Source organism: Pelecanus crispus, chromosome 5, assembly GCF_030463565.1.
Source record: "Pelecanus crispus isolate bPelCri1 chromosome 5, bPelCri1.pri, whole genome shotgun sequence".
Lineage (NCBI taxonomy): Eukaryota > Metazoa > Chordata > Aves > Pelecaniformes > Pelecanidae > Pelecanus > Pelecanus crispus.
The window spans coordinates 77,127,182-77,415,539 of NC_134647.1; the positions used below are offsets into that span (position 1 = coordinate 77,127,182).

Genomic DNA, 288,358 nt, shown 5'->3' on the forward strand with positions numbered 1-288,358 from the left:
CTACTCCCTCTTGGCACTCTTGGCAAAACGGACGAGTTCTGGGGCTACAATATGATTCAGCAGAAAATCTGGAAGCGAGGAGTGGGAAGGCCATGGGCAGCTTTCGCAGTCACTTCTTCCTCCTTCCTGCGGCAGAACTCGGATGACAGAGGAAAGTGGCAACGCGATTTTAAAAACACTTTTGCTTTCTCCACCAGCTGGGATCATGCAGAAACCAGCCAGCTCCCAGTGTGGTAATTTATTCTCTAAATCGAGACTCCCTCTCCCTTCTGATTTCTATCCCCACTTCTTTGGCAGATTATTTGTAACCCGCTCTGACTTGTCACGCAACCCCACCAACAGCTGGACTGAGGCAACTGATGCAAAAAGAAGCCTAATGCAAAAGGATTAGATAAATATGAGGACTACTGTGCCAGTTAAATAATAATAATAATAATAATAAAAAATTCCACTATTTCTATCACTAGTAGGAGCCAGTAAGTCTACAAAGACTTCCCCCTGCCCCAAAGGTAGGCAAGGCTCTAGCAGCTTTCCACATTTTACCACTCTATTATTTTTTCCTGCCAAAAAGCCTACTACGCTGATAGCCTGGAAATGCTTTTCAGCAGGAAAAGTTAGCAGTGGTGAAATCAGGCCAAGCCAGTGGAACTTTGCTTCCAAAACAACAACAAAATGTTACGATGCACAGAGCCAAGGAGGGAAAGAAGCTCTCGCAATCAGGCGTCGTTAGAGCTAAGTCACGGTGCGACGGGTCACCGGCACCCGGCAGGACACGCTGGGAACACACTTTGTTATCACAGACAGGCAGCAAAACAGCTATCCTTGTTTTTTCCTGGGTTTACATGTCATCTGCAACTTCCCTTTCAGTTTCAGTATTTATTTTGAGTTGGTTTTGCTGCCATTTCTTGTTTGTCTTGCATACATGCGCCTGCCTTCCATTTCACCACAACTTTCCACCAAATAAAACCATATGCACTGCCATAGCAACATTTTAATACAAACACAGGGTAATCTTTGTTCACTGAAGTACACGGCTCAGTTTTTTTTTTTTTGCTCTTATTAACAGAACCTGCATCTGCATACAGTTTAACTGAATGTCATAGCAACAGCATAAACACGAATTCAAGATATTTTTTCCTTCAGAGGAAGGAAGAGTAAATGTTTTCAGGAAAAGAGCGTGGGACTTAAGAAAGCAGAATGAAATGTTTGTGACCAAATAGGGCCTGACCTTACATCATCACAGCTGTATGCTTACTCTCTGAAAGCCTGCTCTTGCAAGGTGTTATACATTCCCAGTTCCTACAGATGTCAACAGAGAACAGCCGTATCTGGCAGGGCGAGGTCTGAATCGCGGCTACGCTTACACACAACACGGAGGTTGGACTTCCTGTCAGCGCTACAGCGAACTTCGAAATTTCTGTACTTTTTTAGACCAGAGTGCGTGTTCGGCATGGTAAACAGTTTTACTCCTAATGCAAAGCAACTGCAGTAACAAAAATTGGTCCGGCGTGCCTCTACGACCTAGCGCCAACCACACATTTTGCGGCACGACTCTCTCTTCCTCTACGGCTCAACAATTCCTAATGCGGCAATAAATAGTGAAACCCAGAATTCAGATGTGTTCATTCAAAAGTTAGCTGTTACTCTGACAGGGGGTATAGTGTTGTTTACCCATGACAACTCAGTAACTTATGTCTCATACCCGCAGGAATTTATACAAAAAAGGAAAAGAACCAAGTTCTCTCATATGGCTGACTCAGTCCTACCTCTCAGCTATTGCTATGCGCTTAGCTGTGCTCTATTTTTGTCCTTAATGGCTTGTGAAAGGGATGACTTCATTAAGCTGTTAATTTCTTGAAGTAGCATGTTCATTCAGGACAAGAGCCTCTACTCTTTGCTTTGTAAGCTGATGGTCCTTCAGCTCAAGCACGCTCTGAGGGTTCAGGGTTTGAAACCTGAAAAGTCTGAACATTAAAAGCAATGCTGTAACGACGCTACGCACACAAAACTTGTTCCTCCTGTGACAAGTAGTTTATAGAGGAAAATAAATGAGTAAGCGTAGCAGGCATAAAATCAAGCACTCGACACAAGCTGGTGTTGAATGATGAAGATTAAAACATCACACAGTTTTCATTCACGGACATCATCTGCGCTCAATCAAGGCAGAGTCCTGTAGGGATCCTCATATAATATGATCACAAGAGTATGTTTTCAAAACGGATAGAACTGAAGTCTTCCCAGCAGCCTCAGCTCCATGTCTTAAATTTCAAGCACTTGACCAGAAATTTAAAAATACAGCTTTTAAAGATGTATTTTCTCCCTTCAGTTTATTACACAACACTCGTTCTGGGTTAAATCAGTGACCTTAGTGTCATGAAGAATCATCACTGTTGCAGGACCTGCACTGGTCACCTGCCATCAGTAAGGCTGAGCTTTTAGCCAAGAGACCGTTTTGATTCAGCTTTAGAAACAAAAATTGAACAAGTTTTGCTAAACTGAATATTTTAATTCCATCTTGGCTTGCATGTGATGAATCTCCACTGTTCTAACTAGCATAACCGTTCTCAAAACCAAATAAAAACAGGTAAATAGTAACCTGGGAATGAATGGCAAATGCTACCAAGGCCTTTTACTCTCAGTTTGATTGAACTCTAGAAGATGATTCCCTGCTTGCTTTGGGAAATTTTAGTTCTAGTAACCACCACAGGAATGCTCCTTAGTAATTTTTTAAAACCTTCATTAACATAGGAAAAGATTTAAATCTGCAGGCTAGATTTAACAGCATCTTCATTTAAAAACAAATTATGGTTGCGTCTGGCTCACAAGGAAGCTTAAACTAGATTTATGTAACAAAAAAAAAAACAAAACCACAGGCAAACCTTTTCATACCATTAATGAAAACCTCCAAGAGTGTAGGAAAGTACTGCAAATTACAAATCTGTGCTCCTCAGCCAACGACTAATCACACACACATGCAGATCAACGCTAATATTTGCAGCACTCTAATTTCCACTGTGTGCTATGAATCTTAACAGAAATGCCATGCTTTTACTCCAGACGAAACATTTTCTGGCAAATGAACTGTGGTAGCTTTGCTGTTCTGCTCTTTTATCGGTGTTATGAACGGGTTCAAGACTGGTTTAAAGTAATTTGTGGCTACCAAGTCAGCGTGCAGTAATCACTGATTAGGAAAAGCTTATTCACTTTCACTGAACTGAAAAAATATGAAAGCAGCACCTATAGCTAGGAATCCTGGTCCTTTAAAAAGAGTTAAAAACCCCAAAGGTTGAAACAAGAGGTGGGCAGAAGACCAACAATGACTAAAAAAGAAAACAGAGCACAGGTGGCTACTGCCAGGCAAGAAGAAAAACTTGCCTGTTTTACCAGAGGTTGCAAAACACACAAGGGAAAGGACACGATACAGCTGTGAGAAAAAGTAGTATGTGACTACAAAGGTCCAACGCTCCTTCCAAACTTCAGTAGCTAGATGTCAGGGTGAATAATCTTTTAATGGCAATTTGTTTGCAAAGGTGTGGAAAAAAACCCACCTTCTAAAACTCTGAACATCTCAAAAATCCTCTGCATGCAGCATGACTGGTAAGGAACCGACAACCTGGTGCCCTGAAGCCTAGACCGAGAGTCTGGAAGCACGAGCCCTCTCCCATACTGCTGCCACAGCCTCCTGTTACCTCAAGTTCCTTCACCGCTTTCTGTTGTCTTTCTACCCACAATGTCAGCACTGGCGGGAAGAACAGTTGTGACTGAAAAACCACCTTCATGGCAGCTTAGTGTGCATCCCATGCCATCACCTTTTCTCTCAAAGGTGCTACCCTCACGCAGGAGACAGACTGGGGTAACAACGATGGCAGCGACAACCTCACAGAGCTGCTTACAAAGCGATCGTGTCCGTAAGACTTTACAAATGCTGACTTAGCCAGCCCCTTGCAAACTAACCCCAAACGCCCACGCTGACTCCCGAGGACTCCCTGGTGCAAGCGCGCAGAGGGGCCCACCCCTCTCAGCACACGCTGCTCTCGTCCTCCGACGGACCCCACGGGCACCGGGGACTTACGTACAGGGATGAGTGGTCTGGGATCTAGAAATCTTCTCGGAAGTTAACAACAGATTGCTATTGTCAGCAGATGATACAGTGCAGGAGTATTTTTTTAAGGTTTATTTGTTCTTAAGTAGGTAAATTTAGTTGATATTCCAGTAAATATTTACAATACCTGGCTTCAGCAGGTAAACTAGTAATATGAGATGAATAACATAAGCATTGTTTAGAAGTTCAATACATTAGCAGTAGTGACACTCTATGTATCCATTTCTATTGATTTTAAAACCCATGCAAATTTAGAAGATCAGGGTAGAAGATTAAACATACAGCAACGTGCCACCCTGAAAACGTGGTTTGACCTGACCTTAACACATTAAGCAAGATGCAAGTAAGAAAAAGAATGTATTGCACCGGGCACCCAAAATGTCACCGCAGAAGATTAAAGTAAAAAGTAAAGTAAGATCATTTGCAGCAGCTCAGCATAACAAAGAAACACCCTAAAAGAAAATTAATCTAATGAAACATCAGTGGGGTTTTCTTCAGTAATTTTAAGTGTTAAGATTCAAATCCACATATAAATACAATATGTGATCAGACAGTTAAACTCAGAAATCAGACACTGAGCTGTTAGGGTAAAAGGAAAAAAAATATATTGTTGAAACTAACTTGGAAACTTTAAATTTGGGTTACTGTGATTTATAAAAGATACATGGACAAAAGGGTGCAATTAAACACCAGTTTTTTTCTGGAACCAGCAATTCCCTATCTCTTTATTTACATTCCTAAATATGCATTCCTAAATCCAAAAATAGGCAGGCAGTTTGGAAGTGCTGCCTTTAGTGATGGAAGCAAAACCAAACCTCTGAGAACGCAGCTGTATAAAAAAAGATTAAATTAAATAAAAAAAAGAAAAGGCTCATTCCACCCTCTTCTTTCAAAGAACCGTCACAAACTGTCCCGAATTTCCCCTTCTTCCATAGATGAACGGGATGAACTTCCACTGTCCGAGTCCTCTGCAGGTTCACTGGCATCTGAGGGTGTAGGACACAAACGAAAAACAAACAAGTGATTAGTTTCAGCAATGTTATTTGCTCAAACAGAAGCAGTTTCGTATCTTCTTTTCCCTTTAATCACACTTCGTTTGAGGACAGCTATTTCATACGACATAACCAGTCTCATAACATGGGATAAAGCCCTGGGTAGGACCTTGTTGTTGAAGGAGAAAGCAAGACAATGTTGAGAATTTCTTTTAGTTTTTAAATTTCGGTCTTTCAGTGAAGTAGGTAAGCAGAGCATTTATCCCACACAAAACTTCCTCTTCCTCCACTGAGATTTTCAAATCGTTCTCTTGGCTTATTTGTTTTAACTGTTGTTTTCTGCATTCCTACATATATATCACAACTATAACGAATTATAAATCATTAACACTTTTATTAGCATTTCAGTGAAGATGGGGAACTACTGAGAAATTCTAAACAGAAATAGAGAATTAAGATGATGCACCTATGTACTCCACCCACATGTGCCAGCACCCCAAAGATGGTGTTAAGCTGTGTGAACCCATGAGCTAAGGCCAATGAGGTTAAAGCTGGACAATAACTTGTCCTTTAGGACACTGCTGTTGTGGTCTGCTGAGATCGTATCATGCAGCACTCATTTCCCAAACTGGTCTTCAGCCTCACACCCCGAGACTCCTCCTTTAACAAGCACTGACCCCGGTCACCTTGCGGTGAGGTCACCAAATGCCACTGGTTGGTGGCACTCAAGCAGCACAAAAATAACCTACAGCAAAGTAGGCCCACGATTCACACTCTGCTCTCATCGTTATTTTCAGTATTTGATCCGACTATGAATTTAAAGAAGTTTTTGAGCATTTAGTGTCAGATCCTTCATTAAGGAAACATTACTGAAAAGGAGCTGAAGCAGCATAGTGACTGTCTTGCCAATGTAAGTTCTACAGCTGGCAAACACGGATAATACATAGGACACAGTGTGCACCTGTACAGTTTCAATGGAATTTGTTCAAGAAAATAGAAGCATTTCACCCAGAAACATCAGAGGTCACATTTTGTCTACATTAAATCTAGTGTATAATCAATTAAAATTTATATGCCAGATATGTACTGAGTAATGCACAAAGTAAGGACTGTTTTTGCCCCTAAGTCCTGTGAAAGCTTCCATAATCCCCTACTATCTTCAGCCATGACTGACCTTGTATGCTGAAATCAGAGCACCTCTAGCTTTTGCTATACGCAAGTCAAGCAGCAGAACATCACATAAAAGAATGTGGCAATCTTCTGACTCACACTGAAGCTCAACAGGCAAATTTTAGCTTTAATCTGTTACAGTAAGTTTTATTTAACAGGACTTATAGATATTCTTCACTCAAAAAGAACGTATTTTTATGGTGTTGATAGCCCTGCCTATAAATTAAGCTTGCCCAGTCCTTCCCACCATAAAACTGTCTGCAGTTTACTTATAATGTAAAATTTAAACTCTGGGTTTAAATTTTGCCGTGCCAGTTTCCTTCCTCAATCCTTATTTTCCTTATTTCTTTGAAAGTTTCAGCCAAAATACTTCAGCCATTTCTCAGAACAAGGATAGGAGAAAAAGGTTTTGTCCTCATTAAATTCTAGCAGTCTCTCTTTGAAGGCGTCCAGCTCCAGCTCTCCCACAGCCTTTGGGGGCAGTAACTTGAATTGCAGGGAGGAACGGTGATCTTTCCCCAGCACGTGCCTGTTGCTGTGGCTATGAAAATTTGCCTCTGTCCTTCCTTGGAAAGGGGGTAGATCTGCGGACTGCTCAGTAAAGAAGCATAATTTTGTAAGGTAAATCTCCACAAGACTTTGTTTCTTCTTGTAGCCTGGGTCCTTTGAAAACAGACCCCGGAGGGCTATGGTAGTGGAAGACACCCTGCCAGGCATCCACTCATCAACGCGGCACTGTTTGCCTGCAATGCCAAGGGGGGGTCAGCCGGACGGGCGCTCCGAGACAAGTGTCCCTCCGGGTGCCCGTGGAGAAGGAAGGCAGAAGGGAAAGTCACTGTTGGCAGAGATAGGATAACCAAGAGCAGGATGGATGACTTAGGAGGAGTGTGCAACTGATACAAAAAGCCATACATGCCGAAGAAACTGCAAGTAACACACAAGATGCTGCAGCAGAAAGGTCACTGCTTGGGAGACAGGAGTGGGCTAAAGCACCTCTCTGATTACAGCAGACTTCTCCCTGGAGAGTCTGGAGGTGAACCCAAGATTTCCACTCTTACCAATTAATTACCTGTGAATGGAACTGCTAAGCACACTAAATACTGGTTTTTCTCCTTTATTCTGTAAAGATGACACACAACACAAGAATACAGTGGTTGTACCACACTTTAACAAAAGTGGTATTTTGTTTTCAAGTGGAGTAACAGCGACAATAAAACCCTCCTATTTTTATATTCATGTTCTGATCCCACTTTTCTTGAAAGAATCTGGAATTACTGTGGCAGGCTTCCACTCTTAACAGAAAAAGCTCCAAGAACAGAGGGTCCAAACCAAACTCAAGGCTGAAGTTAAGCATTAATATGTTAACTAAGAAGATGTACAAAAATAAATTATGATCAAAGTTGTGAAAATCGTGTTATTTTTGCCATTAGCTATAATCTTTTGCTATGTTATACCCAAGACCCCTCAATGGGGAACTATGCACTTGATTTTTATGGAATCTATAGAAACAGTTAAAAAAAAAAAAAAAAGAAAATTAATGGTTCCCAAAGCCTGAAGTAGCTGCCAGTGTTCCCTGAATACCAGCTTCAGGGATGACTGCTAACTGAACGGTCCCTGCAGCAGAGGAAGGTCACCATCTTGAAGACACACACAGTGGCACTGCCCGGTGACAAAGCTATGGGCACTTCCCCAGCTATTACTGCCTCTCTCTCCCCTTTGCCCTTCTACTCTGCCTTTTACAGAATCACCTAGTTCCTGCAGCAGCATGACCTCAAAATACAGTTGTTCGATCAACACTTACTGGAATCCATACCCTTAAAAGGTCAACCTAGCTACTAGCTCAAGAGACAGTAACAACCACCATATTCAGATTAAGTTTATAAGTCAATCAGTTGTCATTCCCTCCTGACATCTAAATCACAGCAGTAGGGCTGACTACTGAAAAGCAAGGGACCTAGATCAAGAAATAACAGATAAACTGAAAGTACCTAGTTTCCTTGAACTCCAGTATACGTATGTGCACTCCTAGGGTGAGTATCAGTGGAGCTAGTTGCTCAGACAAGACTCCTACCTCGCCCCCGGCGTGGTGTCTTGCTCTCAGAAGCTCTTGCAGTACGTAGCGCAAGAAACGTCTGCATGCCACTTCTTTGAGAGCAGACTGCTCCAATGGATCGCTTAGTGTCATCTAGCCAGAACAGCCAAGATCCGTGGAAGTTTGATATCACTGGTACAATATTCTCAGTCTCATATTTATTCAGTCATATTATATACATATAGAGCCATGATTAAGCTGCCGCAGAAAAACAGCCATTGCAAACATATTTCAAAGGTTTTCCTCAGAAATCTGTAAAAATTACAGACTGGCTCATCGCTGAAAAGTATGGAATTTGATAACTAAGGTGGCTAGCTGGGGGACTAAGAGACAAGGGAACTGATTCCCTCTATCAGCAGCTGCAGAAAGTGAAGCCAGGACACAAAGCCTTTATACTGGGGAGAAAGACGGAAATTAACTTCAAAACTAAAACACAAATTTCTGCTAGACCTGGACTCTCCTCTAAGTTAACTCCAAGATAAAAGTTTTCCCTCAACTAGATACTTTTCAAAAGGTAACACTGTGCTTTTAACCCACCTGAAAAGCTAGTTTGCCATTACGATTTCTAGTAACTACCCTGTAATTCAGAATTATTTGTCCAACGTTAGGAGTTACGCTAGGAAATAAAGGAGGATGATTCCTTTGTATGATTAGCAGGCTTACTTAAAACTCATCTTCCCCAGACAGCTTGACTTTTTAGAAATAACCAACTCTGTCAAACTTCGCTACGGACAAAATTTAGCATAAGTCTGAAAAGTTGTTTTACCATAGTGGCTAAAAATATACAAACAAAGACTCAAGCACCAGTAAACAAAGTTGGGAAAACCACATACAATACAGCTTATGGATGTAAGCCATCAGCCAGCAGCTTCAAGACAGAGCGTTCATAACAGCTTTTTTACAATAATCTTTTAGATTCAGAGGGAAATACAAGACATACTGCACATTCCTGTCATTATTAATAGGTGTATCCTTAATTATTGTTTATTTAACTAAAATATCTAAGTATAGCATAACAGGAAATAAATACATGCTTACCTTGGCCAAGAACCACCATGTCATTCTTCAGTGTTTTCAAGACCACAAATAACGTTGGATACTCGATTATTACTTTGCCTTTCAAATTGTCTAGGAGGCTTCTACTGGCATCCAGTTCATTGTACCTTAAAAATAACAGGGAAGTTTATTTTGGATTTTTATACTACAAAGGACATAGTGTACACTTTCTGGAAAAGGGGAAAAAAAAAAAAAGGCTTTCTGGCAATTCACAGGATTTTCAGATGATACCATGTACAGAAGATCTATCTTATGATTCAAATTACATATCCAGTCTTATTATCCAACTACGTAATTTTTTTTAAACCCTCCTAACATCTAAACATAAGAACAAGAGGAGAATCAAAGTCAAATTTCTCTAAGGGCTGAAATGTTTTATGTGTTCTTAATGAGTATCTTTACCAAAATCAGATATGGACATAGGGTTATCAAAATGGATATATTTACCAAAATCAGATTCTAAATTAAAAATATCACTTGATGTTCTACTTATGGGTTTTAACACTACAGATTTAATTTAAATGGTTAGTAGTGTACCTTATTTATCATGTTTGCTTATGAATTATCAGAGAAGTACTGGGAAGATGAAATAAAAAGCTATCTGAACAACTACTCAAGCAAAGGTATATTGGAAGCACTTAGAGCTCTGTTTTTGCAGAAGTAAGGGCTCTGATACCCAGAACACGGGGGCAATAATTTCTAAAAAATGGTACAATATCCCCATATATGCCTAAGCAAATCTCTGCTTACTGCACCATCCGCAAGAAACTCCCCATAGAAATCCCCACATACACGTGTGCTACAAGAGGCGCACGATTCGGATGCGCAGTCCTTTCCCAGAAACGGACTCCTCTTCACCCTGAAGGGTGAAGCCAGGCACGTAACATATGATGCCACGGTAACAGGAAGTAAACTGAGCACCTTCTCCATAATTATTTCCTAGAACTGTAATATTGTCTCCCAACTCTCTCACTGGAAACCTGGACGTGGGATTTTGGGGAAAGGAGGAGATATTTCAAAGCCCTTCTGTAAGAGAAACCCTGTTGCTTTCACTTGCTCTAACTGCGGCATCCAACAGATGGTCTGACACTATTACACTGCAATCTGAGTTATGCAATTCTTTCTGTAATCAGCATTATTAAATTACTACTAAGCTATTGTATCAGTTAAAGGCAAATGAAGTTCAAAACCAAAATACACTGTGGGCAGCTGAGTGGAGTATTTCCCATAGCTGCTCTACCTTCTCTGATCATTAACATATTATGCATTTGGGTTTTCTTTTGCCAAAAACAACACTGGATGGGTGAAGGAAATGATATACTTTATGATTTACAGTAATGTGTGATTAAGAACAGTACCTCAGAGGAGTCAGCACACAAGAAGAATATTGAAGGTAAAACAGGATTTCAGTTCTTGGGATTTAAGGGAAACTTAGTTTGAGCAAAAACTACTCTCTCATATTCAACTTCAATCATCATGAAAATATTTGGTTTCATGTTTCTCTCAACCCAAAGTAATTACGACCTCTTCTTACTGAAACCCTTTAAAAGGGATAACAGTATATTACATTTCTTATTGAATCAATGCATTCATAACTTATGGATTAACACACATGAACAGAAACATATTTACTGCTTTATTTACAGTACTCTAAATGCAAAGTATGGCAATACCTTTCCTTTGGCAAGGACTTCAACACATTCTTTTCTGGTTAAGCAAACATTTACCACCAAGAGGCTAAAGTAATTCACATGCCACAATACACTTTCCATTATCTCATGTTTTAGACAAAACATCTTTAGCGTCCAGCTTGGCATAAGATAAAACATTTGTACTTAAAACTATTTCATGATAGTAAATTACTGAAGTGTTAGATCACTGAGTCAGAGCTTTATCTTTTTTGTTTTTGAAGTAAATTTTATTGCTTGAGAGTGACAGAGAAAACATCTAGATTTTTAGTGCATAATGTAGGTTGTAAACCTCAGGGAGACAATAATAAAGGAGCTTAATGCTTCTCTTTTTTAAACTTTGCTGTTACTGTCTATGCTATCTAAAAGACCTCAGTCTACCACATTCCCTACTTCACACACCAGTGCAAGTTCAGGTTTTCTGCTAAGCCACCTGCCAACCTCTTCCTTGACTGTGCATGCTTAACAGACCTCGAAAGAAAACTAATACTTGTCACTCAATTCTGAAGTCTAATACAGGAATGCTCCTGAGCAAGACTGATTTTTCAGGTTCTCTCTGAAAGACTTTTTCATGATTAAAAACCTTCCCAATTTCATCCCAGAACTAGAACAAAGTCATACATTAGAGGGTGAACACCACAGACCCATGGGCAAAAGAAGAGTGCCCTGTAAGGCTTTTCCAGAAGCCTATATACAAACACAATTTAAGTTTTTACTTATCAAAAGGTTAGACCTGTTTGGAGAAAAATGAAAAATGAAATGAAATGACATTTTTACAAGTCTTGGAACTTCCTGTACTGGTTATTCACCAGGATGAGCTGAGGAGGTAGGGTAACACTGGGATGGAGGTCCTCCCATGGACTTGCAGGGAAGTAGACTCACCACAGGTATGAGATGGAGCAGGCAGAACCTGGTATCAGGTATTACCAGATATTCTTTTATCACCATTTTTACCTACTTGTCCTGTACTACTGGGACTGCGTAGCCGGCTCAGTAAGAACCCGTGAAGAGCTGCAACCTTCTTCAGGCCCTTCCTTCACTGTGCGCTTCAAGTGACAACCCAGTAAAATGAATGGCAACCAGCGTCAGTCTGTCCTTTCACTCGGACTCTTCCAGGCTCCAGGGCCAGATGCAGGAACCGACTTAACTGAGGCTGTCATCCTAAACAAGCTCCTTCAGCCCTTCATGGCAGGATGGATTTGAAGATAAGGCTGGCTCCAAATGAACTGACCCCCCTGACAGAACCATTGCCTTAACACCCCATCTTCACGCCTTTCTTTTGAACCCTCCTCCTGCTTTCTCCTTTCTCCCACTGCCCAGTTCATACCAATTGTCTGTGCTATGGCTTCCCAATCCCTGTATTCAGCGGGACTTCTCTTTGCACCCTTCCCTCTCAAACTTCTTTCCTCCCTGGTATTTACTTCCCACATATTTTCTCTCTCCCTTCCATACATTCCCTCAGCCTCCTTGTCCAACACCCACCATCTAATAATACACTTCCCTGATTATTTTCTTGCCCCAAGCAAGGCTTTCTGCCCATGTCATGAAGCAAGAAATAGGCCTGGATTTCTTCTTAATAAGACGACTCCATTTAGAAGGACCACAAAGAGACAATCTTGGCAGACAACAGCTTTTGATTTTAGCTGGAATGAAATAACAATAACTGCTTTTTAAAGGACAAAAACTAAATAAAATTTGCCTGCCAGCAGGCAGTTTAAAAGCCTACAAAAAATGTGACAATTGAGAAAATTTAACAAGATTCAGCAATCCCACATCAGTTCCCATATAATCTGTTACATTCGCTCTACGAATGGCTTCGTTACCTCTCACAAAAGGCTGAAATTAATGTGGCTCTGCGCTTCTGATAGCATCTATGCAAAGGATAGTTTCACTATCTATAGTTATTCCACCACCTTCCAGGAATTCAACAATTCAGCCGCCTAATCTGTCTCCCACAGGCAGGAATGCCGCATTAGGTCACTGCATCACAACACGCTCCCCTCAAACGTAGCCCGTGGCTATCATTGCAGTGGCGCAACTTATCTCCATGAATTCAGACAGCAGGAAATTCCCTGCTGATCAGGTTTTCCTGAATGTCATCTACAGGAACTTTGATTTTAATAATAAAGAAAAATCTGCAATCTGGAATTAAAGATAAATTGTAACCATGTTATTTCTTTAGTTTAGCCTTCTAGACACTGAAAAGAGAACAAACAACTTTTAACCATCGAAATAATTGTAAATACTACTAAAATGCATACTTGTATGATGATGTTCATAATTTTCCTGTGAGAGAGATCAACTAAAACCCTTGCGCATATTTTAAACAAAGACGATTTTTCTTCCTAGAACCGAGTGGAAACATCGAGGTATTTACTTGGCATAATTCAGACAGAATAAATCATGCTATCTATTTTGGGCCTAGTCCTAAAAATCCACAATCAAACTTCTGCTAACTTATGGGAAGAACAAAGAACTTTTTTTTTCCCCCAAACAAAAGAGGGTAGCATTTCCTAGGTTTCTGCATTTGCCTAGAAGAGAGCAAAGACTGGGTACAGCATTTAAAGTCTCTCCCAAGCACTCATTCTGAAGTGCTGCAGCACAGCAAAGATAATAACTAACAGATGGACTTTCATTCCTAAGTGGTGAATAACCTCTTCGTGTGGTTATGATTTGGTGAACATGGAAGTAGTGAAATGCACTCTTGAATTAGGTATGAAAGGAAAGTTATATGGCAGAAAGTAAACACGATGTATTGAAATAATGTGGAATTTTTATATTTAACTTTGCCACTAGAATTCTGACATTCTAAAAATCTGGAACACAGTGAATTTTGTTAGTCCATATGTATGAAAAAGAATTAGAATATTCAATGAACAAAAAAGCAGAGACCTTAGGAACAAAAAAAGGAGAAGACTTGCCATAACACTTCCCTTGTAACTAATTCTTACCAACAGCTGAACAATATGAAAGACTACTCTGCTTGAACACTCTTTTAAGGAAGGGGGACAGGAACCAAGTTCAAGTTTATATTTTAGTATAAAAAAAATTATATTACAGTTTACACCAGTATTTTAAAACCTGCTAGCTCCTCCTTCCACTCTTGGTCTATGGCTTTTCTCCCAGTCTAGGATCTCCATAATTTGCCTCAACAAATGTTCACTAACCTCTCCTCCATACCTGCATAGCTCAACCTATACCAATACAGACCAGAAGCCTGGCCAACCCTTTTCAAGTTAGATCCCCATCTTACTTGATGATACTTACTTACAACACTTTTATCACAGATGTTCTTTTTCTGAAAAACGGAAAATTAGGACAAGAAACCTTCTCTTATCAACCGTTTGGCCCACAAGTCCTGCTAGGAACCAACTAAAAAAAGTACAGGAAGAAAAGTTGCCAGCATACCAGAAAAGCATCTCGGACATTATCACCATCTCCTAACTATACCTACATACACAGAACACATAAAGGCACTTCCACATAAGAAGAAAACCATGAACCTGTTCCTTTTCCTTGCCATATTTTGGCCATAGATCATCCTCAAACAAAGACTGTATTAAGACAAGCTGTAACAATCCGCGGTCTCCTCTCTTTTACGGGCTATAAGAGGCCCCTCCACTAGGGAAACTTAAGAACTGCTCAAAACTGAAGTGTAAAAAGGGGAAAAAGAAAAAAAAAAACAAAACCAAACCACAAAACCCCTCTTCTTACAAACGTATTTCAGGGAGTAAAACGTCCTGGAAGAAAAAAAAGTAATACCCAGGTGCAGACAGCAGGAACACCAATTGTCACCTGAATTATTTGGCACAACAGTAGATGTCCAGAAAGATTTAATGGTTTGTTCACTTTTACCCTAGAAAATATACAAAATAGTTAATGGGAAGTAGAGATAAGCAAAATAAGACTACAAGTATGTCACTGTAGAAGCACAAAGGCTGTCCTTGTTTAAACCTCTTGAGAATGAGGCAATTGCACAAAGAGAAAAACACAGTAAAAGTTGTTTAATGACAATAATGGAAAAGTATACCAATTGATGGCAAAACCCATAAAGCAGATAAAGCATCTGCTGCAACAATTTAGTGGACTGAGCATTAAGAGTGATGTGGTAAAAGGATTCAGGATGCACAATAACGAGGTAAAGATTAACTGGAAGCACAAACCATTCTGCATCTTTTAGTTACGGGAGAAAGTATGACAAAACAGAAGGAAAATGTGAATCTAGCAAATGTCAGTTTCTTGGATTCAGCAGAATTTGGTTCAAAGAATACAGAAGTAAAGTGATACTGAATTTCAACAAAGCAAATACTTTCTGGCCTATAAAAGACACAACTTCGAGGAGCCACATGCATGCCTACCACCAGAGAACTGCCATGCCTACCATCGACATTGCGGGATCCAAGGGTGGTGATAACTCTCTTTTCTCTCTTCCCTTTTCCTCTTTTTCCTTTCCTCTTGTAAGTATTTCAATTAGAACCCACGTAACCCTACATTACACTTTCCTAGTTCCAGTTGCCTACCGTTATGCTTTCCAAGTTCAGGTTGTTTTTTACCATCAATAAAGTGTTTAATTGATCGCTTAGTGTTGTTTCACCTTAATTTAGCGCAAGGGAATCGCAGAACTGCCACAATCCTCCCCGGGGCAGCCCAGTTTGGATCGTGACGACAGACTCATGAAACATTACTGTAAGTAATTTTAGAGGTGGGGGGCATACCAAGGAATACCAAAGGATGCAATGAAAAACCCTTAATACATCAAGTTAGAAAACTACTAGGTCAAATCTCATTTGACAAATTAACATAAGCAAGCAGTGCACTGATAAAATGAACAGAAATATAAAATTGATGAGAAATCAGTCATTGTAAATTGGCTATACTTTTGTTATTCCACTTGGGTTACTCTAATGAACCTCCACTTCAGGAACAGGAAGAATTGATACTTCTGTCATTTCAGATCCCCAGATAGCAAATTCTAACTTCCAAATTTAGCTCACATGGAGATAGCCTGAATACCCCCTAACACTCTGTATTAAATGGTGGAAACATATCCACAAATTTATACGTACTTGCATGGGAATCACAGTGCCATAAACCTTCCATTAAGGGGTTACTAATGCTTTACAATGAAAAGAAAAAGCTATGAAATAAAGAAAACAAATTATTTTCTTGGCAAACAAGCAGGAAGGTCAATTCCCTCCTTGGCAAGGTCGAAACAATCAGCCCTAGCTCATTTCCGTCAGGAAAGAGAAAAAACAGAGGGATTCCCATTTGGCAGCATCAGCAGGAAATAACAAGTTTTCTCCTTCCTGACTGGAACATAAAGAGGTTCTCCTCTACTCCGTCTTTGTGAAAACGCTGATGGCTACACTGCCGTGTTTCACAGCGCTGCAGCTTCCAAGTTCAGCCTATCACTTCAACTGCCCTTAAATGCGAATGAGCTTGTATCTTTGCTCCTAGCTGCCTCCTACTCCAGGCTCCCCATGCTGCCTGGTCCCCAAAATTGAGAAACTCGGCCAACTTTGTCAGCATCTCATTGTGTCTTTTTCTTCCAAGAAACTAGCAGCAAATCCTCTTTTTCCTTCAGAAAAAATTTAACAGCAACCCAGACAGATACAGTTGAATTAAACCCCTCGATACATCTCACAACACTTATGCTAGACCAGAATAGGACAAATGGTTTGAACATTATTTCTGCTCTACAGCCCATTTTTACCAGCCCCTTCCCCCAGCCAAGGGGCAACAGATTATTCAATGGGGTTTTTCCAACTGCAATCTTTTCTTAGGCTTCGTGGCCTGTCTTCTTGCTTTCAAGTCTGCCTTATATGTGCATGCTACATGGTACACAGACTTCCATGAAGGCATTTTCCATATTATGTGTATGTTACATAGCACATACATACCGGCAAGTTCCTCTCTGCTCCCTAGGAGAGACGGAGGGCTGGAGCAAACTGCAAGATTGTTCTTCAAACAGCCTTTCCTAACGCACACTTCCTCAGAGAGAGGAGAGAAAATCTGCCTGTGCATATGCTGGGTATGCGGCTCCCATGCTTCAAGCCCCGTTATGATGCAGAAAAGAGGCTACTGTGTACAGTTTTCTTTGTTTTAGAATTTGGGGTCTGCCCACCTGCCTTGCAAGGATGAAGGGTCTGAAGGTCCACCACCACTTGACTAGACAGGACAAACCACCGGCTGAAGCCAACACTAACACTTTTATTGTCATCTCATCCTCCACCTCTTTACTTACTCACATATTCCCCCTCTGTGAGTGGTCTGGATCTAACTTGCTCCAACATAGACTGCAGAATTTTGGAGCGGAGGCTATAATTTCAAATAAATCTTTGTGCAATAGATGTCTCAGTCAGCGACTCTCTAGCTGGGACACTCCAGAAACCCTAATGCAATACCATTAATTATAAAACAGTTCATCCAGAAGAATTCAGCATGAGTTACAAAATGCTGGATTGTTACTTTAAAAAACAGGCGCCTACTGGTTCATAAAGGAATCCCTTTCAAGAAAAAAAAAAAAAAAAAGATTGCTCAAGATAGTAAGACAGACAAATTCTGGTTTTTTTTGAATCATCCCAAAAATCTTCTCAAAGGTCAAGTAATTGTTGTCAGACATCATAAACATTTAGCTACGCATGCTACAGATTCAGATTATACATACTACTTAGCAATGACCAGTTTTCTGCTTTCCATCTATGTTGTGTAATGTAGGATTCCAATGAAAAATGCAAGCAGATAGGAAGTTAAAGTGACTATTTTTTACAGTAAAAGCTGTGTATCCTGGCATCTGTTGCTCTGCATCACTTTTGTCAGCAGAGAGACTGATGTTCAGATAAGGAAGGAGCAAGTGAAAAATGACACTGAAATGGCTGCAGTAACAAAATTAGAAAGCCCACAAGGACCTACAAGAAAATGTAACAAAGTATTCCATAAGAAAAGCTGAAGTTTTAATAAAAAAACCCCACAAAACAAAACCCAACACTCTGGGAAAAAACAGCAGCAAGCATTAATATACAGGAGTGCTGTGTTTAAGAAACAGACTACAGACCAAATTCCCTTTCCCCTTGAACAGCACAGAGTCGCCAGAGCCTGACTGCAGTTGTGCAGGGAAGAATGACTATTGTAAGCTAGCTCCCTGCTTTTGTAAAGCTGGCAGAGCTGCTTTTGTGCCAGCTGCTTCGAGCTAGAGAGGAGTAATGAATTCTTCTGTCAATCTTCTGCTGGCATAGGTTAAAGCCAGCTTGGGGTCTGCTCCAACTCATGCCAAGGCCAGCAGTTCAGCCAGGGATTTGTATCGTTAATTCCTGTCTCATGTATACCACGCACCACACAAACGTGAAGAGAAATTGCTTCCTAAGTAAGGCTGGAGAATCTTAAATAAACCACCCCACACTTTTCAACATTTGCAGAAAACGCAGAGGAGGAAATAATGCTTGAAACGTGCCAATGCCAGTATATTTGTTTTGTTAGATGACGTAGTTTTTGAAATGAGGTCGTAATGTGATAATAAAAAGAACTGATCCATGCACCACACTAACAGCAATGATTTTTTAGAGCAACTGAATTACGTACGAAAGGCAGAAAGCAAAGACTATAAGCTGTGTTGGTTTTAGATGAAGTTATTCACAAATAATAATGCAGAACAAAGTGCCCTTTGAAAAATGAAGGAGAAAAATTAAGGAGAAAATCAACACTATCAATATTTGAGGCTATCTGCAACATATTTAAATGTAACAGCTTTTAAAAATGACAGGAAAATAAAGAATCCAATATAAATACAACATTTAAAAAGATCTGGTTGCATTACATTTATATTATTCTTCGAATTCCAAGATGATTTTCTAAAAGTCTGTTGGCATCTTTGCACACACTAAAGCAAAAAACTTACTTCATCTTCTTCAATCTATTACTGTGACTACTGCGACCTACTAATGTGATCTAACCCTTAGTTATTTAAAAACAATAGACTACAAAAGAAAATTCTCTTTGAGCACAGAACTCAGTCATCCAAGGAAATAACTCTCATTTCTGCCAGCTGATCTTGAGACAGGGAAGTGTTCCAAAATTACTAACATCATCCAGCCTTCTGGGAAGCAACTGCATTGGATCAGTTAAAGCAAAGTAAGTGTTCACCACCATAAAGCAATGGCATTTAGTAGAGAAGAACCTCTGATACTTGTTTAGCAGATTTTCTTCCCTGTGGTCCACAAGAATTAAGTGGCAAACATGCCAGTATTCTCGTGCGTGCCAGCCAGCGTCACCACAGAGAGTAAGAAGCCCCTTGATGCTGGAGCTTGTACAAAAATGTTTTTGATATTTTTGGCTTTCTGAGTAATTGAAGCATGAGCTGCACCAGTACTACTGCTCTAAAAACCAATGCTACAACTGATCCTGTATGCATCCCTGCATGGCGTGGCAGTTGTACAACAGGAAAGCTACAGGATACAGTCTGGTGTTGCTCTGTACTCCAGCTCCTTGAAGGATACGGTCCATTGAAAGCAGTGGGCTTTGCAAAGATTTTAAGGCCAACCAGACTATTTTCCAAGTGCCTAAGTATTCTGTCACTGCCTACTGATTATCTTCAAATCCCCCAAAGTCTTCTGTAACAACTTATTCTGAAACAATGTTCACATACCATTCTGAATATATTAACAGGCAAAAAAGAAAATCACTACATAAAAGACCTAACACTGATGTTTAAGAAGGCATTATTTTTTAATTCCATTAAACTAAATGCATGTGATTAAAGACGGGCAACTATCTAAGCTAGATTCATGCAAGATATTACTCAACGCGGTAAAAGAGATATTCCATTTGTGTTGTTTAACCTCATTAAGATTTAATTAATTGTCTCTTAGATTAAAATACCTACTGTAAACCAAGTGTGTTGCAGTTATTTCTCTTCTAGAAATAGGATCATCTTGTACAATAAGGATGAGTACATAGCTTTTTCATTAAATATCTGTAGTTATGAAAAACCCAACTCTGACCATTAACTTACTTATAAGAAATATCAAGGGTCTGCTGCATTTAGGAATTCTTTTTCTGGGGGTTGGTTTGGTTTGGTTTTTTTTTTTTTTGTTACACAAAGCCTAATAAGGCAATTCTCAGGAAAATAAGAAGGTGTATTTCCCAAACCAGATTGTATAATTTGGCAGTTGCATCTTTCGTTTCCTTAGTGGAAAAAGCAATACTCTTACCATATGAAGTCACTTTGAAGGCATCCCAAATAAAGGACTGAAGACAGTCAGGACACTAATTTATCCTGAATAAAGAAAAGACTACTTTATAAAAGAATGTAGACTGTAAAAATCGTCCAAGAGGCAGCAGTTAAACCTTTCTTGGAATAGTTACAGCTGAGAGAATGGACACCACCCACCAACTAAATATTGCATAACAGGTGATAGAGGCAAGCACCACCAAACAGAAAACTATTATAACCCATTCAAACGCAGATTTTTTCCAAACCAGGGTTTTAAAGGAAGAAGAGAGTTGTGTAACACTCGTTTTTTCAAACCCTCCTTCATAAGGTTCCTTATAAAGTAAGTGCAGTCAATGAGAAGACTATCAAGTGGTGTAACAGTCACGGTGCTATAGAGTGTTAGGTGACAGGTAGGGAGGAGAGGACATGATGAGAGATTATGCTTTAGGTTACTCCAAGTAATTGTGGAGTGCTACCAATTCATACTGAAAGCAAGACTTACAAGCTGGTTTTAGAGAAGACAGAAATAAGAGCTTATCACAAGGTTCTCTAAGAACTGTCACCACTGATGATAAAAGGCATCTAGCAAAAAGCAAGCAAGCACCGTGTTGTTTGGCAGCCATCCATGATATCTGCACACCAGCGGATTTATCCAGTTGCTTTCTGAAGTTCTGCAGAACTCCTGTGAGAAAGCAGAAATCTGTACTACATGGCTAATTTATATTTCTGGAGAAAGAAAAAAAGAAAACCCCCAAAATTTAAAGCATTCTGCAAAGGATCTTCAAACTAAAAGGGCCATTTGCTGTGAAACACCGAAAACAGCCAAGCCTAAACCACAAACTCCTGTTTCATAAACAACTGCAGGAAATACTAAAATCCCTTCTATAACATACTTATCTTAAAACTAGAAGACTAACATTTTATAACCCATAATAATCCTGCTTAGATGTTCTCTGAAACATCATTGCACTTCCTCAATAATATGTAATTGTAACTATGAAAAGTATTTTTTTCAAAAGGTTCTGCTAAGCCTAAAAACAACATCCAATTCAACAACATGTATTTACAGCCTTCCTATTATCTAGTGCTTGCGGAGAAGGAATTTTTCTGGTGGGCACAGGGGAAGTTTTGGATAGTGTAGACTTGCAAGTGTAGACTTGCATATATTAGTAGACTACACCAGTCCTACTCCTCCAGTCTGCCTGCAGAGTGACGGAAGAGGATTTTGCCATACAGGAACATAGAGCCTAAAACCACACAGAACGAGGTGGCACAGGATGAGAAATTACTCGGAGCTGACAGCAGCACTCAAGGCTATACAAACCAGCAGTTAACAGCTCCCCACTGTTAAAGAAACGTGGATGAAGAAACGTGAGAGTGCTCCGTCTGCGCTCAGCTTTTGTTCCACGCTGAACACCACGAAGCAGCAAGCCGGTCCCATTTCAATCCCAAGTACTTCCACTACAATTCCAGGTATTGATTTATAGAATGAGAGCTGTAAACCTCCAATTAATTTAACTGGGGGGGAGCCAAAAGGAGAAGAAATCAAAATAAATTCTCTCTTACTTAATTGTAATGCAACTACAGTAAAAATTTAAATTCCCTCATAGAGCCTTTGTCACAACAACTACACTGGCATAACCGCGCCTGCTGGCAGACACACAGCTTATGTCGACAGAAGATATTTTTCTGCTGATATAGCAGTCCCATCATTTCAAACAAACTTTGTTCTCTGCTTTCAGAAGTGGAATTTTCTTTCAATATGCTGCTTCCTTGACCTGTCTGCACTGCCACAGCTGGGCCTGCTCCACCAACTTCTATGAAAAGATTCATATAATTTCCAAGTGAGGAGCTGCATTCCTCAAGTCAAAAAACTTTTCTATTTTAACTTTCTACAGTTCTTTTTAAACCTCACCTTCACTAAGTGGGATAAATACTAATTCCTGTGACTTTAGTATCAACCAACATAGCTCATTCTGGGAATACAGATGAGGCTCAAACTTAAGGATATTTAAGTGCAGCACAACTCCAGAGATTCTTCTAAAAAGCTTCATGAAAAAGAATTCTCTCTCAACAAATCTGTGAGCTAATGAAGTATTGTACAGACTTCAGAAGAGGAAAATGGTTAAGTAACAAAAAAAATTGATGAGCACAAGAGATGGTCAACTTTGATATTAAATTGGTTTCCTTCCCAAGCCGCCTACGCAACTTACATACCTTACTTCATTAAGATTAAAAGGTGAACTTTACCTGCTATTACAAAAGCTATTTTTTCTTCCTTTCCAAAAAAAGAAATACGAAAAACCAAGCACTAAAATACCAGGGAAAAACCCACCTGTGTATAAATTACTGTATTTTTAAAATACAAATGAATATTCAGTATCATTGCTTGAATACTCCCTTTCCAATCACGTACTGCAAGAAGATGTACAGCAGTAACATACTGAATGCCTTTTCAGTTTTTGCTGCATTAACTTGAGTTAATTAGTTGAGAAAGGGACAGAGGTTGTTCACGCTCTGGGAACCTGTCCTGAGTACCACTATTAACAGATGAGGAGAAGAGTCTGTTAAAAATATTTAAAAAAAGGGAAATTGTTTCTGATCTCCTTTCCTGGAGCTGAGCTCTAGAAGCGCTTCTTTACGTGTGTGCAAGAGCACATAAAACCTGTCTGGCCAAAGTGCCTGTGCTGCACAGCTCTACATGGAACCCTGGGAAATACAGTAGAAAGACAGACAGAGAACTAAGAGAATTTTGCCTGCCCAGGTGCTTCTGCAATGAGCTTTCCAGGGTAGCTCACAATAGCAGCATTTCTAAACTTTCCCCCAAACACCAAGAATTTGGCTTTTCTTGAATTAAATGGAAATCGGTCCAGACATTTAACTTAAAACCAACAGGTTTCTAGCTGACAACTCTGATGGCAAACATTCCAACCATATTTCAAACAACGATTGCAAAGAAGGTGGGGGGAAAAAAAACCCAAAACCATTTAGAGTTTGGGGCTTGAACTGTGAAGTACGTTACACATTTTTGAATAGTAATTACTGGGAAAAATACGGCACAAACAGGAAGCTCAGTTACAACTAAAATTTTTTAATATACCTTTTTTTCCCCCTTAGAAATAATATACCATGCTTCAGGGAAGCATATTATTTACATTTGTTACATTTGAAGAAAAGAATGTACTTTAAAAACCCTAACTAGGAATCACTGGTCAACCACAATAAGCTATGATATTAAGCTGGTACATACCCTTTTCAGCAACAATGACAACAGGGTGGAGTGTTCAAAATGGTATTTATACCAACAAAAATGATTTCTTTAAAGTTTAATTTTGAAGTTCAACATTATTGTCTGTTCTGGAAACAAAGAAAACAGTTCTGCACAAGGCTGAATTCTGGAGACTTGAAAGCCCACACCCAGAAATATGGTAACAGGAAGAGTGATGAGCTAGTAACTTTGAGAAAAATGTGTTATTTCCAAGGCAGTGACTGGATGCTGATAAGCACATAATTTTTGCTGCAGTGATTTAAAAAGACAGCTCCCCTCAACTCTCACTTCAACTCTCTTGGGGAGGTTAACATATCCGGAGAGGAGCCTGCAGAAGGAATGGATGTCTACATTGCTGCTGGTCAGTACTTCAGCATTTTAACACAAACCTATCCTGGCTGCAGACATTGTTATGTTTGCATGGACCGCTGCTGAAGCAGCTCAGGGACACTCACTATTCCCCCAATGTAGCTGTGAGTGCCCTAGCTTCTTAAATTGTCCATGTATGAGTTGGCTGAATTTACTACTCGGTAATTGCACAGAAATTTCAGTGTTGACATATTAGAAGACAAAGAAAGAACATTTTTGCTGAATCATTTTTAAGATGGCTGGTAATTACTCACTGAAGTTTAATCCACGAGATTACATAATCTCCATCTGTAATATTAAGGACTGAGAAACATATTATTTCTTTTTACTATTTTTAGTTAATAAACACACAAGCTGAAGAAACACCTTACCTGATAGAGTTTTGTCTCCTGTTTTCTATTTTCATTAAAATTCGTACATCTGACTGAGGAGACACTGTATAGATTTTTAATCTGAAAAAAAAGAATATGCAATAGAAATGAAGAAGCAGTGATGTACAATGACTTTTCCTCCTACCATCCATAAGAGATAGATATCTTTTGCCACGTCAGCAGCCAAAAGTATGTATTTCTTCATAAAGACAATATGCCACATACTAAGTATTTCCTATAAATGAAGGCTATAATTACTAGTATGTTCTTCTGATTACTCCAAAGGAAAGGTTCACTGTCACCCTCACTGAGGTTAATTATGGTTACATTTTTTAGAATTACAGTTGCTTTATTTGATCTTTATGCCACGAGTCAATTTCTTAATCTTTTCCCAGTTTAAATTTGGCTGCTATACTCCAGGGTTTAGTTGGTTGGTGAATGTTAGGATGGTTTTCATTACAGGAATTAAAGATGTACTGCTGACTGGGAACTCAGCTTTGCATGCTGGAAGTGCAGCTAGTTTAAGCCATTTATTCAGAACCGTTCCCTTCTTTTATTAGTGCATTAGATGAACTAGGAAGAAAAGTTATTCAATACGCACCTTTGACAAACTACAGGATCTGACTCCACTGGATCAATGTATGGCTTAAGGATATCAGCGAGTGTTTTATCGTCAGGCACCCTTTCACCAAAGATAAAAATCAAATACATAAGACATGGTTCATCATGTACACAAAAACCTATTATCTGAGTCACTGTGAGGAAGCTGTATATTTGCATGCTACAGTGGCACAACTGAGTAGTTTATGGGAGGATTATAAATGTGTATCAATCCAGCATAGATAACTGACAGCTTTATCTCAATTTCAGCACTGGGACTTCATTGGCATCTACAAGGAGTAAACAGATGTGTCTCTCTAGTTTCTAACACTGCAGCAGAAACATGCTGTTCCTACAGCCCTAGAAGCAGACAAGGGCATACTTCTCATCCCCCTTCAGGCTAGGAAAAAAGGAGAAAGATTTGTCAACAAAAGCTTATTTTTTGGCCTTTGCAAAATGTGGGATTTCCTACAAAGCAAACAATGCAACCATTTCATCCTATACGAAGGTCAGCTCCAGTGTGCAGGCGAGGGATGGCAAATCTTGCTGAACGTCTGCTCCATGAGAACAGAGTATGTTAGGTGTATGGGATATCACTATCACGAGTATAAAAGCTGCTCTGTTTACACAGAGAAAAGGGCTAGCAATCAAACATTTTGCCTGATTTGAAAAGCCCGCTAGCTTTCAAAGAGGAAAGGACTACACAACTTTCAAGTATTTTTTTCAATTTAAACACCCTTTTAATTAAGACTAAAAATAATATTTCGAGTTTACCTTGTATAACAGAAATAGCTAAGAACTGATCAAAATATTTTGCAGTTCACTTTCAGCAGACTAGTTTAAACTTTATAAAAATCTGGTTTTCAAGCTCTTTACCCTTTTAAAGTGTATTCAGCATGACAGTGAGGAAATACAAGCTTCAAATGCCAGTAGAACTTTTTCTCCCTGAAAGGAAAAAGAAATGCATATTCTTAACGTTAGCTGGTAGCTACTACTTGTTTTTTCCATGACAAAGTTCAGTAGCCTACAACATGGCTGCAGAAGAAAAAATACGGTCAAGATTTTGAATGGCATTTTCAAAGAGTCAAAGGGGCACGCAGAGAAGCTGAGAGTCACTTTGAAAGATGCACTGCTCCCAGATCCTGCTGAATTTCAAGTCCTCATGGGATAAAAATCCGCTCCTTACAAATACAGGTAAGATAACACCAATTAACCGATCAACAGCATTTTACATTTTAAAAGGGAGTATCTTCCAGCTGACTTTCTATATGTATAGCTGCCCTTTAATTTCAGAAAAAGAAAATGCTTTTTGGCATATCACCTAGGACAGATTGCCAAACCCGTGCAGCAGTAACAGTCAGAGGTCCTAGCTGAGGCCAGGTTCTACATAAAATAAGGGACTCTACTTTTCCCAGCAGTGATTGCCTAAATAGAAAACGTGTCATGGGCAGGGAGGGAAGCTGCATTTTGGCAAAACATGGATAATGGAAGTTAGAATAAACGTTTCACAGAAAGATCAGGAAGCTTTTGGCAGAGACCAAAACTGATGTCATGTTCCCTTCTCCAGTTTGTTAGTTTTAGACTCACCTTCCCTTTCCAGCTAGCATAATTAATACCTGAGAATAGAAGCTACTAAAGCACACACAGTTCCAGTGGAGTATCATCTTAAGAAAAGCAGTATAACCAGAGGATACTTTGCCAGATTAGGAAAACTCTTTTTGCCTTTTTACTCATCTTCAGAAATGCTGCTGAAGTGAATATTGACTTAAGACAAAGCATTTTTCCTCTCATTGCTTCCAACTCTCCCATTTGGCATGGTGAGTGTAACAGTATTTTTCTAAAAGAACTCCCTCCTAAGAAAAAGCACAGACTAAAAGGTAGGTGCATAGCCCTTTGCTCTGGTTCAGAATTTTACACTCACGACAAACACTAAAGATTTCGAAGAGGAAGGAGGGAACTACCACCATTTAGAAATCAGAGGCCTGACATCTATTTGAAGCACAGGAACATCTAATGGTTCTCCTCCCCCTGTCGTCTCCCCCCCCCCCCCCCCCCCTTTTTTTTTAAACACTACTTAAGAACTATGAATCACTATATCCAGGATAATCATGATCAGTTATGCAAAGATTCTGGTCCTACAATTAAAAGCAAAACAACATGTTGGAACAACAGTGTGTTAACTTGTTTATCAGGCAGATGAAACGTTATCCTGCAGGTTCTAGCTGGCTGCAGAGACAAGCGTACGTGCCCAGTAGCAAAACGGTAAACAAGTTAGCTGCTAAACTCAATTAACTGATACCAATTTTTAAATGCAAGCAAAATCAGAACTGTTAGTGTTTACCAAAAAAAGAGCAAGCAAGAACCCTAGCTCCAAGGAGCTAATAACTCGAGTAAAAAGACCTAATGAAGGCCAAGGTCCCCAAAGCAGCATGTGACTCAGCAGCGTTGTGCAGCATGCCTTGTGATTCTTCCCCTCTATCTGGCCATGTTTGTTAAAGCTGGGAATGAGAGCGCCTTCCTTAAATGAGAAGGTGAAGTTAGAGCACATCAGGTCTGAAAGAGGTAAGAAGATTGTATGACCAGAGCCGAAGGGTAACACAGAAAACGCTATTAATTACACAGCATATATAACCAGAAGCTGACATAGTATCTTGCCTCATTAATTTTATGCTATTTTGCATATTGGTATGATACTGTCTTAAATTACCAAACTGCAAAAGGTTTTGAAATAACTCAAAATCAGTGAGTGGAATTTTGGAAGTTTTTTTGCAAGATGAGTGAACAAGGTTTTGCAATTCTTCATCTTGACAGCTGAAGAAAGCATCAACGCTACTGTATGCATAGAACAAACTGGAATATCAGTAGGGTTATGGAACCAGTTCAGTTGACTTGCGATTAACAAGCTTGTGATTCCTCTCCCAGGCATATGTTGATATCTGGCATTTAACATGGCATGGTATTAAGTCAAAGCGCCTTCCCAAGGAGACTTTAGTCAAAGTTGGTAATCTTTAGACACAGAAATAGGGTCACCAGCATTAGCTGCAGGAAACACTAAAGATGGGCACATTTATTAAAATACTTACAAGGACTGTTCAGATGAGGTTTTTGCTATATGTTATCAACTAAAATGAGGCTTTCTAGCATTTTTTCATTTAACTCCTCATCTTCCACAAATTTTTTCAAACAGGCCATGTCTATCTACTCAAACTGACTGACACTTCCTGTGATATGGACTTTCTTTCTGTCAAATTTTCAAATCGACAGCCAAGGCGATGGGAGTGCTGTAGATCTTGCTGCAGATCTTCCTCTCCCAAGTGGAAAGAGACAAACCACGACACAGCTCACAGAAACATATATGCGGCCTAGAGGGCTGTCTCTAACGCATGCACTTTAAAAAGAAATGTTCCAGAAGTACTTCTACCTATCTGCTACCTGTTATTTGGAATACTCTTTATGTGTCTGCAGAAACAGTCGTCACACAGCACATTCTGATTTCACATGCAAGACCAGTTCCCTGTGGGCTCACTGAGGCAGACTCGGCTCATCACTGTCGCTGTATAATCAGCTTAAGAGGGATCTTTTCAGACTTTCACCCTCCCTCCCCCTTCCAGGCACAATCTAGTCTATGGAATAGCACACAGAAAGAGCTATGAATCAGGGAGCCTGAACACTGAAGTTAAAAAGATCATTCCTCGTCAAAAAGTTTCACTTCAGAAAAACATTAGTTTTTTGATCATTTTTCAGCATGCTAATACCAAAACTGCAGTTAATTACCTCATCTCTCTTCAAAGTACTCTTGCCTGAAAGTAAATGGCAAGCAGAAAGAGGTAAGATAGATTAAGAACTGTGTAGAAGGAGGCAAGGAAAAAAGAAGCTTAGAACTGGAATAGCCTCATACTCTTCGCTGCACAATGAAGTCTTGGAAAAACAACCTGCTGGGTGCCTGTTATTAAAGCGAAGCATCCCTCACCATCGCTGATCTCTGCCCAGTTAGAGAACTTGATGTCAACTGTAGATGCTATCAAAGCTGCTTCACAACAAGTTTTGATTAAAATTAGATGTCCTGGCTCCAGATCTCACTGACTTCATTTTCCGTTATGGCTCACTGGAGTAGTATTTCCCTCAAATACAACCGACATGTACTATGTTCATTTTCTAAATGAAAATGCTTAATTGAGTAAGTCATCTGCAGTTGAGTAACAGCTCACTGCATGAAGTGTTCCACACCACTCAGCTGCCATGGAACGCCGCTCCATGGTTTTCTTGAATACCAAGGCACTGACTATAAAACTACCAAACGGCAGAGATCTGGATGAGGCACAAGCACATCCTTGATGTCAGTAAAAGCAGCATCATAGCCCATCCCTGCATTGCTTGGCTTCACATCCTATTTTGGCTACTTCAGAAGCATGGAAACCGATCAGAGGGAAAAAGAGGAGCCAAGCACCTCTTCCCCTGTGCGAGATGTAGCTGCAAATCATGTTCAGAAGTGCACAGGCTGTTTTGCAATTGCTGCTCTTCTTTCATTTCTCCTAAGGCTTCAAAAAAATTATTTTCTGTAATCAACTGTAGTTTTCACAGAAATTATTTTTAAATTTTTCGCAGCAACAACTGAAAGATTTTTATTTCTGATGTTACAAAGACAGTAGCAATATATACAAAGTGGCTGCTACCTTCAGCTAGCTCTCAGGACAACTGCAAAAATTCTCACCGTCTTTTAGAGTTAATGCGGTACCGCAGAAGGTGCTCCAAGTACTGCAGGTGCAGGCAGTACAGCTGCTGGGAATTAAAGGACAGATCTACAAAGGACTCTGGGACTTGGACATACCAGTTAAGTGCCTTGGCAGATTTTTACAAGGGTCCAATGTTTACGTATTTCTTAAAACATTTATGAAATATCCCATAAAGCTTAACTTTCTTACCTAGGTTTCAATTTTGCCTAGATTGCAGTATAGATTTTAGGTATATAAAACCTTTTTAAATGTCTGTATATATACGTGTAAAATAAAATACGTATCGACAAAAAATCCAAATTCATCAAATGTTAAGATACCAGTTGCAGCTCTGGCTCTGCAGAAGTACTTCACTCCCAGCCTGTCACAGATAGCGATTCACTGATGGTTTTGTCTCTATTTAGCAACTAATGTTCTTAAAATGTTTTAAAAATAGTACATATCAAAATGCAAATACTGTAGTATTTCCTGTCTATGTTATTTCAAATTGATAAAAGAGATGAAAAGGACATAAAGAAGTTTAATGAAGGACCAGTTATCATTTAATTTGACCATACCCAGTACTCTCACCTAATGCACTGAAGTTTAATTGAAATACTGGGCGTTCAGTATCTACACCTTTGGATAATGCTGCCTTTCTCAACTTTCTTAAGCAATGAAGATTCAGCCAAAGTCAGTGACCAGATTCTCTTGTGTATTACAAAAAAATAAAATTTAAAATAAGAGAAGAAGCAGAAGTGCGATGATTTCATCCCTTCTGCCCCCTCCAAACTCTGCATTCCTAGCACCAAATTGACTTTGTTGCACTTCTAAGAACAGCACACATAAGAGGATGTCTCCATTTTCTTGAAACGTTATCAAGCTAATTCCTGGATTTGATATATAAACAGTAAAACTGAAATATTTCTACTGAAAGTTCCTAAGTTTCCTAGTTACAGTAAACAGCAAGACAATAAATGAAGAAACTGAAGCACACTTCCTTTGTAATGCATATGGTCTTCTATCAGGGGGCCTCCCAACAGCAGGAGATGTTACTAACCATATGTGTTGCAATAGTGAAACATGCCGGGCTTGAACTGAGAGTCCTGTGTAAATCAAAGGGACACTGTCAAGGCTGTGTAACCCAAAATGTAATAATTTTTAAAGAATAAAACTACTGTCCTCTCTAACTTCTGCAAATAAACAAAATTACCAGAATCATCACAAGAATCAAACATTTCAGTTGCTAAAAAAAGAAAAAAAAAATCTCAGACACAGGGCTCAGTCAGTACTCATCTTCACATGGGGATGCTCTGAAACGCTACTGATTTACTGAAATGCACGAAAATCCTGCTCTCTGATCACTCCAGAGTAGCATTCCTTTGCCTGGGAACTTACTTTGGTGGGTCCTAGAAAGCAAGCAAAACTATGTACTAAGTAAGAACTAAATTAAAATTTAACAGATCCAACAGTGTAGTATTAGCCCAAAACCCAGCTCAGATAACTCCTTGGTAAATTCTCAAGACCAGCAACACTTCAAACAATTAATTTTAATTATTCCTACCCTAGCTAAGGATTAGAGCTGATATTTTAGGGCTTTCAGGTGTACCTCAATGTAGCTTCTGTAACACTAATGATCTCTTAGCTGATGCTAATCCCAAATCTCCACACTGTATTTTGCTCTCAGAATGAAATCAAAGAAGACAGACAGTGAAAAAGACTCCTTCTTCTCCCACATGTATCATCTGATCAAAAGCCCCCAAGCTGCAGGCGTGCCTTCCACCAGGAGAGGAGACTTGTAGCCCTCTGGCCCCTCTTGGCGGGGAGAAGAGGGAAGAAGGATTTTGTCTGCAAGGTGCTGCGAATGGAGCGGGGAAGACGCTGGGTGGAGATGCCTATGATGGTGTAAGTGTCAGGGAGGGCTGGAGCAGGTCAGCACAGAGCGCAGAGCTGAGGGAGCTGCACTGCCCTGTTTTGGCTTTTCACGGCTGTCATCATCTCCCACCAGGGAACCGGGAGCCACGGAGTTGCAAGCTCCCTCCCCTCTTCCCGTCTGCCCTGCTTGGCTGGAGCTCCCCAGTTGCTGCCCCAGCCCTCTTCCCAACCTGGTCACATTCTCCACCCCTTTCCCAAAGGCTCCCTATCCCAGCAGGCCACCCCAACTCCACGGCAGCCTGTGCCCAGAAGGGGAACTATCACTTCTACTGGAAAAGAGCAGCACCACAGGAAAGGTAGGGTGAAGCAGCACATGAAAAATAATTTGCAAATAAGGCGTCCTAAACCACCTCTAAATCAGACATCCCATGAGTTCACAACCTGGGCTCAGACTCTACTATCTAATGACCCTCTATTATCTATATAGTCAATGTTACAAGTTAGCCTAATCCATGTGTTGCCTGGCATTGGCACGTATGCTTTCACATCACCAAATTTAGCAAACAAACTAATGGAAACCAGGAAATGGAGAGTCTGGTTAATACATCCAAACAACCACTGATCTGTCCTCCAGAGCTGGCAGGGGCAGGGGATGACACAAGAATACATCTTGTACTTCCTAGTTTTGGATTACTCCGATTCCTGCCTGGTAAAGCCTAACAGCTTGGCTCACACGGACAGTGTGAAGAGGACATCAGAGAAGACTGTCCTCAGCTTTCCGCGTACATTTGAAGAACAGCTTCCACCCTCCACCCTCTGGAGCAAACCCTCTACAAACCTCAACAGACAAACAGCATGAAAAGGGCTTCAGATCTACAGAAGAGTAGACACACCAGACCCTGACTGCTGTCGGGTGTTAAGCTTATATAAAGCAGTTATTTGCACAGCTTTACCCCATTTGAACGTAATATTCAATGAAACGTCATGGGTGTCAAGAAGTCACATGGGATAGGTGTTAAATGGCTGATAGTCACTGGTTTGATCACACCTAAGGTTTGATTCCTCAGGAACACATGTAAGGAGAGTAAGCAAAACATGCCAATTAAAAAAAGAAAAAACAAAGCCAAAGGTTAATTTTTAATCTGCATCACTGAATTCAAACATCCTGTTGCTGTGTAAATAACAGTAGCAGCAAAAGAGGGGAAACATGTTCTTTGTTTAGTACTCACTGAGCATATTCCATACCCTTGGATAGCATTTACAAGAAAGAGACGGTTACTTCCTATCCTCTTAAGAACAGAGAACATGATAATGTTCTTTCTGATGGGATGTGAAAGTCCCTAAAACAACAACAACAAAAAATACCCCAGGACTTTTATGATTGACAAAAAACAGTAAGGCATTCTCCCAGACAGCCTGTGAAATACTTTCATGCCTATCTGCCTGTAAGTCACCCTCCTCGCCCCATCCTCTTAGTTTTTAAATCTGCTTCTGTTAAACAACATAAAGCACAGGACATGCGTGAAAGTGCTCAAAGCTTAATTTGTTCCCAATGCAAGCTACACTTCAGTATGTACCCAAAAAAGCTTTCTAAAGAACTGAAAAACATGGTATGTGAAGGCAAATTTCTGTCAGCACAGCATCATACCATGCCCAGGATCTTCCCGAAAGTGTCAGACCTCCCTGTATCTGTGCCTTTTCTGTTCTTCTGTCCTCCTCTTAGCTACTGATCCCAGCACCCCTGGGCTTTCTGCACTTCCTCTGGCTCTTAAAGACTACTTCTCTACCCTGTACTCCTAAGAGTGTGTATGTTATTTTATCCACAACATTGAGGAGATTCCCCAGGAAAGTTAAACTCAGGTCTAAGTCTGAGATACTTCAACAGCATGAGACTAGCAGAAGGTATCTGTAAAAGGTAGAGCATGTGGCCAAGGAAAAGAAAGTCAGTGCAGAGGCAGAGAGACTCTGCTCACATGACTAACATCTGCAAGATTTAGGGCTATCCCCTGATCTGTTCTGAGGGGAGAGCCTCAGCGGTCTATAACTTTGGGGTAAAGGGAAGAGAAAATGCCCCAGATTTCCTTTCTTTCCATTGATCCACCCTGGATTTTCTCTACCAGAGCTGGTAAAATATGTAACTTTAAAAGGTTACACTTCTACACCTTTTTTACGCCTTATGTTCTGCTAAAAATTAAGGTATCTGCAAAAACAAAAACCCTATGCTTTTGCCCCAGAACAGAAGAAATGGTACAGGCAAGTCTGTTGAGCCATTTTCCGGGTTGGTTATTACTTTGTCAGAGAGAGACACCTCGTGGCTAGTCAGTCCTCAGCCGCTAGCACCTCGCCCTGCCACACACCGTGCTTTACATCACGGTTTGTACATCCCAGAGAAGAGAGGGAAAAACGCATCCTGAAAGCAGAACTTGCCACCAAAACTATGACTGTGAAGAAAACAAGCGGAGGAGCCATCAGGGGTAGCTGGCAGAGCTGATCACTGTGAGAAGCTCAGAAGGCATTTATATTTGCTCCCACTAGATCATGAAGCTGAACTCTAGACCTGCTTCCTGAGACAATGAAATACTTTGTAATTTATTTTTAGTTTTTATCTTTACTGTGAAAATACTTTAAAATACAAACTCCAGATATCAGAGAAAACCCACAGAGTGGATAAAGGGGAGAATATCTGAAGTCGTCTTAGCGTTTTTCCTGAATTCCTATCTGTCTGTCTGCACTTAGAATCATAGAATCATTTACGTTGGGAAAGACCTTTAAGATCATCAAATCCAACCATTAACCTAACATTACCAAGTCCACCACTAAAGCAATTAAGGGGAGAGTAGCAATTTCATGTTTCTTGGCTTGGTGGCTGGATTATTTATAATGAAAGTAAAAGCTAAGAATCATTAAGATTGGAAAGGAACTCTAAGATCATCATTCCAATAATCAACCCAACACCACCATGCCCACTAAACCATGTCCCAAAGTGCCACGTCTACCCATTTTTTGAACTCTTCCAGGGATGGTGACTCCACCACCTCTCTGGGCAGCCTGGTCCAATGCTTGACCACTCTTTCCGTGAAGAAATTTTTCCTAATATCCAATCTAAACCTCCCCTGGCGCAGCTTGAGCCCATTTCCTCTCGTCCTATTGCTAACTACGTGGGAGAAGAGACCAACACCCACCTCACTACACCCTCCTTTCAGGTAGTTGTAGAGAGCGATAAGGTCTCCCCTCAGCCTCCTCTTCTCCAGACTAAACAACCCCAGTTCCCTCAGCCGCTCCTCATAAGGCCTGTGCTCCAGACCATTCACCAGCCTCGTTGCCCTTCTCTGGACACGCTCCAGCACCTCAATGTCCTTCTTGTATTGAGGGGCCCAAAACTGGACACAGCATTCCAGGTGCGGCCTCACCAGCGCCAAGTACAGGGGGACGATCACCTCCCTGCTCCTGCTGGCCACACTATTCCTTACAGAAGCCAGGATGCTGTTGGCCTTCTTGGCCACCTGGGCACACTGCTGGCTCATGTTCAGCCGGCTATCTACTAACACCCCCAGGTCCTTTTCCGCCAGGCAGCTTTCCAGCCACTCTTCCCCAAGCCTGTAATGTTGCATGGGGTTGTTGTGACCCAAGTGCAGGACCCGGCACTTGGCGTTGCGAAACCTCATCCAGTTGGCCTCAGCCCATCGGTCCAGCCCGTCCAGATCCCTCTGCAGGGCCATCCTACCCTCCAGCAGATCGACACTCCCACCCAACCTGGTGTCATCTGCAAACTTACTGAGAGCGCACTCAATACCCTCATCCAGATCGTTGATAAAGATATTAAACAAGGCTGGCCCCAAAACAGAGCCCTGGGGAACACCGCTCGTGACCGGCTGCCAACTGGACTTAACTCCACTTGTCTCTCTAAGCTGTGCTGCATCAAGCATCCACATCCTCCAAGCACAGCAACTCCTAACACTGCATGCAACAGAGATAACTGTATTGGAAGCACCTCTTCAGACTTAAAGTCAGCCTTTTCAGAGAGAGGGATTTTTGCAATCATTCTACATCAATCCTCTACCATAAACCTTTGAAGAAGCGTTTTCTTCTTCCAGCAACAAAACTCAAATGTCAGTTAAAAGATGGAAAAATACAACAGCACTGATTCTTCCTCCTGTTACTCAATGATGGTATTTTTTAAACAAAGCATGAATTGCATAAGCTGTTAAACTGAGCTCAAAGAGCCTAAAAAATGAAAACCTGCAGCACGAAATAGTAAATCTAGATAGCTTTTGTAAAAAAATCATGCATCTAACAGATTTTAAAAGCAAGCATATTGGTATGAATTCAGATTCTCATCATTGTGCACTCAGTGAAAACAAAATATTGCCGACTGTAACCAACTGAAGACTCACGTGAAATTGAAGGTGGTTGAATTTTCTCTTCTTTTTGTAAATCCAACGGGCAGCGTTCTCAGGTCAATATTACACCTTCGAGCTTTGTTTCTCAAGCAATATAACTAGTAAAAAATAAAAACAATTTTTTAAAAAAAAACCCGAATAATATATTCAAACCCAGAAAGTTAAACAATAAAGGAGTAATGCTGACATGAATTATGGGACAATTGTAGAAAAGGCCACATTTAATGAAGTACTTTCTTTCACTTTTTAAAAAAACCATCATGAATGAAAAAGTTAATAAAGTAAGACTAGAAACTACCTGAAACATTTTCAGGTGAAGTTTTTCCATGGTTAAAAAACAACATGCCAATCACCTCTTGATATTAAAAGTTCTTTAACACACCATGAAAGCCATAGCCAGCCGTTGTGGGTGTAATACCACCCACAGAGCTGGTTTTTGGGCTACAACCCCGCTAGCAGAAGGGATGCACAACCACCATGTCGGCCACTCTGGACAAATTCTGATTTGAAGGTAGCACTAAGGATATCATCCCGTAAACGTGCCTAGTACCACACCCTAAAAACCTGCTATCTAAGGAGCATCTCACCATCTTCAGCGCATGTTTTCAAGACATCATGGTGATAAGTAGACACACAGAGTATGACTTCAGCCTGAGAGAAAGCTGGAACCTTCTGAATTTACTTTGCCATCAACGCGAGTTCTCTCCAGCTGAGTTTAGTGCTATATTTAAAAATATCTTCACAAGACTGGAAAACAACATGGCCCTGATGCCTTCCTGTGACTTATCAATGAGTCAAAATATTTTGGAGTGGATTTTCTTTTTCTGATGTTTTTTGTTTGTTTTTCCCTTCTTGATCTTGGTCTTCGCAGTTTATCGTCATGGGACTTTCAGGAAATGACATACATTTCTGTGATCTCATTAATGCTTTCCTGGAAATGGAGGAGTTTCAACAAAAATCCTCTCTCGCCCTTAGAAGGCTGGCTTTTACTTCTTTGTTGCTTAGATTTATTCTTTTCAGAACTCTAGTTGCCTTCACTTGGTATATGGGGAAACATGGAGTAATTTTTAGGCAATTAATAAATCCCGTTTACCTGGGAATTTTGTACTTAAAAATTCAAAAATGTTGTGGAGGTGGAAGGAAACATTGAGGCTTTCTTAACACACATCCATCATCAAACAGCAAGAGCGGTCACGCATCAATTTTAAGAACGTACACTGTTAGCAATTTGTTCTTCTAAACAATTGGACGTAACCATCAATACTATTATTACAGAAACCCAGAGACTTCTTTTGATTCCTGGCTCTAATATTCGGGGTCATTCATACCTTCCTAAGAGAAGTATCAGCCCTGAAATCTGGATTGAGACTGCCTCAGTGGGAATTCAAAGGTAGTCAACCCTATCTCCAACTTACCAAGTGGCTAATTTAAAACTTACTGGTTTTTTTGTTGTTGAACTATGTACAATAGGATGTCGAGCAGCAGCATCGGCTGTCCTTCCTACATCTTCCAAGAAACGATAATCTGAAGGTAAAAAAAGAACAAGGAAAAATGTGGTGCCAACCTAGTAAAACCAACAAATTTTAACAAGCACAAGGAAGGAATGTTCTTACCACTCAAAAGGTTCAAGTCAGTAAAGTCATTTACAGAGACAAATGCTGTTTTATCCCTGACTCCATTACAGCTCAGTGCAAGCTTATGCTTCTTTACACACAATAGACTGAAATGACAAAAAGAAAACATTAACATGCCACATTCAGCACATGAGTGGGGAAAAAACCCAAAACAATTTAATTCAGATAATAGATACCTGCACGAATATTTCATGCATCGTGGACATCTGTACTTAGCTTCCTCTTCACTACATGTTTCACATCTGAAAGAAGTAAAAAGTGCCTCTTAATAAAGCAGCATCTTTGTCCCTAACTGGCCTGGGACGGTGCCTGCTCAACAACCAGGCACTATGCCATCAATCAGCTTTTCAGGAAAAGTTATCTGAAACTTGAAAGAAGAAAGAGAAAATACAAACACCCTGGGTTAGGTAAGGTGGCAGACAAAATAACACAAGCTATGGGGAATATCTCCAAACACATACAGGGGTCTTACCTATATTAACACACGGCGCAGATGCTTGAAAGAAAAAAACCCCATGCTAAGTGCAGAGTTAGAAGCATAGCAAGGCTGTATCAGTTTATGCTTTGTGGCCTGGTTGTATCAGCGTTTTTCTCCATTTATATCACCTGTAATGTGCATCATACTATGCTGGCTTATCATGTTTTTTAGTTTTAGGCAGATGGAAAATACATGTCGAGGGTTCGCACTAAAACTGGAATAGTGCCTCACATTTTTTCAGTGAAACAGAAGAACCATGACAATATAGTCAGGAAAACTTTGGGCTGTTAGCAGTGCAAACCACAAAGTCAGGGAACCTCTCAGGCGCAATGTGTAAGCTTTATGAATATAGGTAACAAGTATTATATCATTAAAAAAAAATTCCTCTACAATCTTCTGCTTTTTAACTAGGCTATTACAACAGATGTTTATCCTATTCTTCGGAAAATTCTTTATTTATTCTTTAGGATGAGAGGAAACGGGCTCAAGCTGCATCAGGGGAGATTTAGATTGGATATTAGGAAAAATTTCTTCACAGAAAGAGTGGTCAAGCATTGGAACAGGCTGCCCAGAGAGGTGGTGGAGTCACCATCCCTGGAGGTGTTCAAAAAACAGGCAGATGTGGCACTTTGGGACATGGTTTAGTGTACACAGTGGTGTTGGGTTGATGGTTGGAATGATGATCCTAGAGATCCTTTCCAACCTTAATGATTCCTAGTTTTTACTTTCATTAAAAAATAATCCAGCCACCAAGTCAAGAAACATGAAATCATTACTCTACCCTTAACTGGTTTAGTGGTGGACTTGGTAGTGTTAGGTTAATGGTTAGACTGGATGATCTTAAAGGTCTTTTGCAGCCTAAAGGATTCTAAGATTCTATATATTAACTGAAACAATCACCGCTTTTCATTTCTTTTAACTCCAACAAATGAGGAAGGGCAGTAACTCCCCCCACATCAGCAAAGTTCTCAAGAATGGCACAAACCCACCACTTTCAATTACTAGAGGAAGAACGTAAGCCTCAAAATGTTGTTCCTCCTCTCCTCAGCGTGCACTCGCTGCTAGCTGGCAGCGGAAGCATGAAGGCAGAAGGCAGCTCTGTACACTAGCAGTACAAAGTGTTACGAGAACAGAACAAAAGCGTTTCGGACGCTGCAAAAGACAAACAGGAAATACTCTGAGCAAGGATACCTTTTGGGGTGTTTTTTCTTTCTTGTTAGTACCTCCCCGGCGCCCCGGGCACATTAGCAGTTCAGCTGCAATGCCGGAGCCCCGTCAGCCGCAAAAGCCGAGGCTGCTGCCCCGGAGGGAGCTCGCCCCGAGCCGCCCCCTCAGGCGCAGGCAACGGGAACGGCCCCGCGGCGACTCCCGCGGCAGAGGGGGCTGCCCCTCTCCAAACCACACCGGACAAACGCCAAGGGGGCCGCAGGGCAGGCCACAGCCACGCCGGGCGCCTCGGCCCCCTGCGGCCCCGGGGGCGGGGGGCAGGCCCGGCCCGCAGCAGGCCCCGCGGAGCCCCCCGGGGCAGGCCGGCGGCGGCGGCGCTGCGTGAGGAGAGGCCGGCGCGGCCTCTCCCTTCAGCGGCCCCGAGTTTTCGCGGCCCCCGAGGGAGGCGGCTCCAGGGGCCCGGCCGGCCGCGATGCTCGGCGGCCCCGGGCCTCTCTGCAGGAGAGCCGAGGGCGCTCCCGCCCGCGGCCCTGCACCCCGCCCGCGGCCCTACCTCTGCAGGGAGATCTTCCGCCCGCCCGACGGCCGCCGGGGGCTCTCGGCGCCCTCCCGCTCCGCCATGGCTGCGCGGCGCCGCCTCCCCACGCGGGGCCCGACGGGGCCTGCTCGGGGCGGGCCCGGCCGCGGCCTTGCCTGGGCGGCGGCGCCGCCTGGCGGCCCTCGGGCGGCGGCGGCCGGGCCAGGCCCCAGCCCGCTGGGCCAGGCCTTGAGAAAGGCCCCGCTGCCCCCGCCTCGGGCTGTGTCCTCCTGCTTCCCGGGTGCTTCTGAATGGATTTTTAACCGTGTTAAATAACAGTAAAAGGGATAAAATGATTCCCACAACGCCTCTTGTAGTCTAGCTCAGGGCTTGCTCTAAGATGAGGGTTAACCAAGTAGGCGACCACCTCAAAAACCGTACAAAAACTAATTGCGGTGTACAGGTACTTCTGAACATTGCGGGACAAAATTGTATAAAATCTCCTGCCAACGCCTTCAGGAGCTCCCGTAAAGACGCCTGAAGACCAGAGGCTTCCCCAAACGCCCGCTGCCGCGCACACAAGTATCCCGCCAAGCGGGATGCTTTCAGCCCAACGTTTCTGGCAACCCGCAACGGGAGCGAAGCACGGCGCCGCCGTCTGTCGGCGTCCTGCTGCTCGAGTTCATGGCGCTGCCTCAAGTACAGAAATGCAGATATGTCCCTCTGAGCAGCCTTAGAATACTTCTAAGCTATTTGTTTTTAAAAAACATAATTTCTGAGACACGCTAATATGAACTGTAAGTAAAGGCTACAAAGAATTTCCAAAAATAGGGCAATGAGACTAATAAAAATATGCACGAAGCAGAACGTTTTCTACAAGATTACTTTCTTACCAAAAAATAATCCATTTGTCACAACATCAGCTCCACAGCCAAACAAAGACCAAATGACAAGCGAGACTGTCAGACTGTAACAATGCTGAAAACGCAAAAAGTGAGAAATTTTCTCTAACCTTCATCGTCACTCTGTAATCTTGCTTTGTCTTCGGTTTTATCAGATTTTCTCACAGGGAACAAAACTGATGCTTTGACATAAAATGTAAAATGGGATGTGCACGTACGTTACCTTGTAAACGCTGTCACTCTCGCAGTATTCCATGGCACGAAGCGTGTGCTTTTCCCCTCGGTAAAGGAAGCATTGCCGCCTAACAAGTACCCTTCTACAGGATTTTCGTCGTTACTAAGAGTGAACTACACAATACGAAACAGAATAGTGAAAGACAAACAGAGAGCTTGGAAGCTTATTTTATTATACTTTGGCAAGCATGGTTTCCTGTGGATCAAGACAGTGAAACAAGTTGTTTGAACACTCCCCTTCCTCCCCAGTACAGTCTGGTATCATCCTGCTGTGTACTACTGAGCAGACTTTGGACTGATAACAGAGAGAGACATATCGTTACAAAGAGTGCTTTTCCTAATTGGTGAAGTTGTTCTTTTTTTAATAAAAAAAGATGGTTGAACACCTTAGGCTTAATTTAAAAGAACTGAAATGACCTAATAAGGCAAAAAAAAAAAAAAAAAGGAATTTCTAGGTTGATGAAATGCTGATTATAATTTAACAGCAGCCATTCAGAAGACATGCTGTAGTAGATCTTTTTCACAAGTTACAAAATATATACACAATATATCATCTTAAGATGCCTTTGGCATTCCAAATGTTAACTGAAATACAGAACGTAAAACTCAAAACTACTATAGGCAGCTCTTCTACAACAATTTTTACAATGGCTGTAAAGCTAACTGTTCTGACTATAGGCATCATATACAATGTGCTGTCTCATATACCATTTCCACAAAAGTACACAAAAAATATTTTAAACAAGAAATCCACATAAATAATGTTTTCTTTGTAGTGAAGTATGTGACCAATGATTTAAAATAAGTACCTTTACAACAGAAACATATCCTGATGTAACCAGCACATACAGTCTGAAAGATAAAAAGGGACTCCATTTGGTGAGGCCACAAGCACCTTGTGTTAGGACGAGCACCAAGGCAACATGGACAGGAAACACAAAAGAGGTAGTGTGCCATCTGTTAAGATGTATGTGTCCACAGAGGACTATAATAAAACAATGTTTAAGAAAAGAAGACGTATTGTACTGTGGCATAATTCACTTTTCATATATAAGCTATTGCACATTTAGGAGCATTAGCCAGTATTGCTCCTTAGTATTGTATGTCTCCAGCTTTCCTCGGGATGTTTTTTTTGCAGTGCTGTTAAAGAGATTGCTAAGAACGCTAGAGGTCCTGAAGAATTCCATGTTCAGATACCCAGTTCCAGGAAATTATGCAAGAAAGCACCAACTGATTTTTTTTTTTTAATCCTTTATGAAAATGGTTGTAGTCTTTTCTTTCTTTTCTTTTTCAATGCCATTTCTCCTTAGGAGGAAGTCTTTTTCTTCTTGAGATTCTTTAACCAACACTGTTTAAAACAATTCTTCAGTTTCCTACTGATTTTGCCTGCAATGGATCATTACTTTTGCATTCAATCTATGCAGCAATTCCATGTTGATGCAAAAAAACCCAGGACAGAAACCTTAAAGGAAGCACACGGAACCACTTTCTATGAAGTGCTGCTGTCCTGGTTGGAGATGAGGAAGTGCATTAACTTGAACAACTGGAAGCTGATTAGTGTCCTGAGTGTGAAAAAAGAACTGTGTTTTATGCCAGCTGCCATCTTCAATCTGCAACACACAGAAGCAGAATGTTAGATTCGTATCAAAGATGAGCTTTAAAACACAAACGGGAATTGTGCTTAAAGAGTGAGAGGAGGAGGAGAAGCCTACAGAAACATTTCTTCTCCCAGCAGTTCCTAAAGAAACTGTGTAATGTAACAAATGCCATTTCTCCCATGCAATACCATGGGCACTCCTGGCAAAACTGTAACTGTAAAAAAGCCCAGGCAGGAGTCCAGCTGGAGCGGCTGCAGACACAGCGCAACATGGCTGAGAGCAGAGCGCCTGTCACTTTGCAAGCAGTCCTGGGCTCATACAGACTCTTAGCTCTCTTGCTAAATTCACCTCTGAATCTGAACAGTAGGTCTGAGCTTATGCATTCTACAGGCACTGGAATGACTTTGTCCTTGAAGAAAAATCATGGAGAATGAGAGCTGCATTTTTCCCATCAACTTTGTATTGATTACTCTAATCCTTTAAAAATCTCAGTAAAAAACTGATACCTCATAAAAATTATAAAATAGCATTGTAACATTGTCTGAGGCTGGCAGTGCCTCGATGTTTGCAATCGCTCCATTCTTAAAAACCATCAGGTACAGTGGACACCACTTAAAAGTGAAATCCCTTCAGAGAGGGAAATGTGTGAGATTCTGCAGCAGATCTGTACAATACATAGCTTCCCACAGAAAGAGCAACAGACCCTGTAGAATCTCACAGAAAAATGGCACTTCTCAACCGCCATCGCTGTATGCCTTTATTTTTCTCAGGATTAAAACGGTCTCAGACGGTGGGGAGGTGGGGAGAAGGGGCTTCAATGGCCATACCTTAGCTGCATGACACAGGCTACAGCATCTCATTAGTGTGGGCCAACAAAGGTTGGAAGCATAACAGCTTCGAAGCACCTCAATAAAACCACTTTCTGTCTTGAGATTAAAAATCTCACTTGGCACCCCTGTATCGATACGGAACCAGTCTCATATCTTTTGTTATTGCAAATAAAAGTAGAGCTATAAAATACTGAAAGAGGAAAGTGCTTGTCTCCTATATTTCATAGTGTTCTACCAAGACATTTACCAAATGGTTCATATCTTGGCGAGTGGAGTAATCTAATAAGTATTAGGAAAGTAATAAGCTCTTCCAATTTTTCTTAAATACAAATATGATTTAGTATTTTAGTTAGCAATGGAGTCCATTTCCAATCATCAGTATTTTATTAAATAACGAAACAATTGCCTCATAGTCAATGAATTTAAAGATACTTAGTTGTTCAAAAAATAATTTCCAGCCTGTTTGAACCTGAGATTTTGCGTTAGATTAACCTCAACTGAACTCTTACTGAAGCCTGAATTTTGATTTTGAGAGTAACTGTTCCTAAAGTTACCTGGAGGACCTCCTTATTTCTGTTCAGATTTCTCTCCAGTGTCTTCAAAGACATGACACTCAATGCGAACAGCAAATCTAGATACCCTGTATTACTGCAATTGCTTTTACATTTGGGTAGATGTTGAATTCAGTATCAAAAGGTTGGGATATAGAGACATATGCAGAACAATGTAAGAAGCTTTAAGGGATGTGAATCTAAATGATTGTTATTTATTTGCAGAAAGTTAATAATGTCTAAACAGTAAGTCCATTATGGTTTTAGTAATGCTAGTGCTAAAAAGTATTTACCATGCATTCATCCATAAGCACCTTCGGTTCAAGTAGCGTATTTGCTTTAAATATTTGACCATTCCATCCTTTGAAGCTAACAGACGTTTTCTGGCCACCTACTTTATTTAATCTCCACATTGGTGTGTTCAGACAATGAACTGTGATGCTATGGGTTGCTTCTGAGCTCAGTAAATGAAGGAAGTTCATCTGCACTTTTCCAACGCCGAACTCCAGCTAAGTTCAAGAGAAATGCATCGTCAGACTTACAGCTGGACTATGCTGAATGGCCACAGCAACGCAAAGTGACATGCACGCACATGTGTGGTGCTCAGGCATGGGAGCACGTATGTGTGTTTATACATTGGGATCAGTGCTAAAGAGCACAATTTGTATCTTTCAGGAGAGCTGTTAGCTTCCATTATAGCGATTAGTGTAAACAGAAGCTTTGATAGGACATTTTCAAAGATTAAATGTAAACATTTGCTAATGCTTACAACCCTGTTGAAACACAGCTGGGCAGAAAACACTATTTTTAAATAAGGTAACTGAAACAAATGATTTTATGATTCAAACAAAGATATTAGCAGCAGCAGTATTTTAACTGCAGCACATCATTCTGCTGTTTAGCCTTCTTAGACCACAGGTTCCGGCAATACCTACATCCCATTAAAAAACCAAAAATTTGTAAGCATGCTTTGATTTTAGACAGAAAATATAGTTACTCATTACTCAACAGGAATTTCTCCAAGACTAGATCATATTCAGGGATCTCCCAAATATAGGAATGCACATGGGAACTTTATGGTATTTCTGATGCTCTTCAATGACTACAGTGTATATGCAAAACTCCACAAATACAAAATTTCTATTCCCAAGGGTTTAAGGACTACGTATAAAGCGGAGCATGGACTAATGATATAAAGGAAGCCAGTCTCTGCCTAATGGCATTTAAAAGTATCTTAGTGTTGAAAAGTAGTCATAATTTTCTTCCTTCCCATTGCAATGGCCTCAGCATCTCTACACTTTGCTGCCCTGAGTGATGAATTACTAATGTAGCTTAGAAGCATTTCAGGCTTATTTTTGTGCCTTGTATAGAAAAGTATAAAGCAAACCAAAGTAATTCTATCAGCACAGAAGGTGAGTAAATGCAAAATGAGAGTTACACTAACATATATTGTCTCCAGCAAATCTGTAAATTCTGTAACAGAATATGTAACATACCCTTCCACAAAGATGCACATTAAAAAACACCCCGAAATCTAACATCTTTTCATGAGTTAAGCAAATAAGCATTCATTTGTTCAGAGTTCCAGCACAGGTACAGTCTCTCTGGAAGCAATGCATACCTTTGTCACAGACAGCGGTGTTAAACATGTCTGACCACCTGCAGTGAAGTTGCAGAAAACTTCAATGGCATCAGAAGGACACCCAATATTTGGGTCAATCCAGTATTTTCCTATTAGTATATAATCCCAGATGGAAAATAAAACCACAATATAATTGTTACTAAACAATTTGCTAAAATACTCATACTTTTTGGCAAGTATTAGATATATTATCACCACAGACTCACCAGCAAATGAAAGAAAAGGAACATGAAAGTCTTTTCACTATTATAAGTCTACTAATAACAGATACTGTGCAAAATTATCATAACCGTTCAATTTTGATTACATATACAATGACTTCTGAATACTGTCATAGATTCAAAAATGTTTTCTCTTTCTACAGCTAAATAGTGAGAACAAACGGTATTTCCAGTCTGTTCTTTCTGTATTAAAACTTAACTTTTTTTCTTTGGGCTTGGCTTTATACAGAGAATATATCCAGGATGTAAAATACCAATCTAAATTCTGTTGCTCTCACAGCATCTTGAAGATCCTTTCTTTCTCCACTATATTTCTCCCATCAGACACTTCTACATGACACATCCTAGTGATGGTAATAAGGAGTATTTGCCACTGTGAATCCATGGAATTTGGTCCAATAAAAGAAATAGGACACATGCACACTGTATCAAGATTTAGCTTTCCTTTATTTATGGTTAAATATGGGTGAGTTGGTGCTCTACAATGGGTGTGTGTAATCCTCTGAAGGGGAGGACTGTGTCAGTGACCTCCGTGGCCCTAAAGGACTGAGATTTATTTAGGAGAGCACATTTCTGATAAGGGTTAGGCTCATCTCTACTAGAGTCTTAAAGAATTGATCCCTCCTTATATATGCCATAGAACAGTGATTTCCCTGTAACCTCAAACTTCATTTCCCATTTCCTCCTTAGCTTGTTAATGCTAATACTTGATGATAGGGATATTTACAGGCATTTATTATTTTATTAGCCACTCAGAAACTGAATTATGTCACAGTAGTGACATTACAGCTTTAAATAATCAGTTTTGATTTGAAATACTGATTCAGGATCTTCTGGGATACAACAACTGTCAGTGTACCTGACAGTGGTAGTGTATTGTATGCAATTTTCTCATTAGGAATCTAGAAACTGATCCACACAAAATTCATTGCAGATTAGCTATAAATACTTGGGAAACTTTTAATCACAAAATTGGATTAATTTTCAAATTTTCTGGATACTTTTGTTTACTTTACATATATAATCTGTCTCTAATGTCTGTGTAATATTAGATAGTTACATACTTTCATCTTTAAAATTCAGAAATTTTATCTTAAAGATAAAATATCGATAGCTGTGACAGGCACACTGCAACAGAATATAATAAAAAATTTACACATTAGAATTTTGATGTAGAAAGTAACATTTGGAAGCAACACATTTCAAAGCCTAGTTGTGTTCAAGCTTTAATGAAAGTGGACACTTACCATCTGCCACTTTACGTTCACAGTTAAGCAAATCCCTGCAGATGCGTGCTGGGTTATCCCGCGTGCCAAGGGGGTTCTTGATGCTGTGCAGTAAATTGCTAAGGTAGTGCAGCGTTTTGAATATCTCTGTACTGTGATCTAGTAAAGTTACTTCAGTATTCTGGTATTTCTGCCAAGGTCCATTAGCAAATGCGTTACCACAAAGAAGTATCACAGCAACAGTATATGCAGTAAAAGTCAAATGGCCATTGGATAGCCAGACAGAAGCAAAGTATTTATAACGCATGCAATCAGCCATATAAAGCAGGGTAAGAATAACATATTCCAATAAACAAATTAGTACATTTTATTAAAATTATCAGAGCAGTGAAGTTACAGGCAGGTTAAGATCATGCAAATACGTCATTATGACACGTTGACACAAAAATGTGGATACAGGGAAAAAAAGAAAAAAAAATTAGTGCATTTTTAAAGTATACTTAGCAATTTCAGATTTTGAACAGTGAAATCTACTCTTAGACTTAACCTAGAAAATATATGGAAATGTATTTGATTTCACCTATGTAAGAAATTTTCTTGCAATCAGTGGGACCACACACTTGCATATCTGTCAGTATTTTTTGGATCAAGGCCTAAATGCCACTATTATTATCTGTGGCTGAATAGATACAGTCCGCTATGTGTGATAGTCAGTAAAGTTCCATTACTGCCAATCATAACAAAAAGACAGAAATGCTGCTGTTTTTCTTAACTTCATTTCAATTGTATCCTATAAATCCTAGCATGTTTAATTATATTCTACAGTAATTACTTGCCATCCATGATTCATTTTACATTAAGTCTTTGTAAAGAAGCCCTGTTCTGTCTGGAAAAAAACAGAATTATAATTGCGTACCCTGTAAGACAACGTAAATACATTGAAATATACTACCTCCATCTGCAGTGCAGCATTTGACTGAATCAAAGCTTGAACAGCAGCATTGATGTCCACTTGTTTCTGGAAAAAAAAAAAAAAAAGATATTTCAGAATATAAAAAGATGAACAGGAATATTCTAAAATGCAGGTGGTAAATTCTTTGAGCACTGTAGCAACATACACGATCACTCCATTATTTTGTCATTTTAGAAAATAAATCATTGTAAACACTTACTTTTAAAACAGGATCCTCCCTTCCATTTCCAAAGAATGCAAGCATGCATACAGAAAAAGCATTTTTGATTTTTGTTAGCACCCCCACACCCTATTTAATGATCATACTCCTGGAAAATGGAAAAAAGTTACTGTAATAGTTGTTACAGACTGATGTCCCAACTTATTACTCCCAGCCATTTAATTTATATACTTAAGAAAACCAATCCAGGTAAGTGTGAAAAGGTGTTATTCTTTTACAGAGGAGCACACAAAGAATATCTCAATCAGCCATCAGCAGCTGACAGATCAAAGTAGTCTTCATGATGCATGAACAAATACCAAGACTGACAAACCAGCCTCTGAAGGAGGAAGCCTGTTTCTTGCATATCTTCATTCTCTGCACTTTGTGTGACATATATACCAGACCCAGACAATAGGTTTATTTATTTTTAAAGAATTAAGTCACCCACACAAACACCTAGTTCTTGCAATTTGTTCTCAGGTTACATATATCATTACAGCTTTAGGACACTTCAGATATTAAGTCTGTCTTAACTGGCACAATTCCTTAACAAACTAAATCTCTGTGTGTATACATATATATAGGGAGAACATCTGGGCCAGAAATAGCACAAAATTTTCTGTTGCTATCTTTCAGAGCGTTCAAATGCAGAACAGGAGAAAAACCTTTTAGAGTGTGACAGGGTTAACCGATGTCAGAAGTTATGCACATATCCACGAGCATTGCCTGTTGGGGGCCCAACACCATGGCAGAACAGAAATGACAATGTAAGATGGAAGGTTCAAAAAATGTATTACTGTAGTGATGGAAGTTGTAGAAAAATGTATTTGCATTTCATGTGCAGTGATGGAACAATCAATGCATTTGAAGAGGATCCTGCTATTTTCACTTTCAAAAAAGGACCGTATTGTAGGTTAGGGTTGTTACAGAACTCACTCTTGGTCCTGGTGGTCCAGGTGGCCCCTGGAAAATGGGAGAAACCAGATATTAGGTGCTTCACATGTTTATACAATGCAACCACAACGGAAAAATACAGGCATGGGTTTTTATGCACTTACAGGTGGCCCTGGTTGGCCCTGAGGTCCCTGAGGCCCCTAGAAGAAATGGAGATAAAATGCAACAGTTATAGATGAACATCTCTGCTTTTATATTTATGTATTTTTTAAATCACAAAATGTCACAACGTGTACAATAGAGAAGATGTGACACCGGCTTTGGTAAAGTTGTAGATTATTAGTTACTGTTGTTAAAGTACCATACTCTGTTCAAACTTGCGAACATTCCTTTTAGAATTGCCAGGTTGTCTGGTTACTTGTTTATCCAATTACTTTTGATATTAAGGGAACATTAGAAGTCATACAAAGTATTAATATATAACGTGCTATACATTGTGGCAGCATTATATGCCACGTTGCCAATACAAGTACTACAAGGGATGAATGATCATAAAAGCATTGTAAATAATGTTATGGGTGGTTGTAAGAAACTAACTGATCTGCTTTACTCCGTGAGTATCTGCTAGGCATGTATTAGCTCCATTTATTAGCAGTGTCAGTTTTCAGCCAGAACATGCTGTGTTCATTGTTGAACAGTGATATTGCAGGCTTCCTTCGTATTCATGAAGTTATGCTCTTATTTCCTCACCATAAGTGGCACCATTTTAGCGTGTAGGATGGTGCAGCAGGGAGGAGAGGAGGAGAAGGAACAGCTGCTTTTCCCTAGCTTATAGTGCCTACAATGCACGTAGTCTTAAATCTAAGTTTTAGGCTTGCCTTAGGGTTGGACATGGACCCTCCCCAAAACAGTAAGTCCATCTGAATTACCCTTTCTTTGAGCAACTACTCACATTAAGATGGAATGATTATGACTATTTATTAATGTACAGTGATCCTTGTGTTTCTGTTAGATTGTCTTGTTCAATCTCTATATACTCAAAGCCTCTAGGAGCTGCTGTAACATAAACAATAGCAAGAACAATGACAGGGAAAGGAATAGGTGGCGGTACCTTAATATGAGCAAAAGAGAAGAAGGAACGAAAGGCGTCGGCCAGACTTGCACCTTGTATTAGTAAAACCTTTTAACATAACTGAGTTAATTTAAGCAAAACACTCTTTAGCCAGTGCTGCTTGTACCAATTATTTGAGCACAATGAGCTGTTCCAGCAAAACCCCTCTTACACCAGTATGGTCACACTAGTGCTAAGTCTCTGCCAAAAGAGAAATAATCTTATCCGACATGGTCATCCTGACAAATATTGCAAAACTGATCTAGTCAAAGAGGTATTAAGTTGTAAATCACTTACTATAGTAATAAGAAGCATTCCTGCTGTGAGATTTCACAGCAAGATCTACGTGTGTCACCGCATGCTACAACTGCTGAACTTGGGCTGTGCTTCAAGCTGCCACCAGCAAGGGCAGCTGGAAATGGTTAAAGGAAGGCCAGATTCAATCTTACATCGATTCATGTATATTTAAAAAGGATCTCAAAGCAGATAGGAGTGATTTAGTACTTAAGTCACTGAGGCTCCAAATTTATCAATTTTTAGGAGAATACCAGCTGCATTTCTTACTTTCTCTAGACATATTTGTCAGGCGGAGCACATGGTAGCTACTGGGCAACGCATCTGTCAGGGGTTACAATGACCTCCAGAGCTGCACAAGTTAAGCGTGCCTGCACATCACCTGCCCTGGCCATGCCAGAGGGGCTCAGGTGCTGGATTATGAAGGGTGTGACAAGTGGGTGCCATCATGTAATTCCTAGCACCAGATCCATTCCAACAAGGCTATGCTGAGGGACTGCAAATTATTTTTGAGGCTGAGCCCCATGTTTTACACATGTTCTTTGGAGAATAGAGGAGAATCGACATTGAAGCAATTTCTGGGTGTTCCGGGAGATGGTCTTCTGACGCTTAACTAAGACGACTGTAACGGCATAAGCTCTAGGGACTGTAAATATTAACTTTCCAGCTGATGCATCCTGACCTATTTATTTATGTTTCATCCACTTGTACTTACATAAGGGACTCTAAGCCATCCATCTTTTAGGTAAACATTTACTGATATTTTGTAAATAAATTAATGACTGATGCTGGAAAATGGAAATCAAAGAATAGGTCATTTTAGCCTATACAGTAGTATAGAAAACCCTGTGGGTTCCACGGCAAGTACCTAGCTTCCCTTTACTCTTCTGAGTTTGATTATTGCCCAGCTTGAAATTTTCTTTGAAATCCTATTACTATTAAATAGGCATCAAATGTTATTGTTGCTATTCATTATTGCAAAACTGATGAGTTTGCAGAAATGACAGCCACTATTTTGGGGTAGTCCCTCAGCTGTTGCAAATCAACTGGGTTTCACAGAGCTACACTGTTGTATGCCAGCGGAGAAGGCTGACCTCCACTTTTAATTAATCAGATCAGCAACTCGGGCGCTGTTAGGCTGCTGCAGGATACCTTCAGTCCCCTGTGAATATATTACTGAACTGTATGATCGTGCTTGGTGAAGTATGTTTAGTATAAAATGAAAGTGTGAAAAAGAAACTCTAGAAATTAATTTGACAGTGTAAGGACATACTTGTTTATCTTGGGTCAGGACTTGATTATGCAAATACCAAGTCAAGGCAAGGCACAAAGTCTTCAACAGTTTGTCCCTCAGTAACCACTGCTCTCTGATGAATAGATGTCCTTGTTCTGGGTGCTGAGATTTAGACATTCCAGTGGATTTTTCAGATGACTGAATGCTTCAGTTAACATTCTATGTTCTTGGCATGTGTCACAATTTTAAGACTCCAAAAGTCTTGGGACGAGAACAGTTCAAATTTATAGTGGTTTCTGAGATAGAACTGAATATTTAAAAAATCAAAACCTGCACTGTTCCAATGAATTTAATCTATTTTGCGAAACAGGAATGTGATTTGTCTTGATTCACTGTCTCCTTGCCAACAAAACCCATGTGAAAAAAAGGTAAATATTGAATGCTGTTTGTTAACTATAGTAAACTACTTTTGGGGATATTACATTTCTTAAACTCATTAAAACTTCACAGGGCTATATGAATTACCTTTACAAGCCTTTAAATATAACAAAACTGCACAGTGTGTCTTGAAAATCTCGTAGAGATGTTATAAATGTTCATTATTTTTGTTGTAGAACAGCAAAATAAGGTTTAAATTACACTATTCGTGGATTAAGTTAATTGCTAAATGGTTTACCGGAACGTACAGGATTGCCTTTACAAATCTACTTACTTTACCCTTTGATCACATTAGAATTTAAGTAAGAAAAGTGTAATTCCAGTTTATAATAACAAAAGCTGAGAATAGGACAGGTAGTTTTTGTGTGCTCTCTAATTCTTAATCACCCAATTTGATTGCTAGTACAGAAGTTCAAAGGCCAAAACTCCAATCTTTTTATAATACCATAAGGCCTTAATTTTACACGCAATGATACATATGCTTAACTTTGAAAACATGAACAATCCCACGGACTTCCATATTTTCCATGACTCTCAAAATTTTTGAAGAAACAGAAAGTATTTTTAACAAAAATGATTGATGTTAAGCTTTTCCTGAACACTTTTGTCATTTTGATGTGATGTCGCCATATCTCAGAATGGGTAAAGCCTAATAACATCCTGCAATATGACAGTCTGATACACAATATGGTGTAGTAGCTGCCATTAATGATTGTAAATCTAAGATAAAAGATAATAATAGAAAATTACAGATTATGCCTTATCATATCATACTGTATTTTTTTTCACCTTGAGGATAGTGATGCGCCGGAACACATTGCCCAAAGAGATTATCCAGTCTCCATCTCTGGAAGTATTCAAGAGCTACCTGAATAAAGCCCTGAGCAATGTGGTCTGATCCCAGAGCTGACCCTTTTTTAAACAGGAGGTTGGTCTAGAAATGTCTTGAGATCCCTTACAATCTGGATTATCCTATGACTCTATATTATAATTCATTATGTGACATATCATGAAATTAAAAAAAAAAAAAAAAAGAAAATGAAAACACACTTTCAGAAATGTCAGAATTCTGAAACAATATTCCAAAATGTATTCCATATTTTTCTGAGTGTTTCAATCACAGCGATATAAATATTTTGAAATGAAAAATAATTTTGATTAAAATTTTTCAACAAACTTGTTTCTGACTCTATCATTGTTTTGCCAGAAAGAGCTTACAGGACCTGAATTTTGGTTCACCACTGACTTCAACAAGGACATATGATTTTACATTCCATGTTTTTCAGGGGATAAAAGGATATTTCTTTCTAGTAATGAACACTGTATGCCTGACAGACTAAAAACTAAAACTCAGACTGCTACAAAAAAGTTAAAATTTTTGTGATTCTAGGAAGAATGCCAATATAAATTTTAAAGGTATAAATTCAAGCTGGGAATACACAGTTGGATGAAAAATCATTTTCTCTCCTTTGTATCTGAGAATAGTTGGAAATAAATCCTTTTCTTGGCTACATGATATAAACTAATGCCACTGGGTATGATTTAAAATTAAACATTCTTCTTCTGAAGACAGTCTTAGGAGATTAATTCATCTCAATGAATTCAATAACTTGTTTAGGAAATAGCTTCTTAAACACCAGCACCAGTAATGGAAACGGGTGTTTCTTGTTCACCGTTTTGGATGGGTTTTATTATTATTTTTTAAGTGTCAGCATTTTTAGCTCTATACTGTCATAGCAATTCTCATGAACAAACAGGAGAAAAAAAAAACATTTAAGATGGTTAATAGCAGCACGAATTAAAGAACCTAGTTTTCCTCTTACTCTGATAGGAATGGCCTCAAGAGGATTAGAATCAAAGAGGAAAGTTCCCCAAGACGTGTACAGCAAGCTTAGTTCCAAGCTTTAATTCTTTGAACCATTTTTAATATTTCTGATTTATTTTTCAAAACTTTTATACAGCAGTTAAGTTAGAATCACACACAAGTGGCTGCTAAAAGCAAAATACTATAAGACAAGAGAAACAAAATTACTTTAAGTGAGGTGGGATCAAAGGCATGTTAAGAGCAACAAGAACAAGATCACATTGGCCAGTTACTGGAAGAGGAACTAATTATAAACCTGTCATATAAAGTCATAGGTATCATTGGATTCATATTTGCTGTCAATATGATAAATTGACACTGGCTTTTCACATAACCATTATTAATTGGAAGTTTTACTAGCTCTAACACATTTTTTTAAAAAATAAAACCTAACACCTATTAATGTACAAAATAATGTGGTATTCTTACTGAAAAATGAGAGGGAGCAACTTCATAACCTGTCAGTGCTGCCTACTGCTACTACAGCTGGCATACGTTGCATGGACACCCATCCTCACCTCTAGGCTTCTCCTGAAGTTCTCCCTCTCTAGACAAGATAATAAAGAAGTACGAACATGTATATGCACACTGTGCTGTGAGGCGCTGGAGCATTGACAACAAATGTGACAAAGTATTTTTCTTTTACATCTGAAGTGAAACAGATTTGAAGTATCTGACTGCTCTATGATCAAGGGCCATACTGCCCGACCGCACACACTCAGTGGGCATATCTACATAAACCAACTTGAACAAGAAAAGGTCAGACTTTTGACTCATGCTACCAGCCTTCTTGGCCAGCACTCTCCAGGAGCACAACACGACTGTCTGGCATTCAGAGCATGCAAGAGTACATTCAGAGTAACACAGGAATACTTCTTACACAGCCAAAAAAATGAAAGCATGGAAGTTGTTTCATCTTACCATTTCACCCCGTGTGCCCTTTTCACCTCTTGGTCCCTGTAAGAAAGAGAAGCTGTTAATCCAGTATGCTTTCTAGCTGCCTAGGACTAAATAAGCAAATTAATATCCATGAGAGTTATACCGCTCATATGAAAAATCCAGTCTCATCTGTGGAAGTATTTACAACTCTGGGGCTTTAATTTTTCCATACTATTAGAAAAATAAATTACTTCAAAACATCTTGTAATTCTTGTATGTGGAAAACTGACTGTTTTCTTCAGATTGTAAATATGTTTTTTCTCAGTAATTTTAACTGTTGGTGTTCTCCCTGTCAATCAGCTGTACACTCTGCAGTTTGATCCACAGTAATAGATTAGTGCTTCACCATCTTAAGAGTTGAGAACAAATCTCAGTACTTTCCATCACTGAAGGAATCTCTCAGTTACATATCTGCTTTTATTACCCCATTACTTCTCTCACAGTCAGATTAGACACCGTTTTTCTGTCTCCATGGCATTTGAGCTAGTTTTGCACTTAAACTGTGTTTCCGAAGATAGTAACAATCTTACAGTTCTTCTCTGGAAGAATTTTGCATCTTGATGGCAGCATTTCATAACACATAGAAGTAATCTTCAGCTGTAATGCTTTCTTAATGATAAGGCAAACTATTACATTCAATATGAAGTCTATTAAAAGCTTTCATACAAGTATATGCAACTGTAAAGTTTTCCTCCTGAGTGGGATTGAAAAGAGTGCAGCAAGACTTAAAATGCTGTCTTTTTCCCAACAGGTGGAAAGAATAGTCTAATTATAGAAGGAATATTTCCCTTTTCCTTTTGTTTCCCCTTGTAAATATTTGTATTTATTACTTTTATAGTACATTCCTCTTATTTTAATGATTATTATTTCAATTTTTAGACATTGTCATTCACTCCAAGTCTTGTTGATCAGACAGAACAACCTGGGTGGTACAAAGAGCTTCTAAAGCTACCTTACATGGCTGGGTAGGCTGCAGATAGGAGCCAGAGGGTGGTCTTGCAGAACACTGCTCTATGTCTGGCACACGGAGTGCAACAAGGGGTGGAAACAAGGGTAAGAGCAGAGCTCCCCCACTGCAGGGAACCTGGGGAGCATTGAAGGTTGTCAGAAAGGCCAAAAAGATGTTTGAGTTGTAATGGGGACCTCTCCAGCACCTGGAACACCCCAACAAGGCCTTGTGTGCACTCCCAGCATGTCTAGAGGGGCACCCTGGACAGTTTAGCCCAATCAACACATAAAAAATAAACTACATTGAAACCACGTGTGGATACTCTCTACATACGTCTCAGACTTAAGGCTGAGAAAGAATATCCAGGTGGTAGTTAACTATGTGCTGCTTTATACCTCGACTGCTGCCCCTGTAGACATGCCCTCTGTATTCTGTACTTAGACAGAAGGCCATTGCCATGACTCTTTTGTCATTGTTTTTTGTCATTTTTTTTCTTGTTTGTATCACAGATGCTGGAGTCACAAATGTTAGCTCACCAGTGTGGTATAATATGAAGATGGTCCTGCTAGCTGCTATTTGCAAATGGAAAAATGAGAAGGTTGCTAGTTGCAAAATGGATTATTAAAAATAAGGGTAGGTGAAATAACCAAATTATGCAAAACAGAAGAGAAACTTACAGGCCTGCCAGTTGGACCTGTTAGGCCTTCTTGACCAACAGGGCCAATATATCCCTGTAAACAAGCAAAGAATTTATTAGTCCACCATGTTTTCAAAATTAAGAAAATCCTCATGACATGTCCTGGTTTAACGTTGCTCAGCACAGAGCCCTCACAAATATCTAAAAGACCATGGTGATATTTTCTTTCTGAATAAAGAGTGCACATTGCTACAAAATCAGCGAGGTGATTATTTTAATAATTAGTAATAGTTATGCATGGAAAGCCCACACACATTCTTTTATGTGAAAGTTGATGCACTAAAACCAGTGGATACTTAAGTACTCTGATTACCAAAGACCACATATGTATTGAGCTACAATCAACCATATCTTGATTATATTACTGCCCACAAGTACTCTTGCAAGGCTGCCAGTAAGTACTGCTAAAATGTTACTTTCCTGTTCCATTTCACTTAGAGCAAACTGCTCATTTCCAGTGTTTATCTTGTATAGGAACGTTTAGAAAAAGAAAGCAGCTATTAGAACAGGTCCCTAAAACTGCTGCTCTGCAGCTGGTTAACTGAACTAATTCAGTTCTGTGATGGCAATGGCAGCAGTAAGAGAAGAACATTTTGTAGTAAGGCCTTCCATGCTGCAGCCTTTCCCCCTTTTTCCTTTTTCACTTGATGCTGTAAGCTGGATGCATACTCCGCAGCATTACAAAATACTAAAGATGCTTCCACGTTTTTGACCAGTAGGAAAGTAGAATGTCATGAAGAAGGTGTCACGAAGAATAAGCTAATGCAAGTTAGTAACCTTATAGATAAAAAGAAAATATTTATTAAAAAAAGACTACCTATTAATCAATAATGCCTAAGCACCACTCTGTCTTACTGCAGGCAAAGTTTGACCCTTTTTTGTTTTGCTGTAGGACAGAGTTACACAACTAGCATTGTTGCCAGTAAGAAGAGAATGTTCAACCCCAATAAACAAAGATACAACAGTGATAAGGATACTTGTGTACACAAAATTATACTAGGAGAGCCACACTTTGTCAGCAGAGCTTGCTTTTTTCCTTCAAGATTGAGAGCTCAGCTCTGCTTGTGTATCTGTACCCATGTTGCAACCAGAGCAGCGTCGCAGTACAGGCAAAGGGCTTCTAGTGGAGTCATAGTCTCAGAGAGAAAGGTTTGGCTAGAGGGTTCCAGCCTTGTTAATAAGAAAAAAGATGATTCCCTAAAGTAAAAACATGTGCCACTTGCAAGCTATCCTGACAATCTCTTTAACGGAGTGAAACACTTACAACTTGGCCTGTTGGACCTTTTGGGCCCAGAATTCCAACTAAGCCAATGTCCCCTGCAGGACCCTGAAAACACAAAGGAACGGTTTAGTCAAACATGAACATTAGCTCTCCACTTGTTTCAATCTCTTGTAATCAGTGGAAACAAGATAATTTCTAAGTGCAGTAATAGTGAAAATACCAAGCACACTGACCCAGAACATTTGTCTTTGGACATGGAGTACACAGTTCTGCCTACAATGTTCCAACAGTTCAGATAGATTTTGAACAAATTATTATTAAAGCCGATTAATTCTATGCTTTCCTAATGCTCTCGCTCTGTAAATGGCTTAAGATCTAACAGAAAAGAATGAGCACGTACTTTTGGACCTGGGAAACCTTGAAACCCCATCAAACCTTGATCTCCATCTTCTCCCTGTAATAGGAGCAGGCATCCTTATTATTTCACGTTGGTAACTCTTGGACTACTTGTTTTGCACCAACAGCTGCGATTACGTACAGTCTGTCCTTTCAGTCCAGCGTCTCCTGCTCGTCCTTGGTCACCTTGTGTTCCTGGAAGGCCTCTTTTGCCTCGCTTTCCTGGGTGACCCAGAAGCCCTTTCTCACCCTGTCAATAGCAACATAATATATTCTTTATTACGATTATGACAGTTATAAACATAAAGATTGGTTTCCTGGCAGAAGTGTGGAACATGCTTTCTCTCTAAGAAATAAACCTACTCTATTCATTTTATTTCCATCAGGAATGCTTTCAATAATTATACTCTCAATAAAATGCAAATGTGACTTGACTCTTCCTTGACTTGGAAACATACAAAAACCACACATGTTGGATCATTTCCAGTATGATAATTCCCAGTGCAAGAACTAAAATGCACAAAATGAAATACAGAACATGAGGGTTAGACGTAAATTTAAAAAGTAATCCTCTGAGCAAGGCAATGTACAGTTGTGGAACTCCTTGCTGTTAGACTAAATGTTTACATCAATGCAAATGGACACTAGACAAGTTCATGCAAGAGAAATCCTCTGAGGACTATCAGGTACAGAGAAACCATGTCTAGCTCAGGAGGTTGCAGAGCTGCAATTAAGTCTGGGAATATACACCTTTCATGCTTGCTTTGTGCTTATGCTATGCTCTTTCCTAGGTGTTACCTTTCGGCTCTAACAAAGACAGACTTCTGGCCTGACTCAGTATGTCCACTCTTAACGTTTATTTTGTACAATGTGGTAACCGTTCTCCTTCACCTCATCTATTCCCTGTCTTTTTCAGATTGCAAGCATTTCTGAGCAGGAACTACCTCCTAGGGCTCATTGTCTAGACAAAGGAGTAAAATCCAGACTGGGACCACTGGCAATAAACACTACAAATAGTGAATACAGTTTATACTAAAATATTTCCATGAAAAGATAACAAAGACAGACAGTATTTCCCTGCCCCAGTTTTCAAGTAACTTAAGGTTTTAAAAACTGCTTATCAATAAAATCTCAGAGCACTGCAAATCATGATTTTAGATGAAAAATCCTATTCTAAATGGAGAAAATTATCTGTAATGTTTACATTCTTTGCTTCTTTTACCACTGAAATTAGTCTAATTAATATTATCAGTAGAAGCTGAGGATATTCTGATGTCAGGTACCTGGAACTGCCTGGAAAATGGAGCACTCTGATTTCTTTCTTTCTGACAGGGCTGAACAAGAACAGTTTAAGTCCTATGATAAATGAACATCTCAGACATGCTTGTTAGCCCCCAACCTTGGGACTCAGTCTTGAAATTACAGTACTTCTCTGCTAATAGATTGCTTAGATGTTCAAATCATCTAGACTGTTCTAGTAGTTACAGAAGTTTAAAAAGAAAAGTCAAGAATCATTTGGCCCTAAAGCTTTGGATGAATAAAAAGCGTTTTGAATGCCTTCTGGAGTTGGGAATAGCATCCAGATGGATGGGAACCCTGTTTTCAAATTACAGTTTATAGAAACGAGGTCAGCACAACTTGCAGTCTTACCCTTCAGATAAGTTTTGATGTCAGTTACTCATATGATTAACAGCAGCATGGTCATTCCACGATCACTGGATGCAGTATGAAGACTAAGCAATATCAGTAACACTGTACTTAACAAGATCCCATGTGTGTACCTTTAGTCCAGGTGCTCCCATGGGTCCTGGCATGCCTGGCAATCCTTTGGGACCTCGAGCTCCAGGATAACCTGCCAGACCTGGTAAGCCTGAGTTTCCTTTATTACCCTTAAATTGAAAATAACTGATTACAAGCGGAACAGCCAAACATGTTTTTTCATTATATGCGAAAACAGGCTTATAACATATAATCAGTCAAATCCACTTAATGCTTTCTGTATATATGGACACACATTGAGAGTACATCAAAATATATGGAAAGACAATGATCAGCAGTATCATCTGGATTTCTGCCAATACTCCAAAAGCAAAGCCCAATCATACTTAGCAACAAAGCTACATGTGCTTTAACTGTGGGGTTTCTGAGGAGTCAAGTTATTACAGTTTAACAAGTCACTGACTGTCAGCAAAGCAAATGCTAACCATGCCATAGCCCATTGCAGTTGTTCAGCTCGGTGTTCATCTTAAACCTTGTTCTGTCCTATCCTAAATACATCATGATGGCATTTGTGTGGGATCACCTATCTAGACCTTGAAAGACTTCGGAGAACATTCAAGAGAATCAATTGCCTCTTCGGGCTTATGTGAGGAATATTCCCTATTGGCACCCTCTTAAATAGGAATAGTTACCCAGTTGGACAGTAAGCAATCTTTTGTCCACAGTAATTGTGCATTCAAGTATATATGGAAGCACTCATGGGTATACCAATGACTGCTTTTACCTCCCACAGGGAATCATACAGAATACTAAAATTTTTCCCAAACCTGAAAATTTGCATGTTGAGATTAATAGCTGTTAGTGCTGATCCCTGTTTAATTATTTTCTAACTCTATTTTGAAATATGCAGGAAGAGGGCACTAATCTCCATTAATTATAGAAGATGACTCCTTGAGATGGTTCTTGGATGGGTGTTGTGTGATGTCTGAGGATTCTGAGCTTACAATAAAGAGCTCCTTCTGATGAAAACAAGATGCTGGATTCATTCATTACAGATGGGCTGAAAATAATAGTTGAGATTCACAGTATTCATTTTTTCAAGAAGGAACTCCATATCAAGAAACAAAATGAGACTACCTTCCCACAGAAACATTCAAAATTCAACATGCTTATTTATAAGTACCAGACATACTGATATTAGTACCATTGTGTACACTCTGTAGGCATTAATGTACAATAACTTTACCACATCAAGAAAGATCATAACATTTGTTATGAAAATGTATGAGAACATCAGACAGTAAACAAAAGCAACTATTTTTAATGAAAAAACATGCTACTGAGTACATGGAGTTATGCCAATTTTGACATGTTAAAAAATACAAAATGGAAATTTGTTACCATCCAAATGAATGTTTCTGTGATGTCATGTAGTAGAAATATATATACATATATATATATCTTCTTTCTTATTTCATATGACATTCTGTTAAGCATTCATAGAAATAAAAGGGTTATAGGAAGCAGGATTTTTATATTAAACGTGATTTTCAGAGCTTTTGAATATGGTACTGTGGCTTATAGCCTGATGGACTGATGAACTTCAGTTCTGTTCTTTTTATTCATTGTGGCAAAAATCAGTTAAAAGCCTGTCTTTATTACAAATTGTAATACTACTACATATTGTTAATATGGAGTAATAGAACCTTTTTTAATATGAAAGATGACATTTTGAGTGGAAAGTCAAAAATGTAAGAATTCTTTGGGGTGATACTCCTAAATGCAACTCCAAAGAATTTTAAATACTTGAAAGAGGAGGACATTATCTGAAAACGGAGAAGGCTCGACTAGGGTACATCTTCTCCCTATGGGTAACCTGTTTAATTTTCTCTTTGTTCAACCAGATAGGCAAATTTACACTAGTAAAGAGAGGTGCCTCATTCGGCACCTTGATTAATTCCTAACACCGAATCTACCTTGGCATCCTTTTATAACAATTACTGGTCCATCTAACTAGAACTACTGAGAAATACCATACCTGAAATCAAAGTGATCAGACTTTCAGCACTGACAACAACTAAAGGAATTTGCTCCCTCCTCTCTGGAGTGAAGCAGCGAAGAGCTGTGTCGCTGCTCCCAGAAGCAGCAGACAGCAGGTCACCACCCTTGGCCCACAGCAAAGCACACACAAACAAAAAAAACATTTCCAAGAATGTTCCCAGCTACCTCAGATACCTAATGTCCTTTTTCACTGGTTTTGGGCAAAGCTTCAGAATTGCTGAGGTAGAGAGACATAGGTTACAAATTCAAAGACAATAAGGAAAATGCGGTATTATCTCAGGGCCTGAAAGGAAACGGCCTCAGTTGGGGTCTATGGCTCATTTTCAGGAACACAGCTGTGAAGCCTCTCTCATTAAGAAAGCATTCTCGCTTAGCTGTAATTACTACTAATGTAAGTTAATGAAATAGTTCTCACAGCACGCTTCCCTTATGCTAACCTTACATCCTGGCCAGAATATCAGGAGCAAAAGAAAATGAAAACAAAGAATTGGTCTAACTTTCAAGATGGTCAAGGAACTGAGAATGGTTCCTTCTGTTTAAATACCCTAACCTAGAAAATTTGTAATGCAAAATGACATAAAGAGGGGCAATGTGGAAAGCAACTTACCTTAGGGCCAGGCTTCCCTGACAGCCCAGGCTTGCCAGGGTTGCCAGGAATGCCTTCTGGTCCAGGGTACCCGACTGCTCCTTTCTGTCCTGCTGGCCCGGGTTTTCCCTTGAAACAAATTCAAACCAAATACAGCACTGCCGGCTCTCTTCATCTTCACCATCACAGAACTAGATTTCAGTCACAGTATTTTCTAAACCCTACATAATAACAGACCCAGTGATGGATGAATACTCGCAGAGGGGGCTCTGAGTTCGGATGTTTGGTTTAAGACACTATTGGATTAACCTTAGACTTGATGTGTTGTGAGCAACTTCAGCTGAAACCATGGGGCCGACCGCTCTGTGTGCCAGGCGTGGAAGATGGCTGAGAGTGTTGATTCTTAAACTGAAGCAAGGAAGCCTAATAAAGTAATCTGTTTATCCATGTAAAAAACCCAACCATATGTCTTTTCAGCCTTCATTTTACCAGATACTCTGTATCATACATGTGCAAAATTATGCTGTTCAAGTTTGTACATACCAAATATACATACAAACTTCGAATTAGACAAGTTTGTGCTAACTGTTGCTATACTTGCACAGAAAACTCTCATGTCACATCCACCAAAGTAACAGTGATTTCTTCTTTACAATCATTTCCCTTTAGACTGACATACACTATCTTAAGGGGCTTGGAGTTCTGCAATTAACTCTGTATGAGTGCATTTCTTAGAAATTTAAAATATGCTAACTATAACACATCTCATTTGAAAAAGTATAGTTAACAACAGCCATAGAGAATATAAGAAGCGTGCCATCTTAATCTTATTTCTCACTTCTGCTTGCTGAAGTATCTTGCACTTGGGATGTGCTCTGAGACTTCCTCAAGTTGCAGTTTTACTGTCTTCTCCTCTGCACTGTATGTCTCGCCTTTCCCTCTTTTCCTATCATTCCTGCCAAATGATACGCTCTTTGCAGCCCTCCAGAGGGAAGAGCCAAGTATTTACAAAAGACACACAGTTTGCTTGCCTTCAAAAGGCTATTCTTGCACTCCGCCCCCCAGGTACAAGCTCTGTGAAGCAGCTGCATTTCTCTGTTTACTGACAATGTTTTGATGTAAGGTAGTAAAAGTTATTTACAATATGTGCTTGTGTGGTATTATTTATTAAGGGGCCAAAATAGCCTTGATGCATTTTGTTCTTGGTTATGTTTACAGAACACCTACTTGCTTCCGGCTCTTTCTCTCCCTCAGGGAGAAAGAGGTACAAGTTAGCATCTCTACAGTAACTCAAGAAAAAGCATTAAAAATTTAAACTCGGGGCAAGTGAGAGAAAGAAGTAAACCTCAAGGGATCTGCCAGCCGTATCCACCATGGACATATGGATCCAGGCTTCTGTAGGCTGCAGCTGTTCAAAGAACTGAAGGGAGCCAGGAGCGAACAGTAGTACAGCTCTGTGCAATATAATGTGATAACTTGCACATGGACTATGAGCCACATGCAAAAATGATCTAATTAAGTAACTTCGCAAGTGGGAAGGACCCTGTTGTTTTATTAGCTGCACTTCACTTCCATGTGCCGAGTAACTGAGTATAATTCAGTATAATTTAACACAGTTTCAAAAATTATTCTTATTGCTGGATAATAAGAAGGTTCTTTAGAGTGAGCAGAAGACTTTCTGATACCACTGGCATGACTCAACTTTGGTATTATTAGTTACTGTTTTCTTTGTTTTATAACCTGAAGATAGACTGTAGAATTTTGTTACTTACAGGAATGCCAGGTTTGCCTGCCTGACCCGTTGCTCCTTTCTTCCCTGTGGGTCCCTAAAAGTTAGAAATACTTGTGAACTGACAAATTTCTTAAACTCAATCCCCTAAGAAGAGCTGAGAATTGTTCCCCTCTAGTACACATGTTGACATTGCCTGGCTTTGGACCAGATTATTTCCATTTCAGGAGACAGCAGAAAGTTTTCAAGTAGAAGTGAATACATTTTTGGTAGAACTGTATTTATTTTTCCCTTTCCCGAATTGGTAAAGTGTAGTTTTCAGAACTTTTTTAACAACAATAGGCATAAAAAGTTTTTCACTACAAATCTGGCAATTTCTCCTCTCTCAGCCACACCTCTGTAAGGAAGTATGCTTTTAGAGCACTTCCTGTACCTTTTGAAAAGGGAAGGCAATGTAGCTGCACTGAGTGTACGTGGAAGATGATACTAGAAAACAGTAGTGTCATATATGGGAATGTTCTTATCTGAGATACACACAAAAGATAAAATTTACTTAAAACCAGCTTTTTTTGTCTTCACTGATCTAGGAATCTGTAGTCTTAGAAAACTGAGTGATACTGATAACAGATAATGTTCTTGTAAGCATTTTAGTGACACAGGAGGCCAAGCACCAAGGAAGAAAAGCTCAGAATGGGTCAAAAGCATCTCAGAGAACTTTGTTTCTAGGATATTCTTCACAGAATGTAAAGATCTATGGCATGAATTTTATCCTACCTCTAAAAGATAAAACCACTCGGATGGTAAGGACAAGAATAATAGTTGTTAGCATAGATGAAGCAGAAACAAGCTTCCAAGATTTTCTGGATTAATTATTTTAAACACTGTTCTTAAAGCAAAAGTGATACTAAACTACTATGCTGCAATATATATAATATAACATGCAATAAAGTGAAAAAGCTAAGGTCATTATAAGTGTAAATGTTTTATAATTAATGTAAATAGGATAAAATCAGCAAAATTTTGTTCTGTTCCTTGATTTCATGTCTTTTTGTTAAGAAAAACATAAAAAAAGTCCACCAATCAGAAGTGGAATGTGTATATTCAAAGACCTTTATACTGTTTTCATTAAAATTTCTGAATGCATATAAAGTAAACCCAGATGATTCAGCATTGCAGTTTATGAGATTGGCTCTGTAAGGCTCGCTATAGCAGCACCAGTCATACCATGGGAGTTAAGCCTATATGATTGTTTTCACTATTAACATTTTTGCATAAACCTTTAGGCTCTTATGGGTTGCTCCAGGCTGGATATTTGTTCCATATTTCCAAATGGCAGTTTTAATCTGAGGGGCATTTGCAACACAAAGAAAACATTTTCCAAGGGAAAGACAGAGGAATGACTGATTTTATCCTGTGCTGTGAGTAGTTTGTCAAAGGCAATATATCTGAGCTCATGGTTAGGATACATGCTGACAATGTCTTCACATCATGTTTCCTTTCTCTTGCTCCCCATTCCTAATCTACTATAGATTCTTGTATTTACCTAGAAAATTTTGAAACTCTAACAGAGTTGTGCCATGGAACTTCTCAGATAAAATATCTAATTTGCAATGGCAATTAGTATTGTAAGAAATCTTTTAGCCTAAATCTCTTGAAATCTCAAAAGCCAATGAAAATCACCCCATGGGAGAATATAAAATACTTTTGGCAATTTTCAACACACCACTAAGATGAACTATTATTTCTAAAGGAAAAGATTTAGTCTTTGATCTTTTTCATGACTTGCTCTGTCATTATTCCTCTGCTATTCTGTAGCAAATTCCTTATTTCCAGGTGTCTCTGAAAATTCAGTGCAGTGCAGTACCAGGAGACTTCCTTTACAGATCAGAGCAGTAAAATCCTGGGTCTCTTCCAGAGCTAGTTTGTCACAAGAAACTCCATTTAAGGGTATAATTGAATATCACTCAAATGTTTCCAAAAGAGCCTCTCATAATGATTTATATCACTCCAGAGTCAAACCAGATATCTATCAAATAACACATATTTACTATCCCAGATCATTATGCAATTTTCCACTCTATATTTTTATTGTCCCTGCAGATATGAAAAGGAAACCCAAACACTGAGTTTTAGCCTTATATAACAGTTCTCCAAGGATAATCAGTGAACAGTAAAAACACACAAATTCCAATTAAGTACAGTTTTGCTTTACTTTTTTCTACTTACTTCTGAACCTCTTTCTCCTTTTGGTCCTTGCTCTCCCAATTCACCTGGCTCTCCCTTTGGAAAGAACATATATTAAATAAATTAAAAAAATCATGTGAATGCAGATGCAAATGCATTTTCAACACCCAATAGAGAAATCTCACTTGTTTGAAACACTTACTGGAGGCCCCTGTTGTCCAATAGGTCCTCTAAGCCCTGGAAGACCTATATGACCCTGGGAAGCAGAAAATATAACATACTGCAATACAAGTTAACTCAGGATGTCATGCTCAGTGAGCTAGAGATTTCCTTGTAAAGCCCATCTTGGGAGGTGCTGAGTGGCCCCAGCTTCACTGACATGACCTAGATAAAGTACGCTCAGCTCTCCTGAGATCAGACCTTAGGGAGCTTTTCTTCTTTAAATTCCCTACTCCAAACCGCAAGTGGGAATTACATATTGTTTAAACATTTCTGCACTTCTGTGAGCAAAGATCATATGCAGCTCACTGATTTATTACTGTGTCTATTTGTATTAACTGTGTAACTTAAACAGGATATTCCGTGTCAAGGACTGTCTCTTCTGTGTTTCAGCAAACCAACTGCATCAGTGATTAGCATGAGTTACCATCCAGTTTGTATTTGCTGAAAGACTGAATACAATTCATGAATAATTATTAGGATTAGATTTACAAAAAATAATGCTTAAATTTCAGAGAAAAATGTTAATTCGTTCAGTATTACAAGAACCACAGAATTGTTTAGGTTGAAAGGGACCTCATCTAGTGCTACCCCCCTTCTTAAGCAAGGCCAGGTAGAAAAGGTTGTCCAGGACCATGTCCAGTCAGGTTTTGAGTACTTCCAAGGATGGAGACTCTACAACCTCTCTGGGCAGCCTGTTCTGGTCATCCTCAGAGTAAAAAAGCATTTTCTTGTGTTCAAAAGGAATTTCATGTGTTTTAGTTTGTGCCCTTTGCCTCTTGTCCTGTCACTGGGCACTACTGAGACAAGTCTGGCTCCTTCATCTTCATTCCCTCCCATCAGGTATTTATACACATTAATATCAGCCAAGCCTTCTCTTCTCCAGCTCATGAGTCCCAGCTCTCTCAACTTCTCCTCATATGAAAGATGCTCCTATGTGTTCTAAGAGCTCATCAGTGCAGTGAGGCACCAGCAAGTGCATCTCTGCACACTTGTGAGAGAAGATGATACTTCTGCTACATTACTCCACATGTATACATAGCATGCCATGTTCTAATAAAAAGAATAAAAAGCAAGAGGTATTACCTTGTAGCCCTCATCACCAGGTTCTCCTCTATCTCCACGTTCACCACTAGGACCCTAGAGGGAAAACCAAAGAGCAAAATATAACAGCTGAACTGAAATAATGCCGCAGTAAAGCACAAAAACAAAGCTGGGATTTCTCTCCAAACAGACTAACCAACGAGATGGAACTGAGGATTACAAATCTTAAAGTTAGCTCGTCTAAAGGAAAAAACATGATTTTTTTCCTAAACAAAATGCATTGCAGTCAGACAGGAGACACTGTCTAAAATATCTTGTAACTGAAGACTAGAAGCTAAAAGATAGATCTTACATGGGCATAAATGAAACAGGAGTATTGACCTCAGTAGAACTTCTCCAGGTTTATACTCATATATATATATATGATACCTGAATTAAAAATCTCCACGAATAAATGAAAAGACTTTGTTTTCAAGACATGCAAGAAAAACTTTCTTATGGTTCCTGTAAGACAACACATGAAAAATGGGGTACTTTACTGGAATGACTTGCTGTACTCAGAATCTGCTTTAATTTTTATGTTTGTTGTAATAAAAAGGCAATTTCAATCCCTCAGCATGCCTCACACACATGAGAACTGCACACGTTCAGAGGGAATGGCATGATTTTTGTGAGTCATGTGGTTCTTCCTGCTGCATTCAGACACCTCACTGGCTCTACTTTAGGGAAAGGACCTTACTCCAGTCCCACAAGAAATGGGATTTTTCCCCAGAATTTTAACTCTCATTGCAGCAAATGGACCAAATCTCAGTCAAAGGAAAAATGATGGGATGGGAATCATGCCCAAAGAAAGTAAGAATGGCCAAGACTTTCCAAAAGACATCCAGCCAATCATTATGTGAAATAAGAAGGGACTGCCTTTTTCCCACCTATGTCTCAAGTAAAGGCATGTAATGAAAAATTGGCCATGCATCACTAACTGCAATGTATCTTTACAGTTCACAAACGAATAGATTAGCTACTTCTAGTGCATATCCACCAATGGATACTATTATGCAACTGCTTGTATACTCTCCAAGGTTCCAGCAGCCTCATGGCATGTTTCCTAGAGGGAACCTACAAGGTGGAAAGGCCCTGCTTGCAACATTTGAGCAGTCAGCATTACAGAGCTGGTTCGGCTACAGCAGAATTGGTTGGAGTCTCTTCTCTCATGCATTTCCATAACTAAGTTAAGAACCTAGTCCAGACCCTGTCTTCAGTTACATCAGGGTCTTATAGTCCTGCCTTTTGAGAAGGTGAGGTATAAATATTAAGGTTAATCTGAAGAGAAGTAGGCTGAACAAGTATTACTTCTGGCACAATCAAAGCCTGAACGTGAAACACTTTTAATAAGATTTTGAGGTGGCTTTTTCTTTTTTCTTTTTTGGACATGTTTGTAATTGCTGCAGAGAGAAATCCCACATATGAATTTATTAAAAAAATGGTTACAAAAGGCAGCTCTCTCTGAACCAGCTAAATTAGCTTTGTAGTGATAATGAAATAAGTCAAAACATATTTCTGGTTAGTAAAGCAATTAGGTATAATTCGGTATAAACACTGAGGGTAAAATTCTGTTCCAAAATGTGCTGATCTAAACACAGACTAATGGCATTAGTGTAATTAAACACAGGGCACATACTCTTAAGCAGGAAAGAGCACATGACTGCATTTTTCAGAGAGGGATTACTGATTAAAGGACCGTCATTCTACATTTTTGTACAAGGGGGTACTGACTCCTGAGACAGTGATACAAATTTTCAGAAAGAGCCTGCATTGGCTCTTGTCTTGAGAGGAACTAATATAATTTTTTTGAGAAAGAAAGACCTACTGGTTCACCTATGGGCCCAGGTGGTCCAAGAACTGTATTGTCTTCACCTGGGTAACCCTAAAACAAAGATAAGTATCAAAAATATTAACTTAGAAATTCAACTTTGTCTACAAGACATACATGTTCAAATGCTAGTAAACACCCAGAGAGCATGCTGCTGTATAGATGCTAGAAGTGAATATGATGCTTATGGTTTTAATACAGTAGAAATGGTAACTCCATTTTAACATGCACCTAAATGTCCTAAAGACACTTAGGATTAAACAAACCTAAGTATTTGCTCTATTCTCAAAGGCAACTATAAAAAAAAAAATTTGAACAATGTCCATGTAATCATTTCTTTATTTAATGAAAAAAAGGATAAACAGGATATTTGACAAGAGGAAAAAAGAAATTTTTTTCCACTGTTTTGAGGAATATACTTAATATAGACAAACAACTGTGCAGAATACTCCAACAATCAGCCTGAACTCTATTAAACTTTAAATATGAAACAACTGCCATCCAAAGTAATAGACAAAAAGTTATCTATTCCAGATGATATTTACCAATATTTAATGCAAAAAGGCTCACATTTTAAATATGACTAAGGGTTTCCAAAGTGCATGAAAGTGCTTTTTCAGAAGTGACCAAGCGAGCTAGACACCCAGCTCCCAAAAATTTACTTTTCAGTTTCTGAAAGTTATATCAGAACCTATTTATAACATCACCACCAGTTGCCTATTAGCACTATTCACTGCAAAACTGGCCCTTGTATAAGAATGTATTTCCATGTCAGGTGCAACTCCAAACTAATCTCCATGAAGGGAATCCCTGTACCTGCTTGGGGCCACACAGACTTCAGTCAGCATACAAATCTGTTTGCAGGATTTGAGGCTTAAAAGAAAAACAGTGGATTTGACACTAAAATAGCAACACTGAGGCAAGATCCTTCCCCTAACATTTCATATTAAGCACAGACCTTTGTCCATCTTAGTTGGACTTCCAGCAAAATCTGTGGGTGTACTCACAGGTTTAAAGCTAAGTGAATGCTTAACTGGTTCCACACTGATTATTTCTGTCAGCAGTGCTCACTAAGGGCAGTGGTGCTTTCTGATATAATAGAATGTGTTTCTTACAATGGGTACCTTGTGTTTTAAAACCCAAAACATTTCAACTGTATAATTCAGAACTCTGCCTCTGAATGATCCATTTCCCCAGTTTTGCATTTCTTTTCATATTCTCTCACAATATTAATAAATATTGCAAACAGTGGCTTTTGCTGCATGGTGTGGAAAACAGTGAGCATGCAGTAACGTTTCCCCCCTTTATAATTACTCAAACTGTAAGACAATATACTCCATCTTCAGACCTTTTCTCCTTTGAGTCCTGGGGGCCCTGGGGGCCCTGGAGGACCCTGGTGACCCTAAAGAAGCAAACAAAACAAAAATTAGATCCAAAACAAATAATGAAAAAAAAAATTAATTCTAAGCTTTCTTTTAGCTGGTTGTTACTATTATTTTTTTGCTGCTTGCTAATAATGCTAAATAGTGATGTGGCACAAAATTAATGGGTCCAGGCAGAAAAGCTCTGTGCACAGTGGGAAGCCAAAGGTTCTGGCAGGGCTTGATGCAGATGAGGGGAACCAGGCTGGTTCTCTCTTCAGGGTTAGGGCCACCGATGGAAGTTTCTGTTTCAAAAAAAGACATGGCAGTCTGGTCTGTAAGAGCAGGACTTGATCCATCTATGATGATGATCATAATTATTTTTCAGTGAAAGTCGCAATATCTTTATGTCCTCCAACTAGCCTCATTCACTCAGTGTTTATTACTGAAAGGGAAACTGCCTGACCAGGCAGCAAGCAGAGGTGGTGGTGTTTGCTGAACTCTCTCTATAACGAATAGCTGTAGTAGTTTTACAGGAACTTTATTCACAGAGTGGGATGCATAGGACAAACAAGGGTTTCAAATCTGTGGTAAAAAACAACGGCTAGTGAACTCACAAAAAACCAATCATCATTGCTTAAGCTAACATTTCTGAGTAGGCCATCAGGTGTCATATAAATATACGTATCTGACAGTTCTAAAGATATTTGTGTATTCTAGATACAGATCCCCATGATATTTGAAATTAATATTTAGAGTACCACAGACTTACCTTAGGGATGTGTGCGTACATGAATTCAGTAAAACACTCACCCCATAACCTGGAATTCCTGACTCTCCTTCAGGTCCCATTCCTCCTAGATGTCCCTGTTAAATGCAATAATCAGTGACAGAAAAATGAGCTCCCTTGTAAAATGTTACAACAATGTATACTTTATAAAGTTATTACTTGGAAAAATCTTCAAATATTGAAATTTGAGAACTACAGACAACTTCCTTGTTAGGTCCAACTTCGTAAAGAATACTGGGCTTTCCCCTGTTCTGTGGAAGCAGTGGTCAACATTTTTCAGTCCTACCCTTATAATCCCTGTGCATAATTAAGATCAAAACGATCTGAGTTTTCAGAGGTGCGGAGGAACTCTGTTATAAATGCTAAGTATGCCAAGAGAAGCTGAGGGTGGTCCTCACCTTAGGAAGTTGAGTTCAAGTCCTTTTCTTGAAAATACTGGCCATTAGATAGTTACTTTACTTCTGTATTTTGTGTGTTCAGGGACTCAGTGCTGCACTTGGTGGCCACAGGATTGGGCCCTGGGGCAGTGAGATGGGCACGTTGCCTCACTAGTGTGGAGGCTGCATGTACCTGTGCATCTGTGACACAGTGTGGAGCAAGCTTGGGGAGCTTGTGATGAGAAGAGCTCATAAAATTAATGGAAATACACTTAATTCAGTTAACTTTGGATCAGGTCCCCATTCAGTAGGAGCAGCAGTCCTCATCTGAAATGCTTTGTTTCAGCCATAGCTAAGGCTTATCTTATGTAATAGCAAACCCCATGATTTCTGTTCTTGGAACTGCAGAGGTTTAAGAAACATCCACAGCAGTGAGGTTATATGTAGACTGTGGAGCATGAGTGTTCCATGGCACGCCCTGCCATCCTGCTCCTCTCACTGTCAGATCAGGAACCTGATCAGATCATGAGATGACTCCCTCCAGGTCCATGGCCCAGGTTCCTCTCTAGAAAGGTGCACAGCTCTCATTCTGATGCTGAAAGACCAGGGCATGCATTGGGATGCACAGGCTGGGAAGGACACTGCCTGCATCTCCAGCTACCACAAAAATATTTATACATGCTACAGCTGTGACTTGCCTCTTCCCGTGGAAAGACACAATTCTGCTAAACCAGAAATAGGTGAGCTCTTAAATAAGCATGTTTTGTACAAACCAAGGGACCTCGAGTTCCTCTTGCACCTTTGGGACCAATTTCTCCAGGTTGGCCAGAGTCACCAGCAGGTCCAATTTCTCCAGGAGGGCCAAGCTGCCCCTTTTCCCCCTGTTGGTGTTATTGCATTAAACATAATAAGAGATTGATACTAAGTTTCAAAATGCAGTTTACACTTAACCAAAGTGTGTAACAGCATTATTTAATAGGAGTATTACATTTACATATGTCATTTACTGTAGTTCTTAGAATGCCTGAACCCAGCACTCTGCCATGAAAAAAACATCTGCTAAAGCCTTTCTATTTTTTTTTTTTGTTTTAGCCAAAGCTTAACATTTCTTGATAGCAGAAACTGTTCCGAGTTGCAAAATCACATCCTGATACAAAATTAAATTTCCTAAGGTCCTGAATGTTATTGACTGCAGAATGATGACAATTCTAATTGCTATGGCTAGCAAGAAAAAAAATTGGCTTGAAGTGTGACATGAAACAGGGACAGACTTGGTTCAATGGAATTATTTTGTAATATAAATTCAAGTTTCAGATAAAAGGAAGAGAATTGGAGAAGATAAAAAATACTACCTTCTTTCCTAAACGGCCCCTCTGACCTGGATTTCCCGGTGTTCCTTCGGGACCCTGTACATTTATTAGGGAGAAAAAAAAGAAATGCTTGAGAAAGGCCCTGGAAACATGTTTAAACTGTGCTCCAAATTGGATAACTGAGCAGGCTTTTGTAATGCAGAGAGGTGGGAGGAAAATCTCATTAACTGTGGCTGTGACCAAGTTAGTAGGACAGTTTCAAGTTACAGCAGAATAAGTGGGCAAGCATCAGGGATCACTTATCAAACTGGTGAAAATGCACTGAAAATAGGGGGGGAAAAAAACCCAATAAATCTTGTCCACACAGAAAATATTACTTTAGGAATAAAATTGCTTCAGGACAACCACTGGATTTAGAGAAATACAATATACAGCCAGAGAAAAACTAAGAAAACGTTGGCGCTGTCAAGTGTGAAAAGCAGGGCCCTGACACAACGTGCTGCAGAGCAGAGACCTAACTCAGTAAGTGCTGGTGCCTAGCACTGCCCGCCTCTGGGTGACTGCGAAATTGGGTGTGCTGCCTGCAGGTGAGGGTGCGATGGGGCTACAGCCCTCCTGCCCTCTCGGTCACTTCAAAAACTGACCCTCCCAAAGGTCTGGATGTGTCCACCGCTCACCGGTTTCAATTTACCCCAAAGCTCTGTGAGGTAGAGGAGGTAATTAGCTTCAGTTTTGGATAAAGGGAGATATATTTGGGTGGTTTTGAGTCATTGTGGTGATAAGCCAGGGTAAATATAGTTTAAACTGATTTGTGAAACTTACTTGTTGCTTTGTAAGCTTTTGTTTAAAGAAAATGTAACAGTACTCTCACTCCCAATAAAATCCTCAGACGATTGATTATAGAAACTGATTTCCATGTTTAGACCCGGATGTCGTGATCTGCCTGCATCCCTAGAACAAGGTCAACCTAAAACCATGATGTGAACACTCCCAGATGCCAGGGAGGATGAGTGGGGAGGGAGGCAGCTCTGTAGCTGCCTTTGGAATATGTGGGACAGAAATGTGAAAAATCTCCTGCTAACCACATCCTCCCAAACATCAAATTGCCAGATCCGCCTGTTTCACCAAGGCACAGCAGCACTGCTGATGTTGTTTACTGTCTACAAGTACGATCACATACAATGTAGATATGCCAGGGCTGAGCTGTTTTATGATAATTTCGATGCATGAAACTTTTGAGCTTCTCCAGAATTGCCAACCCAAACCAGAAAATAAAGTCAGGGTGACATTATTATATCAGAAACAAAAATTGTTCTGTAGCACACTAAATGTGCTGACAACTAAAAGAGCATTTTTTTCCTTCACTAGGAGAGTAGTTCACTGTGAAGAACCAAGGACTAAAGAGAGACGATTGTAACAGTGATGCTCAGAGGACAGAGGGGACAGTGCTCACAGCCATTGACAGCTGACCCTCCAACTAATGTTTACTCAGACTCCATCATCACATAAGAGCTACAGAGAAGGCAGCCAGAGGGCTGTGAATGAGAACACGATGATTTTTGGTAAGGGAATCTGATGTCTGACTTGAGGCTACAAACTTGCTTTGGAAACTGTGCTCCAAAATATTAGTTCACATTAAGATGTTGCATAAAACTTCAGCAAAATAGATTTTATAGATGGATTTTAGCTGCTAGGAGTGATGCCAGAACAAATACGTGAACTGATCTAACAAAGTTGACTACAGATCGCAATGCTCGTTTACTATTTGGCCTGTGTATGCTTGCTGCCATTTGTCTCCATCTGCAATCTCTGTTTCAGTTGTCTATGGCAACTGGTGCTCTCATGATAAGTTTATTTAATTCCTTTCACAGAGGCACCAAAATGAAGGTTAAAGAATAAATGTCTTTTAAGAACAAAATGGAATCATGACATTCTTTCTTTCCTCTCTCTCCTTGCTCTTTACAGTATACGCCTCATTACAGGGTATAAACCCAATACATTGACAAGGTAAGAAAAGAAGGTTCACAAAAGACATGACATCACACCACAGCACAGAATTATCATCCGAAGTAGTTCTGCCTGGCATGGTAGGCTCTCATTTCTGGAAGTCAGTCCCAGCACAGGATGGACAGGATCCATAACATTGTCTTTAGAACACCTTGGCAACAGTGTAGAAAGACCACTGTTAGGAAAGGCAGGCCATCCTCTGATGACAACTGATCAGGAATCCACAGGAGGAATAATTTGGATTATCCAGTATCTATCATATGATACAGGTTTTCAGTCACTTTTGACCTGCCTTGTATTCCTTACCAGAGAAGGCACTATAACTCACACCAACACTGTAAGAAATCCTCCACTGTTGGTGTCTGTGCTGCAATAATTTTGTAACTAAAGAAACCTCAATGTTCAGGATATCACTTTTTCTAGAAATGTTATTTTTAGACCTTCCTTTTGTTAAGGTTTATTAAAAAGAATGACAGCTAAGCATGTATGTGATAAGAACATTAGCACAAAATCTTAAATTGGAGCCAAATCTTGTGTGCTCTAAGGTCTAGCGCTTCATCATTTACAAGCTGCTCAAAATGGCAGTTCCTTGCCCCAAGGAACTTTTAATCTAAACTAAAAACTAGATAGGACCGTAAACAAAGCCATGAGTAGGGAAAGTGATACAAAACAATGAAAGATCTTACAGCACAATTTATGGTCATATATGCATCTTGCCAATTTCCTTGGGTGTTTTTAAAATTTAAAGAATGATCTAATACCTTGAGATTGCTCACAGTCTCCAAATGAAGGTGAGGATAGAGACTAATGACAGAAAGTTGTGGGGAGAGGAGAGATCTGAAGTGAGAGGCTCCAGGTTGTGTGGTGTATGTATCTGGATGACAAGTGGTGAGGAATCACTATCTCCTAAGAAGTCCCAGATTTAAGATAGGAGTAACACTTGTCTCCTCTCTCTACCAACCCTGAAAAACTGAACCACATAGAAAAGGGAGGCAAGGTAATTTAAAGGTGGTCATCTCTAATTGCAATAGAAAATCAGAAAGTAAAAATTAAAAGAAACAAGCAAAATGAAAAAGAAAATAATTACAAAAAGCAAATGAACAAAAAGTCCACTTAAACCTGAAAACACTTACAGGAACACCCATTATACCAGGTTCACCAGGGGGTCCAGCAATTCCTGGTAACCCCATCTCTCCTTTCTCACCACCTTCTCCAAGAAGTCCTTGGTCTCCAGGGTCTCCCTGAAATGAAGCGGGGGGGGGGGGGGGGGGGGGAAAGAAGCTTAGTCAAGCTGCTGCTACAGAATTCTTGAGAAAAGTGAATTCTGAATCTTCAAGTTTGAAAAAAAGCACACTAAAACTGACGGGAATCTTACCAGTCAAATTCAGATCAGGCTCCAAGTTAGGGTAAAGCCCTTTCTGTCTCATTCGTACACTCCTGCAGCCAGAGTTTGCCTCATCCATTGCCAACTACTTGAGGGTGTCCTCTGTGACATCCCCTGTGCTGGCACCTGCCACAGTCCCTGGCACAGTATTGATCCAATGCAGGGAGTGGGGCAGCCTCGGGCTCGCTCTCACCAGCATGACAGTCACCACAGAAATCAGCTGTACTCAGTTTTCCAGCTTGCATTTCTCCGTCAAGACATTCAACTTTGCAGCCCTTGCAAGGTAGGCATGCGCCTAAAAGGCACAGGAAAGCCCGTAATATACAGGGCTTCCTATGTTAAAACTAGGTGCACTCAACTGGGCTCTGTTGGCCTGGTCACATAGGAGGAAAAAAAAAAAAAAAAAGAGATTTGGGTCCTTAAGCTAATATGACTGCTTTACATCTGCTATAAAAACTGAATATACCTTTGGGCCATCTTTTCCTTGAACACCGTCTTCTCCTGGAGGTCCTGGTTCACCCTTATAGAAAGGAACAGTTGAAAACAAAGTTATTGCCTAAACTTCTCAACATAGAAGTATTGCCTTGGAAAAACTCAGACTAGCTTTACACATGCTTATTATCTTTTGGACAACTTTTATGTTGCTGTTATAGTTTATTTGTCTTCATTTTTCACTGATTTAGTGACAGAGTCAAGCCCTGTGAATCTCAAACACAGGAAAACATAAAAGATCATGAACATTAGAAACATGAGGCAACAGAATGTGTGTATAACACCAGAGATTTGCACAGTGGCACTGAGATTGTTTGGGTTTAGAGTATACAACATGGAATTACAGTAACCTCAAAAATATTCTGTCCTGAAACTTCCATGTTTATGTGGATAACTACTATATTGGTTAAGTTCAGTGACTCAGTTTAGGGCCATGAAAAACTCATCATTTACCAACAGTATCGGCACCATGGCAACTTGCAAATTTTGATGCAGATAGTAAAAAAGCAAATACAGGCTGCCCTACACTAATAACAGTATTTCAGACATAGTGGTATGGTTAAGTCCAGAGCACCCGCTGTGGACCAGTACCAGGAATTACTCTTCTCCAAGGACAGGCAGAATTGTGGAACGCACCTCGCTGGAGATTTTGGGCAGAAGGAAAAGATGACAGCAAGGAGCTAACAGAACAAGAGAGCTCAATGTTAAGACTTAAGTCTGAAAGGATATAGTTTATGCTCTTTTAAAAGTGTCCCAGATAAAATCTGTTTCTAGCATTTTAAAAGGTTTTTTCAGCCTTCAAAGGTAGGGAACTGTTTGGGTGAGATGAGGTGGGTAAGAAGCACAGAAAGAATAAGCAGGGGCACAAGTGCTTGGTAAAATCAAGTGCCAAATGAGCCATCCACAGCACCAGAAGCAAATCAGCTGCTTTAGATGGTGGTACAGAAAGATACCCTGCTCTGCTGAGACTATAATGCTCCCTTTATCTCACCTAGACTGAGTATCCGTACGCATCATTATTGTGTGCTGTCATCTTAACAGCTGGGCTGGACACCCTTGGATTTTCCTTCATGCTCAAACCAGTCATTCATGTCTCTCAGTGACATGAGACACTTAAATAGAAATATTTCAACATTATAATCAATGCTCTTTTTAACTTGCTACAATATTACAAATTTTTTAAAAAAGGTATAGAAAATAGCTTCTTATTGAATTATTCTGATAAATCTAGGTTTCTCAACCTGCATTTCTGACACATTCATAACATCATAGCATTCATAGCATCAGCGCAGTGCAAAAATGATGAGTCAGGAGGACAATCCTGAAGCGGTATAACTCAGAATAGCAGGCGGCAAGAATACTAAATAGGTACAGAAGTAGCCAGAAGAAAAAACAGACATGGAAAAAAAGAACCAGTACTATAGTAGAAACAACTTCAGACTAATGTCACTGTTTTATCCTCAAAAATCTATAGTCATTGACATTGCATAAAGTATTTCCATTTGAAAGATTTGCATCCATAGCTTACTCTTAAACCTTGGTCGCCTGGTTCTCCAGCCTTCCCAGCAGGTCCAATGTCTCCCTGGAATATCACAAGAAAAATAAATCATTGGATTTTTAGGGACAATATTCCTAACAATGATGGGGTTTACAGATAATGCAGTCATCATGACAATAACAATATTTCTTAATGGCTCATCTCCTGTACCACTACCTACTTGGCTAATGAATCAGATCACTCTGATTTGATTTTATGGAAATTTGAAAAATTTAAACAGCACAGAAGAGAATAATTTCAACATTTACCTTTGCACCTGGTTCTCCCTGCAGGCCAGGTTCTCCTTCAGGGCCAGGAGGTCCCTGCATGGTACAAGAGCTACTGTTACACATGGTCACCAGTAATAATTTTGCAACCACGAAATAATACAGCCAAAATTGAAGCAGAAAAATGGCATGAAACACTGGGAAAGATGCATGTCGGAAAAATCAAATTAAGGCTACACAGTTCTTTGCTCTTACTAGAGCCCAACAGAAGAAAAGAAAGGAGGGTATAGGAGGAGTTCAGGAACTGCTCTGTGGATCAGGAATGTATTGAAGACTCAGTGGTACCACTAAGCCTGTACCTTTCATCATAAATTACTAGCAGACTGAGCAATCATCTATCTTTTGTAAATTTGACTGACAACTTCATCACTGTTTAGGCTCAGAGCCAAGCAGATATAGCCTTCAGAGAACAAAGTCCTTTTTGGAGTCTTCAGCCCTTAAAGAGTTAATGGTGTCAGACTGATTCTTGTAAAGTTTACCTTTAAACCTTGTTTTAATAGTCAGTCAGAAGACTGGATTTTGTGTGACTGAGAAAGTGTGTTTCTTTGAATAAGCCAAATCCCTTCTGTTCTAAGTGAGCTCATCCCTCAGCTACTTCATTGCAAATGTGGCTAATACATTCTGTCATATTTCTTTCAAAGAGCTATTAAAAACAAAGTGAGAAATAGAAGCAAAAGTTAGCAAGAAGACTGCCTGCAGCTGCTTTTCTTCATCTACTATTTGCAAGGACATATGATTAATGCTGTTCCACTGTCTAACTGCAAGTTTGCTCAACTATCTGCACCTTCTAGGTGCAGATGTCATGAAAGTATGCCCGAAGACAGTGCTCACAACAGAAAAAGTTACTTATTTTAGACTTTTTTTTTTTTGGTAACAGCTTTAAGTAAGAGAGTCTCTCAGCAGCTCATGGTATTTAAGTCAGATGCAGGTAATAAAAAAAATAGTTTCTAAACACATTGTTCAGGCTTATTCAGTTGCTTGAGTGTAATTGCTATATAAATGATTAAAAGCTCACCTCAAAACCCATTTCTCCAATAGGGCCAACATCGCCTGGTTGTCCTCTTGGACCCTGGCATTAAACAAAATTTTGGATGCATCATTCAATTAACATTAAATTACATTGTATAGTCTTGACTTCGTCATAATTGGCATAAAGAAGTGTATTTCATTGTCTTTCCTCCTGAATCCAACAGTCCATAAGTACCACGATGGCATACAGTACTGAAGACCTCATTGACAATCTTGACACAGATTTCAAATAATAGCACAGATGTCTCTCCTTTCAGACCAAAAGTAAATTATTATCTAAACTAAGCTCTCCTCTTGAATAACTGAGACTTTGTTTAATTAAGGTTTATTAGACTGTCTGGTTTGCTTTGTGGAAAAGCCTACAGTCTGGTATGGAATTAACGGAAAGCATACTGCTTCAGTATGGATTTAGCAATGTTTATATAGGACAATCACTGAGGTGTAATAGACTAAAGGCTGGAGCCTTTTTCATAATATTAGTAACAACACTATGGGCATGTTCTTATAAGCCCTACCATAAGTAGTAAATTTATTGCAGTAATACGTAGGCATTGTTTCCTAAAGCGGCGTGCTCACATTCTCTGCACATGTTAGATTAGACACACATCTCTGCTCACAGAGTTGGATTTGTGTGCTGGGGAATAGAGATGGCCTGTAACAGCTTACAGCTGATTCCATAGCCACTATGAATGTATGTCAAGACAAATCAACCCTCTGGATGTATCCAGTCTTTGAACTTTCCGAAAGTTCATATCCATTTACCCCTTTGGGACTCACCTGTGTTTAAGTACCTTCTAAACTCAAAACATTTTGTTGATCTATTATTCTCACATAAAAAAAAAAAAAAAAAAAAAAGATGCTGCTACCTGTATTTAAGATAGAAACATTTTAAGCCAATATTTACTCTTTTTTGTTTCACTTCCTCTTACAGACTTTGCATATAGTTTTGCTCCTCCTGATGACTTGGCAGTGATAATGAGAGTATATTCTTCCCTTGTAGCAACAATGTAAACTGCATACTACTTGAGAGGATTTCAGCAGATGCATATATTTTACCCTATAGCTTCATTTAAGTGTGAACAACTGAAACTGCAGTTAATTTCCTGTTGAGAATTCACTTGGTCCTAAACTAAGTCCATCAGTTTTCATTTGCAGTAACTCCATGGCACTCCACTAGGCAAGTGTCACAAAGCTTAAGTTTGATTCACAAGTCAAGTATTTCTTCATAATATTACCATGGAGCTAAGTCTGCTGGATTGGTCATGTATCTTTCTCCCAAGACTTCCAGGGAATTTCAGAAGCCAGAATTTTATAGTTATGTAGGGACTCGTTTTAACCATTAACAGCAAGGTAATTTGCAAAGAAGGATTCTACTGAAATGTCTCATAAGTAGGTAAAGTTAGAGTGTAATTTAGATCAAGCCTGTTACTACAAATAGTTCTAATTGCTTACATTTCTCTGCTCCTCCACTGATAATCAGGGGTTTTCTGCTCAGTGCAGAACTAGTGACAGGGCCAGAGAAACTGCTTCAGGAGCTGGCTTCCATGTAGCAACCAGCTGACAGAAGATGAAATCAAGCTGCTTGGATGGGCAGTTAAAAAAAGAAGCAAGCCACGCATTTCATTGCGTAACATCTTGTGTCATTTTCATCACTTCTTTCTAGCTGCCCAGACCATTTTCCAAAGACATTTTACTATTTCAGCACTTGAAAGAAAAGGTACCCTCTTCATAGGATAAGCTTTTCTTACTTCTGACACTGCATGTGTAGATTCTACAATGATGAGCACAACAGAAATGCAGGTTGCTCAAGAGTAGACCACTTAGATTAGGTAGGCTGATAGTCATTCTACATATACAAAAAATTCAGACTCGACCAGAAAATGGCAGGAATTTTACGTATAAGCCTTTCATTGTAAGGCTCTCAGATGTCACAACATGAAGATTAGATAAAATAAGTGAAAGAGATGAAGTGACAGGAATCCAATAATAACCATTAGAAAACACATTTTCTGTTGACACATTTTGCCACTTCTACAAGTTGGCAGCTGAAGTTAAGTACGCAATTATATCCAAAAGAAAATTTACCAAAATAAAACCTGTTGTTGGTATTTCACTAGCCCCCCAGAATGTGCTATAGCTTTCTGTAAGCATGTCAGCCCATGGATTAGTAGAAATAATATTTAATAATATTAGAAATAATAATAATTAGTAGAAACAATATACTTGATATCAACAGCTCACTTTCAAGGTTTAAATTAACTATATGTCATTTCCTGTGCAAAATAACTTTTCAGAAGTAATGAAAACACAGAATTTTTGATATCTCTATTAGATTTCTGCACTATAAAATGGGAGCCTTCTCCCAAGTTCCCCTAGGACAGCACACACTCTTTCACTGTATTTATATGATCTGATGTACCCCCAGAGATGGTGATGCAATAGTATTCCTGTCATGGCTACACCTTGTAGCACTTTGCATATATTTGCTGCATATCCCGCCTGATCTTCTATTACAATATTAACCACATAAAAGTGAGTTTGGCTTTGAAATAATAACCATCAGAACAAAAATCCATCCAGCAGAGGAATGTCTGAGGTTTATTATAACAGTCTCTCTTCTGTTGAAAATTTAACCTGCCAAATAGATGTGGTCCCTGAGTTCCTGAACAACTATCCTAAAATTTGCCTGAAAAAAAACCATACCACTCATATCTGTATTGGCATATACATTTACATAATCCTTAATGTAGATGTCTACCTCAATGCAGCGTAAAGCCACATAATATTGTGGTCCAGATTCTGTCATGCTCTCTTATGTTGTGCGCCCCTTACTACAGTGCTTCCCAACATGATTAACAGGTCTCCTAATGAACCAGTTATGCTAAGCAAGGGAGGCAGACTCTAGCCCTGCCGTTTTGGAACAATTACCCCACAATTCCAGTTGGCAACACTGAATCTTGGTAAAACGGAGCTTGAGTTACCAGGGAATTCAGTATAATATGTGGAAAAATTCTTAAGCAAGCATAAGGATCAACTTACTGGCTCTCCCATTGGTCCCCTGTCTCCTGTGGTTCCGGGAGGCCCAAGCAAACCCTGGAAGATTAAAACAAAATAAAAAAATGATTGGAAACAAGCTGTTTCATATTCTGTGAAAAGCCACTTCCTCTCTTATTTCTGCTCACTCAATAACTTGCTCAGAAATACCCAAGAAATATGCGCAGCCTTTTTTTCTGGTTGACGTGCATTGCCACATCACTAGCTCCTATGGCACATGAGCGAGCCCTGAATAAATCCTTCCTCAGTTTCTTTTACATAGGGATGGATCTTAGCTGACCCACCATTTACCAGTTCCTCATCATTCTCCTTAGACTCATGTGCTGCTTGTGCGCCCAAACTGGGCCTAAACACAACGTTATGAGTGTCCTGCCCTACAAACTGTATTTGAGATGATCAGTAAGGTTCACAGCTCACTGCTCTTTCCGCTCAACCTGGCCCATAGCATATCTGTCTCATACTCTCCTCTAGAAACTGTAGCTGTAGGAGTAGTAGAGCAGTATCTTGTACTTTGCAAGAAATGTACTAATTCCCATCATTTCAACCTAATGAGGTTTTGCTTCATTCATTTCTGTATATACAAATACATCTAAAAGTCCTAGTGAATGAAGAGGAAATGAAAACCCATCACATCAAAGGTGAGAGGCAACAAGCTCCTAAATCTGAGCAGAAGAGACAAGAGAAGTACAGTGACAACCAACATTTTGAGTCTCAATTTCAGCACAAAATCACAACCATTACTGCTTTGTTTCTGCTTTTCTGCTTGCTTTCTTCCTTACTGAAAATCCAGTACCCTTTGGACTGACTGGCAACCTTCTTTGTAAAAGAAAGCCTCAAGTAGAACATGTTAGTTTTCCATTGAAAGGAGCCCTAAAAGGAAGAATTTTCTCCTATACATGTGATATACATTTTACACATTTTTCTCTATTTATCCCGACATTGGTAGTACACATCTACTCCAAAATCTACCAAAGAATTATTATTCTATGTCACAATGACTTTCTCCCTTAACACTACAATAAAACTCAAAAAATAAAGCAACTTCTAGGACTCCCCTACTAACTACAATTGCCATTTCTTCTGCTGCAGTTTGCTATCATATTGTATTCTGTGGACCATCACCCATGAAAACACTGGTCTTGTAGCAGACTGGACCACGTTCACACTTACTCTCACTTCTGCCCCGAGTCTTTGCATGAATAAACAGAAACCATACTGTCAGAGTTTTCCAGCTGCTCTAAAGCAGACAAATTCCCTCATATCTGAGTGTGAAAAAAAGTACGAGATTTTGTGGGGGTTTTTTGGTAGAAGTACTAGAGAATTTCATACTCACAAGTGCACCCTGATCTCCTCTTTCTCCTGGATTTCCAGCTTTACCCTGGTCAAAGAGAAATATTGAAAGACAGTGCTGGCTTCAGATAATTTCCAAACGCAGCTCAGAAATTAGCAGTAACTGTGTTAAAGGCTTACTACAAAGATTGGCTCCAATACTTACAATGAGCCCAGGAACTCCTTTCTTTCCTGGATCTCCTCTTTCTCCCTGATAAATAACCAACAATGTGTGAATTCTGCGTGCATTTGCTAGATAAGCTGCATACAGTTGCTGCCAGTTTAAATGCTGGGTAACTGCAGAAAGTGCAGATTCAGGTTTAGATGGGCTTATACCATAATAAGGAAGTACCTGAAGGCGGCAGAAATTGCAAATCTCCCAGATTAAATGGAAATTTATGGCTTCTGACATGCTGGGTTGATTTTTGTTTGTTTGGTTGGTTTTTTTCTCATCTGTTATGGTCTATCTAAATATTTTGTATAGTACTGAGCAATGCAAGCACTCACCTTAGTGCCTTGTGTTCCTGGTTCTCCTAGAGGACCGTCTAGACCTCTCGGCCCCTGGATATTGAACAAGTGATTTGGAATATTAATTACACATTGGTTTTGGTTATCATCAGGGAGATGCAACATAAGCTTTAGGAGAGGGGAAACATGTTTTGTTAGCACGAAAAACAGTTTTCATTGCACGTTAAGTGTGAAATAAAGCTTCAAAGAATAAAATAAGTTTCTGGTTTGCTGAAATATAAATTTAAGAAGAAAGATTTTTTGGAAAATATGTAAAGAAAATGTTCAGGGTCTCTGCTGAAGCCAGCTTGCAAGCTGATATTTTCTTCTTTCTTTTCCATCTACTTGGTATGAATGCAACAGACATATTTAGAAGAGTTTAGATGAGCACTGATTATATGGAGTGCTTGCTTTTGAGCATATGGTAAATTGCATACACAAAAATCCAGCTTGCTAGTAAGACTAAAACAGGCAGATAAAGTTCTTCCATTATAAACCATTTTGAGGCAAGATTAAAAGCAATTTATCATCTTGCATAGTGAACTACTCTATTGTTACACTAAAATGTCTCTTGTAAATTGACTTTTTATAACCAACAGATGAACAAAGATAACCTGATATATTATTGTATTACAATACAACAAATATTTATTGCCAAAACATTCAGAAATTATTATTTAAGATTAGAAATGTAAATCCATTAGTTTACAAGAAAATGAAAAATCCTGAAATCAGATCATGAGCAAAATGGAAAAGAGTATTTTATTCATGCTGACTTAGGAGGTTATTTCCATAATTCTAAACATGATGACTGTTTGGGTATGGAAAATAAAATTAGAACCAGTTAATAACAACCTAAAACCAATGACCACTTTAAAGCAAGAGCTAGATAAGTATCAAGACAGAGCCAGGCTCTTTTACAGCAGTATGCAGTGGGAGGATGAGACACAACAGCTTTCCTGGTGGCATCTGGGCTGGGCTGGCATCAGAGGGAACCGGTACACTGCTACGGCAGTGCCTGGAGGAAAACAATCTGCATTTTCAGAGTGCATTTCTGAGTTGTAGAGAACCTTACATCTTGGGTCACAGTTTATAGCACAGGGCATGCAATCATGACTAATTTCCAGAGAGCCGTAATACTGTTCTGATAGGTAATAAAAGGGACGTGTAAAATGACTTGGTTGGAAGTACATCTGATTTTATTTAGATTACTGTCCCCTCAAAAATGTCTGTGACTTCCCCATCCCTCTTGAATTTTCCGAGACAAAACATTGCAGAATTCTGTTCTCTCTCACTTGGATTTACTGATGCACATCAAAACCTGTGTCAGAACAGATGGTAAGCACCAACCTGCTTCTCTCTGGAGCTACAGTGAAAGAAATGTCTATCTGGTAACTCAGGAACAGTGTGTATCCACAATCATTTAGGCTTTCCTCCTGAAATGGAAATCTCTCAAGAAAAGGCCTTTCCTGTGAGCTGATATATAATTACAACCCTTGGCAGAGCCAGAAATATCCCACGAGAAGGTTATCCATCAGCATTTCAGCACTGCTGCTTCTGGCCAGCACAAGGGAACACGCAGAAACCTTAGGAAAAGGAAAGCGAACAGGCAGGGAAAGCTGTCTGAATACTTTTGATACCTTGGTAGTTTGGGACACAGCTTTTGTGAGGCAATCCTTGGGTTAGCCTGGCCACCTTTCTTGTTTTGGTCTAAGCCAGAGCTGAATATTTACAGGCATTTTTTTAAGCTAGAGGAGAAAAGAGACTACAGAAGACGACACTCTGGGTTGCTGCATGGCTCTCAATGAGAAAGGTCCCAAACCAAAGGCTACTGAAGTCTGTGGAAAAAACTCCTGGTGACTTCAATACACTCAGAGATCAGAACCAAAACACAAATGGTGTTTTCAAGGGCAATGGAGGCCTTCGTAAGAACAACAAGACTGGGGCCTATAGTTAAGATTATGTAACCATGTAAGCCCAATTAATGAATTATTATATAGCATGATTTAAAAGAAAGCTAAACATCTTGATCAAATTAATGTCAGGTTACTGCTCTGCCCTTGTTCTATACTGCTATCTATAATGCACACAAAATGGGTTGTGATGAAAATTCAAGGTAGACTAAGCAGGTTTAGAGTCCCATGATCTGATATTGCATTCAGGGGAAATGCTTCGAAGAACGTGCGGAGAAGGGAGAGGATGAAACCTTGAGATTGAGTGAGGACAGGTCATTAAGCAGGGAGGGTAGAAGGGGAGAGAAACTCACAGAAGAGCTGTAGAGGAATCCCCTAGGGCAACACAGAGAGGGGGAAATTAAGAGTGTTAAGCTGAGCAATTGCAGGATAGTTTTAGTGTTTCTCAGACTGTTTAGATACATGACCTGTCATTTGCCTTTGTGCATCCTCCACAGGGCTGATCAGGGGATAGAATTTCAAGATGAAATATTCGAGGAGGAAAAAGGACATGTTTTGATTGTACAGATTTGTGTAATACAGACATTTTTTTCTATGTTTTATCTTCTATCATTAATAGTATTAACAGAAAAATTCTTTGAACACTTGTGAATTCCTTTTAATCATAAAGGGGGTCATAGCCCATAGTTTGAGAAATGGTCTTGTCTGGAAACCGCACAGGATTCTCAGTCTGTGTTATGCATGTAACACACCAAAACCTTTCTGCTAGTCACACAGATCTCCACTTCAGTGGAGTTTGCATTGACAACCCAGGCATTAGGAAGAGAATGACAACTGATTTGATCACTAATAATCAAGTGAAAAGGCCTACCATTCAAAACACCAACCTTCTACTATATAATTTTGAATTGAAAACAAAATAACAGACACCAACATGATGCTCAGCTTCTGGCTCTGGGCCATGCCTGCCTTTAGCCTACCTTTAACCAGCCACAGAACAGAGTGCAGGAATCCAAGGAAAAGGCAATTTAATATTCTAACAAAAGCATACCATAACACTCCTATAAATAGTATGGTGACTCATTATTGGCACAGATTAATTGGATCTGTATCGTTTCCTACTATAGCTAGTAGAGAATGATTTGCCTGCTGTTATTTAATTTAGGTTGCAACAGAGCTGAGGAGTAAGGCTGCCAAACAATTGCTACTACTTTTTTCTTTGGCATGGGTTCAGCTTTGTTTCTAAAATGGAACATATTACATTGAAAACTGCAGAATAATAAGCTGAGAAAAAGTCCATCTAAGAAGGCAAGCACCACCAATTAACTCTTTTCGTTCTTTCTCGTCCTGCCTCCTAAATATAAGAAGCGTGAAAATAACATAAACACACTATGTAGCTAGTTCTTTCTTTTGGTGGTTGATGTAGAAGAATATTAGAAAATGACATCAATTTTAGTCTCATTTCCTTTGAATGATTTAAGAGAGATAAACACACTCAGCTACTGATGTATCACAAAACACACTGGCCACTTGTTTCACGTAACCCTGAAGCGCACGCATTTTTCTAGGTTCCATATTCCCTGCTGTGAAGAGTATGAAGGATATTACTCATTAAAACTGAGCACTGACGTCCATAAGTAATTGAGGTTCTTCAGGCCTGTACAGACACAACTGAAGCAGAGATAACCCTATTGGCTGCTTCAGACATAAACTGCTGTTGCCTGACCCCAAATTTATGGCACATCACAATGTCATTTATCAACGTTTTCAAAATTGAATTTCATGAGCTGCATTCCAGGAAAGTAAGCACAGAAAAATTATTGCTTTTAAGCTTCAAAACACCAAACATCAGCCTGAAGAATACTAACTGCTCAGAATCTTAGCGGCTATTGAGAATTTTGCTTAGGTCTCACTCATGAAATGAATCTAATGGTACAGGACCTCTTCCTCTCAAATTAAAAGCTACAGTTGTATTAGTTGGACATTACAGCATGAACTAAAAGCAGCACCAGTCTCTGACGTTGTGGTTTTCTTCTCCATACATTAGCAAACAAGAACAACAAAACCCCATGCAACAATGGCTGCATGGCTGCCTACTCTGCTACCAGTATGCCTTCCAGACTAATGTATTTTTTCCTTATGGTCACAGAAGAAACTCCTTCTCTTAGATAGATATTGCCACCCCCAGAGTGTCATTCTGCCACTGAAGTATCTACAAAGCGGTATTCTCCCTCTGTGTTTTCATGAGATTAACACTAAAAACCCCCATGTGGGTCACACAAGGACCCAACCTTCCACACGATTCCAGCTGAAGCGTATCAAGTCTCAAGCATGAGCTGAGGAAGCTCTGTGCTAGCACTATGCTCAGCGGCATATTCCTCGAAATCCGCTGAGAGCAAGATACTCCATAGACCCCTAGACAGCCTGCCTTCAGCTAGCCAGAACTCCCGGATGTACCGGAGACTGAGCAGCTGGATACTCTCAGGCAGAAGTAGGCTGCTGGGTAATCTTGGATGCGAACCAGTTGCTGAAAGGTCCAGAATTTACGAGATGAAGGAATTCCACTCTGTGACAGTGCAGAAGTAGAGGGTCAGCACTCTTAAGACTTCCTGCAGATTCCATCTGTGAAGACGGGATATGTTCATTTCAGTACACAACAAAGGGGAATTTCCATATGCTTCTATTTAACTTCTGTATGTGACTGTGGTATGCACTTTTCCGAGGCCTGCCACACAGAGCTTGAGGTTCTGACACTTCTCTTTCTGAATCCAGTGATGACAAACCCCAGGTTTCAGGGGCCCAGATATTTTCTGTATGCGAGATTCCACTTTGGGTCTGACATTTTCATCTTGAGAGCAGACAAAATTCTCAGGGCCTTCAGTGGGAGTTTGTTCGCAGAGCCTAAAGACCTGGGTCTGCTCTGAGACCCCCCTTCCACGAAGCATTCCCAGTCATACTGGATGGAGGCAAAGGCATAAACCACAGTTCCAAACCGGGACTTCCACAGAGTTTGGGATGTTTGGGATTTATTTTGAGTGATCTTTAATTATAAGCAATGTACTCCATGATGTGCTGCCAAAATCACAGAGACAGACTCCCTTCAAAGATTCCTGTCTCAGTTGGCGGAAGATGTGACGCTCCTTAAATAAAAAACTATCTTCTACCTTCAAAATAGAATCTAAACTAAAATAAGTCTTTCCCCCATAAAAACAATCACCAGGTAGCAGATGCTGCTGGGAGGGAGGAGAGCCTGCAGGGGAGGGCTCGCGTTCACATCAGTAGCTTGACTCTGACTCCAGCTCTGTTGATGCTGGCAGACGGACTTGCCAGGAGGGGAGGATCAGAGAGGGAGTTTAGAGGGGAATGCTATATCCAGAGGAATTAAAATGTACAACCTGCAGCAGTTCAGTACCAATCTCAGAGACGACTATTTACACTAAATCACTTTTGAGCTGGCCTTCTAACTCATTGCATCCTACAGGCCACCAATCACACTGAAACGCCAGTGCACCGATAGGGCCCAAGGGATTTCCCTTTTTAGATGAAGCTCAAACATCAACATTTTACAGTGAACATGAGTGCATATGTGTACTCCTCATCTAATGCCACTGGCTTGCGTGTCCCAGTTCAGCATAACACTTCAGCATGTATTTCACTTTCAGACATGCTCCTACTGAAATCACAGAGAGGTAAGGCACCCATTTGTTTCACTGAATCAAGCCACTGAAGAAAAAGTGGTGCCAAGCTTGTTTTCAGCCTCACAACTGCTTTGCATTTCTGTTTTGATTTACATTTTCAAGTCTGCCTGTGAACTTAAAAGGCTGTTTTTCCCTCCGCTCCTCTACATCAAAGCAGGGATTCACACTCCTGTCAGAAGGCTGCCTTAGTTACTACGTCAGCTCCCAGGAGCCCCTCGCCACTGAGCACATTTGTACAAGCACCTTTTGAACACTTCAGGAGCTAATTCTCTGCTAGCTGATGCTAGTTGGACACTCCTGCTTACACCAATTCTCCATAGTTCACTGTGCTTATCAGTGAGGGGTGGATTCTTGCCCTCTGCAAGGGCAAGAATTGAAGTTTCTCTTTGAATTTCGTTAGATATGGTACATGAACAAATATATCTGCATTTCACTTTTGCCTGACAAACGGGCCTCAATAAAGTCATTTTTTCTGGGCACTGATAGATTACATATGTGTGACATAGTTCAGAAAATGAGCACGTGACCTGTGAGATGTGGGAAGCATTTGCATGTAAAATTACCAAAGTAATACTGAACATTTCTTAGTGTCTGCGATTTTGTGTTTGGGGTTTTTTAACAGGTAATTCATTATTAAATGAAAATGTCTATTATTAAATTAGCAAACTAATTCCCCAGAAAGAAATTTTTACTAATATATCCTTTTAAATAGGCTTTTAAAAACCATTGTAAGGGAAAAATGAAGACTATTTTCAGAAGACCATACAGATTCTCTCGGATCATGGTAGGTATGTCCTTTTCCATGACCTGCTGAGATAACTTCCTTAATCCTGAAACCCAAACTCGGACAAATCTCCTACCAATAGGTACTTCAGACAAGCACAAGAAGTTCTAAGTGTATGTATATGCTTAAATCTGCTTCATCCATTTAAGGAAACTGAAGTCTGGAATAAATTATACACTATGTCTGAAACTAAACAAACAAACAAAAAACCCAAACAAAACAACCCACTCGCCATTGCCAGCTGGAAACCTCGCTAATACAGGGTAACCCAGAACCACTATTGCAGACTTTTGACAGAAATTATACATTTCATATGCTACATTTCACAAATTGTTCCTACAAACTGCACCATGAACAAAGAGGTAAATTAAAACAGATTTCTTCTGAAGGAGGAGAAAACCATACTAAAGAAGGAAGACTCATTTGAAACATATGAAGTTTCTTATGAATAATCCTGTAGTGTACTGCAAAGTTGCTAAGCATTGTATATTTTGAATATACAGAATATTCAAAATATTGTATATTTCAAATCAAATGAATATTCAAAATATGGTTCCAAATATACTATATTAATATAGATAAAAATAAATATATAATATATTCAGATATATTTTTTTGAATATACTGAAAATCTAACTCTTTACCCAATCTCTTATTTAATAGTTTAGCAATCACAAAAAAGAAATGTAGAAGAATAGTTAATAAATTTTGTATTATAAAGTTTGCTAATCACAATATTTTCTAATCTAAATCTTATTTAAAATGCAACGTGTGCTTCTCAAGTACCTATCTTTAACTGGAGTGAAACCTCCAGATCCTACACCTTTTCAAATTTTACCATGTATTTTCTTAGAAAACACACGTATTGCAATAACAAAGGAGGATAAAGGAAGGCTGCAATTATATTTTGCTGTAGCAACAAAAGTGTCTGCTTCCTATGACAGAAAGAAACCACCAGAATTCTCTCACTGACAAAGATTCAGGGACTTTATCAGGAACGAGTGGTACGAGCCACTGGTACGAGTTGTACAAGTCTCATAGGAAGCCTGGATATGCTGTCAAACTGCTAAGTGAGGCTGATGTTAGAAGGGTGCATCTTCACCGCTATTCCCAACAAGCTCCATAAATCCAGTGAGAAGACACTTGCTCATGCTGCAACCAAACCCATCTTATACTATGAACTGGAAGCGCTTCCTGCAGGCACCTTGAGCTCAGACTGCAAAAACGTGACCAAAAAACCTCCAGGCAGGAAGTGCAAGTGACTGGTGGCGTTTATGAAGGAAAGCGTTTATGAAAACCACGTAGCCAACCATCCCCATGTAACAAACTGCTGCACTTTCACTGATACTGATTTTATGCACTGTGATCAAATGCTCATACGAATTCATGTGGACAGACTCCCTCTTGGCTTTTGTGGGCTTTGGAGTAGTGTTTTGTATACAGTGAAAAAACAGTTCCCATTTCCCTGATAAAAATGCATGAAATGGAAAAGGCAATCTAATCAGAGGTTTGAGATTCTAGCATACGCTGTCTTCTGACTTTGCTTCTTCCTCTCTCAGAACTACATTTGATTGTCTTTCCAAAGACATAAATGACATGAAGATGAAGAAAATAGTTCTCAAAATATTGAAACAGTCCAATGGTAGTTATAAATGCCAGCATTTGCGTATTTATGTATACAGAAAATAAGGCCAGTGGTCATTCTGGTTCTGGTCCTGCTCTCAGCTGAAATCAATGGCAAAACCCCATTTAACTGTAATGTGAGGAGAAATGAAGATTCATATAATTTCCTACATGGAAATATAAGTATCATCTGTCTGATTTCAGTACAAATAGCTTGAGTCCAGAGGACAGAGTTTAAAGGAAGCAACTGTACATGGGTTACACGTCAAGATTCATATCGGCAACACACTACTCTCTGCTCTAAGTAACATGAAACAGCAATATTACTTACTCTTCTTCCCTTAGGTCCCTGGGGCCCTGGTGGTCCTCTTGCCCCTGAAGGTCCCTACATGTCAAATAAACTTATTATTCATTGTCTTCTATATGCAGATTTCATAAAACTACAAGGCTCATGCACGTTGAGCAACAGTCAATACAACCAATACAAATCAATCACTTTCACTCACGGTTAAAATTCAATTAATTGTGTCAGTGCAATTTGTCTAGAAAAATCTAAATCAGACACTTTATGCAACTTTATTCTGAATAAGAAATCATGACATGACTGTTGGATAAATTACTTCTGTCCAACATCCCAAAATTGCTAAAGGATACTTGTTTTTCAGCAATATTATGTTAAAAAAGCCTAATAATTTGTGATAAAAGATTCAGGTTTTGTCTGTACTGAAGACCCATAGTAGCCAAATTATAACACAATTATACACAGCAAATTAGAATATAATTTATTCTTGATTAACAACAAAACTAAACACATAATGAATATACTTAAATTCTATTAGGCATCAATGAATTACAAATAAAATTGTTGTGCAATTATAAACCATCCTTAAAAAAATTCTATTCCCCTACTTGTCTCAACAGAATGATTTTTAAATGGATGAGTAAATGATGTAAATTAATTTTCCTGTCTCTCATGGATCATCCTGGTAAAGAGCAGGTGAACAGACTTTGTGTCCGGATGGGTAAATTTTCATGACAGTTTTATAGACTGCAGTAAAAATTAGAAACCATTCTTAGTTTCAGCAGAGCAAAAAGACAAATTGAAAATGGTGCATTTTATGTCAAAGCAAAGCACCACTCTATACCTACAGGTAATCCTTCTGGCCCCACAGGTCCAGGGCCTCCTGGAGGTCCTGGGTAGCCCTAGAATTGAAATAAATATAGAAAAGACAGAACAGTTTTATCAAAATTCTTATTATAACAACAATAACAATTCCAGTTACTTGTCTGAAAAAGTGGAGGTAAGTTAACAAAATGTTTAATCTTGCAAAATTTATTCCCAAAATTTTGTTTAGAAAACAGGTATTTGTTTGGCTATATCACAATAATCATTAAAGCAACCTAAGAAGCTTTCCCCCATACAGCCACTAGTTGACAGGGATTTACTGGAACAAAAGCTGCTGAGTTCTAAATGAATTTCAAAATTCTCACGTCAAGGCTGTGACAGTGGGAACAGAAAGTGGACACATCCTGGTGTGGGCAGGACTGGCCAGGACAAAATGCATTCCCTGTACATTCTGGAGCCATCACAGTGCTCGCTAGCAAACACACAACCAAACCCTAACCACTTTCTCCTTGAGAACTTCAACACGAATGTGACAGTGGGCACATGTGTACAACTTTTACTTCTGTGCCCCAACCTACTTAACATGACAGTGGCCTCTAGACTGTCTAATGCTGCGTGAAATGGTGCATCCTGATTTAGGACAAGTGGTGTTGTCGGGAAGCCAGTTGTCCCCCCAGACTGGCGCCCAGGGGCCGTCTGGGTACTGCTCTGCAGTAGAATCAGAGGTGATGCTGGTTACCAGCCTGTCTATTAGAATAACCTGTGTTAAGCCAGCCTACACAGGAGATTGATCATTTACTTTCCCTCCCTTATTTATCTCTCAACTCATTGTGTTTAATTTTTTATGTAACTCTGCTTAGATCCATTTTTAAAAAACGCAGTTGCTCTGCTGCTTCATTCAGCAGATCACTTCACAATGTCATTTCCACAGAGGGCATAAAGCTGCTAAATGAAACTTCCCAGGAATAACGCATCATAAATACTATTCTTTCCATAAAGCTTACACAGCCAGAAAAGTGAGAATTTATTACTGTTTTGGAAAGTAAAGTGCCTTGTAAGTAACATAATTATGGATTCTATGTTATTTATGACTTACCATGACACCTTTCTCTCCAGGAGGACCTACTGGTCCTGGACTGCCTCGCTCTCCCTTTAACAAAAAATTAAAGAGAAAAAAACCAGTGAGAGCTCTTTTCCTGACTCATTCCATGTCCATTGAGCCAGGCATATCTGGTCAACAAGGCTAACCTGCAATAACAATACCACAGCAATCCAAGAGGTCTTTCATGAGGGTTGTAGTCCATAGTCTACAAGAGACTAAAGGCAACAGCTGTTTGCAGTGCATAACACCGTTGGTTCAGGGACTGCCCTTCAGAAACAGTGCAGAGGCCTTTTTTCACTTTTGTTGAATTTCTGCACTCCTTCCTCCTCCAAGCCCACTCATATTTTGAAAAGATGATAAAACTGAATTTCTCTGTCCTCCCTTTTCCTAGAAGACTGAAGAGGAGATTTGGTACATCAGTCTTTGTCAACTGCAGCTAGCAGATCCCTTTTCTCTTTGTTGGGTGCATCACATTTATAGTTCTTCTTTAATTTATATGTTCTTCTTTAATCCATAAAATTCACCACCACAAACAAGCAAAAAAAAAAAAAAAGTTGTCTCCCTCATTTCTTAGGTATGTGTAAGGAAAGCACAGCTCTAAAAGCAAGACCAGCCCGTCAGCAGTTGCAGAAGCAACAGGACTAGGGGAAGTAGGAAGGATCTCTTTCTTGTCTTACACACTTTCTTACCTTTTATTCGTATAACATCCAGCCCAAACATCGGGCTTGGCTTTAGATTATCCCCATACAAATAATACACTTTTATTGCAGAGAGTACACATGACATAGTGATAATGCTACTATATTTTATGCTGCATACTGTAAAGACACTTTTCTTTAAAATAATTATGCTGGAAGTATGTTTGTCATTTAAATCCACATAGCATGTTTACATTGTACTGTTTAATCCGTAAAAAAGGAAGGTAATAAATTCTACAGAAACAGCATAGCAATGACAACAATTACTGCACCATGAAGAAGCTTGCTTCCATTTGCTGGTAGATTAATTAGTCTTTTACTGCCTTTTCCCTCCTAGCTAAACCAGCAGCAGTATCCCAAGGTAATCTTTGTTGGGCCAAGTGTAATTATAAAGAACAAGAATCCTTTGACACTGAGTTCTAAGATGATATGATTAAAACCATATGAGACATCTAAATTTCAGTTTTAACAAGCAGTGCTTTCCACTGATTTATTTCCTTTCATAGATTATATAAATTATACTCAGATTTTCATGGAAGTTCTAATACATTATTAAGACTTTCTCAATAAAATATCTAAATAGCAGCCACCAGTCTAGGTGAAATAATTCAGCCCTGCAGGGAAGAAATACAAATGGTGCTGGATCATTCTGACAAACAATCATGGTTTTATTATAATTGAAGCTGACATCCAGTCCAGTAATAGCTTCCTGTTTTTCACTTTTAAAATACTTCACCTAAATAAAACCATGTCAAATATGCTTAAGCTACTTATACTGTTCTAGTCTCATTAAGTCTGCCAAACTTTGCTTTCATAAACACCACTGTTACTGCACAGCAGACAAAACTAACAATGTTGTCTTCTTTACTCAGTTAATGCATACAGCCAAATTTTACCTTTCTGCTCTTGTCTTCGCTACGTAGCAGTGCAAAACCAGTGACTATTGTATAAAACAAGTATAATTTATGCCAGTTTCTGTGAATCAATAGCAGTGAATAATAAAGTAAGTGCCATAATATGAACAAGATATCAAATCTATCAGCTCTAAATTCATTGCCAAGTAAAAGCAAGGATACCAGATGCATACCTCAAATAACAGCATTTGGGTTACCATTTATTACATCCCTGTACTCTGAAATAGCCACACGAATATTAGCTTTCTCAGTGATTAGTAAACAATCTCTCACCAATATTTTATCACCACAATGGTTTGCAAAGCTGATTTTTGCTGCTGAGTTGTCAGATATGTTATTATACCTTTTCGCCAAGGCTTCCAGATGGCCCAGTTTCTCCAGGTAAGCCAGCTGATCCCTGTACAAAAAGGAAACAGACTTTTATTAGTACAATGTCCATACTAGTTGATGGTTGGCAGCTCCCCAGCAACCCGGCAGCAGAGCATGGCACATTTCTTCATCCCGGAGAACCACTGGTCTATTTGTGTAAGTGCTCCTGCGGGGAAGTGACGACTGCACAAGCTAACCTGGCTTACAATCCACGCAGGAGGATCACTGCATCTAGACACACCAACAGTAAATGGCTACTGCTCGAAAAGAAATTACATTAATTTAATCATCATACTGTGCTAGCACCTAAGGTCTGCCACTCAGCTCCATCTTGCAGTGCTAGAAGCTTTACCAACATACAATTAAAGGTGATAATTGCTCTGCTAGTGCTTCAGTCTGACCACAAATTTCAAGGGGAATAAATTTCAGTGGAACAAAGTAAAAGCCAGTCAAAACAAAAATTATATTGGATCAGGTGTTGTCAGAATTTTCCCTTTAAGTGTTGTAGCCCCAAATGTCTTTGAAGTCAGGGGATCAGAGCCTTTCAGTCTTTTTAAAAAAGAAATAACTCTCTCCCGAGGCTCTCCCACAAATTTCCACTGGATAGAACAAGTACCACCATATGGAATAGGAAACATGAGAGGAAGTACTTTTAAAAAGCTTATTCCCAAGTGCTTTCAATACCCCCTTTATGGTCAAATGAAAACAAACAGAAAAAATTATAGTGCAAGGGCCCTGTTGAGAAAAGTATGAAACAGTGAGCTTGAAGAAAAAGCAAGAGGTGCCCAGAGTACATCGCGTGACTGCTCATGAAAGATGGCAGAAACATGGAAGCTTCTAGTGACATAATGCACAACTGTACCATGTCTGTAAGACTTTAAAAAGCAAAAATTATTTGCACTTTAAAAAGTGCAAATAAAATGGCAGTTCACACATTGGCATTACTATCTCTACACATGTAGGAATGTACTAGCTTAAGTAGCACTACACTGGCACTTAAGTAAGGGTTTTTTTTAAAAGCATTACTTCTGAGCTCACTAGACAGCTCATATTCCTTTCAAGAGCCTAGTAGTAGTTTATTCCATAGAAATAATGTCATAGCAGAAAGTCAACATTCCAGTCTGAGATCTCTGCCTTTGGGGAAAAAAAAAAAATTTTTTTTCAGCTTTTACCTGTATTATTTCAATAGAGTTCAGCTTCAAGTACTTTAACATAACAGTTGCAAAGTAACAGGCTTTATAATAGCTTCTTATTTTCTTGGACTGCTAGCTCCTCTAGAAATCTCATAGTTTAAATATATTGCAACAAGCCATTAATACAGCTGCCTTTGAGGCTGACAATACTGGTACAAACTACTTTCTGGGGGGCTAAACACATAAACAGGCATCTCTGTGGCTGCTGGAAGGATGTATTATGTGTGAGAACTTGTGTATTGTATGTCAGAACTGTGACGTCTCTTGGCAGCAGCCAAAGATTCGTCCTGGTGATACTGGCACTAAGGCGATGCCCAGACGTCACTGGCAGGAATGAGGACTGTCGCGATGAACTCTGAGAACGAGAGCTACCACTGCAACCAGTCATGGCCAACAGTGGGCCTCAGCACCAGGCAGAAATCTGAGACAAAGAATTATCTTGTACTCTTGCTCATCAAGATAAGGGGTGTGGAGGTACAGTTTCAAAAGGCTAAAGACTAATCACTTTGATTCTCTTAATCCAGAAAGGACAGAAGACGTAATCAGAGCCAAGGTGTAACTCAGACCTATTCTCCTTCCACAGAGACGCTCCTGATCCCCCAGCCAATGCCACACTGTTTACAGGACCAAAGACGCTGATTAGAAAGATGGATAGCTGTGCCTTGCACCAGCAGCAAAGCATTTACTATACAGCCCCTGATCAAGTCGCCGGATCGAGTCCCCTTTTCAATTCAAAAGTATTGTCTTTCTGACTAAGGTGCTCTGGTCTGAAAGAGAAGGAATGACTAGGAAGCAGTGATTGTGAATATGCTGTTTGTTGTATTACCCAAAACATTAGGTCTAGCCTACAAACACCTTCCACAGCAGGGACAAAAGTTGGCTATTAAGTAGCAAGCTTCCTAGACACTGGCCATTCCTCAGAAGAAAGTAGTTAAGTAAAGAAAATTTACAGTAAAAAAGCTAAAAGAAGCAAGTGGATTTCTGTTGATATAAAAGATGGAAAAAAACCATCCACATGAGTGGAAGTGGATACGTATGGAAAGCAAAACAATACTCAAGATGACAAGAAGAACTGAAGCCAGTGAAATGGTAAAGGCAATAGGGACTTCAAGAGGAATGAAGGGGACGGAAGTTCATGACAGGTTAACTAAATCCTCTTCCACTCCTCCATCCAAAACGGAGGGCAATTGTCCAAGAGTGAGATAAAGCTAGGGCAGGTATGTGCAGAGGCAAAAGAGGGGGGGGAAAAAAAAAAAAGCTTACTTAAGAATATAATTTTGGTCCTTAAACCAATTAGTAGCATACAGTGAAGAGAAAGTGCAATGAGAGCGCCAAACATGTTGTTCCATCAATACATTAGCCATAAAGCACTGTTTTCCCTATGGACTTTCTTAAATCCCAGGTTTGGGTTGGTTTATTATAGAGACTGGCCACTAGGACTGGATTGAGGTTGCAACTCTCTGTCCTTCTTTCTTAAGAGGATGAATACGGTCCAAAGCAGGTTTGTTGAGTCGGTGTCTTCCAGCATCCCTTCAATCCTTTGTGGAGCAGTGGTGGATTCCAGAAATCAAATTGAATGTATTAGGGCAACAGAAAAGTAAAGGAAAAAACTCTGAAATGTTTAAGAAAAATCATCCTGGTTTTAAGCCTTATTAAAAAAACAGTCATAAACTTTCATTTACAAGGATTTGTGTAAAACTCTCCAGTGACAGTAACAGCATTTTAGAAACCTTCTTGACAGGAGCATTTTTGTGGAAAACTAATCAGAGACCAGATCTCACAACTAACACATGCCTGAGAACGACAAAAACACCTTGCCAGGTCATATGCTCTGTATTAGAAACTGGACTGTAGTTGAATAATTCAAAACACATTGTGTACTTAATGCAAACCCAAGTATGGAGTAATCCATTGAAAAGCTTGATAGTGAGAAATGAATATTCAGCTGGTTCCAAACATGCCTGTGGAAGCAGTTACCTCTCAGGTTGTACACTAACATGTTCTTCTGTGCTAACTGAAAATTTTCAAATCTGATGTTATTTAGAATTGAGCATTTTCAAACATTTTTATTCAGTATCGTATAATGAGTAATTTTAAAATATTATCTTGCCACATTAGCATTTTTCTATCAATTTTTTTTTGTATTTCCAGTTAATTTTTATTAAAATTTTGCTGAATCTGTGCTGAATCACTTCACTGCAGACCCAGCATTCAGCAATATCATAACCTCTGCCTGCTCATTAAGATTCCCACTTAAACATTTCTTTAAGACCCTGTCAGCTTCATACTTCGTGAAGAACTTTATACATTTTGGCACAGTACTCAAAAAACCAAAAATGAGCTAACATTTATGTTTGATTTTAACAGATCAAAATTTACTTGAGGATCCTTGAAGATTCAAGCCAACTACCTATGTTAAAAAGACAACCAAGGGTGAGGGACAGGAGGAGGAAGAAAAGTGGATGCTCTAACAATCAGTTTCTAGTATTTCATACCCAGCTGATAGATAGAAAAATATCTCTACAACTTGTAACATTATAAAAATGAAGTTCTAAGAGATAAATATTAATCTAAGCTGAGTTTTGCTAGCCAGACATAATGGTACTTACAAATATTTTTTTAAACCAATCCATCTGGACCCTGGTATCATAGGCACTAATACTGGATCCGTGCATGCACGCTTCTAACATATGTGACCCAGATTAGGCCTGGACAAAAATTAGGAAGAAAGCACAATGCAGGGTTTACACTGGCTACTATTTGGGCTTCAAATCATCTGCAGTAGAACAAAAGGCAGCTGATCTGTGAAAAAGGAGGCGTCATGGACGGTTGATACCTGCTCTGGAATAAAAAACCCTGCTAGTCGTAGATTTCTGGGTGAATCTGCATCAGATCGGTGCTTTTGTGTGACTCTGTTTTTGATCTGACCAAAAATAGTATATTGATGAGCCACAGACAGGCTTTTGACACTAAAGACTTTCAACAGAGCCTCTGCATAGAACATTTGCTTACTACTGTACCAGTATCAGGTATGAACTGAATGGAGCAGCTGTTAGTACACTGCACTTAGAGGCAAGAGTAACCTGAAGTTCTAAAGAAAGCCCTGTCTCTGGACCACTGGGAAACAGGATCAATTTTGGAGGATGTATTTTCTCAGAGAAAGGAGAAACTCTAGTAATTTGGGTTATTTGAAAAGCTAAATAAAGAACATAAAGTAAACTGATGCCAGTTTACTGCCAGTTCAGTTACTGAATTAGTTACTTTTGAATCGCTTAGTGACTAATACTACATTTGCCCTCTAATGGCACTTTAGTCTGAATTATCAAAATGCAAGAGTAGACTAGAAAATGGCCCCATGTCAGACCTCAGCATCTGAGGAGCTCTCGGCTGACAGCTGTGCCAACTGCTGTATATGTGCCACAAAGCGATCCTGGCTGTTGGTTGTGTGGTCCTTTTTTATTATTCAAGCTGGTGGTTCCACCTCTAAACTTCAGAAACTATCTCCTAACTCATAACCACAGTACTAAAAATGTTATGAAGTGACATAAGATCTGCAGCTGCCTTACCCAGGATTATGCTGGGAAGCATGACATTTGAAAGGCAGATGCTATTTTCTTCTTTTTGACGCTGAGATCTGGCCATTTGACACTGAGATCATTGGCATTTTCTGTCTGTTGAGAAAGTTAAATCTGAGTGAAAAATCTATGCTTTGTTACTGCCAGTGGAGGAGGTGAGTGAAAGCAGAGATGCACCATATTTGTACCTCACAGCTGATGTTTCACTCAATTTTTTAAAGGACTCAAAACTACAACTACCTGAATATTTGAAATGCAAAATGTGCTGGCACCATTGCTTAATCTACAGCAGTTTTAGGAAAGAAATAAATGGGTTAAATTTTGCTTCCAGTAACACCAGTGTGGTAGGGTAATTCTGTTTGAATGCAGAGAAATACTTGCATTTAAAGGAAGCTAGCTTACAAAGTAGCAGCAGGATGTGCCCACTGCCAAAACCTTGGAAGCCAAACTGCAGATGCCATATGCAGATACTATTCCTCTATATTTTTCTTCCCAAACCACTAAAGCACATGAAATACATCAGTTAAATTCAGACAGACAGTAAAAGGGACAAACAGTGAAAAGATGGGATGTGTGCTGAAACCTACACCATTATTCAATAAGTTTAATGCATGCTGGAACAACTTATCCTTGATTATTGCTAATAGCTTTAAACATTTTTCTCCTATTTTAGTGCTGCAAAATCACTTGGGCATGCAAATAAGTATGGATATAAAGCTAGAGATCAGGTGGTGGGAAAACACCACCACCGTTGCAAAATAACTACCACACAAGTAGGATCTGACCTCCTGGAAAGGCTAAATTCCTTTCTTGGTCAGGGAAAGAGCAGAGGACTAGTACGCTTTTCTGATGTTCTACTAGATCTGCAAGGGTTTCATTTGTATGTGAATCTTTTAAATGACCGTGAGAAAAAGGCAGCCTGAGGTCAGTACTATAAGTGGCAGTCAGGACATGGTTCACTCGCTGGGAACCATACGGCATTTTACACAGTCTACTTGCCGTAATCAGCTTGGAGATAACATGAAGCAAATTAGGTGACACAAACTCCATCCAAACCTGAAGTATTTTCACTTTTCAAGTGACAATCAGAATAATGACATTTATAGAAGTTTTGATTGTCAAGTTCACACTGGTAGCTTTTTGTAATCTGTGCAAAGGAGAAAAAATATTCTTCTGAAGGTAGATATTACTCCAGAGAGTCAAGTCTCCGCTATATTGAATTGGGATAAAAGTTGTTTACATTTATGCATCTAACTAGTGGCTTTTTTTTCTCGGGTAACAAATCTCACACGGAACAGATTATCCTTCTGTTTGACTGTTCTCAATGGTATAGGGAGTGTTGACTGATTTAAGGTGTTAGCCTTAACTTAAACCATAAAGGGTATGGGGCTGTGGGTATTCTGTGGGGTAGCATGGCAGCTGAAACTAGCTGATGAAGAGCACTACTAGCAAAAAGTCCTTCAAGAAAAATGAGCAACAGCTTGAAAAAGCTAACCTCCAGATTTTTTAACCTGTTTCCCCACTCTTCTCGAAAGACCTAGCAGCAATGATAGCATATCAGTTCATCTAGGGTAAAAACAAGAAACACAACATAGACACAGAAGGATCATTATTACCATTCACCATAAGACCTTCACAGAACTTACATTAATCTGTATCCAACAGGTTTCTGAAAGCAGCTCCACTAGTTCCTTCTTCTGAAGCCCTTGGCAATGCCCCATGCATTCACCAGTCTTTGAAGAAAAAGGTTTTCCTCAATTGACTTTTCTTTTGGCCTATGGCTTACAATTCTCGTTTGCATATCCCCAAAGCCCAGACTTTTCATGATGGTTCAAAGAACTCATATTGAGCATCCTGAAAACATCAGTTAAAACCCATTTAATCTTTTCTTCAAGCAAAAGGAATTGCAGTTTCCATTCTCCATGAATTAAGCATCCCTGGTGCCTAATCCAGCTAAATTTTACCTCTGCAGGAAATTTGGTAATTGCTTGATGAGAATTCTCGACAGCAACTCAACTCCTAGGCACACAGCTTGACTGCAGCATTTTCTTGCCTTGCCACAGACTCTCACAGGCTGACCATTTTCTGCCATTGACAGCCTGAATATCAGGGTCTTTTTTTTTTTTTTTTTTTCTCTTTGCTGGACTGTAACTTTCTATTCTTTTTAGCTTTTTTTTTCAGGGGGAAGCACTTCTCATTTCAGCTTGGTTTCTCTTCTGCTGATTGAAAAACTATTTGCAACTAGGCAAACTTGCTGACATGTAACCTTTCCGGGTCTTTGAAGATTATTTTTCCAGAATTTGTGTTCATGAACCCTGCTTATTTTAGTTTGTCCTTTTGATTGATTTAGTTGTAGATGCTGCAGCTGACAGTTCTACCCTTGTACTCTGTCTCAATATGCGTATAAACGTCACTGATTTCTAATTCAGAAGTATATGGGCCAAGGGCTGAATTCCTGTAATGGAGCTGGCAAGGAGAAATGGGAATTAACTTGCACTTACTTATTCAGCGCGGCCCAGTCTGGGTAAACACTAGCATTACCACACAGTAACACACAATCCTGACAAGCAACTGTTTTAAGTTCAGATGAGTTCAATTTTGTGCCATAAAAGTTCAGCAATGAATCATTTTCTTAAACCATCCCTGACACTTTAACAGAGACAGGTCATTTGTATGAGATACTTGAAGCTGGTTTCAAATATGTGCTATCCATCACTGAATAGGATCTGATCTAAGCATACAAAATCCAGTTGCACATGTCAGCAAAGTGAGATTTTCCTCCCCCCAAGTTGTAAAGGCAATTTTCTCAGTAGCTGAAGTGGTTGCTTCCTTTGGCATGACTACCAAAAGATTTTGACTCATCAGCAGTGTAAATTTGCTCTGCCTGCTGTCCCTTCCTTCTCACTATCTTAACCAATCCCTCTTCAATTGGACCTGATGGTCCTGCAGTTAACTGAATGTCTTGCAGCAAAGGACAGCTGCTGGGTTCTATCACAGCTCTGGGCTCTGTTTAGCCAAGCAGCACCACCTGAACCCGCCCACCTTCTCCTTTAAACAGGGCCTATGTGGTAGCCAGAGAAAACCTTTTTTTGTTGTAGGACTCGGTTAAGGAATAGTGTCTCAAGTTTGATCTCGGGCACATTCCTGATCCAGTGTTAAAACGTGTGTCATTTTAAGCTTATGAGCACAGTGAACATTTTATAAATTTAGTCTACTCAGTTTCCACGCTGGACAAACATCCAAAAATACTTTGGCAGAAATGTGCTCTAAAGGGTGAGCAGCTTCATGTGACTGAAGAAATGTTGGACAATATGGCTTCTAGCCTATTGACAAAGCTGTTTTTCAGCACATATCCTATCTTACTAGACTGAATAACCAAGCATTATGGTCCAATCTCATGCTGTTGAAACTTCCCTGCTTGTGCACAGTTGCCATCTGTATTTTTCTAAGCAGATATTAAGCCGTACTTGACCTGGAAAAGCTGCTACAGAAAAGCAATAACTATTTTGGCACCTCAGGCACGCGTGACAGATGTATTAGTCAAAGACAGAAGATGGATGATACCACAAAAAGTAAGAAAATGGAAAGAAACATAAGAAAAATATTGGTGCAACCCTTTTATATCAATAGCAGACACACACATGTGCTTCATGTCATAATTTGCTGTGAAATCAACATTTACAGGATTTATTATTGCACAATTGCTTCTTTTGACAACTTATTCAGGAAATGCACTAGTTTTCTTTTGGAAAACTGGAATACTGTGATGGATTCCCCATTGCTAAAAAACCAGTATCATGTATTTCAACCATGGGCTTAAAAGTATATATCATATTCTGTACTTTGAAGAACTCAGTCAATAAAGAACATGAATAAACAATAAACAATAGATAAGCCAAATCAGGGGGTGGCGCAGAAGGAAGAAACCATACACACAGAATTGTATTAGACATTGGACTTCCTATCAACTTTTTAGCAACTTCTTTTTCCCTTTACCTTTACTATTAAATTAATTGTACAGTAATTGCACATTGTTTCATGCTATTTGTACAAAGCCTCTTTGTATTTGGTGTCAGCAAGCATCCGGTAACACAAACTTCACAAGGCATCAAGAAGGACAGATGCCTTACTCCATACCATCTTTTGGGCTCGATCTCGAAATCTATCACAGCAGCTAGCAGCATTTGTACTTTGCTCTTGTACTTTGTCTTTTGTTTTTCAAACTTTTTTGCATGTGTGTATGACATGTTTGATTCCAGAGATATCCTGGAGTCATCATGTATGCCACCAGAGCCAATATTGAATAGCAGGGAGTGGATTTATCTGTGAATTAAGAAGCTTGAATTCTCTCTGCACACCAAGGAAAAGAAAAATGACTTGTTTCAAGCTGAAAGTGAAAACTGCATCCAAAGTGTAGAGAAGTGAATATTTTGCATCAGGACTCACATCTGGAAAACCATTTTCTGCATATGAGAAAAACCATCCTCTTCCTGCTAGTACTTTTCAATTTACTTAGGAAAAACTTAACTGTTACAGATTACAGTGGTGAATAAAGTGAAGGGAAAGGATTTTGAAAGGTCCTCCTGTGAGTTCTGCTGAGTGTGTTTGAAAGGCTGTCTCCTGCTCTTGGTGTTTTTCCTTTGGCCCTAACCACAAAGTAATATATGCTATCCCCCTAAAGACCATGTAGTGGCCGTTAGTCCTCTGCTGTCAGATAATAATACAAAGGTAATATAACAGGATCAATGGACTATGAAGCTCATTTGATTAAAATGCATGTAAATAAAGCAGAAGACATTCTATAATCCACAAGTAAAATAAAGAGTATTTATCAATAGCTTATAAACCACTTCAGTTCTCAGGTATCTCACGTCATCCTGTATCATATGCAAATTCTGCAAAGACCAAATGTGGAAAGTGGTAATTAATAATGGGCCATAGTTATCTTTCTAACACTGTAACAGGGCAACATCTCCTCTTTTGGCACAAAGAATATTTTTGTTATTTTATTCTTGCAGCTTGTCCCTGACTACAGTTAGGTAGTTAGTATGATTATTAATCATCACTGCAACATATAATAATTGATTATACATTTGAGCTAGTGAATGTCACATTCGTATTAAAATGGAGCTTGCTTAGCGGTGAATGATATTTCGTTCATACAAAATATCTAAGTTGTGGAAAATGTGTGCACTGAATTCAAGTTCACTGAGGAGCAAAACAAAGCCCATGACAAATCCAGATACTTAAGGTTAAGTAACTAGCTTCTGTGACTGTTTTATGTACTATGATTAATGTAGTGACTTAAGACTGAGCTTAGTTTTGTCTTCTGTCAAGGATTTTGGTGCATGTGGCACTGTACAACAGAGTAAATGCTATCAATTTTCCCTAACACGTTAGAGGCTGAAAATCAGAATTTGTATGTAATAAAAGCTTCATTTTGCACACTGCTGGGAGGGCGGGGGGGAGAGGGGGAAGCAAGTGTAATGTTGTCAGAGAAATGCTGGTTGTATGGACAGGAGATTATATTACTGTGTCCCTGTAAGGGGTAGTTTCTGCAGCTCTCCATAAAAGCGACGTAGTGTTATGATGTCCCACCCATTCTCCTCTACCGTGACATCCTCATTCCCCAGTACTCATCCATGTTTGCCCTAATCATTCAGCAATATAAAAAAACCTCAGATTTTCCAAATGGTGTCATAAGGAAAGGAAACTATTGCTTTACAGCTCTGATTACGACCTAACAAAATGAAGGTTTTGCTATGTATAAACTGCTGAAGAAAGCTACAGATCAAGCTGCTGCTAAGTATAGTCGCTACGCTTAGAGATACGCTGACTGACTTTTAAGTGGACCTTATGGCATAATATGGCATTATCAGTTCCTGTTCAAGCAGATACAGACTGAGGGTCCAGCTTCTTAGTCCCCTTCTCTGGAGCACAGAGTCTTCAGAGTGCACAGAGGAGCTGGACTTGACTTACAAGCAGTTCTGAAAATTTCAGCAGTAACCAACCATGTGATGGGCTGTCTGGGGTACGTCTACTTGGTATTTTGCAGACAATGGGGAGCTCACTCTGACTGCTGTCTAAGTTGAACAGAGTTTATGTGAATAGTACAGCACTGAACCCAAACCAGTGTACGGCATCTCTCCTCAGCATACGTTAACTCAAGAAACAAAACCAATTTAGTCACGTTCTACGCAACATCTGGGTAACTCAAGCACAGGTCAACAAGCTCACACGTCCTCATAATTCCCAGACAAAAGTTAAAAATACAGAAGGGCAGGGGATGAAATTAAGCAGAGAGAATTGCAAGGCAGTGTCTTTAAGTGATAACTGTAAACTAAAAAAGCACCTACAATGGAAGAATTGGGAAAGATAATGACTTTAAAAAAGAAGGATTGCAGATTGGGGATCACAAACTGAATAACAGAGTACTGCAAAAACAGGGATGTGTATGCAAGAATATGGCTTGTAAGAAGCAATTTTTCCTTTCTCTCAGCAGTCTGAACAATTTAGGCAGTAAGCTGGAGGCATAGATGTTTAGATTAATTGGAAACAGTCTACAGGAGAGTAAGAATGTGACTTAAATTATCTAGAAAACATGAAAGGCTAAGTGAATTGGGACCATTTAGCCTGAAAAGAAAGAATGAAGGAGGCACACAATAACAACCATCATTTGTAAAATGCTGTTTCCAGCGGAAGGGAGTCAGGTTACACAACTGGAAGAACTTTTTAAAAATAAAGATAGAGAAGCCCTGGGCTGCCTGCAGGTTATGGAGCCTTCATTCTTGGAGCTGTTTAATAACTGGTTATCCAAATATTTTTCAGGAGTGATATAAAGATAACTGGTCCCGCCTAGGCAGTAGAGGATGGACTATGTGTCACCTCAAGGTCACCTTGAGCTCTGTGATTTTATGGAGAGCAGACAGAACAAGTCTGCAAAACACAGCTCAGGCTAAATGTAGCCTCTCAAACGATTTCACTGGAAAAGGGTCACTCACTCATTTACTCAAACGTGCTTTGGAAGATCCCTACAGCTACCTGTAATGTTCACTCAACCTGTTAGGAAAAAAAAGCAGAATTAACTCTGGAAAATACTTAAAATGGGGAATTGCTTTAAATAGTATGATCCTGAAAGACCACAAAGGTATAGCCAACATGCTACATCCTCAAAGAAAGGCAAACTTCATCAGGAAGTTACTGCAACAAATTACTCATTCACTCTCAAATAAACACAGAATTAAAAATAAAACCAGAAAGAGAATTCAAGCTTACTGCTTCACCAGTTTTTCCAAGGTTTCCCTGGTCTCCTTGTTCTCCCTGTTAAATGTAGAAAACAGATGATGTAGTTCACCAGAAAAGTAATTTCTTTCATACGTGTACATTAAAGTCCTCTATTTTCCTAGAAGCCTCTTTATTTTATAAATTACATCTGCCAATTAAAACTTTAAGAACTAAAATTAAGCAACTGGCAAAAATTCTATTTTGTCAGTGGCTAATTTTGATTTTGTAAGAAGATGTAAGCACTGTCCTAATGTATTTAGGATTTGCCCACAAAAACGAAAACAATGTATTAAGGGTACACTAAATACATTAGGTCAGCAAATACTATAAATGAATGATTTAGGTTTTTATTTACATATCCTTTCAGCAAATTGCCTTTATTATTTCACAGCCACTTCAAAAGTAAATGTTACCTGTGCACACTATTGATAACTTTAATTTTATTATGAAATATTAGGAAAATTGACATTTGAGTGACATTTAACAAACTTCTCCCCCTCCCCCCAAAAGCTTGGAACTGACATTAAGTATTAGATTAATTAACTCTGTTCTCCTTAATAACACTGCAAATCACATTACGTAACTCTGGAACATTTTGCTATGTATTTCACAAGTGGAAGCTGGGTGTATATGCACTATTAATTACCTGGCTACAACTATAAGCTCAGTGCCCCGATGAACAGTGGTTTGGGTACTGTTTACTCAGATTGCAACTCAGCACTGAGAAATTCTGCTGCCACAAGCTCCTCTTTCAAACTGCAGCACTTCACTCATCCCCCCTCACACCCCTGAAGTCCTGCAACTGCCCCAGGGTCCCTTGCTGCCCCCGGGGCCAGGCACCCTCACGTCCCCAGGCAGCTAGATCTCATTTTAGCAGGTTCTGTCTTTGCTCACACATCCCTGTCTCCTAGAGCGGCATAATTTCCTTCTTTTCCAAAATGGGATCTTGCAAGAAAGCAGAATTACCAGTATGATATGCATTTCTATTATATGGAAGCATGTGTACTCATATCCTTTCATGGCATGCCACTGTATATATCAGTGTATAATTGTACACAGTTGATACTCCAAACACATCTTCTTTCATACATAAAACCATCACTCACCTTTAAACCTTCCAGTCCAGGGTCACCTACATAACCTTTCTGTCCTGGCTTTCCCTAAAATAATGATCAGAATAAAATATTGTAAATATTTAATTTTTAAAAGATAATTTCATCCCAATTTCTGTATTTATTAAAATATGTGCACTCAAAAATGTAACAGCTTAGTAATATTTAATACCAACATTTGAAGCTAGGGTATTTTTAAATCCACATCTGAAAATACACTGTTGATTGTTACAGCAAATACTAGCTCAGTAAGCAGAATCGGTATTAAATCTTACAGCAGATAACACTGAGGAGAAACAGTCACAATCCAAGAATCAAACACATTTCAATTTCACTTTAAAAAACATATTAAGGAGACAAAGAAAAGGCAAGGTCATGTTCTCTCCTGGCTAATTCCAGCAGAACAGGGCTTCACACTAACAGAATTTGATGTTTAGACTTCAGGGACTGGCATCATAACTGTCCTTCCTCAACCAGACAAAATCAGCTCAAATACCCTCTCCTCTTTGTTTGTCAAATTGTTTATTTTAAGCCTCATCTCTCTCCACTAGCACTTTCCTGTTGATAGATCTTGTTGCTATGATACTCAGTTAATAACATAGCATTACCCGGAAGAAATACAGCAACACCAGTCAGAGCGGGAGGCCATGAAGTAACAAGAAGCATTTTATAAATAACATCCCTCCCTGTGTGTGGTCACTCACACAGCCCCCCAAAGGCATAAAACCCAGAATGCCTTTCTCCTGAATTGTCAATGAGATGTTTATAACTTAATTATGTCTCACTTTTAGGAGGTCGTTTTCCCTCCAGGTATACTTTACTTCCTCTACAACATAAAACAAGGCCTGACCGTTTGGTTATCTGAACAGCATAGCCCTGCCTGCACAGACTTTCCCCATCTGCTCTGATGCAAAGACCCTAGTCCAAAAGCAAAGGTCCAATGGACTGGATCTGGCTCTTGAGCAAGTCGCTAATGAGACCGCTGAAGTCTGACAACTGGAGAAAGAAAATTAATTCAACATTTTAATCATTCATTAACAAAAAGATGCAGATTTCTGCTAAAAGGAAGTTACCAGCTGTTGTCCCAGCAGACTGAAAAATTGCAATCACAGGGCTCTGTAATGAGAGCTTTCCTTTCCACATCAGCTGTCCTGAGACAAGAGCAACTAAAGCAACAGGTAGCAAACAGGTTTCTTCAACAAAAAAGATGGGATTTTTCCATTTGGCTCTTTTGCTCCAGCTGCTCTGTGCCCATCTTTCAGAGCACAGTGTGTGTGTGTTAGTTTCTGGGCATCTGAGAAATTCTCTCTGTGGCTTAAAATTACATTGTCTTAGTAGGTTCCATGACTTCTCATATTAATCCTTTTCACCTCTCTCATTCTCTCTCTGCCTGCCCGAGTGATTTCATTTTGCCCTGCAAGTTCCAGCAAATATCACTGCTTTGGGAACAGACTTTTGGTTTTGCCAATGGACTAAAACATGGCACAGCCAGGAAGACAGAGAGAAAAAGAACATGAAGAGAAGTTCTGAGAGACCCAGATAAAGCAAGTCATGTCTTTCCAGAAGGCTTAGCAAAGAACAAGTGATGGGCTTCTGCTGGTTACTACATGCTGCCTAACTACATTGCTGCAGAGAACCTTAAGGTCTTTCTAGAGAGCAAGGCTGCAACATAGAAATGTGTTAAATGAAATTCATTGAAAGAAAACTAGTGGCCACTATTAACTACCTTGATAATTCTAGTCCTATCAGAACCGAATTGGAGTTACAAATTGTAAAGGTTTCTTGGCTACAGTACCCCAGCTATGTACTAGCTGCAAAGGACGCACAACAGATGCAAGTTGGTCAGAAAATGGAACAAGTGGATTTAACTGGTAAAGCAATTTGAAACATACAGATTTGGCTTTGAACAGAAACGCAATACAACTGTAAATTACTCATCAAGGAAAAGCCACTGACAGAAGGCTGAACTAGGGATGGCTGCTTTCCTGCTTGCAAACGCCTGAGAAAATTACTCTTCCAGGGAAGGGTAATCCCAAAGGAAATGACTGTTTCCTAAAATATTAGCTGAAAGTTTTGCCCTTCCCTTTCAGGAAGCAGCAACCACCCGTGCTTCCTTTCACCTCACGATGAGTTGATACAGACGTGCATATTTTAATACAAATCTCTCTCACTATCACTCTATTCCCGTGCCTCTCCACAAGCTCCTCACATGCCTTCATCCCACAGGAAGACATGCCAACTTCAGCAAATACTGCACTGGGGGAGAGGGGCAGCTCCAAAAGCACTTTCCTCCATCTTCAGGAGGAACTGCTCACCTCGCAAGTATATAAACATCAGCTTTTTTACTTCCTCAGAAAGGAATCAACTCACACCAATTCCTTTTTACATGCTGGTTTAAAACAATCTCCCCCGCTTTAAAGGCATTTTCTGCTCCAGCAATGAAGATACAAAACCATAATTAAATGCACCAATGCTTGCACTGACTGAGCTGAGCTAAGCTGACAGTTACAGTGTTAATATTTGGATAGCCTTTCAGAAAGAGAGTTAATTGGGAGGAAACTGAATAAACACAGTCACTTCTTTAATGTGGCATCTACTGCATTTTCACAGGACAAATAAAGAAATGAGCATTTTTTTTTTTTTTATTTAGAAGGATTAATTTAAAAGAGTATAAGCATTTGACTTTGGGTGGGAAGGTTTGGAAAGGAATGAATGAAAAATCAAATCTTGTGATCAGATGCAGCTCAAAAAGCTCTTCCTAAATTCAAACAGGCTGTGGAACCTGAGACATATCCTGAGTAGGCAGAGAAGCATCCTCAGTTTTGGCTCCAGTTGGTTTAGACATATGGGAATTCTTTTCCAAGCTGGGACCTGGGAACTGGAGCGCAGGTTCATATTCACCTTCTGTTCCAGTAGAGGATGATCTATTTTGCTGGCAGCATTGTTCAGGTGGGGCCCAGGAGGTTTTGGTCTCATGCACGTTTTTTAAAGCAAATGTTAGAAACAAGGGCGGGGGCAAGGGTGGTGGGGAGGAGAAAAAATGAGGCGAAAATTTATGTCTGCCTGCTTGGCACATGCCTAAACCTGAACTAGAGGCTGTACACTTTTACCTGAAAACTACACAGTGGAAGAGATGAGGAATTCCAGAAGCACTAGAAGCCTGCTCCATTACTGTCCAAGAAAAAACTAGAACAGTTTCATAAGAATAATCAAAGGTTTACCATAGATCACCTACGAGGACACTTTACCTAGTTTAGACAAACCCTAAGAAAGTCAGGATAACAGTGGCTGAAGAGAGGACCAACCTATTAACCATGTCTACAAGTAAGGTCTGCAGGACAGGAAGCCAGGTTGTAGTGAGAAAGACACAGGCAAGACTTACAGATAGAAAGGCTAGACATTAGAAAAACAGTCTGTAAAACAGGCAAAGGAGTGAAGGAGATTGCCAAGGAGCATGAAGAAACCCCACCCCTGGAAGCTGCAAAAAAAACCAAGTTAGAGATACATCTGCACAGCCAGCAGCTGGTGGTGCCTCGGGGCCGCGCATGGCTGGACCACTTCTTCAGGTCCCTCTCAGAGACCTCCCCTGCCCCCATGGCTATTTAATCAGTACAGTGACAACACAATTTTGATAGCATTTACTTTCAGATGTAAGTATTTACTTTTTTAAACGCCTTTAATGGAACATGGAAACAAAGCCTATGTAAATCACATGAATGTGAAACTGCACTCAGACAGGTATGTTCAGCAGCTTACTGACTCCATCCTGCTAAACTATATCAGATTTATCAACTTCATGATTGGAACTCTCTCTCTGCAATGTAGTCACAGTGTCTATGTTACAAATGGGAGTGAAGAAGCAAGGACAAGCAGAGATGGGAGCAGAGTTCAGAGCAGCAGTGAGAACAAGTTGGCCTGGAGCTGCGAAACAGCTGGAGCCAACAGAAGCCGTAGAATCCAGGCGAAAGCAGATGGGCCCCGGGACACAGGGAAAAATCAGGCAGGGCTCCCCATCAAGCAAAATTCCCATTTCCCCTACCTCTCATTTCAGGAGGGGATGTTAGCCAGCAAGCTACTAAAAAATGTCTGCAGACAGCAACCCTGGGGCCCACCTCAGATCCACACATTCTTCTCTCAACAGCTTGTTGTGAGAAAGAGAAGCCAGGGAGCCATAAGACATGCCAATGGTGTGCACATCCCCATTGAGAGAAATCAAAACCAAAATAATTTAGGTCAAACTGACCCAAAATAGATTAAAAATCTTTCAGTTTGCTAGGTTACAGAGAAATCTTTCCTCTTGGGTCACTTTGACACCAGCTGATGGTGGCCTGAGCACGCCCGGTGCCGCAGAGAATGTGAAGGTAGGTGTCACTGCCCACGAGTCACCCGCTGCAGCATCGCCTTTTCCAATTGCCACAGCACAACATGGGAGACGCTGCCCAGCCATGAAGCCCTGCCCAAGGAGGAGACTTAAAGTATGATGCAGCCAAAGCAAAAATTTCCATGAGGCTCTTGGCAGAAGCTCACGCAGATTAAACTGAATATTGAACTGAGTCACAAAGTGTTTTGAAATTCTGTTCAATTTTTTGCATGTTTTCCTCAGCTGAAAAAAAAAGGTTTTCCTTTTTTTTTTTATTGTGTGTTTTAGTTTATTTTTTTTAAAACACCTAATCCATGTGGCAAATAAGCATTTTAATATTATTTCTAACAGAAAGCAAATTCCCAGCTTTGACTAGCTAATGAACAGGAAAAATTACATAGGAATATATCCACTCTAGAACCAGGAAATAATGGGAAAGGCTTTCCCAAGTTCATGCAAGAAATGGGAAGTCTTCCAAACTGAAGACCAAGCCAGTGATTACCCCACATAAACAAATCAAGTAAAGGCAGAAGATCATATTGCTTTCAATAATCTTAGCGACACTCCCGTAGACCCTAGTGCAGGCTAGTATTAATTTTTAGCTTAAAATTTTTCTAAAAATAAGCTCCAAGTCCACTAAAATACTTAGACACTAGCACATTTTCATAACTAACAAAATTGGTTGTTAGTTTTAAACTTTTATCTTTTAAAACATGTCAGCACAAACAACATTATGACATTCCAGCTTTACTGTTTTCAGCAGCTGTCTACCAGATCAATTTGAAAATGATTTCTTAAAGCATCAGTCCTTTATATTTCTCCCTCTGAGCCAAGTCTCGTGGTGGGTTCTTCCCCAATTTGAATATTTTGATATATCAGCTGGTTCAGTCCCTAGGAAGTGCATGGTGATTTCATCTGTCTCAGAGGAGCACCATAAGCAGTTCATTATTGACTCTGTCCTTTTCAAAAATTTTATTTTGTGCACGAGGGCTGTGATTTCCTTTCCAATCCTTTGCATGAAAAACCATTTCTCCTCCCAGCTCTGCTTTGAGCATGTGCTGAGGAAAGAGACATACTTATTCAGGAGAAGCCATTTTAACACAGTCACTTCTCACAGTAAATTTACCTTTTAAAGCAGTACTTCTGCTGAAAAATAGTCTGCTCTAACAAAATTACTTATACTTACTCTTGGGCCGACTCCTCCAATAGGTCCAGCTGGTCCTACTTCTCCCTAAAAGAAATCAGGACTTCAATAATCTTGATACCAAGTCTAGCTTCAAAGAAGAAAATCTGCAGATAACTGTTTGTATTTATTATATCACCTTAAATTTGCTTCATATGTGTTTGTATGAGTCCAAGTCTGATAGAAACACTATAAGAAAGACTAATTTCATTTTAGACAAATTCATTAGCCAGAAAGCTGTGCCCTATGTAGCCATTAGATGCAGCCAGAAAGGCTGTGAAGCTGTTTGTACACCTACCATTACAGAGACATTTTCGCAATTCTGAGTGGGGAGAGACTCAGCAATGATGGGTCAACCTCTCTGTCTGCCTTGCAGTTACTCCCTTCTAGCAACATTTGACACTCCATGACTATAAAAGCAGTAGGAACGTTCCTGCTTTTCTCTTCCATGTTGCTATGGCACAGCCACTAAGTTAGCCAAGCCATTTTGCCAGGCTTTATCCTTGTCTCTTCTCAGGGATAGAGGGAGGCTGGGGGTCAGGCTTGTCAGGTGTGTAAGAGAAGAAATGAGACACTGTGCCTGTGCTGTGCAGTGCACTGATATAATTATGCATGACAGGGAACTGCAGTGTTAATTCTTCAGGGTTCACTCATTACACAGTTATATTACAACATGGATTTGTATCAATGCTGTGCCAGGATGTCATGCTGTGATCATTTTATGGTTCACTGATCCTCCTCAATATGAAGATTTTCTCCAGGTTTTGGAGGAAGTGGTACACAACCTTTTCAATTATGAGCAACAGGAAACAGAGGAATTAAGAAATCCTATCTGCAGCTTCCTGACTTCTAACTAAACAGATCATTTTGCCACTGTTAGCTTTTGCTCACTCAGTATCTGTCATAGAAGCCCATAATTAAGCTACTTAGAAGTTTAGAGGTCTGTCCCCAGAATCACTGATTAAATTATTTCTAATGTTAATTACTTTTAGCTTAAGAGACATGCGTTTTTATTTTTATGATGATGAATTAACTTAAAGAATTTATAAGATGAAGAACTACCTTCCTCTCCCTTCAGTTAATAGGGGTCTGTTTACTTAAGTGTATCTAGGATACTGGAATTAAATTGATATATGGTTTATCCATACCACCACCACCACCTCCCCCCATCTCCCCAGTTTAACTAAAAGAACCACATCTGACTCTGGATACACATTATATGAGATTCCACTGAAAAAACTAAAATAAACCATGTAATGGATGCATAGCCCCATAACGCTGCTAAAACCTCTTTGCAACACCCGCCAAAATGCAAAAGAAACTTGAAATTTTGCATGACAACACCATAAACACCCAACCATTGTTATCTAACCCTTTTACCCCTCACAACTTTCTCTTTTAAACATAATCTCTTTATTGGATAATTTGTCCACCTTACCTCGACTCCTTTGGGGCCCTGTGGCCCTGGAGGCCCTCGGTCACCCAGAAGTCCCTAAACATCCAAACAAACACAGTGAGAACTTATATCAACTAACAATCAGGTTGGTCTAGTTTCTCTCTTCTTGCAAACCTGGACAGAAACGCAAAACTGAGGAAGCAGACCTCATTTCTTACCACTGTTCGGATTTCCCTTAGGAAGCCAGAAGATGTAGCAGAATTTTAATATCTGCTGGAAAACTGAGTATCTTACAAACTTCTATTACATAGATTTTTCTGAGGCTTTTTTCTTTTCTCTTTTTGAAAAGAAAGTAAGAAAACATTGGAGCTCACAAAAGAACAATTCCTCTTTTTTGAAGACATAAAGCACACCATCATATTAAGATTAAAGCAGAACCAATATAACACTTACAGATCTTTGAATTAGGTAGTCTTTAGCACAACATACGATTGACAACATTGCAATGGAAATTAACTACAAAGTGAGTTTAAACTACTAGCTTGTCCAAAACTACTTGTGATTTTCAGCCCCTACTTTTCTGTCAGGAGTATAATCAGCTTCCCAAAGATAAAGCACTTTATCCTCTGCCAACTTTGAGTTTTCATGACTGCTCACACCAACATTTTCAAAACTTTGTTAAAATGACTTCGCAGCTAGCAATGTGTAAAAAATCTCGGTCATCCCAATTACAATGGTAGTAATTGGGAAAAGCACTTGACCTGGCATAGGACAAAAAAAAAAAAAAAATCTGTGTAAACGTATTATTAATGTTCTGGGAAAGCTAAGCTTAGCAATATCATATAAAGCAACAAGAAAAAAGAATCTGCCCTTTAGGAGAGATATGATTAGCTTCTGAAGAAAGCAATGGTGGGAAAGTTCCAAGTGTAAGCCTTATTAATTGCTTACTAATGAAGCTGAAGTCTAGACAGAAGGTGCAGGCATTGGTCCAGTAACACTTTACTTAGCACGCAAAGTAAAATGGACCAGAAAATGGAACAGGCCACCTCAAGGTTCTGAGTTTCATCAAGGAGCGCATCAGGCTGGGAAAGACTAGGGTGGGTTGCTGTTTGACAATACGGCCACAAAAGTGACAGGAGGGCTTTTAGTAGCACCACGTAAGTAATATTCTTGTGTAGTTAGTCACAAAAATTTTTCATTGCCAGAACTGTTGTTTTATTCTAATAGCAAAGCACATTAGGCGATAACGCCTTCAGTACAATGTAATTGCACAGTGGAAACATTAGCAACGCTGCTACTGTACACATCCTTCCACTGCACTTAACTGGATCCAGAAAAATGTCCCAGACTATAAAATGAATATTAAGACTAAATGAAATTTCCATTTCCCCTTTGAGGTTTCAGACGACAAACAGAAACTGAAAGTAGTCATCAGACATGTGCCAAAGTGCCTGGAAAAAACAGGGAGTCAGCAAATGGGGGTATCCTATATTCCACATATATAACTTCCCAGTTGACCATCACTTCCAGAAGTGGTGAAACTCCTAATAGCCACTCCTACTAAATGTGTTATGCAAACAAACATAAATGAGCAGAGGAAGGAAGTTCTCAACTACTTCCATGGTACAGCACACACTGCTGGAAAAACTACAGTTGTAGTCAGCATATTCTGACCATCTTTTCCTCTCACTTTTCTCAGTTACAGAGCATAAACACTTGCAAGAATAACATAGGAAACAAACTAAATTATTTCAGAACTTCTTAAAAACATTCTTATTCCCTTTTTTAAATGTAACTGTGCTTTTTCTTTAATAAGTGGTGGACCAAGATCAAACACCTTCTAAAATATTGTTTCCAAGCCGAGTAATGCGCTGTAGACCAAATTACGTAATAAATCCTTTGAACATTATTTGAGAAGTCAGATTTGCTGATTACTGCACTAATTTAGGGAAAACTGACAATCCAGAACTTCTACTGGTATATAGAGATGGCTGATCACACTCACAGAGCTTAAACTTTCCACCAAGATGCTGAATTTCTCCCATGCCAACTGCTAAAAACATAAAGCTTACTGTGCTTTCTTAGCTTTTAAAATGGTTATTGCTTCTGAGGAAGCATAAACAAAAACATGAGGAAAAGAGCAGCACAGTGAGAAGAATTTTCTAAAAATAAAAGCTGGAGGAAATTTTTTAAAATGGCAGTCAACACAAGACAGCTGGGAATCCCAAAAGCCAAACATTTCCAGTGTTATGCAGCCTTTCTCCCTTGGTACTAGGAGCAGCGTAAGAATTTTTCCAGTTTGGTAATCTTCCTTCTCAAATGTAAGCCATCAATTCTCCCTGATTAGAGCAGGCTGTCTAAGCTTTTTGTCTCTAAGACCAAATGTGCCGGAGACCACTGAATCTTGTTCAGCTATGTAATTTCTGTTCCAAAGGAATACAGAGTCTTAAACTTTGTAGGCTACCTTTTAGTACTCTTTTGCTGGAATCTGTGAAAAGGCAATAGATCGGTAACACACGTATTAAATATCAACCCAATTCTAACAAAACCATCTAATTTAACACTTTGGATATAGTGTGGAATAATGTGATCTCACTTAGTGAAGAAACTGGGCAGCAGAGATTAGATCTCAGTTACATCATTCATGTATTGTCTTGGAGGATTAAATCTGATCAACTGTTGTACTTCTCTTCTTCTATTTCCCCTAGACCCTAGACAGTCTTGCATCAAGAGGTTTTAAGTGCCCTGGTAATTCAGAAACACAGGAGCAACTGCCACTGCAATGGTCATATAAAACTCTGTCATATAAGGCTGCTAACATTATACATACGTATATACAAATAAATCAGAACTAAAGAAGTAGTTCACACCTGTCTCTGAAAATGTATTTTAACTTCTCCCCAATTTGCCACATCAGATAATAAGTTCTCAGCCTTCCTAGTAAATTCATGTCTGAGCTATTTTGGGACAGGGCTCTTGACACAGTTGAAAGATACAAGATCCAGAAAAGATTGGCTATGGCTTTGGCAACTGGATTATTTGAGGTGTTCTCAAGAATCATTAACTTTGGCATGGAGGGATTGTTACAATCTTCCAGGGGCAAGTAAGATGGTATCATTAAACTGTTTACTGCTCCCTGTCCTATGTTTTCTTGAGTGGTCTGCCACAGAATTTCACAACTCTGTGGATGGGAAATCTTGTCATTTCCATCTCTGTTTATTCATGGACAACTTGCATGTTTTGTCCTTGGATCAATGATATTGTTGGTCTTGCACAGTTCTTTTGCCTTGCCAATTTCTGCCCTCTGGTTTACTTACAAAGCTCAAAAAGGCCCTTCATTTGGGTAGGATAAAAAAACTGCCTCTCAGAATACAGTCATTCAAGTATCCTTTTCTACATCTAGTCCCACTTGATTGAGTCCTTCTGGAAAACAAATGCCCAGAACTGTGTGTACTACTTAGATAAAGTCTTCTTGTGCTTTGTGCAGTGGTATTACCGAGACACCTTGCCTCATGTGTTCTAGAATTTCACTTAATTTCTAACTGCCTTATTGTGCTTTTATTTCAGAGAGATCTGGCAGTGTCTTTCCTTCTTGCCAAGTGTGAAGCTCTAAGTTTACAGTAGGATTTATTGTTTTAGTCCTTGTATGCATCAGTCTGAAGCAGCAGAACTGGGATGAATTAGAACAACGTGCAGTTTTTAAGATCATCTAAAGATGCTCAACTTTGTTTCATATACAAATTTCATTCCATCGTACTTGTGCCTATTTATCACTGAAAATGTAAGAATAATCCCAAGGTTGGTGAGTGAGGAAGTTAATTGGTTTAATTGGTACTTGCCTTTCAAGACCAAGTAGTCAATCTTTAGATATTACTCAACCATCTTGCTCTGGGTTAACTTCTGATCCACCTGCATGTTTTGTACTAGTCTCTACCTTTTCCATTTTAAACAAAAATTTCCCATATGTGCTTTTATCCAAAGCTTCATTGAAAACTGTACATATGAATTATTGCCTAAGCTCGGTCTAAAATACTAGTCTACTAAAAAACAGATGCTAAATTAATCTGACACAGTTATTATATAAATTTTACCTATTATATACATTATTTTATCCATTATTTAATCTGGTGTGTGAATTTTACCCATAACTTTAGCTACTATTTCTTTCAAAATCTGTTAAAAAAAAAAAAAACTACTCCTCAGGTGAGACTATAGATACCTGCACACATTTGGCATGCATTTTATTTAAATATAGATAAAATATATGCTACTTTCTAGCTACATAGCGTTTTCTCCAAACTTCCTTGCACTGAACGTGCCATTACATGCTTTCATCTAGTACAGGAATTACCCTCATAACTGCGTGGACAGCATTAAACATTAGATTAACTTCCTCATATAAATACCTGAGGCAAAGTACCTGTATTTTGACAGTAAAATTATCTTCTCATAATGCCAGTGTCCATCTCTCAGAGCTTTTCCTCACAGATTTATACTGTTTATTGTTATTATGAAAAAGTTTTCATATTGTCTTACCTTAGGACCTTCAGGGCCATTTAATCCAGGTACACCAATATCTCCTGGAAAACCCTAAAGAAATCACACAGACAAATGATTTACAGAGTAGGAATGTTTCCAACATGCTTGTTTTGATTCTGTTCATTTATTTAACAAACCTGAACCACAGAAACAAGAAATAAATTTGTTCTACCATTCCCAAAATGTCAAAATCCATTAAGTTTCCTTGAAAGGACTTGGATAAATGACAGATTTCAGGCAGCTTTCATTAAACTCAATTTAGCAGATGTCAGTATGGGTTTCATTTCTCTTAGCATAAGACTTTTTATCCACTAAGCAACGTTTGAAATTAAACCATTGGATCGGTCTTGATGCACAAAAAAACGCCACAAAGCAGCCAGCACCAGGTCCTGTACTCATGAATTCAAGTATTTTTTAAAAACAGCTTAGAGAGCAGCTGAAGCCCTTTAATCCTTGGCTGCACTTTAAGGACGAGATCACTCCAAGATTAAGAAAAGGGTAGAAAGCCTTTTGCCTCCAAATCAGCAGGTGCTAATCCAGGTCTGGCTGGCAGTGACTGAAGGTCACCAGCATGTAGCATTAGTCAGAATAAGCCTTTGTGAAATAGTGTGTGGTATAGGTCCAGCTGCTGGTAAAGAAAAAATGAACATGCAAAGGAAATGAATCAACTAAAATTATCACCCCAAACCATGTGGCCAGTAGGCACTGAGTGGGACACCACAAGGATGCCTCTACGCCAGAGGAATCCAGTGCTACAACTACATTGCTTTATAAGGAATGAATGTATTTTAAGGAAACAAAAACAACGATGCAGCTAACCCTTATGCAATAGAGTGTTACATTTCATAAACATCCAGTGAAGACGCGTAATCTTTGTATTTGTAGGATAAAGTAAAGCATTGGTAATTGGCTCTTTAGTCAGCACAGAGCTCACTCAGTCATCTGCCAAGAGAGTATTTGATTTTGTTATTTTTATAAACTTTTAAATTTTATTAAATCTTGCCTATCTGAAAATAGAAAGACTGCCACTGAAAAGTTCTTCGTCTGAGTAAAATATTTATTACTACATCTGTGCACATCCATAGCCTCACACTAGTAAAAACAAGTTTCCTTCTTCCTTAACAGAAAATCATTGCAGATTAAAAATTATAAATATCACTCTTTGCATGCATGCTTTTCCAATAATGGAAATGAAGCATTATACACGTTTCAAGCAATTTAAAGAACATCTCTTAAAGAACTTCCAGCATGAAATTCTCTCTGGAACCTTTCCATACTAATGCAGGCTAATACATGTCATCATCAAAGCTTCAAGAGTTGCTTTTTAGGTTCTCTAAGCAGGAAAGAGGCATGAAAGGAAGGGGGAAAAAAAAAAAAAAAAAAAAAAGCAAGCCACGCTAGGTGGAGAATAGTTAACCATACTTTATTAGTTAACCATACTTTATTCTTCCAGAACAGCTGAGCTTCAAATATAGGTAATAACCATTTCAAATAATTATTCATAATTAGTTGACATTAATCACAAAAAAACTTACCAGAAAGCTAAAGAGAAATCATATGAAAGCAAGAAGTTTAAAAGAAAATATTACTTCACCCTCAACTACCACATTATAATAAAATTTTAAAAGTATTTAGGGCATCACTGTTCTCATTTGCAGGGCTTCCTTCTGTTTGCTTTCTACACACTGTTCTTAACAGGATGGAGAGAGACTTACAAGAAGAGATTTAGATGGGATGGAAATTTTTTAGGTGTGTTTATATATTAAATAAAAAATAAATGTATAAAAAAAATGAAACAGAATTATGATTTCTTTTAAAAAAAAATCAGTTTTAGCACTTGAATGCTAATGAGTACTAAAGCAAACCACTAAAGAGTGGAAGAGAACTGATCGGAGTTTTCAGAATAAGTGGAACAACCCTAACATACAGCATTTCACAAAACATCAGGGTGGTAATTTCTTTTTGCCATAAAGCAGGAACTACTAGTAGAGCTGTGCAACAACGCCAACATGCCTCTAGGTGGCACATAGGATATTATTCACAGGTGACCCAGGAACCCAGACTGATACCTAAAGTACTCACATCAGCCTAGATTTCTACAGAGTTCATAAGAGGACTTTTTAAAAATCCTGACCACACTTATCTACTGAAATACACTGAAGATTTAGGTCAATTCTTTGGAAGTTGCCAACTCATCCTTTCTTAATTTTAAATTTGCTTATTTACAGACATTAAATAGTTACTAAGGGGTGGGTGGGTTTATACATCTGCAAATCTTTAACTTTCTAATGTGTGAACAAGTACTAAATGCTGACGCAATTTCCCTCATGGCAATAAACATTCCAGAAAACAATCTGTCAAGAAAAATGTCTATTTAGAAAGGTTCTTATACTTTTACAAGGGAATACGTGTACTTTATTTATTAATTGGCATAAACACTGCTAAGAAGGGATTCAATAAGAATTGTGAGATGTACGTGTTGATGAGCACTATCACAGTTAGAACAATCAGGACATTTGGAAACCTTTCCATGTCAGGCAAATTCTTAGGATGCGAGAGGGCTACTGGCCTGAGAGCATCAACACTAGCAATGCATTTAAAAGTTTAAAATCTTCATCATTTTTGTCTTTGCTGTAAAGCTGGATTTAGCCTTTTCTTCTCGAGCACTACCACAGAGAAAATGCAGATGCTATGGCAGTATTAGAACACTATTTCCAAGATGTTCTCGCATTAATAATCCATGAGACAACGGTAATAATCCAGGATACAGATAGCCACTTAAGACAATTCTAGAAAATGAATGAACCAGAAAGGAGTTCTTCAAACGCCTCAGCAATGGTGTTTGCCTTTCAGATTCTGAGTAGTGGAGTGGTATGAATTTCTACCTATATCTGAATTTGCCAAGAGTTAATCAGCAGTCAGCTCCCTGTGAAGCTATTCCAGATTAAAAATTCATTATTCTTCCCAAAGTGAAAAGCTAGGAGATCAATGTCTAGTTTCCAGCTGCAACGTAATTTTCAGCAGAGACTATTCGGAACAAAACATCACTCAATATTATGACTTCTACTAAGGAAATGCAAAGCGTAGATTCTTATCTTCCCATCAGACAGAAGTCTGGCAGCTGGTAGGTTACAAATTATTTTCAAAATCTGGCTGCAGATGTGGCCTTTTGCCAGCAAAGCACTTTAGAGTTCACTCAGTTTAATCAAACTAGAGCTGGTGTCAGAAAAACCCGAAGTACCAGCCATCTCAACACAAATGCACTTTAACCTTGCTGTGAAAGCATGCTTTTTGTACTAAAATAAAATTAAATGAGAGCAATAATTATGTTATGTATATAATCTCTAATTAACACAAAATGCCGAGATGATCAGACTGTTACTACGTCAGGGCATGTCTTTTTGTACTGAAGTCAGTGCCTCAGAGATGAGGGATCTGCAAAAGCTGTTGCTTTTGTTTGTTTTCCTGTGTGGCTGCTAACATGGAAGCAGAATAATAGAAGTGTTTGGAAATTACACTCCATTTCCACTAGGAATTCTCTCACATTTGCAGAATCCTACTCACTGCAAGCTGTTTCCACACAATATTTGCCAGCATTGCTGTTGGTCACCAGCCCTCGTGCCCTGTAGCTCCTCAGCAGCCCTCAATGGGATCGGGACACGAGCGCTGGTGGAAGGGCACCACAGAGCAAACACCTCTCCAGGGACTGTATTAGTCCCTTCAGTTGCCAAGTTCCCCTGCTCCAATATTATTTCATTCAATCACATGCTGTGTTTCATTTGAATGAGAATTTAGAAGGAATTTTCAGAAGCAATGCTGGCTGGATGCAGCTACTGAACTTCAACAAGATACCTTATTGAAGTTTTATTACTAATTATTACCAAATTACAAAAGGAAAATTTCTGCATAAAACTACAATCTCACTGAACAGAGAAAAGGAGCTGTGATTTTCTATTCTCCAATAAGAAGTGTTTATTATCTTCTGAAAGGACATGCTATACAGAGATACAATTCAATTAAAAAACAAAAAAAATCTATTTTTTTCTCTACACAATTTTAAAAATGTCGGTATTCACAGTTACAGGACTTTGCTCTTTGCCATTTGTACAACTGCGTGACAGTGTCAACAATGTGCCAAGTACAAAGTAGAAAATAGTAAGAAAAAAAAGAATTGAAATGAGCTTTCTTCTGTGTGTGTCAATCTAGCCAAAGTTTAATGCCAGCATTTTTAAAGGGCAGAGACAAAACTTTGATTTTTTCCAACAAACCTTCAATTCTGATTTTGGAAAGGGTGGAGGAAGGAATCTAACAGTACAAATTACAACTGTACAATTGCAATTTGTCAGAGAACAAAAAAAAGGGCAATCATGGATTACAGCATAAAATACAGGAATGCTTTGCAATTTACTGTTGCCAAGAAGTCAGTAAAATGATGATGTTGCTTTGTGCTTTTGTCTAATTGCACATGGCAGAGCTGTTCAGCCATGCTCACTGAAACACTAGTGACTGATTTTCTTGTGAGAGACTTAAAGTCACCAGTTTTCCAAATGTGATGTATCATCCTTTAAAGTCATCCAGTGCATCTACATATTATATGCAACATACATTAGAATCATTGTATTGACAAGTAGTTTCTAGTGTAGTTTAGTTTATAGCATAAGCAAGGCCCTACACCAACCCTTCAAGACATGTCCTTCACAGACCTGCTTGGGTGCTTGATGGCTGAGAAGGTGGCTGGTGAGTCACCTGACTGACCAGCACAGCAGCACCGGCCACCAACCAACATATTAAGGACCAAGTCTTGAAGCATTCTGTAAATCTACAATGTGAAAAATTAACAGCTTTGGTAAGAACTTCAGTGCAGACCCACTCTGAGGATCAGACAGGATTTCCAGAGGGAGCTTGGCACAGTTTGGTTAGAGCTACACTTGCTGTTGAACTCTGTTCAACAGTCTCCCTGCCTGCCCTGAAGACTTCCAGTAGTCAACCCACAAGGTGCACCACGGAAGAGCTGGTCTGTTGGGCAATCACGGCCCAGGGAGAACTTAGCCACCTGATCAATTCTTTCACAAGACTCAAAAATCAAGCCGGTCATTCAACATCAACAGCTACTCTTGTGGAACTTTCCAGTACATATAACAATGCCAAGCAGAGAGATGTATTTTTTAAAATTTTGTTCTGACTTATGGTGAAAACCAGCATCTAATGTGGACATTTCATAAGGGACAGAAATACCAGATTATGTATGTATTTTAAAATATTCAGGCTCATTTTTGTGTTGCAAGTCCTCCAATAACAGCAAAATTACTAAGGTCTGAGGAACAAGTCTTTCAGGCATGCTTCTAATGATATATGTGACAGTGGGGCTAGGCAAAGCCCAAGTACAGAGGAAAGTCACCAGGAACAACTCTGTGCATTTTGAAAATCAAGTATTCCTAACTTTACACCTTAGAAAAGAGACTAGTAACTAACAGTCAGTGAAACAATCCTTGCGCAAGAAGAACTCTGTTCTCTTGCAGGAGGATTATTTCACTGTACATTGCTTCTAAGCTGCTAACAACTATGTGCCCATTCAGATCAGACCATATCTAGACTAAGGCCAGAGACCAAAAAAGTAAGGCAGAAATTTCAGACTTATTTGCAAGAGTACTGTTTCTTCTAAGATCAATGCCAAAACCCAAGAGCCAAAGCAGTGCAGGTGTTTAAAATAAAATAAAAACCACTTAAATATTAGCTTGCCTTACTCTAGGCAGATTCTTTCTTACTAAATAGTGCCCTGGTAAAGCAACACAAATCAAGTTTTCTTTTTCTGCATGTCTCTTCTTTTCTAGTGAAGTTGCACCACAGCTCTGCCTGAAAAAGGAAAATCTCCAAGATGACAAATTCTACGCAGAGCAGAAGAGTCTGTGGAAACAGCCTAGGACCTAACAGGCACAGACTGAACTATCATAATCACTCTGAAGAAAAACTAAAACACAGGAGGGTCACATGAACAAGCATTGTTCAACGTTATTAAAAAGTCAAGGTAAATTGAATATTTCTGCAAAATTAATACATATTTCTTGAAAAAAAAAATCAGAAAGATGTACTTGTGTTAAATAAATTTATGGAAGGACCAGTTAAAGATTCTGCGCAAAGGCAAGCAGAAAGTATAAGTAATTCTACAAGAACAGTTCTTCAGATGTATGCCAGAACATGCAATTAATTCACCTATAAAATTGTCTTTGTTTCTGTATTTCATTCAAGTTCATTTGCATACAAGTTATTTGATGCAATATTGAAGCACTCATAGCACTGTTTGCACAACCTCAAAACACCATGTGATACGATCATACATCCATTAAAAATAAACTCTTTTTTTTAATGAACAACTCAAAGCAGCAAAGTGATTCACTTACAAAATATGTGCCTTTTTTTGACTGTTTACTATTATTTCAATGTATCCTTTCCCTTTGTAATGCTATTGCCTTGAGCATGAAACCTACCAGCTGAATCCCATATGAGTACCTTCCTGAAAGAATAAGCTAACGCCTTCAGATCAAAATGCTGCACAGATGAAAAAGGTTCTATTGAAGATAATGACTAATGCTCCCTCTGCTCCAGATGAAACCTATTTATAATACTCAGAGCACATCTGAAGGCACATCTGAAGGCAACTATCACCCTCATTCTTGGGGGATAATTAAATGTGATTCATAAAGCTAAATTTAACTATAAAATATTCTGACTACATGTGGAAGCCTGTTAAAACCTTGTCTAATTTCATTCACATTAACAATAAGCATTACATACTTCATCGTACACAGCAAACACAGGCACTGTGGGTTGAAACAGTCAGACCAGCACTTTCCCGTTGTCATACCCATAAAACAGAGCTCTCTAGAAAGTTGAAATTTTGGCTGCTCATTGTTAGATGCTGGACAAAGCAGGAAAATGTGTAAACGGATGAAGAATATGCTCCACAAAGTGCTCACTAAAGATATCCAGTGCTTTGTGAGCGGCACGCATTCAGGCACGCGACAGACCCTGGCTCTGCGGCAACATACCCGGAAGAGAATTTGGCTTGACGCTGCAGGACTTCACTGAAAAAAACGCACTTGGCAGCCAACCCTCATACAGCCACCCAGGGAGCGAGCACGAGGCCTCTGTCCCTCCCTCTACTCACTCCTGCCCATCAGCACTGCAGTTCCCAAATGGACCCTGCTATGAGTGGATGGCTTATTTCAACTCTGATCTGGTGTACCTAGGCTGCAGAGGAAAAATTTAGGAACCAAGTCACTGCTGACCTGCATATAAAAAGGCAAAAACCCAGGAGGATGAATGAAGCCTGCCAGGTCCGCTCCCACTGTTGTGTGCACAGGTAACTACAGACTTCAGCTGCTGTAGTGCCTGATTTACAGCAGTTTACATGGGCAGAAAGTTAGGGATATGACTGCTTATTCTTTATACTGGAAATGAAATACATACCCAAATGTGTAATTGGAGAGACCAAAGGATCTAGAGCTTCTTATTTCACATGCACCCAAAACAAGCTTGAACATGGGGACAGGGTACATTTATAAATCCCACTGTCTTAGTGTTGGACAAAAGGGGAGACACATAGTTTGGAGTAGGATCTGACAGGTTCTGCCAACTGGGCAGACACAGCCTTGTTCCTCCTGCTCACAGCAATGCCCAAATCCCAACGTAGCCCTTTTTTTTTTTTTTTGTTAAAAATAAAATCTTTCCTAAAAGGCATATGGTATGGGTTGTCATGTCCATGCCAAAGTCAAAGTACTCCCCTTGTAAGACACTAATTCATCACATTCTGCTGTTTCCAGAAACATCAAGGGGAACATGTAGTACCGGATGGAATGTCTGTTTTTTACATGGGGTCATGGGAAGTTTGACCATTCAGATAATGAAATAGGAACAAAGAAAGCAACCCTGCCTGACTTGCTAGCTGTCTATTTCTGGAAGAAGAGACATGATTAGATATACGACAGTAGGCTTTTCTTGTAGGAAAATCTGCACTAATTGCTCATACTTCATATACCCAGTTGTGTCTAAACAGCTTCTGGCAACAACAACTAGCCTATTTTTATAAGACAAAGCAACAGGGAGAGCAAGATACAATCTTCAGTTTTAAGCTGGTTTTTTTTTTTTTAATTCCTTTTATTATAGGAATTCTAGAATTCCCAATTTGTTCAAGATCCTAGTACACTGCTGTCCTACCTCCTTTCTGTTTCTGCTGTTTTCCCATATGGTGACCATGTTTTTATGAAGTAAAAGAAGGCAAAACTTCTTTTACTTTATTTGGATCCATCTTGCCTGACTAAAGTTAAGAGAAACATTGCTCTGTAGTTGTAAACCCGACATTTTGCGACTATTCAAAGAAAAGTACCTGGATGCTCAAGAAATTATTCAACATAATACACTTTATTTGCCTTCTAATGGCTGAAGTAATTCTGCATCCCCGAGCAAAAGGAAATACTGAGCTTTTCAGACAGCCAGTTTTCCCATCCGTATCTGCCCTGAGGGTACTGGCCTAGAATTTCTCTGGAGGCCCAAAGGAATTGCATGCATGGGTTGGGATAAGGAACTATGAAGGACTATGAGGATAGGCGTCGGGGCCACCAGGACACAGACTTCAAGACCAACAATTTGATATTAACCTGCCACAGGTCTCCCTTGCTGGAAGCTATACAAAGAGAAGAGACGATGCAAGGATCTCTTTTGCTAACAGTGAAGAGGCTCACAAAATCTAAAATCCTGAGTCACAGAGGGAGGCAGCTGTGGGCAGCACGCGCAGGTGTTGTGCCTTTTCCATTCTAACTGAAGGGCATGAAAATACTCTTTCCCCATTGACTAAAACATATTGGCTGTGGTGGGTTGACCCTGGCTGGATGCCAAGTGCCCACCAAAGCTGCTCTATCACTCCCCTTCTCAAACTGGACAGGGGAGAGAAAACACAGTGAAAAAGCTCGTGGGTTGAGATAAGGACAAGGAGATCACTCAGCAATTACCATCATGGGCAAAACAGACTCGGCTTAGGGAAAATCAGTTTAATTTATTACCAATCAAAACCGAGTAAGGTAATGAGAAATAAAACCAAATCTTAAAGCACCTTCCGCCCACCCCTCCCTTCTTCCCAGACTCAACTTCACTCCTGATTTTCTCTACCTCCTCCCCCCAAGCAGCACAGGGGGATGGAGAATGGGTTCAGTTCATCACGTGCTCTGTCTGCCGCTCCTTCCTCCTCAGGGGAGGACTCCTCACACTCTTGCCCTGCTCCAGCATGGGTCCCTTCCACGGGTGCAGCCCTTCAGGAGCAGACTGCTCCAGCGTGGGTCCCCCACAGGGTCCCCAGCCCTGACAGCAAACCTGCTCCAGCCTGGGCTCCTCTCTCCATGGGTCTGCAGGTCCTGCCAGGAGCCTGCTCCAGCGTGGGCTTCCCACGGGGTCACAGCCTTCTCCAGGTGCATCCCCCTGCTCTGGCGTGGGCTCCTCCCCGGGTGCAGGTGGGTCTCTGCTCCCCTGTGGGCCTCCATGGGTGCAGGGGCACAGCTGCCTCGCCATGGGCTGCACCACGGGTGCTGGGGAATCTCTGCTCTGGCACCTGGAGCACCTCCTCCCCTCCTTCTGCACTGACCTGGGTGTCTGCAGAGTTGTTCCTCTCACATGTTTTCACTCCTCACTCCATCTGCAGTTTGTGTCCTGGTGTTTTGGGGTTGTTTTGGTTTTGGGGTTTTTTTTCCCCCTTCTTAACTGTGTTATCCCAGAGGTGCTACCACTGTCACTGGCCTTGGCCAGCAGTGCGTCCATCTTGGAGCCGGCTGGCGTTGGCTCTATCAGACATAGGGGAAGCTTCCAGTAGCTTCTCACAGAAGCCACCCCTGTAGCTCCCCCCACTACCAAAACCCTGCTACACAAACCCAATACATTAGCGTATTCTGAAAAGGCCTTCTTGTGTTGCTACAACACATTTCCCAGTGAGTTTTCTCTCAATGAGGGCTCATCTCCAATAAGAAAGTGTGTTCTTTAGGATTTAGAGGAGCTATAACAATAAAGTAATAAAACCCCATGATTTGCTCTTTGAGGATCAGAGGCCTTGGGCTCCCTCTTAAAAAAGGTAGGAATATAGAGCCTTGGTTTGAGGAGATATACTCCCAGAGTTATTGGATCTTGTAAGGCCAGAACCACCATCATTGCTAATATACATCTTCTAGACATACTTAAAAAAAGAAAAAAAAAAATGCATTGGAGGAGGCTGATTAAAAAGAAAAATCTGCATTTTTTTGCTTTCTTCTCTCCAGTAAACATATATAGAATCATAGAATCATTTAGGTTGGAAAAGACCTTTAAGATCATCCAGTCCAACCATTAACCTAACATTACCAAGTCCACCACTAAACCAATTAAGGGGAGAGTAGCAATTTCATGTTTCCTGGCTTGATGGCTGGATTATTTATAATGAAAGTAAAAATTAGGAATCATTAAGATTGGAAAGGACCTCTAAGATCATCAGTCCAATCATCAACCCAACACCACCATGCCCACTAAACCATGTCCCAAAGTGCCATGTCTACCCGTTTTTTGAACACTTCCAGGGATGGTGACTCCACCACCTCTCTGGGCAGCCTGTTCCAATGCTTGACTACCCTTTCTGTGAAGAAATTCTTCCTAATATCCAACCTAAACCTCCCCTGATACAGCTTGAGGCCATTTCCTTTTGTCCTATCGCTAGCTACTTGGGAGAAGAGACCAACACCAACCTCACTACAACCTCTTTTCAGGTAGTTGTAAAGAGTGATAAGGATGTGTGTGTCTGTGTATGCATATGTCTTTCCTGTACAGTCCACAGAATTTTTTCCTATAGCCCATGGTATAAATGCCAAAAGGCACCACATGGAACAATTCAGAGACTCACTTAGTTTCTGTGTAGACTTCCATAGTACTATACAGTTCTTGGGCAACTGCACTGCTAGATTCAAGTGCTTGGCAATGCTTCCTATTTAACTGGTGTTTATTCTTTGCATTCCTTGCAAATAAACTTATTTTCTAAGAGATAAATATGCAACCAGGCTTGGAAAATCCCATTTGTAAACATGCTGTAGAATTCATGAATGGAAGCGTGCCTAAGAAATCACATGAGCCTCCTTCAAGGTGTAATCCATAACACCTGGATTCAAAAGAGAGCACATCTTAATCACACAGACACATGAAGAACTATTTTGTATTCAAAGATGATGTGTATTAGTATTTTGCATTAAAAAATAAAGCGCTAGAACCTTTTATACTTTACAGGGAGAATAAATTCATCAGATATGACTGAATAAAAAGTATTTGCAAATTCAACTAAGACAACAATCTTTTGTGAAGCAAACCCATTTACCTCTGATTTTTTTTAATTTAGAACTTAAATGACATTCAATTTACCTCTGTCAAGCAACTTCTTACCTCAGGTCCTGGAGGACCCAACGGTCCATGGGATCCAGGATCTCCAATTTTCCCCTTAAAAAAATCCAAGCAGTTAGATTTTTGATGATAATTTTTTTTTTAACAAGAGATTTTTATGAAGATTTTAAAAACATTTATCAAAAAGAAAGCCAACAAAAGTGTTGAGATGACTTTTCCACTAAATAGGAAATTTTATAACTGCCTCTCTTTGGATTCAATTAAGACTAATTCTTCTTCATATCTCTTTGAAGTCACAACAAAAAATGTAAATTAGCTTTAGACAAATAAAATTGGGAGTTTTGGGATGGTCCAAATAGTCAAATATAAAAACCTTGAAATATATAGCTGTTTGCACAATAAAAGCTACATATTATTTAAAAGGCCAGGGAGTAACTGTGATGGATATAGTTTTACATACTTACCTATATAGTTTAAGTATCCACTCATGGCCAAAGAAATGACAGTTTTGTGATTAATAATAGTAAAATTAGGTCCTGTCTACATGTTATAGTGACTCCGTTACATACAAACACCAACACACCTAAAATCTGACCAAAATACTTATCTAAATTATATCTGTTATTCCACATTTTTAAAAGTTTGCTGCTGCTGCTGCCATAACTAGGTGTTCCTTGAGCAAAATTAAAGCCCGACGTGGAAAATCTGTTTTTTAATTTTTAACATAAATGATTTTATTGTAAATGTATTCTACAAAGTTAAACATTTTATTACTTGCAGGACCGAGGTCTCATATCTTAACATAAGTCAAGAAGTTGGTCACATTCAGTTTGTGCTTAAAATCCACAACTGTTCAGGAATGGGCTAATCCACATGCTTATCTTTAAGTGAAAATGCTTATATCTTTAAAGGCAAAAAATCTGAGTCTTCCCATCTAAGCTTAAGCAAATTTGTATAAGGTTTTTGGAGGATTAGTGTTTATATTATAAATTCTCTGGGACAAAGAAAGTATTTTTTATGAAGTTTGAGGGCCTATGACATTCATGAGGTCTAAGCAGGTTTATCAGATAGTGGCTTGATTGCACATAAGAAAATTGAGACTGGAGTGATTAATTCTTCAACAGCATTAAGTATTGGCAGCTTTTAATTATATACCAAAAACAGGCAGATAGTAGTGCTAAAAACAGGTGATGAAAAAGCCAAGTAACCCTGTGCAATGCCTTTTCTGCCTCAGCATTTACAAACCCAGCAGAAGTGGCAGCACTGCATGGATGCCTTTAAAATTGCTAAAAATCAGTAAATACTGGAATTCACAACTACTCCCATCCCTATGAGAAATGACTGGCCATTATTAATGGGATTTCCCACACTCTCTCCAAATCCAGCTAGCCCAAATGGTCGTCTTGGCAGCTCCCAAAGCTCTCAGTGGATTTGTTTCAAACGTTACCAACATGTCTATTCCTCCACTAAGTGACTGTCAAAGAACACCTAATATCCTAAGCACTCCCGTGTTAAAATCTGACACATATACTGATCTCTGTAATAAATCTCACAAGTTAGGATCTGACTTAGTCACTAACCAGTCGCTAGAAATAAAAGCGGCTTAGACCTTATTCTTTGTGCATTTTGAACTAGGTAGCTTCTAGAGGACTACATGCAGTGTGAACATAAGATACAAAGAAGTATCAAATATAACAACATATAGTGACATATTGAGAACAAAAAATGATGTGTAAACTTACTGGGGGTCCTGGCTTTCCTCTGATCCCTGGGGGTCCTGGTAAACCAAGAGCACCCTGAAAAAAGAAAGCTATTAAATACACATGAAAATGTATTGTTGTGTTATGTTGGAAGCAACAAGATTGCTACACTTTGCCACCTGAAACAGGCTTCGAAACAATTCAGCAGGATGAGAAATGTCTTCTAACATTCAACTTTCATCAAAAGAGTTCTCACAGGATGTGCTATTTCACTGACTTCTGATGTACTAGCCAAATAGGAAAGAACATACCTATTTATCTCAGTTTCACGATATGAAGGAGCATGCCAGACCATGTGCTGCTGCTAACCACAGCTGGTCCAGGTGAGCTGCAGATGAACCTCAAGGTTCAAGGGAAAAATATCTTTTACAACAGTTTCTTAACAGGTTTCAGATCATACCATAATTCTTCTCTTGTTTGATGCATCTCCGAACACACGGCAGCCAGAATTCTGCCCATGCCCTTTACTTGTCTTTGTTCACTACTTTCCATAACTAAGTTTTAAGTAGCACAGCATTTCTTAATAATATAGTAATTCAGTGGTATTCAGTAACTTTACTACTACATTCTACTTTTATGCAACTGACTTCTTGCATTTTAAGAGACTCAGAAGCCTGACGAAGTTGCTGAAATAGGACAATTTTGTAAAACAATGTAATTATGAATTACCTTGTCTCCTGGGTAACCCTGGTCTCCTGGCTCTCCTGCAAGGCCACGTTCACCCTAAACAACATAGTATTTTATACAGACATATGTATATGGCTTAAAATGGGGTAGTTATCAGAATTAGAGAATGAGAAAGATTAATTCAATATTTAGTATTTAAAATTACACAGATCTTTGAATGACAATGCAAGATGTTGCACTGAAGCACCCCCTCCAGGAAACCCAATAGATGCAGCCCTGGATATTGTTATGCCCAGTAGTAAGTGCTCTGTCCAGCAGTAAGTTTGTCTAAAGTACCAGACAGTGAGACTGAAGTAATTTTAAAAAATAAAAGTCAGAAGAGAAAAGAAATCAAAAGGAAAAAGGGAAGGCTTTGTCAACTACATAACTCTGCTCAAGATTTAATGAAAGGAGTCTGAAAGAACTATGTATCTCTAAGATAATGGAAATATTTAAATCACCTTATCACCTTTCATTCCAGGCTGTCCCACACTTCCTCGGAAACCCTATTAAAGTGAAGAAAACAAAACCCTAGTGTTTGTCTATAATTTGGAAAGCAGCATAGGCACTGGGCTGTGGGATCGTTTAGCACTATACCGTGGGCCCTGGAATTCCTGATGGTCCGCTTGGTCCTGCTGGCCCAATGCCTCCCTACGAGACAGCAAGTAAGGTGACTGCAGTAAACATTTGATGAAATGGAGTAACTTAAAGACTGGTAACAGAATGTGACATTTTCTGTACTACAGAGAGAAAACAAAATCTTTTTCAGGCTAATTTCTTGGGGAAAAAAGTATCCATATTATAAGTCCCAACTGTATAGTTCCCAACCACATCAGCAGAAACACAAGAAACCAAAATTCCCTCTTTTCCTGTAGATTAGGTATTCAAGAGAAGATAGCAGTGCATTAGGCAATGGAGAATAAGGAAGCTTTCTTCTGCACTGCAGTTGCACGTTCTGTGGCTATTCCCTCTGTCCTTAGGGTTACATGACATGACTACTCTGTAAGCATTGAATTTAGAATCATAGAATCGTTTAGGTTGGAAAAGACCTTTAAGATCATCCAGTCCAACCATTAACCTACACTACCAAGTCCACTCTAAACCAATCAAGGGTAGACTAGACTAAACCATGTCCCCAAGTGCCACATCTACCCATTTCTTGAACGCCTCCAGGGATGGTGACTCCACCACCTCTCTGGTTCCTGTTCCAATTCTTGACCACCCTTTCCGTAAAGAAATTTTTCCTAATTTCCAACCTAAACCTCCCCTGGCGCAGCTTAAGCCCATTTCCTCTCATCCTATCGCTAACTACATGGGAGAAGAGACCAACACCCACCTCACTACACCCTCCTTTCAGGTAGTTGTAGAGAGCGATAAGGTCTCCCCTCAGCCTCCTCTTCTCTAGGCTAAACAACCCCAGTTCCCTCAGCTGCTCCTCATAAGGCCTGTTCTCTAGACCCTTCACCAGCCTTGTTGCCCTTCTCTGAACACGCTCCAGCACCTTAATTTGGCTTAAAGGAATTATCCTACCATGTTTAGTGCCATAAAAAGTGACTTTTAGTAGGATTTCTCATCTCTCAGTGAATTCTACAAGTTAAAAAAACACAAGAGATGAGATACTTACAAAATACCAAGTGTGCAAACTTAACCTAAGTTCTGATGGGCATGCTAACTTTTTCTGTTCCCATCTACCTTCAAAGCCCTTACTACATCTCTCCTTTCTGGGATTTAAATGGACAGTTTTATTACAAAAAAGAAAAAATGAACCAGAAATGAAAAAAAATTAAGACTCTTAAAAGATCGACACAGCAACAGCAATAATATTAATAAAAGATGGCAACATAAACATAAGAAATGATTTAGCAATAGCTAAAGGTATATTAAAGAGGGAAAAGTCTATCTACTTTCTGCCTATTCTATCTCTGGGGAAAAAAAAAAAGGCAGCATTATACCTCTGTGGCTATGCAAGAATCTAGCAACAAATACGAATACAGAAATCTTTTGCCACTTGCCGAGAGTGACATGGAAAAAATGAGATGGACACCTACTGATTTCCAGTTCAGCACACATTCACTATTCTCTGGAGACTCTTTCAGCAATGTTAGCAAAACCATTCTTCTGCAGCCATCATCAGACTCATGGCTCACTGAAGAAAAAGGAAGACTGGGGACTTCGCATCTCATGGGTGCTTGGTAAATCTCCCAGGAAAATTGCCACTCTATATTGCTTTAGCTTTCCATGACTGCTTAAATGATATATTCTGTCATGTTAGCTGATGCCAAGATAAATTATTTACATTGCTGCCTCTTACTTGGGCTATATATTCTAGTTCAGCAAGGCATTTCTGTATTAATGATACTGTATGTTGAAATACATACTTACGGTAACAATAGTATTGGTTGAAAAATCCCAGAGGGATGCTGAGCTAGGAAATTTAGCTGACAAAAGCAGTGGGAAGAAGTTCCAAAAGAGCTTTACAAAATCAGGTTGATTAAACTCCTGTCACAGCCTCCAGAGCTACTGGATGAATTAACAGCAAAGAACTGGAACTACACAAAAATAAAACTGAAAAATTATCTCACTGATAAGAAAAGGGTTGAATTAGTAAGTCTGTTAGTTTTTTAAATAGTCTTCCACCTACAACAGCCTTGCTATGTGTTAATGCATGCTTATCAGTTTGGTTAAAACTTGCTGATAGAAAACAAAAATTACTTCATCTACATAAAGCATACCTTTTCCACCATTTCTATGCGACAAGTGAAACTAAAACCAAATTGCTTTTACCTGTCAAAAAGATAAGATACCCGAAAAGGAAAACTAATGCTTCCTAGTATTAGGGTTGTTTTTTTTTTTTTTAAACAACAACAAAAAAAAATGTAAAAAGAAAAGCTAGCTCTGACAACCGTAGTCGTAAATTTTCTGAAGGCCTTCATCTTATTAAAACTCATGACCTTGCAAATCTTGACAGACTGCTCAGCCAGCCAAAACTCTGCACTTGGCAACAGCATTGTATATTGAAAAAATCATGGAAGGATGGAATTCTTGGACTCAGCCTACTGATGCTGCTCACTTTGCCGTTGTTCTCATGAACAAACACAAAAATATAATTAGCTCTTGACACTGCATACAGCTAGACTGGACAAGCTACTTGAATTTATGCTCTTGGTTTCTGAAAGAATAACATATTTAATCTCATGTTCAATATTGCATCTTGTAATAGTATAATGTGGTATAATTGACTAAGTGTTTTAGAACAAACATTGAGGTGTCTCAGTTTTGGATGACCACTAGCATCTGCCTGAATAAGGGCCATGCGAAAACAGAGACCAGGGTGCACAAACCCTTTTGGAGAGCAGGTGTCATCAAGGAACAGGGCTGCACCACACAGGCTGTACTTGGGGATGCTGGGGTCACCTGAAATTCCCCTGGGGTCTTGGTGAAATTCTGCTATGGTTTAAAGAGTGCAACGGTCCCTTGTAAAGAAACTCTGGAACAAAGCACAGCTTTTCCAGTTATCTTACTGGAGTAACTAGTATGATGTAATGCAGAGACACAGAGGAGTGCATAATAGTAATTTTAGTGATGATGTCTATACACCGTGTTAGTACCCACAACAGACTCATGCCACTAGATACTGAAGTCCTCTCTAGCCATCTTGCAACCTTATTTCCAAACCACAATTAGATTTGCTGATGCTTTGGAACCTTCCAAAGGGTGTTCAGAAATCTGGAGGAAACATTGCTGGGCCGTTTTCCTCAACTGCAAAATCTTACTGTACCAGTAAGGTCTTATCAACCACGGAGCGTTAACTGTCCCTGAGCAGCAATGCTAATGTGTCTTGGCTAAATAAAAGAAGACACCTTTAAAAACACCCTAATATATCCCTAAGATCTATTAAGCTGTCAGAAGGATGTACAATGACCCTGCCTTTACGGAGCTGCATTTCTACATCATAAGCGCTTGTCCATACATATTTTTGTTCACACATTTGTCATCCAAAGTACTAAACTCTATTAAGACCAGAAGCTCATTTGCAATATTATTTCTGCCTCCAAAAATGTCATTGTTTTTCAGCATATGTACATATACCTCAGCTACACACACACACACGCAAGTGTAAGGATCAGAGGAGCTCTCTGCTCCGTAAAAGACCCCTAATTCCTTGCAGTCAAATGGAGCTGCAGCAGATGATGTAAAGTTTCCAACAGTTCTGGGGATCAGACTCTTAATCCAACAAAAGATGTGAATATCAGTGCACTCTCTGTAAAAGTCCTGTTCCAGATTGTCACGTTGTGAAACTAAGAACTATACACAGGAAGAATCAGCTTAGTAATTGCACATAATGAAGACAGAAATGTTAGTTTCTAGGCATTACTTTCTTGTCTTTAACTTTGAATACAAATTATGTAGAGCATATGGGCACATAATTAATGCTCTTACACAGCTGGAACTGTGCAAAAGAGTCCCACATATAAACGAGAGATGGCAGGCCACTCAAATGGAGTTCACAGGAAAAACAGTTATTGACTTCATGCTGGTCAAAAGCTAAATACGCCGTAAATTTTTTTTTCCCAAGAAATAGCTCTCACTATGATTATATTTTAGCTATGTACAAGTAGCAAAGGCTTTGGACTGGTGATTGAAAATAATTTCTGTATTTCACAAAAATTTATTGACACTCAATCTCTCTGTGTAAGTGACTGCAACTCAGCAACATGGCAAATAGAGCTTTGACCATGCAAACATTTATGCACATGAATTCAAGGAAGGGCTAAACTGCTGACTAAGCTTTAGTCAAAATAATCACTATCTTTTTAGAAGTGATATATAGGCTTTTTTAAAAACCTTAGATACATGTGTACAATTGTCAAAGTCCTTGAGATAAAATTCCAAAGATGGTCATGTAACAAAGAAAAGCAAACTATAATTCAAAGCAAATTCTCAAGAGTGCAACCTCTAGTCTCATGAGCTGTTCAACTGGCTCAAATATGTAAACTGACAAGAACACAATGAGTCATGTTTGCATGATGAAGGCTGGAAGCCACAGAGGTTCCTTGACCAAGCTTGTGTGTCTTCACTATAGCAATGCCATAACAATCCCAATCAGGCAGCAAGGGGCGACTTACAGGAATATTTTTTGTTCTGAACATATCATTAAAAAAATGATAATAATGGAACTCAACTGTCATACTTCAAAGGAAAAGTTAGATGACCATCAGTCTAAACTAACAAACTTATCAAGAATGTTTCAGATCTCCAGATATATAAAAAAAAAAAACCAAAACAAACCAAACCCAAAAAAACCAACACACCCACTGGAGACAATCATGGCTTTCTTAATTCAAGTGTAAACATGCTATTTTCTCCCACATGTTACGAACTATGAACATGGCTGGGTAGCCAGCCTTGATTCAGCCAACATCAAGAATCAAATCCAGGTCCTCTCTCAGTAAACACATGAATTACTTAAAACAAGGGAATAAGACTACAATGTATGTAAGTATCAGTCTCTCCCACCTCCTGTAGGACTTATTCATGCCACAGAGTTTCTTTGGCGTAACTGTATTTATACAACTACAGCTTGCAAGTCCATAATGAGCATCACAACCTTATTCTAAAAACATTAAAAAAATTTGAATATGATACTGTATACAAGATAAAGTAATTTTGGTTAGAAATTAATTCTGCTTACAATTTGGTAGCCATATATGGAATGAATGAGGGCTATGGATGTTAAAATGTTTAAAAGTAATGCACTTCTTCAAAAAGTAATGCTGGCTTTAGGGGTATAAACTAGCAAACTTGGTTATTTCAAATAAAAAACCCAGACACACCAGATCAGAAATAAGCATACAGCAGTTTTGTAGAGTGATTTTAATTAAAATCATGGTTAACGAAAACAAAATCTGTTTAAATCCCTGGATTCTTATATTTGTTTTTATTATTTCACAAACATACAAGACAAATATTCTAATGAAGCCATACCAGAGTAAGTAATAAAAGTGTACTCACTCTTAGTCCTGGAAATCCAGGAGGACCAACACCACCAACAATTCCCTTCAAAGAAAATTAATTTTAGATTATCTGAATTTTACCATTTTAAAAAGTTCCCAATGATAAGATAAATAAAAGTGATCTGCAAAGCGAGTAAGTTGGGATTTTTATAGAGAGTTTCTGAAGAATGACAGCTTATCACTGCATAGATGAACATGCTTATTAAAATCCCTGATTGTGGAATTAGATCTTTAGATTTTTTTATTTTATAATTATTTTAATAATTTTATTTTTTATAATTAGATATTTGCATCATGAAATCATTCCTGCATTACCACGGAATATGAGATTTGTTACCATGATATTTAAAGTGGGAAGAAGAAAAAGGAATTTTTGGGGGGGCGGAAAAAACCACCATGAGAATTTATTACAATTCCTTTGAAAGATAAATAGAACACCAGCTCAGTTCATAGGAAGACCTTTGCAAATTAAAGGCAACACTCTCTTTATGAAAAAATATTTCTTGATACAAACTATAGTATTTGTATTTTATGTAGAAGTAACAAGTTCAACGGTACTCTACTACCGCCTCTGTTGCACTCAACTTTAACTCAGAGGCTAAAATTCCGAACACCGCGGAAAACAGTTGCCAAGTCTCTTTGCCCTGTGTGAAAGCGGTGTTGTAGCCCTCCAGGTCTTCGCAGGCTGCCCCGACACCTTGGAATTGCTACTCAATGGATGTCATACACACAGGGTTCACTGCAGCCCATCGGCACCCACAGCGAAGGGGAATTTAGAAAGCAAATCTGAGCCCGTTCTGAAGCTGTCTAGCAGGCCACGGCTGCTGGGCATGGCACAGAGGACACCTTCATGCTCTCCTCCCTCCTCTGGTGCCTATGCACCTCCTCCAACCTGCTCCAAACTAACTGCAGGAGAAGTTGAATGCTCTATGAACATCCTCCAAGGAGACTGACATTCTCAGAGAAGTGAGAGGGTGTTGTGGAAATGAAGGATGGCGTTACTCTGTTAAGCAGAAGAAACTAGGCATGGAGACAAATGTCATTAGTGTCAAGTCAGCACATGGGAAGAAATGTCTTCCCTTCAAGTTCCTGCCACCACAGGCCTCCCAGGCAGCCCCTGCTCTCCACAGCCAGCTCACGAACAGGCACTGTAAATATCCCATTAGCATTGCAGCCCCCTGCAGCTGCAGCTCTGGCCCCTTGCCTGAACATGCCCTGCAGGGTGAGTTTTGGGGGAGGAAGGGAGAGGGGCTGCTGCCTGTCTGAGAAGGCAGCAAGATCAGCAGCTGTCTTGGCAGATTAGAAGGAACTTGTTTGCAAATGCTTGCGTTAAAACAGGCTGCTTTGTAAAGTGCAAGTCTGTAATTTCAGATCCAGGCCTTCTGAGCTTGTTTCTATTAAAGTACTGTTGTTCTGCAGATCTTGTGGAAAGACAATATCTGCTTTGTCAGGAATGGAGGGAGACTTGGGAGTACCAGGAGGGGAAGGAAGAACTAACCTTTTTATATCATTTGCAAAGCAGCTGGTGAAACTCACAACCCCTCAGAGGGCTTTCAAGATGAAAAGCACCATACTGACATCACCTGACATTCCCACAAGGGGAACTTTGCCTCAGGGACCAGAAATGCAAAATAATTTTTTCCTATGTTCCAAAATGCTGACACCAAATGTCAGTAATACACCAGCAAAATTCATATAAGCTTTTCTAAAATAAGTTTCTAAGACTGATGTCAGGAAAGGGCAGGCCTTCAAAAAGGAGACCATCTCTGCCCAGCTGCTGACTGGTGCATACCATAAAAACATTTAGACACAAACTGACAGCAGTTTCCAAAGGGGCATCCAATAATAAAAGCAGATTCAAATCAGCTGCTCTTTTGCCCAGCACTTAATGCTGTTCCCTTGTCTGGCCCAAAGCCCTTCCACTGGTTTCTCATATCAAAGGAAACCTGAGTTTGGAGTCTGCAGCCAGAGTTTCCCTACAAATACAGCAAGACAGCAAAGCTCCTTTGAGGGCAGCCAGTGAAGTGATGTGAGTGTGCCACAGTTTGAATACCATACCGCGAGAACACTTTGGCCTGCACACGCTGCCAAGGACAAAGCTGTTATCATACTGATTATAATGCACTAAAAGACATACTAGCATAATTACATTCAGTAACAGTTCAAAGGATGAAATCAATTATCAAATGCATAAGCATACGAAAGCTAGGATTTTGGCATGCATACAGAATCCCATTTTCTTAAGGTGATCTTAGAATAATGGTTTAAATAAACAACGCAAAGTCATTGAAGACAAAACATTCATCAGTAATGCAATGAGGACAGCAAGACATCTGATTCTGAAGGTAGTCAACACATGCAGCAGTGGAAACTGTGCTCTCTTAGCTGCTTTTTAGTTCTTTTCTCTCTCTTTTTTATACCACTGCTTATTACAGTACTACCCTAGCAATTTCCACGGAAAAGTAACAGTCCAAAATTTTCCTGTGGACTTCAAGACATTGCTTTTGAGGCAAAAGTCTCCCTTCCATTTGGGAGGCGAGTTAATATTGAGTGTTACAGATTTTACCATGTTAATCAACACACAATTTGATACTTACAGGATTCCCATCTGGACCAGGGGGGCCTCTATTTCCAAAGTCACCTGGAAAACCCTAAAGCAGAAGAGACAATGCTTGTTCTTTATTACCTAAGACACGAAGGGTGGTCTGAACACTGAATTCCTATAGGTATGAGAAATTAGGACATCAGCAAGTGGATTCAGGGAGAGAGATGGAGGAATGGGAGAAGCAGAAAGTTTCAGCTGCACAGTTAAAATGAATAGAATAGTGGTATTTGTTTGTCTCCTAAAATCACAACCAAAAAAAGAGGTAACTATACACAATGTAAGAATAGGGCAAAATCAGATGAATGAATGTTTTAAGAGCAATATTAAACAAGTATTACTTGAATTGTTTGCTTGGAGTCTCTATTCTTATTTAGTATTTTTATTTCAAATATTTTTTCCTGTTACCTACAGCATTCACTAAAACATCTGTCTTACGTTCTCTCCTTGCTCTTCCTCAGATATTAATGGTTGCAGTCTCAGTGTGACACATGTTCATTAGAAATCAAATTTTTTGTCTTTCTGGCACAACACCGTCCTTACCAATGTGAACACTTGCCTTAGTCTGCATCTAGAGACTGAAACAATAACTCGAACAAGACATGGAAAAGCCTCATTCATTTTATCAGCGTTTTGACTTCAGAGACTAGATTATCAGGACAGGGGAGAAACCCGACTGGCCAAGTCAAGCATCGAAGCTTGAAACAGAATTTCCATTTCTTGCTTGAGAAGCAAAATGAAATGGAAATCCACCACTTTACTGGCTCTAACCTTTCTTGTTTCCTCTCAGGATTTCACACATTGTTTTGCTTCTTTCTCATGTTGCCCACTGCAGAAGCACATGAGTTGCTGGGGAAAAGCGGTTTGGTTCTTGTTTGGGGTTTTTTTGGCTGTTTTTTTTCTTAAATTAATTTTTATCAGTGTACTATTGCCAGGCAGATCTCACTATTTCTCTGGAAGAGCCACATAAAGCTAATAGCAAACTCATGCTATTAGTTTGAAGCAGCACCATGAAATGTTTTCATAATTCCTATCACTGTATAAAGTTACGAGAAAGGATGGAACACAGATCTACAAAGAAGTCAACATCCTTCCTAATTACATTGTAAGGCCCAAGGCAGAGCCTATCACAAAATCTGCAAAATACCAAGCTGGAAAGGGATTCTGCCTGGAAAAAATCCAAGCTAAGACACTCACAGGAAAGCAACTTTTCTGGGAACTGAAAAATCTCACGCAATATTAAAGCACTGAGCTGAGAGATGCATTGACCTCAAGAAAGAGCATTACTATTGCATCTCCATGGGGAAAAGGAACAAATTCCATCCTTACAATAATTTTTACATGAAATAATCTTATTTGTCTTTTAAATGTTTGAATGTCTTTTTATCCCTCCCTGTGTATCAGGAACAGTACTTTGAGGCATTAACCTTTCACCTCTGTAAGGCTGTGTTCAAACCTGCTGCAGGTCAAAGGTACAATTAATTTGGCCTTTTTAATCTGCCTTGTTTGGAGGACATCCACATAGCTGTCCAGCTCAGGACTTAGTATGGCAGTGTCTTTCCTTAATGGAATGGGCAATATGCATCTTCATACAATAATATATGAACAGCAGTCAGGAAGAGGATATAAAACTGCAGCAAGGAGGTGGAAAAATCATACCATAAACCAAAATAGTTTAAGTACTGCTTAAGACATACTTGGCTTTAGTAATAACTTAAACCAAAACTCTACAAAAGTTAAGGCAACTTTTTATGTGTGTATATATATGCATACACACTGCTAGAACAATATGCTGAAACAACTTAATAGGCTCTTAATTCCCATCATTATGCATAACACTGCGATTTAATCTGAGACATGCTTAACATTCCCCGTACCATCTTTTGCATTTGTTTCTGTTGGAGTTTTTTTCTGCATTCTCCTGCAAATTCAGGAAAGCAAAAGATAGGAATGCCTCTCACAACAATGAAATTTTTACTCAGGATCTGATCACAGAACTCACAAATAAAAATCTATAGCCATAACTGTAAGATCTGTATCGTTACTGTCTTATTTAAACAGTAGAGGTTCATAGGTTAATGGTCAATAAAGCAGATTTCATTGATTCTCAATCTGTACACCACTGGCCAAACTTTTGCACAACTCTGAAAATCTACTGTAAAATTTCACACATGCAAAATGGGTATTTGATGGTGCCTATGTTGTTAAAACCTACCAGCTGATAGGATGTAGACAAAGATAATTTACTACCCTTTCCTTAATATCATCCTATTTTGGTTGTACTGCCTACCATTGGTAGATGTTGGGAGCGGCAGAATTGCCATAACACATATGAATATAAATTTTTTTTAAAAACAGACAAATGAGGCATCAAAAGCTAAATGGAGGATGCAATGGGACAGTTTTACCAGCCACCAGATCATAGATGCAGGTCACAGATGATGGCTTATATACAGCAGGAACCCAGCATAGCATGAGTTACAAAAGGGACAGGTTACCCACAGTCATCATAACCCCATTCTCAACAGCACATGTATTCTAACTGATGCTGATAAAATTATCTTAGTAAGTAGAAAAATTAAAGGAAAATACAACATAGGAGAACAGTCAGAAAAGCCTAAAATTGGACATAATATAACAATACTACTGTGCAACAAGTGTTTTATTGTATCAGTATTATAATTTAACATTACTATGAAGCATACAAAGGACTACTATTCATAATTTTAATATAAAAGAGAACCTAACTGTTCTTACAGTTACAATTGACTTGATTAATAAATTCTTGGTATAACTTACAAGGTCTATTCTGTCACATTGACCGCTGGTTGTAACTAATCCCATATAGAAGAAAGCTACGTAAAAACATTCCCCCAAATGTGGCCAAACTATGTATGTAAAAGCACTATGCATCATACTCACAGGACAGACAAAGCATTAAAAATACTGCAGAACTAGCTAAATTTTATATTAGAAGCATACAATGGAAAGAAATTGAATACATATGCTTTTACTATGAAATATTTTCCTTAAAGCATATTGTATGCAAAACTAATCCAAAATTAAAACAAATCCTCACTCTGTAATCTTCACATTAAAGATGCAGATCATTGAATATTTTGTCCCATTTCAAATATGCCAGAGATATTACAAATATGAATAACTACTCAATAAACCTGCTAAGTAGTAGCATTTTAAATTGTAAGTGTACAATCCCTTGTACGATCCACTTTTCTTATACTTTTATATTACTTTCCAAAAATGACATCATATTTAGGATCTGTTTTCTTTCAGAAGGATCTCTGAGTCAGGCAGTATTTTTTCCCAAGTATTATTATTGACAGAAGTTTTGTCCAAAGAAATAAGTTGCATCCTAGAATGCAAGGCGAGGAGCCTGACTTCAGGCACTATGCAATTCCCATGCCAAATTTCCTTTAGTAATAGTGCCCTCCCTCAAAGCACTGTCATTATTAACTCCATTACACTGTGTTGAAAGATGTTATCACAGCTATCATAGTCCGGGGTTAAAATAACATGCATTCTCTAAGCTCATGATCCAGCAAAGAACTTCAAGATAGGTTCCCATGTGATTGCTCTCCTGGTTTGGTCCCTATATTAGTAGCCTTTAGTCAAATAAGTACTTTATAGATCATAGAAAGGATGTGGAAGGAACCTTGGGATTGAGGAAATGATGACATTACAGAGGAATCAGTACTGAATGAAGGCAATCACAGACATTGTGCAGAGGTGCTTTTGGTGCTCTGTCACCTATGTGAAACCTCTCTGAATTGATTTATATAAATAAAAGTCCTTATCAGAGCATAGCCTGGCACTGATAAAAGTTGTGCTCTTATTGTAAATGAAAAATAACTGCTTACCACAGCATGCACAGCACCAGCTGCTATGGATTGAAACAAACTGCTACACTGGGAATCACAAGCCCCACTGAAATCTGCCACTGAGAATGAGACTGTAATGCAAGCCATGTTTTCAGAGTACCCTGCTGTCACCTCCTCTTCCTCTTCCACACTGAGCACAAGCCTTGGCTTTCCATCCAGGTTCTCCTCCTTCTTAAATGCTGCTCATGCCTCACTAGCACGACACGCTGCCAATTACTGCTACTGCAAGGTACTGACGGCACAGACCCCTTCTTGCCCAACACTCAGATGCACCAAGTAGCATTTGATTCAAATTATAAGCAAACTACAATATGGTCAGCAAGTACAGAAGCACCCTGTCCTGCTAGCTGAATAATGAGAAAACAGATTCTTTGATTTTATACCTTAATAATTTGACAGCTGCAGTCAAAGAGCAGTCTATCAACTTAATGATACTTTTCTCTGCATGCCTTTCTTTACGTCAAAAGGAGCTCTATTGAAGGCTAGTGCCTTTTTTGGCTGGTGTTAGATCACACAGAAAACAAAACATAATTAAACAGAATCCTCCACAACTTTCACAGCATACCTCAAGGGCTAAACGATGGTAATTGCACTACCACTGCTGAACAAGCTTGTCCGACGTGCTAGATGAAAGTCATCTGAACTGCTGAGTACAACTGAGTGCACAACTGGAGAATGCTATCGCAGTTTCCAATCTCAAACCACAAGCAAGTTAAAATTGGAAACTCCTGGATAGCTTCAAAGACCTAAAATAACAAGGTTGCAGCAGAAAACAAAACACTTGGCATTGAAGATATACCACAGAAAATATGTAAACCTTGATAATGTATACTTGACAGATTTGTGTTTATTCTCAACTGTAGAAATATATGTTAAGTAGAGGACAGCTTTAAATTACCATAGTCCAGAAATATCAGACATTAGAAGCAGCTGATTTGCATTCAAACCAACACCAGAATCAGACTTACAAAACTTGCATCATATCTGTACCTTGTGCTAACACTAATTTTACAGAATATATTCATGTGTTTCTGTCATCTTTTAACCCTCAGGCAGCTGATACCAGTAACCAGCCACAGGGCTCATCATGTTAAGTCTTCCTCACTTCAGAACATCTAGTAGTTACAACCTGCACAGAATTCGCAATACTGCAAAGTACTAACTGGAAACAATAGAAAGTCATCTATGGGAAAAATAAAACTAACATTTTTCAGCTGAGGAAAGTTACTGAGTGAATTACAGGTGCATTTACATTGGCAGCAGAAATTGTAACAAGTGTTAGAAGCTTTACCTGTCTCCCTTTAGGACCTCTTTTTCCCTGGAAACCTGGGATGCCCTGAGAAAGAAATAACCCATCATAAGTAGGTTTTCTTTTCTTCAGTAGCTTAAATTCAAGTAATTAAACCTGCATTTGATTGGAAAGGACAATGTGAGAAGCAGCACCATTTTAAAAAAAAAAAAAAAAAAAAAGAGAGAGATCTGAGCAAAGAAGGCAGAAACACAAGTCTTCCTTGTCTTTACTGTGGCCACATCAGAACAACTATGAAGAAGGGTCATATCTTGCTTCCATCAAAGTACGTGGCCAGACATCCTTTGTGCTCAATAGAAGCAAGAAAAAGCTCAAGCACAGAGTGACGGAGATTAAGATTTCCATGATTGGTTTTATTGCAAAGATCATCTGACAACTGATAAATATTAATTACTGACTGAACAAAATTGCTTCAATGAAAAATACTCATTATGGACCTTGGTGGTAAGTAAAAAATACCCCTAATCCTTGCAGCTCTAGATTGAATTCAAATAATAATTTGCAGCTGCTCCCCATTTAACTTCAGCACCAGTGCATTCCATTGATTCAACTAATTATGTATGACCTATTTATTTAATTTCCTCCACATCAGTTTTCCTGTTAGACAAAGACTTAAATGAATGGTTATACCTTGTACTTGTTTTCCCCATTCTAACATACATTGCATTACCACCCAATCATTAATACTTCATGAATGTTCCATTAAACCTACCCTTTCTCCTTCAGGTCCTGGTTGTCCTGCCACACCTGGAGGTCCAATGAAACCCTAAAAACATAAGAACAATTGTTGATTACAAGGCTGCTTCCCACTAACACTGCTTGTCCCTCGGTATTGGCCAGCTGTGGGTTCAAGACCCAGGGATTAAATTCAGGCTCATTTGAAATTACCAGTGAAGCTCAATCAACTTAAATGTGACTAGGATTTATTCTCCAACCAACATAAAAACCAACTTTGTATTATAACAGCACAGAATCAACTAATAAAGAAGTACTAAGAAAGCGTTCCAATAAGATAAAGTTGCATCAGAGACCTTATTTATTAGAATAAATGAAATATGAAAAAGCTGCTGAAGTTGACCTTATTCATGAAATACATCAGAAAAGGTGTTCTCATCTTTAATAACACTCTGTGATCACTGATATATGCAAGAGTCCTAGAAAGTTTACCTTGTCATAAGCAGAATGTTTTCCTTAAAGTTCAGTCACAATGCTTTTCTCTCCCACCTTCCCCTCAAAGTCAGAAATAGATCCTCTCATATAATCAGTTGTATGAACACAGAAACATGCTGTTGACTCAGCAGAAATGATAGCACAATTTACAAAAAATAGGAGTATAGATGGATCCTGCACTACCAGATTCAAACTGAGATTGGAACAAAAATATTATTAGTTACTAAAAAAGAATCCCTTGCTTTCATCTCTCTCTCTCCATGGGTTTTGGGTTGCCTTTTTTTTTTAATTACGAAAGATAGTGCCCATCTTATCATCCACCCCTAATGAGATTAAGGAAAACAAAGGCACAGCTTTTTTCTACAGTTTCTTAAAACAGCTGAGAAGCAGAGTACAGTTTGATTGCAAGAATGTTCTACACTTAAACCTCTATAGATACTTCGTATCATGTTGCTATACACCTCCATGGCACTATAGTATGTCTCAACAGCGCTGTGTTATCATTTTTATTGGAAGGTGCTTGTAGAATTCATATATAGGACTTAACCTTGAGACCTGACAGGTGTTTTTCCCTAAAATTATTTGTACATTGGCCATTTTTAGCTTTCTGTAAACAGAGAAGTAGTAACTTTTCAGGAAATGACTGAGATCACTTAATGTCTTGTTGGTTGAGAAGAGACAAAATTCATTGAGAATTTGAGCAAAAATAAACTGAAGAAATGTAAAAGATACAATCCCTGAGAGCGCAATATCTGTTGGCACTTGATCCTGACAAATTAATTTTTTCCATCTCTGTAATGAAAACTCAAAAAAACCCACCCCAAAAACCCAGACATATGCTTAAGAAGCTGCTGCAGGTAAAGGCTTTTAGAAACTACATTAACAAAACAGGACAAAAGCAAATCTAGCAATACAATAAGATTATTTTAATAGATGCTTGAGAAGACAGCACACTGCTCAGCAACCTTTACAGCATGAGCTGAGGGCCTGAAAACACCTAGCAAAAGGCTCCTTCAAATCCTAGCTGCAACTTCCAACATACAAGTTTCTGGAAATCCAGGTCTACTGCCTGATGGTGAGAGTCCGTCTGAAAAAATACTTATACAAGCATGCGTAGGCATGCACAGGTGCCTATTAAAAAAAAAAACCAAAATACAAACGAAAACCAAACCAACCCACCCAGAAAAAAGCCAACCTGTTTTACCTCCAAGAATAACCGAAAGCGAACCTTGAATCAGCAGAGCATTAAGAACCTTTAGTCCCTGGGATATACATGACTACAGCTGAACTATTCTAAAATCTCAAGACCACTTTTATGGTTTTATGTGACAGGACGGTTTCCCTTTATCAACTTCTCTAGCTGTTTACAGATCGCAAATGCCAGATATGTCTCCCTTCTTGACAGCTTCCATTATGGAAATAATGCTTCAGGCAGGAAAGATCGCTCCTCTTCACTCCCAGCTCTCACACATCCACATTCAGTATTGCTTTCCTCCTCTTGCCTGTGTGCATTGCAAGTCAGAGGAAGGGCAACAATGTAAGACTGCTCTATGCTGCTCACCATAGGCTCACCACAGAAAAAAAAAAAAATTAAATCCTTACATGTATTTTGAAAGAAACACTACATTTTCTCTTTTGCAGGTTCCGTAAAGACAGAGTGGTTCAGCAGGCATACAATTGGCACAGCTGAATGAAACTCCTCATCCCCTTTCTTACGTATGGATAAAAATAGACATGCATGCCAAAATGCTTAAAATGTTTACTTACTCTTACACCTTTAGGACCTGGGTTACCTTCTGGTCCAGCTAAGCCCTATTACAAAAAGACATGAGTTTTACTTCATTTTAAACAACCAGATATGCTCTATTTAAAAGAACTGTAACGGTATTTTTTAACTGCGAACTGGCAATACATTCTTAAAATGATTAGGATTGAAGAGTGTCATCAAGCAGCCCCCTGGGACCATGTTCAGAAAGATCTCCCATTAATTCATAGGTGAAACTTAGACAATGACTGAAACTTCCTTTACATTAAAATTATTTCTTCTGGGAGGAAAGTTTTTTCCAGATCCAGTGATCTGGCATTACAGTGACATAATTTCACAGGATTTTTCATAAGCTTTTGTATTTAGACACATTTCCAATTATTTTCAAGCTAATGTCAGAATAGCGTATGTAGTCCAAATGCTCTAAACATGTTATGTGATTCAACACAAACACGTTATCATCCATTACTATATAAAATATTGTAAAGGAATTTTAAAATATATAGCCATTACAAATAAAATAATGATGTATTGGTCAAATTCACCCTTTAAGCTGACACAAAAGTGTAAAGCCAATTGTTGGATTTGGCTCATATATCTTTATATGGGGAAAATAATGAATATTTCTGCTTTATGCCTTATTTGTATTACTGGACTGAGGTATCTGTTAGCTTATATGTAAATAAAAAAATAAAATCAGTATTTATGTAAGTGCTTGTGTTTATAGAAAGCTGCTTTCTGGCTTTATTGGGTCTCTTCAAATGTCTGAATGGGGAAAAAAAAATAATCTTTTAACGTTCTGTTCCCCAAAAGGGCTGAAGAAATAGTTTCAGCAGTGATGTAAATACATTGGTGAAAATCAGGAGGAACTATGCTTCACAGGCAGTTTCCTGTTGCTTCTGGACTTGAAATATGAAGAAAATAAAACACATAGAACCACAAGAGGTTTATGAAGGAGCATAAAGTGTTTAGACATTTAGTACTTTAGTAATGTCATTTATGTATTCCAGAAAGGTACAGCATTATGGCACCTAACCCATCCAAATCCACAAGACTCAACATTACTAAAGGGCACTGCCTGTGAAAGAGGTTTGTTTCAAGGATAAATGATAGGGTGTAAACAAATACATTTACAGTATTAGTAGTTCCAAAAGAGTTAAATATGGTACTTTTGAAAAGAACAAATGAGAAAACCCCCAAAACTTCAAAGACATTAGTATAGTTACTGCACCTGCCTGCCAGGGTAACCAACTGCCCCAATATTGCCAGCCATTCCTGGAATTCCCTAAGTGGAAAAAGAGGTGGGAAAAAGAAAAGAAAAAAAAAAGGGGGAAAGAAACAATGAACAGGTTTAATGTCATGTTTTGGAGTTTATTTGTTTTATCATTTCTCTTCTAACACCTAATCATATGGCACAGCTTAAGGTCATGGAAGAATTTCTCTTTAAGCAAGCTACACAGCAACACCCTAAAATTTACTCATCATATATAAGTAACTCCACCAATTGCAGTTACATATCCTTTAAAAAAAGCTTTACAAGCAGAGTAGCCTAAGATTTTGTGAAATACAAGAGTGCACCCCTTATTTCCATAATAAAAACATAGATGCTATTTTATAAAAAGTAATTGAGGAGGACTATAGGAGACAGTCCTTATAATGAAGCAACTGCACTGGTCTTAGCTGTATTTGAACAAATGTGTTAAATGTTTCATTAAAGAAGAATCATTGTGTCCTTACAAAGCCAAATTTCTTTGTTTCTTCCAGAATCAGGTCAATATAGCACTGGATTAGTCACAAATGTATAGAACTTCTCTCTATCTTCTTCCTCCTAATCAAATCCAAAAGTCATTTTTGTTGGTTTATTACTTAACATCTGCACATCTGTTTATTTTTAGAAAAACTTGCTTTTCTGAAATGGTGCCAAATGCCATGGCCCCATCACCGAGACATAGGAAGCTCCACCTACCTCTGTTCAGTTAATTTTATTTTAAACAAGAAAGTCCATAAATTGGACACTCGCCCAGCCTGACCCTTCCACCCACTGTCATGTCAGTGTTAACCATAGCAATGAATCAGGGCTTCCTCTCTGAGCTGTTCACAGCTGATTTATGGCGAAACAGCAGTCTTAGGAAGCAGAACTCAGAAGTGCAGATGCAAAAAGGGGTTGCAGTATTTTTTGTTAAAATCAGCTGCCACTGAGATGATTCTGTCACCTGCTTTCAACCAGTAGTGACTCATCCTCTGATAGATGTTCCACCATGGAGCTAGGATCCATGGTCTCCTATTATGGCTCAGTTGTACCTCAAAATATGCGTATATGAAAAAACTAAAGAAGCAGTACGATCGTTGCATTTACAACTTATCTTTTAGAACTTCTCCTTTGTTACCAGCTGTAGAAGAGGTTCCACAGTTCACAAATTCAGAGGAATGTCTGTCCTTGCTGTACAAGCTTCTAAAAACTACAGACACAGGTAGGTGCTACAGACAACTAGTAACTGGCCTAACTTATCACCTTCACCAGCCAGGCCTGAAAATACCAGCAGCAAGAACTACATGCAAAATAAAACTCTTGCATCCAAAGTTCTCTTTTAAAAGCTACATTGGAGTACTTTCTGAGTGTTAGAACACGGTGCTAATAACGCCAAGTTCACAGGTTCAATCCCTGCTTACTGCAGGGGGTTGGGCTCGATGATCTCTCAAGGTCCCTTCCAACCCAAAGCATTCTATGATTCTATGATAATAACAAAGGAAAATATTTACAGCAGCAGTATGAGAACACAGAGATATCAAACAGTTGCACATCCCCAGTTTTCACACTTTTGAACATGAATTGCCTTTGAAGGAACTTATACGCTTGATTGCATAAATAATTAATAGAACTACTTTTCAATGCAAGCTTCACTTTTTCCCCTCCATGGTAACTAACTGATTACTTTTCACCTGCAACTTCAAAGATTGAGGCACTCTTCTACTAGTGTTAAGAATAACTTTTTTTTTCACTGGCTGTCTCCTTATCTCACTGCAAAATTATAGTCATCACAGAAAAACACCCATGGGCCTATAACAAAAATCACCAGTCATTCAGCTAAAATTTGTGTATAAAACTCGTTAGTCATAGATGATGTTCATGAGTATCATCTGTTATCATCACTGTTTTCCTTTCAGTGTCATCCGGAAGGAGACTCATTCTTCCACCTACTCTGCCATGAGGAGCCTCGTTAATGCTAACAAGATGCATCAGCAATTCGATGTCTTTGAAATTTACATTCAGATTGCTTCTTGAACTGACATGGGAGTAAGAAAAAGCACTAAATAACCTTTTCATTTTCTACATGCTAGGAGATTTAAAATGCATTAAACTGGTAGAGGTTTTGAGAGAATGAGATCTGTGCCTCTAACAAGAATTTTACATTAAACCCCACCAAGCTAGTGTGGTAGTTGAAGAAAATCAAGCTGGTCTTTTCCATTTCATTTAGACCATTTCTTACCACACTTATCTCTAAATAACCTGAACTCTTGGTCAAGAACGATCAAGTATTTCCTTAAGCAGTCAGTAATCTACACTGATAGCTTGTATTGAACACCTACATTGGATTATGCATTCTTCTATCCTCAATTGTTCATCTGTAGAGTATAGTGTACTGTGCTTTCATCACTTACCTGCTCACCCTGTGGCCCTCGCAGTCCCGGATAACCCTTAAGACCCTGCAGGTAGAGAAACAGATATGTGATACAGTTAAACACACAAAATGGACCTTTTTTGCCTACTCCAATCTCTCTTTATCAAGAAAAAAAAAATTATCCAAACTTGTTTGCCTGCACCATTAGTGTGGCTTACATTTAGCAGCTATATGAAAGCTGAGTTAGAGAAAAGGAGTAAGAAATATTCACGGCGGTTCAGACAATTTCAAGGTATCAGCATGCTTAAAGACAGTTCCAGACTTGTACTCTTTCAACCAAAAGAGTACATGGGATGCTGTCCCCAGTTGTTGATGAAACTGCAGAACTGGATTTGGTGCAGTGCACTTCCCCATTCCAAATCCTTGTCACTATGCCCTTTCTGAACAAAGCAGTTCAGAGGAGGAGTATAAGTAGAGGGTCATCCTTCCAGGACACACGATATCACTTTTTAAAATTAACATAGAACAAATTTCAGCCCTTATATTATGGAATTTATATTGGTAGGGAGAATAGCCTGTTCTTCATCCCAGAAGTCTTCCCTGTGGTGCTGAAATCATGAAGCTGTCAAACTTTACTCCCTGTGCATTGACCATTTCATACATATTTTAGCTCTTAAAGAAAAAAAAAGAATTAAAAATAGAGCTGGAACCTGCCATCTGCATCAGAACACTTGAAAGGGGAACCTTCTTCTTGGATGTCTTTACACTATACTAAACATACCCAGACAAGCTGGCCTAAAAAGGAGGCTGTAACAGTTGCATGATTGATGCAGAAGCCAAGTGTCTGGTCTCCACATCCCTTGCAAGAGGTACTGGGAATACGCAAGTTCCAAAAGCTGCAGCTTGAAAGAGAAAGACCAAACCAATCCTTATTCTGGATAGAAATCTATCAGAAAATTGGCCTCAAAGACATTGACAGAGTAGCGGGAGTGTCTTGGCTGATGTCAAACATCTGGCTGCCTTACAGCATGATGATACTTACTAGTCGGTAGAGATTTGAGACCCACTGTAATAAGAAGGAATTCTGCAACTGATTTCAGCAGATCAGGTACCCCAAAGTTTTGGATAAGCTTCTGCATGACCACAAGAGTTTCTGCATAAAATTAATTTTATTATTACATACAAAATTAAAAGATAGAATGATTTTGCTTGGTGATAATTTTAGATAAGAGAAGAGAATGACATCTGTCAGGCTTCAACATTTGCAATTTTGCTATTATAGGCTTGCTTGAGGAATCTTGATCCAAAAGAGATGTACCCATTAAGAAACCCAAAGGCCTCATTTTCTCAAAACCCTATACAGCAGGTGTGTCCTTTCATTTTGCTAATCACACACAGGGCATTGCCAGCTTGCAAAATTATAATGTATTCTGGCTTCAATCCTCTCCTGTAGCTTAAGTCTAAATAATTTACATATGTTATCTTGTACCTAAGGAAGCAGGTCTGCATTGCTGGTTGGGGCGGGCGCGGGGGCGGTGGGGGAGTGGCAGGGATGGGCGGCAGGGGCGGGAATCTGTAACACAGATAGCCAGGAGCTGATTTTAGATTAACCAGTTAGCATGAAATATCCCAATTTACTACACTGATGTATGCCTAAACCAAATTTTTTTTATTGAATTGCTAAAGCAGACCTAAAGATGCCAGCCAGCATAAGCCAGTAACTCATCTTCAGCTTTCAAAATGTGCCTCAGAAAGCCGTATAGAGGTTTTTTTACACTCCCAGCCCACTCTGTATTTAATGAGTTTTATCCATTTCAGAATTTTATCCTCCCTATGCTTAAATGATCAGCTGAAGTAGGTGTTGCTAGAAGAAATCTCTCAAGTAGTTTATTATTTCCATACAAGGAGAAATGGAGAGCAAATGCTACTATACAGAGAAACGTTGAAAGAGAAGTTTATCACAATTTAGTTTCAAAGTGGGTCAGTTTAGCCGATTAACACCTGCATGGACAGTCTCAAAAGAAGGCACACAAGGAACTGTGAGATGAAGAAGGAGACTTAATTACTGCTATGCATGTTGGTACACAACAGCATCTTTCTTCTGCCAGAGGAGACCTGCTCTGAACTCATACTTTAAAGTAGAATGCCTATATTCTTACTCAGAGTTAACACGGCCTTAATTCATTCTAACTCACTAAATGCTGGTTGGCAATGAAGCTAAACCATGCTGAGTATCATTCCAGAGAGATTTTTCACATAGAGTTTTCCTTTCCTGTGACTTAGCTAATCCTCTTAAAAGTCTTAGCTTTTTATTAGTTTGGGTTCGTGTTCTTGAGTATACCCATATAAATAAAACTCAGTTTGCTCTGAACTAAGATGAAAGTAAACAAGAAGAATACAAGTTCACATGCACTGGTTTGCAAAATGAAATATCTCCCAATTTCTAATGAAGATTAATGCTCTGATTTAAAAACTCTGCATCGAAGAGAAAGGTTTGAATCTTCCAATTACAGTAATATAGACTTCAAGCACACTACAAAAACATAGCAAGTTGCAAGAATGCTTTGGTCTGTGTGAGAGAAAAATCTTTACCGCCAACTAATACAACTCAGAAAAGACTTCATAGCAAGTTTAAGTGTCTGACTTCTACCATATGCCTAGCACAGTGGGACCCAGACTGAGTGAAATCTGTATATAGCAAAATGTAGATGTTAAATCATAACAGCAAGGACTGTTCAAGCCAAGTCTTTCCATCTTACTGGTGCCCATTGTGTTTTATTAGAATTTATATGCATTTGTTAAAATACACCTGGCACAACACTGGCAACTTTGCTAGAGAGCCAAGAAGTTTCTGTGACCTCTAAAAATCAGTAGTTGAAGTGCTACACCTAACGCTACAACCATCAGCTGCAGAGAGATATTAGTCTTTCAAAAAGTGCTGGAAAAAAAAAAATTCTGGGCATGGGTTAAGTCTAGCATATAAACAGATTTCCATGCGCTGTCACAGGAGCCTTTGCAATACTTACTTATCAGCTCCACATTGAAAAACTGGATGCCATGTGGTGACAAACTACTTCATCAGCGAATGGTTTAGGTTTTTTTTTTTCCTTCATAGCTCTGTTCTATCTTGTTTGCCAATGTTTATTAACACAATTAAGATTTCACTTAGCATCTCTTAGCTGGAATATCCTACTAAATGGAAATACCCCTTCAAAAAAAAAAGCGTACATATAGAAGATGGACCTTTTCTCCATCTAATTCAGTAGAGGAATTTCTCTCACAGAGTAGCCCAAAAACTGCAGCCAATCTTTTAAAAAATCTTTTCCAATGATCTTGTGAAGTACCTGCAACCACACAGGCACTGCAGTCATTCTAACATATTGACATGATCCCCGGCACTGTTAATGCCCAGGAGTCCTGTCCTTTGGCTGACAATCTACCCCCCAGGATGCTGGCTAGCAGAGGCAAGTACTCGCCTGTCCGTACAGTGAAGCAGGCCCTTTTTGGGAGGGGGGGAAGGAGGGGGCTTCCGTTCTGCGAGGTCTCTGGACTGATATAAGGAAAGTCTTGAGTGCTGATTTAAAGATGGCCCTGGCAAGACAGCTCCAGATACGAGATCCATGCAACTGCTCTAGAAACAGCACTCTCAAACTATCCCTCATCTCCCGCCATTGCTTCTCTGCTTCAAAAGATGAAAGAAACAGGCCTCTAAACACTTCATAAACATGAAAGTTTCTGTTCTTATGCTAGAACAAATTTGGAGCCCTACCCTGAGCAAAACTTGCCTTTTTATAGTGTGTTACAGACATGAGAAATATGTCATATTTTATATGCAACCACAAGGATGCATACTCCGACACATGGTGTGTAATGAAAAATAAAGTCAATCACAATAATCTCTTCCCAGAGTCCTGATTATTAACATACGTTTGTTTTACTATCTCATTAAAAAAACATGTAGATTCTCAGCTTTATAAAAAGAAACATCATTTTATAGTTCTAATCCAAAACAGTAGTTTGCTAGTGCTTTTCTATTGCATTATGGGCTTCAAAAGCCTTTTTTTTTTTTTTCTTTTTTGGTACAATTAATCTTTCCAAGAAACTCTCCTAACACGATCTCAGGAAAACAGAACCAAAAGCACACGGAATATGGCTTCTCAAAGTCATTCGTGTCAAAAAAAGTGAAAACAATATGCACACTTGCCTCACTCTTCCACAACACATGTTTTAGTGTAAACACCAAATAACATTGCACAGGAAGTTCAGAATAAGGCAAACTCTGATTAGAAAACTCGTTAAGCGCAGTTTCCTCCTCCACAGCCACCATGGAGTGGGGCAATCATGCCCTGTGGAGAGCAGCAGGCATTGCAGTGCACCTCCGCTTCATGGATGATGAATTCCATAAAGAAAAAACCCTCAGATTTCTAGGTCTTTCAGGAAAACACTGACAAAAGTCAACATGACAAAATGGAATTGCCACGAAATGAACATAGATTTTATTACACTATTAAAAATATCTGGAAGAACATTAGAGTTTTTATTTGCTATCAAATATCTCACTGTTTAGAAGCTATTCGGTTAACACAAGCCAATTGTCAAAATCAAATAGAATTTGGGACACCATTAACTCATGTGTAGGATTTTCCTTTTTACCTGGATGAGAAAGAATATCAGAAATATGTTATTTATTCAATATTATAGCAATTACCCAGTAGTACTGGGGTACAAAACAAAAATGGAAGTACTTGATTGTTCCGCAGTTTTTTCCTGTAGCTGGTTTACTTCACAGCTACTTGTGCTCACATTCCTTTGAAAATAATTCCTGAGATCACAATGAGCTAACAGCATGTTCACCTATTTACATATACTGAAAAGCAATAACTAAAGATCAATTACTTAAAACACAGTAAATTATGAGCTTGTCATTAAAAAAATTAAGCGTGAAATACTTTTAACTGTTTACAGGTGTAGTGCTGTTCAAAAGCTGGTATTCTTACAATCTGGGTCAGGAAGAAGTTATCTTAAACATGGTTCTAGTTAGCATCTGATGTGTACAACATGGAAACAGAGAGTAAAATTTCCAGTGATCAAGTGAGCATGATTCTCCACAGAGTCTCTAAAACCCTCAGATAAGGAGTGAATTCCTGTGGCAGGAAGAAAGCATGATCGCCATAAGATTTTAATTTCCGTGCCCCCAAATATCAGTCTCATAATCCAGAACAAGTGACAGCTGCTTCCCATCTAAAAAGCTTTAAAACAAAACCTACTTTGTTTTCAGAGAAAAACTGTAAACCTGAAGAAATAAGAAAGCACAATACTTGGGCAATCTCAAGGTGGCCCAAGATCAGTCGTGACAAAAGCTATCAGTGTCCAGGCTTGTAGGTTAATTCTCACCAGAGGGGATGCAAATTCTTGTCACAGCTACACATTTTCTCAGTTCATAGAACTGTGGGCCATATGTTTGGCAAAATAAATTTCCACGCTCCTCCTGGTGCTAATTCAATGATAGCTTCCTTTTCTGGTCACATTTTTACTACGTTTAGGTGAGTTCTAGAAATTAATGACTAGACTTAAAAAAAAGAAAAAAATTGTCACTTTAAGCTGAAGACAACATTGAATGAAGCCATCTTAAAACATAACACTGAATATAAGTTTGCAATGCCATTTTTCTTTAGTTTCAACAGCAGGAAAGTATTTAATTAATATTCCTTCTCTATATGTCAAAAATTAAAGGCCAAAAATACCAAGCCTACCTTTCTAACAATTCATTCCATCCTTTTGATGGACACTTTACAGCTGCCTTTAGCGTTACATATTACTTCAAATTCTGCTGTGACATCTGTTCTCCACGTCTTTCTATTACACTTGCAACACTGAACTATCTTCCGCAAAGACAGCATTTAATAGTACTTTCCCCCCAGCTTTCTTGCTGATTTTTGCCACCTCACCAGTTTGTCACCATCTGACTAATCAGAGTGGCCTACTGGCCTTACATCAGGTCATGTCTCCTTCCACATAAACTATATTCACTCCTTCAGTCTTCTGCACTCATTTTCTTAAGATTGTCTCATTTCCTCTATTGACATCCTTCATGTACCCTTCCCGAAACTACCTGTCTGCCTCATGCTTGCCTGTATATATAGGACTGCCATCATTTGGATATTTCTTAAATGCAGTGTGCGCCACCTGACATTTCTCATATTAAAAAACATTGCGTTATGTAGCATCCAAAATTGGAACTTTTTCCACCCGAGTTCCATTTCAGCAATTCTGGCACACATTTGGGAAAAAAAGCAAATAATTCAGTGCAGAAATACTGAGCACATGATCCTGTGGAGCTTTTTCTATACTACAAAATACACAATATAGAAAAAGAAAGGAAAAAAACTATTACTGAAAATTGAATACAGTTGATTTAAAAATGGCTGTATCTTGCAGGCAAGTCTATATTCCTTCGTACCTATTGTGTCAGGGCCATGCCAAGCCTTTTGAAGGACACCAACTTAAGCATCTGTGATTTATATTCTGTTGCCGTGATCTCACTTGATTTAGTTGCAAGGACAGGTTTTGCACTGTTGGCCCTGGAGCCTGACACAGTAGAGAGTCACAGTACCAACAGCAGGCCTAGAGCCCTTCTGTCGCCTCTTGATCACCAGACATCCACCTGATAGCCATGGATTTGAGCCAGGGAGGGTTGCATGAAAATGGCAACAGAATCTTACCTTCTGGCCTTTGATCCCAGGTGGGCCTGGAAAGCCTATGGGGCCTGGATCACCCTGTATAACAAAAACATCCAGAATCACTGTTTCACTTGAACATGACACAGGGCTATAAACATGCAGGACTTCATATCTTCTCTGCATTCTTGGATATTTGGTACGAAGAAGTACCATGTTGTTTTACTGGGCAGCAATTTTTTTTTTTTAGATGAAGAAAATCGAAAAGGCAGCAGTTCTTCAGCTGCAACCACCTGGTGCAATGTGCATGCTCCTGCATCATACAACATGGCCAAATCATGGCTGGAACAGACTTAGTTCACAACCTCACCACATTTACTTTAGCCAACATAAATGATAGTGAAGAAGCTATAGAATTCTTGAGGTGACCCTTCCCTCAGAAGTGAGTGGTTTCACCTCAAATTAATATGTATTATTTAACTATTACTGTTTATTGTTTGTGTTACTGTTATGCCAGCAATCCTCAACCAGGAATCAGGACACCATTATGGTATGTGCCACATAAAACATGGCATAAATCTAATCTGTGTAAAAGACAACATGAAAGATGCATGTAGACCTAAGTGTTATGGTGGCATGTGGCTATTCGCATTCAAGTTCTTTAAACCTTGCAACTACATGATGGTATGCGTGAATGAGAATTAGAGCATCTCAGATGCTAGGGAGCTGGAAAAAAGATGCATTTTCTTATGGTTGATGCAGTTGGGGGAGGAGGGAAAGCACCGCAACATTTCATTGACCTGTTTATACAAATGGCACAGGCTGCAACAGCGCTCTTGATTTCAAAGCTGTAGGGTAACACCGGGTGTTACTCACAGGCATCCAGATCTGCTCTTCTCATTCAAAAATACATTCTATGTAGCCAAGGAAATAAGTGTAACTATCGAAGTTATCCCCAGCAGTGCTAGATTAAAGATTATATGTACATTACATCTGCACTGGTCAGTCTCACACAATTAAGTGTCAAAATACACCAGTGTCGCAGTAAGTACAAAGTATTGTGCTGTTATAACTTGTCTGAATATTAAATAAGACTTCAACAAAAGAATGGAACAGACAAAATGTTCTTCTATAATTAAGAAACTATTACCTTTTCCCCACGTTTTGCCTGTCCTGGAGAGAATCCTGGGTCTCCTTTAGGGCCCTGTTGCAGAGAAATTAAGCTCATTAATATCATCGGGGAAAGGAGTTTGTAATAACATATTTGCAAACAAATATTTTCACCGTTATAGCCAGAGGAGGAGGAATGTTCATATAAAATTCACTTGTTATTACAGATTTTTTTCTTACAACTTTTTCAGTGAAGAACTACAACAAAATACAATAGTGAGTTCACATCAAAATGAGACTTACATTTTCCAAATATCATACGGTCACAAAAATCATTTGATAAGAAGAATTTACTGGTAAATCTGAGCAGGATTACAGCAGACATTGGGGCTGAAATGCTCTCCCCATATCTCCACCATTTCAGGACACCGCCTATTCCCCAAACACCGTGCAAGATTATCGGGCTATATTACTGCACTGATTATGACCTCATCCAGGCTTCCTTACACTCAGTACCTGCCCCACGCAGTGCAGACATCGGGGCTGGGACGGACGGAGCTGTAGACACGCAGCGAAGGCCTCTGTTCAGGTCCGAGTTACTTCTTAGCAGATGAGGCAGCTCATCGTTCCCGGCCAGAAGTTACTGTCTGCATCCAAGATTAGGCCGCAGAGAGGGGAAAGACGCTGCCACACCGATCTCTCCCATTTCAAATTCCCGCTGCCAGAGCCCGCCGCCACACGAAGGGCGGGCACTGCAGCCCGACATCATAGAATTGTTTAGGTTGGAAAAGACCTTGAAGATCATCCAGTCCAACCATGCCACAGAGGCCTAAGGCCTGCCTGGGCCAGGAGCCGGGGCTGCTCCAGCCCAGCATGGCCTGGCAACCAGCCCCGCAGAGCTGGTGGCCACAGGCAGCTCCGCCGCCACAGCAAACCCGCAGCCTTCATAGTCAAATTCACCGCCCTTAAAACAGGAGCCGCCAGCACCCGGTACCTCCTGAAACAGCCCTGGGTGAACTGCTTCACGCTGACCGAGCGGTCCCCCGGGGAGTTCCCAGAGCCGTAGGCTGAAACCACATTCATGCGCTAATGACTGAAAATAAGGTAATGGAGGAGGAAATGGCAAGCCCCTTGGTCTAAAATTCATACTAAAAGCTGCATGCAAAAGGCACCGTAACATTTCATTGACCTGTTTATACCAATGGCACAGGCTGCAACAGCGCTCTTCATTTCAAAGCTGTAGGGTAACACCGGGTGTTACTCACAGGCACCCAGATCTGCTCTTCTCACTCAAAAATACATTCTGCGTAGCCAAGGAAATAAGCGTTACTATCGAAGTTATCCCCAGCAGTGCTAGGTTAAAGATTATATGTGCCCTCCATTGAAAGAGAGCTAGAAGTTGGGAAGAGCAGCTGCTTGGACATCGCCAGCGCAATCCCACTCTCAGGGGCAAGGCTGGGTGCTCGGAGGGACACAGCGCGAGGCGCGCCGACGGTCAGCCATGTCAGACCTGCCACGGGCGCGGCTCTTTGGAAGTGCTGCGGGGCCTGATCCTCCTCTTGCGCACCACATTCCCCGCCGGGGCTTACCCCTCCCCTCTGCAGTTAAGCAGCTAAGCCTGCTGAATCATAGAATCATAGAATTGTTTAGGTTGGAAAAGACTTTTAAGATCATCCAGTCCAACCATTAACCTACACTACCAAGTCTACTCTAAACCAATCAAGGGTAGACTAGACTAAACCATGTCCCCAAGTGCCACATCTACCCGTTTTTTGAACACTTCCAGGGATGGGGACTCCACCACCTCTCTGGGCAGCCTGGTCCAATGCTTGACCACCCTTTCCATAAAGAAATTTTTCCTAATTTCCAACCTAAACCTCCCCTGGCGCAGCTTGAGCCCATTTCCTCTCATCCTACTAAATAAATACTAAATAAAGCCTGGAAATACGGCAAAATGAATCTGTTGTGTTAAATTGATGTGTCAGGTCAGAGAGAACACCATTCTTCGGCGTGGCAGGAGTTATCCGAGTATTTTCCAGCTGATTTACCTTTTGGAAGGTAAATAGTTATATTCCTTGAACAACTCCCAGTCTTCTGCTTCCATTTTCCAACACAGGCACATTAAATTAAGAGTTGTAATAAAAATTGCGACCAGCTCTCGGCTAGTTAAAATGTAGGCCTCTGATAACCTACCCATAGCCTTTCCTTTCCCTCATAAGCATAATTAATTCCTCATTGTTTTTAATCAAAAAAACAAATAGCCATTGTTATGCATGGCCTTCAGTTGCGGATTAACAATGTGTCACCACAGCTCAAGATGTGAGGATAAAATAAAGCACTTCATTATTTAATCTATGTGACATTACAGTGTATGTACAGTGTCAGAATCCACAAACTAGATTTTCTTAACTAATCCATTTTTTCAGAGAGCCAGGAATACAGTCAAATCTCATGAATACTTTTAAATGACTTTACAAACACCCATCAACTCTTTATCAGGAATTAAATGCCAAGGACGTCAGCTATCAGTTGGCACTGCTAGCACACGTCCAGGGCTGGATACTACACTGTAAGGGTATTAGCTAATGTTGCTCCATGCTTCAAAAACAAGTACATAAAGGATGCTTCAGCACAGGAGGGAAAAATGCATGCATCCTAAAGGCAGAATAAAATTCTGCATTAAGTTACTGCCAGAAAATTGTTGCAACTTGTCTGCAACGTTTTAAGATCAAACAAAAGTGTATTTCGTTTCAGATTACACAGTCAGTGTGGGTCAACTGGATTTTCATAGTCAAAACTCAGTGAGGACCTGGCTAATTTTTATTTAAAGAAAAGTGTTTCAAAAGACACTTGTATTGAAAGGATAATTTATAGCCTAGCAGAAATGAAAGAGATCGCTAAGCACCCAGTAATATATGCATATATATATATTTTTTTAATGTAAGTATAGATAAGTACATCCACACACATAGTTCCTTCTATTCTTAAAATCATGGAGACAATTACAGAACTGATCAGGATTATGATCCAGTGGAGGGGGAAAATACATTATAAAACAAATCCTAGGATTAACTGGTTACAATTATTTTCCTAGAGATGTATTATATTATACATTCAGCATAAATACTGTAAAAAATAATTATGAATCTCCAAGTTTAACTGTTCCTATAGAACTAGATAATAACAAAAGCACACACAAAAAAAGAGAGTCACTTGGTTTTACAGTGTTTGACACTAAAAGCTTTATTACATTTTTTTTTTTTATGGCCTCAAGCAGTTTTTAACACCTGTCATGACAGGTCAGATTCCTGCCATTAGGAATCGCACTAAAACAAATCATGGTTGCTGCTGCTTTTTCCCCTAACATATCTATCAAAATGCTCAAACTAAATACGAGTTGAAGGCATTCTGCAACTGCACAAATCTGTCAAAACTATTTAAAGGGCCTATGTTACACAAGTTTGAAGGGTTTTATTTGAGCTTCTAGACTAGTATTTGTTCTTTGGTTTTAAATACCACATGCATAAATCTTCAGGAAATTATTGTAGCATATTAATCAAGTGATAATGTCTGAAATATTAGAGTATTTAAATATCAAAGGTTGGGCACTGACAAAAAGAAAAAAGGAATTTATAGAGAATGACAGTATATTTTTCTTCCTTTTAGGAAAAAAAAAAAAAACCAACCCAACCAAACAAAAACCAAACCCCAAGGCAAAAGGTTAGAGCAATTAAATGTTCATTCTCACTTAAATTCCAGTTTATCAAAGAGGCCAAGCTGATTTACAGGAACACTTCTTGGGAAATACAGACTACTTGCATGGGTAACAGTTTCCAGGTTATCATTCTGTACACACAGTTGGGTTTTTTTTCCCCCCTGAATAAACTGCTATTTTGTCTTGATTTGAAGTTCAATGTGATTGATTGCACTTAATTAAAATATGTTTATAGTAATAGTCTCCATCTGTAAACCAAAGAAGGCCAATTGCTTCTATTACAGGAAAGAGTTCTGGGGCTTCCAAAAAGTCATTAAGAAGTTCATGTATTTACATGGCAACATGGATAAATGAACTCACCTTTGGACCTGGCAATCCTGGCAAACCTGGATTACCATGTGGTCCTGGAACACCCTATAAAAAAAACAACAAAAAACACAAAAAAGAGTGGGATTATTCAGTACTCCACTGAACAACTGTGAACAGTTTGCAGAGAATCATTTTACTGCATCATTGTTGATTTTAGAAGCACTGGTTGGGACTTTCAAAGAATTCTTAAGAAATAAAAGATGTACATCTTCCTAAAAAATGGAAAGTGAAGCTGAGTACTTCCCTTTATTTTAAAAATCTCAGTTTCTATTGTCTTCCCACGTAATTCTTAACAGGTATTTGGCACACAGTCACTGCAATGTTGCTTTCCAGCTACACAACTTGGAGACATGGGATAAAATCAGAAAAAACACATTTTGAGGTACTCAGCTATAAGCTGCAAAGAGAAGGAAGTAGATCAGTTCTCACTGACTTAAAAGATGACCCAAAGCAGTGGATTCCACCTTCTCTAAACAAATCACAGATAAAAATGCTTCACCAACCTGATTCTCCCACAGCCGATGTAGAATTTGGGCTTGTTACTAAAAGAGTTGGACTTAAACCAGGAACAGAACAGGCTATCAGGACTATCTACACCTTCCAGGATAAGTGTCGTCCTGCAATACACTCAGCAATCCTCACTCCTTGACAAACTGCGCATCAGCGAAAATATTTGTTGCAATGGCTGTCAGCAGCTATTCCTCTTCCAAACACTGAAGGACCAAACTGGTGAAAACCTATCCCTGGTAAGTTGGCAACAAAGCTTTTGTTGAATTCACTAAGGCCAAAATTAAACCCAAACAATTAATCCAAATACCAAAAAAAAAATAAGAATCCTTTTCAGCTCTCTCATATATTCAGTGGTCTTAAAACAGATAAACTCAATGTTTGTCTTTCCCTCATGTGAGGCTGAATTTACTGGTTATACCTTGCAGTAACACTGAAAGCTGTTATCTCTTAAATGCTCCCTCTCACTAATGACAATGTTGACATAACTCCACAGAAATGCTAATCGTGTGTCCTGTATGAGAGCTTAATTTGCACACCGGCAACTTTGGAGTGGCTCTCAGGGATTTAGGAGAAAGGAAACAAATAGTAAGTGCCAACCTAGCTGCAGTGCTGAAGTGGCTCCTAGCTTTTGCTGCTTGCAATGTTATTGTCTTGGGGCATGGCACTGCAACACAGAGGTGCAAAAGTATCCTCATGAAATGAGAGGCATCAGGGGAATTTCATCTCATCACTGACTAATTCTGAAATTGCTGAAATTTCATTACTGAGAAACTTGGAACAAGCCAAGACACTTCACCAACTTTAACTGTCAGATGTAGACTTCTCTACCATAGAATTACAGAGATCAAAATCAGGTTTTAATGGAAATCTCTAACCATTAATCAGGCATTGATACCATGCCCAAAGTGTCGAACCCATGTGAATCTCTGTCAGGATCAAGTCTGGACGCACACCTGAGAGACCCTGAAGAAGGCCTGGGCGATGTGGCTCTGCACTCTGCTGCTTCTCTTCAACACCCCGAGTCACATTTCAGGATCACAAATGGCAGCTCATGTGAAGGAAGGCAGAAGTCACAGGGCAGACTGGTAGACGTGGACAGGAACTTTGCATCAACAAGGTTTTACGTGCTTTTTGGCTCAAAAAACTCCTCTATCATACCATGTATCTTCACTGGCTATACCTGCTTGAATTTATCAGCATTGTACGAACTAAAGAACACTGACATTTAAAAAAAAAGTTGTTTCTTTGATCAACTAGTTTTGTAGACTTTCTCGGCCCATATAAATAGGTATTTTAAACTCAGAACTACTGGTAAATATTAACCTCTGCCATTTCCATACTTTTCCAGCCACTCTACTGTAAGCTGTCTCCTCACATCGGAAAGCATGTCCTACTCAATAATTAATCCAGCAAACTCACAAGGTAGAGCACTGTGCTCCTAAGTACTCGATACCTGTAAAAAAAGACCTGCAGGGGAAAAAGAAAAAAACAAAACCCAAACAACCAACAACTGAGCAAGAGAGATCTCACAAACAGGCACGGCTTTAAACATATGAGTAGCCTCCTCTAAACCACAGGCAACTTCCCACTTGTGAGGATCTGTTTGGGTACGTGGGATCCTGCCTCTGATACCAGATGTATCCTTGACTGAGGCACCATGCAATGGAAAAAGCTGAGTTCTAAGAATTGTCAGCTCTTATGTAGAAGGATACTTTGAAAAAAGGATCCAAGAAGTCAGGAAGATACGGATTTGAAGGAATGCTTTTCATTTTATACTTCTAAATGTGTCTCGTCCACTCCCTTGTCTCCAACTGCTCTAAAGCATCAGTTTGGTTTTCGGCCCCTTTGACCAGTGCACTTCCCTACCCAGTCAGACCAAGTTTTGAAAGCCAGCAAAGCACAGGATGTTCAACACATATTGAGCAGCAGCTTGTTTAGACGTTCCTCAAAGGCTGAGTCAAAACTCCTCCTACACGTCTGCTGAGCCTTCATATAAACTACTCCCTTATCTCCCACTTGCGATTTGCCTAGATGAGCGCACTCCAGCCATAACCACTTACATCCCCAAATACCACAGCCTGAAATCTTCTACACAACAAATGCTAACCTGCTCCCTCCAGCTGCCCTTCCCCTAAAACTCCCAAAATCAACCACAACCTCGGGGACATTTTTTTTTTTGGTACGCAATTGCGCAAGCACAGATTTACTCTCTTTTACCCCATCAACTAGTCCTTGCAGTGGCACAGGCTTCTCCCATGCTCCTGGCAGCTGGGGTGCGGGTTTCTGCTCACTGCAGCAAAGCCTGTGCTCTGTCCCTGGCACAGGGCAAAGCTGCTGTCCCCACTCATGCTGGGGTGCACCCAATCACACAAAATAAATCAACATTTGCTATTGTAGCTCATTTCTTGGGAAAATTACTCAGCTATTTGTCACCCCTTTTAGCAAGTTGCTGTAACACAAGACTAAAACAGATTTTGGGGATTCCCCCCCGGCACCCCCCCGTCTTGCAGTGGTTAATTTTGTATCCACCTCCTGCTCCTCTGTGGCTGTGGCATGCATTGCTCACTCCCCCTCGTTCCAAAAACAAATGAACATGACCTTAGATTGCAGCAGATGGGAGCAGCATGGAAAAACTAAAAGTTAATATTGTGAGCAGCAAAAGCTAGGTACCAATGTAACAATGCTCTGTGTACGTGCCCATGCACGGAATTAACTCTGCTGGAGGTTCACAGCAGAAAAAAAACTCGTTTGCATTGCCTTACTTTAACCCATCTGTCAAATGTTAAGAATCATACACTTTCGTAACCACCAAGTATATGAATAAAGTCGAGAAAAACAAAATGATGCAAACTCCAGTCTGATTATTGGTGACCTGCCTAGAGCTACAGAAGAACATAGGCGTTTTACTCACCCGAGGACCTCTCTTTCCTGATGGACCAGGTAAACCTGGAGGACCTGGAGGACCCTGGTGATAGAAAATCAAAACAATTGAGGCTAAAACCCGATACAAGGACAGTATCACAAGTCTGAATCAGACCAGTTCTTCTAACTGATGACTTTCTGCTCATGCAGACCTTCTCAACTTGAAAACCAATTCCCAAACTACAAGCATGTGTGTTTTTAATCTGGCTCCAAATCAGATTTCTGTTTAGAAAGTATCTTATGTCAGAGGAATTGGAGCTAACAATCTAGATAGTAAATTTTACTTAAGTGTATTTATATTGAAGGAAGAAGAGATCAGCTCAAGGATTAGGAACAAGCAAGTGCAGTGTATTTAAAATAAACAAAAAAAAAAAGAATAGAGAATAATTAAGCCTTTTTAGTAAGCGTGCTGGCATGCCATACGCATTTTAGAGAAGTCAGGAGTAACTGAAAAAATGAGATACCACTTCACAGAAAAAAGACAGACATGAAATAGCAGAAAATAAATGTGGACAAATGATTGTTCAGTTTCCTATTAAAAGCCTCTGATAAGAATAACTGATAGCATGTTTGCCCTTGTATATAATGAATATAATTTTCTTTAAAAAAAATGCAGATTTTTTTAAATGCTAGTATATAACCAGATGTATCTTTTGTAAATAAATTAGACTATTAGTCGCTATAAGAACATTGGACAGTGTACCACCCTCTGTATATCTAGTTATTTTGACCATAGAAACCTTTCCTTTTCTGTATATGATTGCTGTTCACGTTCAAAACCCCAGGATCTACTTCATTGTACTCAAATATGAATGAGAGCTCTAGACTAAAATCTGCACTAATTTCTATTATATTTAACCTATTCCACTTGAGTCCTAGAGGAGGCATGGGCTTTTCTTAGGGGTGAATTCAGCTCCAACCCAAATATGCCAGCATGGCAAGACCCAGCTTTAACAGAAACCAAGCACTCCTACCACAAGGGAAAAATGGGCATCAAGAAAGACAAGGTGGTCAGTTGATGATGGCAGGAAGGGACTCAACTTGCTCTTTCACCCAGGCTTCCTTGCGCTCCTGTGTTCTGTATATACTACAGCCTCTCAGCTGAGGCACCAGGCTAAGTATCAAACTGCCCATCACCAAACACCACTGCTGAAAGCTGGCAGGGATACCAGGGAAATCAGAAGGGCAACTACGGTGTCTGAAATGGCCAACTCGCAGGCTTTGCAAAAAAGGAAAAAGGAAAAAGGAAACAAAAAAAAAAAAAAAAAAAAAGAGAGAGAGAAGGGAAAAAAAGACAAACACCCTTTGGGGTTTTCTTAGCAACCAATGAATCATTTTATTAAAACTGAAGTTGCATTTTTAAAAACCTAAAGTTTTGTGGAAATCTTTTTCTTTGGAAAGATGATGTCACTGGCAGAGAAGACAGCGCTGATTACGGACTTTAGGCATTGTCAAGCCAATTACATTCATTTGGCCAAAACACAGACCACTTTGGACAATTCAGGGAAAAACACCGTTGCTTGGGGGGGGGGGGGGGGGGGGGGGGGGAGATTTTCCTCTCCAATTAATCATAATAATCTTAGGAGTCTAATTGTAGTGCAACTGCCTGTTTATAATTGGGAAAATTTGTATGTCCATACATACTGCGTTAACTCATGCTGAAACCCATACCCTGCATTTTGCTCTCTGCATAATTTAGAAGACACAAATCTGTGTTACAGTCCAGCTCTCTAGGTCAAACTGTAACATGTCATACTTTTAGCGTAGGAGGTTCGCTATTCAGCCTGATTGCATAAATGCTCACTAGCATCCTCACATTTTTTCTACAGTAAAAAGGACCCTCTGTTTAATAACAAAGAAAACATAGCAGACAGACACATGGAAAGCTTGTCACCTGCCATTCTTGCCCACATCCAAAAACATACCTGAAACAGCACAGAGAGCTCTCACCCTGCCACTGCTGAACTAGTATGCTTTCTAATCTCTCAAATCACAAGTTGAGATGGACTTTGCTTAGAAAATTATCCTGGGACTATAAAGGGAAACACACAATTAAGTAAAATAGTTGCAACTAGTGTGTGTTCTTTTGCAATTTGTGGTGCAAAGTTCTTCTCTATCCTTATTTCAGACGCTCTCTACATTTCCCTAAAAATACATCAATAGCCAAACCCCACCATTTTTCTAATAGAAATCTTAGTGAGTATTTATTAACACTTTGCTGCTGATTTACTGAGGGCAGCGAGAACATTTTTCCCTATGTAACTTTTAATTTTTTTTTTAAAATAGTACCTTTTTTAAAAATAAACCCACCCCGCCCAAATCCCCTCACTTTGATTACACTAATTCATAAATAATTATCTCTCTTCATCTAAAAACACAAAAAGAAGAAAATCTAATCACAACCAAGCCCTCAGCAACCCCTAAAAGAATCAGTAAAATGTATTTTGAACTATGCAGCCAGAGATGAATAATGCTTTCTCAAGGCTTTCTGAAACAAAGTCAACTGTTGTAGATGAAGTCTCTGGTTAACAATAACTAGCAATTAGCACCAGCAATCCAGGTGTTTGATTGAAGTTTTAACAAGGACTCTACTTAACCAGAGTACATTACTCCTTAATCTCCATCTTAGACTCTTCCCTGCAACTCAAGCAACATCTCTGCTGACAACAGACTTAGTAGAGCACACGTAAGCTCCATGGAAATGCTTTTCCGACTAGCTGCAAGAAGTTATTCCACCCTATGTACTCCTTCAACCTGTGAAAGCAACTACCACCTCAAATCAGCATGACACTTTTTATACCGGCAGAAGCTATTTATGCCTCTTAGGCATCCATGTAAGCCACAGAAGCCAACTTCTGAGAGTGAGCCAATCTCTCAAATCAAGGAATTAGTCATTTGTTTGAATAACTTTTCCTCCAACTACTGGAAACAGTAATTAAACAAACCTGAAGGAATTAAAAGTGTTAATGTGGTTTTTTGCATTTGACATTTTAACCGCCAACAAAAAAAAAAGGTGACTTTGTATAAATACTACTGACACAAATTTAAAATTAATTTATTTACTAAGGTCAGTTTGCTCAAAACAGATCATATGTACCTTAAGAAAGGTCCTACAACATATGGTCCTTAGGAACTGTGAAAATTTCATTTAGCTATTGAGGGGAGAAACGCAAGTTCCAAATAATCATGGCTTAATCCTAAATTAATGAGAGTAATTGCTACTCTTTCAGAAATTTTCACTACCTTTAAAATGGTCGTTGCGATGAAGGCAATGGTGAACTTCCAGAGACTTTTTCTAGGATACTGAAGCCCTTTATGGATGCACGTGTTTTAAACTTGCCCTATGCCAGAGGTAATAAGGAAGCATTTTATTTACATATAACAAGACCCTAAGATTTCAGATGCACAGCAGTAAATTCTGCATTAAGTAGTTAAAACTTCTGCACAGGCATATGCTGATCCTGTTGCCATTCAATACCTAAATCACATTCACTGAAATTTCTCCCATGAAACAACTATGAATTTTCTCTTTAAAAGGCATTTGACTACACCCCAACCACTCAACCTCAGCTCACCTCAAACGCTTTTTTAAAAGACTAAATTGAAGAAACATATGAGTTTAATGCTTGATGCATCAAATACCTAAGGTAGGCAGTCCTTCAGCAAAACAAGAAAGACATGAACCTTTCTGCACATCATCACCAAAATACCTGAAATAGAGCAGGGAAGTAAACAGAACCATCAGGCTCCAAACCTCTTCTAAAAAAACTCTCCATGAGTGGAATTCCACTTCTAACATTGCCAGTATCACTTGTTCTATTGTGCAGGTATCGCTCTGATTAGCCGTGGTTTCGTTACATCCCACCTAAAATTTCCTACTCTGTCTTGCTATACTTTCTGTGAACAGGCAAAAAAGTATCTTTATTAACTCACCCTTTGCAGAACTATAACATTTGTCCCTGACTTTCATTACTAAACACACTTTTGTTTTAACCTTTACTCAGAATCATATTTTCTATATATAACTGCACCACCATTACTGCAACCTTCTGCAAACCTTCCAGTCTGTCTACATCCTTTTTAAAGCTCATCATCCAAAACTGAGGATACTTCTCCAAACTGCAGCCTCAGCACACCCAAACCAGTAGAAAAATAGCCTCTGATACCCACCACTCCTGGTGATAGGATGCATTTATTCTCTAGTGCACTACAGCATCACTATCACCCTCATATGACTGCCTAACCAATCACTCTCCCATCCTCTATGCCTACGTTTGATTTCTGTACTATTGCACTAAGTTTCTTCCCATTAGTTTTAGACCATCTGGAACTCTGATTTGGTCACTCAGAATGCTTCTGCCTACTCCAGCACGCTTTGTCTACCTTTTTAAAGCATATTACTTCATACGGATATTAATTTAATTATTGAGCAACAAGGATCCTACCAAACATGAATAACCACCTATTTTTTCTTCTTGCTTCATCTGCATTTCACTGGAAATGATAAAAACCCCACAAGCTTCTCTTTCCAAATGTCCTAGAGCAGGCAGTCACTTGTACTATTAACCTCCTTTCTTACACGTGTGGAAGTCTTTCCCTTTCTCTGTCAAGAATTCCTACAACAGCCAAAGCAACGCGACAACATCAGAGGAATATATATATGGCTTTGGGTTATGGATTAAAGCTTTTCAATATTGTTGTGCAGAAGATAGGGAAACTGCATCAGTTTCAGGTGAATTAAATGTTTAAATATTGAAGACTAACATTATCTTTTTGCTACTAAAAATAAACCAGAAAGAATCTTAATTTTATCTGAATCAGCAGATACTGAGATTGATTTCTCAGCTTGGGTAAGGAAACGTGAGGGATACCTGCAGAGCTAAAATGCATGAAGGTCATTACCTGCCCAGTATATCCCCTGTGGCTAGGGAGAGCCTCAGCAAGCAATTTTGTTCAACGGAGAAATAAGCTAAGAGTGAAATCTCTGCTGGCACTACCCTTACAGCTGTTTATTTAGCACCACATTTAGGACTTCTGAACTGCCCTCTTTCAGGGTTCTCACCTTCACACTTCTTGGCTGGAATAAGGGCATCTCATCCAGGACTCAATTCCGCCTAATGCAGGGCTCGCGTTTCCAATTCCTCCTGGCAGTATCTCCAGACTGCTTCTCCTTACCAACTAGATAGCTTAAGGAACACTACCTTTTGGTCTTCTACTATTTCTCCTTCTGGCTAAGTGTCTTCATAATCCATAAAGCTTTTCCAATAGAGAAAACTAATTCCTAGCTCATTTCTCAGAGGAAGCCAAAGCCTGTGCAGATAGGCCTGCAGATGCAATTACCTACCAGCAACTAACCTAAATCAGCTCTTCAGCTCACATCAACCCCTCCTTCTACCAGCACAGACTATGCATCATGTTACTGCAAACAGCTTTAGGACTGTGCAGTGAAGAATATCAGTTTGAGAAATACACACCAGATCTATTTTTTTAACCTTTATACACTGCCAACACCCTCTGCAACACAAAAAGGAGAGGTTCATCAGATGAATAGAGCAGCATCCCCTCTAAACTAGCAGTTCAGGAGACCACGCTGTTCCACTTTAAACTCACCTTACATTGTGTAGGGGATTTTGGTCATTGCAACTGCTAGAATTTTAATCAGGGTCTTAATAGTTTTGAAGAAATAGGTACCCTTTTCCATATGCTATCCATAAATGAAAGCCTGCATTCTGCAGCCCTGCTTTGCAGCGGTGGGTGAATTCCACAGCTGTAGGATCATGGAATACAAGGGGCCTAATTATACAAGGCAAGAATCAGTAGATGATTAAAAGCTAAAATGAAGCTGAGGAGTTTAAAAGCCACAAAAGCTAGTTCTTGCCTGTCAACTCCAATAGAAGGAACATCATTTCTGTGTTGAAATCTTGAAAGAAGGGTCAAACCAACCACAACTTAATGAAAGAAAAAAAAAAGGGGGGGGGGGGGGGGGGCGGTTCATGCCTCTTCAGGATTTTTTGCTGTAAGGTTTTTTTTTTCTTTGCAAGTTCCTCAGTGTTGAGTTTTTAGGCTCCGCACTGATAAGACTCCGTGGGTACTTATGTATTACAGTGTTAGAGCCACCCAGATAAAAGCTGGATTATCTCTGGTCTTCTCTACATGGGTGTAGTAGACTGAGAAAGCAAACCAAGACCACTTCTGCAAGTCTGAGGCCAACAGCAGTGGCAGGTACTGTGCCACGCAACCTCCATGGAGCACAATTCTTTACAAAAGCTTGTGTGAAAAAGGCCATGCAGAGACCTCTTCTCCAGTGGGCACCAACCTCTCTGGCAACACAATGCTTTAGCTTTGCCTCTGTTTCACTGGGTGCTGCTGGGCCCTTCAGCCAATCTAGTGCCCACAAAGGTCTAGATTAACTTCCCAGCTCTCCCACAGATCTCTCAGACCTTGGGCATGTTATTTAAATCCTGACCCAGCAAAACGCTTCAGCATAAATGCACCGTATTCATTGCTACAGACCATACCAAATGCAAGGTCTACTGTAACTGCCTTCCTAGATGAGACAAACTTCTGCATCCCCAGTCTGTAAGAGAGGCACAGAAAATGGTAATATAGACATCTTTGAACCCTCCAAATCAGCTATCATCTTTGACACTGTATGTGTAGTGTCTGTGTCTAGAAAAAACCCACAGCATTTTCTTGGAGTTTCTTAGTAACGCAAACAACCAACAGCATTATCAACAGCCATTTCTGTGCCATCTAAAAAAGAATGGGTTTAACTTTCTTGTCTGTAACTGACTCATCACAATGTACAAGCTATATGTTAAAACTAAAAGCTTCCATTAGCAGTTACTAAACATCCTAAGCTCCAAAAATGGAAATTAACCTCATGTTGATGACAGCTACATACTTAGTGATATGCCCCCATAAATACTATCATAAGGGACAAAAAGAGGAAAGAAAAAGGCTGATTTCACATTCAGAAAAGATTAAGCAAGAGCACCCCTGGACTAATGTGTATTACTTGTTAACACATTTTTTCAACTGTGTAACAATCCCTTTGCATCTGGATCCTGTTTAAAGTTGAACTTTTAAATAGGTTTTCAGTTCCTGACTACCTTAAGAAATGAGTATTTCAGTGCCGAAAGAATACATGCAATAAATTTACGGGCACATTCAAATATATACGAGGAGCTGCTTAACACAAATCAAATTGCATTCCAGTAATAACCACACAAATGCGCACACACACAAAAAGAGCAAGTGGAATTATCTACTCCATGCTATGGTTTAAAAATTTTAACCAAAAAAATCAAACAAGCACTAACTATCATATTTCCCAGGCTAAGCAGGAACTGCTGTTCTTTCTTGTCTGTAGCTTCATATATGTTGCTCCCATTTTTATGTATTAAAAAGGTTGAGCCTTGTGCACACAATAAGAAAGGACGAATGGGTTTCTATTAAAACTGCGCATTTGCAATTGTTTCAGGGATCACTTACCCTGAAAGGTAAGCAATTTTTTACACAAAAATGATGGGGTTTACACAAAATCTTGTAAGACTGTTCTAAAAATAATTTTCCACGCAGATCTGCATGACCCCATAACCTTAGGTTACAAATGGTTTTACCAGTCTAGATTCTGTAACTGGTCTCTTTCTACAGTCATGAATTTTGATAGCATTGCTCAACTGAGAAAACTATGTCAGTCTTCCAAACAGCCTGGTTGTTCTTTTCATGGATCAGTGTCTACATTTATGTACTGTATGAATTTATCCTGTAATTTTATTAAGTGAGCAGTCTCCATAATTAGCAGTTACAAACATCTGGCTGCATTTCAAAACTTAAAGAAGTCTGGGTTGCCTACCACTTCACCAGAATGTGAATGTCTTGAATGTCTTTGTATTCTGCCAGTAAATATAAATATACAACACTTACACCAAAATTACAGGCGGGAAAGAGACATACTTAAGGCAGACAAACATCTGTACAGTACAGCCGGGAGAAGTTGCAGTCACAGCTTTGGCATGCTTTGTGAGGTTTCTTTCAAAGCCTCTGTTAAATGTATGTTGCTGCATTATAGTAAAAAGAGTAGTAAAGATAACTTACAGGAGGTCCAGTTTCCCCCTTTGGACCTCTGACACTTTCCATTTGAAACATTTTGTCAAGATCTTCATAGTCATAAGCATAATTATCAATACCAATGCCGTAACTGTTTTCTGTGTGATAAGTCTCATCCGCATCAAATGCACCTTCCTGCCCTGGACCGAGCTGATTATCCAGAGAGAGGTCAGCAGGCAAACCATACAGGGTTGTGTTGAAGACTTGCTGCTTTTTGCTTGGTGCATCTAAATGCTGTTTTGCTTTGTCCATTCCCTTGCTTTTAGTTTTACTCTGTTTTACAGGGGAGATCAGAGAAGGCTCTCTTTGCCTGCCTGCATCTTCTGTGGTATTATCTAAAGTATTTGGATATGATCCGGTGGGGGCTTTAGTGATGTTTCTTTTTTCGCTCGTCTCCTGCTGATGAAGATGCAGATTGACATTTTCCTGGAGTTCTGTTTCAGGCCAAGCTTCCAGCAACAGAGGTTTGGCCTCTGGAAACTCTGATGCAGAGACATTTCTTGACTCAAAGTGTTCTGATAGAAAGTGAATCTGAGCAACATTGGTAACAGGAATGTTTGATGTTTCTTCCTTTCTATCAGCTGATATGCCTTCTGACTGGTTTTTCTCATCAGTCATCTTTGAAAAAACATCCAGCCCATCTGACACATGTGGAGCTCCTAGCAGAGATCGATACGTTTCAGCCTGGCGACACTGCTGTTTCACATATTTACAATAGTTTGCAGAGGCTTCTGCAGAGGGAATAATATCTAGCTGACATATAACTCCTTCAAAGCTGACAGAGTGAGAGTTCATCCTTCCCAGGGTAAATAAACCATCCAAATCAAATGTCTCCACTTCAGAAAGTATTTCCCTGCTATAGTACTTCTTTCCGCACTCAGCAAATATCGAGACAGTCTTGTCTCTAATGTCAATGGCAAATGAATGCCATTGTTCATTATGAACACTATAATCAAAATATACGGACTGCTTCCCTCCAGTGTACACCACTACTTTCCTCGGTAGCAACTGGACACCGAACTGCAGTCTACTTTTGTTCCTAATGCTGAAAAGGAAAGCATTATTTACTCTGTAAGAGTACAACCCAACTAATATGGTGAACTGATGCCCTAGATTTGATGGTATGACTTGAGTGATGGGGGACTCAATATGTGCATCACTAGTGAGTATGACTCCTGATACGGTTAGACGAACACCCTGAGGTAACAGAGATGATGTTGAGGGCACTGCCGTCTCTGAGGGCTGTTGAACATCTTTCACAAGGCCTAGCTGATGAAGAACATCTATTGCTGTAAAAAGAAATAAAGGCATACTGTTGATTTTGTTTACAAGCTCATAAATTCAGATGCATATAAATAAATGTACACACAACATCTTAACAAATCTGTACTTCCCAGAGCATATATACTGCGCAGAGCAAGGCCACCAAATCCCTAGTGTAAGGCACACCAATCTTTCACGTAAATTAAACCAATAATTAAAGTCAGAACAAAATTTCCATCTTTAAAAAAAAAGAACAACACATAGAAAGGTCCACGTAATGCCCATTGCAGTTTAGTTCATCTATGAAACTGAAAAATCCCCATTTGTTATCTTCAACTTTTACACAGTAGTCAATGAACACACTTTGTTAGTTCCTTATTTATTTGGCTAATCCTGCCTACACTTTGAGCAGATAATTTCTTTTTTTAACTCTTTCTTCTGCAAAAACCTTCTGCAATAAAACCACACTCCTTTATCAGAAAAGTTCAAATGAAAGTATTTGGGGGGAGGGTTGCTTTGCTTTTAAGAAGGGACAAGCTATTTATAACACACAAACACCTCAGTGGAGCACCAGAAGATAGTCACTGGCTCAAAGCAAAATAGAAAGGTAAGCCTTGCCGAGTAGCTACTGTGTGCTGCAGAAGTAATGCAACTGGTACCCGGGAAGAATTGCTGTGCTTCCCCCAGAGAGCTTTCCTCCTGCCAAGCAAGGCCTGGTGCCATTACAGAGCTAGCTTCAAAGGGAATTGTTTTCCCCGTGGGATCACCCTTGATTGTACATATCTGTGCCAAAGTTAGTCAGACTAAAAGAAAACAAAGACCTTTCCAAGGGGAGAAGCAACAAGAGTGTGCTGCTGCCTCCTTTTCCTCCACACAGTTTACTCATTAGGGCCAGGGATGAAGTGAACTCCTCAGAAGCAGAAGTGGTGAGGAGCAGGGAAAGAGGAGAAATGTCAGGACCCAAGGGGCAGTGCTCCCATCTTCTGGCTCATCTGTCCTTCCAGCGAACGCAAGGCTGCAGCTACCCAGACAAGATATTGAATTAAGAGTGCACTCCACAGCAGGAGACATTAAGGAGACAGAAAGGAGACAGAGAAGCCAGCTGTCCTACTGATCTATGTCCTATAGATCCAGCTTTGGCATATAGAAGCCTGGATAGGAGACCTTCCTACAGGGTGCAATGGGCAGTGGCGTTTTCATTGTTGGATTCTCTAGTGTCTCATATAGTGTGAGTTTTGTGCTTTAGGCCTTTCCGTAGCCTGGATCTTACGGTATCTCCATCTTTTACCTGGCTAAATATCTTCACCTAATGGGTAGAAACACAATTATCTAGCCTCCCGATAAACTGAAATCATATCTGACCTGGGGTAAGAAATCAAAGCCACTTTCCTCCTAAAGGGTAAATCAATGGTCAAAGATGACCAAATTCATTTGGTATTGCCTAAATCAGATTTAGGCACGTTGGAGTTGGTGGGCATAAACACCTTCTTTCTTCAGGATGAGTACAGAGACACTGTTAGATCCCTTACGACGCAGCTGAAACAGAAAGACTACAAAGGCTTGAATAGGAGCCAAAGCACATGTCCCCAGCAGTCTTCCTGTAGGGTCACAAAATAAGACAGCACTTAATGGCACTGATTGGTAAAACTGCTTGTCTGGGTGTTTATGAAAGGTGCCATAGAAATACTTCAGAGACTGAGACAAAACGCAATCATGGACATAAGAGACAGGAAGGTTTGGGGCTAAAACACATGACATGAGAAAAGGCTGAAGGAGCTACAGTTGCTTGGCCTGAAGATGGAAAGGTTTGGGGGAATCTAATTACAACTGTCCATTATCTGAACGGGGGTTGTAGGGAAAACAGAAAAAAGCTGAGGAATAACAGGCACAAGCTGCAACACAAGAAATTCTAGCTCCGTACAAAGAAAAAGCATTCTCACTGCAGAAGTCGTTAAGTGCTGGAGGAGGGGGCCAGAGACATTGTGTAATCTCCATTCTTGGAGATTTTCAAAGCCCAACTGGACAGAACCCAAAAACCTGAACTAACTTCAACGCTGACCCTGATCTCAGCAGGAGGTAGGACCAGATGAGTTCAAGGTCCCTCTAACCTAAATTTTCTGGTTTTCTGCACAAGGGGAAACTGCACATTGTAGTTTTCATAAACAGCATTGCACAAAGGCATACAACATCATCTTTCTTGCCCTAATTGGAACAACTGGCTGGACGTAAGCTTCAGTGAACTGCCTATATTAAAAACGACTAGTAGTATCTAACAGTTGCACTGATCTAATAAGCCTGACTAGGAAGAGACTGGCACTTTCCATAGTATTTAGCTGAGGGTACTTCTACTACGCACGTTGCGCTTATATTAGGTAAAGCTATTAAATGGCATAGCAGAAATTTGGAGTAACCAAGAAATGTTAAGGATTCTCTGCTATATTAATAGAAAAGACCAACTGAAACAAATGGATGTTTGCTCTCTTAGTGCAAAAAAGGTCTCCTTTCCCAGTCTTCCCTTTCTCTGTTTACTGAATGTATTCATAGCAAACTTTAAGAATAGACAGATGTTGGCTTAGTTTCAGTAGTAAATTATGAAAAGAGCCTGAGATTTCCTTGAGAGTAGTTTATAAATTGGAACCAAAAGCATCAACCTGATGAATGCACTGTACATCTTGAAAATTAATTACACACCTTGTAGTGTTTCTAGTCATGTTTGAGATTCACGGACGCGCCAAGATTATCCTGGCGGGTAGCCAGCGCAGGCAGAGGTATGGAGAAAGCATCTCTTTGCAGAAAGTCACATGTACGCCAATTTCTCAAGATGTTTTGCCTCAGAGCAATTAATTTATTATGGCTGTATTTTTATCTGTCAAACTGATAAGAGAGGTCAGGTTATAGTAGAGCTTCGAAGCACAACTCATCTGCTAATGAACCACCACACTTTCCCAGGACCCCAGTCCTGCATGGTCTGCGTGTAGTTATGGAGGAGAAAGCTGTACTTGTATTGCCCTTGTGAAAGCTAAGAAGAAACACAGGTCCTGAGCTCCAGGCAATGCAAAGGTCTTACGCATGCAAATAATACCCCGAGGCTGGAGACGCTGCTCCAGCACTTCTGTGCGCTGGCTGGGGCCAGCTGTCTGCGCAGAGAACAGCTAATAATCTAACTTAAGGTTGTGCCTAAATATCATATCCTAACCTGAAATATTTGGCAACTACTTGTATTTTAAAATATTTGCAATTATATATTTGTATTAAAAAATAACAATGCATGTGATCTGTCCAAAGTATTATAAATTGAAGTATAAAACAAAAAGCTTAAACGTAAACTGGCTTAAAACAGTCAATTTAAAAATTACATTCAAGAGTATCGCTACTAAATCTCAAACTGCAAGCAAAATTGCCAAAATTTTGGCAGTTCTGATTTGAAAACAGCACGTTGTTTAAATGTTAGTAAAAAAAGGGAAATCATCTGAGAGCATGATGGGAAATAAAACACATTCTCCACATCCTGCAAATGGATTTCTGTGAACAGTGACAGGTCCTGAGAAAGCTAAACACAAATAAATGCTGTGTGAAAAACGACAGCAAAAGATTAAGTATCAACTAATTATTCCTTGCTGACTTGCTGCCTGTTAACCCACTATCAAGCCAAAAGGCTGTTCCAAACTTTTTTGGCCAGTCGTTTCATTTCTGGTCCAACATGTATTTTTATTTTATTTTAAGGCTTTCAGAAGCTCTTGGCAGTACACAAGGTTTTGGGAGCAGGCAACGCTCTCAACTCTTTCCTCCCAGCATGACAACCACTACTTTCTTTACCTATCAGTAGTCAGTTTTCTTTGTTTACCCATGTCTGCACAACATCTGTCTTCACTTATTGTTCGCTCAACCCATTAATCCCCCAAATTGTAATGGCTCATCTTCTTGAAGGAAAAGCTGGTTTGGGTTTTTGGTGTCAAGCGCTTTCCTTCCACCTTCTAGGAGGACTTGAAAAAGTCACAACCTTACTGCATCAGGAGGGGAGGGAAAAAAACGAACGTGGGCTTCGGAAAAAAAATCTTCTGACCCTCCTGTGGCACAAAAAAAAATCCCCAAAAGGAATTGGGGAGGGATGAGGGGATTTGGCTATTTGATCGTTCCACACCCCTGTTCTGTTCAGTCTCTCTTGTTCGTTTTCCACATTCCTCCATGCTCACGACTACTCTGAAGGCAGGATATTTGGGGTGCTCTCTCCACTTCAGCAATCCTAGCATACACTACTTGCTTTCCCTTTCCCAGTATGGGTAAGGGAAAGACAAGGGTTCCAGCAGAACTGAGAGTAATTACTCATCAGGTTGCCCATTTCCTACGTGATGCTGCATCTGCACTTGGGTAAATTAAGGTACCTGGCTGCAACCAATGCTCTCCCGGACACCAGGCCAAGTGACTGGCATAGGAAAGCCAGCCAGATACATTGATTATGTATGTCCTTGAGCCACACTCAAAGTACTATTCCTAAAGGCTGAGGCTGTATCTTTACGTACATTTCACTGAACACATTTTATAGCAGCCTACCAAAATGAACAAGGCATAGCTTTGGAGGTAAAGCATGCACAGGCTGTCCCACCAACTCAGGGGAGAAGGAATGTTAATTACTCTAGCTAGCATCTTTGTATTTGGCAGAATACTCTTTTCTTCAAAATACAACTGCCAAGAAAGTTTTAATAACAACTTAAGTGTTAACACATTCCTAATGGCAGACAATCCTGTTCCTGGACAAACTCTAAGCACTGCAAATGGAATAGAGCTAGCTCTGCAGGTTATGTACTGCAACTGGAAGATACACTTGAGCTGCTCTTTTTTTGAGGAGGTTTCCTTAGTCTGCTGTTCTCTGAACCACTTTTTGCAACCTTGTTTACACACTATGCAAATAAGAGCACGAGGGACCAAATTCACCCACGGGCAGAAAGTTGCATCAAGGTTCAATGCATCATTTTGATCCCAAGCAAGCACTTAAAGAAAATGAAGTCGTGTGTGGCATCTGTGCACAGGGGGTGGAAGGGAGTTTCCCTTCAGTAAGGCATCTCATATGGCTATCTAGAAATGCTGTTGAGTAATTAAAAAAAAAAAAAAAAAGGAAAGCTCCTTCATCTGCTGGTGACACAATAAAAAAAATAATTAAATACAAGCATGTCAAGACTGGAGGCTTTACCCCATTTCTGCAAAGCTCTGTGCACGGAGGTGCTCTCCGCCAAGAGGCAAATAAGCTCAGACTGCACCCACTCTGCCGTGCCGCTGCCACCCCCAGTCCTGTAGCCTCCACAGTCCTCGCCTGAAGTTTTGTTAGAAAAGCAATTCTCAGGCTGTGGCAGATGAGAAATGAGAGAAATTGTTTATTTCTTTACAGAGGAGGAGGGTGGGCTGGAGGGATGAAGACAACTGAAACCATTGCTGCATGCCTGTCTCTGGCATCCCTCACCTGCTCCCGCTACACTGGGGAAGTGCAAACTGCCTCCCTAAAACAGCCTCTTCCCTTTCCATCCCCGCAGGCCACACACATCTACGGGTGCTGCCCCTCCTCCGATGAGAACTTGGCTCAGCTATTAGAAAAATCCGGGAAAAATCCCATCATCATGAAAGCATATGTCCCACGTCGAGCTCAACGTGAAATATCAACAACCAATCTTACCAGGCAAACAACAAGCGACTAATGGAAGGCAAAACTACAAAGAGAATGGGGGGCAGGGGGAAAACGCAACTGAAGAAGAAAACCAAGCTTTGTCAGTCGCAGGGAATGATGAGAAAGAAAAAGGCATTGGTGAGAATAATGGTGGGAGGCTGCTGAGATATCCCACAGGGCTCTAGCAAAACGTTATCAGGAATGAGTCTTGTCTTAACCATGCACCCCAGCTGTTTGTATTCAGCTGAGTATTTGCAGTTAACATACTTACCAGGCAAGGATGACCCTATTTCTTACTTCACCACTACGGTGAGGGAACTGATGCTGCCACTCTCCTGGCAGATAAGAGATGACTAAATGGCACTTTACCCCACCACTTCGGGATGCTGATGTTCCCACAGCGGTCTCTAGTGCAAGCTGCACATCTGGTGCAGTTATAACAGCTGGCACATTAAAAAAAGAAACTAAAACCAAGACAACCCTATTTCCTCACTGACATCTGCATCTGAATGTAAAACCAAATGAATACACAATTTCACTTTTTGCTTTAACGATGCCAGCCTAGACTAAGCCTTCATTATACGCAGAGGCTTGCTTGCACAGCCCTAAGTGCAAAGGTAACTCAGTCACAGCTTGCCACCCCCGAGGACACCCACTTGCAGTGGAGACACAATCAAAGCCTTTTCACTGTACAAGGCTTCTCTTTTATGAAGAGCTTGCTTAAATATGTAAGCAATTTCATAGACAGAAAATCTGAGTAATTTTCAAAAGGTCATCTTTTCCAAACTGGTTGCTTTAAACTTTTGCTCTCATGCTGTAGCTGGTATTTTCTTTAAGTCACCGTGAAGGAACCGAACCTAAGGTCACTAATAACAACAGCCATTTACCCTTTTCATCTAGTAACAGATTATACAAATGTCCTGTTATTAAAAAAAAAAAAAAAAAAGCATTCTCACCTTTTTTGGGTACTTGTGCAACACCCGCAGCTATACATATTGCAATAAAAAGGAGAGTTTTCCTAAAAGGGAGAGAAAGAAAAGAACGTGAGAAAACATCTACAGTTTCAGAACTCCAAGGAATTAGAAGCTTGATTCAACATCTGAAGTCAATGGCAGGATACCATTCACTTCAGCAAGTCCTGGATCAAAGCCATCACATTGTACAACTTTCCACTGATGCTGAGAAGGCATTTTACACAAAAATCAAGAATTATGTATGCCCTCATATATAGTAAATATATTTTACACTGGCTTATATTAATAAAGTAACTGCATCTGGTTTATATTTTCTTGCAGCAGCCTTCAAATATGAAAGCTGCTATGTAGTAAATTTCTTCCTGGGGTGAAAAAAAAAAAAGTTATTGTAAAGAAACCTTAAAATAAAGGATAAGTTAGTGCCTACAGGCTATCAGTCTTGTCACTATGTCACACCATTTTACTATAAATGAAAATGTTGTGTCACACTTTTGTTCCTGTATTATAGAATTTTGTCATGTTACAAACAAGACATGCTCTTCACAAAGTAAAAAAATCCCATCACATTTTGACTTAAAAATTCATGCTCAGATAGAAGAGTGCAATACTGATAGGTATCATAGGCTCACTGATTGCAACAGATATAGATTATGTGCTCAAAATTTGCTTTAAATGAGAAGTGTTGGATATTGGGCAAAGAATACATTTTTAGTATGGTTAAAAACAGACTGTCTACTAGTTTTTACTCAATTATCATATTAACCAGATTAGCGTCTAATCACACTCTTATCAGTGACTAAATCTTTTAATAAATGAGAAATATATTTTCTGTTAATGTTGGACATCCAGGCACAGAAACAGATATATGTAACAATAATAGTAACCCATATCTATTTCATTCTAAGAAGAAATATTTCTAAAATATCAGAAATATAGTTCTGATACTAACTACTCAACTCATGCTCAAGCCTCAGCTCAATGCTCTTGCTCATTAACATGTGTAACCTCATTGACCTTTCATAATATTAAATGCTAGATTGACTAAAAGCATTTGCTGGACCATGCCATAGAGCACTTGAGTATCTAGAAAAAACAGTATTTGAAAGTCACACAGTTGCAACCAAACACCTGTAACTTCATGTGCTGTGACTTTGCCAGCTAATTAAGTCAGGTTTGCACAGCAAAAAAAGTGCAGGAAGAAAACCCTACCACTTCATACAGGAACATATGGTTCAAACAGCAATAACAGACAGGTTCCTTCCACTGAGCGTTCACTGCCAGGTTGCGTTCAGCTCAGAGGATAACGTGCATAAACCAAGTGTTAGTAATGCTACAATGACAAGAAATCATGCTATGATTTAAATATTTTTATATATATATATGTATATATACACACACAGAGAGCAGTATTTAGTGAAAAATCTTAATATTCCTTTCAAGGGTTTGCAATTCAAACATTCCAGAAACATCCAAGTGCATGAAAATCACAGAGCAAAAATCTGGTTTTATCAATTTGTTCAGTGAAGCAAAGAAAAAGAAAACCACCAGTCAAAATTCATTGACCTAGCAAAGGATGGGTTTGATTACTACTTCTCCTTCCACTTAGGCAGCTTTACTGTGGGGTTTCACCCCAGCTTTCAAAGCAAGTGCCCCTTAGGGGAAGGGGGTACTTCACAGCCAGTGCTGCTGCTTCTTGCGGGCCCCCTCCCCAGCCCAGCCCAGCCCAGCCCAGCCCGACCCAAGCAGCAGGTAGTTCTCAGCCATCCCCTCCCCAAGCCCAGCCCTTGATAGACACTTGGCAACCAAAGCCCACTGGCTGAGCCTTCCCCCAATTCCTGTTATGAGGAAAAACACCTGTGGCAAATGCCAGGAGGAGAAGAGAAGCATTACAGACCCAAGCAATTCCCATTCCTTACAGGTGTGCTGGTTCAAACAAGAATTAAAAAAAGAGACTATCTACCACCACCCACTCTCCAGCTGGCAAACCTCTCTGCTGTCCTTTCCTTTTCCACCTGATCAGCAGCCTGGGCTGTATTCACAAATTGCCACACTGATTTTTCAGGCAAAGCACTTATTTAAACAGGATTTCAAATTACAGGGGCAGGGAAGAAAAGCTTTATAAAATTAGACTACATATATTTCTCCTGCTGTGATATGCCTTAAAGAATCTCCTGCAGCATTCTTCAAAACACCTGCTCAAAGTTTTCAAACCAAATAAGTGGGCCAGATCTTGGACAAAATTAGGTCCGTTGGTTATACACCTACACATGGACTTGTATATTGTGGGAGCTTAAGTTTTGGCAATCAGAACAAATGAATAATTTAAGGAACAGTAAGGCATGATAATGGTAATATTTTGTCATTGGTATTGCCACAGTAAAACGATCATGGTTTTCAGAAGAAAATGCACAGAACGTACAGGATATTCAAAGATATGCATCATTGCTCCAGTTTTGATCACAGAAGGGGAGTGGGGTGGAAACTACACCTTACAAATCCCAACATGCTTGTAAGGGCATGTTTTTTAATTATCCACTGCAGTCCCTAGCTATTTCTTTCTTCAGGCTTTCTCCTGCTGCAGCCATGAAATGTCTACTGGAGCAGTTCTGCCACTCCAGCAAAAGACCTAATATTGACTGTTGTCCAAAGAGCAGGTCAGCTATGGGACACTCACTTTGGTTTTTTTTCAGCTCTGAAGACCAGAATTCAAGTTGAGAGTTTCCGTGTCACACAATGCATCATCTTTTGATCTAATAAGAAGCTCAGTGACAGGAGATAGGTATGTTAGGAAGAAAGTCCATGCATTGCACCGTATCAGCTAAAACTCAGGACAACTCTATTTATTTATTTGACTTTCACGAGTGCAAAATGGATTCACAATTAAAAATCACACAGGACATCTTAGTTAACTCCAAAGTCAGGATGCTCAAAAGACCCTAGAGCCCAAAATGCAAAGATGACTCCTCTTAACATTACAACAATCTCTTTTACAACATCAGCCAGGGACAAGCTGTGTGTCAGGTATCTGCCTTCATCACCTCCCAGCAAATGTTGTAGGAAGGCAAGAAATTCCAAAATGCTCCCAGGGCTGTAAATTACACAGATGTAACTGGATATATAGAAACATTTAGTGAGAGTTAAAGACAAATGTCTGGCTTACGCAGTGCTCTCCAGCTAATGTTAAGAACAGATGAGTGATCAGCTAAGAGAAAAAACAGGGACCAGACACAACCATAGAGCTGGAGGTCCTCTAACATGTGGGAAAGTTAGTCGTCTTCCTACGTTTTTTCACAAAAAGTAAAACTTTTTGTAAATGAAGCCACATGCAACCTAAAGTGAAGTTGTACAAGGGAGCCCTCCATAGCTGAAGATGAAAAAATGAAATTGTCTTTCTGAGAGAGCCCATTCATGCAAACCCTCCCTTCTTGGTCAAGATCGCTACCTCTTTGCAGAGCAGCCAATTCTCAGTCTCCATTCTGACACCAGCACTGCCACTAAGCCACCAGGCTCCCTGCTACGTAACGCATACATGGCTCAATCCATCGCCTGCCATAGCTGCAAGAACAAAGCAAGCAGCGCACAGAAACCCTAGACTGCAAACCTTAGCTGAGCCCATAGCTCTTGGGGACACCTGCCCTGTTGGGACATGACAACAGAAAAATGCAAGAGCACGTGGCAGGGAAGACTCCAGCCGACTTGAATTCTGGCTATTTTTCCCCTTTAATATCACACATGAAGCTGTTCCAATACCCCTTGGCTATGTCCTGCCCTAGAGTCTAGGTATCTCTTGAGCTTCCTCCCCTCCTTCTACCTTTTCATCCTCTCTCCTGTTTTACACGCAAGCACAAGCCGAGGGCAACTGTATCATTGTTTGGAGGAAAGCACTATCAAATGTGGTTGAGCTATTCTACCACTTAAAACAGAGTTATCTTTCTGATAATCTTTGACATCTTGCAGCTGTTTGCCTCTTCCTACAAGTGGACAGTGACTATCCATGTTTATTTTTTTTCCATTAGGGGTGACAAATGGATGAGGAAACCGATAAGCTTCAAAGCAAGTTGTGGCAAACGATGAAAAATTCCACCCTCTGAAGACTATTCAGCAGCGTACAGAGCTCGGGTCTGGTCAGCGCACAGCGGTATCCTCTTCATTCCAGGCTGGTTTCCTAAACCTCAAGTTTAAAGGAGGAAATGCCACTAGCTGGCTGCCAGAGAAGGTAGGAAAACCTGTTCCCAGTGTAACTGGCACAGATGCGTTCAACCTTGAGCTCATCAGAGATGATTGTTTAAACACCAGCACCTGCCCCACGTGCATTGCTTCACTGGATCTCCTCTGAGGACTGCTGAGGAGAATGGCCCAGTTTGTGTCCATCAAGCCTGAGAAGAGCTTTGGGAAAGGTGACAGCATCTTGTGGATAGAGATGCCCTGGGCCTCTCAAAGACCCCAAGCTGTTAAAAACCTTATCTTTTGAGATCTGAGAAGAAAGATATCTTCCTTTGCCACTATAATGAGATCAGCCAGCAGGTCCAGTGCTGCCTCCCAAGAGGCCTACTATCAACATGGCTTGAGGGGACACAACAGCCTCCAAAGCCTTTCCTGGGTGACAGTCGCACACCCTTTGGGCACGGATGCAGCTGTGCACCTAACCAGCGAGGGGGAAGCTCCTAAATCCTTCACCACAAGTTCACAATTGGAAAGAAGGGAAAAAGGGAGAGACACAAGATAAGGCGAGAGGTAGAGGATCAAAAGTTGTATTGCTCTTTCCTTCTGAGGAACAGTGGCCTAAGGGGAATCCTACAACAGTGCTGTGGTTCGGAGAAAGGAAAGTCCCTGCCTGGTGGCCCAGCCACTCTCTGGAGAGCATATGGCTTAAGATGAAACTACCACGTCCAGAAGAACAGTCAACTCTGTTAGTATTTCTAAAAGGAGAAAAAAATTAATGGAAAAGGTGTGATTTTTAGAACCATTTTATGAGTACGTCCCCGACTTCTTACACTAGTTCTCTTGTCTAGATAGCACACACTAAGTGTTTTCTTCAGTATTAAGACAAAGATATACAGCCTAAATTCCCACTCCTGTGAAATACTCTCTTCTTTCAGGGTTTGTGTCTGTACATTTTGTAGTTCGCTCTTCAAATGTTCTACAACTCAGCGCTCGCGAAAGACAAGGGTAAGACAAGGCTGTTCATGTTTTAAAATTAAACATTCCATCGACAACTTTAGTGAGAGATTTAGGAGTCACGCAGCCGTAGGAGTTTCATTTATTTAACCTGCAGAGACACCTCTATACAGGTAGCAGGTCTGACCTAATGGCATTTCCACAAAAAGGTGGGCTAGGTTGCAAGGGATTGCCTGGTTTGATATATGCTAAGGAAACCTGATCCTTTTGCGAAGAATTCTGGTTTCTTAGCACAGGCAAGCAACCGGGTTGCTTTCTCTCTAGTCAAGGAAATTAGGTAAACAAGATAGAAACATATAGATACATATTCTGAAGCCATCTCCCATTTTGAACTCGGGTAAACTGCATCTCTGCTACTGTACTGCTTTACTATAATCCGATTTATGGTTCTCTATCAACAATATCCCTTTACAGATATCAAATAAAACCCTTTTTTAAATTGCACTCAGACAATTCCTGAAGAAGTGCCACAGACACAGCCATTAAACATGCAGATCACCAAGGAAGGCCACCTTCAGGCAGCCACGTAACGCCTCTGAAGCGTTCAAGCGCACCCAGATTATACACCAGGCACGCTTTACCAGCATAATCCTCACCACAACACGAGACAAATCTGTCTCCGTCCCGCTCGGAGCTCTCAGGAAACTTAATTTAAGCTGCAGCCAGAATATAAGAAGCACTTTACAAAAGGAGACACATACTGGTAACCTCTATAATATCACTACAACTACCAAAAGTTCGCTATCGTCTTGCCTAGGCTGCTTTTAGGCAAACTACAGAGGAGAGCGGAGCTCTACCTTCGCATCGCAGATGATGCTGCTTTAGAAATACCTCAGCCTGTCGCAGAAGGGAGTCAATGCAGGGCACCTCATCTGGTCCTCTCCCATCCTCTCCCTTGAGAGCAGCCCCAGCTCTCAAAGGCAAATTCCGCGGGGTTTGTTTCTTTGCCGTGTTTTAATAGCGAGCTACCGAAAGGAGGACGAGCAGCCGGACCACTCGTGGGTGCAGGGGCTCGCCGTGCCCCAGGAGCCCTGCCTGCCCCCGGGGGCGGGGGCCGGGCGGGCTTTGGGCTCAGGCAGCCCCGCTCCCCTGCCGCGCGTGGGCTTCCACGGGGGAAGGGACGACACGAGGGTCCTGGACGGGGCCGGGAACACCCAGGAAAGCAGGAGGGAGAGGAGGGATAAGGGGGAGCGCCTGGGAGGGCTGCGGCCGCGGAGCCGGCACCGCGCAGCCCCCGCCGCTCCTCCGGGGGCAGCCGGGACGGCGCGGGGTTACGGCCGCTGCTCGGGGGGTAGCGGTGGGCGGACAGCCCACCCGGGCCGCGGGGACAGCCCACCGGGGTCGCCGTCCTCCGGCCCCGCGGTGCGGTGCGGTGCGGTGCGGTGCGGCCGGGGGAGCGGGGCCCGCCCTCACGCCTCCCCGGCTCCCGCTTACGTTTGCGCCGCGGGAGAGATGCGTCCTCGCCTTCTCCTCTCGGCTCCCAAATGCATTTGTATGCATTTGCCCGGGCAGCGGAGATCCGAGGGAAAACCGGAGCCGAGCGCCGCGCCGCCGCAGGGTCAGCTCCTGTCCATGAAACCCCGCCGGCCCCGAGGTCTCCGCCGAGCTCCGCGCAAGCCCGAGGGCGGCCCGCGGGGGCGGGGGGGGCGGGTTGGGGGGGAGCCCCCGGCTGCCCGCGGAGTCCGGCGGCGGAGCAGCGCTGCAGCCGCTCTGCCCCGGCACCGGCGGCCCTCCCCGCCCGCCCCGGTGTTAAATTTCAGCGCTGGCTGCCCGGCGATTACATCAGCAAACGCGGCCCCCGGGGCGGGACGCGGCCCCTCCGCGCCCCCTCCGCGCCCCGCTCCGTCGTGGGTCCCCCCCAGCCCCGGCGGCCCCCGGTGCGGCGGGAGGGGTGGGGAAGAGGCGGGCAGGTGATGCCCCTCGCTGCGTCCGAAGGGCGAGGGGCTTCAGCTCGGCAGGGAGCTGCGAGTTAAATCAAAATGTGGGGACGGGGGAGGGCGGGGGAAGGGAGAGGATGCAAAGATGTAAAGAGAAAAAGCTGAGTGTGCTGCAGGCTTTGCATCTCGAGTGTAAGTGGAGTGGGGTCCGGCAGTCCTCCCTCCGGAAAACATTTTGAAGAGCAGATGTAATTTGGTAGTGCTACGATGCCAAAAAAAATAACGACACCCTTCACCGCCTTCTTCCTAAAGAGACAAAGGTCTTTTTAGCTTTATTTTCCAGTTTTCTTACCTTGTCCCAGTAACGCAGTCTATTACAGCTATATCCCATAAGACATCTTTACACAAACTGTCTCTCAAAACAAACCTTGTTTGTTTTGAGACCAGCTACCAAGCCAGGAAACATGAAATTATTACTCTACCCTTAATGGGTTTAGTGGTGGACTTGGTAGTGTTAGGTTAATGGTTGGACTGGATGATTTTAAAGGTCTTTTCCAACCTAAACGATTCTATGATTCTACGAGTTAAACAACACCAGACCTCGCAATACACGCTGTACAGCAAACCCGTGGGCAAATCCTGCAGCCTTGCTTAGGCAAAACTTCCATTGACCTAAGCAGAAATTTGATGTGAGTTCGGGTTGTGGTATTTGGCTCTTGCTGGGTGTTTCAAGAACGAAGATTTCAGATCAGATCTGCAGCAAAGACCTTCAAGTTGTAGGTAAGATGGAAAAAGGTGAAATGAAATAAAACCGAATGTATTATCGAACAGCAGAAAACAAGAGAAACGATAAGGCACAAAGAAAGGCTGGACAAGGCAAGGAGTTTATATTGTTGTCACTGAGGATGCTCCACTTGGCTGAAAAGGCCTTTTCTGGGTGATCCAGGTAGCTAGGAGCAGGCAGGAAAATAGGGGGAGAAAATTGTGAGGCAACCAAGGGCAAACCTAGAACAGTGAATTTGCGTGGAGATAAGAGAAGCCAAAGTTACAGGGGAAAAAATTATTCTCAGGCAACACACCTGAGTGTTTCAGTGATTAATTTCACGCTGAAATGCATTTTCAATACCTTGAATCATCCAGAATCTATGTAGTCTCACTGGCTACCAAGGAATTTCCTATTTTCTTCACTTTTTGAAAGCCAAAGCTAAAAGCTGACAACATTTTGTCTTCCTGTCTACGTACCTTGCATTAACAAAGTGACAGCAGAACAGGAAAATTTATTCGTTCACCAAAGAGAACATGGTGCCTGCCCAGGGAGGTATTGGACACTGCTGCAATAAAGTCTTTGTCAGCATTTCTGTTTTAAACCACACTTGAATGGCTTCCAAAAACTGCAGTCTTATATTTCATTTAGGTTTTGTTTATTAGCATTAAGATGAACTAAAATGTGTACATTACAGATTGGGTTTGGAATGGTTTGGTGCCATTCCATGAAATCTATCAAGCCCTTAAATAAGATGTCTTGTATGCAGTAGGCATATAGTTGATTTATTAACCCTTTAGTATCAGCATTAGGGCTATTACGGAGAGAATTCTGCCCCGAGAGTGACCGTGGGTGAATCCTGCCCTCATTTCAGTGCACACCAACAAGTACAGGAGCCATTCTGCAGCACATGGCGAGATGGGCTGGGGGCATTACGTGCCGGGATCTCCTTTTCCAGCAGTGTTTGCACTGAAGAAGGCACAACTCGAGATTCTTGCCAGCTGCACATACAGGGTGCAACTAAAGCTTTGCTGACCCTGATCATGCAGTGACTTAAAGCAGTATAAAGTTTTAAAAAAAATAGCATTGGTTGTTCAGTTTTCTGTATTCAAAGCTAGAAAATTAAGTTCACAAAGTAGGACACTTCACCGCCCTTTGGCGCTTTGCTCTTTAGGTCCTTGTTACAGCCCCTGCTGTGGTTTGAACCCTGCCTTTGGGCCTTTTGGGCAGGCCCCGTGGCTGTTCTGCCCAGGGGGCTGGTCAGGCTGTGGGGAGGCACAGCCCAGGGGAAGGATTACCTGGGCCTTTCCGTCTCCCCGCCGCACGCAGCTCACACGTCTCTGAGCCACGTGTCCGCAAATGGGCTGGGAATGTGCAAGGGATGCTCCTTGTTTCCCCCCTGTGTATTTCTGCCTGGCAGCTCTTGCACTTACGCGGCAGCTTAGTTGCTTTCCTTCGATATTAACACCCTTCAGAGCTGCTGAAGCTCCTAACAGAAGAAATGAGCGCCATCTCATGCAAATGAAGAAAGCAAATGAAAAAGCACGAGGAAATCAAATGAATTCCCTGATGGCAGGCAGTGAGTGGGTGGCACTGTCGGAAATAGTCCAGCAGTCCCCAAATTTGTTGCCCATGGCCTTGTGTTTTAGATCAGCTCCAAATCTCTTCTGAGCTTCATGGCAAAAATCAGTATTAGTTTTATTCTTACACTTCCTTCTTCCAAGTGTTCTTACAGCCTATTAAGCAAAACCTACTATGTTTAAAGCTATCCGATTACGTGTGTTTATTTCCAGAGCTATATATAACCATCTGCATACTTACACACACCAAAAGATGTGGTCAAGCTCCAAATGTGTTAGCACTCATTGCAACACAGTCATGTTGGAGTTTCATTTCCTATGGTAAATGTCCCGAGATCCCATTTTTCCATGTCTGCTATCTCCTGCTTGACCACAGCCTATCCCTGATTTCTCCTATCTCTCCAAGTAAACCCAGGGATTACTGAAATACAAAATTAGTTCTTTCGAGATATCACTTCTTGCCTTGCTGACATGATTGCAAATTCTTCTTCTGTTTGTTTTCTCTTTTCCCAGCATTTTTTTGTTCCCCTTCTTTCATGATCTAACTTGCTCATCTGTCACTCCAGGTTACAGCTGCTGAGTTCCAGCCACGCTTTAGGGCACAGAACAGGAGCTACTCTTAAACGGTGTAAGAGGCAAGGAAAATGGTTCCTATCTGTTGTTCTCCTTCCAGAAAATGTACAGGAGAGAGCAATGGTTAGTACATTGCCAGAGCCTAAAAATAAATTAAAAAATTAATAAGAATTCAAAGGAAAATGTGTGAAGCAGGAATGTGAGGACTGAGTGTTGGAGCCTGAGCCTTATCCCACTGCTGTCAGTAGGAGCTTTACCTTTGACTTTAGTAGGAGCAGAACGGCACCCACACAAGTTTCCTGGTACAGTCCCAGAATTAGGAATTTTTGGCAGAAGATCCATGCTGCTATTGAGTTCCCTTTGGAGAACTGATTTTCCCTGCACACCACAATATATGGTGTTAGGCTACGTACCAAAACTGCTGGAACCTAGTTCAGCAAAATATTTATTTAGAATTTGCTCTGTGGCAGCCAAAAAAAGTTTAACACATTGTTCTGGTTAAAGAAAGTTACCAAGCTATCAAATATGATTAAGAAATACAAGAAATGGAAAGGATTACAGCATGTCTTTGACAACAACTGGCTAAAATTGAAGAAAGGGGGACTCCAGGTCTGAAACCATTAGACATGTCTATTCTTTGTAGAAAATGAAAGAAATTGTAATGACCAGAGTCTTCCTACTCTCTCTGATTATGCCTATTACCTTCCGATAGATGGAATTAGTGAGAAGCAATGTTGTCCGGTTTTGAATGTGTAAAAAATCTGGAAATGCCTTTAAAGAGCACAGCTGATGACTTTTTAGATTAATTCTAGCCCTCCTAATTTCCTACCAGCAAACTAAAGAGATAATTAACATAAATTTACATTCTGAAGAATTTGGAGTGGAGAGGATTTTTCTGCATTACCAAACCAACACACAAAAACCTGTGAGGGGAAGGGGCCGAGAGAGGAAAGGAGAGTGCTGTGGGTACATGGGACTGAACTTCAGAGATCCTGGCACACGGAGCAAAAAACTGGCACGACAGAGTCAGGACTGACAAAAATGCCAAGCCACAAATGACCATATAGACCAGTGAGATTCCTCTAAGATGCTTAGTTAAAGCAAACAAGGGAATATATCCAGCCAGGAGTGAGAAACAGAAGAGAGCCTCAGTGAACCGCAAGACAGAGTAGAGGCTCCAGACCACAAGGCTTCAGCGGCTCCAGCTGAGAAAGGTGTCTCAATGAAGCCAAGATACTTGCAATTGTTTACAAGACCAGGTATCATCCATTTTAGAAAGTCATTGCTATAGTGGAGACCTACCATAAGCAGAGTAAAAACTCCCCCGGAGAGAGCTGAAACGGGTGACCGAAGCAAAGCCTTCTGGAGGAGCAACCCCACGCCCAGCAGCTGAAAAGCTCTGACGTCTTGTTGCAGTGATGGCACATCGTATGCCATACCAAGAATGCGGAGAAGGCTAGCCAAACACACAAGAAAATATTAAAGGAAGAGAGAAGCCTGAGAAGCAGTTATTAGGAAAGCAATAAGTGAACGGAAAATACGAGAGCAAGAACGAGTGCAACGTGGGAACCATCGGAACGGCTCACCGAATGAGAAGACTCCAATTACCAAATAGGCCAAACTGCCAAGAGAGAAGCACAGTAAATTTCCATCTCAAAGAGGAGCTCTGGAGCCTAAGAGCAACTGGTGAAATTAAAAACAGAGGAGGAGTTAGAGAAAATCCAATTACTTTCATTTGTAGTTAATCTTTATCCCATCATTGATGGAGTGTTTTGCCATCCAGGCAGGAAGTGGAGACACCCACTCTTACAGGCGGGAAGATGTATTTGACATGAGGTATTTTCTGGGATACTCATTGAACTGAAAAATCCCCTTGTAGGTGAAGTCCATAAATATGGCTAAGAGTCTGTACTCCTAGGACCAAGCTACCACCTCTACCAATGTGTGCTGAGAGAGAGACAGAGAGCAAGACAGGCCTCAGCGGGTGTGTTTAACCAGCATTTGCCCACTGGAGTGGTGGCTGTGACCTCCTGCCATGGGCATTCAGCAACCTCGGTGGGGTCAGGGCTTCCCCAGCAGGTCTCCTCAAAGCCTCCTGCCCATGGCAGGAGCCCTTCCCAGAGGGTCCTGGTTCTCAGTCATTGTATAAAACTTGCCCTGTCTCCATCAGTAAAATGAAACAAAAGCCTATTTTTGAAAAAAATAAAAGGCTGTGGCTGTCCTGTGTGAAAAAACACTAGCTCATAGCACCCAAGGATGCGCACTTGACCTCCTCAGTAGTGCTCCATAGCACCCTGTCACATTGGAAGGATGGGTCAAAAAACTCTTAGAGACATCTTTCTGCAGGATAAAATCTGCAGGTGTTTCCTGAAAACCACTCTCTGTAAAAGAATAAAAATGGAGCCCCTTTGGAGTGAAACTGTCCACACTCATATGGCGCGCTCAGCCCGCTAGCAAAATCTCATCAGCACTAAAAATTGCTCACACATCTGGAAGAACCAGCACAGTCATCTGAGAAGTATTTCATTCCCGAGCCGCAGAGAGCTCTGCATTAGGCCAGTCCTTTTTAAAGACATTCCCTTTCTTTTCTCAGCAACTGTGGGTGATGCTTCATTCCGCAGTTCATTAGTCCTAGAAAAGTCTTTCTTGACCATCTCTGCTTCCAGCCCTGGAGCTGTGCACGTTTTAACAGTGCTTCCCTGCAGCCAAAAAAATGTGTTCCCAGATATTCCTTCTGCAGTTACTAAAATACAGTTTTGGCTTGCTTCTGCAAAATTAGCTTCTGGCAACAGCAAGGGGAGTTTGCAGAAGCCTCAGTCCTCCACTTTCTCACCTGATGAGAGGTGAGCTACGGATGCTTAGTGGCTAACACAACATTAAATCTCTGCCTTGGAGTAAGAGGACTTGTTCTCACATTAAAAATCTTACCAGAATTTTCTCCCCAATTACAGAAGCAGAAATTTCCATGAGACTCCAGTTTATGATCTTCAAAATGATGCAAGATACGGTTGTTTGAGGCAGCCACAAGAACTCAATTTTCCCTGCCCAAACTTTGAAAGAGAGTGAAATAATGTCATAATACTATGAATACTTACGAACTCCATCTTAGGGAAGAGAGAAATTTAATCACAAAACCGTAAATAATTTTACCATCTTCACATAGTTATCACAACCATTCACAATAAATGATTGCTCTGATATGTCAGAAAGTTTCCTCTAACTGCCTACCAGTTCTCTCCAGTGGTTTTTAAATATCCTGAGTCTCTCAACACACAGCACACCTACATCAGGCAGAACAATGGAGTAATTTAAACCTGACAACATTTGTTGATGACGTTCATCAAAACAGGAGTTTCCAGACTCAGTAGGTATTAACAATATCAATGAAAATGGAAATCGCACTATTTCCCACGTTTTTTCTTTTGCACGAGTGCGTCATCATCGGACTTCTTCGGTACTCTTTAGCTCTCAATAAGGGAAAAAACCATGGGGCTTATTGTTGGTTGTTTTCTTGGAATCTCTGGATTTAAGAAGAAAGCCAAAAATATTGTCAAGTACAACATGGTATGTTTGTATGATGAACATTCAATTTCCAAATTAAGAATTCTAGATCAGGCATGTATAATGGCAGGAAAAAATTTCTATAGAGAAAGAGACTTGAAGTAGATTGCTTTTTCTGAAAATACCAGACAGATGAATATGTGGAATCCAAGACCAAAATACATTGGCACTAACTTCAATGCTGATATTTTTACAAAAGTAATATAATTAATTTTTGTAAATCCCTTACAGCTGTACCACCAATATAGCATAGCATTTTTAATAGTCTATTTTCATCACCTTATTTTTAGAGATGAAATTTTGATCCTGTTCTTTGGTTATTTAAAATTGATTAGGTACGTGAGCAAGAACTACTGTTGCAGGAAAGTAAAGGACCGGGTCTTTCACCAGGCACAAAATTATTTCAGAGCAGCCCTTCCCCCCTTCCTACTCATGTCATGTAAAAAAGTAGAACTGAATAAAATCCTCCTATAAACACTGATTAAAAGAAACCAGAGAAAAATTATGAATACATCTGAAAGATGAGACGTTTTTTTCTGCTTGGATCAAACAAGTTCATTAAGCCAGATGTGCCTGGATTATTCTTATTACAGAGAGCCATAAAAAACCTCATGGTTGTTTAGTTATCCGGTGTTGGCTTAGACATAGTCAGAAGTTGAACAACAGATGATATGTGTGGCTGCACCATGTTGACCCAAACACACACGCAATAGTTTAATGAATGAACATGCTCAAGGTTGAGAAGTCCAGAACTTGTCAAAGTACCAGCATTAACTTTTGTTTGCACCTCGCGTTGCGCACTAGAGTCCTTACAGGATCGTGGATTATATTTTCACAGGGCTCCAACCTTTTTCTCGTGCTCCAGGTCCTCTGGGGATGGATGGGCGTTGCACCCCGGGACCTCCAGGAAGCATAGGGGTGAAACCTGTGCTGTCTCTCCTGGACATAAGTGAACGGCTGCTTTTTGAAATGCTCACAACCTCTTTGAATTGTAATGGCAAGGCAAGAGACATCAGGCTGGCACAATGATCTACTCCACTGCCAGATTTTAGCCATTTCCTTTGAAGCAGGAGATGCCAAACCTTACCTCAGTCTCCATTTTCAAACATAGACCCAACAATATGCTTTCTACCTCCCTTCAGAAACTGCTGGGGCTGTTTAAAGTTTTCTGAAACCATCCAGCCAAGACAGACGTTCACACAGACCAAAATGTAGACATCTCTAAAACCAGTAAGAGGGGGAAGAAAAAAGAAAAAGTCACATAAAAAGTCTATCGTTTGTTCTTTTTCTGTTTTATAGTTTGGGGATCACTTTTTTGTCTCAAGTACTTATGGCATTAGAATGTGCATACAAAAAAATAGCATTTATGGTTATCAGATGTTTAGCTTTGCTTTAAGTTGGTTGGCCAACACATGTAAGCTAGCTGGTCTTTTCCAAAGCAAAGTATTCTCTCTTAATAGCTGACTTGCAATGATTTCAAAGTTACATATGTAAATATAACAGCATTCTTATTTGCCTGTTGGAGAACTGGAACAAAATGGATTTTAATAAAAATTTTCCAGAAAATTAAGATTTTATTCCTTTACAAAGAATTGCAGCTATAACCTCTCTTAACTCAGGAAGTATTTTTATAGTTTAAATACATGTTAAGAAGTTGGACAAATATGCCCAGATCTTTTCAGAATTGCATTGTTCTTGAAGTGACATTATTGATTAGAAAATTATTTCCCTGAGCTTAATATTCTTTACAAGTTGGGTGGTTTTGTTGGGTTTTGGGTTTGTTTTTTTTTAGGTGACTTATTTGGGGGGGAGGGTGTTTGTTTTGTTTCGGGGTGGGTTTTTTTTGTTTGGGGTTTTATTTTTTGTCATTCACTGGCATGGCACAAGGCTGATTATAAAACAGAGTCTTCCTGTTAACGTTTGGGCAGTTCACTTGGAGTATTCATAGGTGCTAAACCACCACATTTGTCAAAGCAGACTCCTGAGGAAACAGTGGCAATCAAAAGGTGTTAATTTTTCCAAGACATAAAAGCCTCTTGTCAAATCCATTTGGATATTTCGGTGACATGCTTCTTTATATGACCAGAACCTTCATTTTTGGCAGTATCGTCTCTACCAGGTCCAGTTTACTTTTGACAAAATCCCAGTAACTGCCAAATACACCTATGGGTTTCATGGAAGAACTCCAGATATCGGGAACTTGGTCACAGGAGAGGGGAGCATTTCATGTGTGCCTCTGACAGCCAGCAGCACCTCTGGGCCTTTACTCAATGCCATTTTCTGCACTTTGGAGGATGGAGCAGTTTATCAAACTTGGAGATAGGAAACCCCCTTCTAGGCTTCACACCGATTGCCAGGAGGAAATTGCATGTGCCAGCAACAGCCAGGCAAGCGTGCCCATCTCCAGTTCTGCATGTAGGACGAGATTCATTAATCCATATGGACAAAGGCATGCATCTATCTAGGCAAAAAAGATCATTTCATTATCTTAATGGTACTTTTGAGGAAATCCTGGCGCCTGCAGGAGCACTAAAAGACCGATTGCTGCTGTGAGGCCATTGTCAAGTAGTGGAAAGATTCCCAGTGGCACCAACGCTGCTTGCAAGCTGCTTGTTCTGTGCTACGGGATTTTATGCACTGCAGTTACTTCACATGGCAGCCTGCCAGGGAAAGAAAAAAAAAAGGCAAATCTTAATTTTGCATGGCAGCAGGTAACATATTACTCCAAACTTGTAAATAATGTAACAGAACAGTTATCAGAAATATTTGCTAACACTGACAATCACTTCCTTGTTGATGTTAGGGGATTTATTTTCCATTCGTTTCGATGCCTCTCCAGTTCAGCTGCTTCCCTCATTTGACAATCTTCCATAAAGACACTGAAGAAAATGATACCACAAAGCATTTGGAAGAGGGAGTGTTTACAAAGCATATAAATAGACTGTGCTGTATCCAGAGTAATTAGTTGTAAGCAAAGTAATAAAAAATGCGGAGAACTTACAAGTATGCCAGATGACTGAAAATCCAAGATTTATACAGATGTCGGGGATAGGTTGCATGCTATATGCATATAGGATAGATGCCACTGCATAATCTGAGCACAAAAAATAAGGTATGTGCTACATTCAGACCAAATGCATGTAATACAGCTGAAATATCAGTTGAGCCAGATGTTAATTTAGCTCATTACCCTAAAAATACATTTCTGTAATCTTACGCGCATTGTGCAAAGCAGGGTGTGTTTTTCCCGACTATTCACTGAAAACTGAATTATTCTGAAAGAAGAGCCTTAAAAACGTTAGAATTCTTCAGAACTTTGCCATTGCAAATACAGTTTCTGGGGAGAATTATGTAGAGAAAGAACAGTAAGCACTGAAAATATACCTTGTTGCTATTGTGTAAGCAGCTAGTTTGCAGTGAAAAACCCTGGCCCTCCTTGCCCCCTGCTGTTATGTTTTAAAAATTAATGCAGGACTCTATCAGATCAATGTTTATTTCAGACAGGGAGTTTTTGGCTGAGCTGTAGCTAGTGTCCTTGGCGTGTTTTAAGTAGCATATCAGAATGAATCATCTACTTTGGTAATATTGTATTATATTTCTGTCTCTTGTTTAGAGAAGTAATGTGTAGCAAGGGAACCTTTAAGGATTCAGTCTCCAGTTTGGGAGACAATTACATGTACACATGCTGCGATATGTGACTGCAGTCCATTAAACAGCAGCAACTCTGAACTTACACACTCTATACACTCCGCTCTCTTCACTTACCTCCTGTAGTCTAAAATATTAACTAATTCTCCCACCTTGTCTTTCCCAGAAGCATATAATAAAGAAAAAATCCTCATAATCATGTCATTCAAACCATTTTGTTTTTCTAAGGGTCTAAATGCACGATACTAACAGGAGCCTGCAGTGCTTTCTAGCCGCAGACACAGGAGCTGGTTGCAGAGGGAAGCGCACGCAGCACAGGGCGTGCGTTGCCCTCCAGCCCTCCGCACCGCTCGGTTATTTCTAAGCAGAGTATCTAACACATGCAAAACATAACACATGCTGATAGTTGCCATAATATATGGTGATCATCTCGGAAACTCCATGGCTTTTTGGGCCATTGAGATCCCTTCCTGCTCTCGGAAATGCAGTTTTTGCAGAGGCACAGTCAGAGCTTGAGGTAAATCTGGCAGCTGGAGATAGATGCTGGCTGTGCTGTCAGTCTCTCCCCTGAATTGCTGACTTCAGTTAGGCACCATCAGTAACATGGTGGTTCTCCACGGGATGCAAGACTCGTGGTCTTGTTTCATCTCATTCAGCAGCTTCCTTCCTCACGACCCCCGGGAGCTGCTCTCCAAAGTGATAATATCAGATAAATACACTGTAGTGGAGTCTGGCCCTTTGCAACCTTGCATCTGTATTTTCTACCATAGCAGGGAGTTTCTTAACACAAGATTTCTTCCTTCCCGGTCTGTTGTTGTGTAGTTCCACCTACTGTAAATGCAAAAAGCTTGATGGATGGTGGCACTTCAAATTGCATTGGGTTTCTTTTTTGTCCTGTAAGTCCAAACAGATTATCCTCCCAAACAATACCAGCTGTGCTGTAACAACTTTTTTGGTTCTCAGTTATTTGGATTGACAGTTCTACCACCACACTGGGCTCTACAGCACAGTCTTGCTATTGTCTGCCTGAGCTCACGCATCAAAGAATTGCAAACAGCAGGATACTACACCTTGATGATATTCCTGCTCAATTTTAAAACAAAACCAGGAATAGTCTACTAATAGGAAGTCATTTAGTTTTCCCATTTAACTCAGCTGCGCATCCTGACCTTGTCTGAAGAATCACTGGGAACCTCATTCTTTTGCATCTTGCTGATCCTGTGCTTGGACCCTGTGCCTTGTGCCTCTTTCTGCTCTTTCCCCCTCTGTTTGTGCTGTGTGAAGCTGTGAAGCCAGATTATTTGGCATCTTGTTTGGTATTCTGCTTTCACCGGCAGCTGAGCTTTCCTGTGTTCCCTGTAAGGGGAGGAACGCGCACAGAGGTAATTACGGGAGCCAAACAATGCTGCACATCTGAACAGCAATTCATATAGCTGCATCTTGGGCCCCTCAATTCGAGAAAGACATTGAGGTGCTGGAGCGTGTCCAGAGAAGGGCAACGAGGCTGGTGAAGGGTCTGGAGCACAGGGCTGATGGGGAGCGGCTGAGGGAACTGGGGTTGTTTAGCCTGGAGAAGAGGAGGCTGAGGGGAGACCTTATCGCTCTCTACAACTACCTGAAAGGAGGGTGTAGTGAGGTGGGTGTTGGTCTCTTCTCCCACGTAGCTAGTGATAGGACGAGAGGAAATGGGCTCAAGCTGTGCCGGGGGAGATTTAGATTGGATATTAGGAAAAATTTCTTCATGGAAAGAGTGGTCAAGCATTGGAACAGGCTGCCCAGAGAGATGGTGGAGTTACCGTCCCTGGAGGTGTTTAAAAAATGGTAGACATGCACTTTGGGACATGGTTTAGTGGGCATGGTGGTGTTGGGTTGACAATTGGACTGATGATCTTAGAGATCCTTTCTAATCTTAATAATTCCTAGTTTTTACTTTCATTATAAATAGTCCAGCCATCAAGCCAGGAAACATGAAATTGCTACTCTCCCCTTAATTGGTTTAGTGGTGGACTTGGTAGTGTTAGGTTAATGGTTGGACTGGATGATCTTAAAGGTCTTTCTTTTCCAATGTAAACAATTCTATGATTCTATGATCTTGTACATGGCTTTGGTTTTAAGTTATGTGGTCTTTATGCAATAGCCTTACTGGAGTACTTTGATAACCTCTTATAAAACATTTTAGGATAACCAGGAAAGGTTTCTTTGGCAAACTGATCCAGTCTTTTATCTCCTGGTTGTATGCAAGCATAGACTTCATCTTTTTCATACTCTAATGATGTGAATTTTTTTTTCCCCCCTCCCACTGGCAATTCTTAAACTATATTGCATACCCATCTATCTCAAAGTTTCTTAAATATATACCAGGCTATAGCACTGCATATAGAGCTTTGAAATAGAAGGGGAAAAGAATTTTTAGTAATTTAATAAAAAATATTAATTTTAATAAAAATTATTGAACTTACATGCAGCCCAATGGTGTCATTCAGCGGCTGAAATATACCATGGCTAACTCAAAGGGAACTATGACAACATATTAAAAAATAATTTTTCCCCCATCATATGGGGGGAGAGAGGAGGGGGGGGGGGATCTTTCTTCCCCTTTTCTCAGCCAGCATATTTAAGTCAGCTTAGGCAGATGGATTATAGCTGCCCAAGATGCTTTCAGAGCATTAGAAACAGCTCTCCATTCATCGGTTCTCACGACAGATCATACAATAGCTTTGTCCTGCCCTTGTACTTATGGGTTTTGGGGTTTTTTTTCTTTTTTTCCAAGATGGTCTGACATTTGTTAAATTACTTTTATGTGGTTTGTTGACAGCATAATTTAGCTCAGGAAATCTTATAGCCAGTTGTGTGAAAACCTTCAATTGCTTTCCCAATGACAGGTAATGACATCTCACACCAGGGGTTTATTTTGGTCTGCTTCCCTTTGTCATATTTTCAGTTCTATTTTAGCTTGCAATTGTGCAATCCTGAATGTGCTACGGTGGGAATTCACCGTGAGAGAGGAATAGCACATCACTTACAAATTTCCCACCAGACAACTTGTGTTGTCTGGATACTGTTTCATATGTGAAGGAGTAAAATAAGTACTTAGAAATGAGTAAGTTTTAGGGGATCAATTTTAGTCTCTCAGTAGAGCAAGTCAAGCCATGCTCTGGAATGATACTCAGAAATATAGCTCATACTTCGCAAGTCTTCTCTTCAACAAGAGTGTTTAGGAATGCTTCATTTTTGCCTAAACATGATACATTCACAAGTCCCTTGTTTCAATGATGAAAGAGCAGCTTTAAGTTGGCTCATTTCAGAGTCTCCTTTCCAGAGGAAAGCCTACCGCAAAATAGATTAGGAGAGGCAATGGGATAGTAAAGCTTATAGGTTTTGATGCCTCCAAGAGGAGCCAGAGGCACCCAATGAAGTTTAATCAAGCTGGGCAAACATATCCTCTTTTCTCCAGTATTTCTACCTGCAAAAAGCTACCTACTGCTTTCACATACACAAATATATAAGGAAAAAATTGCCGTCTATGATGTTCTTTTCAAAGAGACAGATTTAACTTGTTTTCCACAGAGGCATCTCACAGGGACATGTCTCAGCTGTTCCACAGTTTCATGGACAAATATTTACAATAAACAGCAAATGCCCATGAGGGGAGTGAGGGGTCAGTGTTTCCTGGTTGTGTTTTGGATTTAACATCAGTAAAACCAAGGAGACGTAATTACTTCTTCATTTCTTTGTGCCATCATGACTCAAGCTGCCAATATGTTATCAACAGCCACACACCACCATCTAAAACCGAATGCATTTCAGGGCAAGAAGATTCACAGACAATTTTGGTGAAATATTTGTATGCCTGTGACAGGAATAGGAAAAAAATCCTAAGAAAACGGGGGGGGGGGGGGGGACGGGACACACACGACGACACGACACCTAGCATGAAAATGCTAGCTGTTGAAACGGCTTCTTTGGGAAGATCTCAGAGATCCTCTAAGTATGAATATTTACTGAAAAGGTACTGTTCCTTCTTTGGTTTTTCAGGTACTAGGACAAGATTTTATAGATGTTGTATTTAAATATGAGTACTTTGGAGAATGGTTATTTGCACTGTTAGGTGTTAGTCTGTACTGGAATAACCTTTCAGGCCTTTTTTGCAGACCTGTCATGCAAGTGAAGAAAAATTGTAAGAGTATGTTTGCCTCAAACCTTTGAAAGGTTGGTTTATAGACTCCATAACTCTATACAAACAACTTCAAACCCTTTCAAGTCTGGAAAAAGATACATTCCTAACTTGGAAGTTAGCAATGTCACATGTATTTCGGAGGACATCAATCTCTTTATGAAGAAAGAGGGTTTCTACCCTGAACCTGGCACTGTTTGCTTTCTCAGGGAGAATGAAGCATGGGCGGTCTACTTCCAGGACCTTGCACTCAGGGCTGCTTTACAGCTTCCTTATGTGAAGATCCAGAGACAGATGGACTCCGCACTCTCACCAGCCTCTGGTCTGAGCTGTGTTTTCACCACAGAAGACCTTTGCCTGTTCCTCACCTAGACTCTCTGAACCAGGACCTTCCCTTTGCTGAACATGAAAGCTGTATACGGGAAACAGCATGGAGAAAACTCTACTACTAACCAAAATAGCTCAGTCTTTAAAGATTCAGAACTGTATCAGGCTGGCGTAAATGCAGAAATGGGAAAACAGGAGGCGTCAGCCTGTTGAACCTTGCTGCATCATGGGGTACTTTGGGTGAAACAGATTTGGTGGGTTGTTTTCCATGCCAGTCTGCAGGTACAGCATCACCATGCTATCCGCAGGGTAACAGAGGTCAGCACTGTAAGGAGGTCTAAAAACACCACCAGGATTGCAGTTCTTCAAATTCAGCGGCACGTGCCCTGCCTGAAGGGCCACATTATCTTCCCCAGCCTGTCTAGTTCACTTGGTCTGACCAATGCAAGCACCAAGCAGCTGTGCTGAAGCATATTTTTACTGCTGGTTTCTAACCTCACCACAATGGAGTAAGCCCATGGGCACTACAGCAGCATCAGTCCTGATGGCAGGGGCCTGAAGGGCCAAGGCAGGAAGCTGTGCTGACATCAATGGGGCAGAGGCATCAGGATAGTTAGTTGGACAGGGGACTCCAAGTTCATGCCTTGGTCTGTGGGACAGGTCAATCAGCTGCATTACAGGTGAACACACTGCCAGTATAGTTGCACTAGGATTCACACCATTGCTCAATGAGGTTTAGAGGATTAGTCAGTAGTCTTGTCATATGGGAATAATCTACCTCTAGGAAAGTGAGAAATCCCAGAGCTGGAAGAGGAGAAAAGTTTAGGATAGCTTCAGGTCACCATCACACCTTCCTCATTCTGGGTGCTAAGGGATCCCAGGTGCAGCAGGGATGGCAACTCCCTTGGACTGCCCACCAGCTCCAAGGCAGCCAGGACTCTTGTGCAGCTTGCCTTTGGCCTCAGCAGTCCTTCCCCAGACACGCAACAATTCCTCTGGGGCCTGAGGGACCACCCTTGAAAAGGGGCTTTGGCAGGGCTTCAGCAGCACAGGGGTCTCCCAGTCCTGCAGGTGACGGTGCAGTTACCTGGGATGAGGGTCTCCCCTCTGACCTGCAGGGGACAGCAGCTGGAGAGGCGTGACCACGGGTGGGACCAAATCCTGCTGCGCCTCAAGTGCTGCAGCCAGGTGTGCAGGGCTGGTTCAATGGCGTCCCTTTGGAGACCAAAGGCAAATGTGATCGAGAGTGCAGTCACTACACAGTTCAGCTGCTTGTATTTCTGATGTACATTCAATCAATTCTGTCCTCACTTAAATTTGTTTGTCACTAACTACACTGATTTCCATGATGATATCCTAGATTTACACTAATGAGAAGAGTAGAATCAGAACTGCTGACAGTTGTCTTCATTTTGGTTCTTTTTTTTTTTTTTTTTGCTCATCTAGTAACAAGACACGGAGCAGACACTTACTCAGGAACACTTCTTCAGCCAACAAGTGACATTAAAAGAAAAATCAAAGGAAGTATTGTCATTCTTTACAAGACATTTTGTAAATGAGCAAAAATTCTTTGCATCTGGCATTTTCATTTCACCAGCAGGTAGTGTTCATCATTTCCTAGGATATTATGTCCCTAATGGAAGGGCAATAAATGATCCAACAAAAACAGTTGACATCTATAAAGCATATTAAATATTGATGTCTGGCTTGGGACTTGGATAGAACTGGATTGGTGACAAAGCCAAGGAACCATCTCCCAGAATGTTACATAGTAAAAAACACCAGAAAGTATCTAGCATAAATTACTTTTCCATTTCATTTCCTGATTCAACAACCTTTTTAAAATGAATTAATGCATCATCTTGATGACTTTTCCAGCCTTGTTTTAGAAAAGGAAATGGGAAAGACTGTGGTTGATGCATTACAAGCAAGGAGAAAGCTATGTAAGCTTTGTCATGTTTCCTCTTCATTCTAGCTAAGATTGAATTGTGACTTTCTTGTAGGAAGCTTATTGGAATGGGCAAATATCACAGATATTCTGGAAGCAGCAGCAGTTTGTGTATGGTGCGGTGTCTTTGTGTCTTTGCACAGATTAGTTATGGAAAAAAACCTGAAAGGAAAAAAGTATCTGTGCAGGTACTATAAGCAAGCCCAGGAAACATGGCATGTTTGGGAAGAACATGAAGAGATGATGCTTGACTAACAGTAGACAAGACTAAGCCACATCTTATTGTGATACTTTTTGCATGGTCAAACACTGCTCAAAGGGTCAGGTACAATAGGAAGCTTGTAATGAACGCTGTAACGAACAATGAATAAACACTTTAGAGCAAGGAATTTCTACTGGTTTGTGCTTTGGGCAGGGGAGGTATGGGGTGTGTGTGTCCCCTTTTATCCCTCTCTCAAAACCAGGATAAGCGAGATGTCTCCTTCACTGTTACAAACGTGGCTTCCATGAGAAGCACATCTGAGTGTCCCATACAGGGAGGGTGGAGGTGGTTCCAGTGACCGTGTCTCAAAGAGGGCCACTGTGCTCGGACATTGGGACTCTGATGGGTTTCCCATTCCTGCCAGTCCCCCAGCATTGCTTTAGCAGAAAATGCCGTTATCCATGCTTCAAACTCCCTTTTGTATTCATGTAGAGCAGCCTTTACCATAAGTGAGAATCAGCCCCAGATGTCTTTACAGGAAATACTACATGGGAAAAATGCATAGCCCTACAAATATAGAAACCTTTCCTCTCTCCATCCATTTTCAAACCTGAAATTTTCCTTAGACATATAAAGACACATATAATTAAGGACATTGAGCTGGCTGTAGGGATGCAAATTTGTAGCCCTGCTCTAAGTTAGGCCATTGAAACAGAAGTGGTGAGACAGACCACTAATCAAGGAGAAAACCATTTATAGAAGGAAGGAAGGAAGGAAGGAGGGGGCATGGCATGGCTGCCCACAGATCAAGCAGCAGCCTTGCACCTGCAATGGGCCCCGTTACAGAAGTGACACGTTCTCCCCCTCCCAGCATCCCCACGGTCTTTGCCCAGAGCCTGCCTTTGCCCAGGTGCCCTTGGCAAGGGGCGGAGGACAGGAAGAAACACCTTTTGCATTTGGATAGGATGATCAGGGGCTCGTGTGTTGCTGAAACCTCATATCCACAGCTTCCCAGAGTCTTACAGACAGCGGGGAGAACACAGACAGGGTTTAGACTCAAGTGCAAGGCTTACTGACTTCATACAGTAGTTTGGGGGGAAAATAAAAATGGGGGGGATTACTGGCATATGCATTTTCATTGTGATACAAAACAGTTCAAATTACCTTGTGTTTCATTGCAGGACAGGAGTTTACCGAGCGGCGGTTCCCCCGGGTTTGCTGACAGTCGGTTACCAGCTCCTTGGCGTGCAGCCGTGGGCACAGCGGTGGGGCTGTGACCTGCAGCATGGTCCTGCTTGGCACCCGCACGCCTGCCGGGCTCCAAACGCATCCAGTGCACCACTACTTCCAAGTGAAATTCCATTGCATAGTAGTCGCTATATGCGGCTACAAATAAACCATGTGTACAGCCCTTCTCCTCACACAGACCTGGCAAATCTCACTCAGTGAGAAGGCAGAAACTCTAGACATTTGCCATTTTACTCCTTTATGCAGGTGTCAATGTAGGCTGACAGGGCCAGTGGAAAGCATCAAAGCAAAGAGAGCTTTCAGCAATTTCTTTTACATAAAAACCTGCCTTACACAGCCGTCCCAAACTTTGCAACATTTGAAGGAAATTGATTTGGATGAAAGAGGAGCTCTGTGCAAGTTAACCATTTACCATGATGAGTCCTGGGTTTGCTCCCGTTCCAGGATTAAATCGAACACCCATAGTGAACCCTAAGCGATGCACCAGGCAGCTCCAGTTTGCCGTGGGATACTGGTTTCAGTACACTGGAGCTTCTGGAAGAGCCCATCTGCTCCCACCAATGGCACAGGGGACATAAGGATATTTGTCTCCCAAAGCATTTTTAAACTGGTTGGATGCGAAAGAGCAGGCAACGCTGCTGGGTAAATAGGGATGGAAGCACACTGCTGAATTGCACTTAAGAAGACCTTTTGCTCTTTTCTATACACTCTTTGCCTCTTCCTGAAGGCCTTGCCTTTTCAAAACACTCCTTTGATTTGAGGGCAGTTCTGATTAAATCCAAAGCAAATAAAAGTTGGGTTTCTCCCCTGCCTGAAGCCTGACAGGGAGCAGGAGAAGACCCCACGGCGGTTCATGGCTGCTCCCGCACTGCGAGGGCATGGCAGCCATGGGGGACACCTCCGGCCCCCCATAACCTCCTGCTCCCAGGGCTGCCCCGGCACATGCCCACAGCTCTGCACCCCTCCCTGCGCTCACCTGAGCCTCCGCCACCCAGGGTCGCAGCTGCACCCGCACCCAGCCGCCGCCGCTGCCGGCCACGGCAGGCGGCACGCAGCAGGGCTGAAAAGCCACCATTTAGCTTGTTTCTTCCTGCACCTGGGACAGGTAACGCCGGGTCAATCCTACACACCCCCCGCTGCGGGGGAGAATTAATTAGTGTGCTTGGACGCCTTCGCGGGATGTAAATAGAAGGCATGCCTTACTTACCAAGAAAGGCCATCTTTAAGTAAAAGTTTTATGCTTTGAGCTGTCATGCAGGACAAAGCCTCCTTTCGCCAGAACTCAACATTTAAGATTGCTCCCCTTCCCTTAGAGTTCCTCTTTCTCCAAAGATCACACTCCTCCTTCCCTATATTACCAAAATGATACTCCCAAAACAAGCAAGTAATATAGCAGCCATGCCAAAACAGTGGGAATGCTTTCCTACAATACAAATTCTTGCTGAGCAATGAATTTAAAGGAGGAAGAGGTAAATTCACCCTTGTTTTATTCCCTGCGGGGCTGGGGGGATGTTACTACTCCAGAGTCTGTAGACTAGTTATCTTGCGGTTCTTCATTGACTGCTTCCCCTACCTTTTCAAGACCATGGGAGATATTTTTATTACTAGCTCAGTGAATGGAAATACTGCCAGTGGTGAGCAGGGATGAAAGTTAACACTATTTAGTGGGCAGTCCCAAGATTATCTTCATGTACCTGCATGCCAGTCTTTCAACTCCTCTGCTACAGATTCGGTAGGGCAAGTCTGATTACCCGGCCATCGAATGCTGCCTATTCTGTTGCCACAGTAAGAAAGCAAGCTAAAAACGCACCTCGTGAGGCCGTGCTGTTGGTCTGTCTGCCCCGCCACAGTGGACATGGCGTGAGAGGAGATGGGAATACTCTACAACATGCCATACTCTCGCTCTCAGAGAAGTTTCTGGTCTAAAATCTAGACATCACCCTTAAAGTTTTCTGTTGCAAGCTGTAAAAGCTCATTAATATTTCTTATCAATTTGTAGGATAAAGTTTGTGATCTTACTAGTGAGTAAAATTGCATTAAATAAAACAGTTATTCCAGTGTATGTCTCAGCAACCATTTTGCCCCCACCTGCCTATCAGCTTTCTGAAACAAACCAAGAACATCTTGCCTTTCAAGGCAAAAAATTGTGGTTTTTTTCTAACACTGTATTCATTTGAATATATTCCCTATTTTTAACATGGCAAATAAAGTTCTTAATACATGAGAATGCTCTCAGCTCCCAACAAGCTGAGCTGCTGTTCAGCACCCAAAAATGCAGCTGAGATAGTGAGACATAGCTGGAGAAAGCTTTAAGTAATTTAAACTAATTCTCACTATGATGCAGGTTGAGGCAAAGGCACTTTGGGTGAGAAAAAAGAAGACTGATTTCAGCAGGCAGAAATCCAAATGCTTTGCCTGTTCGGACAAAGCTAAAATGCTCAGATAGGGAAGGATTTGGGGGAATGGCTCTGACCCCATGCATCCCCCTCAGAGCACGGAGGCTGTGCTGGAGACACAGACACACCTTGATCTCTCCCATCTGAGGTGAGTTTCAAGGCAGATTGCTGGGAGTTAGTTATAATGCAGAACTTCCACTCTGTGTGGTGTAGCACAACAGATTTTGGTGGTGGAAACTCCAGGTACGAAGCTGCCCACCGCCAGAACGGGCAGAAGAAGTTCTTCCCTTTCGTCTAACAGCCATTTGCTATGTGCCACGGTAATTAGTGGGAAGGATTTGGAGACAACGCTGTGCACAGTGTATTTTACCTATTGGACCATTGTTATTTGCTATTCACAAGCTACAGACACCAAAATTTATATTTGGATTTCCTTCCACAAATATCCTACAATTGACAGAGGGGAATAAACAGTGCATCACGTGAGCAGTGACACAGCACACACGATATAAGCGTGCCACTCTCAGATGTTTTCCAAAGACTCACAACAAAGTAATAACTCTGTTTTTCTTCCTTTACTCTACACCGAGACTATTAGAGAGAAAGGACAGCCCGAGCCCACATCTGCAATCACAAATCTATGTCCAAACATTTGGCGATATTCACACATACAACTACAACTACAGCCACATACGGTGGCAGGACACTGAGATAGCAAACCAACCCATTCCACTGCAGAGAATGGGTCTCTAGACGTTCATGTGTGAGTATTATAGCAGAGAAAGGAAATAGTAGAGAGGAACTAAGTAAGGACTCAAAGCCCCCATCGGGAGGGGGTAGATGTGGCACTTCGGGACATGGTTTAGTCTAGTCTACCCTTGATTGGTTTAGAGTAGACTTGGTAGTGTAGGTTAATGGTTGGACTGGATGATCTTAAAGGTCTTTTCCAACCTAAAAAATTCTATGATTCTATGATTCTATCCACATGCAAGATCTGCATTGAACCAACTATCAGAAACCACACAATGAAACACATCCATTTCTCCCCAAAAAGACAAAAATAACCCCAACATCATTCTACAAAGGATCAACTTTGTTAAAACATACTGACCCTACTAAGCACGACACTCCAGCCACAACTTGTAATAACAGCCTTACTTACACATTGCTCCTTATAGAGACACCCAAAATAGCTGCCCGGGGCCAGCATTCAGCCAGCTGCAGAGCAGCAGCTCTGCAGAGGAACATCTCAGCAGCTTCCCCCAGCAGCAAGGGGGGGCTGCCTCCAGCCTGGGGGGTATATGGGGAAACCAGCGGATTGTTTGGGCCAGCTCATTCTCATTAGAGACAAGGCATCTCAGCTGGAGCTTTACCAGGGCTTCTGCGGAGGCTGTTTCTCATATAGAGGGCCATAATGTATTTAATTATCAGTCTATATTTTATGTCTTATTCATATCTGTGCTTTTTACACTGCTCTGGCTTATTGAACAGCAGCCCACATGCAAGGGGAAGACAGCCCTATCTCCTCAAAACCATAGTACCTTCAAAAACTGCTAACACAGGGTTAAAACCTTTACCCAAGCAGTCAAATTCCCTTGACCCAGCTTTTTTTTTTTTTTGGGGGGGGGGGGGGAAGGAATATATATATTTACATTTCTTTTGAACTTCTAAATCAAGCTGGAAGGGGTTCAAGTGCCCAAGAGCAATTTATTGTAGCTGCTGGGAGATAGGAAATTTGCATACACATTCCTGTTAATATGAGTAAGCAAGAAAAGAAGGCACAAACTCCACTTCTGCATAAAGCTCATCCATCTTTATGCTAAAGTGATTTATGAGGTAAAACCATCTGCCTGTAAGCACCTTTTAAAGTAGAATCAACAATTGCTAATAAAGCAGCTATTTAGAGAGATGGATAAATACATGGTGTAAGCAGGTGCAGCTCTGTTTTGATCCACAGCATGAATACACCCTATACTGATGGTGAACGTGGCACTGTAAACATGGCACGTTTCAAAGCAAGTTCAGAAATACATCCGATGTTGGGCATCATCACAGTGTCTTCCAATATGATGTATGTTGTGGTGCTGGTGGCTTTCTGGGACCTGCAGAAATGAAAAATGCTTCTCCTGAACTAAGTACACTGCGCTGCGCTGAATGACAGCAAAAAATGTCCTGCTGCATGCCCTCTAGTCCTGGGTTTGCTTAGCTAAACTGAGTCTGAGGCCAAAATAGGACAATTGGTTGATAACCCAGGTTTGTCTCACTAAAGGTGACATCGTTACTCAAAACATAATTTACTGAGGAGATTCCTCTACTGACAGGCCACCGTGCAGTTGTCCTGGTTTCGGCTGGGTTAGAGTTAATTTTCTTCCTAGTAGCTGGCATACTGCTGTGTTTTGGATTTAGTAGGAGAAGAATGTTGATAACACGCTGATGGTTTAGTTGTTGCTGAGTACTGCTTATGCTAGTCAAGGACTTTTCAGCTTCCCATGCTCTGCCAGGTAAACAAGAAGCTGGGAGGGGGCACAGCCAGAATAGTTGATCCAAACTGACCAAAGGGCTATTCCATACCATATGGCGTCATGCTCAGTATAGAAACTTGGGGGGGTTGGCCGGGGGAGCAGCGATCGCTGCTCGGGAACTGTCTGGGTATCGGTCGTCGGGTGGTGAGCAATTGCATTGTGCATCACTTGCTTTGTATATTATTATTACTATTATTATTATATTGTTATTATTATTACTATTTTACTTTATTTCAATTATTAAACTGTTCTTATCTCACCCCAGGAGTGTTTCTCACTCTTACTCCTCCAATTCTCTCCCCCATCCCATCGGGGCAGGGGGAGTGAGCGAGCGGCTGCGTGGTGCTCAGTTGCTGGCTGGGGTTAAACCACGACAGCGGTGTTCAGCAAAACCTGAAACGCACACTATACAAAAGCAGCTGTGCCTGAGCTTTGTTTCCGGGCTCTTTTTGCACCTGTGCATTGAAAGAGTGTGAGAATATTCCATGCCGGGATGTTACCAGCTTCTCCGCAGACACATCGTGTACCTGCACGAGTCCTCCTCCTTGTGCTGCCCACCCTCGGGGTCTGATGGTGCTGAGCACGCCTGGGCATCGGCCGGGCTCTGCTGGCCGCTCTCCGAGGATGCCTTTCCGCACCAGGTGCCTCCGGTGTGGGGAGATTTACACACTGTGTATCTGACTGCCAGCTACAGACCTGATAATATCTAAACACTCACTTTTCACCTCTTTAGGTGAAACGAGTTAAGTCCATATGTTTAGCTTTTACTTTTCCACATTCTATAGCGCAGAAATACACATCAGATGTGCGAGAGAGGGCATGAACTCCTGACAGACTGCAAAAAGCTACGTCAGAGCCTGCCATTACATTTCCAGCTGCTTCTGGGGATGCTTTTGCAGGGGCTGGTACCGGCGCAGTGGCTCCCACTCACGGGGCCCTGGGGAAGCAGCTCTGAGTCCGGACCTGGTCAAGGGTGGACCTCCCTCTTCACATTTCACCATCAAGGACTTGAGAGCATCCAGCCTAAGTGTGATACTCCAAAGGTGTATGTCACTGCCAGCTGTTGCCTTTGGGATTTGGTCTCCCAGAGCTAAAGCACAAGTAAATTTGAAAAGTCAAATACAGAAGGTAGAAGTGATATGAACATTTTAAATGAAGTGAAGAAGAGATCGGAGTCTTGCCTTGGCAAGATGTTCATGGTAATTTCATACATCATTCTGCTGTCAGTAATTATGAATGAGTAGTATGAAGTATGTGAAATTTGCACTTGTTTTCTCATAGTCTTACGTTTCTTTTTAGTTAGTTACTATCTGTCTAGTGAAAATAACTTTGTACTCCATATCAGAGGACTCAGCACATTTACGGTTATTAATGTCTGTTTGGAGGACCACATTTTTCAGTATCTGAAGATTTTAGTTTATTTTTTTTAACATTTTTTTTTAAACTCTTTTTTTCCACCTCAGAAATAAAATATTTCTCTCTGTTTATCTTTACAGGCTACAAAACTCTTAAGGGATTCCTTCTGCTGTAAAGTTTTTTTGTCAAGAGAACATGTGTCTTTTATTTTCAGAACATTATACAGAGGTTTGTGCCATGCATGAGATCTCTATTCACAATAAATACTAGTTAATAAAGAAAAAAGTGCTCTAAACATAAAATTAAAACATTCAAGTCTGTAACAGCATCAACAGAAGCTGGTTTGTGGCGTTTATTAGAGAGATGATACTAATACTAAATCATAGAATCATAGAATCGTTTAGGTTGGAAAAGACCTTTAAGATCATACAGTCCAACCATTAACCTACACTACCAAGTCCACACTAAACCAATCAAGGGTAGGCTAGACTAAACCATGTCCCAGAGTGCCACATCTACCCGTTTTTTGAACACTTCCAGGGATGGTGACTCCACCACCTCTCTGGGCAGCCTGGTCCAATGCTTGACCACCCTTTCCGTAAAGAAATTTTTCCTAATTTCCAACCTAAACCTCCCCTGGCGCAGCTTGAGCCCATTTCCTCTCGTCCTGTCGCTAACTACATGGGAGAAGAGACCAACACCCACCTCACTACAACCTCCTTTCAGGTAGTTGTAGAGAGCGATAAGGTCTCCCCTCAGCCTCCTCTTCTCCAGGCTAAACAACCCCAGTTCCCTCAGCCGCTCCTCATCAGCCCTGTGCTCCAGACCCTTCACCAGCTTCGTTGCCCTTCTCTGGACACGCTCCAGCACCTCAATGTCTTCCTTGTAGTGAGGGGCCCAAAACTGGACACAGTATTCAAGGTGTGGCCTCACCAGTGCCAAGTACAGGGGGACGATCGCTTCCCTGCTCCTGCTGGCCACACTATTCCTGATACAAGCCAGGATGCTGTTGGCCTTCTTGGCCACCTGGGCACACTGCTGGCTCATGTTCAGCCGGCTGTCTACCAACACCCCCAGGTCCTTTTCGGCCAGGCAGCTTTCCAGCCACTCTTCCCCAAGCCTGTAGCCTTGCATTGAGTTGTTGTGCCTGAAGTGCAGGACGCGGCACTTGGCCTTGTTGAACCTCATACAGTTCGCCTCAGCCCATCGATGCAGCCTGTCCAGATCCCTCTGCAGGGCCATCCTACCCTCCAGCAGATCGACACTCCACCCAACTTGGTGTCATCTGCAAACTTACTGAGGGTGCACTCAATCCCCTCATCCAGATCATTGATAAAGATACTAAACAAGACTGGCCCCAAAACAGAGCCCTGGGGAACACCGCTCGTGACCGGCCACCAACTGGACTTAACTCTATTTACCACTACTCTCTGGGCTCGGCGACCCAGCCAGTTTTTTACCCAGCGAAGACTACACCCATCCAAGCCATGAGCTGCCAGCTTCCCAAGGAGAATATTATGGGAGATGGTGTCAAAAGCTTTGCTAAAGTCCAGGTAAATGACATCCACAGCCTTTCCATCATCCACCAGGCAGGTCACCAGGTCATAAAAGGAAATAAGGTTGGTCAAGCAGGACCTGCCTTTCATGAACCCATGCTGGCTGGGCCTGATCCCCTGGTTGATCTGCGCTTGCCTGTTGAGTTCACTCAATATGAACCACTCCATAATCTTTCCTGGCACCGAGGTCAGGCTGACAGGCCTGTAGTTCCCCGGGTCTTCCTTCCGGCCCTTCTTGTAGATGGACATCACATTGGCAAGCCTCCAGTCATCAGGGACCTCCCCTGTTGAGCAGGACTGCTGATAGATGATGGAAAGTGGCTTGGCAAGCTCCTCTGCCACCTCCCTCAAAACTCTCGGATGGATCCCATCTGGCCCCATAGACTTGTGAGCATCCAGGTGGCACAGCAGGTTGCAAAGATTTCACAGAAAAATTTTCCCTGAGCTTAGTAAATTTTAATGACGATTTTGCTGAAAGTCGACTGTATTTAGATATAATGCATGGTGCAGGTAATGATCCTGCTTACCATAGGATGCACTTAGTTAATCAGAAGTACTCCAGAAACACTATCCAAGTGCCTTTATTTGACTGAGTCCAGCTGGGAACTCCAGATATGTCAGGAATAAGATTTGCAGTTAATTGGCAACAGCTTAAAAGATTTGAGAAAAGTTCCTCTGCACAGGAGGGCATAACCCATGTCCATAGAAAGTTGTATTTGACTCACAGATGCAGCTCCGTCTTGAAGACAAGCTCCTGCTGACCATTTCCAGCGGAGCTGGAGCTGAGGCACCTTCTGCTGTCACACAACCACCTATTTGCTTGAAGCCTCTCAGGACAGAGACTGGACTGGCCGTTCCTCCTATACATGGGGATGTGCAAGTGGTGCCACTGCCGAGAAGCCTCTCACAGCAACCGAGTCGCTTTTCTTACATAAAACTCCTAAAGTCTCTTAGTAAAATAACATTTACTGGAGCCACAGACAGCAGAAGGTTGCTAAGAAGGTCTAACCCAAGAGAACGTTTACAGTTTTAAGATTTGTTTAGCACTTACGGTATAATTTGTGCCTGTCGTGGTTTAGCCCCAGCCAGCAACTAATCACCAGGCAGCCGCTTGCTCACTCCCCCTGCCCCGATGGGATGGGGGAGAGAATTGGAGGAGTAAGAGTGAGAAACACTCCTGGGGTGAGATAAAAACAGTTTAATAATTGAAATAAAGTAAAATAGTAATGATAATAATAACAATATAATAATGATAATAGCAATAATAATATACAAAGCAGGTGATGCACAATGCAATTGCTCACCACCCGCCGACCGATACCCAGCCAGTTCCCCAGCAGCGATTGCTGCTCCCTGGCCAACCCCCCCAGTTTCCATACTGCCCGTGACACCATATGGTATGGAATAGCCCTTTGGGCAGTTTGGATCAACTGTCCTGGCTGTGCCCCCTCCCAGCTTCTTGTGCATCTGGCAGAGCAGGGGAAGCTGAAAAGTCCTTGACTAGCATAAGCAGTACTTAGCAACAACTAAACCATCAGTGTGTTATCAACATTCTTCTCATCCTAAATCCAAAACACAGCAGTATGCCAGCTACTAGGAAGAAAATTAACTCTATCCCAGCCGAAACCAGGACAGTGCCACATGTTCTCTTATTTACAGTTTTCCACACAAACCATTTTCTATTAGATGCGGAGCACAAGGAACTTTCTAGCTCTGTGCCTTCCCCCATAACATACCCCTTCATTACTGCTGGGATCGTCCTTCCGTGGCAATTGGTAACTGAGTAACATGTCCCTTGAATCTTCTATCTGGTCTCTGGCAGTAGAGAAAAGTTACAGCTGATGAGCCTGATTGACTGAAAGCTAATCTGACAGAACAGAGCACACATGGGATATGGAACACTAACTTGGTTTTCTGATGACCTTCTGTATTCATCTTGGGAGAAAATCTCCTTTGGAGGCTGTTCCCAGCTGGTGGACTGCGACAAACTGGAGTGAGTCTTTCAGTAAAAAGAAGCATGCTTTGTGTTATTAATCGTACTGAGAGTGCAGCAGAAGTAGTAAATTAGTGACCATAAATTGTCATAAGTAGTCTGAAGTGAAAGGCTGAAACTGTCAGCCAGCACAGAAGGGGTTATACATTTCTGCTATCCTCCTGGAAGGGACCGAGTGTCGATATTTTGGCATACAGTGGAAAATCAGGGAGTGAGCCGCAAAGGCACAGGGAAGAGAAGATCTGAAATGGCTGAAATGTCAGATTGACCAGGGAACCGCTTTTCGTGCATTTCTGAATGAGATTTCACTCCTGCGATACAGCAAATACTTCAGAATCCTTCTTGTGTCCGAGAAGGAGAGGCTTTTCCTTTACTGACAGAGGTGTATTTCTACTGGCCCTTTCTATTAGTTAATGTATCACCAAGTGGTATCCACGCAGCATAAATAACTGTGGGAACTAAATGATTCCTAGTTTTTACACCAGTTGAATTTTTAATAACAATCCAGTAGGATTTTTTAAAAATCATATGCGAGTAAGAGGGAAGATGAGCCATCAGTTCACTGGAGGGAATCACAGGGCCAGCAATTAGCTCTGAAAAAGCCAACAGTGAGTAAATTAGACATACAATTCAGGACAAATAAACACAAACATTTTCTGATATTTTTCTAAAGTGGTTCTTCAGGCTATCTCCATGGTGAGTGTTGATCTGATGCTTGTTGGCAAGTGTTTCTGCACAGCTTCTACTGCCTTCCCACTGTACCTGACAAGGGTCTTTCATCCAGACAGCAAAGAAGTGGTGCTTGTAATGGCCACACTTACAACATGCGGTTTGATTTTTCTGCTTACACTTCTGCTGGACTTACCATTGCTGTTTATACACCACGTCTTTGTGCAGAGCCTGCTTCCTCCGTAGCATTCTCGTTCAGAAGGAAATGGGAGGCTGTTTGGACTGACATTGGCCAGGGTTCTCACTTTTCCAGGCAGTGCTGGGCTTTGCTTTATTGTAAAATAAATAATTTTTTTGTTTCCTCCTGGTGTTCTTGAGAGCGGTGTTTGTGAGCTAATAAAAATGAAAGATGCATTGGTGGGGTTAGGTCAACACCAAAATGCAAACCAAAAGATAAAAACAAGAAAAAGGTTGTCTCAAAGTCCTTTGCATGGTCCCTTTGCTTTGTCCTGTGACAAAAGAATATATATAGTGGAAACTACCTCCGGGCATGAAGTTTATATTTATTTCTCTCACATTTTAGCTTTTCTAAAAGGAAAACTGTGGGCTGGAACAAGGGAAAGGTCCTACCTGAGGGTAACTGTGGTTATACTGGAACGGCGCAGGTCCGTCCCCGCGCCAGTGCTGGGCCCGCTGGGAGCACTGGTTTCTCCTCGGTGCCCGGGGGTGCGTAGCCTCACCCTGGGGCTCTGCCTTCCCCTTCCGTCTCCCTGCCCTGGCTCCTGGGACACAGCCCGGCTCCACGGCGGCTGCCCCTCGCCCGCTTCACCGCCTGGCATCGGCTTGGTCAGCGCCACGCGGCACTGGCACCGGCATCGGCACCGGCACCGGCCGGGGGGCTGCTCAAAATCCCGTGCAAATGATCCGCAGGGTCTCTGCCGCCCTGCCGGCGCTGCAGGTGGGAGCCCAGGCTGTGCCAATGTCATCTGCACCCCCAGAGGTAAATATTTACTTATTGACCAAAATCTTATTACACAGGTCAGTGGAATGCGATAATATTAATGTAATACTTCTATTTCAAGTGTCGCTGAATGGAATCTGTAGGCAGGAGAGAGCACCTTTGCTCTAGTAAAATGGAGTCAGGGATGCTCGGCTTAAAGCGCAGTGCAGCGGCACGCTTCACTGTCATTCCTTTTAATTTTATCACAGCCTGTTCTTAACTCCCACTTGCAAATGTACGTGTATTTTTTAAGGATCCTCACTTAAAAATAGATCAAGGGTGCTAATTTAGCTGTAAACATAATCCATCTGGCATCTCTGAAGTAAGTTCTTTAATGATTTCACTGAAATCTACGCAGCTCGCTAACCGTTAATTAAGCATCTTCATCCGGTGGGCCACAGCTGACAGAATTAAAACTGTGAATAATAAAATGAAGGAAACAGAAGAGTTTCTTTTGATCCAGAGTTTTTCCCCACCAGAATGACATCACAAATGTTTCTTTATATTTTATAGACTGACAGAAGTTCAAACTAGACTGAAATTGGTTGTCATCACTGGATTAAATATCTATGATTCAGTCAGATATGGTTATTGGTTATGATAATTCCTGCAAGAGTGCATCTGTGAATAAAAAGAGCAAGTATGGTGATCATATATAGTCATGAAAATGTTTAGGCTTATGTGCTGGGTTTGCATGGCAAGGTTTCGGTAGTGGCAGGGGCTACAGGAGCGGCTTCTGTGAGAAGCTGCTGGAAGCTTCCCCTATGTCCGATAGAGCCAATGACCCCCAGCTCCAAGACAGACCCGCTGCTGGCCAAGGCCGAGCCCATCAGCAATGGTGGTAGCACCTCTGGGATAACATAGTTAAGAAGGGGGAGGGGGGGGGGGGGAAACAACCAAAACACCAGGACACTGAGATCTGAGAGGAAAGAGTAGATAGTAAGGAATTGGTCAGGACTGTATTTCCTTTCCAATGAATTTGGGATAAAATTATATTCTTCATTGCTCACACATATCTTTAAAAATTGGGTGCTGCTGAAAATACCTGCAAGTTTTGTAGCAGAAAATGTGTAAAAGCTCTTAAAAATACGGCACGTATGTGAGCACTTGATTTGAATACTAATCATAAATGGAGAGCCTACCCCTTCTCTGGGAACTGCTTAATATAGCTGTATTCTCTGGACTTCTTGGGAGCATTTTTTTCACATCAATGCATTCTTTGTTTTATGTTGGGAAGCATGTGAATGAGCTATGGCTATACATACGAAAATATATGTAATTGCATACGATGGTTAAAGGAAGTCTACGGGAACCACTTGTTGATATTAAGCAAACAATTTTTTTAAATTAATGTTTGGCAAAAATGAATATGATGTAAATTGCATCAAGCCTGAATCAGTGTATGTATCAATACAAAAGGTATTGATACATAGTGTAATGCAGAATGGAGAATAATCAAGCATTCTTCCATTTGCCGTGAGACCTTTCCATGGATCTTACAGCTGCCAAACTTCTCACAACTGAGAATTGTTACGGCTATTTTTGGTACCACTATTATAACAAATTTTTAATAATTTGGCACTGTAATTCATTTCATTGGATACTATGACTGCAGCCTAGAGAGTTTACTCACGGTACCCATAGGAACTATGTTTTAGAAATTTCAGCAGAATCGAATTGATTTGAGAGTTCATGCAGATAAAAGACAGAAATAATACTGTGCTTCATTTCATTTCCTCCCCCATTTCCAGTGCTAGTACTAAAACAGTACTACCAGGAATATTCCTGCATAAACCACCATAAGTATGACAATGATGTAAACCCTTATATTGTGCAGGAGAATGAGAAGTATGCAGACCAAAGACATAATAAATGCTTTCCTGAAACTGAACCAAACAACTTCCCTTTGAAGGTATTTTGCTGTCATACCTCTATGGCAAAGGTGGTTATTTTCATTATTCCTACTGTGAATACACGCTATTAACACCTCTAAAATGATTCTGCACCTGCCCATATTTCTGCAAGAGCAATGACTGTGGAAGAGGCAGACTGTAGAGCTGTCTAGAAAGCGATGGTAGTTTAACGAGCAAATCCACAACAAGCAAGATGTTTAGGCATGAGAGTAACGAACAAGCAGCCACAGGGATTTAGTTGCATTCCTAGTCTGCTGTATTTCTAGTTTTGGATGATGAGAGGTACATTTTAGAGAGGTACTGACACTAGCACACAGCTGAAAAGATCATAGAAACCATTCACAAGGTTGTATTGAATGACAAATCGCTTTTTTTAAAAAAAAGTTATACCAACTTTTTCCAAGGTATAAACTGGATCTTGTGTGTGTGCACTTGCACGCCCACTCAGCTCCTATCGTATGCCTATATTTGGAGAATGTAAAAATTCCTCAAAATTTGGGGCTGTTTGTGGATGGGAAGGAAGGAACCAAGGTCCCAGGTTCAGCCAGGTGCTTGGTTTTTATTCCTGAGGACTGATTCCTGGCCTTACTGACTGCAATGGACTCCTTAATCACTGAAAAGCCAGCAGAGATAAACACCCGCTTTGTCTGGTTTTCTCCAGTTCACAAACTCTCCAGCTCCGAAAGTCTATTTGAAATTGTGAGGAAGGCAAGGAAGCCTTTCAGATTCAAGCAAACTGTCCTTCTCCCGGGGTAAACTTCTTCCCAGCCACCACCGATGATGCAAGGGACAGAATACCCCGTGCCAAGTAAGAGCAAAGGGTTGCTCAGATGGTTCCAGCTCTTCTCGATCCTCAAGGCAGGGAGAAAAGAGTTGGCTTTTTTTTTCGCTTACCATGGCAGGCTGTTCCTGGGGCTCAGAGGATGTCTTTGGTGGGGCAGGACAGTTTCTCAAGCGAGTTCACCAAGAAAATGAATATTCTTGCCTCTCACCAGCATTCTTACTGGTCCTCCTTCAGTAGTCCGACAAGTGGGTATTTGGTCCTCTGCAGGATTTTCTTTTCTTCTTTTTGCAATACTATAGTCCCATTTTTTTCCAGTTATTATAGTCTAGTCTGATGCCCTACTGGAAAAGACACAGGAGATGGCGTGTGCCTGAGCTGAAAGATGCACTAGATGCAATTTTGCTAAAATTGGGGCCTGATCACTTGCAAGCACAGCTTTACAGGAGTTTCTTTGTCCAACATATGAAGCACAGATCGTCTCAGAGCAAATGGAGGCAAATGAGCAAAGTCTGATATACAGTGAGTGTTCAGGAATAAAGTAGAATAACAAAAAGGTAATTTCTTCCAGGGTATTGGCTGTGAGTCTGGGATATCCTGGGTGCCTTACATAAAGTTTTACTGTTGGATGTGTGAGTAGAATTTTCATCTAATTTTACCAATTTCAATCATCACCTCCTTTCTTTTATAAGATCAATATGCTCATTAAGGAGAGGTGTTTTGGCTAATGAGGTCAATATAACTGAAAGGCTGTTCAATATCCTTTTTCTTGAGCAGATGCTCCAGGGAGTCAACCCCAATTTCTCATTTGGTTTCACAGAGTTTAAGGTTATGTTAAGAGCTACAAACCCCCTGATTATTTATTTAAAGGAATCTAAATATAGCTTCTTTTAATGTTTTAGTACATAGTGAATAAAACAGCTGTCAGCAATATGTTCTTCTGAGAGGCGTTCATGTGAACACTAAGTCTGTTGTTTCTAATTTCAAAAATATGGCCATAGTCAAGTCACCCGCAGCAGGTGTGCAGTCCAAATATAAATTTTGTATTTGCCAGCTCATATGCACATTAAACACAAAGATGGTAATACTAAGTTTTACACAGTGGAACAGTAAGGGCTCTAAAATTAATATCAACTGCCTTGGCACTGTCAAATGGTTACCAGGTGCCTTACCCTGTGAATTTTACATCATTAGGGATGTATTTAAGAAACATGATATGTGGTGCGATATGTCACTGAAATTGCCATATTCAAATGTTGACTTATGTTGGGTAAAATAATTTCTCACGTTTGACAGATTTAAGTGGCTTAACGTGTGGAAGTTATTTTTGTCCTATGGGCTCTGTGAGCACTTAATACAGGTATTTTCAAGCTAAGGATCTGGAACCAGATCACTGACTAAAAATGTGCTCAACTAGTTTATGGCCAGGTTGAATCAGTCCACCAAAATTCTCCGTAGTTCTGAATAAAACAAAAATCCCAGCTTCAGAAACTAGCTACTTTTACTTCACATACAGTGAGTAGAAAAGTATATGACAAAGTCCTGGCCATGTTGATGTCACTGGCAAAACTCCAATGGAGTTTTAATAAACCCCTGGCCATAGACTCTAACAGGTACTATTAAGAATATCAAAAAATGAATTAGATAGAGACTGAGCATAGGAGTAGGAGTTGCTTCACTTAATTGTGTGGATTAAAACTTACTTTTTGTCTTTGCTTCTTCTCAACTAAGAACAGTAACATGTCTGAGGATGTGTGGAAAGAGTTGTGTACAGCCTCCAAGTAAAGATACTGAAGTTCACAAATTTGGGAGTTTCTTTTCCCATGAAACTGTGCACAAACATTATTTTTAAAGAAGGAAGGGAGGGGAAGTAGAGGAATGAAACGAAGCGTTCTAAGATATTTCTGTACGAAAGCATTATTTCATTTAGCTAGGAATAGCTGGTATGCCAGACAAGAGGAGAGTATTTTGAATAGAGGGCACCATAGCTGCAACCACAAACATCCACACTCTCACTTTACTCACAAAACCCTTTTTTGTGTGTGTTTTGTGTTCATGCCTGAAATATGTTACGTGTCTGCACATTTCTCATACAAGTATGGGACTGTGAATTGCCACCACATGTGCCTTCATCCTTGAGCACTGGCAACCTGCTCTCTGCTAGCAGTGCTCAGGAGCACCTTCCGTGAGCAAACAGGGCACCATCAAAAGCCACTGCAGAAGCAGGACACACAGAGCAGTTTACTGAAAGCAGTTTACTGCTTTGAAGGACATTTCTGAGACTGGTACTGACACAGAAAGCCTTTATTAACAGCCTATGGATTTTTAGTTAATAAAATTTTGGTAAGTCTAAGTTAATCTTGAGTAATGTATTGGTATGGAAACAATCTAGTTCAAAGGATGATTAATCTGTTCCAGTGTGATAAATGTTAAGCAAGGATAATTAATTCCAGATTTTTAGACTCAAGAACTTAAGCTTCTGAATGGCTAATCAAATACATACAACGGTAAGATAATTCAGGAATTCTGATCACATCTCACATGCCCTACCAGAAGCCTCATCTATCATAAAAGAAATAATCTCATTCTCGGAGCAACTTGACAGCACAGTCAGACATTGTACCTAAAACGATCCATCCCACACCTAGCCATCCATCCAAAACAAACTGCTTGGGCATTCACCTTGGAAGGACTTCTGTAATCCATACGCTCTTTCACACAACTTTGCAAGTGTATATGAGTCTTCAGTATGATCTCCTGTTGGAAGCACTCAATTTATATCATCCCAGACCAAAGTAGATGTTAAATCACTAAAATCTGGAATAAAACCTGGCAGCCTTGGACATACTTTTAAATAATTCATCCATCTGTACAGTTCTTAGATGCATCTCTTCATACTTTGGAAAGTGAAGTCTGACATGCAAAATGAAGTATGAGGTACACTACTATAAACCAATATTTATCCAGGAGGTAATAGTTACAGTGAAATACACTTTTCCCCTATTTAAGTAAATGATACTGTGAGACTAATAACTATAAGATTTTCAAACATAAGTTGTAGCCAAAAAAGGGAAAACCAGCAAATTTTGGATGGTCCTGAGTAAGTAAGGAGATTCATAGAGAATATATTGGGGCGGGCAGGTGCAGTTAATAGTCTCCCTGTAAGATTTGGGCTACTTCTGTTAGAGGCAAACAGAAAAAATTAGCACCAGAGAATAATTACTGAGTTCACACTGAGGTCTTTTTGGCATAATTGTCTTGTTTCCGGTACTTGATTGCTCAGATTACAGCTGTCACTGAAATGTGCCATTTGTGAGGAAAATGGAACGGCTATTCAAAACAAAGTCTTCATTGTAGAGGCGTATAATCCCGGGGAAGTACATCATCTGGAGTTTCTGAAACTTCCACAGCTAATGTAAATAGCAAGATCGAAAGCAAAGACAAAATGGAAACAAGCAACAAGACTTGGGGCTAAATTACATCTTCACTTGGACTGCTGCAGCTGCAGTGAATAGAAAACTCCGGCATTAGACTCTAATATGTGCAAAGGTATTTCTAATGTAATTCTGATCTGACTTCCAAAACAGGGTTTAGAAAATTATTAAAAAATGTGTTTGTTCCTGCCTGGAAAAAAGTTTGAAAGAAGGAACTCACTTCAAGAGTTTCAATGTTGTTCAAAGAAAGGACAACCAATCATCAAGGCGTCCTTTAGAAACCGTGGCGAGTGGTTAGATCGAGTAATGTGAGTTTGCCAAAAGGCACAATGAGAAAGAATGCTTAGAAGGCTTGTGAAAATCTGGGTGCTTGGGCACTTGAAGATTTCATACTTTGTTTGACTGTTCAAATAGAGTACCTTCACAAAAGGCACCTTCACAGAAAGGGACACTATTTTGCTGGTATGGGATACTGGAAAGTGCTCCAAAGGGGGAAGAGTTGGATGGAGCAAAGTTCCTATTTTAACACAGAATTTTAGTTCATTCACTATAGTAAGAAGACAGAAGGGAAAGGAAATTCTTGATATTCACCATTCAAAGCTGGATGTGATGCCCAGAACTGAGAATTGATTAGGCTGCTAGAAAAAAACAAGACTTACTGTACAAAAATCATAAAGTCATCCTGTTTCCAGATGTTAGCTTGGTAACCAAAGCCAGAAGAGCCGAATCCTAGCAAACAGTATTTTATAAAAAACATGAACTGCAGTTGATACCACTGTTCCCAGCACCCCCAGCAGATGTGAGCATTGCTTAAGCACGCTAAGCTTGGGAGCGGAACTGTGCCAAGAATGCTATCAACAGGCAGTACCTAGCAGGATTCAAAGGATGTCTTCCTCAAAACAACAGCATGGAGTTTTTCTTTCTGTTGCTGGGATTTATTTCACTCTGTGGAGCTTGTTTTGTTTCAGATCTTGGGATGATGGGTCTACTAGAAACATGTCTTTAGAAGACAACCAGACTTCCCTTCCGTTATTATATGGGCACACTGAAAGAGAAATCAGCAAGGCTACCATCTCTGAATGCCTTCTGTCGTGGAAATCTCCCATGAAATACAAGTATGCAAAGAAGTATTTAAATGTCTATTTCCACATCACACATGCTTGATAAAATATGTCAGTGCTTGAGTATAACTGCATTGAATTACAGAGAGTTGGAATGTCATCAGTAAATGTCAGAATGATATTTGAACTTTGCATTTATAGAACTTGAACTCCATTTTTCTCTGTAGGCACACTATAGGATTATATCTCTTCAGAAATATGCGTCTGAAATTTCTCTTAAACCATCATCTTAGAAAAACAAGACTTAATAAAAGTAGGAGAATTATTTGAAATGGAAACAAGCTGGATGTTTAAAACTTATTTAGAATTAAACCTTATAAGATCAACCAGATCATTCTGCTTCCACTTAATTCCAGAGAGATGCAAGCACCTAATTTTATATTATTTAAAGGCAATCCCCTCTCTCTTGATTGTTCCTATCAACCCACTAGCAGCAGGCTGACACCTACAGAGATGCTCTCTTCTGCTACCTCCAGGATCGTCTCATCCTGCTGAACCTCTTCCAGAGCACCATCATTGCTTTTCAAAACCATATTCAAGCTCTGGGGTTTCATAAAAAGGTGGAGGCCAGAAGCTACTGAAGAAAAGAAAATTTATCAATCCTAGACCACTTTGTCTGCCTGTAACAATTCTCAACCAGGCCTCCAAGCAAGCTTTCCCAGTAGCATTGTCTGATGATTTTCAAGAATATTATAGACAAAGATCTGATCCTTTATGATAGCTTGGCAGGTTCTGAAATTTTATTATGACACTATTTGTCATTTCACCATTTTGTAAAACTAAAGTAGTCTACATTGTGGGCAGAATGAGCACCAAAGGTAGAAGAGAAACAGGCTATTTAAAACCTCATGTGACGTGCTTGCAGTGCTTGCCAGTTTTAAACAATTACACAGCCTTATTACTTTAAAAAAACCCACAAAACCCAGCACTATTTATGACTCAGGGCACTTCACAGCTTTGATAAGGTACTCCAGACATGGGGTGGATTTTATGTTTTACATAATATAATCATATTGATTTCCAAATCATTATCAAATATGGCAACACATGAAGTATATTGTTTGTCTCTACAAAGTAATCTGTAAGAAAAAAAGTTGGCTTCTGAATCACTGTCTCCAAGAGGTCACTTGTGTGCTTCAAGCTAAGTACACATAAATGACTGCCAGACCATGGGTGAAATTTGCTACAAGTTCAAATGTCATCTGTAACAACCCAATTTAAAAAAAAAACCAAAAAAACAAAAAACAAAAAACCCAAACCAAAACTAAAAAGCGGCATGTAAAGATTGATGTCATTACCATGGTTTATGCAGTTCATAAAATGCAGGAACTAATATTGTACTGTGTGGTTAAAAAAAAATCAGAGACAAATTGGAAATAAAGCTTAGGACAGAATCAGGAAAGTTTGCTTGCACTCTGGCAAAGAATTTGCACAAAGATTTGAAAGTTCCTAGGTTGGGCTCTTCCTGCAGATTCCTTAAGACTTTTTTTCCTTTAGAAAAAGAATGAAATGTTGGTACAAAACAGTTTGTGTTTTGCTGCATATTAACGTACTGATTTTCTCAAGCAGGGAGAGGAGGAGGAAAACTTACTGCAGAGGAGCAGCCAATGTCCTGAGAATAACCTGAAATGCCAACTTAGCATTTTTGCACTTCAAAAACATCTTTGACTTTTATAAGCAGGCACAATGGTAAAATTGAGGCTGTTAAAAATACATGGTTTGCTTCAGTAGTTTATAATTCACAGTGGCATTTAGTGGGTGGAGTTGTAAATTAGTAAGTGGACTGCTGCCACAGCAGAGTAGGCTGCTGCCCTGCAAAGGAGAATATTTGCTAAGAATAGAAATGTGGTCACGGTGATAATGAACAAGGGCTCGGCGTGCCTGAAACGTTGATGGGAGATCTGGAGACGGTTATTGGATGCGTAACAGCTGCTCTAGAAATTAGATGTTATCAAAGATTTTTTGAAAGATTGAATTGGATCAAAAGCAAGCAAAGCTTAACCAGTAAGACTTGGTTTCAATCAGTCGTACCACCGAAAGGAAGAGTGGCATGTTAAATACTTACGTTGTCAATAAATTGGAAGGTACAGTTTTACAGGCAACGAAACGCAAGATTGCAGCAGAGTCTCTACACGTAAAACCATCCTTTTCCCTACCGTTATTAAGTGAAGTAGATTAATCTGCCATAAAAGTAATATGATACTTTAATCAGGTATTCGATCCAGTCTGTGAAACACTCAAACAAAAAGGGCCTGTTCATAAGTATGTTACTTCCTGGAAACAATATTATTGTCATCAATAAACCCAGCATTTTAAAGACTAGATTTCTCTAAGTGGGAATGATTTACTTGTTACTAGGATGATATTCCTTTGGACTCTTCGTAGCTGTAAAAGCCTTATCCAAAGGTTGCAAGCCAACAGCATTACCTGAAGAATCCTGAGTGAAAGGTGCAGCTAGGCGTGGATGGCAGTATAAAACACGCTCCACCTTCAAACGTTTGGAAGTTTTACTACTGAGTGACAGCTGCTATATGATTACTGTTCAGCCATAAGTACACAAGAAAATATTCTGACCCCAAACGCATGTCAAGGTGACCTGTGTGACTGCAATAAATTCATGGTTTTGACTGCTTCAATTCTTCACCAGTGGACATCAACATAGTGCGCTCACTTCTCTGGGCTTAAGGAACATGCTTCAGTCATGTCAGCCTTAAAACGATCCACAGGAAGCTTTTTGTTGACAAAGCAAAAAGAAATCTATGAAATCATTGCATCTACTTCACGCCCCACACAACCCTTCGCTATCGGACCCTGCTTTGATCCCTGTTTGTGCTGGCCAGCTCCAGGCCTCCCAGCGCAGTAAGGGCTGCACACAGATGTTACGCCACTACACAGCTTGTCAGCGGAGGAAGCCAGGTCACTTTTCCTGTAGAAAAATCACCGACAAAGTGATTTTGTCACAAAAAGTCTATAATCTGGCTCTTTTCTGAGGCAGGGCACCAGACACAATTCTAGCAGAGAACATTCTCAGCTGCATGGTAACAGTCCCTCCTTAAACTTCTCAGAGAAATCCCAGGGTTGATTTCATTCACCGTTAAATAGATAAAAGGCCTAGTCAAGAGAAATCTTGTGCTGGTAACCTATCGCACTCAACTGAGGAGACATCTGCATGGAGCTCAAGGATTGCTACATCTCGTCTATAAAAATATCCCTTCAGGAGGCGGGTGTCCAGAGAGAAATTACTCAGTTTTTCTTCTTGCTGGAAAGACTCCATCTTACTATACGATTTATAGCAGGTTTTGTGCCATAGATAGGAAACAGATAAAGTTCTTCGATCATCCTTAAGCCACTAATAATAAGCTACTTGGCAGACAGGATTAAAAAGGGTAGGGCCCCAAGTAGCCCTAAGACTTAAGCTTCTGCTTTAAATTCTGTGTTTCCATACATTAACAAATCTAAAGCATATGATAATTATCTTCTACTTCAAATCCTTTCTCAAAAACCAGCAAGAAATGAGGCACTGATGCGTTACTGTCCATTTTATCACAGCTAAGGAATTGCAGGAGTAGGGAGTTCAGGTCAAGTCTTTAAGGTCTGCCTTAAGGATTCTACATGCTTACAATTTAACATAATTAAAGCTCTGAAATTCTGATTGAATATGGAAATTCACTGACTACAGATATTGGGAGAAAACAGTAACATTGTAGGTGGCTTTGGTTTAGTTTACAAAAAGAACACTAGTACCAGTTCAGCCATGGGCTCTCTTATGTACCTTGTATCATACCAAGTAGGCTTTTGTGAAAAATCACCATGAAAATCTTAGCAAAACCATAAAATTCTACAACATGTACAATGGATAACACCCAACTACGTACCTCAGTAAGTCTATGGTGAAAAATGTCTTCTTACTAGGAAATCTAAATACAGTGGGATGGAGAATACTAGTGGTTTAATCTTATTTTTGTTACCCTTCTCTTCTTGCCCAGCTTAAATCTCTTTAAATCTTTACTGGGTGAGCTCATCACTGAAAGTATGGTCAAACTTTTACACAGAGTCTCTGATTTCTACTGCTTTTCTGGCCAAGGACATTCTGAGCAGCAGAAGAGAAACCTTCCTGCTTGCTAAGGGTCCTGGGAATGAACACTACTAGACTGAAAACATAATCACAAAGCACGTAGAGTACAGACCAGTAACTGTTGTTTTGACAGTTTTTCTCTACATACTTGCGGCAGTAAGATGTTTCATTGGACTGCCTGTATTTGAAAACAGCAGCAGCATATTAAGCATTTGGGCCAGAAGTGCTAAATCAAAATCTCATTTGAAAAAAGGCTGAGAGGTGAGGTGCTGGTAACAGCATCATGATCAAGGGCTTCTAAAATCATCTAGAGATGAAAACTCCCAGGAAAGAGAGCATAAGGAGTCTGTTTCTTCCTAGAAAATTGAGTGTCACTTTGCTATGTGATGCAGACAGGAAAAATAAATTGCTTTAAAGAAAAATATTAGAGTCCCAAAACACAGTCAATTCAGTATAGCTGCATCCAAGAATTCCGCAGCAGGACACACGGATTTTCTATGTTGTAAAATGAACAAGGCAAGAGCTACTTCAGCTGTGTTCGACAGTTACTAAAAATGCAAACAGCAATCTAGAGTAAATGGCAAATCCTTAGGTACATAGAAAAATAATTTCATTGCTTGCTTTATTAAAATCTGCAGCAACTCCTGTCTCTAAACGACCTAACAAAATTTAAAATGGAAATAACATGATCAGCTAACACCAGTTCCCAAATGCAACTGAGAAAAAAATAAGTGATCTTTGTGACTAGTAGCCCTGTTTCTACCATGCAAAACAACAAACAAAAAAATCAGTAATGGAGAGACATAAAAACATCACTATCATTTGGAAAATGCTGTTTTCATTTTTAAGAGATTTCTAAGACTTCAAAGACCAAGAATGTATATTCCAAGAATGTATATTCCAGTGCTTGAATATGAAGGAAAGAAAGTCCAGATTAATACAATGGGAACGATGGGTTGAGCTGAAAAAAATACAAATTTCTAATTTTATAAGCTAAATCAAGTCACATATACTTTGACATATCTTAAGTTCCTTGTTTGTAGACATTCAGAGGTGAAGAGGTACCTGCAGCTGTCAGCAACTTTAATAATTCCAGATCTATTTCTTGGGGAAAAAAAAAAAAAATCTAATTTTCTGGGTAGCAAAAGATGGGCTGAAATCAAGTTACTGTACATCTTTGTACCATTTATCAATGAAAAGTGTACAATTGCCCATGATGACCTTTTAAAAAACACTCATGGACTGGACTCAACACTTTATTTCTGAAATCTTTCCTTCATACATGATGACTTTCAAAACGTTTTGATATTTTATAAGTAGCACAGGCAAAACTAAATTAATACAAACATGGTTGTGTGTGTGTAATTCAAAAAACCCCAAAATATAACAGAGTATTAGCTACTAGCATAAGTCATATATAATAAATGAGAATTTTATTTTTAAAAAGTGCACACAAGCAGATCATTATGACATATCTGTATTTGTTAGGATGGATAAGCATTTGGAAAAGAAGAAAAAAAGCAACATTCTACACATTATAAATAACAACAAAATACTACATTTAACAACCAGGTATCGTCTGCATATGAAGTAAGTTTTCAGTTAAAAAATATATATCATTTAAATACACATTCTAAATTACATATATTTAACTTACCTGAGTGTACTACTTTTCAAAAAACATATCCCGGTTCTACAAGCATATATGTATAAAACAATTACTTTCTCAGTCAGGACTGGGTTTTGTGTTAGCCCTGTATCAGCTGGATATTTACACGTGTTTAACCTGAGGCATCAGTCAGTCTTACTTCAGTGAACAGCAGCTCTTGTACTCAAGCACTCAAGCACCTTAACTGGAGTGCTGTCACTGTGAACAGGTATATCAACACGCTCAGAGCTTAAATTGTATCTATTTGTAAAATATTTTCCTACTTACATTTGTAAAGTATTACTGTAGTATACTCCTGGTCATAATGGGACACAGGGAAAAAAGGCTGGATGGGACAGCCTTGTGGCAGCAACTACTTTATGCAGTGCAGTAGCATGGGGTGTGCTGTACTGGTGCTGAGCTACAGGGAAAAGACAGGAAGGGAATCTAATGCTCTCTAAATTTTTGCCTGTCTTAATAGGATAGATATTGTTATCTTGGGCAACCAGATAGCTACAGTAACAGAAGCATAATGGCTGATAAACAGTATATAATTATTAATAATTAAAATATGCAAATTACTGTGCAGCCAGTCCATGGGTGTTCTCCTCCCCCATGGGAACTGAAAGGTAATCTGTGATCATCCGCATTTACCACGGACTAAAAGGACACACGTAAGATTTTACAGCACACGACCTAACACCTGGTAAATTCACAGACCAATTTACACCTTTGTGTGCACACCCCACACTTACACACCTGGCACTACTGTCATGCAGTCTGCCTTTTCACTTCTGTTCCATGAACAGTACAATTCTTTATATCAGTAATACCAGGTAAATTTTCCATATGTGACCAGCCAGTAGGATATACAGTAATGATTGACCTGCTTTTCCCTGCCCACAGCAGAAGTTTTCCTAGGAACAACTAACATTATAGTACTCAATCTCACAAAATACTAACTATAAGACCTCAAAAGCCTTGCCTCCAGCAAGAGTTAGCCAAATCTTGAAAAGTTTCTTATTACTAAAATAAATTAAATTAAAGAATTCAGCCAAACATTGTTATGTATGAAGCTTTCAAAAACCGCACATAATTCCGGATGCTCTGGTTCTTGTTCTCTGACTTCTGTAGGCTGTTCTCCAGCTCTTTCAAACGTACTTCACGGTGCTTTTCATTCTAAAGAAAAAAGAGCAGTGCAATGCAACTTAGAAATAAAATACAAATCAATCAAAATAATAATGTAAGACAACGAGTATGTAATTTTTATAAGCTTTATTTACCCATAAAAGATTTCAGAGGCTCCACAAAACTGAAGGTTCCCAAAAAGATGTCAAAATATTGAAGCTTTATTTATGTTCAGTCAGGACCAAACTGAACATGTTTGAATAGCCTTATAATCCAAAAAAGGCCTGGGAATGTAAAAACTAACCTGCTGTACTTTTATCATGAAAGATTCCTAGCATCTTAAATCTGTCATGGACTTAACACTCTCCCTCATGTTGATTTTTGAAGGAAACATTTGTTATTGATCTCTGATGTGACATGATTTTTGATGCCTATTGTTCCTTATTTAAACAAGATGATTGATAGCAGTATTACCTTCTCATTAGTTCCATACCTGATGCACACCAGAGATAATTTGTTATACAAATACTACAGCTATTCAGGTATTTCCTTTTATGTCTATTACAGATTTCAGATGCTAGTTGCTTCAAATAAATTCAGCTTTAAAAAACAGAATTATAGTCTTCAGATTTAAATCCATCCTTAGAAAAAAATAATCAGGTTAGAACGAATAACTGAATAAAGTTACCTTCACAGTCCTATTTTGTTTCCAGTTTCACTACAATAAGACCATTTTATCATTTTCCACAATGCATTCTCAGTTATACGTAAATGTAATTGGAATCAAAAGCAGCAAATTAATTGAGAACAGTTCTCTCAGACATATATACCTTTCACATTTATATTTTAACTGTAAGCTTAAAATGGAAACCGTTTGAACATATACTTTATTTCTGACGCAGAAGGATTAACAGGAGTGTTCTGTCAAGTGACATGAATTCTTATTTTCTAGGACTGGTGATTTTCAGTTTCTTTGCCTTTAGCCATTGGTGTGAGGATTTAAAATGAACTAACAAGCAAACAATTATTTAGAAAATAAAATGTACTGGTAGTTTTCTTGAAAATAGCAAAGTTAAATAATTTTAAATAGAAGTAGGTTCTTGAGATCCAATTCTGTTCCCATCAAACTCAGTAACTGGACCAGCACTGCTTTAAAGAAAACAGAATGAGGCTTAAAAACAACGGTAAAGTACCTTACAGCTGTCATACAAGTCACATAAAAATAGATTCCTTTAAAACTGATAAAAAAGACCAAAAAATCCTGCCAAAAATGGAAGTCTCTCTACTTGCTTTTTAAGTTGCAGAGAGAAATAAATTAGGATCTAAGTTTAAGGATGCTCAACTGCCAGTGAAGTTATAACAGCGTATAGCACCATATTCTGTAATGCTTACTTGTAACCCCTGGCAATGACTCCCTCCCTGTTGTTTCTTTTCCGTGTACCTTGGTACTACTATATCAAAGACAACCAATGCAACTCTATGATAATAAACAACAACATATATATATACACACACACACTGTGCTGTACATTTTCAGGTCCATTTCAAAACTCCAAGACTTTAAAATAAATGTAATCAGGGAATCTTTAACAAGATTTCATGACGAGTAGAAAAGATAAATTTGAAACATAAAATTTCTACATCACCATAAAGCTATACTACCGAAGTCCTGGAAGATGACTAATACTAAAACCAAACGAGGATCTCTGAACATAGGTCTTAAGGTATAGGATCTGATAAATTGGTCTTTTCGTCTCTTTCAGCTGAATTACAACACTCTCCCTGCCTCACCTCCCAGAAGAAGAGATTATATGAATGCCTAATCTTACTACACCTCATTAGGGAAAAGAATTTCTTTCTTAACAGTAAGGCAAGGATATTATGGTAATTTGCGTGCTGAATATGATTAAATTTCACATCTCAATTCAACCTGGGAGTTTTTCTCAGACAAAAGACAAGAAAATTTTCTTTCTTTTCTATTTTACTTTAACATAGTAAGAAATTCCTATGGAAAAATATTTGAAGTAGAATAAAACACTCGCCAATATCTGATTTTGTTTTAAGAACACTTTTAATGTAAAGGGTAAATGCAGACATTAAGTTACACTTGATACAGATAAAAGTTAAAGCATGCTGAATTCAGAACCATATCTCTGATGTCTTACTTGAATCTTGAAGTTTGCATTTAGGTTGGCTTGATTTTAATCATGAATGCTTCACGTCAGAATACAGAATATCGGTTTTGAGACTCTAGGAGAGTGATACTAAAGCTTTTTAGTGTCTTCTACATTTATTTTAAATAGCTTTGTAGCTTATTATCACTGATCACATGACAAATCTCTAACTGTATCAAAATTGTGATTAAAGTAAATGATTTGCCATCACTAGTCTAGGGAATTCAGATATGTCTGACGTTTTATTAATAGAAAATGTGCTGAAATTTTCTGGATTAGATAAAACAATGAATCAGACTTCTTTTTGTTTGTTTGTTTTCAGAGAGTATTACTCATCCAAAACACCTTCTTAGACTGTACATATCTTAGACTTCAACACACCAAAACCTGGGCATTTAAAGGCTTGACACTTTGAAAATCAGAACATCTCTTTTGTTACTGACTACATTTATGTGCAACATCAGTTTATAGGCTGAAAGCTTTTCACAAATTCCAGTAAGATCAGATTCTTGTATCAACTCAGGGAAAAAAAAAAGATACTACTATGTCGTTATGGAACGTTATGCAGTTATTCAAATCTAGGTATGCTTACTGAGAGGGAAATTACAACTTCATACATATTTTTTGATTTTTGCCTTGCAGGGAAAACTGGATTGAATAAGAGATGTAAACTCAATATTATTCCAGTGATTTAGTAAAATAGACTGGGCATCTGTTAAGCCTATTAGAAATGCCAATACACAAAGTATATTGTCAAGTTGAATTAATTTGCTGTTCTCCAAAGTATGTATCATTGTATTAAAAGTGTGTTTATCAGTAAAAGGAACTTTATGTAAACAGTGATGTGGTAATTTCTTAAATCATAATCAGTATTATTTACTTACATGGTGAAATATGCAGAGGAGTTGTTTTTTCTCTTCTTGCCTCTCTCTCACTTCAGTTTCAAGAACAAGCATTTTTGCCTGAAGGGCTTGTTCTTTGTATGACATTTTTTCCAGTTCTTCGGCTACCTGTAATAGTAATGAGAGAGAAATGATGTCTATTTACTTTCATTTAAAGCCCAAACCAAATTATATCTTAGCATTAGCAGCTCTATCTCCTATTCTGTGATCTAATACTTCAGCTATTTCCCATGCACAGAAACAAAGCAAAGCTGGGAAATATTCTGGCTAAATTTGAAAGAAGTTTCAGTTTGGAAAAAAATGTCATATTATTGAAAGGGAGACACTTTTGTAACTCATTTGTAAGTTTACCCAAACTTGTTATTTTTTCAAAACCAAATCAATATCCTCAGACACTATTGAGAAAATTGAGATAGCTTATTTCAACACGATTAATCTGAGACAGAAATTACAACTTCATACATATGTTCTGATTAAACTAATACAATTCACTGCAATGTGAATTCCTGCATTTCCTCTTCCATTTGATTTACTGTTTGCATCCTTTCTACAAATGACAAATCTCTGCTTAATATTGAAAGTGTGCAAAGCCTTCCTCTAAAATGAGAAGGATGTCAATAGCAAAGTTCTTGTGGGCTACCTATTCCAAAGAAAATGAAAAAAAGAAAAGATTAAGCTTTTGTTCAGAAACTTTTTGCCCTATGTGTGGGATTTAAATGTTAGGTAGTTAAAGCACTTTGATTTGTCACCAAAAAAAGGATGGTGAAATTTTGGTCCACGGAACTTTGTCATTAATTTCAATAGGATCTGAACAAAGAAGTTCAATTGTGCAATCCATATTTAAAAGTGCAATAACTTTTTAGTGTTGCTCCCTCCACGCAAAATCATCTTGTCCCATCTTTTCTTCTCAAGCACATTTGGTTTTAATGCTATTTTTAAATAGAAAATGGCAAACAAGATTAAGAGATGTATTAAATCATCAATACCATTTTTCTCCCTTCTTCCATAGCATATTCCAGTTGTCTGGTTAATCCATTATATTCTGCAATTTTCTCCTCAAGCTGCAATTTACTGCACTGAAGACTCTCATCTTCTTTTTTCAGCTGACAAGCAAGTTCTTCATTCTGAAATTCCATCTTTTCTAATTGCCTTTACACAAAACAGATTAATACATTATAATTCACTATAGCAGAAAAGTGTAGGAATTAATCGCAGACAGATTTTTCAAAAGTTACCTTTTAAGATCTTCATATTTCTTCTGAATATTACTGTTTTCTTCTTCTAAGGAATGACTGCCCACAGAAGTTCCACTGTCTTCATCCTGTGAAAATGACAATTTGTTTCTAGTTGAAGAGACCTATATACAGGATATTACAGAGTAAAGTAAGCTTGCCTATTAAAATCCAATCAAGCAATTGAACTGTCATTTCAGGTAAACACAGTATTATATTCAAGTAAACATTATCTTCTATCTAAAACAAATAAAATACAGCCAAAGTAGCAGACTAAAACTTTGTGTGAACACTTTAAGACTGAAAACCTGCTACGTAACAAAGTGAAGTCCTAACAAAACCCATATGCTGCTCGTGCAGCCTTGTGTATTAGGAGTTGGCTGGGTCTACCTCCTTGTGAACTTTGACTCTTAAGCTTTACATTCCAGCAAAAATAAGTTTCCTCACACTACAGTCACAGGAAGCATAAAAATAATACCGCATGTATATACAGTTATCACAGAAGAACAGTGTAGCACTGGCAAAGAATTTCAGAAAGTAGTAAATATCAAAAAAGACAAGTTCATAGAAAGAGGTATATCAGTAGCAGAAGCTGAAGAAAGCAAGAAGCCAAACTGTCTTCCCCCGTTCTGCATCTAGACTGACAAACTGTTACAGGTTTTCTTTTAAATCTGGTAACAGTGGCGATGAAATTATTGCCCTTGCTTCCACCCATCAACAGCAGATTAGCAATAAATAGCCACATCACCAGCCTGCTGGCACCATTATTTAAGGGGCAACCTCCATCATTCACAGGACTACCTCAAGCAGTTCCATCCGGTAATTTCAGCTAATCTGGTTGATTTTGCTTATGTGAATGACAGGCTGTTCAGCTAGCAGACTGGCAGCAGCAGAAACCTCCAGCAGAGGGGCAGTAAACTGATGTCCTGGTCCAGCTGACCCCAGAAGAGGGTTTCTGCACATGGTCCAGTGACGTCAAAAGGAATTTTCCTAAATTCTGATCATAGGATCGAGGGTCAGAATCTCTAAAAGACATCACCAAGATTTAATGCTGAAATTTAACTGCTGTTCTGCCAGACTAGTGATTATATTCCAAATTACTTCACTAAAGACTTTTTTTGCATTTACTCAGGAAAAGATGTGGTTAGATTAAAATTACACAAATTATTTTATACACGCACCTCAAAATTAATTGTTGCTTAAGTACTTCACTAAGCAAAGATGGATTTATGAGTTTATGAGCATTCCTGGAAGCAGTATTTAAAATGATACAAACAAGAACAAAATTTGATGCCATAAAGATCATCTTCACAAGAAATTTAAAACAAAATCAAGAGCTTTTTTTTTACAGGCATATAAAGTCAATAGGGACACAGAGACTCACTGTGTTTCAGATGAGGTTTTCCCACTGACACAGGAAGAAGATTAAGCCCCTTTCAAATACCCCAAACAAACACCTTTGTCATTTGTGCTAGCAGAGTATTCTCTTCTAACTCAAAACCACAAAAAGAGAACAACAAAAAAACCCCAAACTTAGCCCTGCCATTGAAATTGATGTCACAGACAGAAACAGCTGAGGAATATTCATAATCAGGCTTAACAGAAAAGACAACCAGTAGTGCTACAATACTGCTAAAAACAGAAATGATCCTATTAAGGCATATTTTTTATATGTTTTATCAACCAACACAATGTAATCATTACAATGTTAAAGTTATACATCATCAACAATATAATTTATGACTACATAATTTATGACTATTTATTGGAGCAAATATTGTCTGGTTTATAAATTAGCCATTAAAAACAAAATGAATGTGGAATTAACTTGTTCCACTAGATACAAACAATAATGAGACTTGCACATTTATTTCCAGGGAAGAATACTGCAACATATCTCAGGACATACGTATTCAAAAGGATCAAGAATATACTCACTTAAAAGATACAGAATCTAAATGTAAATGTAAGTAACTAGTCTTCTCACATACTGAATTCACGTAAATACAGTTGGTGATAGTTTTATTTGCATTGGGCTATTTCTACAGAAAGAGTTTTTGATTTATGAAGCAATTAACAAAGGAAACCGCACAACTGTCACACACGCTAATAGGAAAAAAATGTTCCAGAGACTTTCTTCCACATAATTTTCTCATTTATCTTTAAAAATCAGCATGTTCTAAGCACCTGAACCTGTAGCTCCCTAAGGGTTTTGCATTTCTGTGCATGGATCCTTTCCCAGGACATAAGCTTTTCCTGATATCCTTGCTGCTTTTCCTCAGCTGCTTTCAGCAAGTCACAAACATGTTCTAACTCCTTTAACTCAGCCTCCATTTTCTCCCTCACCTGCATCATAGCATCACAGGAGAAAAATGTAAGTGTAAAACCATAAATGAATTGTTGTAATACTTAATGGCTTTCCATGTAAGTAATAAATCTGAAAGTCTACACAAGTTGCATAATGTCATCTATTTTATAAAATACTGACAAATTTAAAAGTTCACCATTGGAGAAATTTCTATCTCTGACTCCATTTCATTAAAGACTCAGTAACACTCACAATGAATATTTAGAAAATTCTGCAGGTGTTAGCAGCTCACCATGCAATACCCAAATTTTCATTTTATTTTTATTGCAATATATTTTGGGAGATGGCATACAGACACACTAAGCAGCTTACAGGAAAAATTCTGACCATACAACTATTGCAGTATTTGGAAAGAGGACAACACCAAATGCAACCTGAAGCCACATAGAATGCTGTGCAAATATGATTTAGGGGATGAGAAAATATTTTTCTCCATTCTACAACTGAATAATTGAAAAATAAAGTTAGTATAAAATAAAATAAACATCTGAGATGCTTCTTTGCGAGGACTAATTCTGTTCTGTAAAACAGAACATTGCAGGCAATGCAAAACCTGTCCCTGCCTCAGCTTCGTCACTTAAAAGAATATGGATTTTGACGAGCAGTGGAACTGAGGGAAGTGATTTTCCTACTAATTTTGTATTGTTTTCTGATGCTTAAGAATGTGCTAACCGTGTTCCAGTATTCAGCTCCACCTGCTGAAAAAAACTTAAAATTCATCTCTGAATTGATTCTCCATTTTAACTGCTAGTTAAAAAAAACAACATACACTCCAAAGCAATCTTACAGGTTTGCTTCCCTATGCAACTTTTACAGCTGTTCTGTTGAGGGGTCTAGTTTTAAAATCATCAATAACAAAATCACATTTTTAAATGTCATAAAATGAATTCTTGAATTCTAAAATAGCATTACTCTAGGGAACATTTCTCACCTGCTTGCAATTGTGTAGTATCCAAAAAACCACCCACTCACAAATAAGAGTTAGTAAAGCATTCAATGAATTAAAAAACAAATTTATAGATGGAAAAAGAAAAAGAGCCAATACCTTGTGACTTCTAATAAGTGGATCACAACAACGTAGTGATTGTCAATGTACCCACAGAAATTGTTTGGAAACATGCTTTATTACTGCAAAACTTACCTTATCTACTACTAAGCATTTGTTTTCTGTTATTCTTTTGTTTTCATTTAAGACTGCTTCATATCTGGTTTTCAATTCTTCTACTGCTGTTTGTAATTTTTGTACCTAGAACACAATATATTTTTCACATACATTTTTAAGGTGTTTCTTTTAAATATAGAAAAGACAATCATTAGTATGAAGCATAAAGTAAAACCTTTGATTTCTAAATAGAATCTCAATATTTGTCATTATATGAAGTTATTTATTTTCATTATCCTACTCACTACAGCAAATATAAAAGGGTAACCAGGTAAAAACAACTGTGATATCAACATTTTGTTTTCAACAATGGCGAATGAGCTACAGTTGTGCTACAGAAGCAGCCAGCGTGACTCGCCCTTCTCTCCCCAGATAACAAGCATCACCAACGACAGTTCCCATTGGGAGTCACCACAGCTACAGGCTAGGGAACTGCATCCCACTCACTGCTTAAAGTTGGCTGTTCCCTGGAACTACATCTCCCCTCTTAAAGCTGGCAACACTTCAGCTGTGGTGATGTGTCCCACAGACAAGGCACACTGGTTGTACTTAGAGTCAATATCAAATCTTTCCTCTTGTCAATGATTTAAAAAAAAAAAAGGTAAGTGAAGACTGTCAGCAAAATGGTATCTATACTGTAGCAGAAATATATACAATTTTGAATCAATATTCTAAAATTCCTTCTCTGTGAGTGAAGCCAAATACAGAAAAGGAATTGACAAAAAGCACGTTTTAAGTCTGATTTATATGTCTTGCTGGTATTTTCAATATGGAGCTACTGACATAAATAAAAAACCTCTTACAACGGTACTTGAGTGCTGTTTTACTGTTTGTAGGAATGTGGAAATAAAGATATGACTAAGGAGAGGTAAAATATTATTGGATATGCCTACTAAAGACAGACTCAAATTTTACTTTTTAAATATAGCTTACTAGGTTGCCAACTTGCTTTTTAGGAAGCAAATCTTTCCTAAGCAAGTATGTAATTAGCTCTGTTGGCTTCAATGACCTTCAACTGGGCTACACAGAATTCGGTAAGGATTATGTGTGCTAGTAATAGTGTGGAGACTATTCTTGGATATGGTTTGTAATGGCACTCTCTTCTATCGTCCTCAATGTTACAATAGGATTATAGTCAACATGACAACGAATCTGGTTTATTACGAATAAAACCTTTATCATTTCCTCAAAGCTGCTTAAAAATTTAACCCCCATACTTGAACATTTAAAATATGCTCGTCACCTGATTTTTATACTGTTCAACAAGGTTTTCCTGCACCTTTGCCTTTTCTTGCAGATTTAGCAGTTCATTTTCAACAGAAACAATACTGGTGTCCAATGTAGCAAGGGAAGCCTTGATTAAACCATGGAAAATATAAAAATTGTAAGAGTGTTATTAAAATAACACTATCTACAATAGGATATTACTAGCAAGCGACCTGCAGACATTAAAAAGAGTGACACAATTATTTAACCTGTCAAACAAAAATGACAGCCCACAGTTCATTTGTCAGCTCATCAGAATATTTACTTTGGAGGATAAATACAATACAAAACCTGTGAACCCTTTAAAAATTTGAAATTAATAATTGAGCTAAACTCAGTTCTTTAATTTGAAAGAAAATTTTACAAACATAAAATAACAATTTCCTATTCAGCAATTTTGTAGCTACTGACAGTAAAATAAATGGCATCGTAGTTAAGCAGACAGATGATTAGACAATCCTGTTCCTAGATTGCCATAGATTTCCACTGATAAATTTTCAATGTCTCATTTTCACTTAACTGTAAAAAATGGATGGCAAAATGTATTCTAGAGGTTTGGGATCTAAACAGAAGCCAAAATGGAATTAATGTGGTTACTTTATTAATGTATCAGAAATGCAGAGCCATTCAACAATAATTTAAAATAATCTCACCTTTAATTTTTCATTTTCAAGGTAAATCTTTTCATTTTCAGAGTTAACAGAATTTAGCTTTCCAAGAATTTCCTCATCTGAGTTTCTTCTCTGTTCCTCCTTTCTTTTCAGGTGTTCCAAAAGGCTTGTGATCTGCCTTGTTAGGTAGGCAAGAACATCTATACCATATATAATGCTTCCAAAACTCTCATTATGCAAATTAAATTGTACCTTAATACAAGCTCCTTCATTGCTCTATTTTATTAAAAGGAAAAAAAAAACCCACAAAAAATTGGGAGAACACATTTAAGCATCTCAAGAAAGCAGTATCTACTGAAATAAACTTTCAAAAAGAGATGTGGTCCACCAAGGAAGTGGTCCTAGCTCAATTATAAATAAATTCATTACCTAGAACACCCAAGCATACTTCCAAGACAACTATGCACACACATACTGTACAAAATGGAATTATATTGAATTTATAAGGTCTATCAGATAATGTCCTACTAAGAACATTCCATAGCTAGTTCAGGAATGGTACTTTCCATTATTAAAAGCAACAAATTGTGCTACATGTCTTACCATTTGCTTTTCATATTAATGAAGTTAAACAACGAAATTTGTTTTGCTCTTTAGTTAGTCGTACACTGCCTAGTAGAACAAGTCTTGTTAGAATGGTACATTTCAAGCAAATACTTATATTTTCAGCTAAAATAAAACTAGCAAAAAACAGCTGGAAGCAGAAAGAGTACTTCAGGGAAGTATCTTATTCTTTCCTTGATGCCTCCTCACATACACTGGACCAATAGTGGGCTAGACAGATTTCTGGACTGATGTCGTGTACCTGTACTCCTGTTAAATTTTAAAATATACTGAAATTATTTTCAGAAATGTCAGATTTTCTGAAACAAAAACAAAAGAGTCAAGCCAATTTAATTTGAGCTGTTATGTATTTGAGCATGAATCAAGCTCTTTGTGAAATAAACATTCTGTCTCAGATCTAGCATAATGGCACCTACCAGTTTCTTTTGCTTGTTTGAATTATAGTCCATATTTCTACCAACAGAAAAGGTAAAGGGATATTTGTCACTGTCTTGCAAAGAAAATGGCACATCCTTCATGTACATTGAGATTTCACTGCATAGTTTGAACAAGGTTGGACAATTTTGTGTTGCTTCTCCTTACAAGAATAAACTGTTCAAACACGCATCTGAGAGGAACTCTTCTCTATCCTCTAGTAGGGTGAGACATTAATGGAACTGAAATAATTTTGCTGTCATTAGTCTGAAGTAGAAACTAGAAGCCTAAGAATGAACCTTCTTCTATACTGCAGTAGACACAAGAGTTCACATTCAAGCTGTTTAATCAGTTACTAAATAAATGGTTCTGAGGAAGCGGCACAGTAGCTACTAGCAAGTTCAGGCTAATCAGAAGTATGCAGGGGAAAGAACATGGCCCTTACTTGTATGGGGGAATGAAGTTTTAAAAAAAGTTGTGAAATGCAGCAGAGAGAAGGCTACAAATCTTAATTTTTTTCTAGTTTCCAACTTTTAAATTCTGCTCAGAATTTTAAAATATGAATACATAAACTTGTTTACACTGTCAATCTGAGTACTACACTATTAAATATCAAGACTGTGTGACTACAGAAACAAAGAAAAAAAATCAACAGTTTAACTTACTTCTTGAGATCTTCTGTTTGAATTTCTAATGCTGTCTTTCCTTCAACCATTCTATCATGCTGATTTTTCCAGACATCAGAAGCTGACAGTATCTCAGACAGTTTGACTTCCTAGAGAATACAGGAATTACAAATTATGTAACAAAACAATGCCACTGAAGAATACCATCTAGTTCTACAAAATTTTCTAAACACAAGAGCTATTTAATATAAGATGGCCTAGATCTCCCTAGTACAAAGCAATCTAAATATTGTCTTGTCTCAAAAGAAAATAAACAAAACTACACACATTTTAAAAACTTAAGGTCTATGTACAGACTTATGTTCAAGGCAGAGACTCAGTTAAACACTGGCACTGTGTATCAACCATAGAATACAACAATATTCAAAATTTAAGATGTAAATATTTTCTTACAACAAAAATATGTCTCCAATACATCTCTATACATTTAAATTATATAAGTTAATACAAAAATAAAATTCTGCCAAAACATTTTAAGAACAAAAAATAATAGCTAGGTAAGAAATGCAAAGTTAAGTCAAGTCCCTCAAAGAAGTGTGGGTAATTAACCAACACATGCTATCTTGAAAGTACATCAGGTCTTCAATGGGAAAAGAAAACAACAGTCTGACTACAAAACATCAAAATTTCAAGAGTTAGCTACCATCCCTCTGTACTGCTAAGTCTACTTAAAGATCCACTACTGTCTTCTCACAAAGATCAAAGAAAACAAAAACCATTATTAACCATCTCCTAGTATACTAACTGGAAAAATATATCTTTAACACCGGCGTATCCAAAATGATGGCAACATACCTAAGAGAATGAAAACATAGTCTTATTAGGAAATCTAAATAAGGCAATAAAGATCTCAGCACAGTTCTGATCCACCTGGCCTTTTTGAACAATTACACCCTGTAGGGATATGCGGGGCAAGAATCTAAGGAGCAATTTGGATTAAGGAAGTTTTGTACGTGGATTTTTAAAAGGTTCAGAGCAAGTAGCTTAGAAACAGAAAGCTAAGTATCCACATGAGATGCCATACACTGATAAATAAAAACCCCAAAGCCTTCAAACCCCAATCATGGATTCTCACTTAGCATACTGTACTTCTGAGATTAGTCAGTGTATATCCGTAAACGTCTAACAGGAAGATCAGGAGAGGAGTAACCGAAAGCTGATCAGACTCCTCTTACTAGTTTGAGGTGTACAACGTCATGGCTTAAGACATTCACTAAATTTTAACAAAATAAAGGCAGTGAATGTAGTAACAGTTTGCATGTCACTTACAGCAACCTTTTCCTTAACCAAGGAGCAAAAAAATAAGAGAGATACAAACACAGCATGACCAACCAACTTTTCCTATTTTCCACAGGTGAAAGTCTCCCAATTGTTCAATTTAAAACAATACAGCACGACATTGCTCACAGCATAGGCACTCACACGTTCTCTTATTCTGGAGGTTAAATCTTCCACAGCTGCTTCAAAGCATTCAGCTCTCCATTTCTGGGACCTGATTGCTTTTTTCAGAGCAGTCTTCTTTTGCTCACTTGTTTCCCTTAAGGCTAACATCTGGTCCTTGTATTTAGCAACTTGAAGTTTCCACTCTGCTATCTTCTTTTCTAGAGTCTGAAGTATAATTAAACATCAACTCTTTTCAAATTCTATACCCTACAGACCATTTGGTGACATAACATAATAAGGAATAACAATTACATTTATAATGTTTCCATAATGCCTTTGTATCTCAAATCTTGTGGTTGATACAAAGAGCTAGTCAAGGTATGTACAGCAATAGGCAAGAGAAAAGACACACTGGGAAACTCATTGTAAAGATAATTAAGAGAAGAGGTTGAAGAGATGTAGAAGCAGGCAGGAGTAGGGGGAAAGAGAGCAATCTAACCATTGCTGTGTGGTCTTGGAAATGAATGCAGAATTTCAATGCAGAAGGCATGGCATGGAACTTAAACCCATTTATGAGGACAAAAAGAGAAGTGGTTTCATCATCCCTAGTGACTGATTTCTGTAAAGAGTATCACCTTAATGATGCTACTAGTGACATTCACTGATGTAGTAGTAGTCTGTGCTCTGAATCTATAGTAAGCACACACATATCTAGGGCTGGAGATCAGTATAACTGTATATGAAATTTGAATATGAAAGTTAAGATCTTGGATTTGGGTTTTTTAAGTCAAGAAGCTAGGAAAGGCCAGGGTCTTTTCTTGAATATATGTATTATGATATGCTCTGTGATTAGATGACAATTTGCTATCTTCTTGCAAGATCTCTGACTTTTTCCCACACGTATAGTGGCCCCACTCTATTACTGAAACAGAATGTTTTAGTGAAGAAACTATTTTTTACAGAAAGTTATAGTTTGTGTTCAATGGATAGTGAAGCAGAAAATGCAAAAAGAAAAGATTAAGCACTGTCTTACCCACAGCAGGCAACTGTTTAAAGATAATTAAAACAGGCTATGACAAAGCTTAAACCACAGCGGTAAATCACACGTTGTAAGGACAACAAATAACTAGTTTCCTGAGTGCTTGATTTTGCAGCACTCGGGAAATAAAATACATTTACATTAAAAGTTTTTTTAATGCATTTAGTTGTATTATCAAATGTGCATAATACAATCGAGATGAGAGCTGTGTTCTACAACTGTCATTATATTATCTTTTTTATTGCTGTTAGTATTTCTGACTAACTAGATTTTTACATCACTCTGATGAGGGCAGCGTAATGATCCCATCCAGTGGCGGAAGCTGACCTCTCTAACTTCATTACTTTTGTATTTTTCTTCTACATATCACTTGTTATTTAAATATGAATGGAAGAAGAGACCAGACATTAAAACACTGCATGATGACATACAATAAAAGCAATACCAGACTCTGCTTCAAGGACAATCTCAGATGCGATTATTTTTAAGGTGCTGCAGCTTCCCAAAAACATGACCAAGCTACCAGTAGACAACTACTTTCATAAAGACAAGTGCAAGTTCCATTCATATTACTTACGCCAAACTTCAGCAATGTCAGCAGGCTAGCAGTGTAAATAAATTTGTCTCAAGTCACTGATAAATATCCTAATTGTAAGAATGATTAATGCGTTTGTTTCCTACATTTGAGTCGAGGTCTGACACTTCACTTAATTATGTTCTACATGAATAAAGACCAGAATGACATGCCATTTACCTACTGACTACATTAACGTGCCATGCTTATTCAAGACACTATTTGCCCGTTGCTATAAAATACGCATATTATGTATATGAGAGGATATCTGTCAGTACAGGCCCTGCTAACGGCCCCAAAACTTATCCATAATCAATGCAAAGTGTATGTGGTTTTCCAAGTGAAAGATGGTCCCAGGTACTGGGACCCACCAAAAAGGAAAATACTACTTCAAAAAATTAAATCATAGAAACCCCTAAATATGCAGGAAGCAGTTTTCATATATAGATGTTTATAGGGCATTTAATAAACAAAGATGTGACTTGGGGGGGCAGTGGGACAATACCTTAAATAAATAGAGCAAATAGAAAATCTGAATCTATGAATGGACTGCTTTAACTGTTGGTATAAGTAACCAACTGTTATCCCCTGTTATAACCGCAGGAGGTCACAATCACACTAAGAATAAGTGCTTTGGGCATTATTCAGTGACTGAGGTAAATTTAAATTGAGAATTAATTTCATAAGGGTAATGCTAAGCTGTCACAAGCTTTTGTCCAGATATTAACAAAATCATCACCAGGATTTAAGCTAGCAACTGACTTCAGCACTTTTTGAAGAATGAACAAACAAAACTTTCAAATGAAGATTGAATGAAAATACAGTTGTATATCAAGTTACTTTATCAAAATATCACTTAATGAAAACATTGTTGGAATTCTAATAATTGTACTAGGTAGAACAATAAACCAATTTTTATTCAGAAGAAAACATGAGATATTCATACATACACATACATGACTTTTTTTGAAACTGAGTTGCTAAAGGTTCCTTAACAACTTCAAATGATACAATTCCCAGGGGATGTATTCTACTAAAAAAAGTTTAGAAATTAGAAATACATTATTTTTCAGCCAATGTTTTCTCATTCATGCCTGTTCTTGACAATTTTCAAATACTAAAATCTGAGGCCACATACAGCTACAGCCTCTGACACATGACCTCTTCCTTGCCTTGTTCTAAAGCCAGTAACTGCTGCAAATGCCCAAATTTACCTCTTGCTTTTTAGAATGGAAAATGGAAATCATTTTACCTACATTTAATAAAGTGAGGTTAGGCATTAGTCCTAAGTGTTTTGCTTTGAGTCAGTATTAAGAGGTTTATTGATTCCTTCGCAGCCAATAAAAAGAAACAAGTGGTGATTCATCACTCTTATCTTACAACAGAAACTCATCCTGGGGATTTGCCTATCTCTTTCTGTTGACTATATGGAGACCGCCTCAGGTTCAATATCTATCTTCTAGATAGCACAGTCGGGCAAGTGCAAATGTGTCTACGTGTGCTTAACTTCTCTTCAGCAGAACTGCTGGTATGCATAAGTTGAAAAAGGAAGACAAAAAAACCCTTGCAATTAAGATAGTGTGGTCAAGCAGACCATGCAAAATATAAACACTAATGATTTTTACTGTTTGGGATTTTTCTCTTACCAAGAGTTTGACTTCAAGTGATACCTTAAGATTTAACTCTCACATCTGAGTTAAACTGCAACCACAATAAGGCTTTGCTAATTTTTTCAAATAAACTGAAACACGAGTAAAAATATGTTGACCTGTATTTTTACTTTTAATTCATCGTTTTCCACTTCTTTTCTTTGAATCTGACATCGCAGGTGAGCTTGTACTGCCTTTACTGATCTTGACAGGTGGTCTTCTTTCCGTACATTGACCTGATAAAGAGAAATAAACACAAATCTATTGGTCTATGGAGACATGCTGTATGATGCTATCTATATTCTTTCTACTTTGCCTTACAGTTTCTAACTGACATTTCAATGTCCTCAAAAGCTGGAAAAAATAAAACATGCTCTGCCAGTATGTTCACAAGCAGTAACTTGTTACTAATGTTATAAAACAGAAATCACAAACTTGAAAGAATGTCTGTATAATTGATGCCTCCTATTTAATCTGACTCTTTAAGTAGTATGAACAAGGCCTGGAAGCACGAACTCAGAAATTCAGGCTAGGCAAAGGCATCTAGCTAGCAGGCTGAACAAAATTAAGCCACATGCATCAGCTCTGCCCTGACTACTTAGACCTGAATTAGATCTTTATTAAATACCAAAGACCGCCACCTGCTATTAGAAGTACTGATACATTTAATTCAAACTCTGATTTTGGGGGTATACATAAGGCATAAGGGAAGAGGCAACTTATGTCACCAGAACTGAGGTCAGATGATTCTATTAAATATCTTGCAACTTGATTCCTTTGGCTCGTTCTAAATAAGAAATAATGAAAACAGGTAGAAAGGAGTCATATTATCAGTATAGACTAGAAGAGCACTGTAATGCACCAGCGCAAATGTTCATTATAGACACCAGTAAGAAAGGCAGACTCAGACTCAGTCAGGTGTTGTTGAAAATGCCATTTATTGGAGATAATGTAAGAAGGAACAAGGAGACAGCATAGATAATAATTTACCCCTTCAGATGCTGGGCACTCCCAAGTCGTTCAGCATTAGATAAGTCTCTAGTCAGGGTATGGCATGCTGCACAGATGCTATCAATGCCGAGGTTTGCTGGCATTGTGGTCTTCAGAATTTTTATAGGCTTTTCTGTTTAGCATTCCTACTCTCAAGCAAAAGGATGTTTCTATGAAAACATGCTGCTACATTTCAAGATAAAGACAAAGACATGCCAGTTGCCAGGTGTGAAAGTGGGCACCCTCACAGGCTCCCGTATTACAATTAACTGGCTACGTTTATCCTGCAGCCAAGTGGTATGTCCTATTGTGGCTGGAAAGCTGCCTGGCCGAAAAGGACCTGGGGGTGTTGGTAGACAGCCGGCTGAACATGAGCCAGCAGTGTGCCCAGGTGGCCAAGAAGGCCAACAGCATCCTGGCTTGTGTCAGCAATAGCGTGGCCAGCAGGAGCAGGGAAGTGATTGTTCCCCTGTACTCGGCGCTGGTGAGGCCGCACCTTGAATACTGTGTCCAGTTTTGGGCCCCTCAATTCGAGAAGGACATTGAGGTGCTGGAGCGTGTCCAGAGAAGGGCAACGAAGCTGGTGAAGGGTCTGGAGCACAGGGCTGATGAGGAGCGGCTGAGGGAACTGGGGTGGTTTAGCCTGGAGAAGAGGAGGCTGAGGGGAGACCTTATTGCTCCCTACAACTACCTGAAAGGAGGTTGTAGTGAGGTGTGTGTTGGTCTCTTCTCCCATGTAGTTAGCGACAGGACGAGAGGAAATGGGGCTCAAGCTGCGCCAGGGGAGGTTTAGGTTGGAAATTAGGAAAAATTTCTTTACGGAAAGGGTGGTCAAGCATTGGACCAGGCTGCCCAGAGAGGTGGTGGAGTCACCATCCCTGGAGGTGTTTAAAAAACGGGTAGATGTGGCACTTGGGGACATGGTTTAGTCTAGTCTACCCTTGATTGGTTTAGTGTGGACTTGGTAGTGTAGGTTAATGGTTGGACTGGATGATCTTAAAGGTCTTTTCCAACCTAAATGATTCTATGATTCTATGATTATTTAAGCAAAGAAAAATTCTTAAAGAAGAACAAAAATCAAAGGACACCATTGTCCCCTTAAAGATTTAACTGAGCCTACTCTGTCCCTCGCTAGTGCTGAAACACGCTGCGCTGTATATGTGTACATAAAGTGCACTTTAGGTATGCAAGTACTGTAACACAGATTGCTAACCTACCAGTAAAAAATAATTTTGAAATTTTTGTAGTACCTTCTTATACAGAACAGACAATTCTTCTCTTCCTATGCTGGTTTCTACACTGAGCCCCTTCCTTTGGTTCAGAGAATGAATCAGGTCTTGTCAGCCTTTGATATTAGCTCTGCTGTCAGTACTACCTTTCCCTATTCATTGAGCTCAAAGAACCATGGAAACTAACTGTGAACAGTATCTATTTAGTTTACTCTGTATTACTTCATTATTAGTATTTTTTTCCAGAACTATTGCAAACCTGTAAACAAGAAGCCAAAAGCCATTAGTCTGGATGTATGCTCCTCCCTGAACTGTGGGACATTAGTGTTAAGGATAACCTGTATCCTTAATAGGTTTGGATACGGTCTTGATGGTTTTAAGATATCTCTGCAGGAAACACCTTTCATGATTTTCCTTTTTTTCATAGGTCTTTGAAATAATTGCTTTTCTCAAAATTTTGAATTTGTAAATAAGAATCTAGCACATTGGGAGAAAATATTCATTCCAACAGAACTGGTCACTCACTTTTTCAAGCTGAAGCCTGGATGAAAGTTCTTTAACATGTTTCTCCCTTTCAAGTATTTTTCTCCTGAGATTCTTCATGGAAAAAAATTAACAAAGAAATTATTTTAATGTCTGTACACAACAATGCAACAGCAATGCACACTGATGAACATTTCAGATGTAAAACTAAGATTCCATTTTGTGACGATAAACCACAAATACTCCCACCTTGCCACTGTCACTTGAAATTGTATGACACCATGATGTAGCAATTTTCAGATGTACAGCATGGAACAAAAAGAGACAGAAATTTTAATTTACTTACAGTATTTTGGGTTTCATTTTCACTTAACTTCTGCATCAAAGCGTCAATGTTTTTACTATTTAACTGCAAGACAGAAGCCGGAAACATTAAAAAATTACTCCCTATTATAATTTATTTAGCATTTTTTCAACCATTTTGGATGTGTTGCATGTAATTTGCTATATATTCAAATTTGGTGCATGTAAATATAAAAGCTTGTTTATTCACGAGCTACTTAAGAGTTGGCGGTTTAAATCCTAAAGATTCAATTTATTTTGTGCATAGAACTTCATAGCTCAGGAAAACAAACTAGGGTCATTGCATATGCCAATTTCTTTCTTTATTTTAGCTAAAAGGACTCTGAATACCATAAATACTTAAGTGTTATTTAAACATGTAGCCAAATAATAAAAGCATTTGTACAACTCGTAATATTTTAAAAGATTAATATTAAGTATTGAAGCTTTTCAGGAACTTCAATTAGATAGGCGAACTTGAAGACTGAACCAGAAAGCACAGGCTGGGAGATCACAAAAATCAACCTACATTAACTGTTACTACAAATTCAAAAGAATTTATGTGCCTATAATATTTTCAACTAAACTTCTCATTTTAAAATGTCTGATTCTGGGTGTGGGGTAACTTTCCATTTTAAAAAAATAGACCTAATCCTAAACATTTTAATTTCACTAGTGAGAGGATAAACCCACTGCCTCAAGGTGAAAACTTTGGTATCAAGAGTCTTACTACAACTCCTTGCAAAGCAGTCATCTTATCCTGGCCTGCATACAACTCCTCAGAATATTCTGTAATCTTGATCCCGTGTTTATCTGCAAAGTCAGTACATGGACCCCAATTCTGCATCCAGGTTTCCACCTCTGCCTGCACTGCAAACTTACAAACATTGTATTCAGCGGTAGTCCTATCCTTTCCTGACTACACTGAGTCAGATTTGTTATCAGCAAATAACTACTATATAAACAGGAATGGCGTTTTGTGACCCCACAGTAATTTATCAGCAAAAATGAAGCACTTAGATGTCCCAGAATTGAGAAGTGACCAGAAACCTAAATTACTCACATCATCTTTCCATTCTCGGGAAATTGTCTTCCCCACAGTTAGTTCTCTATGGCATTTCTCTCTAACAATCAACAAAAAGCCTCATGCTGTAAGACAGCTAGCATTGTCTAACTGAAAATCAAGAATACGATCTTTAAAAGAAAAACCAGTTCAGAATAAACACCCATCTCTGTTAGCTTGTGTTGTGGTTTAACCCGGCAGGCAGCTAAACACCCCACAGCCATTCGCTCACTCCCCCGCAGTGGAATGGGGGAAAGAATCAGAAAAAGGGTAAAACTCATGGGTTGAGATAAAGAGAATTTCACAGGACAGAAAAGGGAGGGAAAATAATACCAATGATAAAAGAATATACAAAATAAGTGATGCAAAATGCAACTGCTCACCGCCCGCTGACCGATGCCCAGACAGTTCCCAAGCAGTGGCTGCGCCCCCAGAGCCAACTCCCTCCAGTTTTTTGTTCAGCATGACGTCATATGGTCAAGTTTGGCCAGTTTGGGTCAGCTGTCCCGGCTGTGTCCCCTCCCCGCTTCTTGTGCACCCCCAGCCTCCTTGCTGGCAGGGCACTATGAGAAGCTGAAAAGTCCCTGACTTAGTGTAAGCACTGCTCAGCAACAGCTAAAACATCAGTGTGTTATCAACACTATTCTCATCCTAAATCCAAAACACAGCACTATACCAGCTGCTAAGAAGAAAATCAACTCTATCCCAGCTGAAACCAGGAGAGCTCGCAAGAACAAAAGGTTAGCTTTATGACTTCTGAAAGAAAGCTAAGAAAGTCAGCAACGACAAATCACATTTAATTTTAGAAGAAATCTACATTCTTCACTCCATCAGGTTTCTGTGCAAGTTCCATATGACACTACTGTTAAACAGGAATTCACTGTGATCCACCTCCTGTTTTAACATACATAGCCCACCAAATTCCTTCCAACTTTGCAGGAGCTTTCTGAGTGCACAGGACATAACAAAAAAAATCTTCCCAATACATCTATTAGAGAAGATAATAAGGCTAAATGTTAGTTTAAGATTCACGTAAGAAATGTACATTTGCATTGGTTCTATGTTTATGCCTTACATATTTTCTTACTTGGTGTTCTAGACTGTCAGATTCTTTGCTTAGATCAGTAAAGCATTTTCCATCTTGGACGGCTTTTGTAGTTCTGTTATAATCCTTTTTATACGGCTGAATCAGTGAACAGAGTTTTCCTGCTTCTCCAGGTGGCACATATGTTTTTCCCTGAAATAGCATTCATAATTACATAACATTTAGTATCACTCACAGTTAGGACACTGATCTTGCTAATTCAAGGATATCAACATAAAACAAGTCAGCTCTTCAGGAGAATCGTTTAGGAGAAATTTTAAAGATCAAAGAAATTTCTCATTTATGACTTCCAACAAGGGTAAAAGCCCATGATATCACAGCATGTACCCGCAAACTGATCGCTCACAGAACACACCTAATCTACAAGGCAAAGGTAAACAGTGTACCTCCAGTGACAGTGGAGGCCAAGTCTTGCCCAGACGTTTCACAGCAGAGTTCTTCCAATTCGGAAGCAGCAATGGCTTTTCTCTTTTCCCAGTTTGGAAAAGCTCCTCACCTTGCAGGGCTGCACAGGAACACGATGCTGCCCATGTCACGGCATGTCCAGAGCCATGTATCAGTGCCTACTGCCTAAACGCATCCCATTTCCCCCGCTTCCCTGTCAAGCACCAGGAATGTGCTGTCACCCTCGCCCCTTCTCCAAACACCTCTCCCCTGCATCTACCCTCACACTCCAGCATGATTGATGCCTTTGCCAAGCACAGTGTTATCTTTACTCTGCTCAGCACTCCACTGACTGCTCATTATTTTTCAGAAGTGGATTCTCTTGCCTTCTCCACCCACCAGGACCCATTTCCCCTGCTTTCAGCCTGTGCCAGGTGTACCTCCATCAAAAGGATTTGTCAGACTAAGAGTTTACATTCTTACATCCGTATCTCCTTAGCATAATCGAGAAAATGAGTAACAGAATTTGGGAAGTTCCCAACTAAAAAAAAAAAAAAATCACTTCCTCACAGAATCAGAATGTAGACTGCTCTGCTTCCAACTGTTGCCATAAGGCAAATAACTACACGCCAAATGTCTAATGTTTTTTTATTTTGTACATATATATATGTGTCTTGTTTTATTACAGGCTTACATTTCCTGACTGACCTCAACTTGTGTAACACAGGGCAGGTCTCTATAGCTTTTTCGTGGCTGTATAGCCACAACTAAGTTCCTGCCTTTAATTACTTCCAGTGAAAATGGCATCTTGGAAGATTAAACATCATGTTTCATTTATCCTAGCCCATCTATGTAAACAGAAAAGAACAAATAAGAATTTTTCCATAGTTTCAGTATAACATTTTTATGTCCAGGGCTCTCACTACCCATTTTTTGAATTATCACCTACTTCCCATCTGTAGCTAGGAAGTATGTTTTGAAATACGTGGTTTGAATCTTGTTAACAAAGTACATAGAATGAAAAAACCCAAGCTTAACAGGAACAGAATGAACTTACCTCAGCAGCACAAGGAAGAAGCAGCTTTTCCTGAAGATCAGAGTCCAATAAAGGAGCACTACAGTTATGTACGGGTAAAGATGAGGATGATGGCGATGACAACGACATTTTGTTTTAACGCTGTGTAATGCGACAGTAACATATACTGGTGTTCTGTGAACCAGTAACTGAAACATTATCGGCCTCTCAGGTCATTCCCGCTAGAAAATACAGCGTGCCAGACCAAGGAAACCCCAGTCTCATCGGAGATTTACCACAGTTAATGCAACTGAAACCTTGCACACATATTCATACCTTGTGTGTTAAGCAGCACCGACTTCACACATGTGGTGCACAGAACTCAAACCCCTCAACAGCAGAAAACTGAATATAGACGAAGGACGGGGTGAAGCTTGCAGCTGCAATTCCCCACTTCCACACTCCCCAGCCCAGAGGGCGAGGAGCAGGGGCGCAGGCCACCCAACAGTGGCCATCACCCCGGGCCCAGCCTCAGGCCCTGTCCCCTCGCCCAGCACCCACCTGCCTGCAGCTCCCACCCCTGAGGGATCCCGTGGGGCAGTGCCCCCCTCAGCAAACTCTCCCGTGGGGCAGTACCCCATCAGCAACCCCCTCACGGGGCTGTGCCCCCTCAGCACCCCGTCCCATGGGGCAATGTCCCCCTCAGCACCCCCCCTGTGGCGCAGTGCCCCCCTCAGCACCCCGTCCCATGGGGCAATGTCCCCCTCAGCACCCCCCCTGTGGCGCAGTGCCCCCTCAGCACCCCCCCCCTTGGGGCAGTGCCCCCTCAGCACCCCCCCCGCGGGGCAATGCCCCCCTCAGCACCCCCCCGTTGGGGCAGTGCCCCCTCAGCACCCCCCCTTGGGGCAGTGTCCCCCTCAGCACCCCTCCTGCAGGGCTGTGCCCCCTCCCGGGGTCCCCGCCGGCGCCCGCCGTCCCCTCACCGCCGCCGCCGCCGCTGCCCGCCGGCAGCCGTTGCCGGGCAACCAGCCGTTGCCGCGGCCTGCTCCTCCCGCGGCGCCCCCCCCGCCCGCCTCGCCCGGGGGCCCGGAGCCGGCCCGGCCCGCGGCGCAGGGGGTGCAGACCCCCGGGGGACACCCGGTCGGGGCCGGTGCGGCCCGCGGAGGCCCGGGGAGACGGGGGCATGGCGGGCAGCTGTGCGGAGCGTTCCGGCCTCTGCAGGGCAGCGAGGGCCTGGAGAAGCAGCGTCGCCCCCTTCCCCGGAAGGAAGAGGTTCCTGCAGCTGGGATGCAGAGGCGCTTCCAGAAGTGGCTGTACCCCGTACCCTGCGGCTGTACCCCGTACCAAGCGGCTGTACCCCGTACCCCATGGCTGTACCCGGTACCCCCGCAGCTGTACTCGGTACCAAGCGGCTGTACCCCGTACCCCATGGCTGTACCGGTTACCCCGTGGCTGTACCCGGTACCCCACAGCTGTACTCGGTACCAAGCGGCTGTACCCGGTACCCTGCGGCTGTACCCGGTACCCCCGCAGCTGTACCGGTTACCCCGCGGCTGTACCCGGTACCCCGTGGCTGTACCCGGTACCCCCGCGGCTGTACTCAGTACCAAGCGGCTGTACCCCGTACCCCATGGCTGTACCGGTTACCCCGTGGCTGTACCCGGTACCCCCGCGGCTGTACTCGGTTTCAAGCGGCTGTACCCGGTACCCCGTGGCTGTACCCGGTACCCCATGGCTGTACTCGGTACCAAGCGGCTGTACCCGGTACCCCATGGCTGTACCGGTTACCCCGCGGCTGTACCCGGTACCCCGCGGCTGTACCCGGTACCCCCGCGGCTGTACTCGGTACCAAGCGGCTGTACCCGGTACCCCCGTGGCTGTACCCGGTACCCCGCAGCTGTACTCGGTTTCAAGCGGCTGTACCCGGTACCCCGTGGCTGTACCCGGTACCCCATGGCTGTACTCGGTACCAAGCGGCTGTACCCGGTACCCCATGGCTGTACCGGTTACCCCGCGGCTGTACCCGGTACCCCCGCGGCTGTACCCGGTACCCCCGCGGCTGTACTCGGTACCAAGCGGCTGTACCCGGTACCCCGCGGCTGTACCCGGTACCCCCGCGGCTGTACTCGGTACCAAGCGGCTGTACCCGGTACCCCATGGCTGTACCGGTTACCCTGCGGCTGTACCCGGTACCCCGCGGCTGTACTCGGTACCAAGCGGCTGTACCCGGTACCCCGCAGCTGTACCCGGTACCCCCGCGGCTGTACCCGGTACCCCGCAGCTGTACTCGGTACCAAGCGGCTGTACCCGGTACCCCGCAGCTGTACCCGGTACCCCGCGGCTGTACCCGGTACCCCCGCAGCTGTACTCGGTACCAAGCGGCTGTACCCGGTACCCCCGCAGCTGTACCCGGTACCCCACGGCTGTACTCGGTACCAAGCGGCTGTACCCAGTACCCCATGGCTGTACCGGTTACCCCGCGGCTGTACCCGGTACCCCCGCAGCTGTACTCGGTACCAAGCGGCTGTACCCGGTACCCCATGGCTGTACCGGTTACCCTGCGGCTGTACCCGGTACCCCCGCGGCTGTACCCGGTACCCCCGCAGCTGTACTCGGTACCAAGCGGCTGTACCCAGTACCCCATGACTGTACCGGTTACCCCGCGGCTGTACCCGGTACCCCCGTGGCTGTACCCGGTATCCTGTGGCTGTACTCGGTACCAAGCGGCTGTACCCCGTACCCCGCAGCTGTACCCGGTACCCCACAGCTGTACTCGGTACCAAGTGGCTGTACCCCGTACCCCGCAGCTGTACCGGTTACCCCGCGGCTGTACCCGGTACCAAGCAGCTGTACCGGTTACCACCCCGTAACTTGTGCAGACGAGGTGGTGGTCATGCCCACCCAGGAGCTTGTCATAGACTCATAGAATCGTTTAGGCTGGAAAAGACCTTTAAGATCATCAAGTTCAACCATTAATTATTGTTATAATTTTAGCAGTAGTAGTAGTAATAATAATAATTTTATTTTCGGAGCAAGATGGACAAGAAACTTTGGAGAGCTCTGGGGAGCTTTGAATCCTCTATTTGTTTTCTTTCTGGGTATTTCCATTAATATTTTTTCTGAGGTTAAACAATAAGTGTTCACGTAACCTGACTGTGTGTGAAGGTTCAGGGGTTTTTTGCCCACTGTTGTGGTTTAACCCCAGCCAGCAACTAAGCACCATGCAGCCACTTGCTCACTCCCCCTATCCCAATGGGATGGGGGAGAGAATTGGAGGAGTAAGAGTGAGAAACACTCCTGCATTGAGATAAGAACAGTTTAATAATTGAAATAAAATAAAGTCAAATAGTAGTAGTAATAATAACAATATAATAATAGTAGTAATAATACTATACAAAGCAAGTGATGCACAATGCAATTGCTCACCACCCGCCGACTGATACCCAGCCACTTCTCCAGCAGCGATCCCTGCTCCCCGGCCAACTCCCCGCAGCTTATGTATTGGGCATGACACCATATGGTATGGAATAGCCCTTTGGGCAGTTTGGGACAGCTGTCCTGGCTGTGCCCCCTCCCAGCTTCTTGTGCACCTGGCAGAGCAGGGGAAGCTGAAAAGTCCTTGACTAGCATAAGTAGTACTTAGCAACAACTAAAACATCAGCGTGTTATCAGCATTATTCCATACTAAATCCCAAACACAGCACTATGCCAGCTACTAGGAAGAAAATTAACTCTATACCAGCTGAAACCAGGACACCCACACACGGTCAAACATTGTAGAAAAGTCATATATTTTTAAATAAACATGTTCTGATGAAAAATAAACCAACTACTCTTGCATCACGTCTCATGAGAAAGCACTAATGACACTTGAGGTGGCACTTTATGGAATATCCAAGGCGTCACAATAGACATATGGAAAGATCACTTGCAGATAATGAAGTGCGCAAAACATAATAATCATGTGATATGAATATGACCATGTGCATAGATACATATGTACATATGTATAGATACATACATAGATACATATGATTAGACACAACGATAACCTGCACAGTAATTTTGTTTAGAAAAATGCATACTGATAGAAATACTACTTTTTAATATGCTACGTAAAGATAAGTGTTGGCAACTTACATTTAAAAAAAATGGGAGAAATTGGGAGAAATAATCAAAATCAATATGAAATATATCCTTTGGCATCATTGTAAACATGCCAGCGTGTTTGTGTTTTCTTCTCTTCCTGGCAATGGAATTTCAGAAGACAGAGCAGTTATTCCCTTTATACGCTCTGTATATTATCTAGTCATGTGTGCACTGTAAGAAAAATAAAAACCAAAGGTTAAATTTCAACTTTTTAAATTCTAGTAGAGATTAAATCCCTCCATTATCTGCTCTAGAGTGAGTGCCTGTTTGTACCCCTTGAATTGTGAATTAACGGTCTCCATCAGACCTTTGCTTCTGCACCACAGTTTATGAGCTGTGGCTTTGGTGTCTCATAGTCTGCTCAGACAGAGCTCGTCATTTTAGCTTCCCAGAACTTGCTATATGATTGACTTATTTTTAAAAGAAAGCAATAAATTGTTGCAGTTACCTGCAAATGTGGTGATTGCTTATATAATAAAGCAACCACTATCCATCAGCGAGGCCTGATTAGCATGATAATTAGCACTGCGCTCTGTACCTCATAAACAATGAATTACAAGTTTCAGTCCCCAAAACCGCATTTTAATAGCTGTGGCACAATCCACAGAGTGGAAAATAATTAAAGAAAATGTGACACACAGTTCCATGATGATGTAAGCAAGCCTTACTAGAAGAGGTGTGCTGGAGAGAGGCTTCTGTAGATACCACGGGAACTCTGCTGAGTGTTTGTCATGGCTCATGACTTTATCTGCTTTAAAGGTATAACCGAACCTTTCATTTCTGTGTCAGAAATTCAAGACTCCAATGCCTTTCTGTGTTCATTGTTTAATTTTGGCAATAGCCTGCTATCACGAAAGTCTTACAGAAGCAGCAGATTTGCTGCAACCCTGTTTATACACTGTTTCTTCCCCATCCTTTTATGCACTGCGTGGTGTAACACTGACCAGAATTCCTTTCTCCCAGCAATCCTTAGACACTGCCTTACACAGAAATACATACCCAGAAGAGATGGAGTGATGACAACATTTCCTCCCATGCACTCTTGTAAAATAGGAGTGGTGGGTTTTGCTACTTCCCCGGCCTGTTTCCCAGCACCTCTCACTCCGTGTTGTGGCGTGCCAGCTTCTCAAGCAGGTAGACAAGAAAATCCTTCACTCTGCAGCGCATGGGGCAGCGGGCACTGGGGTGAGCTGCCCCGTGGAGTTACGATTCCGTAGTGCTATTGAGTTCCCCACAGACAGTCACCCACTCAAGGAGCCTCAACTCTTTGCACGGACAACTTAGCGGGAGCAGTAAATCATCTTCATGGCTCAAAGAGCAGCAGCGGGTGTTTCTGCACCTGCTTCAGGCATGGAAGAAATATAAGGCAATTCCAAGGTACAGGGAAGTAGAAGGGAGGGCTTTCTCCTGAACAGCATTTTACATGGCAGCAGGTCTGGGTGTCCTTCATTTGGAGATTGCAGATTCAATGTTGGTCTTCTTAGGTTTTGGCCAAGGACGTTTGGAAACATCTTACCCCATGCAGGTTATAGCAGCTACAGTGATGCATAACTTCCCTTGTTACGTGTATTGACCTGTCTGGATCGGATTTCCCAGTTCATAAATAAATCCAGTGGTACTGGTGCCACTCCTCATTTCCATGTGAGTCACTTCCAGCTCAGTCAGACATCTCAGCTGTTTGCAGGAGACTTTTTAGATCTTCAAAGAGGGCAAAAATAGCTTTAATTTATTTCTTTTTTACTAAGTAGTCCTTAAATCCACTTGCATTCATTCCTCAATTTAGACTTTCTCCCTGTGCAGTGCGACCCAGGCGGTGAGTATGAGCCCTGTTTGTTCCCCTTCCTTAGCACGTGCATCTCCTGCGAAACCACTTGCTCCAGTCCCTAAATTGCTACAGCCCCATCCTTACACCACAAAATGGCCAGAGAGCAGGGCGAGGTCCCAGAACTAGGGCAGGTACCACAGGAGTCTGCTCAAGACTTGGGGAATGGGATAGAGACCTTAAGGATGGCAGAAAGAGCAAGAGGCCACATTACAGAGTGGAGCTCCAAGCAAAAGGGCGGTAACAACTGAAGAGTGCATTGTATTTTCAAGACTAAGGTAGCTTAATTTGTATAAACATAGTTTAGTTACACAAGTTTCTTTCCAAGAGAAACACAGGGGGCACACTCAAACACATAACTTCAGTTTTAGACAGACTTTTGGAAGGCCTGATTCTTTATCTGGCCAAATTCTCTCTCTTACCAGTGGCAGCCCATTAACAAGTAGCCCTGGAAATTCTGCCTGGCAGGGAGCAGAGGCAGAGACCCCTTTGCACATGGGTGGAGCGGACAGCCGGGCTGCGGTTAGCGGGACACAAACAATACCTACGGGAAAGTGGGAAGTTCCTTGGAAGGAAGTGCTTAATGCTGCCAGCTGGAACTGTGAGTGGAAGCCTGGGTGGAGGCAACACACCACCGCAAATGCCCAGCCATTCTCCCCAGCTGGTCGTTCACGGTGCTGCTCAGGGAAGATGCTCTTAGATTTACCAAACCTCCGCTTAAGCCCCAACAGCTTGTGGGTTGCCCAGCCTGGGGCACTCTCTGTGGGAGCAGCAGTCCCTACGGCTAAAAACTCCAGCTTTTCCATGGCAGGAGGGCTGACCTCACTTGCCCACAGTTAGCACAGCCTGGCCATGCCTTTGCAGAGGCCAGCCCCGCATGGGGCAGTGGTGGGCTCCAGCTCTTGGGATTTTGGCAGCACTTGGCCCAGGATCGCTATTTTGGAGAGAGATGGGCCAGAAAGGCCCTGATTTATCCCGTGCTGGGAAGCCAGGAGGGAGCTGGGCATCACCACCCAGCTGGGGACTGCTCCTGCGGCAGGGCCAGCCGGGGAGGAGGGAGCCTGGCAGGCACCCGCCTTGCCCTGCCACGTGTGCGGCCCCAGCCCTCTGCACCCCGCGCCAGCTCTGCTTGGTCATAGAATCATAGAATCATAGAATCGTTTAGGTTGGAAAAGACCTTTAAGATCATCCAGTCCAACCATTAACCTAACATTATCAAGTCCACACTAAACCAATCAAGGGTAGACTAAACCATGTCCCAAAGTGCCACGTCTACCTGTCCTTCATGCTCACAGGCAGGATGTGGTTTTGGCACTTCTGGTTATCGCCAATGAGAAATTAAAATGAGTCCTGCGAAAAGGTACCGCTCAAGGCCTCTTGCAGGGAATAGTGTGCAATACGTTCTTTTACACGCATTTATTAGTGCACCCAAGGTACCTTGAATTTTAAAAAGTGATGTGAAGAAGTATTCACATGAGAATGCACTTAAGAAGTGGCAAAATCATGATCTATGAACCACCATTAGTAAATACAAAAGTAATGATCATCAGTAACAACATCAGTAGTAACACCTGTACCATCCTGTTGGTTATAAATAAACGCCAGTGCTGGACTGTAAGAAGCTCCAGGCTAAATCTATCGTCGTCCATAAATGGAGTCCTTGCAAGCTGTTTAATCATTTTAGAAACCTGGTCTGTGACTGGTCTGAATGGCCTTGGTCTGAATAGCCTGTCTGGTCTGAATATCCTTGTTGATACTCAGTTTCATTTCTCTACTTGGTTTTATATTTATTACAGGTCAGAAACTTTCGCTTATGAGTTCCAGTGTTTTTCCTTTTCCCCCGCTGTTGCTTTCTTAACCCGTCACCCCTCTGCTAACTCCTGGCTGGCAATTGTGCTGACGACAGCAGTAATACTCGTCTAGGTGGAGTTTCAGAGTCGTGAGGGAGGGCCTGGCAAGAACTCCGAGGAAAGCAAAGGCAGCTTATTGCTGCAGACGCAGAAAAAGAAGTAGGGACTAGCTCAAACAGTTGGTCAGTTAGCCTTGCTTCTCCATATGCCACTTTTCTCTTGTAGCTATCAGAGGCTGAGCAAAGGGTAACGGAGACATGGCCAAGGTTTGCCTTCCAGTCTGTCTGAAGCAGAGGTAGATGCCCTCTGATTTGCAAGTGCCAGCTCACTCCCTCCTCTTCCTCCCTCCTTCGGACGCCTGCTGTTCTCTACGTACATGGTGGTAGGTCCTTCCTGGAAACATGGCAATGACCTGTACGCTCTACAACATGAAGTGGGTGGAAAAATGGGAAAATGTATCAATTTCACACCTAACTTCCTAGTAAGGGATTATTTGATAGACATCTAAGGCTCACAGAGTAAATTCCCTAAACCATTTTACTTTTCTGGTTTGCCCTCAGTTCTCGACAACAAAAGGCTGAAGAATACAGAGCATATGTTGGTTAACCCTTTCCTGTATGTTTCCCACAGGTCTCGGTAGCATGTACTGCTGTGCAAAACCTGTGTTAAATGTATAAAGGTAGCCTTTTGTTCCTAATCCTTTAGTACTGTGTCTAATGGAAAGTGAAGTACTGGTTTGTTGCGGTTAGTTCCACTTACAATGTCAGATACTAAATTACCATTTGATGCGTGGTTTACTCTCATGTAAGTGTACATTAGAAAGCATCGCTGTTTTATCATACTTTTCTAGAGACAGAATTCAAGGTCAAGCAGATAATGGTAAAAGGAGCAAATTTTAAAAGACATAAAAGCTAAGACCTTCAAAGGGTGTTACTTAAAGTTAGTCACACTTAGCCCCAAAAGTGAATTACTTGACATTAAAACTGCCTAAGGTCCAGTGTTGCCGGAAAGTTGCTGTTCGGAAAGTCCACCGTATAATTTTGCTGACTAGTTTTGCATACAGCGGTACACTGGCTGACGAGTTACTGCGCGTTCACGCTTCTGCTCTCCCTGCAGGCAGAGTCTTTGTTCACGAGGGGGCCCGCCTTCGAGGGGGGTGTTGGATGGGTGTGACAGTGGCAGGCATTTCTATGCAACTGGGCAGAGCCGGGTTAAAGTTGCAAGGTAACAGCATTTTCCTCCTTATACAAGCCCTTGGTGGTGGACTTTAGAAACCTGACTGGTCTTTTTCTATTAACTTTTGAGGTATCCCTTTTTCTTTTAGTCCTTGTTTTATCCCTCATTAAATATCTTTCCTACGTCGTGAATAGATCATGAGATTTTCTCTGTGTTCATCTTTACACATTTCTGTGGTTCATGGAGTGGCAATGATGTCGGGCATTACTTTTTTCTCCACTGACACCAGAGACTTCATCACTTCCGCGCTCTGCCACTGGAGAGGAAACGGTGCTTGTACAGAAAGCCTCCTTCCCCCCTGCTCACCATGTTTGTCCATCTAAGCTTTTCCTTCTCATCTCACCTCTCCCTTCTCGGAGTACACTGCAACTTCGGGGCTTTCCTGTTAAGCTTCTGGGTCTTTCTTGCTTCAGACTCATTTCTTTTCTCTTTGCTACCTCTGCACAACTTCACCCCCTGCCTCACCACTGCAGTACGTGGCTCACTATCTGCTGTTCCTCTCTGCCCATATGGCCAATGGACCTCGAGAAACAAAGTTTTATTACAGCATATTTGACCTGCAACTCACTGACCAAGTGCCTGTACGTAACCAGGAAGCCATTTAACAGGCATTTTCCAGGGTACAGCAATATGATCTTAAAGGTCTTTTCCAACCTAAACGATTCTATGATTCTGTGATTTGGAAGTGGTAACTACTGAATTAATAAGACTACTTCTGCAACAGTTAACTTTAAATCTGTAACTGCAATATTTTCACTCAGGCAATAGACTGAAGCCATGGAGAAGCAAACAAATCAATGATTATTCTCGGTGTCACTTTGCAATGTATATTCCTATCTTTTTATAAGGATAACTGTTTCACATGGGCAGAGTGCAGACTGCACTCCAAGCACTGTTAATGTCACCACAATATTCAGATAGCGTTTCTAAGTGGAGATGTATTCTGTTTTATCCTTAGGTGTTCCTCTGATCTTACTGGCATCTATATCTGTGAAAATTCCTGCACTGAAGGTAATTTTGTCATTAATAAGCTAACATGGAAGGATGTGCCTTTATTCCTGAAAGAAATGAAACTGCAGAATTATCAATAATGTATATGCAAAGTATCTGTAAGTACAAACACATAAGAATAGATTTCTTTCAATGAAACACGCTGTTAAAAAAATTGCTATATCCTTTTTGAAATGTAACATTTATTTCAACTTTTATGTAAGTAAATCAACTGTAATGCATACTGCTATTATTGTAGGATGAAGTTTACCATCAGCTAGTGTCTCAACTATGTAAATCAGCAGTGAAGATTTATTTCCATCCCTATTTTTATTTGTTACTCTTCTGTTGCTTAATTCTGATTTTTGTCTGTTTGTTTACCATTGTAGGTGGCTGAATTCTGTAATGAGCATAACCAGAACAGAGAAGCACCCAATCTGCAGAATGAAAATTGTGACTCCAGAAGCACATGGGAAGTAATTAAGAACTGCCAAGATTTTGAAAATAATCTATTCTTTAGCTTTATAATGAAATAATAGATGATTTTGCTAAGAAATTGGCATTTCCTTGAGTTAAAACACAGTCCAAAAAAGGATCTTAACTTCAGACTGCAGTCTTCTTGAACAGTTTTAACATACCACCAAAACAGAGGAGCTGCGCAGATTGCATATCAGAGAAGAATTTTCCTGTTATTCTTATACCCTAGATAAATTAAAAGCATAAATAAATACAACCATTTTTGTTTGATGTTAATTTATGTCATTTTTATAGCTGGGTTCTGACATCGTTAAGAATGATGGGATCTATTCCACATACTTGTTTGCTTTCCCTGAGAAGGCAGATACAGCCTGACAGTTTACATCCAAGCTAACAGAATGATCGTGGCACAAACTTCAACGCCATGCAGTCGTGCCATGTCTATACCAGGTCATGTAGAAAACAGCACAGCAAAGTAAGGCAGAGAAAATCATACAGCTACTTATTCCAGCACATGTATACGTCAAGTCCCTTCACAAATACTAAGAGTAGGCACTAGAGCAATGACAGCCCAGCTAAGAGGTATTTAGTTTTGAACATTTTTCAAACACTGTGTGTGGTTGTTTCCATTTAACACAAGAAAAATCTGTATTCCCCAGAAGAATATTTAAAGTAGACTGTAAGCAGCTATAATAGAACAGTATCTGTGTACTACAGATAGACAGGATTTGTGTTTTGCATGTGAAACAAATAACTGCAGGTTTATTAACTAGAGTGCTATAATCAGTCAAATTAAGAACTGTTGAAGTTTTAGTAAATTAAACTCTCCTGTAATGATTTTATAACAAGTAACAGTTACTTCAATTTCATATTAGCTTTCTTAGTAGTTAGGACTCTTGAAACTGTAAAGAAATAGCTGTCGCACTAGAAATGATTGTTCTTAATTGACGTTAATGGATTTTTCAGATTTAAAAGCATATAAATCACGTGAAGTTCAGGTCACCTGCATACTACAAAAATATGCAGATAGTTAAGATGAATCTCCATTTTTTAAAGCTTGAGGTAAAATCAAGATGGGCCCATCAAGACCCTCAGCTATTAAAAATAATATTCAGATCAGAAGAGGAGGTTTCCATAGAACAGCTGCAGAAGGCTCCGTCATAGTGTCTGCAGTTCCAATGGGACCTTATGCTGATGTGTTTCAACCATGTAAAATTATTCATCTTGATGCCAGAATAGAAGATGATGAGGTCTTTTTATCTTGGACTGCCCCAGGAAATGATTTTGATGAAGGTCAAGGTATGTTTTTGGCTTGCTTTCCTGCCTCCTGCCCAAGGTGAATTTGCAAAATGAATACTCCCAACCTTTATCAACAGTATTTTGTTGCATCTGGAAGCACCTGTACAAGTGCCAGCTCACTTTTTGTCTGTACTTTGTAGCAGAAACCGAAGACTCAGCATTTCTCATTCTTCAACATTTTTGTTAACTATAAATGGCTTAAATGTGCTATTCTAGTAATTCAGTGTGATACACATCACACAACACAAGATCTGTAATGGAGTTAAGTCTCACTGACACCAGTGGGAATTTTGTGCAGTGGTTTCAGGGCTTTATTCTTGCTCTGCTCTTGCAAAGATTTTAAATGGAATTAGCGAGCATCTTGGAATTTTGATGGAAGGCTCACTTTCACTATGTTGTAGTATTTTGCTACTCATGGAAGAGAGACATATACTCTATGAATGTAAAGGAAGAGTGAAAGAAACATCAAATTCGGACAAGAAATAGGAATTTTACTTCACTTAGTGCAAGGTCAAATTCAGTGAAGTCAGAAGTATTGAGAGACTTCAGTGTGGGTTTGTGATGACTGCCATCATCTATTCATTTCAGTGCTGTGCTGTGAGACATTTAATCATTCACGCACTCAGTTTAGGTAATAAAATAAGTTTTTTGCAGATCTACCCGCCAGGCTGCATTTATTTTTCCCAGTAGCTGAACTAACTAATGAAACTGATACTAAGTAAGTAGTATTTTGAAAGTATTTTGAAAAGAAAGTATTTTGAAAGAGGTCAAAAATTTAAATGATAGCTAACACACATGACAATATCTTCCAATATTTGTATTTTCACCTGCAATTTATAAAATCAGAACAAGTGAGACTCCTCTAGAACTACGAGGCAACTTTTATAACACTGCTTTTGTGAATACCTTCCCTCTACCACCTGATCATGTTGGCTGCAAAGGTAAGTGAAAAAGTTACACTAACCAATAGTGTGGAGGTCTTTAAAAAAGAATTGGCCACTACTGTTTCCAAGGCTTCAGTGATTGCTAAAGACAAACTGAAAATAATCATTATTTCATATTCATATGACACCTCCCCCAGCCCCCGAAGAAGTTAGCTAATTTTTCAGAAAAAGTGGGATGATGTCATTTCATACCATGACCATCAGGAGTTATTTTTTGATACACTAGTGTCGTCGTTTTACCCCAGCCAGCAACTGAGCACCACGCAGCCACTCTCTCACTCCCCCTATCCCAATGGGATGGGGGAGAGAATTGGAGGAGTAAGAGTGTGAAAAACTCCTGGGTTGAGATAAGAACAGTTTAATAATTGAAATAAAATAAAGTAAAACTGTAATAATAACAATAATAATAATACTGATGATAATAATAATAATAATAATAACAACAACAACAACAACAACAACAACAACAATAATATACGAAGCAAGTGATGCACAATGCAATTGCTCACCACCCACCGACCGATACCCAGGCAATCCCTGCTCCCCGGCCAACTCCCTGCAGCTTATATACTGAGCATGACGCCGTATGGTATGGAATAGCCCTTTGGCCAGGTTGGATCAGTTTTTCTGGCTGTGCCCCCTCCCAGCTTCTTGTGCGCCTGGCAGAGCACGGGAAGCTGAAAAGTCCTTGACTGGCATAAGCAGTACTTAGCAACAACTAAAACATCCGTGTATTATCAGCAGTATTCTCATTCTAAATCCAAAACACAGCACTATGCCAGCTGCTAGGAAGAAAATTAACTCTATCCCAGCTGAAACCAGGACAACTAGGAAAACAGATGAAGGTAAATCTTCAACCTGAAGTACTTTTAAATAATGTGCCTGGATAAATTTCACACAGTAATTTTATTATTTTTAATGTAATTATGAATTTAATTAACAATGTAGCTATATCATGAGATATTTGTGAACTGATTACTGTGTGATAGTCCAATTCAAAGTATAGTACTATGTTAGATTAAGCAAGCACCTCCTTAACAAATTAGGAACTACCTAGCTGGGAGATCTCAAAAAGTAGCTGGTAGGGAATCATCATGTAATAGACAATCTCCAAGGACTGCAAATCAGTGATAGATGTGATGCCACTAAATATGTTATCAAGGTATCGGAATAAAATATAAAGTCACTTCTGAATGAGTTTCTTCTAGTATGAAGTGAGAAATAATGAGGAGGGATAGGACAGCCACACAGAGTAGTCTGGCTTGCTTGACAAACTCAAGAAAAACACCTTTTATTCCAAATGGGATGGTTATTCATCTAAAGGCATATAATGCCATTTAATGGGGGGAAATTTTGCACACCAAATATTGTATACAGAGCTTATCAGCATTTTACTGCCTCACTGATCTAATCTTGCTTTTTCTATTGTTTCAATTCTGTATTGCATAATTATTGAATTGTTCAGAATTTTTTTCCATGAAATTCCAATTTTGTTTTCGCAATCATTTCTGTCTTCTAAAATGAATAACAGAGCATAGATCACCTGAAGGGGCATAAGGAAATTAATTTTTTTTTTTAGTTCACATATGAAGTATTTCCTCCTACAATTAACACATAACTAAATGCAGCCAACATGTCCAATATAACTGTACTGGCACAGAACATCAGTGTCTTACTGCAAACTGTTACACCTCTTTTTGACACAAAGGCAGTGTTAGGAGCGAAGAGCAGGTGCGAATCCCTCAGGGACGAGGCACAACACTCCGTGAGTGAAAGCTTTGGCTTTACGTAAAGCGTAGCACTGCCACCGTGGGAGCCCCAGGACACCCATGCTAATCAAAATGGGGACTCAACGCAGCGGAGCCCTGGTTGGGAGTGAAGCTCAAGGGAAAGCATCACAGGGGTGGATAATAAAACTTGTGCTGACTGACATACTATCATATGCAATGTCCTGTTTGGCTCATTAGTGGACACACTGGTGTGATGCAGCTCCTGTTGTCCGAATGCTGAGGTCCGCAGGCTGGCTGTCACGTTGGCAGCCCTGCAGTGTGGGGAAGCAAATGACCCCGGGTTACTGTGACAACAAGATAAGGTGCATTTGGGATTCTGTGTAGTTGGATGGGAAGAGACAAAGTATCCCAGGTGACTGTAACAGGAAGATAAGATATCCTTGGGAATCTACCTACTCAGATGGGGGAGGTGAACTATCCTGGGCTACTATAACAAAGTCTCGCACCCTACAGGCGGTCATATAAATAAGACTGATAAGCCATCCGTTTTCTAATCAAGAACCTCGCAGGCAGGAACAAGCAATGGGGGTGTTTAGGAGTTTGATATTTTTGCTGTCTTTTCAGCTCCTGCATGTGGCAAAAGGTTCTATGATATGGCTAAATAAGAATGGCTATGAGGATTTGGTTGTTGCAATTGGTCCCCAGGTGCCAGAAGATGCCAACATCATCCTGAACACAATGGTAAGAACATTTGCATTTTATATCAGCAGTTGTGACTTGACTTTTCTGTTTGGAAAGTAGCATGGGCTTGGAAAGTAGCATGATTCAAGTCCAGCTCCCATTCTTGTCAATATGGTTTTTTCTTGCTGTTTTGAATTAATAATGGATTAATCCCACAGTTACTAAACCAGTAATTTCTAATTTGTCTTGCCATCTGTTGTCACTACTAAGAGCACTAATTCCCTCAGACAATGCTGTAATATCTCTGTTGGGAGGCAAACTGAAATTCCTTTAAGTAGCTTTCCAAATTACCTTTACCTGAAAGAATGTCCTACGAATACTTGTTTAATAGCCATTGATTATACTACTATTTGTCATTAGCTAGTATGTCTCATAATGTTCCTTTAAAAATTGTAAAGGGGAAAAAAAAAGGTTAGGTTTAGTGGCATTTCTGGGTTTAACTTTCATTGCAATCCACGTAGATGCCTCAGTGGATAAATTCCCCTAGAATAAGATGCTGGCCAGGTCTCAAAGCCAAGAGATTGTTTTCTACAAAGTCAAATCATTTTAGAGAAAACCTGCTGAACAGGACACTTCTGACAAATGCCCAGGTTCTGCAGTATGTCTAATGCCTACTAGACCCTGATGTAGGATTATTTCAGCCCCATGTCATCTCTAAGATCAAGTAGGAAGCGTAGCACCCTTTGGTGAACCGTAAGATTTTTAACATTTCCAGATTTCTTTCATCTTGTAAGAAGATGTTTACATGAAGTAAAAGTGATAGTTTACTTTTTACCATCAGTCATTGTCTGTCCCCTTTTTTAACAGTAAGTAGAGTTTAGATCGCTCCATTTTCATTAAGGGACAAACCACCGAGTGTTTTTTAGGGTGCAAGTGTACGGTTACTGTGACTGTGAGATACTTACCACATACTAAATTCACTTTATAGCTGACCTTATGAGAATTTGCTCTTATACCATGCCTTCTGTTCCTTTTTCTGTTCCCTTGAACTAGTTAAAGCTGTTCTGTTCTATCTGCAGAGCAGGCAAGGGGTAGCATGGGAACAGATGAAGTAGCACATCCCATTACAGCTCAACTTCTTATGGGTTAGCACGCACTATTGCTCTCAGTCCTGGCGAACTGAACCTCTTCAAGAAATCTCCTTTTGCTGAATTTCATGTACATGTAACAAAGATATTTGATTCCAAAGCCTCTGTCACAGCTTGTTTCTTAGCTTATGAAAAGCCAGATTTTAGTTCCCTCCTTTCTGTTTGGTTTTTTTCCACTAAACACTTAGTTGTTATTGCAGAGAAAAATAAACAAAGGGAATGCTTTATCTGATGCCTCTACTCCAAGAGAGGTGGTAAAAGAGCAAGAGGAAAGGAAAGTAATAGCAGTATATAGTAGCCATAATAAAATTTAAGAAGAAAGGTGAAACAGCAAATTGGACAGAAAACCGATTACATTAGTCAGATAAATGAAAAGCAGTGCGATGTTGAATCTTGCCCACACTTGCTGTCAGGACAGTATTAACTTATAAGTAAAATCCTTGTATTCAGTATTTTTCATCTCATATGAAGGCTAGAGTGTGAATTTTATCACAATCTCTGATTAAGAGCAGGAATATAGAACTGGTGAGAGATTCCAAGAATTACAGCTTAGTCCATGATTTCTTGGTTTATTCTTTGCTTAACGAAGATTGTAATACTTTCCCTGTTTTGTGTTGTGTACTTAGTTCTACTTTATTGTGCTGCTGTTTCCTGATAAGGCTAAATTATTCATTATATGCAGTCAAATTTTTAATATCAACATTGAGATTAATATTTTATTTTCTTTCATTCCCTAGAACATGATTAAAAATGCTTCTAATTACTTGTTTGAAACGACAAAACATCGATTTTTCTTCAAGTCTGTAAAAATCATAATTCCTAAAACATGGAAGAAAAACCCCAACTATTCAAGACTAAAAACAGAATCATATGATAAGGTATGATTTAGAGAGCTCTTTATGATTAGAACAAGGAAAAGGTCGACCGATAAGGCTACATTATGAATCATAGCCAAATCTAGGACTAATCCTGGAAGTTCTTACTCAAGAGTGTTGAGAGTGTTTGTAGGATAAAAAAAAAATTGCAGGACTGAATTTATTCAACAAGAATCACCTAACTCTTCTCTACACCCATGTTATGTATAGCTTTGGTCTTACTTTTTCAGGCAGATGTCATCATAGCAGACCCTTACATGAAACTTGTAGATGATCCTTATACTTTACAGTATGGAGGATGTAAGGAGAAAGGACAGCACATCCGTTTCACACCTAACTTCCTATTAAATGACAATTTGACTAATGTTTATGGAGAAAAAGGTAATGCTGCTATTTAATTTAATTGCCTGTTTTATTGTTCCTATGAAATGGCCAAGATTTTTCCAAGTGATTAATGAATTAGGGTACTTTAATTTGCTTGCCAAAATGAAAAATACTTTGAGAGACACATTCTTCAGAAATAGTAAATACCTGTGAAATGTCTGAAGTTAAACAATCAAACACTGGATCCAGAAGTTGTTCATCTTTTTGAAAACCTTAAATGGTTATTCTTCTGCACTTAACTACTGCCATTAACAGTAGCCTTCCTTTTATAACCACTTACCAAATAAACTATCCAGTGTGTTTGTATCTGATTTTGTACTACACTGTGTCAAAAAATGTAAGGTTTTCTGCTCTGTGGGACAGATACCTCACAAAACCTAGATTTCCTCAGGAGATTTTTGCCAACTTGGAAGAAAGCCTCTAGAATAGTTCCTGCATTTCTGAGTGTCAAATATGAATAAAAATTCTAGTCCTGGTTGCTAAACTGATACCTTCCTAGTTTTACCTCAAAGAAAAATTATCCCAATTGCTAAAATATTTCACAATCTTCCTGTATTACCTCAGATAACAATTAGTTTAAACTGTTAAAATGTCTAAGTAAAACACTGAGTAGCTTTTAAACAGCTGTATTTAGAACATGCATCTGCTACTCTTTTTCAACAGGCCGAGTTTTTGTCCACGAATGGGCTCACTATCGGTGGGGGGTGTTCAATGAATACAGTAGCGACATGCCTTTTTACGTGTCTAGAAATTCTACAGCAGCAAGCATTACAGCAACAAGGTATTACTTTTTTTTTCATATTTCTGCTTGTACATTACACAGGTTTAAACATTTCAGTAACGTTTTCAATGTTCTCGTCGTCTGTGCTGAGTTTGTACTTTGTAGAGTGTCCATGCCTGTTTTAATTAAAGATGCTTAGTCAGCAACACCTATTGCCTGCTCTGCAGCCCAGAAAACCACAGCTGCTTTCAGTGCTGTTTTGTAGGTGGTTCAGGAGATCAGACTGGATAATTTCGTGCTCTGTGTGCAACTGCAGACCTCAGCCACCATTTGTTTCATACTTATTTAACATAATTTTATTAAATAGCAGTTATCAACAACACTGAAATTGCCTACTGAAACCACTCTGAGTTTAAACAGTTTCTACAGAGGGACAATAACTGAATGGATCCAGAGAATTAGTTCAGGCCTGCCTTTTTTCCTAGCTCAGGCATACCAATACAGTCTTTTGTATTGCAGCTGCTAGCAGGATGTCTTTCCTGCATAGCCTATAATTATCACAAGGAAGATCACAAAAGACCACAAGTGTTTTATGATTCTATTTCTAGATTAGTTTGAGGACCCTGCCAGGCATAGAGACAGCCTACCTATGTAATTGTGCAGTGTCTAGTACAGTGCTGCGTCAACAGCAATTTGGCTTTGGGTGGACAAAATTCAAATAAATAGCCCATTACAGACTGGGTTCTTAACCAGCCCTACCTATCTTCTCTTCCCTTAGCTGTCCAGCCAGTATGACTGGTACACCTGTTTTCCAAGACTGCAGCGGAGACATGTGTGAGTCAAGAAGCTGTAGATATGATGGTCAGCTATATGAAAAAGGATGTGTATTTATTCTGGATAAACAACAAAATATCTCAGGTTCTGTTATGCATTCACAATACATACCGTCTGTAAGTATTACTGTACCTTTCTTGACTGAGAGTTTAGTAACGTTTGGGGTCTATTCCATCATTTCTGCTGGGGAGAACGGTCAGTCAGGTGTTTCTTTAATTAATTTCTATTTCAAAGAATATTCATGATGCTATCAGTTCTATGAATATCTGTTCAAAAAGGAAGACAAAGGAGCTACTGGAAGTTATTTAACAGCTGTTCCCTGTCAATAAGGGTGAGGTGTACTGCAGTCTCAGCCTCCTTCTTGCTCCGTGTTTGGAGAATCAGGTCAACAGGCATAAAAGGGAAGCATTCTTGCCAAATGCCTTGTCCGTAAGATAACTGCAGTTTTTGATCACTCCTTATGTAAACTGGCACCCAGCTGTGTTACCTGGTTAGCTCTATTACACTCCATTGCAGAGCAATCTGGTCTGTCTATCTATCCTTAACACAGAAGCAGCAGCACCCCTCTCTTGAAAGCAGCCAGGACAACCAGGCAGGCCTCCTCATGCCAGATCTGTACTGTTTCAGTGTCTGGGAGAGGGTGCTGGGATAGGGGTTAGCAGGACGGACAGCCTCCTTGCAAGCTAGATCTCTGTGGTATGGGATCACAATTCTTCCAGCTATTGACCTTATTTCTTTGGGCAGGCTCTTTCCAAGAACTTTATGGGTGTACTGGGTCTGGCTAGGATACAGTTAATTTTCTTCATAGCGGATCATATGGTGCCATGTTTTAGATTTTTGACCAAAACAGTAGCAATAACACACTAATGTTCTAGCTTTAGCTGTACAGCATCAAGGCCTTCTCTGTTTCTCACCCTGCCCCGCCTCTGGGATAGACTGGGGAGTGCTCAGTAGGCTGGAAGGGGACACAACCAGGCAGATGACCCAAACTAACCTAAGAGATGTTCTGTGCCATGTAATATCATGCTCAGCAATAAAAGGGAGAAGAGGGGATTTTGGGAGGGTTAGCCATCTTCTGCTTGGGAACTGGCTGGGCATTGGTCTACCCACAGGAGGTGTTGAGTGATTGCCTTTGCATCACTATTTTTGTTTTGTTTCTTCTCTCTTCTTTCACTTATCCTTCATTTACCAAACAATTTTTTTTTCTTTTTTTTGTTTTATCTTGACCCTAAAGTTTTTTTTCTTTTATTCCTCCTTTCCTCTTCCCCCGTCCTACTGGAGACGGGGAGGAAGCGTGGTGCTTACCTGCCAACCGGGGTTAACCCACCACAATGGGTCATGGTCTTTCCTCAGCAGTATGCTGTGGACATCCTGAGACATCTAAAAGATTATTTGCTGCTTCTCTCAAAGCCTTGACTTTGTTTCTTTCACATGTTTCCTTATTCCACTCAAGAAAACTTATGGGAACTGGTCCAAGACCGTCAGCTTAACCCAAGAAGTTGGTTAAATATTCAGGCTGCTAACCTGTGCTGACCTCCATGCTGTTCAGCTACAGTATCTGTGTTAGCAGGCTTAAATCTAGTAGGACCTCCATGAATCGGTCACTCCAAGGATCTCAGTACTCACAGACTGAAAGCTTTGTTTCTGCATGTCATAACATGCTTCTGCCTATGTAGAATCTGAGGTAAGTTCTTTGGGAGCACTTTCTTTGCTTGCCTTTTCTAAGATCCTGGCTGGCCAGGCACCATGGCACAGAAGACATCTGCTGGAGAAGAACACCTCCATTTGTCCTGTCCCCCACCACAAACTTCATATTTTCTGAGATATTTTCTTATGCTCACACTGTTGGATTCAGAATTATTATCAGCTTCAATATGACTTTCTAGGTGGTTGAATTTTGTGATAAAAACACTCACAATATTGAGGCTCCAAATATGCAGAATAAGATATGCAACCACAAAAGCACTTGGGAAGTAATTATGGAATCTGATGACTTTCTCAACTCGTCTGTTGTAAATGCTTCTGCACCTCCCTCTGAGACTACCTTCAGGCTACTTCAGACCCAAGACAGAGCAGTCGCTTTAGTACTGGATGTTTCTGGGAGCATGTCAGTGGTAAGAATGCATATTTTATAAGAAATTTTTAGCAAAAAATGTAACAGAAAAAGTTACAAAATAAAAAAAAATCAGTCAATTCTATAATTAACTTGATTATTTTAGAAAAAAAGGACTGCTCTTATTCTCTGTGGTAATTTTATTTAGGAATTCCTACAAGATATCACTTCAAAATACTGAGGGTTGTAGGCCAGACTTGGTCTTTTTTTTCACGTAAAATCTCAATTTCGTACACTTTCTTTCCTTTGGTCCAGACGTAGAATGACAGTGCCATTTTATTTCTTCCAAGCAGAAAATGTATCATAGATGGAGTTTCACATCGTATTTTTGTTATGAATGGTTCTAAAATTCAAAGTAAATACGTAGGTCACAATATGTCAATAAATTAGATGTTCTTTCCTCATTACAATATTGCTCTTTGGAATCAAGAATGTGAGCTGGCATAAAGTTATGTCATTTTAACAAGGCTGAGGTTATTTTTCCTCCCCCCCCCGCCCCCCCATAAAACTCTGCATAAGTATATTCTTTCACAACTTCTTGTGGCATGAAATACTAAGCTTGTTTATGGATGCAAGGTTTAGTAAACATCCCTGAATATGTGCTTATTTGCATAAATATCCTAATACTTTTATAAAGCTGTAAGCAATTTGATCATCTGTAGAAAGATGACAAAGTTATCTGGGTAGGTAAGGCAGCTAGTTCCTGATTTATTAATAGACTTCAAACCTCTATGCATACTCTAACAGCTTTTAAAAATCAGCCTATATATTCTTTTGATGACATACTGCATTTTCTTATCCGTAACTTACCTCTTCCACAGTTCAGTAGTGAGCCAATGACCATTACTCTCTTACTGAAAGTACTGCAAGTTCAGTGTTTCATTTCTCACAGGAATTCAAGCCTAAAAATAAGACTATTCATCTAAAGAATGTAATTCAAAAAGCTCAAACATGTTGAGAAATATTCTTAAATATTTGACAGTCGTACCTCAAAGCAAAATGTACACGAAGAAGCATAAAGCAGTATATTCTCCAATTCTTTAGTTATGGCGTACAGATAATAATTGTGGGATTTTCCCATAGTGCTCCATCAACAGATCTATTTCCAGACATGCCATTCTAGTCTAGAGCTGTTCTTGAGACTGATCTTCAGCATAGATCTGCAATTGTAATAAATTATATTATTTTTATGACAGATGTCTATCATAGTACCTTTTGTTAAATCAGTTAGTAAATAATAATGTAATGCTAAAAACCAAAATGAAGATAATTATTAAATAAATACTGCAAGAATAGCTAGCTCCAGAGATAAATGTTTTCAAATGTAACTTTTTTTCAGCAATCCCTTTGAATATTTGCATTTAAAATAGCCATACTTTCACTTTAATATTATTTATATTTTCAAATACTGAGTCTCTAGACTAACCTACTTCTCAGGCATCATAGGTAGTGTCCTTTTGCATTGACACCATGCTATAAAAAAAAAGTGACAAAAATCTTGATTAGGAATGGAGTCATAACACTAGAAGATGGACTTTGCCTGGTGACATCTTTCCTAGAAGCTGCAGTTTGCTGCACTTTCACAATACCAGAACATGGTTTATGTCTCCTCTCTTCCAGAACTGAGCACTCATATGAGTTACCTTATGGCAGAGAGTTTTTCATTTTTAATTACAAGCTGATCAACATCAAAAAGTCCTATATTTCATTCATAGTCAAAGCTTTTCAGAAGAGATTGCATTCTAAGGATGTTGTTTTTCTTCACATACAGCACAACCGCATCAGACATCTCCGTAGTGCTGCAGAGGTATTTCTGCTCCATATTATTGAAATCGGTTCCCAGGTTGGAATTGTCACATTTGCATCTGGCGCATCTGAACAAGCTCCTTTGCAAGAAATAACTGATCATGCAGCACGCGAAAAACTTGTTCAACGTTTGCCTAAAATTCCTGGTGGAAAAACCAATATCTGTGCAGGCATACGTAAAGGACTTACGGTAAAGTACAATGTGGAAATGTCTCCTGGAATGTATGGAAAATGAGGAAGAAGCAAGAAACATACCTGATAGCCCACTGAACATGGACTTCCTATGCAGTCATAGAGTTAAGAAAGATAATATGATTCTTGAATCTATCAGGAGAAAATTTGGTATAGAAACTATTTGATATTACCATTATGTGGCATTAGAAAGAATATTACCAGAAGACAGGCCAGATGTGATGTCCATTCTTCAAAAAGAATACTGAAAAATAAGATCAAATTCTAAAATGAACTATAAGAATGATCTAAATTTTGGAAAATCAAATTTCTCATTGAAAACCTATGAAGCTTCTTCTATTTAGTTGGTTTAAGAGAAAGTTAAGAGGTTACTTTAATACAGCTCTTTAATTACTTCTAGTGGAAAGAAATACACAGTACTGCAGTCCAAACTCTCACATGACTGGATAAACTCACAGCCCGATCACATTGCTGGGTGTATACACAGAGAAAAGGCTGCAGACCAACACAACAATGAACATCATATTGTATTCCTGTGATCTCTAAGATTTTTTTCTAGCAAAACGTGGACTGAGGAAACATCAGAGATCTGACTCACGAATCACAATGAACATATAGAATAAATAAGTGTTAAAATGGGAGGCTGTACAATGGTAGTATCATTAATTCCCACGGTCCACTAGCCATGAATCAAGCCCCTAAAATTGTGAAACCACATACAAATCATGAGATTGGGAAACAGTGATGGATAGATATTATCATTTATTTGTCTGGCTTAATTCCTTGGGCTGGTAGTGTGAAGTCCCAGAAAATGTCACCTAATTGAGATGCAACACTGAAAATCAGGACCAATGTGTAGGAAAAGGGAAGAAAGAGAAAGAGAGAAATTGTACAGACAAGGATGAGACTGCTGAGGTGGCCAAGAGTCCAGGGCAGAGAGGAGGCTCAGGACAGGGGGGCACCAGGAGGAAGATGGCAACCAGACAGGGATGGACCAGCCAGGACAGAGGCCTCCCCCATGGGTGCTCCCTACCCTCTTCTGCCCCACCTTCAGTTACCTCAAAGTCCACCGCAGACAGAAGTCTGTCCTTCTCTACTCCTGAAATTTGGCTGGAGAATGAAGAGTAGTTCCAGGCAGTGGACATAAGTTTTTAATATGATGCCCTTAAACATCCAGTCCCTGAACCAGCAAAGCATATCCAGGCAGGATGCTTCTGACATCTTCAGTTTGGGACAGGTTCCTTCCTTAGGAAGACATATAGGAAATATTAATTTATCATTGAACACTCAATAAATCTAAGCAATTAGATGTTGCAATATGAATTGCAATAATTAACATTGCAATAGTTTTAGTGTTAAATAAAAATTCAAACACTTCTATTTGAAATTAAGAGTTTTAAATGCATAAAATGACTGCTCTGGGATAAACTACCAGTTGAAAATTATTCTGCTGCTTATATAATGAAATCTTCTCTTGATGCAGATAATTGCAGATAAAATGAATACTACATATGGTTCAGAAATTGTGTTACTGACAGATGGAGAGGACCCAGGTATGGCAGCTTGCCTTACCTTGGTGAAAGAAAGTGGGGCAAAAATTCACACCATTTCACTGGGGCCACTGGCAGCCAAAGAATTAGAAGAATTTTCGGAACTAACAGGTAAATACTCTAAATGCACTCTTTCTCTAGCATGCATATTCAAGTATGAAAATGTAGAAGCATGGCAATTTATCAGTCTGGAAAAAAGAAATTTAAGAAATTTAGAATAAATTTAATTTGGTTTTCATTACAGACTTTTTTCATACAAACAAGCAGAACTCTTTAGATCCGTAGATTTACTTTAAGAGCTGTCTTGATTTAAAAAATGCAATAACAGGACAATGCCCTATTACTAAGGAGATTTAATTATGATATTGTTATATAACATAAAAAGAAATGTCTAGAATTTTATTTCTGGCATTACATGTAATGACTAGAGCTTTCTATATGCTTTAACTTATAAGCACTTTTTATTACATAAAGAATAATAATTTTCTCCAGCTGTCGTGGCTGAAGTGCACTGGCTAGGAAATTGTAAACACAGTGACTACCCTTGTCATTAGCAAGCATAGCTGTCAGCTGAGCTGGAGCTACATAATTAGTTTGAAAACAACCATTTAAAAACTATCCATAGGGGTGTTGCTTCATGCTACAGCACCTGCAAATGCCATGGAAGAATGAAAACTCCTTGCGCAGATCTAGAAAGCAAGCTGACTCCAAGCAAATACGGCGAATAATATTCTTATTTGAGAGGTGCACATGCTGTGCATTTTCAGACTATAATCCACTTGGTTTCGCCATCGCCATGTAAATAACTTGGAATGCCCTTATGCACGCTTCAACATCATAAGATCAACATGACTATGGGAGAGTCCAGAGTTCAGTTCTGGTCTGGTCTGTATTTTAAGACAGAATTTGTTGTTTAAGCTCCACTTGCGAAGTATTTATTAAGAGTGATTTATGAGCCAGAAAGAACCCAGATGGGCCTTCGGCACACGGCCTTCAACCAGCAGGCATTCCTGCTTAGAAACAAAAATCAATTTTCCAGAAATACTGACTAGATCTCTGAGCTAACGCCTCTTTCATTTCATACGAGTCCGCGCGTCCTCTCAGGAGGCAGAGCCACGCGCCTGATGTAACCGGCGCCTTGCGTCAGTCTGCGCATGAGGGGCGGGGGTGAAGGGCGTTAGGTGGTCGGAGGGGCTGTGGGCAGCCTCTGCACCCCCCGAGGGGGCTCCCCAGCGCTCGGTGCCGCACAACAGTCTCTCCCCTCCCCTGGGATTCCAGTGACCAGCCGGGTTAGCTCAGTTGGTTAGAACACGGCGCCAATAACGCCAAATTCGCAGGTTCAGTCCCTGCTCACTGCAGGGGGGTTGGGCTCGATGATCTCTCAAGGTCCCTTCCAACCCAAAGCATTCTATGATTCTATGACCTGTGCATTAGGAGCAGAGCGATGGCTTAGTCTACGGCTGCCATGTACAATCCTAGTTTGGGAGAGAATCGCAACAAATGCAGATGCTTCAGTAGAGCGGTGTGAAGCCATATGCACAATGAATTCGTTAACAGACCTGTGCTGACTAGGAGAATCTCCAATGGACTAGAGCTGCTTGAGCTCAGTACGCACGAAAAGAGATGTAAACTTCACATTTGGAAACAAAGATGATCCGTATTTTAAGAGTCAAAAACCATGGAATGCCACCATGTCTTTTCTACAGAGGTATTTTCAGAGCAGAATTTCACTGAAGGGATACTACATGACTCCAAAAGTACTATGAAAAGTCTAAAAATGCTGTACTTGATGATATGCTGCAGGGAGTGATTTTTCTGCAAACTTTGTCAATGAGAGAGAAAATGAGTTGATCACACAAGCCAGAATTTACTACGACACATGCATTAACACATTAATATAGAGATACATTTCTTTTTTTGATTCCATAACAAATTGGCTGCCTCAGTAGAACATTCAGTACCAGAAGTCACATAAAAATATAGCAATTTTAGAGTAAAAAATAGTATTTCTAATTCTTTTGCTCTTGTCTTCCAGGAGGTTTAAAGCTTTATGCTGTAGATGCAGCCATCCCCAGTAAATTAATTGAGTCATTCAGTGCAATTACATCTGGAAGCGGAGATATTTCTGAACAATCTGTACAGGTCTGAATTTCAACGTTTCTTTTTCCTCCTGTGCTTTTAGTTGATCACTAGTTGAATGAATTTAGACATTAATGATCATAATTGTCAGTGGCTCAAGTTGGAAATAGGGGCAAGTACATATTTTAGTGATCTCTTACTTTTCACTGCAATGAAATAAATATATAATTTACATAATTGATATAATTCTTCACTTCACAAAATGAAGAAAATTATTTCTTGCAGTTGTCAAAGTCCAAGAAACTTTGAGAGAAAAAAGCAAGCAGAAATCCCCCAGGCTGTTTAGTTCACTCTTATATGAAACATCTTTTAGAGCATTTTAACAGTCTAAATTAAGTAACAAAGATACAATTAAAACACAGCTTCTCTCCTAAGCCATATGTATCATTTTAATGTATAAACTCTTAGACTTTTCATCTAGGCCAATTGTTAATTAGAATTTAGCAACTCAGTCCTCACTTTGCTAATATTTTAACACAAATCCAGTCCTATGTTTTATCCAAAATATACCACTCACAAAGATAGCTAGATTATAAGCAGCAGTCAATATAGATTTGAAAAGCAGGTCTGGGATTTTTTGCGTTGTTATAGTGCCTTTAATTGACTTTTCTGTCCCACCTATACAGGGAAAAAAATTAAGTTTATGACAGGCTATTTTCTAATTGCAGACTTTATTGTTCA

The 288,358-nt window shown here is 40.1% G+C and overlaps 4 protein-coding genes across 4 annotated transcripts in view; 1 reads left to right on the forward strand and 3 right to left on the reverse strand.

Annotated features, from left to right (window-relative positions):
• Nucleotides 1–4,166: 4,166 nt before the first annotated feature.
• ZNHIT6 (zinc finger HIT-type containing 6) lies at nt 4,167–40,857 on the reverse strand. The gene is made up of 12 exons (XM_075711227.1): nt 40,825–40,857; nt 40,167–40,389; nt 39,736–40,006; nt 37,714–37,779; nt 37,517–37,623; nt 37,342–37,427; nt 35,898–36,001; nt 25,793–25,861; nt 24,918–24,998; nt 24,317–24,397; nt 9,395–9,519; nt 4,167–5,088 (listed from the first exon to the last, which is right to left on the reverse strand). The coding sequence occupies exons 1-12, from the start codon at nt 40,855–40,857 to the stop codon at nt 5,003–5,005; spliced, it is 1,332 nt and encodes a 443-aa protein (XP_075567342.1). The 3' UTR covers nt 4,167–5,002.
• Nucleotides 40,858–42,298: 1,441 nt separating this feature from the next.
• On the reverse strand, nt 42,299–213,525 carry COL24A1 (collagen type XXIV alpha 1 chain). The gene is made up of 62 exons (XM_075711229.1): nt 213,291–213,525; nt 212,367–212,588; nt 211,535–211,619; nt 187,354–187,415; nt 179,467–180,767; nt 171,356–171,409; nt 167,926–167,979; nt 163,891–163,944; nt 162,786–162,839; nt 156,104–156,148; nt 153,675–153,728; nt 152,446–152,490; nt 150,221–150,274; nt 149,491–149,535; nt 144,296–144,349; nt 141,697–141,741; nt 136,282–136,335; nt 136,146–136,190; nt 135,688–135,741; nt 135,001–135,054; nt 133,301–133,354; nt 121,859–121,912; nt 117,365–117,418; nt 115,930–115,974; nt 110,378–110,431; nt 109,263–109,307; nt 97,194–97,247; nt 95,233–95,286; nt 94,160–94,213; nt 93,342–93,395; nt 84,993–85,046; nt 84,652–84,696; nt 84,490–84,534; nt 83,142–83,195; nt 80,089–80,142; nt 79,056–79,109; nt 78,778–78,831; nt 77,224–77,277; nt 76,507–76,614; nt 73,409–73,462; nt 72,830–72,937; nt 71,703–71,756; nt 70,877–70,930; nt 69,526–69,582; nt 67,701–67,754; nt 66,598–66,651; nt 66,438–66,491; nt 64,255–64,308; nt 62,504–62,611; nt 59,898–60,005; nt 58,259–58,366; nt 58,121–58,174; nt 57,763–57,825; nt 56,479–56,532; nt 54,835–54,870; nt 49,137–49,172; nt 49,015–49,041; nt 47,856–47,921; nt 46,925–47,093; nt 45,436–45,545; nt 44,108–44,323; nt 42,299–42,445 (listed from the first exon to the last, which is right to left on the reverse strand). The coding sequence occupies exons 1-62, from the start codon at nt 213,523–213,525 to the stop codon at nt 42,299–42,301; spliced, it is 5,559 nt and encodes a 1,852-aa protein (XP_075567344.1).
• Nucleotides 213,526–237,964: 24,439 nt separating this feature from the next.
• On the reverse strand, nt 237,965–260,887 carry ODF2L (outer dense fiber of sperm tails 2 like). The gene is made up of 14 exons (XM_075710903.1): nt 260,780–260,887; nt 259,321–259,470; nt 257,175–257,237; nt 256,871–256,942; nt 254,246–254,362; nt 250,904–251,089; nt 249,461–249,570; nt 247,800–247,935; nt 247,124–247,234; nt 245,860–245,964; nt 242,354–242,439; nt 242,105–242,267; nt 241,101–241,226; nt 237,965–238,093 (listed from the first exon to the last, which is right to left on the reverse strand). The coding sequence occupies exons 1-14, from the start codon at nt 260,885–260,887 to the stop codon at nt 237,965–237,967; spliced, it is 1,662 nt and encodes a 553-aa protein (XP_075567018.1).
• Nucleotides 260,888–275,816: 14,929 nt separating this feature from the next.
• The window catches only part of LOC104037941 (calcium-activated chloride channel regulator 1), an 18,695-nt gene continuing 6,153 nt past the window's right edge, over nt 275,817–288,358 (forward strand). Inside the window, exons 1-9 of the mRNA XM_075711230.1 lie at nt 275,817–275,975; nt 277,801–277,941; nt 278,169–278,319; nt 278,986–279,103; nt 279,822–279,993; nt 281,764–281,991; nt 283,762–283,986; nt 285,472–285,649; nt 287,574–287,680. Of these exons, the coding sequence (XP_075567345.1) occupies nt 275,817–275,975; nt 277,801–277,941; nt 278,169–278,319; nt 278,986–279,103; nt 279,822–279,993; nt 281,764–281,991; nt 283,762–283,986; nt 285,472–285,649; nt 287,574–287,680 (1,479 nt within the window). The remainder of the gene's footprint in view (nt 275,976–277,800; nt 277,942–278,168; nt 278,320–278,985; nt 279,104–279,821; nt 279,994–281,763; nt 281,992–283,761; nt 283,987–285,471; nt 285,650–287,573; nt 287,681–288,358) is intronic.

Excerpts from the sequence above, each read along its gene's own strand:
- ODF2L (XM_075710903.1), bottom strand. The coding sequence starts at position 260,887 with ATGTCGTTGTCATCGCCATCATCCTCATCTTTACCCGTACATAACTGT. Across the intron at positions 259,471-260,779 it reads TTCTTCCTTGTGCTGCTGAG|GGAAAAACATATGTGCCACC; the intron begins GTAAGTTCATTC and ends ATGCTATTTCAG. Across the intron at positions 257,238-259,320 it reads CTGACAGTCTAGAACACCAA|TTAAATAGTAAAAACATTGA; the intron begins GTAAGAAAATAT and ends TCTGTCTTGCAG.
- COL24A1 (XM_075711229.1), bottom strand. The coding sequence starts at position 213,525 with ATGGTGGCTTTTCAGCCCTGCTGCGTGCCGCCTGCCGTGGCCGGCAGC. Across the intron at positions 180,768-187,353 it reads TGCACAAGTACCCAAAAAAG|CAATAGATGTTCTTCATCAG; the intron begins GTGAGAATGCTT and ends TTCTTTTTACAG. Across the intron at positions 77,278-78,777 it reads CAGGCGACCAAGGTTTAAGA|GGTGAACCAGGACCTCCAGG; the intron begins GTAAGCTATGGA and ends CCTTTCTATAAG.
- ZNHIT6 (XM_075711227.1), bottom strand. The coding sequence starts at position 40,857 with ATGGAATACTGCGAGAGTGACAGCGTTTACAAG. Across the intron at positions 37,780-39,735 it reads CGGAAGATCTCCCTGCAGAG|ATGTGAAACATGTAGTGAAG; the intron begins GTAGGGCCGCGG and ends TACTTCTTTCAG. Across the intron at positions 24,398-24,917 it reads GATCCTGTAGTTTGTCAAAG|ATTAAAAATCTATACAGTGT; the intron begins GTGCGTATTGAA and ends CTTTTTTTTCAG.